Raw genomic sequence first — 243,793 nt, 5'->3', positions numbered from 1 at the left:
AGAAGAAGACGACAAAAGAGGCAGTTCAAAATAGAACTCTAGTTGCAAATGGTTTCTCCAATAGGAGACCCACTCTTAAAGGGGGGAAAAAATCACACCCTTAACTTCTTACACTTAATTGTATTCAAGGCGAAATAGTAGGCATTTGAGAAAAAACATCAAGCAGAGAGCAGCAAGAGAAGGAAAGTAAAAAGTGGATATGTCCTGTCATTTGGACGGGTGGGCTGCTGGGGGTTTGCACGGGTTCGGGCGATTCTCTAGCTAGGATTCTGGCCACTTCGGCAAACCCCCAAATGCCACTCCTGGCTGGCCACGCCCACCCTGCCCCTACCAGGAGTCTCCACGCGGCCCATTCATCATGCCAGATTAAGTGCAGGGCCCGCGTGGAGGCTTGAGGAGGGGGAAAAATGGGCCTACTGTAGGTTCTGGAAGTCTACCGAGCCTACTGAAGGTTTCCGGCCTCCTGAGGGCCTCCAGAGCCCGGGAGAAGCAGTTTTCGCCCTCCCAGAGGCTTCAGGAAAGCCTCCAAAGCCTGGGGAGGGTAAAAAAGCCCTTCCACCCGCCGTGATGGAGGAGGCTGGTTAGGCCACACCTACTACGGCCACGCCTACTATGGACCTGCCCACCCAGCAACAGGGCAGTGAACCTGTTGCTGCAATTTTTGAAGCCCACCACTGCATTTGGAGATAACATTTCATGAATCACCCAAGCAGAAAAAAAAGAAAGAGAGAATACAATCTTATTTTTGTTAATATTTTAATGTTACATTTGCAGCATAAATAAAAAGGCACATTATATGTTTGGTAAGAACAGTGGCTGAAAGAACAAGTTACTAAGTGGCAGGGTTCCGTGTATTTATTCATTTTTTTAAGTTTTAAAAATAGAAGAATACAAAGATGAAACGCCACAAAACTCACCCAGGCCCTGTGGTAGCCAACACAGGACCATGGGAACCACGGGACAGGTAAAATGCTTGCTTGTGAGGACCTGCTCACAGGAGCACTTCGGTGAATTATTCGTTGGCATGCCAGTCAAGAGGATACATCACTCCACATTTCACAACACCCCCTCAAGCCTATTCATTCTTTCAGGCAAAAGAAGGGCTGGAACCTCAGATCTACCTACGTTTCAGGAAGTGACACATCAACAAGGCCACTGCAGAAGGAACGGCAGCCATGGAGGAGAAAAGAGCCGATATATACCTATATAGTTCTATATTATATATTTATAGATATGCATTTCATTTTATGAGATACTAAACCCTCTTTTGTGGTTAAGCATTCCGGGATCTCTCTCCCCCACCCTCAATTTATTGATCGTAAAAAAAAAAAGCTCTCCATATACTATTTCTACATTTGAAAAGATAGCAAAAACAAGGCAGGCAGCTATTACGGAAAGAAGGAAGGCATCCAAAGGGATCCTGCAGAACAGCCATTTTGCTACAAGAAGGGAAGACTATGGATATGTAGGCAGGTGGGATCCATGGGAGAGAAACCCAGAGGTTGTGGAGATGTGAGAGGAAGCACCCTGGGCATATCAAGGGTGATTAATCAGACATGACACACACATCACTTTGGATGATTTGACAATTTGAAACCAAACGGTAGACTTCTGGGGTGTTCACATTCACAAAAGCAAAGTCTATTATACAGGAAGAGAGCTTTCTTGGATAAATATACCCTTTTTTCTCTCAATAGCATGAGGAAAGGTTAGGGACCTGGGACAACTGGTTTATGGCCAAGCTGCAAGTAAACACAACTGCTCCACTCCTGTCTCCAAAAGATGAAAAGTTACAACTGAATGCATTTGTGATCAGGGTTTTGCTTTAAGGCAGGCTTACAAATGGGTAGGAGAATCATTAAATATATTTATTATTGTTGATACAACTGACAATTCAGCTGCCGGGATTTAAACCACTGAATACAGAGTTTAGCACAGGAGAAAAGAAGGAAAATATCTGTTACTGATTCAGATACTACTGCCCCGTAACTGTTACTCCCGCTCCTGTATATATATCTCTTGCTAGGATGTCGCTATTCTTTGCAAAATTGTAATGATGCAGTCCTCTTCAACCAGACTGAAGGAAAGCTGCAGTAGAAGTACTTTCGTCAAAGAATTTGAGCTCAGTCACATCACTCAACATACAGATTCAGAGAGAAATGCTTCAAGTATTGGAAAGTATCCTGAGCCCATCTATTGCACTGCATTAGCCCCCAAAATGTGCTTACTTGTTGAAAATAGGCCTTCTCTTTCAAATGATTCTCCACATCCTCCAATACTGAGCATAGGATTCATACCTTTCCTACAGCTTCGATGCTGGCTCCTTAAAGGGCTTTAGTGCTTGCGTGCTAATTCTCCTACATAAATGCAAATGGGGAAAAAACACCTTTAAAAACAACTTTGGGGGGGAATCGTTATAAAATAAAAATAATTAGCATGGGGTACCTGGATTTCTCCGCTTGGTTTCCCTAGTCTCAGTACTGTAGAGAACCTGGGATTTTAGTCATATTTCTGCCATAATATTATTTACTTGTTATATCTCATCTTTCTACTCGAGCAAGTTAAGAAGCAATTTCAGTGGGATATCTCCAGCGGATGTAAACACAGAGACAATTTCTAATGGACAGGCTGTTCCTCAGTCAAATCCTAAACTGCATTAAAGATCAATAGCAATACCTTAAAATGTGCGCTCTAAGCCCCATTGACAAACCAGTGCAAATCTTTTAGTGTAGGATCACGCAATCCCACTAACATGTGCTCCTTGACTTAGTTACTACCCACAAATCCAGTGACAGTTGAAGATTAAGGATTAGTCCCAAACTGCAGACTTCTTTCAGAAGGTATGTAATCTTACTCAAAACAGACTGAGTTTTAATTCCAAAGTTCCCTTTGTTACTGATTTAACAGCATCTGTCTACTGTCTGAATAGAATTTCAGCTAGCTGTAATTTCCCTCATCCAATTAATCCCTAATTTAACTTGCCTTCAAGGGTACTAGTTTCTTTTTGAAGGTGGAGAGTTAGGAACAAATGAATCACACAACACTTCTACTCTAAATCATTGGATGACTTCCCCCACCCCAAGCAATTTTAGATAAACACTGAAGAGCATAGGGGACAAAACAGAACTCTATGGGACACCATATAGGCCAGTGTTGGCGAAACGTTTCAGCACCGGGTGCCAAAATGGGAGCACATGCACATGCGGGGGGAGGGGAGAAACCGGAAGAGCATCTCCCCTGCATACGCACCAGCCACCTGATCTTCTGATTTCTGGAGTGCATGTGTGCACAAAGACCAGAGGACCGGCACGCATGTGTGTGCCGGAACCCGGGAGCTCAGCTTCCTGGGCCATGTCTTCCAGTTTCTGGCGCTCCCATGTGTGCGAAGACCAGCTGGCCGGCCTACATGTGCGTGCCAGAATCCGGAAGAGCAATGGGCAATGGCTGGCATGCCCTGAGAGATGGCTCTGTGTGCCACTTCCGGCATGCGTGCCATGGGTTCGCCATCACGGATATAGGCTAATGGCCATAAGATAAGCTAGTTGTTTTCAGCACCACCTTCTGTAAGTTGCCCAACAGGAAAGACTGAATCCCCTGGGAAACAACTACATCAACTAGTTTAGAAGCAATCATGGCAGATGATCCCAAAAGGCACCATAAGATCCAGACAAATTAGCTGAGACATACGGCCCCTATTATCTAATTCCTTCTAATCTTCCAAAGCAGACGCTGTAGCCTATCTTGCCCAAAAGCTGAAGCCAGACTGAAATGGTTCTAGAAAAGGAAACCGTTCTGAGAGTAGCCTTTCTGTACCATTTATCATTTTCACTCTAAGAACTGAAGAATATAGTTCAACGCATCTATTGGGGGCTTCCATTATAATGACTGTGTGGCCATAGGATTCCTCTCCCGTTTTTATAGCTTTCTGTCAATAAGTGTTTTTAAACTGGCAATAAATAAAGAAACCAAGCAACCAATTACTTAATGGCAGACTAACTTCAAATAGAACTTAGGGTGAAAACCTCTCTTCTTATCCAATACTGGAATTCTTTATTATTATGACTATTATTATATAGAAGATAAAAAGTGTTCTGTGACATGCAACGTCTTGGCTAAGCATCAATCAGCTCACAGGCCTATTAAGGAGCTTCTGTCTGGAGGGCCAGTAAAAAACCTGAATGCTTCTTCTTTTTGTTGTTGTTGTTGCTAAACCTGGTTCATATGCTGCTGGGAAGAAGTCAGTGTGTGCAATACGTTGTGGAAAGGACGGAGGTCTAGGACAATCGATCACAGACACATGACCATGCCCACTTCACTACGGTTCCCTGACCCAGCTTACCTACTGTGGGTGTTCGTCCCTGGCTGTCCCTCCATGGATACTTAAGTGCGACCCACCCACCCAGGGAACCCACTTCGGGCGATTGTCCAAAGCTGGCCCTCTCCTGGTCCTGGAGAGAAGCGCTAGAGCTAAAATGAGTAACAGAACCAAACTCTGGAGGACCTTCGTCAAGAACCACCACACACACAGAGAGAAAGAAGTGGACATTCTCACTTTGTGCTGCCTTCCAAGGCCAAAGCTCCTCAATGAATTCTGTTTTTCACAATTCCATGGCTGAGCTCATCATCCATTTAAGCCATAGATTGAAAAAAAAATACATATTCCATCTTTATAATTCAAGGTGGAGAACATACATAATACTTCTTTTTTCCCACAAAAATCCCATGTGAGGTGATTTGGGCTACGAGAGAATGACTGACCCAAAGTCGCCCAGCTGGCTTTCACGCCTTAATGGGGCTAGAAGTCCCAGACTCTTAGTTTCTAGCCTGATGCCTTAACCACTAGACCAAAGGTAATTTATTCTGTTTGGTGCATCAGTACTGAGTGAACACTGTCACTGTAGTTCATAAATTAGTACATTGTGGTTTGTTCATGAAACTATGGCTTAAACAGATGCATGAATTCAACCAATGACTTGTTTAAAATATGAAAAATGCAGTCTTGGAAGATAGGAAATTTTCTTCCTCTTTAGAATATGACATGAACGTCATCTAGTGAGAAAAGAATAGCATTCAAAGTCACAAAGAAATAATCCTCTTAAGTGTACACACACACACACACACACATACACCATATAGTGCTGAAAAGAAAATGATTTTGTAAAGAGATTACAGGTGCCAATCAATCAGCTGGATATGCCAATTAAGCAGGACTTGGAAGGGCTTTGCCCTGTCCAGAGACCTTGGTTATAATGGCAATCCATTACCGGCTAGAGCAACTTTTAAGATATGTGGACTTCAACTCCCAGCATGCACCTGTCTTAAAGTTGCCGAGGTTGCGAGACATTGCCCTAGAGGAAAGAGATTTTGGCAGAGAGCTGATGGGTGGAGGTGTGGAAAAGCAGAAAGCAGGACAGAAAGAATGATTGTTCAACAGGGCCAGAATTCCCCATAGAAAATATGTTCAGTAAGCTTGTAAAAACTGCCTTTGAGTGAGGAAACATACCCTTCACTAAAGTAGGATGACACAATAATGGAAGATATCTTCCATTCCTCTTATCTTCCATTCTTTTAAAGAATGGAAGATAAGAGTACATCAGAAGCAGGTGACCATCCCTACCTAGCAATTTGGAACAGTGTCATAAATGGTTGAGAATCCAATAAGCAAGCTGACCAGGGTAGGCAAAACAAAACAAAAAACACAAGGGGAATCACATGCACACTTACACAAGTATGTGTTTGCGGCTGTTGGTAATTTAAAAAAAAATGCATTTAACACATAATTATCCTAACAAAAAAGTACCGGAAAGCATTAACTGTCAACACTTTATACGGTGAGTAACTCCTATCCTTGCTTTCTATTCAAAAATTCCTTGACGTGCCAGTACTAGAGGCATACTGGAGACAGATCACTTGGGGCAAAATAATTTTCCACTGTGAGTTCCAGAATCTCTCTTCTTTTTTATATGCAACTACTGTAATCTCCCTTTCTGTTGGCGTGGATAAGCGAATGTATTACAACTTCCCCATAAGTTACAAACAAGCAACGGTTATACTCAATAGTAGGCTGCTTGGTGGAACACAAAAGGATTACTGTATATGTCCATAGGTGTTCTATGATAGCAGAGGTGGTTTTGTGTGCAACCTAGATCCCACACTTGCACAGATGAAGCTTCTCTCACTCGCCCGCCGCTTGCGTAGCCCGGTTCCTAATAGGCCACAGACTGGTACCAGTCCGTGGCCCGGGGCTTGGGGGACTCCTGTTCTATGGGAAGACAGACGCTGAGAATCAGGAGAATACGACATGGGGCAGTTTTTCCAGAAGTAGGGAGAGCATAATGAAGTCTGCAATAACGGAAAGTCTACTTTTGGCTCCTATACAACCCCTATACTTATAAGGAAAGTATGGCCGCCATAATGTTCTTTGCACCAAATCCTTATGGATTTTGAGTTGCTAGTGGAAGCACCACTGTCTAGGACTAGGTCTTATGTGCTGAAATGCACACTGTTACACCGAAACAGACATAAAGCCTGGCTCAGATAAATATGAACCATAAATGTAACTTTTTTGCTTAGCATAATATGTGAAAGAGTCCCCTACTATGGTATGAGTAAAACATAGTTTCTCATAGAGATGGGCTATCTCTACCAATAGAACTAGAATGGGTTGGGATATTGTGTTTTCACAAGGAGCTGTGATACACTGCAATATTTCTCTAAGCAGCAACTAGCGCTATCATATTTCTATTAGAGACATTTACCAGAATAAGTTCTTTTGTTTTTTTTAAACTATTATTACTGTAACATTCAAAAGGAAAAAACAAAAAAGGGTAAGATAAATATTTGAGCCTAATCCAATAAAAGTGTGTTTCCGTATTCTGTTCTACAAAACCTCAACATCTCTTTAGAGTGATAAACAAAACTGTTCAGAGGTAAAGGCCAAATACACAAGAATGAATCCAACAATTACCGGTATGAACTACTGTAGTTCTATGAAATCAGAAGAACATATGAAAAATCACTTCTACTTTGCCACAAGTAGAGAAATGAAAGATTTTGAAAGCTGTCTGAAATTTGCTGGAGATGGGGGCAGAGTATTTAAAAGAAATCTACTCATGATTTGATAGATCCTTGATAGGAGTCTTTCCAGCCCAGGCGCTGTCATTTGTGAAAACTGCTATATAAGGAAGCGTATAGAGCCAACTTCCTCATGAAGCTTATTTAAATGCTGATGTTTAATTACCAAGAGACAGATTCACATGTACTGGGAATGTACTACTTATGGAAGATTATGGTACTTCTCCTTATCATAGAAGAAGTTTTCTGCACCTAAAACAGTAGTACTGCAGTAGCACAGACAGCACTAAACTCTATCTATCTATCTATCTATCTATCTATCTATCTATCTATCTATCTATCTATCTATCTATCTATCTATCTATCTATCTATCATCTAGTTTTGCACATTGCTTTTTTTGCTACAAGGCACAGAATTTTGTTAAAGGGTTCAGTAATAGACAAGTAGCCACTGGTCAATTGGCAGGTTGGAAGGGTACACACATAAATATGGGTGTGAGACCAGAATGCATTTACTTACTCATTGCTTTAGAACTGTGATGGCAAACCTATGGCAAGTGTGCCACAGGTGGTACACAGAGCCCTCTCTGCTGCACATGCCTGGGAGCAGGGCGCATGTGGGGGACATGTATGTGCATGAGCAAGAGGGCGGCGCATGCGCGGGGACCACTCGTATTGGATTTTGGGGCCTCGTGCAGGGCCCCAACCACCTGTTTTTGCTTCCAGGTTGGTGCAGGCGGCTTTCCAGTCCCAAAACGAGGCACAGGGGCGCCATGCGAGCCCCCAAAATGCAATGTGAGTGTGCACTGCATTATGGGCGCAGAGCCGCGGGTGTGCTGTCGTGCATGCTTTCAGCACGCGACGACAAAAAGGTTAGCCATCACTGCTCTATAATATGTAGATCAGCCTTAGCATACCGTGTACAACTAAAATGGTATAGTCTTCTCCAAGCTAAAAGAGTAACTTGACAGGATCATCCCTTATCCTGCCCTCAATCTCAAAAATTATTTGTTTACTTGAAGGGAATTATTTTTAGACAACTTATATCTTGGCCATCCTCTAAAATTGACTATAGAGATCCTTGCCACAAACCCAATTGTTGATGTTATGAATTGTAATATGTTTGTCAGAGCTAACCAGTGTGTCAGCTACGTTTAGCGGAGGGGTGATCACAGTCTAACCAATTCTTCACATAATTCTGTGGCCTTACAAGAGCCACCTTTTACCTGTGGTTCCATGCTGCAGAGGTTACCTACACAGCCCGAATTTTGCAGCTCTGGAACTCTTCTAACTAGGCAGGTACTGAATAGCAGGAACTAAAGCAACCTGCAAAATGTTGCTTCATTTATTAATGATTGCTAGGAGCACAGAATCGTACTAAGGGCACCATTAAAATCCAGATACATAGAAAAGGGAACAGCAAAGCAGAGCTTAATTTTAAAATGCTATATAAGAGAAATTATTTCCTTCAAATACACTTAAAAAAAATAATGGTAAGATTATTTCAATTCTGGCTCCATTTCTACTAGGCCGGGCATTATTTGGGTTGAGGATACAGCAGAGTCCAATAGACAGGGTGGATGTAGTTTCTAATTTTTAACCCTCCCCTCAAATATTTCTCCATCTCTAACAGCACGATACTTTAATCTATTTCTTTATTTATTAGATTTATTTGCCACCCATCTCGTCACACAAGAGACTCTGGGTGGCTGATCGGCTTCATCTAACAGAATAGTGGAATTTATCCAAAGTTGCAGCAGGAGCTCCCAGGGGTACATAGCAATGTCCCCTTGGCCGATATTATGTGTACTTTTGTTTGCTACATTCCCTTCTTATCCCAAAGTCCTGGAGCACTGAGGCAGGGCACTCCTAGAGCCAGGCTGCTGTCATGCTCCTTCAGGGTAGGCCTGAAAGAGGGTGCCAAACTTGATTGTGTCACGTGATGCATCAGGACATATCACAACGTTTTTTGCCTTTGCGGAGCCGGGGTGGCCGTGGCCTGTGCGAGAATGTCTCCCATAGAAAGCAGCTTTGTGCATTCTATCAGACTCAACAAATCAGGTCCTTTCCACAAGCCCTCTTACCTGTTCCTGGAGTGTTACTATCACTTGTCCTGACAGTCTCAGAGCCTGAGCACAACTCTCACATTGACTGAAGATTCAACATATGTCTACTCTGAAACAGAATTAAGTGAACCAGGCTGAGTGAAACAGTCAATGAATAGCAGCACAGACTATGAACTCATGCAGAGGGGAGGCCACTCCAACTCTATCCAGCCCTTCCAGAGAGCTGCCAGGTTGAGGCAGAATGCTCTACACCCCTGCCTAAAAGTAACTGAAGCAGCCTCCTGTCCAATTAGGAGAGAGATTATAGTGTATTAGAGATGTTCATATAGAAAGTTCCAGGCTCAATTTCCAATCGCCCTAAAACAAGGTTCCCATCTAAGAGAAAGATCTGGAGTTTTTATCTTATGGCCCCAAATAAAGAAAGGCCTTCTTTAAGTTAGATATTTGGAGATTGTTCTTAAGCCACAGCTGCTCTACCCAGTTTGCTCAGAATTATGAGGGTTTACTGAATCACGCTCTGTGTGACAACTATACAACTCTTGGAGGAAGGACAATGCTAGGCCATACCTATCCTATGGTATCATTTTGAACTATGGTAGGAAATCCACCCAAAATTTAACCTCTGTTTGGCAAGTCTCTGCCAACTCATTTGCAAATCTTGATACATTCATACTTCCTTTCCAGGTTATTTAACCACGCCAATGCTAGTTCAAGAAGATGGTGTTGAATTAGGTTGGCCAATGGGGCAACTGAGAGCTTCATTTGTTCTTTCTCACAACAAAACACTAGTTGTCAATGAGAATCTAGGCACCAGTTCAGACAGCAAACTCAATGCTATTGTGAGCCCTTATTTTTCAATGGAAAAATAGGCGAAACCAAAACTCTACAGTCCTTTCTCTGGACCCTGCATTGCATTCATTCAACAGCAAGAAGAATTCTGAAGTGTTCTTTTTTTAAATGAGAGAATGCAGCAGTTATGTTTTGAAAGGTACAAAACAGTAATATAAATTAAAAAAAGAAAAAAGAAAACTAAAATACCTTATCATTTGTCCCACTTGCCAGCAAGCTCATTTCTTTTCCCATTAACACGAGAAGATCCTGACTACACCTGCTGTGCACTGTTATTGGAGCTGTCACTAAGGAAACAGATACCCTGTTGGGACAAGTTATATTTCAAAGCCCTTGCCAACTTGCATTTTTAGCATATCAAGGGAGCAAGGACAAGAGGGGGGGGGGAGAGAGGAGGGGAGGAAGACAAGTGACAGGATGTCTGAAATGCTTGCTAAAAGGAAGTCTGCAGACATTCAAAACACATATTGCTTCTTTTAAACAAAGGAGAAAGGAAAAGGAACCCAGGAGAAATTAAAATTAAATATCGCGTCACAAAAGAACACAGAACAAGAAGCCACAGCTTCATATTCAGGCAAGGAAACAGTTGGAGAGCAAGCGGCATTAAGATCCTGAGAAGCTGGGTTGATCGTGACAATAGCAACACCAATAACCGACAACCTGCATTAGGTTTAGCATGTCACGTATACATTTACACATATGTACATCGACATGTGCACTTGTGTGTATGTGTGTGTTATATGTGTGCTTTCTAGTGGGTGGAAACTGAGGAATAATAAAAATCTTTGTATAGACTGGCAGCACGGAGTTATACAGCCCCTTAGAGGACAATGCTTTATATAAAAAAAAAAGCATAATTAGGAAGACAAAATAGTGGAAGAGTTGGCAAGTTGCAAGCTCATGATAGCTACACGCTAAGTATCGCTCTGCACCTTTCCCTCTCGTTGTGATTCAAGCTAAAAATTGGCCAACTAGCAAGAGGTCGAGGTCAGCCCAAGATACACAGGCACACACTTTGACAAGAAGCAGAAGAAAAAGGGAGAGATTACTTCCAATTCTTCTTTTTTTGTTGTTCTCAATCTACCCTATGATAGCAACGTGCAAGAACCTCGGAATTTATTTTGGAAGAGACAAATGGAAAATAGCAGTAGGCGACATTATCTGAAGGAGAAATAGGATGGAAAACCTTTGACAAAAAAAAAAAAAAAAAAGAGGTAAGAGGGGAAGCAATTTGGAATGTATGCCCCCATCCTCTTGTCTTTGAAACAGTCCATGATTTAAGGTCACAATCTTGAAAAACTCAAAGGGTTAAACATCTCAGCTTAGCTTCTGAAATGAACATGGCTTATAAGAGTATTGAATCTTTAGCATTTGCAAACAAAAGATACTTTTTCCTGTTTCCTTGCCATTGAACTTAACTCTTACATTCTCCCCAAACAACTTTGTTTAGCTACCTCCTGTAGCTTAGCAGGGTCACTTTGAACCTGCTACTGTAATGCTTATGAACGATTCTGCAACTACTCAAGATTCCAAAGGTATAAATCAGTATTTCTCAACCTTGGCAACTTTAAAGATGTCTGGACTTCAACTCCCAGAATTCCCCGGTCAGCCTAGAAGCCCATACATTTTAAAGTAGCCAAGATTGAGAAACACTGGTATAAATCATTCAATTTTTTTTTCTTTCTAGACACAGTAAGAGATGCCCTTGTGAATGTTCTTCCTTCTCGTTATTGAAATACGCCTTAGCTCTTCCCACCTGGTAACTTAAAAACCAAAGAATTCCCATTGTGTTTTGATGGCTTCTTCTTGAACTACAAAAAAGTCTGTATCAGATAACAACATGACCCAAAAGGTATCCCTGATAATATGCATAGTACAAATTATGTGATCTACAATGCATACAGCAGGCCTACCATTTTCTCTCCCAGAACAGCAAAAACACCCATCAGTTGCAGCAGCTAAGAATGAAGGTTTCTTACTCTCTTCACGAAACAATTTGAACAGTTCAAACCAACCAAATTATTGGAGCTTACCACCTTCAGAGCCGCGAGCTGGAATCCTGTGTGAAAGTGTAGAATGGAAGGTCAGGTACCATGTGGATGGATATGCTACAAAAACGGTCAGGATGCTAAAGTTTTCCACAAAAATGGCCAGCACCAGCAAAACATCACAGCACCTCCCAAGAACTGCTTTCTCTTGCTACAGTAGCCAAGACAAGGAAGCACCACGAGTAACCAAACTACGGGAGGCTTAGTGTTAGCGCAATGAATACCTGAACTTTAACCATTTAAGATCACACTGTATAAGGCTATCCAAACGGTTGACTCTAGATAGGATGAGAAATGGTCTCTAAAGTGTGGCAAAATGACTTATTCCAAAGCCACCCTTTGGAAAAGATGATAGATGTTGGAGTCCAGGACCTATGTGAGATATACTTTGTTAGAAGCTCCATAGCTGCCCTTCACTCATTTTTAAGAAATCAAAAGAATAAAATAAATGAACAAAACAAAAACTGTATCCACCCCATTTTGAACAAGGGGCTTAGTTATGATCAGTCTCTCTGGCTGCAGTTCATTTGTTAGTTCTATGCCATGCAACTGGCGACATCATCTGCCGGCAGACTGGGACTGCGGCGCCATAATGACATGTGATTGCATGGGCACGTTCAGTTCTGTCCTTTGGTTGGCCATCTGAGTGAGGACTGAAGTGGCAACGGCTTCAGCTGCAGAGCGGATGTTCAGCCCATTGGGAGATGCAGTCACCGAACTGTGCTGGATGACAGGAGCTGGAGAACCGGTGGGCTCAGAACTCTCTTTGGGGCTTTCTGATTTTTCAAGACAAGGGAGGGAAAAAGAGTATTAGTGATTGCGCTTGGCTTTACAGACTTCTATAGAACATGCTTCAGCAATTATACTGCCAGTTCTCACCAGTTACATTTTCTCAAATGAGTTGCTCTTTTTGGCCACAATATTCTCTGTACAAAAATTCAGCTTTAATACAGACTTAACAAGCATGAAAATATAACTCATTCTGATGCTAATCAAAAGTATCTGTATAATCTTGTGTTGGATACACGGAACACATTATCAAATAATTTTCATTTTACACAGCATATTATGTGAATCCAGCCACTGTGTTTGGTAAACCATAGTTTATTGTTGTGTGGAGTCAGCCGATTAGGGTTTCTTCAATTTTAAAAAAAATCAGCCACATATCTCAATAATAAAACTGAATGTGCATAACTGAGAAGAATTTGATTGGCATTATTTTAGCTGTCAATTGCATTTCTTTCCCTACAGCTAAGGCTTATAATGTGAACTTCCAGAATTGAAGGGGAAAAAGGAAAAAATGTTTTAAAGCACTGGGAAAAAAAATCAGCCTTTGGGGGGGAAAATAGGTTTTGTCCTATAGCTGCAAATGTGTAGAATCTTTTCTACCCTGGATGTTCTTGAGATAATATGGACTAAACCATCCATCATCCAAAGGAAGAACTGGCCATAATAACTGAGAATTCTATTCCCAGCAGTTTTGGAATAGCTTAAGTCAGAGTTGGTGTCCTTGTAATATTCACCACTCTTCAATTATAGAATACTTTTTAAAATCTTGACTGATTCCAAAATGCTACTTCATAAAATGCTGAAATCCTAAAATCTGTATTTGATCTCGATAAACGAAAATATTTGTAACTCAGGGTTGAAAATGGGGTCCTTCTCTGAGCTTGGTTGTTTTTTTGCAGACATTTTATTACCCAAACTCGGGTGACATCATCATCAGTGCTACAAGAAAGCAAGAAAATTCAAAGAGCACCAAGGACCCCTTCATTTGACCCCATTTGCCCTGCCTGATTCTGCTTACCAAGATAACCTTGTGTTTTCTTCTGTAATGCAGTGACAGGGCAATCCTTGTGAGCCAACAATAGTTGTTTGAGTTGCGCAACTTCATTCCTTAATAATGTAACTTCGTTCTACGAGAAAGGAAACATTTAATCTCATTGAATTGGTTCAACATCCGATCTTGAATCTTGTTAAGTGTTCATTTGAAACAGTGAGAGAACAATCAGAGATACAGCATAAATATGAAGGAATTTACATACGATGGGTTTCAGCCAGCACCTTTTTACTCATTACGTAGCTTAGGGAATGCTTCATTCGTCATGCCTCCTTTTTTTAGCATTAAAACTGCTATGATCCTATGGCTCAATCCTATGCTTAAATTGTGTCTTTTGCTATTGGGATATCTTTGAAAAAGCAAATTTGGAAACCTGATAGTGAACAAAAGAGATTCTAATCTAAAAAACCTTGAAATAAAACAGGTTTTAATTCTGAAAATCTTGCGAGATAAGTCAGGCTAAACGTAACGCACATGCGCACTTGTACACAAACACACACACACACTCAGGCAGTAGTTTCAAATCTTTTCCACCAATGAAATATAAAGCGGAAGCAACCAGGGCTGCTGCAAAGTACCATATTTTTCGGAGTATAAGATGCACCGGAGTATCAGACGTACCCAGGTTTTGAAGGGGCAATTTTTTTAAAAAAGTAGGTAGGTAGATAGAGAGATAGAGAGAGAGAGAGAAAGAGAGAGAAATACAATAGGTAGGTAGGTAGATAAAGGGATAGAGAGAGAGAGAGAAATATATATATAGAGAAAAATACAATAGGTAGGTAGGTAGGGAGAGAGTGTAGATAGGTAGAGGGATAGAGAGAGAGAAATAGAGAAAGAGAAATACAGTAGATAGGTAGGGGAAGAGAGAGAGTAGGTAGTTAGGTAGATAGATAGTAGAGAGATAGAAAGAAAAATAGAGAGATAGAGAAATACAGTAGATATGTGGGGGGAGAGAGAGAAATACAGTAGGTAGGTAGGGAGACAGAGTGTGTGTACATGGGTAGGTAGGTAGAGGGATAGAGAGAGAGAAATAGCAAGAGATAGAAATACAGTAGATAGGTAGGGAGAGAGAGAAAGAGAGAGAAGGTAGGTTGGTAGGTAGAGGGATAGAGAGAGAAAAATAGAAATACAGTAGATAGGTAGGGGGGGAGAGAGAGAGAGTAGGTAGGTAGGTATATAGGTAGATAGAGTGGGGGGGGGGGGAGAGAGAGAAATACAGTAGATAGGTAGGGAGGGAGAGTGAGTAGGTAGGTAGGTAGATGTTTCCAGGCGTATTTATCCATGTGCTGGAGAAGGAAATCGCTGACAACCTGCAGCACCTAAGACTTTGTTTCTGCTGGCACAGCACTTGATCATTGTAATTCTCATCAACCACACTAACTAAACAGCTTTCCGAAAGTGGGGGGGGAAAAGTTTTTGCACTCTGCAAACCTGCCCAAAACGGCCCGTTTTTCACTCATTTCTGCCCTCCCCAGCCCCAGGAGCTCTCAAAAAGCCTCCATAAGGGTATGCACGGCCATTTTGGTGAAGTGGGCGTGGCTTCAGGAGGCAAAAAATGCTGTATTCGGTGTATAAGACACACCCAAATTTTCAGCCTCTTTTTAGGGGGAAAAGGTGCGTCTTATACTCCGAAAAATACGGTACCTTGGAATGGTTTTACAAAAAATGGTGCTGAAAAATCACAAAGGCAAAACAAGTGCATCTTCCACATTTACCTTTACCTTTATTAGCACACTAGCTTCATGGAGTGCTGGAGTTATTTTTGGTTTCTAGCAGACAGAGAGGCTGCTTATAAAGAATGCAGGTAATAATACTGGTGTTAAAGCAGCTTATATTTGTAACTATGTCATGGTAGGCTTGCTTAGCTGCATTCCTTGTGTAAGTCTCTCAAAAAAGGTGGGAGCACCATGTCGAGGGCACATATGGAAATAACTCAAGTGTATTGACATTCTTATTATTACCACTGAAAGGGAGATTACACTGAACTTCAGTTCCTCCCCACAAAGACAGAACTACCGCTGCTGGCTGAGGTCCAAGAACCAGAAGGCTCAATCCTTTTTCCTGAAAGGCAGGAAATTTCTAATAAGCTTCAGGATAGGTTAAGCAACATGGTAGTAAAAAGGAAGCCCGAAAATTCATAGCAGCGCAAATAGCTTGGCTCACAATCCAGCACCAGCAATATATCACATCAGGCCAAGGTTCCACAGCAGACAGGAGAAGAAGCTAAGCTTCCAATGTTAAAGAGACAGATGGAAAGCATGAAAAGGTTCCCTTTATGCTTCTAGACCACACAGAAGTTAAAATGTCTTTCTTAGTCATAGGAATAACAGAAAGTTTGACATATCAGGATATTTTGAAACGATAACAATATATTAATAATAATTTATTAAATGTATAGGTCAGGGGTCAGCAACCCGCAGCTTTGGAGCCACGTGCGGTTCTTTCATCCCTCTGCTGCGGTTCTCTGTCACCGATTGATAAAAGGAAAAATGACGCCACACTAGGAGGAGACTCTATGTTAGGGGAACCAGACTTCCGGTCGGCTCCAGAATTGAACGGGGGGCTTCCGATTAGCACCTTTGCGGCTCTTTGAGTGTTTAAGGTTGCCGGCCCATGGTATAGGTCAGTGGTGGGCAACCTTTTTTTTCAACTGAGCCAAATCTTGCCAAAACCACGATTGAAATTTATTTTGAGAGCCACATTTTTAAAACCGAAAATACATAGGATGGTACACTGTTTTTAGTTTCAATAAACTCTGGCATTTGAAGCACGCAAGTCTTAAAGCTGTCAAGTTACAAGATCCTTGCATCCCTAACCCTTTAGGAAAAAAACCCCAAGGGGTCTTCAAACCTAACAGCTTTAAGACTTGTGGACTTCAACTCCCAGAATTCCTCCTCCAGTCATGTTGGCTCAGGAACTCTGGCATTGAAGCATGCAAGTCTTAAAGCTGTCAAGTTGCAAGACCCTTGCACCCCTAACCCTTTAGAAAAAAAAACCCAGGGTCTTCAAACCTGACAGCTTGAAGACTTGTGGACTTCAACTCCCAGAATTCTGAGAATTGAAGTCCACCAAGGGCATCAATCATATTAGCCCAGGGATCTGCAAAATTGGCTCTTAAGACTGGTGGACTTCAACTCCCAGAATTCTGAGAGTTGAAGTCCACCAAGGGCATCAATCATATTAGCCCAGGCAGGGATCTGCAAAATTGGCTCTTAAGACTGGTGGACTTCAACTCCCAGAATTCTGAGAATTGAAGTCCACCAGTCTTAAAACAGCCAACTTTGCAGACCTCTGTGTTAGCCCAAAGCCTGGCGCTGGGCGGGCCTTGCTCCCCCATTGGTGGAGCCCCAAGAAGCGAGGAGGGAGAAAAAGAGACGGAGGCCAAGGAGCTTCTCCCCCTCCCCCGCAAAAATCTTATCAGGGAGCCGGCGGGCAGTAGCAAATTAGCTGATCACGCGGCGTGATCGGCTAATTTGCTACTGCCCGCCCGGCTCCCCGGTTAGATTTTTGCTGGGAGGAGGCGGGGGGGAAGCTCCTTAGCCTCCGTTTCTTTTTCTGCCTCCTCGCTTCTCGTCCCCGTCTGACTTCAGGATCCTCCCTAATCATTGTGGGTCGAAAAGAAAAAAGGGAAAGGGGCGCTTGTTTTGAAGTGCCCGAGAGGAGGGAGGGGAGCGGGCGCCCGGCACACAGAAGAGCCATATTAAAGTGTGTAAAGAGCCACGGCTTGCCGACCACTGGTATAGGTGATGGGAACAAAGAAAAAGAAGAAGAGGACTATCAATTATCGTTGTCCAAGAGTGAGTAAACAGATCTGCCGCAGTAAGATTGGAATTGAGTTGTAAGATTTCCTGAAAAGGTCCACACTGACAAGGAACAAGAAATAAAAATGATTGAGGCCCTAATGTCTGTTCCACAAAATGCCCATTCCCACAAGGAGCTATAATTTAACTAAAGGAACTATAATCTGAGAAAGTGCATGTTAGTAGAATGCATTCTTTCACAGAGACCTCAAATCTCTCCCGCCCGGCAATTAAAGCTCCTCCAGATGGTAGAAAGCCAAGGCATGCCAGGATCTTCCAAGTTAAGTAATGAAGGTCTCAGAGTATAAAAATCACCTCCACACTACATTCGGATCCCATAATTTCAGATTATATTGGTTAGGAACAAATTTATGAACAATAGATCTCACTTAAGTATCCTGGAGGAGGATGGTCTTGAAAATAAAGCAAGGATAGATACAATATTAGGGGTACATTTATCATGCTGTAGGCATGTTGGCAAGCTTGCTTACACTTAGATGGATATTCTGTGAGGTGAGCTCTTCTGCTTTCTTTTCCAAGGACGACACCCAGAGCTTGCGTTTCTGGCGGCAGCGGGAGGCAGCAGCGCGGTTCCGCTCCAGAAAACGCTGCCTACGTTCGTCTGGATCTTCGTCTGCCGTGCGTCTCCGTCGGCCACCTGTACTTGGTGTGGGTTGAGCTGGGGAAACCTGAGGACAAAGGACAGACAGATGGGCAGGCTATTCACACAGAAGATGGGGCAGGTTGTTCAAAAAAAAAAGAGGAGGAACCTGTGGCTTTCCGGTGTTATTAAACTACACCTCCCTGCATCTCTGGTCACTACTCATGCCCGCTAAAACTGCGGGAAGCTGCAGTTCAGCCATTATTTGAAGAGGCCCACCTTGTATTAAGAACTCAGCAGTCATACATACTTATATGGGCCAAAGGACTCATCCAAGCAATTTTGGGACTATTAGTACTGCCCTAATGCTCTCAAATGCTACTTTACTGTTTAATGTTTGCCTTTTTATTCTTGATTGCTTTTATTATATTTTGCGTGATATTTTTCCGTAAACAGTTCTGATATTGTCTCTGAGAATAAAAAATAACACTTTTAATGAACAAACAATAAGTAACACTTTCCTCTGATTTGTCTGGTTCCCAATAAGTCTCTTTGTAAAATAGATGTGCAAGACGCATGGATGCCTATTGCTGTGCATTTATCTGCAAGCAAGTTGGGATATTTGGTCATAATTTGATTTTGCACCCTTTTATCAATTTATTTTTTTTAAAAAAAACCCTCCTCTTTTCCCTTGTGTCTGTTGAAGCATCTATATTATTTTTTGCAATGAGATGCTTGTGGGGTAAGCAGGCAACACTGTAATAGTCCCTGAAATCCTTTTTAGTTTTAAGTAGCCAAATGGAAATAACTGCCAAAAGCAAAAACAAATTTGCAGGTTCCCACCTTAGCTCAGCCTCCCCAAATGGGCTCTATAATTAGACAGACAGTTTCCACTTCCCTATACTCGCTGTCAGTCAGGCAACATATGGACAGTAAACTTCTGGAAGCTCTAACTGACAGAGCAGGTGGTAATTGTGATGGAAGGCTGGCATTTGGTAAGCTGGCAGGATCAAATGGGGTCCATTTAAACTCAAGTAATTAAGACAGGAAGAGAGACAGAGGGAGAGAAGATTTGTAAACACTGCTTCTCTGTTTCTGTCTCTGTCCCCATTGCTGTTGTATCTCAGTGATAAACATCTGGTAGCAATGCTGACAGAAGCAACGGAGGCTCACCCTCGTCTACCCACCTGCTCAGGGAATTAGAAACTGAGTGCCTTAAACCTGGCACATCCTGCAACTAGAAAGCTGTAATTTGGCAACAAGGAAAAGCAACATACTGAATTTTCAAGCTTATTTTCATTTGCAAAATTTGAAGTTTGTTCTACAGTAGTTTTTCAGAAACTGCAAAAAGGAGAGTTGGTTCTCTAAGGAAATGGGGAAAGACTATAGAAAGATGCACAGGAAGAGAGAAATCCAAAACAAAATATCATTTATTTCCAGATAACTAAAAGACTGCCAGAAGCTGATGATGGTTTTCCTTCCCTTCTCCAGAAATGATTATATTATTGTATAAGAGAGTTCATTAGCCCCTGATATACACCCATCACATAATTATCAGATCATTCTTGTTTTTATAATGGTTCAAAATCTTAAATTCATATTTGTTCTTAAAAATATGAATAAATACCATAGCAAATGATGCCATGCCACCCATCATGCTCTCTCTAATAGCATAGTTAGCTCAAGCCCCTACTTAGAAGTTCCCCATTCCCCTTTTCTTCACAAGGACCAGCGCAATTTTCTTTCATGTAAAATTCTGGCTCCAAATAGTAGCTGTTGGGTTTTAATCAAATATCACATGGTCTAGCAAGCGCCCTTACAAATTTCCACGGCAGCTTTCCTAAATTTGGGCTCTTTCCTTTGACTGATGAGCCTGCCAGCTGAGGAAGGACGAGATGTATTGTAGTCTCACATCTGTTTCCTGAATCCTTACTTAATCCAATTTGGCACTTAACCAACCTGTGGCTGGGCTGGAGAAGGTGCATCAGGGTGCTGGATAAGTATCTGACCCTGTTCAGGATGGGAAGTCACCATTGTGCTCGCTGATCCCACCATCATGTTGCTGCCGTTCAGTGAGGAAGTAATTCCTTGCGTCAGGCTGGCTTTTAGCCTCTGCATGGGATGGAGACAAAACAAACACTAGGAGAAGCCCGACTTTCTCCTTGTTGAGATGGCACAGTGGTTGAAACGCAGTATTGCAAGCTAACTCTGCTCACTGCCAGGAATTCATTCCTGACCGACTCAAGGTTGACTCAGCCTTCCATCCTTCCGAGGTCGGTAAATTGAAGACCCAGATTTGTTGGGGGCAATGTGCTGACTCTGTAAACCACTTAGAGAGGGCTGAAAAAAACACTATGAAATGGTATATTAAGTCTAAGTGATATTGCTATTGTTGATCTTTTAAACACATATTTGGAGGTTGCTAAAAAGAGGCAGTCTCTTGAAGACAAGGGGCAGTAAACCTGACATGCTGTTAACTAGAGGTTCACATTTATGTTCCTAGAATAAAAAAAAACCCCTGGATTAATGGATGTAAAAACATCACATGTGACTGGAAATTCTTTTTGCTAAGGAAATCTGAAAAATCTCATTTTTTTTGGAGGAGAAGCTCTCATTAATATGGAATGTTTAAACAAGAATTCTTCCTTTCCCATACAATTAAGAAATAAGTCACCATAAAATATTCAGACAGCTGGAATTTTTCTAATAAAACATTTGTTTTTTTATTACATTTCGCTTCATTTTCCTTCCAAGGAATGCGTATGTTAGTCTCAAAATAATTTGGTCAAATGGAAGATGGTTAAAAGAGAGAGATTATAAAACTACCAAGAGGATATGCCTGTAACATAGAATAAAATATTCTGCTGGTGTAAAGGATGTCTAGCCTGAAGAAGTAGAGGAACTGTTTTTCTTACATTTGTGTGATATTTGCTCAGATGTAAGTTAATATCTATTCTTAATATGCTGTATTTGGACATGTCTACACTTTTGTGGCTATACTCTTTGTAACCCCAGGCCAGAATTCAAAGAACTCTGTATCAGTTTTATATGCTAAAAAGGATTTTACAGTGGTTTTGGCTGAATACCCCCTCTTCTACTGCCATGTATCAGCCTCCAAGGATGGGAATTTGGGGGGTTTGCAATTCCAGCATGTCTGGAAAGCTCCAGGTTGGGGAAGGCTGCCATACACCAAGTTGCTTTTGAACCCAAGAGAGAATTTCAAAAGCAATTTTATTGTATTTGGCATGGGAATATAACTCAAGAGAAAACAACAACAACACCGTGAGCTTTAGTAGTTTTGGATCTAGGAGTACTTCAAGTCTGTAAATTGTGCAATGGTGATGGCAAAGGGGACTAAGCCTGACTTCTGAAAAACGATACAACAACCTAAAACATTTTCACAAGATGAAGTTTCTTTAAAGTGGTGTTTTCTCAATCTTGGACTCTTTTTAAAAGTTGTGTGGACTTCAACTCTCAGAATAATATCCCAGCCAGCCATGCTTTTCAAGACTAGAATGATAGAAAAAAATGTTTTTGAAATCTGCAATGCATCTTGGTGCGTACATCTCTCTCATTTGATTCTTTAAAAGCAGCCATCTTGTGAACAACAAAATAGAATCAGGAACTCACCATTTTAGCTTCCGAGTGTCCTGGAAGGCCTGATGGTGAAATTGAGCCACTGCTGATAACCGGGGGACCAGGAATACCAGGAATGTTTGGCACCATAGGCATCGGCCTTGCCAGCTATATATTGTAGGAGGAGAAAGAAGAAGCACCTCAGGTTTTCTTTTTTTTTACTTAGAAAACACCGAAAAAGGGGGAAAAAATGCCTCACAAAAATCTCACAAAGGAAACCCACAAATTTTCACTTTCTCTGAACCATTCCATTTGGCTACAACAGGCAAACCCTCTCTTTTTTTAATGATTGTCCCAAATATCCTTATTTGATTTTAGGCACCGTGTTTCCCCGAAAAGAAGATAGGGTCTTATTTTCTTTTGACCCCTGAAATAAGTGCTTGGCCTTATTTTCGGTGAGGTCTTATTATTTTTGAGGTGCAGGAGGTGGAGAGCGTGGTTACCTCATGGCTGCTGCTGCATTGCAATATTTTCAGGGAGGGCTTATTTTTTTGGGAAGGGCTTATTTTTAGCACATGCGCTCAAAAGCCAAATTGGGCTTATTATCCGGGGAGGTCTTATTTTCAGGGAAACAGGGTATCCGTGTGCACCTCTCTACAGTCGCCTAAAAACGGCAGCATAACGCTAGCTCTCAAACAATTCGTATCTTGAAATTGGGGATTGCTGGCAATCTGCCGATCATAAGGAAGATTCTGGCTCCAGATAACTAGGCCCACAGAATTGTTTTAGAACAAAGGCATTTGGAGATCAATCAGGCTAAAATGATTAAACCGTTAGTCTTGAATTAGAGGGGATGGAACACATCACTGAACAATATTCAAGGCTATTGTCATCTTTCAGATAACATATTTTTATCATATTTTGTGGCAGGGACAAAAATAAGTCAGAAACAAAGTGCAGATGCCTGACATTTTTAGAGCAGACTCAGAATTACATTTTTATCATAAGGAGGAAAACTTCTGACCGATTTGTTATCCTCTGTAAGGTTCTTTGCCATTTCCACTCTCATTTTATGTTATTGTTCACTTTCAGAGCAATTGGAGAGGGAAGATGCTGGGTAAACTAAATAGAAGTCATAGAGTATTATTGATACATCCTGGAGAAAAGGTAGTCATTTGCAAACCTCCCCACTAGGTACACAGAGAGATGTCTTCTGCTGTCCTCACAAATTAGCCTTTCCAATTTATTGGAATCAACCTATTTCCAGTGTGGCAGAAACTTTCAAAATACTTAAGAGTCAGTGAAAATTTACCACACAAAGAAGCAGACCCTTGATTTGCATGCAACATCAGAAATAATACAAGATGCACCAGAAGGTACTCATGTTTGTCAAATCCATATGCAGAAATAAAAGCTAAATAACAATTTCATGCCCCGAAGAGGCCAGGGAGGGAGTTTTTCCTGGCTTGGAAAAGCCGACATGTTCTCTGTAAGCTTGAATGGTTTCAAGCACAAAGCTAGCTAATCAGAAAGCCTGCCATTCCCAGCCCCAGAACCAACAGGGCCAGCCATCTGTTCATACAAGGATTCAGCCTGAGCCTTCCTGACCAATGACTTGGTTGGCAGGCACAGCTACCCTCATAGGCAGAGGCTCTCACCAACCCCTATGTCCTCTACTCCAGCATAGGCTTATCTCATGCAGAGAAGTAGAGGGAGATGTCAATTTTTGCAAATTAAAGTGCCCCATATGCTCTGCAAAGGGAAAAAACTGTCCCTTCCTTTATCAAAATCAGCCATGCTGGAAGCTTTCATTACCGATATGACAGAAGGCATCTGAACGGGTGGGCCAGGAAGGACCGGCATAGTCTGGCCATTCACAAGGTGCATGACAAGTGGTACAGAACTGGTAGGAGACCTGGAAAAGATTTCAAGCAAAAAGAAAATGAATGAAACAAACTTCCATCCATTTGGCAGGGAAGTGAACTCTCTCTCCAGCAAATCCTGGCTGCGCGTGATTCTCTTTGATTCGTGGAATCCATCCCGTCTCCAAATTCCCCATGGTGCTCTAACCAATGGACAGCAAACTATTTTCTTAATCTAACCTTTTAACTGCTAACTAAATTGACAGAGTAAACATGGATCGCAAAGCCACAGTTGGTTCTAAACTAACACAGTACTTCTCATTCAGCAACCTGGCCACTAAGCGAAGTGGTTGCTAAGCGAAACTTCATGATTTTATGATCTTACTTCCATTTTCTTTTCCTTTACAGACCTGTAAAGGTTGTAAATATGAGGATCAGTTGCCAAGTTACTTTTTCATCCCCATCGTGAATGTGAGTGGTTGCTAAATGTGGCAGTTGCTAAGCAAGGACTACCTGTAACTAAAGCCAGCTTCTTCTCCCAATCCAGCTCAAAATCTACCTGGAATGGCAGTAATAATAAACAATGTAACTATGATGGAACCATATCCCAAAGCAGTGATGGTTAACCTTTTTGTCCTCGTGTGCCAAAATCGCACGTGTGCATGCCCACACCCATGATGCAATGTGCCCAGCCCCCCCGTGCATGCATGCATGATGCCCCCCCGATGCTTCCCACGCCCGTGCATGTGCCCCCTGTGCCCTGTTTTGGGCCTAGCAGGAGTCTCTAAAGCCTCCTGGGATCAAAAATGGGGCTGGGGGGGGAATGCGTCACTCCCCCCCACCGCCATGCATGTGACCACACTGCGCATGCGCAGCAGAGACCCGAAAATGTGCTTACCAGAGGGAGGTGCATGCACATGCGTGGTGGAGCTAAGCTGGGCGACGGCTCGCGTGCCCACAGAAAGGGCTTCACCTGCCACCTGTGGCATGCATTCCATAGTTTCACCATCACGGTCCCAAGGCATGTTTCCTTCTCTTGTGGCTATTTTTGGGCAATTATATATTCCACTGCCATACAGATTTGATACCAGAACACTTCAGGAGAAAATTCTACCTGACAAAATGCTCAATTCTAGGACTGAATTTAGGGTGCATTCTCTTCCCTCAAAGTTCCTATTTACCCGAGCTGTCTGTTGGAAGGTGGAGCCTGGGTGATGACCGAGGTTGGAGAAGGAAGAGTTGGATGTAGGGGGTCATATCCCAAGTGCAGTGGCAGAGATCCAGGACGTACAATAGTTGGTGTAGGCGTAGAAATGATAATAGGTTTTGAAGCGCTCTCCTAAGAGAAATGCAGACAATCAGTGCCAGATTCCCACCACCACCATCCTTGTGTAATGCTATTAATTTTTGCTTTATTAACTTATTGATTACCTAATTACATTATATATCATATTACTGAGTATTATTGATGGAAAAGTGGAATGAAAAAAAATACAAATAAGCACCCCTCTTTCCTAAGGCAGACCAAATAACACCATGCTAATTCCAAATATCTGATAGGGCCTATAAATATTGCCTAAATGTAGTTTCAAAAATCCCAATTTTATCAAAAGGCAAAAGGTCCAAATCTTCTCAAGCCAGGAATCTACAGCACTGTTTCATTGTGATCAGGATAATTATTACAAGGATTGCTTGATTTAAAAAATGAGTCGAACAGATTTATTTATTTATAGCATTTAGTAGTTCTGCACCAAAAAATAGTGTGGGATTTAATATCATGTTAACCCTATCAGGTACCTCACAAAATAGTGCAATAGTATGGAAAACATGGATGAATGTGAACTGCAGGCATATTAGTAGATGATAATAGGCAATTGGAACTCCGAAGGAAATATGAGAGCTATTTGGAATTCAAAAAGATGTTCATTAAAATTCAAATCCAATCCCAGTGCTTTTCTCTAGTAGCAACAACTTCAAGAGCACGTTCCCATAAATTTCATTTCTATTCTTCTGAGCTCTTTTCCTGCTTTATGATTTGGTTCAGGTCCATCGCTAGGAACGTGGAGTTGCCAGCAGACATGAAGCCAAGAAAGGACTGCATAGAGAAAGAGACTGGGGTGGTGATAATTTAAATTATTTCAGCATTTTTCATGCATCAGTCCCTGGCATGGAACTGCCAGTTCTTACACCCGGCATGTACAAAGAATCAAAAAATGGGCAACAAGTCCAGCAGTCAACCCGTATTTGTAGGATTCAACTGACTAATACTTCTCTTGCCGCTATGATACTATTATCAGAAATAATTAGAGAGCTAATTTTGCTTTTGTTTTTATACAGAGGGCATATTTTTCAGAATGAACAAAAGCCATTAAAAGCGGATTAAAATAATGCAGGTAGTCCTCAACTTATAGCAGTTCATTTAGTGACCGTTTGAAGTTACAACGGCACTGAAAAAAGTGACTTATGACCATATTTCACACTTATGACTGTCGCAGCATCCCCATGGTCATGTGATATACATTTGGATCCTTGACAACTGGTTCTTATTTATGACGGTTGCGGTGTCCCGGGATCATGTGATTTCCCCTTTTGTGACCTTCTGGCAAGCAAAACTCAATGGGAAAGCCAGATTCACTTAACAACAGTTGTATTAATGTAACAACTCCGGCGATTCACTTAACAAATGCAGCAAGAAAAATCATGAAATGGGGCAAAACTCACTTTCTTGAAGTCTCACTTAGAAACATAAATTTTGGGCTCAGCTGTGGTCATAACTCGAGGATTACCTTTCCGAAAGCTCACCTTCTCCTTAGGCTGTGGTGACTGTGGACTCCCTACTGGGCTGTCTGGAGGAGAAGAATCCACTTCGACAGGCTCTTCCTCTTTGATTTTGACATCCGGGGTAGAGGGAAGAGACATATCTAGAGGACCAGAACACTGTGGAAACACAAAATACATGTTTTAGCACAGGGTGCCCAAAGCTACTGTGATGTGTTTGCAGATTTCTGCATGCGCACCATCCACAAATATAGTTAGAAAAGCTTAAAACACGGCTACCCATGCTCGTGGCACTTTTTATAGCAATAAAGAATTGCTATGGAATGGACTTTAAGTGGGGTCCCTGGGCTGAAAAGTGCAGTGCAGATTATGCAAGCAGCAGTTTGTCTCCAAGGACACCTGCTACTCTTCTTTGCATGAACGTCAGGTTAGATGTCTGCCTTAAATTGCTAAAACCTTATTAAACCAAGAAGGCAGCATTTTGGAGATCGTGTACATGACACTCTACAGGCAACCCCTTTTTTCTTGTAAAACTTTTGCGAATATAAAAATAAAAGCTGGAGGGCCTGCAGGCCACAAAAACCCGCCCTCCACTCATTCACAGAAGTGCTGGAATCCGCAATATAAGTCACTTTTGAATTACTGCTTGATTTATCAAAAGCCAACGAGAGAGCCATGTAAGTTATTACAAACCTATGACCAGGCCATTGTAATAAAACCCAACCATATGCCTGAGCCTGGCAGCTTGCCACCACACCTATTTTCATTTCAACAGCTCAGCATGGCCTTTTCCAATTTTTGTGAACAACAGCTTGCTATGCTCGTAGATCTCCAGGTCGTAGTATAGCAGGAAGGAATGGCACCGTGCACAGCAAAGCAGAAAGAGAAGTAGCACATTAGGTAGTCTTGTAGCAATCAAAAGCAGCCTAATGCCTCCTCAAGGCCTTTGATGGAGTTTGCCAAGGTGATAAAAGAAGGTATAATGAGCTGCTGGGAGGGGGAAAAGGCCAGTCGGCACAAAGAAGCTACTTTTCAATGTATTCAAGGCAGAAAATCGCTTTTAGTGGCTACCAAAGAAAACCAACAGGGGCAACCAGGGTAACAATTAATTAGACCATCTTTCTTTCCTTCTTTGTTTAGCAATCTGCTACTTGCCACCTCTTTTGTCTTATGCTGGCTACTTCTTGTGCATAATCTTCAGTTAAATGTTTCTTTAGAACCCTCTTCTATGCTGTAATACACACTGTCAGGCATAAGAAACCAGGAAACCAAGGTTGTTCAAATCAGTAGAAGTTTATTCCATGCCATCTCTAGACAAGAATCTGAACTACTAACGGTCAAAGCAAATTGGCAGGAGATAAGAGTCAACAGAATTCAAGGAGGGCTGGATTTAGATCTCTTGTGGGTGTGATGGGACTCCAGACTGATGACATGCTTTACCTCTCCTTCTGGCTCAGCCTGGTCATCGCCTACACAAATTGTCATATTGCATGCTGAATGTCAGTCTTTGACATCTCCTGGTTGTTACTCCTTTAGCTTTTCATTTGTTTAACACAGGCCCAGTATTTTCCAGTTCAATCTTCTCTAACCAGGTACCCTATAGAGCAGAGGTCACTAACCCCCGGTCTGTAGACCAGCACTAATCCGTGGCATGCCAGCAACTAGGCTGCACAAACAAACGAAGCCTCACCCGTGGGATGCAAATCCATGCCCCCTCCAGTCTGTGAAAAAACCTTTCTCCATGGAACCGGTCCCTGGTGCCCAAAAGGTTGGGGGGTCATTGTTCTAGAAGTATTGGGGCTCTAAATAATTCCGGCTAGTAATTCTGGGAGATACATTCCTAATATAACAAGAGGGCGTCATCTTAGAGAAAAATTACAAGTTTAAGCGTTTTCCCACTAGTGAAGGGGAGCTTTTCCCTAAGGCTGCTAGATAATGCCTTTTAACTTTCTGAAAAATTGATTGATTCCAAGCATTCAGATTTTGATGGTTTGCATGCAAAACACATGTTCTACCACTGAACTTTCCCATTTGCTTCACTAATCCTGTAACTGAAAAATTTCTGTAGAAATCAAAGAAAGTGGCCATCACTGTGGATGATGACACCCAAGCGGGTGTCCAAAGTACTGAAACTCAAAGTCAGTTATTGACATTAATTACCTTAAGAACCAGGCTAATACATACGTAAGTAATTACAAGCTTCTTAATTTCTAGTCACTCCTGAGAAACCAGGAATGTTATATTTTAAAAGTAGAGTATGAATCCAATCTCATATGAGGGTTAGCAATAGGAGGGTCACATTTAACCCTCTTGAAGGATGATGCCCCAGTTCTGCTCATCTACTAAATTAATGAGGCAATTTGAAACTAAAGTTAAAAGAACTGGAGCGTCTCCAATTTTTTTTTAAGCTGTTAAATTGCTCACTTTAAAGAAGTGGAGCTTCCAAAGCATCCAGAATTCCCAGTCAGCATTTTTAGGCTGAGGATATGCAAAAAAAATTAATTAGGGAATCATTCAGAAGTCGAATCATTGCTGAAAACATCCACCAGGAAGCATCAATTTTTCTGTGAGAAGCAGCAGGTGTCAGAGAAACAGCTGAACTGGCTACTATCTTTCAGAAGAAACTACTGTATTTTTCGGAGTATAAGAAGGACCTTTTTCCCAAAAAAAAAAAAAGGGTGAAAATCCAGGTGCATCTTATACACTGAAAAGAACATTTTTGGCCTCCCGAAACCCCGCCCCCTTTGCAAAAATGGACATGCAGAGAGTTTGGGAGGCTTGCAAAGAGCTTCCGAGAGCTGGGGAGGCCAAAAAAGAGCAGAAATGGGGCATTTTTGCTCCTCCCAGCGCCCAGGAGCACTCTATAAGCCTCCTAAAGCTCTGCATGCCCCCCCTTTTTTTTCCAAAAAATGAGGCCTGCAGAGTGAAAAACTTTTTTAAAAAATTTACCTCTTCAAAATCATGGTGCACCTTATACTCCAGTGCGTCTTATAGTCTGAAAAATATGGTACTTTATTGGGTTTCTATAAGAAAAAAATGGAGGTGCCATCCACCCTTTTCACCTGGCATAAAGTCTAAAAACAAGGACTGGGCTTGCAGCAGGGTTTTAAAAAGAGGTCTCAGCACTGAGGAGTGAATGAATATGGAGCTTCTCCATATGACTCGTCTTGACCCAGGAGATGAGTCACCCATCCGTCTGGAAATACCCCAATCTTTTTCAACTATACAGATCATCAACATCTCTTAGCTGGAGCTACCTAGAAGAAGAAGCTACACCCTCCCCTCCCCTATCAATTTACATACATCCACAAAGTAAAACTACCACCAGCAACTGAACTCGATTTAGCCAAGCGTTTAAAGTATCCCGTGAATGAGGCGGGCAAAATCCGCCAAGTTTTCTAAATAGGAAACCAGCTGGAATTAACAATCCAGGCAAGCTCTATTCTTGGAGGAGTAATTCCTTCAGCCTGCCTGAAACCAGCCAGGTTTGGAACTGCTTCAGGCTCTTGCAGAAGGTTGGAAATATTAAGGCTGAGTCATACATTTAACTAGGAGGAAGTGGAGACAAACTTCACCAAATTAAGAGTCGCAGTGGTAGCTATTTTAAAAAGTCCAGCAAAAAAAGTCCATGGGTGGTCTAAACGCATTAAGTGTTTGGTGATAAAATAAAACTTCAAATTAAAAGCTAAAATTAAGATGCCAGGCTGCCACACAATTTTTAAAAGACAAGGAACTCAGACAGACGTAAAGGAATGGCTCAGTGGGAACAGCAAGGCAGCAATTTAGCAGGCAAGATAAGGATTTCATTAAGAGACCTGTGGCTGTTTATTTATATTAAAAAGCATAATACGAGACATAAAGAGATCAAGGGTTGCTTAGTGTCTTGTTCTGGCTTGGCCTAATCCTATTTTAAATTCTTATTTAATAAATAATTCAATTTGAATGTTCCCTGTTTTAAGGTTTATTAGAGAAAGAGGGAGGGAAAATGAAAACTCACGCAAGCAAGCATTAGGAGGATACCTCTCCCAAGAGCAGAATAAGATACAGATGATTTAATAAGAAAAATATGAAAAATAAAATATAGATATATGTGTTCCAGCCAAGCATCTCCTTCCAATGCTTTGAGAAAAACTCTCATTTTAAAATATGAATTCATGAAATAGGGCGTTGGTACTTACCTGATATGCCTTTTCTCATAGTGGGGGAGGACTATCCAGGATGGGTTAACTTTGTCCTCGATGATTGGAACGAGTCTGATAAGGTCTTTAGACCATGCCCTAGTCACCAGGTAATAATTGAAACCAACCTATGCTCAAACCTATGCCTGGTGAGATGCTTCCCCTTCTCTGTGTACTGCCTGTAGTACCCTACGTCCGAAAGCTGCCTCCGCCGAAACGAAGGAGTCTAATTTGTAGTTCCTCACGAATGGTGAGGAGAAGACCATGTGGTTGCCTTACAGATCTCGGTCAATGAGGCCTGTTAGGCCCAGGCTGCTGAAGTGGCCACGCTCCGCGTGGAATGTGCCATAATGGCCCCCAGAATTTGTAATCCTTGTGCCTGGTACGCGGTTGCAATTACAGGTCCGCAACCACCTGCCTATCGTGGTAGAGGTTACCTTGTTTCCCAGGGACCCCGGCTGGAAGGAAACGAATAAGTCCTCTGACTTTCTGGTTGGCAGGGTTCGTTTGAGGTAGATCCTCAGTGCCCTCCTCATCTCCAAGGTGTGCCACTTTCTCTCCAAGGGATGAGAGGGGTCCAGACAGAAATTGGGCAATATTAACTCTTGCGATCGGTGGAAACATGAGCACACCTTGGGTATGAAGGAGGGGTCCAGTCGTAGGACTACTCTGTCCTGGTGGAATATACACAAATCTTCCCTGGCAGACAGAGCCTGGAGTTCAAATATCAGCCTAGCGGAGTAAGGCCACCTTGTGCGTCAAGAATTTGAGTGAGATCATTGTAGTGGCTCAAAGGGAGGCCCCATCAGAGCGTCCAGCACCCTGTGTAAGTCCCAGGAAGGGTACCTGTGTACCGTGGGCGGCCTAAGATTGGAGGCCTCTTTGAGAAACCGCTTGACCATGGGGTGCTGAGTTAGTGTCTGAGACCTACCGCACAGGAGTGCCGAGGAGATGGCAGAGACCTGCCTCCTAACAGTGTTCGGAGACAACTCTCTGTCCAGGCCTGCCTGGAGGAAGTCCAGTACCTGTGACACCAAGGCTTGGACTGGGTCATAGCTCCTGGTGGCGCACCATGTGCAAAAGGCGCGCCACGTGGCATTGTAGATACGCTCCGTGGAAGGCCTGCGGGCTGCCTGGATCGTCTGTATGACCCTGGCGGAGAAATTGTCTCCCCTCAGGATGCTCTGCTCAAGCGCCAGGCGGTTAGCTGCAGCCACTGAGGATCTGGGTGTTCCAGAGACCCCTGCCTTAGGGAGATCCTCTCTTGTGGAATCCTCCAGTGCCTGTCCACTGAGAGAGACCTGAGGTCGGCAAACCAAGGCCATCGGAGCCAATACGGGGCAATCAGGACCACCTCCGCCCCCTCCCGCAAGATCTTCTGAATTACCCTGGGGATCAGTGGCAATGGTGGAAAGGCATACAGGAGTCCCCGACGCCATGGACATTGGAGGGCATCCATCCTCTCCGTCCCAGAGCTGGGTACCTGGAGTAAAACCTTGGGAGATGAGAATTTAGGGGGGTGGCAAATAGGTCAACCTCTGGGCAGCCGAAGTGTTCCGCCACTGCTTCAAAGATTGCTGGTTGCAGCTTCCACTCTGAATTGTCCACCTCAGTCCGGCTGAGCCAGTTGGCCCTGACGTTGTCCACCCCTGCTATATGCTCTGCGGTTATAGTGATCAGGTGTCTTTTGGCCCAAAGCCCCAGTCTCTTGGCCTCCAGCATGAGGGACTTTGACCTGGTCCCCTCTGTCTGTTTATGTGCACCTTGGTAGTTATATTATCTGTGAGTATTAGGATGTGACACCCCTTGACAGAGCTGCAAAATTGTCTGAGGGCTAGGCAGACCGGCCTGAGTTCCAACCAGTTTATGTTGTGAGCCAATTCTGCTCGGCTCCATTGTCCCTGCGCCATCTGGGACCCCCATCCAAATACACTGGCATCAGTAGTGACCGTCATCCGGTCTGATGTTCTGAAGACTTCCCCTTTTGTTAACGCTGGGGATGTCCACCATATCAGGGAGCAGGATACGTCAGCTGGAAGGAAGACCTTGGTCAGGGAGCAGCTCATGCGCCTTCGCTGGAATGGCAAAAGGAACCATTGGAGGTCTCTGGTGTGAAGGCGTGCCCAAGGGACAATGCCGATGGCTGACACCATTGTGCCTAGCAACCTGGACAACGTAGCTAGAGACACCCTCTGCTCCCTGTATACCTGGGAAGCCAGCTCCTTGAGATTGTGTTGCCTATCGGCTGACAGGGACACCATACCTGACACTGTGTCTATCAGGGCCCCTAAATGAATCAGCCTAGTGGAGGAGTGCAGATGGTTTTTGGCCAGATTGACCGAGAACCTGTGCTCTCTTAGGGCTGACATGGTGATGTCTAAATCACGTAGGGCACCTTCAAAGGATGATGATTGTAAGAGCAGGTCATCTAGATAACATTGGATACGAATAGACTGTAACCTTAGATATGCCGCCAATGCTGCCAGTACCTTCGTGAAAACTCGTGGGGCAGAAGACAGCCCGAATGGTAAGGCCCGATATTGGAAGTGGTGCCCTAGGTAGCAGAACCTGAGATATTGACGGTGATCTGGGGTTATGGGTATATGGAGGCAGGCCTCCGTGAGGTCTATGGAACTGAGGAAATCCCCATCTAATCCCTTCCAGAATAGAGTGCAGCGAGTGCATTTTGAACCTTCGCTAACGAATGAACCGGTTTAGCCTCTTCAGGTCCAGAATTGCTCTCCAGCTTCCCGAGGCCTTGGGGATCACGAACAGAATGGAATAATAACCCTGACCCTGTTGGTCTAGAGGCACCGGCTGGATAGCCCTGATGTCCAATAGGTGTTGAATGGCTTCCTGCACCAGTTGCCTCCAGATCGGGTTATTTGAAGTAACCCGAAAGAAGAAGAAACTCGGGGGGCTGGAGAGGAACTCGAGAGACCAGAACGAATGGTGGACTGGACCCACGAATTGGAGGTAGACAGGTCCCAGCGGTCGGCGAAATATGCCAAGTGCCCCCCAATGGGAGGAGAGCTGGGCCTAGGGTTAGTTATTGCGGAAGGAGCACCCGCTGCTGCCCCCCCTTGAAAGGGCCGCTTCTGCTGCCTGCCTCTCTGCTGCCTCTCTGGGGGGTATCTCTGCCTGGGGGGATAGCCTCCCTGGTACTGGCGAAACCCTGAATACTCAAAATCCGACCCCCTGAACGAGTCCTGACCCCGGAATGAAGACCCATAGTTCTGACCATGGACGGTGGTTCATCTGGGGTAGGGAGTCGCTCTGAAGCCGTTCCTTCTCTACACGGTGGGAAGCACCTTCCACTTGTCCTTGTTCTCTATCAGGAAGGGATCCAGAGCCGCGCCAAAGAACCCCTCTCATGAAGGGTGCTGATGCCAGGCACCACTTGTGACATACGTCTGCCTGCCACTGCCGAAGCCAAAGCAACCTGCGGGATGCTACAGAGGAGGCGATCGCCCTGGATGCAAATCTGGCTGATGCTAGGGTGGCGTCCGAAGAGAATTGGATGGCTGCCACCAGTTTGTTGATGTCTTGGTGAGCCCTGATGTCCACTATCGCGATCTGCTCCTGGAGATCCTGTAGCCACAGTAGTGAAGACTGATTGAAGAAGGAGGTGGTGGTGGCTTCCTTTACTGCCCAGGCCGCAGCCTGGTGGCTCCTCTGCAACGTGAGGTCTGCCTTCTTGTCCTCCGGTTTCAGAGCGTCCTCTGGTTCTCTGGGCAAGTTTGTGGGCGTATGCAGCGCTGTGACCGGTGCGTTGATTGTGGGCTGCGACAGCACCTGAGCCATGTCCTTGTCCAAGTTAAAAAAGGCTTTGTCTGTGGAGGTTGGCATCGGCCCGAGGTGGGAGATTCCCATTGTCTTCTTATCAGGTCAAGGAAGGACTTGGGTGTGGGCACCGTGTTGGCCTCCACGGTCTGCTCCTCGAATATGGTCTCAGCCGAGAAGCCTTGAGGTTGCGCTGGCGGTTCTAAAGGTCTGTTGCCAAGCTTAGCCGCCGTCTTTGCCTTGAATAGCAAGGACTTGTATAGGGAGGGCTGGAACAGTCCGGAGCAGGAGGGCTTCGAGGGAAGCAGGCCCTCGTCCTCGGAAAGTCTATCCTCTCTGAGCTTCCCTTCCTCGGATTCCACAACACTGTCTTCCTGGAAGGACAATGGGGAGTCAGTGGGGTCTGCCCCCTGGGCCTCCAGCCCCTCAGGAACCATGGGTAAGGGGGCCATGTGAGACTGCATCTGGGGCTGTTGGAAAGCGGCGGCCATGCACTCCTGAAACGCCCTCATCATCATATCTTGGAAATTAGGTACCCCTGGGATGGGTGTTCCAGCTCCCGTACCCGCAGGTGTTGGAGGGAGAGATTGTGGTGGAGGGCCCGTGGTGCATGGAGGGGATTGCCAACCTTGCGGAGTGCCCCAGATCCCCGAGGTGTCGAAGGGAATCCTCACTTGAAGGGAGGAGGAATGCCCCAGTAGCCTCTCATCCGATCCCAGCCCCCGTGGGGCCTTTCTGCTTTGGCCTTGTGGCATATTCGCTGTAGCGCTTTATGCCTCTGCTTCTCATATTTGGAGTCTGGTTTAGTAAGTTTGGGACCAGCACTCGGCTCCTTAGGTGCCTTGGGGACAAGGTGCCTGGTCTTCCTTTTTGCCTTGCCACCCCCTCCCTTAGCAGTACCTTCACTAGCTGGAGCTTGTGAGAGCTCCTCCGCTCCTCCGGTGGGGCTGGCTGTAGGCGCGAGGACCTGGCTCTTGCCAGTGTCCTGTGTTCATGGCGGCCGCCATTTTGGATCACATGTTCAAAATGGCTGTTTGTGCCAAAATTCAAAGTTCCATTCCTCTGGCGTGCTTGAACAGTGGCTTGTGCCCTCGGGCTGCCGCGCGCCTTTTCTGCAGGTGGAGACATCTCTCTTTCTCCCCCCTGCCCTTGGCAAATTCCTCCTGGGTCCACTCATATTTGGCCAATAAAGAATTCTGTTCTGTTCTGCTCTATCCTATTCTAAATACCTTTCATTCAACTTTAAATGGTTGCTGAATGGTCAGTAAGCAACGACTACCATACATTTTTAATAATGCTAATTATACATATTACTGTTAGCCAAAATAATTGATCAAGTTCTCCCCTCAGAGAAAGGGAGAGATTGAAAATTCTGACTTCATGGGAAACATGACAGGATTGTGCTTCCCAGAGATCCATGTCTGAGTTTCTGGTATTTTGGAAAGGTTTTGAATAAGTAAGGGAACACCAATGCCATTCTATTAAGTCTTTCTTGGATTATTTATTTAATTTATTTCTTGATTTGTCAAATGTATATAGTTGCCCATCTCACAAATGTGACTGGGTGTTGTACACCAAAAGCAAAACAATAAAAATATATTTTAAAATAACCCTAAGAATAAGGAACACAATAGTAACATGGGAGACTGTTTAGAAACCCAGACAAAAACAGAGACATCTTGCAAGCTCCTGATCCTAAGGGATCCCCAGGCCTGTAGGAAAAAGACACATATTGAGATATCTCTGGAAGGTCAATAGGGTTGGGGCTATTCTCACTGCAGGAGAGATGGTGTTCCAAAGGACTGCTACTATGTCAGAAAAGGCTCCTCTCCTGGTCCTGTCAGATGGAACTTCTTAGCAGACGTGCCCTTCCTGCCTGACCTGATGGGGTTGGTAGATGTGACTGGGAAGAAGTGGTCCCTCAAGTATCTGGTAGGGCTTTAAAGCAGGGGTTCCCAACCCCCGGATTGTGGCCCATCACTAGGCCGTGACCTATTCACAACTGGGCCACATGAGCGATGGGCAAGCGTGCAGCCCAACCTGCACAAGCAATGGAGGAAGGTGCATGTGCACACATGCGTGCAGCTCAAATTTTGCAAGTTGAGTTGTGCGCGTGTGCACGCTGGCCAGCCACTTGCATGGCCCAGTTTCCCTTTCCCCACCGCCAGGTTGCCAAGCTGCAAAGGTTGGGGACCGCTGCTTTAAAGGACAAAACCAGCGCCTTGCACTGAACCTGGAAGCAAGCTGGCAATGTAGCTCATGGAGCAGAGGTGCAATGCGTTTCGCTCTAGGGATGCCCATAGCTACCTACCTGATAGACCAAGGGTCCCCAACTCCCAAGCCACGGTCCAGGACTGGGTTGTGGCCTGTCCGGAACTGGGTCATGGAAATGGCAGGCAAGTGCGCGTGAAGCTCCACTTGTGCGCCCACTTGTGTGGAATGATCATCCCTTCTCCTCCCCCACCCGTTTGTCCACAAAGCCGGAAAGGTTGGGCACCATGTCATAGACAAATATGTAGCTTTGGATCGTTTTCCTCAATAAATAAAGAAACAAGTATAATGCTTTCAACTTATTTGTTTAATTGCCCCCCCCCCTCCATGTGTGGAAAACAGATGTCCTAAGTCATATTTATGCAGAAATATTAAAAAAATTAAAATAATTCACATACTTTTAAGCACTACTTTACATGCATGACACAGGCCGCCGACTTTGCCTTGTTGGTTGCCCTCTCCATGGTTAAGTGTGGCTCCTTGCCTAACAAAACCTAAATCCTCCCTGAGCTGGCCATATTTCTTGATACAGATGAGGACCCTCATGTTGCTCGACACTTTAGTAAGAACAAAGAACTTTGCCTCTTGCCTTTTTCTCATCGTCTTCTGAGGCTTTCTTGAATTCATGTTCAAATGAGCTCGCCAACTCGTTGAAGAGACCCACTTCCTCACAATTCTTCAGAAAACGCGTTGGTGTTGGAGTTTGATCTGTTTGGCAAAGGAGAGAAAAAGGCAGTAAGAAATATGTGATTGAAGTCCATGATTCACCCCACAGAATGTGCAGCCAGGATATTAATTTATAGCTCAGTTTTGTAACAATGCAGTTATCATGCTAGAAAGTTTGCATTCCATTATTAAGGGTGTGTGCGTGTGTGTTCATCCTCCTCCTGTCCAGAGCATATTGGGCAGGAAATGTTTCAGTCATGTATTAATATAAAACGTAATTCTATGTATTTTACAATGGTATGTGATATTGAATCTGTAACAGAGCTAGGAAAACATATGTATAAACGAATTGCAGTTTTGGAGGACTGTAATGCAGTAGGAAGTAGGAAGGGCTGGTCAAGACCTGAATGAATGAGGGCATTTAAAAAGATAAGAGCAGGATAGCTTAGAAATAGCAAGTGCGGATTGGCTATATCGTAATAGGAAGGGGAGATCTTACAGTAGGAGCATATGAAAGGCCAAGACATTGTACTGCTCTAAATGGTGCTGGGATGTGAAGTTCTGCTTTAGAAGATCTCAGGAAGATGCCTAAGTGTGCATGTATAGATCCTTCTAAAAATATCAAGAAGAATGAGGAAAGAATAAGGAATCTCTATCTTATCCAAACAGTGAGACATGAAAAGAACATCCCATCTTCAATTCCTTTTTATAATAAGGAAAAGAGGGAGGGAGGGAGGTAGAGCGAGGGAGGTGGAGGGAGGGGAGGGATGGGGAGAGAGAGGGAGGGAGGGAGGGAATGAGAATCTCTATCTCTGTGGGGAACTTCTGCTCTTATCCCTCTCAGAACCTCCTTCTCGACTTGCTCTTCCTTTCCAGGTGTTATATCAATGGCCTAAAAAGAAGAGAGCCAGTTCTCTTTCCCAATTTACAAAAAACTTCCCTTCTTGGTTGTGTCCGGCTACATTTTTGCCAGATGCAGAAAAGCCACTGAAGGAGCAACATTTCAAAAAAGCATACTGGTTTAACACAAACATCACCTTTCTCATTTCTGCTTCTGCATGCCTGTTTTAGCTTGCAGGGTTTACATTTACAGTGGTACCTTGATACTCGACTGCTTCAGAACTAGTCAAATTTGGTACTTGACACATTTTGATGCAAAAATGTTTTCCAGTACTCAGTGCTTGTTTAGTACTCTATGCACGGCATTAGGAAGAGCAAGCCCAGGATCTCAGGAGAAGCTTTTATTTGTACTTTATGTTATTTGGTGGTGGAGGCAGAAACTTGATTTGCTGTCATTGCTAGGGGGAGGCATGCATGAACTGATGTCTGCAAAGGCGAAACAGGAGCTTTGAGTGATTCATCTACTTAATCAAAAGCTGCAATAAGAGAATAGAATTCTTTATTGGCCAAGTGTGATTGGGCACACAAGGAATTTGTCTTCCGTGCATAAGCTCTCAGTGTACATAAAAATACACTCATCAAGAATCATAGGATACAACACTTAGTGATAGTCATAGGATACTAAATAAGCAATCAAAATAATACTAAGAAATTAAATAAAACAATATAAATCATAAAGAAACAACCAACAAGGTTATAGTCATAAGTAGAAGGAGATAGGTAATAGGAAGGATGAGAAGAAGAATAGTAATACAGTCTTAGTAAATAGTTTGACAGTGGGGTGGGAATTAGTTGTTTAGCAGAGTGATGGCATGTGGAGAAAAAAATTGTCCTTGTGTCTAGTTGTTCTGGTCTGCAATGCTTTATAACGTCGTTTTGAGGGTAGAAGTTGAAACAATTTATGTCCAGGATGTGAGGGGTCTGTAGGTATTTTCACAGCCCTCTTTTTGACTCCTGCAGTATATAGGTCCTCAATGGAAGACAGGTTGGTAGCAATTGTTTTTTCTGCAGTTCTATAGGAATCAATGACAGGCAATTCTGTGAAACAGTCACTGTGTGTATCACAACACACAACCTGGTAGATATCAGTGTTAAAGAACTATATGTATGTATACTGGTATGCTGGTGACGTCTCGTCTGGACTACTGCAATGCTCTCTACATGGGGCTCCCCTTGAGATGCACCCGGAGACTACAGCTGGTTCAGAATGCGGCCGCGCGGGCTATCATTGGGAGTACTAGGTACTCCCACATAACACCTCTCCTGCGCGAGCTGCACTGGCTGCCTGTGGTTTTTCGGGTGCGTTTCAAGGTGCTTATTACCATCTTCAAAGCGCTCCATGGCACAGGACCTAGTTACCTGCGGGATCGCATCCTACCGCATACATCCCTGCGACCAATTCGCTCTCACAGGGAGGGACTCCTCCGGGTGCCGTCCACCAAGCAATGCCAACGGGCGGCGCCTAGGAGTAGAGCCTTCTCTGTGATGGGCCCAACCCTCTGGAATGACCTCCCCCCCGATATTAGAACTACTACTGACTTCCGCTCCTTCCGACAAAAACTTAAGACTCACCTGTTCCAATTAGCCGGCCTGGCCCATCTATAGTTCCATTTTACCTCCTGGCGGATATTTTATCTGGGATAGTTTTTAAGGGTTAATGTATTTTAAATTTTTAAAATTTTAATCTAACTTAAACTAATTTGTACAGTGAACTATTGTTACCTCCTCTAGCCCTATATTTATTCTATATTTATACTATGTATATTTATTGTTTTATTGTTTTAATATGACGGTACACCGCCCCGAGTCTCTTCTGAGAGAGGGGCGGTCTAGAAATTGAATAAAGTTAAGTTAAAGTATGTATACATTTTTTGTAATTGACCTATTAGGTATTTAGTGGGTGCAAGCGCTAAAGGCACTCTCTTCTGTCCAACCCCAATGTTCTTATCCTCTTCTACAGTATGTGCTCTATTTGCCCAGCAATCCCTTCATACGTCAGGAAAAAAATAAGCCCTCAAAGCATGCTTTCTATTACTGTTATAATTTACTAAAAAATTGATGGTTAGCAATCCCCACAAAACCAACTTACAACCATTCATTTAATGACCATTTGAAGTTATGAAGGCACTGAAAAAAATGACTTACAACAGGTCCTTGCATTCATGACGACAGCAATGTCCCCTAGGTCATATGATCAAAAAATTTGGCCCCTGGCAATTGGCATGTATTCACAACATTTGCAGCATCCTGGGATCATGTGATTGCTATTTGCAATCTTCCTAGGAAGCTTCCGACAAGCAAAGTTCATGGGGGAAGCTGGATTTGCTTAACGGCTGTGGCAAAAAGGCCATAAAATTGGGCACGACTCTCTTAATGACTGCATTGTTAGGGGGAAAAAGTCCCAATAATAGTTATAAGTTGAGGACTACCTGTAGTTCTTCTTACATAATGCTTCAAAATGATTATAGCAAAACAAAATTTTAAAAAAGGACCAGGGAGATTATGGCAAAATAAATAAATAAATCCTCCATTTCAGGTCTTATAGTACGTGTTTCCTCGAAAATAAGACCGGGTCTTATATTAATTTTTGCTCCAAAAGACGCACCAGGGTTTATTTTCTGTCTGGGTCTTATTTTCGGTGAAATACGGTGCTAAATGCATCTGACTGGCTGACGATCTTAACTGGGACTTATTTGGGGGGCGGGGCGGGATAGGGCTTATATTATGAGCATCCTGAAAAACCATGCTACGGCTTATTTTCTATCTGGGTCTTATTTTCGGGGAAACAGGGTACCTGTCAGAGGAAACAATATTGGCTTATTAGTGTCGACTTACTACAAGTATAGTTAGAATGGCTTTCAATATTTTTATTTTAAGCAAGAATAAAAGCACTTTTCCCTGTCAAAGCCGCAGTAGCAGAAGAAACTGCAGTTGTCCCTTTTCTAAGGGATGCAGATGAAGGAACCAAAATATGCAAGGACAGCCTGCCTAAAGGAAATAACTGCTTAACTAACACTGTTTTTCTCTATCTAGCACTCTTCAGGTATGTTGAGACTGCAACTCCCTATGTTCTCAGTCAACATGGGAGAAAGAGATGTCTTGGAAGGATTTTTCTTCTCCATTTGAGACTTTATAACCAAGACAATTTCTTGTAAGATCTGTAGCCTGTCAGTCTCATTTTTAAAAGATCTCAATACAATTGATAGACAAGAAGAAGAATGCTCTGTAGTCTTCTCTATGCTACATGCCCTGCTGCCAGGAATATTTTCCTCAAACCTGTGCATATTAGGAGAGATTAGTCTGGGCTTGGCAAATGCCTTCCCAGCAAAGTGCTAGGTGAGGTTTTCAAATGTATTAAGTGATCACCTAACACTTAAGAAAACTGACGCCTGGGAGTAAAAAAGGAAAGTGGGCTGTCAACTATGGTTTGTCACCCTGAAATTACACAGAACGTGTTAAAGAACTGACCGTAAATCTTTCACCTTTAAGATACAACATCTGACACTTCTGTAATACATAAAAAGGCAGAGATCTATTTAGTAGCCTTCCTTCCTTCCTTCCTTCCTTCCTTCCTTCCTTCCTTACCTTGATTAACTGAAGTCTGCAAAACAGGTGGAACAAATAATACCTAGAGCAGGCATGTCCAAAGTGCGGCCCGGGGGCCAAATGTGGCCCTTTTTCAAATTTCAAGTGGCCCGCAGCCTCTTCTCCCCACTGGAGTTATTTGTTTAGTCTTTCATAAAATACCGTATTTTTCAAAGTATAAAATTGCATCTTTTTCCCCTCAAAAAAGAGGCTAAAAATCTGGATGCATCTTATACACTGAATACAGCATTTTTTGCCTCCCAAAACTTTGCCCCCTTCACCAAAATGGCTGTGCAGAGCCTTTAGGAGGTTTTCAGAGTGCTCCTGGGGGCTGTGGAGGGCATAAATGAGCAAAAAACGGGCCATTTTTTGCTCAACTTTGCCCCCCCCCCCAACAGCCCCCAGGAGCACTCTAGAAGCCTCTTAAAGGCTATTCATGCCCTTTTAAAAAAAGGTCCATTTTCGTGGGAGAGTGCAAAAACTTTTTTTTAATTTGCCTCTTCAAAATCTTGGTGCGTCTTATACTTCGAAAAATATGGTAGTTAATTCGCATTTAATGTTAAGGGTTCAAAGAATGTCAGGCTGAATGATCGGCCCCACACATTTTCACCTCACCAAATCTGGCCCTCCTCGCAAAAAAGTTTGGACACCCCTGACCTAGAGCATCCAGCTCCTATGATCAATCTTACAATGGGCTGTATAAACCATTTCCCTTTAAATTGATCTGGAACATGACGCATACCTGCTATGATGACGGAATCTGTTCTGGAAGGACCGAATTTCAATGTCATCTCATGCTTGAGTTTATGAACAGCCAGGTGATCTTCATTGGTAAATCTCTGGAATGAGACAAGTACATGCATTTTTATTCTAGAATTTTACATTCTGCAGCAGGATTAGGGTTGAGAAAGAAAAGCCCTAAAACAGAGGCTATAATAAAATAGCTAAAGTGTGTGCTAAACAAAACAGAGCATGACAGATTGTGAGAGAAGTGCTGTGCAAACACAATCTCTCTAAATTGAAAGGGGGGGGGAGGAGAACCATAACATGCAGCGCTCTCAGCTAACAGAAGGAAATGGATTTAATAATCAAATTTTTTAAAAAAGGGGCGGGGGGAGGCGACAGTGTGTAGTTACTGAAACTCAACTAGGAAATGTGTATTGCTTTCTCTGCAGTACTCTGCAAAATGTGTCAATTTTGTTATTGACTAATGGAGAGCGAAATTATTTACTACTGGCAATGGAGGTGGTGGGAAGGATCAGATAATGGTTTGAGTTGTGCCAAACAGAGCTGGCATCTACAAGGTGATTTGATCCCGCCGTTTATGAAACACGACAGAACTAAGCTGGCCCAAGATCTTTATTCTAATGGATGCAAACACAGAGAAATGCAACAACTCAATCATTGCTCCCAGTGAATAATGGCCTGCATATCTTTTGTGCCAGAATATGCTATGTTGCACCTGCAGCGTGATTACAAGAAGGAATTAAGCATAGCTGGTCTCGGGGACCTTGGTAGCAAACATGGACACCCTCCCCTACCGAGGCCTCAAGGCTACAAGGATGTATCATATAGTCTCAGTAGGGCTTCTAAGCAATTTAAAAATGTTGATTAATCCTCTGCATTTTAGCTAGCCATTGAAATTCTGTAAAAACAGTTCTTTCTGCAGAACTGAAGAAAGGAAACAAACAACAGCTATCTTTGTTAGAGAAAGATACCGTATATTGTATTCCACTTCCTACTACAGTAAATGCACAAAACCCAGCAGTTTTCTTGTTTCAAAAGAAAAAGAAATGTTTTGCTATTTTCACTTAGTTGATAAAACTTAAAATGCCATCCTCACCACAGCAAAACAGAGTAGTTGTTCCAAAACTATCAAGTGCCAGGACAAATCAGTACTGTACAGGTAGTCCTTGACGTACGACCACAATTGAACCCAAAATTTCTGTCCTGAGTGAGACATTTGTTAAGTGATTTTTGGCCCATTTTATGAACTTCCTTGCCTCAGTTGTAAAGTGACTCATTGCAACCATTAAGTTAGTAACACGGTTGTTAAGTGAATCTGGCTTCCCCATTGACTTTGCTTGTCAGAAGGTCACAAAAGGTGACCACGTAACCCAGGGACATTGCAACTGTTATAAGTATGAACCAATTGCCAAGCATCTGAATTTTGATCATATGATCATGGGGATACTGCAAAGGTTGTAACTGTGGAAAACGGTCATAAGCCACTACTCAGAACAAACTAGTGACCCCACACCGAACTGAAACTATATTCCAATGTCCCATTTATTATATGTTCTTTCTGTTCTAGATTCTGAAAAGGGGGGGGGGGGAAATGCTTCTGAGTTAAGTGAGTAACGGCAACCATGTCTCTCTCTTTTTTGGACAATGCTCTAGAAGCAGTTCGCTGCTGCTGCTGTTTTCTGGAATGCTTTAAAAAAAAAAATTCTAGTCCAGCCATAGATATGCTCAAAGCAAAGTAAAAGGGTATTAGCTATGTGAGTATTAAAAGCAGTTTAATACCCTTGTGAGCTAAAAATCAGGAGTCATCCTTTCCTCCAGATCCTGCTCTAGGTCAGGGGTGCCAAATGGCGGCCCATGGGCCGGATGCGTCATGTGTAGGCCACGCCCACCTCAGCACCCTGAATGGGGAAAACGTTGTGAAACGTCACGTGAGGGCAATGTGACACCGTGGCTTTGACACTCGTGCTCTAGGTGGCTACCACTACCTGAGAAGCCATACTCATTTACTTCAAGAATGAAGCAGATTATAGGTAGTCCTCAATGTATGACCATTCATTCAATGATTATTCAAAGTTATAATGACTGATCCCTGTAGTTATGGCCATTGCAATACTCTCACAGTCACATGATCAAAATTCAACTGCAGAGGGTGCTTGAATTGTCCCCCCCCACACACACACTTGTCTCCCCCTCATCTCTGCCCTTTTGGATCCCTTGTATTCTCTCACATGCCCCTACAGTCTCCCTCCTGCTACTGGCCTGGGATCCAGGTGTTCTGTGGCGATGCAGTCCTGGGATGTTAAGGATGAACGCAGCAGAGTAGCAAAGTGACATCTGAGGAAGGGAGCCTGACAGGCCTGGCCAGGGAGGGGGCAGCGAGATGGTGAGGCAAAGTACTGTCGGTATAAGGCAATAGCAGTAGACTTATATACCGCTCCATTTGCAGTCCTCTCTAAGCGGTTTACAGAGTCAGTAAAATAATCCAAGAATCTGAATCATTTTACTGATCTCTTGAAGGATGGAAGGCTTAGTCAACCAGTCAGGATTGAACCGTTGGCAGTCGGCAGATTTAGCCTGCAATACTGCATTCTAACCACTGTGCTACCACGGCTCCCTGAGTAAAGTTGGAGGCTGTGTGGGAGGCAATGTTTGGGGTGGCAGGAGACTGGAGGAAGTGAAGAGACATTGGCTTCCCAGAGTTGCTTAGGATGGAAGCTCTCCTGGAAAATCAGCCTGTCTTTCAATTCACTCTGCTGTATATTTATTTTGTGATTTGAACCTCATTTATTCTTAGACAAACCACATCAATGGACTTCCTTCATATTAGTCACTGACATTTGCACAATATTCAGTCCACATTTGTCACCCATTCATTTTGATCCTATCTTTTCCTGTTTACTCATGCAAACTTAATTCAATCATTTCCACCTCTATTCAATTTCCCTTTATGTTTGCCCTCACATATCCAGTTTTCACTTCCATGTAGCAAATTGGGCAGAAACATACTTCTACACTCATTTTTGCTTCTTTTGGCAAATATTTGTTTCAAACTAAGTACTATTCAATACTCTTTTACTAATATTTGCATAATGTTTTTTATCAAACTACCCCTCTTCAGTAAAATTTCTATTGACTTTGTACATTTATTGTACATTGCTACAGCTGTTCATTTTATTATTCATTGCCCAATCCAAAGTTATTCTGGTACCCAAGTAATGTTTGCAGCAGAAACAAACTATTTATTATTCTTTGTTTAGAAACAAGAATAGCTTCCTGACCAAGAGGAATAACAATAAGTCATTATGATGCCTTGAATTGAGTTTAAAAACATAAAATGGTATCTCCACACACACACACCCCATTCAGTACTTTACAACTGAATGGGCATTTAAGAGTTTTCATCACAACTTAGCCATCAAACCATTGAATTGTATCACTGCTCTAAACAGAGTTAGAGGAACATCCAGCAGAAAAATGTATGGCTTCATACTATGTAATTACCAACATGAATATTTTGCTAACTGGAGTAAAATATGCAGTATGATTGCTGCATTATTTATTGCACAGTTGAATTCATATGGTTGGTGAAGTTCTTCTATTAATACTGGGAATTTGCCTTGGGAGCTGACCCTGGTCCTACCTTGCATTAGCTACCTGACTACCTGGGAAAGAGATATCTGTTCTTATATTCATGCCTCACATCCTTATATCAGCACTGCAAAAAGAAAACACACACCTTTGTTCTACAATGCTTTGATGGGGTTTTTAGTAGCTTTACAAACAGATTCAGCTGCTTTCTAATTAATGCCAAAACCTGGAGGCAAAATGGAACATTTCAGCTCTAAATCATTTTGTCTGCATACAGAAGGCAAAGTGATGGAACATAAAATGAAAAGGATAGGAACTGGAAATACAGAATCAGTATTTTTAATCTCTCTCAAATTTGCCACTTCCAAACTTTGGACAGGCTTTGTCAGGCATGGACTGAGGGAATAATATCTCTGCCAAATTTTGTAATAATATTAGAAAACTGCAATGGCTAGCATTTCACTTCTATGCAACATAAAAAGCACAGTTTGCATTGGGTTTGATAACCCTAAACATGTGCTCTCCATTTCTATTCACATATAAAATACTCGGTTTGAGGAAACCATAGGACATCAAAGCTATTTCACTTCTCAAGCCTCTCTTATAAAGTTATAGGGATTCCTTCAATATGTGTAGATGTGAATTGGTTCCAAGTGACAGAATATATTCAAAGCCACTAATTACTATTATACATTCAATACAAATATACTCCAAAAGAGAAAGTCTGAAATACAGATAAGTATCTTTTGGTAGAATAAAGCTTCTGCATGTGGAAAGCAGTACTTCTCAGACTAATCTTTGTTAACATTACTCTCCTTTCTCCGAGAATGGTGCTTTCTTTTCAAACTACTAGCATTAGCTGCATATAAAGTGGCATCTCCATCTATGCCACAGAAAAAGAAGGCAGAATTGGCCCTACTGTATTGTCAATATCGGTTCAGGCGGAGACAATTGCTTTGTTTATGGTTGCATAGTAAACTTATGGTTTCTGACCTGCAAAGTCTTATGAGATATTTGGGTCAATTAAATAGTATGTGGTTTCCCTGTTTATGTGCTATGGGAAGTCTATGACTGCAAACATCAAATACATAAGAGAGACCATAAATGTTCTCAAGCCAGGAAAGCTGAATGTCACGTATATAGTTACAGTAATAGATTCCCTCTATGAACTAAATTTGTGAATCAATATTCAGTCAAGTTATTTTATTACATTTTCTTTAATAACATTTTTATCTCTTTTTCTTATCACCTACCCCACAAATTTGATCAATTTCAATGCTCTCAATTTACTGTCTGTATTCCTTCAGCCATTATCAATTCATGATACCTACAATAATGTAAATTCTTTTCTGGACCAGAAGATAATATCAATGTAGAGCTATGCTATGCGGTCCTATAATTCAGAACATTCCATTTCCTCAATGCTTCCAGAAAATGGGGTGAAACATTTGGCAAGGAAATACACAAATTTTCTTTCTTTCTTTCTTCTCTCTCTCCCTCTCTCTCTTTCTCTCTCCCTTCCTTCCCTTTTTTATTATTTCTTGCAGTTTCCCTGACAAAAATTCAGAAATGGCTAGTCCTTGCCTCTTTCCTAGGGCCGAGAGAGACAGAGACTGGCCCAAGGTCACCCAACTGGCTTTGTGACCAAGGCAAGAGTAGAACTTATAGCCTCTATAGTTTCTATCCCGATGCCTTAACCATTATACCAACAAGTCCTTAGAGGACAAATAATAAATGTAGCTCCTAGACACAAACAGATCAGTCATTAGTTCAAGCAAAGACCGAACAGGAGGTCTATTTCAGTTTTCTCAGAGGAAAGCAAATCTATTATTTCTTGCTCCTGCATAAATGACAATGTAAGTAAGAATTAGGATTGGATATATTTGCCTGCATTAAATTCCAACCAGAAAGCAACTCTCATAGTAACGTTCATAATGTTGTCAGAGATAATTCCAGTGATAATTATGACATTTCTCAGAGCTGTTAACCTGTATTCAGGTGTACTCTTTTCATTTCCCCCACATAACAATCAAAATAGTAATCTAAAACTATAGAATTTACTACAATATAGTGTTAGTTTAGGTATGCAAGGCCCTTTGAGAAAATAAAAATGGTTAATATATATATATATATATATATATATATATATATATATATATATATATATATATATATATATATATATATATATATATATATATATATATATATATATATATATATATATATATATATATATATATATATATATATATATATATATATATATATATATATATATATATATATATATATATATATATATATATATATATATATATATATATATATATATATATATATATATATATATATATGAAAGGATTCAGCCACTGTTTCCATACTGGTGATGATTATTGCCTGCTTTTAACACGAGGGAGCTAATTTGAGCTTTTATTGTGATTGATTTTCATTGATGGTGATATTTATTTAGTCCTTTTATGCAGGATCTGGGCTTTATTGTTAATTGTTTTGTATATATCGCTCTACGTTTTGCTTCATACTTGATCTTGTATGTTCAAATAATCTGCCAGATGATAACCGTGCAGACATAATGGTGTTTTACTTAGAAAGAACTGTAATAATGAATTGAGGGGGGGGGGGGAATCCAACACATACCAATTGTACCCCAAATTCATGTAAGTCAGACGTAACTTATTTTTGTTTGTTTGTGCCTTTTAGTCATTTTTGACTCAGCTGCCTGGACTAGTCTTTGCAGTTTTCTACACCAGTGTTTTTGGAAATGACTTCTTCCTAGGGCTGAGAGAGTGACTGGCCCAAAGTCACCCAATCCCCTTGTGCCTAAGGCAGGACTAGAAATCATAGTCTCTCCGTTTCTAGTCACCAACCTGGCTCTATTAGACAAAGACGGTACTATCTGAGCTACAGGAATACATCATGAGGTTATTCAGTAGAAGCTGAATACATGTTTATCACCTACTGACAGCTTTACATCACTCTCGCCATCAATTAGATATTTATATTGCATTTCCTCCTGAATATTATTACAAGCCAAACTAACATTAGCAGTGAGCCTGAGGAAATTTAGGCTGTTATTCTGAAGTCCCAAGAATGTTTCTTCGCCGTTTTTGCATTTTGCTTACAGAAAATTTATGTGTAAAGATGGAACTTCTCTCTAGAAGTCTTTGCGCATAAAGAAACATCAAGACAGCCTAACTTCTAAGCATTACATATAAATGGAAACTTGGGAGACTCATACTTCTCTTGGCATATTTCTCTAAGAAACAGTTGCAGAAGCCTTCCTTTTGACATTATTATCTAGGTAATAACATCGTACCCAATCTGTGGGTCTTAAGGGGCAGATGAAACAGTGAATTAAGAGTTTTCCTTTTGTTGATGTGCTGCCACATACCAGCATAAAGATGAGTTACACATGTTCAATGTCTCAACTCCTATTTCAGAACCCCCTCTCTCTTCAAAAGGCAGGCCATGCTGATTGCAAAAAATCAAAGCTGTTCTGCTTACCTAAAAAGACAGAAACAAGCAGCTGGGTTTTCAGGAGAAGAAAGTTCTTTATTAAATGTGCAAAAGTCCAAGAAATATGAAGATGCAGTATGTAACCCAGACGAGCATCCTTGTCAGAGGAAATGATTCATGTTGACTAACAGCCTGAATAAGCCTACTGCATCTAGCACTTCTGGGCTCACAAGCATCCTATACTCACTAACAAACAGTCATTCTTTCATCTTATTAACCAACAAACTTCATCCCTGCTTAAAGGATGAGAAACTGAGGTATTACGAACAGCAGGTTCCTTCTTTAACATTGCACCAATACATCTATTACCTCTCCTACACCTTTAAATTCAAAATTACATTTTGACCTCCTGCCACTCTTACTTGATCAAAATATTAAAGTAAGAATTTAGTGAGTACTGTAAAGTATGTTCAGTGTGTATCTGACACATGGAGGCAATTACTATAAATATGATTTATTCATTCACCTAGTCTACTTACTATAAATATGAAACATGATGGATTTGTTTGCATAAACATGGAACAATGGTAAAAATGACAGTCTAGGTTTGAAATGAAATAATGATTTGTAATATTTGAAACAAGAAGTCATTCACGATTCACAGGTGAAACAATCATAAACAACTCTGTGATGTAATGCAAAACCAAATATTTATCTTCGACTCTTTAATAAATGTTATTTACTGAGGCACTAATCGTACTGAATAATATATATTATTTTCACTATTTTCACTGAGATTGAAAAAAAGATACTGATGGATCTGTAGTAAAGGTATCATTTTGTATATCATTTATTACACTTTGCTTGCCAATTTTTTCCTCTTAGAAGTCTTTCCCAGTTGCTTAAATCTTAGATAGATCAGAATAGCATTCTGTAATTCAAAATTACTGTTTGCATTTGTTTCAAATTTTATTCTCATCCAATTCTTTAGTGTTACAACTGTATTATATCTTAACTGGAAAGACTTGTATTAATGTATTCTTCTCCCATCCAAAGCCCTTCGGATGCATTGGATCAATTTTGTCATTCCAAATCATGCAAATTATGAAATGTGAAGTCTAGTATATTTAGAGAGCATCAAATTTGGTGGGAGAAATTGCACTAAAGAATGTTGGCATCTTACTTCAGACTAAGTAGTAATCTTTCCATGCATGATCCTGAAATTTAAGGACACAAATTGTTTGAATGGCCATTTACTGGCCACTTCCAAATAGGTTTATTTGGAAACTTATGTGGCTGTTTATCTTATACCAAATAATTCTAGCTGGCTGACAATAATATTAAACAGACAATATACTCACAATATAAATGAAATTGCACAACACATCTAAAAATAGTGTTAAATATTTTATTTCAAGGTTTTAGTATTAATAAAGAACATAGCTTTCCCTCTATTTCAGATATTTAGGCATATACAATACAATACAATACAATACAATAGTAGAGTTGGAAGGGACCTTGGAGGTCTTCTAGTCCAACCCCCTGCCTAGGCAGGAAACCCTATACCGTTCCAGACAAATGGCTATCCGACATCTTCTTAAAGACTTCCAGTGTTGGGGCATTCACAACTTCTGGAGGCAAGCTGTTCCACTGATTAATTGTTCTAACTGTCAGGAAGTTTCTCCTCAGTTCTAAGTTGCTTCTCTCCTTGATTAGTTTCCACCCATTGCTTCATCCACCCATATAATTAAACACTAACTATATACACAAAGGAGATACCAGAAGAAGGGATCCCCAAACTGCTGAGGAATAAAAATCTGTAGAGGTTTCCAACTAATAATACAATAAGACTGAATATGCTTACAAGCTATAGTCACTTGATAAAACTTCAAAATCTGAAGGTGAAAGAAAATTATTATGGCTACAATCTTGAATAGCAGCATTCTATATTATAATGTTTTGTTGCAGATATTTCTTATATGAGATCATAGGAACTAAATGTTGCTGTTTGCCATGATTTATTAATAACTGTCAAGCCTTCAGATAAAATTTTCAGCCCACAAGCAAAATCTTACCCAGTTATATTAATAACACTAAGATCTCTCATATGATTTTTGCAGTTGGTTGATATATTGGTTTGGTTATTATATTTTACCAATTATTTATTTAATTAGACTGGGACTAGTAAAGTCTTTCAGCAATTTTTTGAAATTCATTTGTGTTGGTACATTTTCCAAAAACAGAACTTTTTTTTTGAAAGATACCAGTTTTTAACATTAAATATATCCATATTGGACGGTATTATTCAAATAACCTTTATATCTCTTGATATCTCACTTGTAAGGGATCCATAATTATTCAAGTACAACTTAGTACAGTAAGATCTTGGACCAGATTATGACTTATTAATATGGCCTATAAAAATAATATAGCTAATTATTTAGCTATCTTCCTGTTGGTCTTTCATTGAAAAACCTTCTCAATTTTATTTCAATTCCTTTGTTTACAGACCAAAACCAATCATAAAAACATGTCAAATTAAGTTACAAGAGGACTATAACATCAGCATCAAGAAAGCACCAAAAGGCAGTAATAGCAAATGACAGAAATTTTGCAATCCCCCATCAATAGCTATGGCTTATAGAAGGCCACAAATCCCTTCGTATTCAACTACATAGAATAGTTTCAATAACTGATTTACATATATGTTTATTCATTAGTGGACATATATTTAGTCCAATGGTGGGTTGCCAATATTTTTACTACCGGTTCGGACACGCTCCTGCACACGTGCGATGCTTTTGCGCATGTGCAGAAGCATCCGGAAAGGTTGGTGGAGCCTCCCACCGGCGTTACTACTGGTTCGCCTGATCCGGGCCAAACCGGCAGCCACCACCTCTGATTTAGTCCATATAGGTTAAATACTTGTTGATGGAAGTATCATGACACTGGCATATACAATGGTACTTAAAAGCTAGTGAACCCTTTGGAATGTTCAATATTCCCACATAAATGCGACCTAAAATATGACCTGTTCTCCACACAAGCCGTAAAACTAGATAAAGAGAAACCAATTAAACAAATGAGTCAAAAACATTATACCTGTTCATTTATTCATTGAGGAAAATAATCTAAAGCTTTGCAAAAAAAAAAAACAACCACAAATAAAATGGTAGCAGGGACAACTGTTAAATTTTGCTATGTAAAAACAACTATGTTATAACTAATTATATAATTCATAGGTTCTTCACTTGGTGGCAGCACCTAGCTGAACCTGGCAGATTTTGAAAAAACTTAGCAGAATCAGACCCAGTTTGTATTAAGGATAGGAGACTACTAGGAAATTCCAAGGTTGTAAGCTACAATGGGAAGCTGGAAAAAAACACCCTGAAATAAGGCAACCAAAAAATGTTTCTGTATTGTTACCAAATGAACAACATGGATATGGCTGTCTAGTGACCAAGAGCCAAGCTTCATTAAGGTTACCATTATCATTTACATTGCTGTTACTTATACATAGTTTTAATATTTTCTGATTAAACTGTTAAAAAAGGAAGGCAATATAACATGATTCTATTAAAATCCCTTTCATATCAACAACCATCCAATTATCCACCAAGTGTTTAAAATAACAAGAGAAAAATTAGATTCAAAATCTGATCATGCAGTTTCCTGATTCATTTTGCCAAATTTTATATCCAAGATTTTGTAATCTGGATTCCATATGCAATGAATTCTGCTAGTGTCACTTGAGATGTCTAATTTTTCTCAACCACGGTGGCATTATCTTCTCTCTACTCTATTTATCTCATGAACAGGGTAAATATTCTATTTATCTCATGAATGGGCCCAATATTCATCACTTGTTTCTGAATACAAACTCACACGCACACCTCTGCATTGAGGACTTGACAGGGAATTATAGATTGGTGGACCTAATGTATTAATTCCTCTCTACGAATCGAGGTAGTCAACAATTTATGACTATAATTGAGCGTGGCAATTATGGTCATAAGTTGTGGCAGTTCTAAAGTGGGTCATCATATAAACAACCTGATTTTATCACCTTTTTTGTGACGGCCATTAAGCAAAGGCAGGAGTCATAAAGCAAACCCATTGGGCTGGAAGTAATTGTTGGTTTCTGGAAAAAATGTAAACTGTAGTGAAGTGAAATGGGAACTGGCTTGTAAGTAGCATTGGGGGGCACTTTAAATGGTCACTAAGTGACTGCTCATAAGTTGAGGACTACCTGTATTAAGCACTTGAGGAAATTCAAGATTTTTGACATTGCTTTCCTCTAGTTATTCGGGAAATCTGAGAACCAAAAGGGGATGCCTTTCTTAAGCATTCTGGTTTCCCAAAAGCGTCTCAGATTTTTAAAGGTTTTTGCTGCTTGTAAAGCCTTTTAATATTCTTTCACCTCTTCTAAAACTTTATTACTTGGATTATTTTTATTATTCAATTCTAATTCTCTGGTCCTTTGAATTAACCCCACCTTGCTTTTGTTTTTCAGTTTATTGATGCAGGAAGAGAACTTTATATAAAATTTATTTGTATCCCAAACTGTAAATAAGGATATATGAGCAGCATTAATATGGAAGTAACCTGTTAAAATAGCATTTATTACACTAATATAATTCTTATTTTAATAAAACTTTTTATTCTTCTAACATTAAGAGCACTAATATAATTCTTATTTTAATAAAAAAAAATTATTCTTCTAACATTAAGAACAAAATAAATTACAGCCATCAAACTGCCATTGAGAAGTGCTATAATTCCTATCACATAATTTTTTTTCTTGATAGCTTAGAAATGATAGTAAACTTTCTTTAAAATAGAATATAAGCTCATGAAATTACACACACACAAACACAAAAACACACTTTTTAGGAGCTTCCTACCCAGATATACTTACTTAAAACATCTGTGACATTTCCTTGTCTGGAGATAAAAAGTAAACTTAAAACAAACAAACAAATAAACAACCCCCAATCACTTGTTTTTCTCTGCAGAGAATTTAAGAGACTAGAGGTGACCAAATAACTGACTATTTACAGAATGAAATTCTACATCGCATATCAAATTGTAACTTCCATATTATGGCAGCCATATGCAGATAACTCTAATTTTTCCCTGTTCAGATTTTCTAACTTTTCTCATGTTGATACAGCAGTTTGTTTCTATAAACAAGTGTTTCTTATATCTCATGCTTGGACTATCTATAATAGGATTAGCCACTTTGGCTTTTGTTGACTTCTTTTTTCCTTGCCTAGATTTCCAATCAATAGTTCTCAATGGTTCTTGCTTTCATATTATATGAACTGGAACTACTAATAAAAAGCTAAAGTTAAATATATTGGACATTAAGATTGTGAAGAGTTAAGATTGTAGTTCATCTAATATTCAGTATCTCTTTATCCTCTGGTCTATGGTATTGTTAATGATCTTCTACAGTGTTGCTGCTGATTAGTGTATCAATGCTTGATTTATGATTTGCAAGACAAATACTAAAGAACAGGAACTCAAAGGGAGACACCAGGGTGGCAACAATTGTCCCAGAACTTACTCACAGCACAAGGTTGCTTTTGTTGGGAAAGTTTTATAGCACTACAACCTCTCTTTCCCCTTCTACCCAGAGTTGCTTAATAAAATTATGTTGTAATATTATATACAATGATTAATAAATGAATATTAAATATCAAAGTTGAAAAATTATGTCATAAATTGACAGGTGATCCGAGTGGTTATCTGTATACTGGGTGCCATATCAAAAAGTCCCCAGCAGCACTGATAAATCTGCACATTGCAGTCAATTACAAGATACCACATTGCTTGGATTCACAATATATTATGCCTATCCATTATGGCATTTAGGTTCTTGGGAAGAACTTGTTGTGTATGAAGATGAATACCAGCTGAACAACTGCTAGCTGTGATTTTACATTGTTGTGTATATAATAATAATTTAATTCTGAATCTAGTCTGAACATCTGGGTTACTGTGCAATGAACTATAATAATATAAAGTATTTGCAATATGTTCTTATTTCTCAATAATATTAAACCAAAGCTTTTCTTGGTTAGCCAAAAGACTTATTGGCTGGATGCATACATACATACATTAAAATTTAATTTAATTTATAATAAATGTATTATTTAATTTTGACTTAATGCAATCTATGAATGCACAGGGAGGTTTGATCCCCAATTAAAGTCTGTAGGAATGCAGCCTTAATAATCAACAGGATATCTTATTTTTTTAACAATATTTATAGGCTGCTCTAATCCATATAATCTCTGAATGGCATACAATGGTTCAATATATAATGCATTTTTTAAAATGTTATAAAATGGTATTAATGGTAAACTAATTATTATGATCACTAAAATGAAGCAACAAAAGTTCACTAAAAACTGTCCTACTTTAACCCACTTCCATAGGCAAGGTGTTCCATAAAAATGGAAATTATCAAGGAGAAGGGCTGTTGCCTGATTCATGCCTTATGAATTTTCCAAAGGGGAATCCTGAATAGTAGTCCTGTGAGGTAGTCCAAACAAGAAGCACTCCTAAATAAACTAATTCTTCTTTACTTTAACAGAATCTTGCAACTCTGAAAGTACATCTCACCCCCGTCCTCTTATAACTCAACAAACTAGGGAGGGTCCCTTCTGACATGTTTGCCACACCCAAAGTCTTTTTGTGGGCTAAGATACCTCTTATCTGACCATTCCCCTGGCTGCAGTTCTTCTTTGTCTCCCATTGCCAATTATTATTACATCTCCCTAGATATCCTAACCACATGGGCAGTTTTAATTTTGGCAAAGCATTTCTTGATATAAACAGGTAATCCTCATTTAACAATGCTAAATGGGAAGCTCTGTGGTTAAATGACCCTGTGATTAGTTGAAAAGCCATGGGACTGCTTAGCAATGGCAGTTCCAGCAGTCATGACTGCCATTGTTAAGCAAAGACTGCCTGGGTTGTTAAGAGAAGAGCTCACAGGATTGCAACTGACTCATTGAGTTGCCCCCATTGACTTTGCTTGTCAGAAGATGGCAGGGAAGGTTGCAAATACCCAATGCATAACTATGTGAGGTTGCAATGTTGTAGTTATGAGCTGGATGCTGAATGCCTGGATTATAACCCCATGACCATTGGGATGCTGCACCAGCCGTAAATATGAGGACTGGTCATATGTGGACACGTTCTGCTCTGTCATAAGTTCAAACAGTCATTGAGTAAGTGATCATTGAACAAGGACCACTTGTAAATCTAGTGTTGCATTAATATGGGCTTTAAATACAACCACCAGCACTTTGAATTGGGCCTGGAAACTATTCTGAAGTTATTCCATTGACTTCAGGATCACTCTGAATGGATGGGGCAACCCTTTCAGCCATCTTGTTTCTGCCCAACAAACCATTTTCAGCTTCTGGGTCATCTTCAAAGGTTGCCTCATTTAGGAAAGATGGACACTACAGAATAATAAATATCCTTATAATCAAACAGAAGTGAATCAAAGCATTAAGAGGTAGATAACATTCAATATGGGGTAAAATTAATCTATTATGTGCTAAAAAGATAATTAGCAGGATTGCTAGGAAAAATCTACTGCCCAGTATAATAAAGGATAGAAAACAGTTAGATTTAACACAGAAACTAAGTAATACAAGCTCTCTTCTCCTCCTACATTTTATTGAGCACATTGAAAGTGATGGATTCTTCAATTTTCATTGTAGAGCAACAGCATTTTATTCCTAATTCAGAATAATTCAGAGTGGCTTCCCAAATTTATATAGGAATATGTTGGGAGTCTGATCTCTCGTTAAATTTTAGAATAATGATTTCTTATATCTCACCATTAATGCCTAAACACACAGGGCGCAAAGGACAATTTTATACTTCCCGGTACAACATATAATGTTGCCAAGTTCTACACAACAGCACTTAAAATCCACCAGAAGATGATCTGTGTCATCAACTAATTTTAATGAGCACCTAGTTCATCATCCTAGAGTGCTCCTTATTGTGATCATTTAGTTGACATGCTCTCCTATACCCATCCACTGCTCCTTCCCTTCCTTTTAGATTCCTTTTAGATTTTATTAGGTTTTGGTTTTTAAGCTTTTTATATAACGGTATAATGTTTTATTTTGAGTTATGTTTTATGCTTTTTCATTCTTTATAATACCATACAGTGGTGGGTTCCTGCTGGTGGAGGAGTTCCCAGCCGAGCTGGTGGAGCGCAGGCAGGCGTCGTTGCTTCGCCAGGGCCGGGCAAAACTGTACTTCCGGTTTCAGCGCCGGAAGGGAGCGCGAGGCCAGGTGGAGCGCTGAAAGGGAGCGCGCAAGCCAGGTGGAGCGCTGAAAGGGAGCGCGCAAGCCAGGTGGAGCGCTGAAAGGGAGCGCGCGAGCCAGGTGGAGCGCTGAAAGGGAGCGCGCGCGATCCGGTGCGATCCGGGAGGAACCCACCACTGATACCATACCTTCCTTATGTTGTTCTCTGATTGTAATAAAGATTTATTTTGATTTTCACTACTATGTAAGCAAGCCCCAGGATAGAAGTTTTAACTTCAGTGATTTTAACACCTCAAGTTTTTCTTGAGCTTGAAAAATGACAGAATAGGATCAAGAAAGATGTTTATGTTGCATAATTGTTGATAAAGCAGTATCTAAACAGTAATTACCCAGCCAATTTTGGTATATAGAAGTACATCCAAAATGTATTTTAAAGTAGCCACTGAAGCTGCCGTGAATCTACTTTATAAAGCAATTTGATTAACATTTAAGACATAACTTGCACGGCAAATTTCCACTTCTGACAAACCACAGTAACTACAACCAAGCTTTAGCCAACTGCAGTAAATTTATCCAACCCTGTCCATTTTAGAAATGAAAACATTTGATGCTGGCTTCATTATAAAGTCAAAAAGGGTTAAGCAAATGATTTAAATTAATTCCCAGTTCTTCTCTAAAATCTTTATTTTTATAGTACTCATGATTCACAAAGAGGGAGAAGGGGAAAAAGATTTCTACTGAAAGAAAATTAAGTCTGGTAAGTCCATTAGCAAACCCCTAGTGAACCTATGTGAATCACATACTTAATGAGTTGATAGAATCCTCACCAGAAAGTCATCTCCCCATGTTCACTATTTCCAAATTCCCAGATGGAACTTTGAGACTGTTACTTCTCTAATTTGTAGTGTTAATAGCTTTTGAAAATAGTCCTGAGCAGTAGCCAAAGCTTTTAAGCGTTTTACTTTCCAGCTGCAGCCTCTTTATAAAAAAACCTAAATGGTCCGGAGACAATATGAACAATTGTGTACATATTTTTCTGAATACAGCTAGGCCAATAAATCTCATTCTAAACTTGTACAGAGTTCTTTCTCTTCTGTACTTCTCTATATCCAATATTCTCAATTTCTTTTCTTAAACTAAAACATAGCAGCTCATTTGGCAAAGAAGTCAGCACTAAAATTATATTAAAAGTATACAGAACATCAAGCAATTAAACTCTTTTATAATGAGATAAAATGGTTTATGATAAAAACAATCCCTTGTTGTAAAATAACACAACTAGATTTCTCTAGGTGTTCAGTTGTCATGTTTGAAGTTTACAGATCTAATATACTGAAGTGCTGAATTAAGAATGTGGAAAATGCTCCATAACTAAGAGACAACTTCCGTATTTCAAACATTCATCAAGGATGTAATAGCCAACTGGTACAGTTTCCTAGCAATTCCTAGGATACCAGAAGAATAAAACAGGCAATGATCCAAAGGAGTTTCAAAAAAATTAGTGACCCTCTTGGTAAAACTATCCAGCTATAAACAAGTTTAATTGTTACCACAAAATGATTTGAACAGGGTTTCCCACTGCGGCCAGCCTATATGCATCATTTGAGGAATACAGAAGCATGGAGACTTATTTGTATGTTCATGTAATAACTTAAATTATGCTACTTTTAGACAAGTAATCCCACCACAGATGTTTGAAATCCTGTAGCTTCACTGGTATCACAACACGGAAAATGGTCTTTGTGATCCAACTGCATATACTAAGTATAAATTGATAATATTCAGGCCATTTGTGGAATTTCCTTGAATTGTTTTAATCTCTTGTCCAATCCCTGATAAACTCAGCAAATGTTCCACCTTTCAAGGGAGAATATTACTTCTTCAGGTAAAAATACTGGCATGCAGATAAGGCATCTCTGCTTTAATAAAATGCATTCAATTCACCTTTTCTTGATAAGGTTGGCATTTAAGCGTTTGATTAATGAATTATCAAAACTTTAAAAGCAATGGCTTTCAGAGGTTTTTTTCCTTCAAGAAAATCTTCCATGTGTTGAAAGAGAACTTACGTGTGTTTTTTGCACATTCTCTACCTTTATCCCCCTGTCCATTCACACACAAGGAACTACCATATTTTTAAGAATATAAGATGCACCGGAGTATAAGTTGCACCAAGATTTTGAAGAGGTAAATTAAAAAGAAAGTTTTTCCACTCTGCAGGCCTCCCAACCCTGTTGCAAAAAAAACAGGGCGTGCAGAGGCTTTGGGAGGCTTGTACAGTGCTTTGGGGGGCTGGGGAACAAGCAAAAAAACGGCCCGTTTTTCGCAAAAACGTGCCCATTTTTTTGCAAAAAAAACCAGGGCATGCATAGGCTTTGGGAAGCTAGTAGAGTGTTCCTGGGGGCTGGGGTGGGGGGGAACGTGCAAAAAATGGCCTGTTTTTGCCCTTCCCAGCCCCCAGGAGTACTTTGTAGGCCTCCCAAGCCCTCTGTGCATCCATTTTTGCGAAAAACAGGATGCACGGGGGTGGTATTCAGTGTATAAGACGCACCCAGATTTTCACCCTCTTTTTTTGGGGGGGGGGAAGGTGTGTCTTATACTCTGAAAAATACGGTAAATACAAAACAAATCATTACTGATAGTCAAGCTCACAAGTTCATCACTGATTACTGTAGTTGTTTAATTACATGCTGCATCTACATGGAATACAGGTCTGGTCTTTATATAGCCTCACTGTTCCTAAAATTTGCTGGTGTGGTACAATGCAAGAAGTAATTGCTAGCCCTGGGTAAACTGTCTTCCTGCCCTTCTGGGAACCACAGACGTCTCTAAAATAATTAGGAACTCCATATCATAATGATTTCTGCTTGCTTCAATAGCCTCTAAGGATGTGTCCCAATTTGGCAACCTTAAGACCTATGGACTTCAGCTGGAGAATTCTGGGTGTTGAAGTTCAGAAATCATAAAAGTTACCAAGGTTGGACGACACCACTCTATACACTATATAACTTTTTGTTTATCTATTCTTTATTGCAATCAATGACCCACATAAAGTAATCACAGGACATAAAAAACAAAAGTAATAAGGTAAACAATAAAGGAACAAACACAAAGCAGAAAATCCCAGGTTCGTGTGAATTCTTGAACAACATAAAAACATATTATTCTTTGGGGAAAGAAAAATTCTTAAAACAAGAGGTAAAATAGGCTCAGTCATGATGAACTGAGACATCTTTCTCTCTACTTGTACCTAAATGGTGGATTTTCTAGAGGTAAATTTTCCCCCTTATCTTCTTCCCTTCTGATAACCAGTTAAGATACTTTGATTCCAGCAACTTTTGATTTCTGGGCTGAGGTGCTATTGTGCTGACTCCTTGTTTTTAAATTGTTTTTATTTGCTAAATTTGTCAGTTTTACTGCTATTATTTTGTAATGTTTTGTTGTTCTGCAATTTATTTTCCAATTTTAAAGTGCCCTGAGCCACCTGAGCACTGTGCTTATGGTATAAAGGCAGAATATATCTTAACCAGACAGACAGCTGAAGGGGATGACAAATTTAAAGTCTGTTGTATGGTAACTATACAAAGTATATATTACAATGCCCAAATTATGAGGGGCTACTTTACTTTCAGAAATGCCTTTTAATATGTTCCTAACAAAGCCAGAAAAATCAAAACTTCTGGAATTACAGTCACTTTTAAAAGCACCAACTATTATCTCTGATTGAGAAAGTGTGCATGCCTGTTTAGTATCGTATAAGATGCTGCCCTGGAAACCAGAAGACAGTGAGTCTTCTTAGCCATGAAAGCCATCTGGGATATTTTGGACCAGTCACTCTTTCTCAGGCCAACCTACCTCACAGGGATGTTGCTGTGGGAAAAATAGGAGGTAGGATTATATTCACCACCTTGAGACAGATAGATAGACAGACAGATAAAAAGATATGATAAAAATATAATGATAATAATATTGGTGATTATGATGATGCTCTCCAAGCTTGACTTTTGAGTTTTGGCTATTTTATTGCTCTACAGCAGTGGGTCTCAACCTTCCTAATGCCGCGACCCTTTAATACGGACCCTTTTCGTATTTTTTTTAAAATATGTGTTTTCCGATGGTCTTAGGTGACCCCTGTGAAAGGGTCGTTTGACCCTCAAAGGGATCCCGACCCACAGGTTGAGAACCACTGCTCTACAGGGAAACATCTTCCCTGAAGGAGTTTTGAAGAAACAAAGTTCATTGATAAGCAGGGTTTGTTTCTCTGTTGCTTGCTTTGAAAGTGGATGAACAGGATGGATCACTGGGGAAGAGTTTCCCAGTTTCTAGGCTGATGTCTTAACCAATACCACAAACTGGATCTTGTTGCATTGTAGTAGATTTTGATTATTAGATAATAATTAGATAATATGGAGATGGTTATAGTTCATCTAGCTGTTGGCTGATTGTTGTGTGAAGGTGGATAATTTCCTGTGTGCTAAACTCATGTCTTAATGTTGGGTTTGGGGAAATATATTTTGATAAGATTCATAGTCTACAATCAAAGTGCATAATTTTTTTACTCTGGCTTTTCTACCAGGGCTTGTTTTCATTATTTCTCAATTGAGGTTATGACTGAGGAGGAGGGCGATTAGCAGGCTCTCATATCTTCTTGAGAGCCAGATTGGTTTATTGCTTAAGGCACCAGGCTAGAAACTGTGAGACTGTGATTTCTACTCCTGCCTTAGAGATAAAACATAGGCCAGTCAATCTCCCTCAGACCTAAGAAGGAAGCAAGGGCAAAGTTTTTCTACAAAAAACTTGCCTTGTCAGAGGCTAGTCCAGACAGTTGTTAGATCACACACATCTTCTGACAGTTAGCTGGTGTTCATAAATATGTTCTGCTGAAAATTCTTGAACTTACTATTTTATTTGTATTGGGGTTTGGAGTATTTTGCAGGGATTGATTTGTGCACCACAATTGTGCCAAATAGCTAGAATAAGTAAATTCTGCAAGGTCTTTGATCTAAATGAGGGCTATCTGTTTCATGGATTGAAATGTTTGCTGTTGATTTTAGTGATATATACTTTTTGATGAATGTGTGTGGGTATCCATTGTGTTAAAATATATCATGTGGGTAGATTATTTCTCCTTTTTAAAATTTCAGCGTGTTCCCAGAGTGTTATGGCTCATCTGAATAGGGTCTTTATTTTTTGTTTTCTGTGTTGTTATTGTTCTGTGGTTTGCTTGCCACTGGATTTGTGTTTGCACTATGTTGATGTTTCTTCTAATGAGGAAAATATCTAGCAATGGTAGCCTGCTTTTTTTTTCTTTTGTAAATATGATTCCATCTAATATATAATCCATTAAGTTGTATTTTTAAGTATTCTTTTTAAATATGAAACGGATATCATATTTGTGCTTGTCTATTCTGAGGTATTTTATTATTTTTAAAGCAGTTTAATCAGAGCTGATGAAGTATTCACAGCCATTTACCAAAATGGGCATTCAGGACAGGATGTCAGGTTCATTTATTTTTTGGCTGTCTATAGAACTGTGAGTTGCACTGTTTTTCACCATGCTCTTGTTTTGTGATTTATCCATTTTGGCTAGTATGCTAAAGATTTTCTTAATTTGGTTGCCTAGTTTTTATACAGGATTGTTTAATTGGGTGGTAATTTTCAGAGCGTTTGATAGTCCTGCAGATTTTTTGCTTATAATACATACCCTCTAATAAAAATGTGTTTAACAAGATTTGATTAGTGGATAATTTATAGCTTAATTTTGCTGTGCCTTCTGAATTCTCTATCCTGCATCATTTTTACAACATAAACGTAATATCTGAATGGTAATTTTTTTAAAACATTTTTTTTAACCAGTCCATGAAAATGTTGCTTTTTCTGACTGTTATCATTTTAAAAACAGAGCTGGTAGCTTAAAAAACACAGGATTTGTTTTGCTAGCATGTATCATTAAGATTGTTACAGGCAAACAAGATGCCATATTTCCCAAGAGTGTCACCTTCACGCAGTCCTCAGGGACTCCTTTTCAGAACAGCAAGTTCCTTGCAATCCCACTTGCCCGTTCATTTTCATGCACTTACCAGACTCCCAATATTTTGTTTACTGTTAGAATGTACAAAGTGGAACCTGTAACAATCTGAAACCTCATGTGTTATTGTTAAGTCCTTGAGGCTACGACGCCATTGACTATCATTGCCGACTCCTGATTGGTTAAGACACGAGCAGCCAGCTGGCGGGAGAATGCAGCCATTCTATTGGTTCAGCCTCTGACAGCTCTGGTATAAAAAGGGCTGTCAGCTGTCAAATGCTGCTGTTTGCAGGTTCGAGGTTTGCCTTACATTTTGTCTTGTTAAACCGTTAATAAAGGTTGTGTTAGCTTCAACCTGCCTTGCCTCAGTTCCTGCCTGCCTCGTTCTCCCTACAGAACAGTTATATTACAGAGGAAGAAACAGAACAGGGTATTTGTGTGCACATGCTTTGCAATTATTACGCAGGCTTTCCTCTTTGCTGTTTTCTACGGTCTTGTCTATAAGCTGCTCTTTTTGCATCCTAAAGTTCCAATTGGATTGGCAGACATACCTTGTTGATTCACAGAGAGGGAAGGAAAACTTGAATTTAGAACCTTTCTGTGTGGGCATTTGTCAGATCTTAATCATAAGGTCTCTCTGCCTATTTTTTTTTCCTCCTCGAAGGGAGCTTTACATCTCCACTTGCTGAACTAAATTTGAGGGGAGAATTTGACTTTCCTTTTCTGTTACCACCAAATGCCTCCATATCCTTAATAGACACTTGAGAATGTGATTATCTGTACACCTTTTGGCAGTTCAATAACACAGATATGCCCTCACTTGTACAGCCACAAGCACCTAGGAAAAAAAAAATCAGTTCTTCAGCCGAGTTAGTCACCTGGGACTTTGGGACACGTCTAAACTGTGAACTTTGCTTGAGGCTACTGTTTTTCTGCTCAACTTTGTTGTTGTTTTTATCTTTAGTTGACAACTTGATAAACCCCACGAGTCAGAGTTACAGGCAATTTGCCTACTTTTATGGATTATTGTAGGAGAGCCAGTTTGGACTAGTGGGTAAGGCGTCAGGTTAGAAAACAGGAGGCTGAGTTAAGTCCCATGAAAAGCCAGCTGTGTGACTTTGGGCCAGTCTCTCTCTCTCTTTCTCTCTTTCAGCCCAGCCTACCTCACAGGATTGTTGTGGGGAAAATAGGAGGAGAAAGGGGTGTTCGATATGTTTGCTACTTTGAATTATTTGTAAACATAATAAATACGGGAAGCAAATAAATATTATCCAGCTGGTTTAATAATCGAGCTAGTTCTTGAGAAATCTTGTTACACGCAGGAATTATACTATTTTTTAAAGCCTGACTTAAGTTAGTGATAACAGGAAGGCATTCTGCACTCAAAAATGTAATAGCTTCACAACGATTTTTTGAGCACGGTTGAATGAGAAAAATCTGAATTAGCACTCGTTTGCCGAAAGAGTGTGGCTGCACTGCTTTCAAATGTTTGATTAGCTAATGGAAAGTGTTCTGATAATCATATAGCTTTACAAGTTTTCTTAGAACAGGGATTTACGGACTCAGAGCCAATGATAAAGGATAATGATCCAACCACTGATCCAGCTATTCTAGTACTATTGATACTGACTGACAATAGCTCCCCAGGTTTTCAAGCAGGGCTTATTTTGACTTGAAATATGGAAGGTTATACCTGGAACTTCTTCAAATCTATCCATGACCAATAGCCTGTCACTTACTGAATCTCATCTAACTCACTGTTATCCCTATACTGCCATTTCTTCCTCTTTCTTCAAAAGCAGCCTGGCCATATGCACTCTGAACTGGAACAGCCCTCAAACAATTTTGCTGTAAGTTCCGGTGTGCGGCCCTCGCGGGCTCCGTTTTCGCTGGCAGAGGCACTGCAGGCCGGTTCTTTGCTGTTTCCAGGGCAGCCCCGTGGGCCAGATCTAAGCACCCCGTGGGCTGGAATTGATCCCCAGGCCTTGAGTTTGACACCCCTGTCTTAAATAATTCAAGAATTTTCATAGAATAATAATCTGCTGTGTCCACCAAGTGTCAAGAGAAAGAGCCACTGAAAGCCTAAGTATTACTAGGTCATTTATTTGTGAGTCAGATGGAAGCCAATGCCTTAAAATGCAGTTTTAAAGCTACCATATGTCTCCATTCTTAAAGAGCTTAATTCAAAACCAATTAAGCAAAATTTGGAATGTTAAACTGAAAAACATTAAAAGCTCCAAAGTCCAAAGTTTCAAATCTAGTAGAGATAGTTCAAGGCACTATTTACCTTAGGCTTAAACGCAGTAGCATACGTTAGTTCATTCCAATATAGGCAGATGGCAGATCGAAATGAAATTACAATTCACAATCGGATAATTAACTCATTTTCTTTCCTCAATGAGCAATATACTACAGGCTAGAAGCAACATGTATCATTCATAAATAAAACAAAGGAAGCCGGTCAGGAGGAAAACACACATACAGTCCTCTCTAGAAACTGCCTTGTAATATTGACTTCTGGCAGAATAAAAAGTTGTCATAGAATAGTGGCCTAACAACACCCCGGCATGATAACGGGTGTTTCTCATAACAAACATCCCCCAAGAAAGATGTTTAATAACATAATGCATTATCAATTCATAATGTAAACATAGAAGTAATGTAGTAAACTAGGAATATTTCTTATTACAAAAATACATGAAAAAATAAGTTAACTAGGTACACTTTTTTATTTTATACATTTTCTGAAGATTTCAGGAGAAATATGATCGGAATCATATATGGGTAAGGAGTAGAATAGCAATAAGATGAAACAAAATCACAGGTTGGTGGGCGTGATGAACTAAGAACAAGGTATTCTCCTGACTCGTTTTGATATGATAATGACTTAATTGTGAGATCATTAAAAACACTTGGCAAAAACAAACGAGAAATCTAATATTTTGATCTATTCAAGTCTTTGGCTGAAGAGAACTCTTCCTGCAGTCTGACCAACTGCCACCCGAAGCTTGAAATGTGTGATGGGAGTCTCCCTCATAACTCATTTGCTTGGGGGAAAAAAATCTCTTATTCAAAATATTGTATCCCAACTAAAGCAAATCTACTTATCAAACTATTTTTAAAGTCTTCTCCCAAGGTTATTTTAGAAATGAAGGTGAAAGGTAAGAAGAGATATAGCTTGGTATGATAAACTTAACATTTAAAAATAATTACGTTAGGAATGCTATACTGTATTACGAATCTGGAATAAATATACAAACCCAGGCTTTGTTGGCTTCAGCTCAAGAAGTATTTTATAGAAAAGAACAATAGGCCAAGACAAATGCTTAACAAGTAAAGACTTGCTAGTAAAGGAAAATGCGGAGCTTAAGATGAAATTGAGAAAACAATTGACCGCAGAGGGATCTGGTTTTCAACGATTCTCATATGCACAATTAAGATTTAATACAGATTTTAAAAAGTACCCAGAATAAGGTGTGATAAAAACAGAATTTGAAAATGAATTAGATACAAATGATGAATATGTGATTGCAAAAATGTATAAGCCTTTGTTGACATTTGAAATGGAGGAACAGCAAGCTAAATAATGTATGGTAAAATGGGCCAAGAACTTTGATTATATCAAATGAATCAATTGGAGACAATGTGTTTAAAGTGTTAAAAATTCACACTGCCTTACAATTTAAAAGAAAACTTTAAAAAAATGTACCATTGGTACATGAAACCAGACAAATTGTTGTATAAAGATACTTTTAAACATTGTTGGAAATGTGAAAAACTTGAATGCACATTTTATCATACGTGATGGACTTGTGAAAAAGTGAAAAGATATTGCATACAAATACATGGTGATGCAGAGTTTTTTTAAAAAAAAATTAACATTCAGATGAAATTGGAACTTTTGTAATTAAGGTTTATGGACATCCAAGTAAAAATGCTATGGAGAATTGGTTTTATATGGCCAAAGATGGAAGACTACAGAAACACTAACAATGGAAGACTAGAGTTTGGGAAATCTTTACAAAGTGTTCAAAATGGATAAAAAATGAACTGCTAATTTTTGAGATTTATTGATTAAAAAGATTTGTTTGTGGAAAGAATGGAACTATAATGTGGAATATGGGAGGATGGAGATTGTTATGTTTATAACTGGAACAAGACAACTCATCATGGCCAACTGCGGAAACTTGTCCCTTGACAAACTTGGCCATGGAGAGTTATCCTAGACCAGGGGCGTCAGGCCTGCAGCGTCATGTTGTAGTCACATGACATATGACAACTTTTTCCCCATTCGTTGAACCGGGATGGCCGTGGCCAGCACATGACGCATCCGGTCCATGACACCCCTGTTCTAAACCCATTTATAACTGCTGCATAGACGTACCTAAGACACTTCTTTAGATATCTTTTTCTTGTTATTTTGTTTACTTCATTTCTTCTCTTACCCTTTTATAATATTAATTTTTTTCTATTTTTCTTCTATATTTCTGTAGTTTTAAAAATCTTTCTAGAATTATTTTAATAATGAATTGTTCAAAAAAGATGCATAGTTGAATTAATCTACATCTAAACATTTAACAATAATCTGTATTTATCTATTCTTTTTTCCCACACCAAATTTTAAAATGATTTATGTGTCTAAATGTGCTCACAAAGGACCAACCCTAATCAGCACAAATATTTTAAAAGTATAACCCTGACAGTCTGAACAGAAGCGAATGTGGTTCTTTTTGCTGAAGAACGAAACCAAAAAAATAAAGCAGCAGGGGCATGCTCTTAAATGGGAAAGAAATGTTTAAACAGCTATTTTCAAATAACTACAGAAAACAAAAGGCACATAAAATCTCAATCTGCATTGACCTACCTAGCAAATTCCCCTCTCATCCTTGTAAAAATAAAGACCCTCACTGAACTTTTCACTTATGAGATTTTTGATGTGGTATGCATGGCCAAAAATATCTTGGGAGGCCCTTCCATGTTGTTACATGCTTTACAGCAGTTGGCTGCGTTTCAGAGGTCCTGCACAGATGCAGTTGGTGAAAGGTTTTTGAATACTTTCAGACAAGAAGCAGGAATGCAAATGTGTATTTATATAAAATTTCTGGTCATGCTCTATTGCTGCTATGTATAACAACAAAACTCTGCCTTGTGTGAAAAGCCAGATTCACCTATTCATTATGCAGGAAGAGTCATACCATAGCATTTTTTTCCTCAAGCCTCAATACATTTGTTCTGAAAAAACCTCTATGAATTCACAAAAAATGTCTGATTAAGCACTTTCTAATCTGATCACAGCAATGTCTAAGCATTGCTGTAATCCTGTTATGTATCCACCAAGTCTGATACATAGCATAAGAGCCAAGAATCGTAAGATTCTGAAATTATTTTAAAACAGCTACATTCCCAATTATGGCACCTTAACGAAGAGACCTTACCATTTGATTACAGGACTCCCAGGAATCGTAGCATAAACTCAGCAAGACAGGTAACAATTAATTTAACCTTCTTTGCTGTTGGTCAGTGAGATATTTTTGCCCCCGATAATACATTATGTTCCACTGATTAGCTCCAGAATGATGTTATTTCACACTCCATTTTGTAGGTGTAAGGATCCAGTTGGTATACCTACCCAATGGCCATGTATTCCCCCCCCCACACACACACACACTTTTCACATCATAAAGATAAGGACTACCAGAGGCTTTAATATTTGCCAGGGAGGGGATGGGAGGATAAGTTAAGTGGAGTTGGATTTCTACTTCCAAAGAGAACTATACTCCAGGGTTGGGAAAGTCACTGTATTCTATGACTTCTGAAATGCCAGGGATAGCAGGACTGCATATTTAGCCTGACAAACCAGGCTGGTAACATTCTAAGAAACTGACTCGAGAAGCCTCAGAAGTGCTTGAGAGGGAGAAAAGAAGGGCAGGAAATCAGAAAAGGCACCCTAATTTCTGGAGAAACAAAACTATGACAAATGCTAACTTGAACTTAGAATTGGATTTGTAAACTTGGATTTCTTGGCCATGTGGCGTTTAATGTATGCAGATGATTATTTTATGGAGATGCAATACTTGTTTTTCCTTCTGCTCAATCATGTCTGATTCTTGGAGACTGCTTGGACAAGTCCCTGTGGTTTTCTTGGCAAGTTTTCTTCAGAAGTGTTTTGCCATTGCCTCCTTCCTAGGGCTGGGAGAAAATGACTAGAGCCTAAGGTCACCCAGCTGGAGCTAGAATTCCTAGTCTCCCAGTTTCTAGCTCAATGCCTTTTACCACGATATCAAACTGATACACTGATATTGTACAAAATCTACCAAAACTAGTACACCAATACAGATGGCTATTTTATTACAGGTGCAACATACTTTTTTCAAAATTAGCTGAATTAAAAAAAGGTCACTACTGAGCCACTATGCTTGTTGCAACAAGCACTATTCAGAGTTTTATAAGCTTCTTATATAATTGTACATTCTTTCATTGGCTGAAGTTCAGTACTTGCCGTTTCTAATTTGCAAAATGATAGCATACAAAATCTTCATGAAGTCTCCAAGGGTCTGAAGGTGAGGCACAACAGGCACCTCTACAACTCAAACTCTTCCACACAAGGACATAACGAAGCTGCTCTAATTTACTGCAATCAGATTGTCACAGCTACGTAAACATGAAGCTAAAACTGGGAATAGTTTAAAATGGGAATTCACAAAGACAGGAATGGTACGATCGCAGCTATCCTCAGTAAACAGCACACATTTGCCAATGCTGGGGGGTGGGGGGAGTAATGAGATCACCTCCCATGCCGATATTCTCTGCACCAATAACCTGGATAGCAATCTACTGCTGGGTAAGAATTCTGACCCATATCTCTATAGCAAATTGCTTCAACTCAGTACTATAACATTTCTATGGGATTTAGGGTTAGGACATTCTGAAACCCTGAATTTGTTCCTATTCACTCATTCTCATAAAAGACTTGCTTATACTATATGTTTAGGTCATTTTCTTGCTGCTGCTACATGACACTTGTATTTCAGCTCTTGCTTTCTTCAATGATAGCAACTCATCCAGGACCTGAAACAGCAAAATATTCCCAAACCATGACACTATCAGCTCAAGCTTGACAATCAGCATGAGGTTCTTATGGTGGGATATGGTTTGCATTAGAAACAACACTCGTGTTCCACTTTTGACCTATTTGTCTATAGAACTTTCCTCCAGAATTCTAATGGATCAACAGGATGCTTTCTGTTGAATCTAGGATGAGTATCAATGCTGTTCTTAGCAAGCCAAAGGTTTTCCTTACAACTTTCTTATCCCATTCTTTTCTGATAATGGAGTCACAAATATTCTTTCCACTCAAGGCAAGAGAGACCAGATCCCTGGATTTTTTCCCAGGATTATAATTTCCTAAACTATTTGATGCTGCATTATTGGGGGGGGGGGGGGGGGAATTTTGATAGTATAGTCACTCTTGGCAATATTCTCTACCTGCAGCTATATAAAACACTGAATATGGTTCCAATTTAGGAGAGAGCTTGTGCATGCTAAATTACTGGGGAATGTTACAACTTTCAACCTTCTGCCTCCTTTATGTGTTCGAATACAATTCCTGTACACCTCAGCCAGTATAGCCACTAAGACAAGTATAATTAGGGGAATTAAAGCACACCTGAAAGTTATGAGATTGGGAAGGATAATTCCATCGTATGTAGGAAACTGCTCAGCCATCTTTCCTCTGATACCACATTTATGTAGTTAATTAGAGAATTTGTCTTTCAGACATTGCCAGGTTAATCATTGGAAAATGCCTACTGTGATTCCCAGGGAAGCTACTATATGTTAAAAGCAGAAAAACTGAAGATAATAGGAATTTTCTCAGCGTCAGTTTTTATCTATTGCTTTGTATCAGCTAGAACACTGCAATTTAGCCATAATAGGTTGTTTGAACTATTCCAATAATTGTTTATTTATGTTATCACAATACAAATGTTGGCCAAATAGAAAATGGAAATATTGATAACATTATTCTGTAAGTGTTGCACAATAGAAAGGCAATTTGTTTCCATACTATGTCATTTCTTTGGTGTCTACTTTGATGGCAACTGGGATGCCAATTCCCTTTGCAGTTGGTGGCATCTCTTCACTATTTTACTTAGAACATTATGGAAAGAGTTAAAAATAACAGTGGTCGAGGATTACTGAGTTATTCCTGTGGATTTTATAGCATTAATTTACTACATTTCACATTAAAGCACTGGACTAATTATTCATAATGGTGTGTGAAAAATGCTAAAATAAAAATGTGTTGCTCCTAAGGTCCACATTGCAGGCAGATGTTAAAGATGATTGAGAAGTACTGCTTTCTATTACACCAAATCAGTTTCCATATCAAATCTCTATTACAATCACATTTTTATATTTGATTATCCATATCCAGTCTGCTTAATTTAAATTATCCACTGAAACTGGGGATGGAGTAAAGTGATAAGCTTCATTATTTGATTAACGTACAGCTGGTATTCACTTGCCCGAGGAAGGACACAAAGCTGTGCCCTTTCTACTGGATAATTGCCCATGGATATAAACACATTTGACTGAGGGCTTTTAGTAGCTTCCATTTTGAGTAATACATTCAGAATTGGGAGACTAAAGATCTTGAATTAGGATTCCCTGTCATCAATTAATCATTCAATAGATCAGTATAACTTTCTCTCCTCTTCTTGTTTTCTGAACCCTCCTGAGCTTCCTTTGAGACCAACTAGTAGCAGGTATCTGAAAGGAAGGAGGAAAGGTCAACTGCTTGCCCTTGACCAGCTGTAATGCCCTGATTTCCTTTAAAGGCTATTCACCTCATCAACCCATCTGGATGGGAGTTAAAAGACTTAACCCCCATGGTAGACAATGACCTATCGTGATGGAAGGGTTTCTCACTGACAGCCTATATGGTCACATTTCCTCAGATTATAGATTAAAGGCTTTGGGGTCACTACCCCCCCCCCCCAAAAAAAACCCAACATGATTTCATAAGGATTTTAGAAGAGGAAGGGAACTGTATAATATAATTTACATTTGACAGACAAATGCATGGGCTCATAGGCCATAGCATGTTGGACTCAACTATTTCTAACGCTCTGCAATGAATCCTTATTATGAGAATGACTTAGCTTTCAGATTCCTGGAAGGGTGGCTATTAAATAATATTTAAACCTTTAATTATATTTTAGAGTAGAGAACACATTATTGTGCTTTTGTAGTTAAAGGTCTGTCAACATTTCCATTTTAAACACTAATTTTTAAGGGGTTTATAATTTGGTTATAAAAATCCATTCTAGGGTAGAACCTGGCACACAGAAGCTCAGCCCAGGAGGTTTTTCTTTATTATCCAATTTGGTTTAAACTAGTTTAGCCATTTTTAAATTATAGGCATGTTAAAAAATAAATGGTAGCTGGCTTCAGATGACTTTTCAAATTATTATTTTAAAATTAGCATATATTCCCACTTACAATAGAATTGCTTTTGAGTTAAATTTAAAGGGGAAAATGTTTAATAGAGTCATAGTCCACTTTCTATGGTTAAAAAAAACATTTGAAAGCAGATTAGATTTTAAGAATTATTACATGTGAACATCAATTTCTAAAACCACAAATAATTAAAACAACAAAAATACTGTATGGCAAATAAAGTAGCAGCAGCTAAAAGCTTAATATATTGTGCTTGTGACTAATTAAATAACCTGATTAATGTAAAATTCTTTCGAAGATCACTAAGAAATGTGAGGAGAGTTTTCCAAATCACTGAAGAGGCCCTGTACCTCACAGCTTTAAATGCAGGATCAACTGCTGATTATCTATCCCACATCACGGCGGCGTCATGAGACATATTGTGACATTTTCCCCCCTTCGCTAAGCTGGGTGTGGCCAGTGCATGACACAACCAGGCCATGGGCTGCAAGTTTGACAGCCTCGACTTTCTTTGTTTTTTTCTTGAAGACATTTTGCTTCCAAATTCTGAAAAGTTTCTTGGACGAGCTTCTGTTCTAAAGAAGCTTCTTGGATGAGAATTGAAATGTCTTCAAGGAAAAACAAAGGAAGTCCAGTTGCCTCTTGAAAAAGCACCTTTGGGACAACCATTACCTGGATGACTGAGAATCTCCATGGACACACTGATCAATTTACTGATTTTTAAGGATTGGTCATAAAAGGAAGTCTTATAATAAATCCAGCCTCATATCACTTAATATCCCAACAACGAGCAAAGCCTGACTGGTAAAAACAAGGCAAGGTCAAATCTGATTAGGAATAGAATAGGAAACCACCAAGGAACCACAGAGTTGTAGACTAGAATGATGATAAAACATTCCAGAGTAACATAATGGCAAATCACTTCTATCTTCTTCTTCTTTTACTACTTTGAGCATTGAGGGAGATACAAAGTTTGAATTCTTGCATTTCTGGCGGCCTGAACCATTGTTATTTGCTGCTGCTGTAGTGTGCCTTTGATGTCTCTCCATCTTCTTCTGGGTCAGCCTCGTGTTCTTTGGCCTTCCCCTCTTTTTATACATTCTCTCCTTATTCTACATCACCTCTGCACTGTTAAAAAAAAACCCAGCATAAATGTGACCATGTAGACATCAGGAAGATGCTACCCATTAGATGTTACTGAATGTTATCTCTTATTATTGATTTTGTTGTTGAGTGCTGCTGGGAAATGTTATTTAACACTAGCAAAGCTACATAGTATGCATCCACGATTTAGGGTTCAATTTGTAAGAGCTAGGCTTCTGCAGTTTCTAAGGTGCAGGTGTTGCTTTCACAGTAGCGGGCTGAAATAGATTTAAATGGTTTACTTTCTTTGTGCATCAGAACTGTATAAATTGTGGTATGAAAACCTAGTGAACAAAGAAATAAATAGTGCAAACAACTGATATATTCGGCTTTGTCAACCCACAAAAGTGATTAGTTACAAAAATAAATAATTTAAAAATTCCACATGAATCTCCCTATATGAACTACTGGATACAAGCATTTCTGAATCCAAATTAACATTTGTTTCAATTAAAACATATGGATCTTTTAAATCACCTGAACATATTTATTTCAGGCATGCAGGTATATACTATACAAGCTTAGCCTCTACTGACAAGGAAGGATGCTGAGATATATAGATACTGAAGGTGTTATTTATACATCAGATCTATATCTAACTACTGACTGATCTAATCAACACCAATATTTGCTGATTTACATACTTTAGCAAAATAGAATTTTAACAAAATTGTAGCGATTACTGTATCATCTAACGTAATAAAAACCACCGAAGCCAGCAGATACAAGTACTTAATCCTTGAGATTAAAAAAAAAAGATCTATGCTAGTGTTTAGATAAATAACAAAGGAGAAATGAAATCAGCTTTAATAGCTGGGAAATTCCTCAAAGAGGTGCTACTCCTCTCCTAATAATCAACCCACTTAATTTTAGAGAGGACATCAGAGATGTTATATCACCATACATAGCAAAACCCAACACAAAAAACAAGCACCTGAGCAGTTAAAACCCACATTGAGGTAAGTACACAAATTAGGATCTTAGTGTTTTCTTAAGTGGTTTGTTTAACAAACTACTGTGTTGTTCAACATTTTTGGAATTACTTGCCAAGACTGTACTCCTGTCTACAAAAACCGAACAACTGGAGACAACGTTGAACAATAATAAGGCTGGCCCTTCAGGGGTTGACATCTCAGCAATATCAATGAAGGCAAAAGTGAAAAATGGACTTCATAAAAAGGGAGGCATAAAAGGATTGGCATTTTCTTTAAACATGAATTAAAGGCACCTACTGGGAAAGAACTTGCATCTCCCTAAAGCCCTGTCTATCTTTCCCAAGAGAATCTGCCTCAAGTGTAAGGAACACACAGCTGGCACTGGGGATTCTTTCTCTCAAATACATTCCATGCATTTGTTATACCATACACTTGCTTTTTAGCTTTTTTCTTCTTCTGAGCAAAGCATTTTAAAATACAAAGAAGCACACTTTCTTCGAGAGTTATTTAATCATTTTTGCATTATTTATTCACTTGCGGCTGATATTGACAGGATGGAAGCATTCACTGGATATATGTTTTTCAGAAAACAATCTGAAAGCAAGTTGTTTGTGTGTCACAATCAACCTTCCAGGGCCACCAACATATCAAAGCTCTTACAGGAAGGGGAAAAAATCAAATTTCTGTGTTTGAATGCAGCAATATGCAAAATAAGGCCTTCCCTGCAACCTTTTGATTTGCTAGTATGAAGTCAAAGGCAACAAGAACAGCTTGTGACTTAAAAGGTTGGGGGGGGGGGGGGAAACACCTCCCAAGGCCATTCTTTTTTTTAATAAAAGTGCTTGTTGACCAAAGTAATCTATACAGGTTTGCATTATAGCAGCTATAAAATGCCCCTTAGTGTCATGCCATGTTCAGCCAATCACAGAAGCCATTTGCTGGATCGTATATTACCAAAGAATAGAGATTTAAGGGATAATGGTTATAGTGGCAGAGCATACAAAGCAATAAACAACTTTCCAAGTTGGTTAAATGCCAAGTGGAGCTGAGGCTTCAGTGCCATAAACATTATTCCTATTATATGACAAGATAAGAGGATATAATAAAGCCCAAAGAGGGGGCGGGGGAGATATATTTTGTAGTCCGGTTCAGGTTCTGAACTTTTGATTTCTTGGTTGTTCTACAGATGACACACTTAAGACCAGTGGCTTAAGGGGGAATAAATTGTCCAAGGGATAGGTTTAAAAAGCAGACAATTGTTTGAGGAAATGGTGGACATAAAAGTAGTCATGCGATCAGCATCTAAGTGATGATTTGTGGTAAGTGTTAAAAAGAGAAATATTCCAAGTCTCTGTATAATGTCGCTGCCTTGCAACTGGTATTATGGTACCACTTCTTAAAAAGTATCTCTACTTAGTAGCTGTGCAGGGTAAAGCAGACAAATTACAGCCTTTTACTTCAAGTAATGTACAATGCTATCTACAACAGTGGCCCCAGACCTTTGGGGTACCAATGACCGGTTCAGTGGAGATAGTTTTTTCTACGGGCCAGAGGGGGCTTGCTTTCGGGTGCTGCCTGTATCCTGCGGATGGCGCTTTGTTTGTTTGCACGGACCAGTTTCTGGCATGCCGCAACCTGGTGCCAGTCTGTGAACCGGGGGTTGGGGACCCCTGATCTACAATGTTGTATGCTTGGATTTTAATAAAGTGGGTAAAAAAAGAGAAAAGGAATGCATAATATTAACTGTTGAATTTGAGGCAGCAAAGTAAGGACCAAGTTGCATCCTTTAACTAAGATTTTTTAGCACAGAAAGACAGGCTGGCTTCTGTTTTAATCATACTCAGAATCACCTGCCAAGTCTGATGCAGAATTCTAAAGTTCTGCCTGCGTTGCTTCCATTCAAAGGAAATGATCACCATACAAATAGGGGTTGAGTTTCTCCAGTTTGGATTTGCACTGTTGCCATAGATTCCCTCCAATGTGAGCAGATACGACAACCATAATACCATTTGCAAAGGTTCCCAAGCATCCTAGAAATTGTGCATTCAATGATGGTTGTTTAAAGCAGTGAACTCGTCACTGATGCTTCTTGAACAAATATCTGAATTAAATTTCTTTAGCCATATCTTTGCCACGGTAGGCCATATCCTACCTCTACTAATAGCTTGTTGTGGGTCTGAGATAGGTCACAGAACCAAGTATTCCTAGTCTAATGAGAATGTTGCATCAGTTTATGTTTTGGTCAATGTCTTTCTGTTTTAAGGACATTACTAAAGTTAATAACTCACATTCAGTTCTACAGAAAGTGTGTTTTATTATGTAGAGTATTTGAAACAGTTTTAGGAAATTAGGTTGAATAATCACATAAGAGGTCCGGCATGTTTGCCAAGTTGACTACTTGTATCCATTTAACGCTTGACGCTTTCAGTCAAAAGACAGGACTGTCTTTTATAGGATTTTTCTTCTTAGTAGAAATTGTATGATGCTGTACCTGCTGCTATAATAGATGACTTTTGTTGTCTAAGCACATGCAAATTACAATCAGTTTAACAAGCTACAGAAATGGTGAACAATAAATACCATTATTTTTTTATGGTTAGAATATTCAGGTCAAAAACAAAACTTACCCACTGAACTGAATTGCTGTGTTAAATTCAATATATAAAAGTAATTTGTACAAAGAAAACTGTTAGGTAGTCCTCAACTTACAATCACAGTTGGGACCAGAATTTCCATGACCAAGCAAGGCCATTATTAAGAGATTGTACCTGATTTTATGACTTTTTTTTGCTATGGTTGCTAAGTAAATCACTGCAGTTGTAAAGTGAATCATGAGGTTATTAAGTGAATCTGGCTTTCCCACTGACTTTGCTTGTTGGAAGCTGGCTAGAAAGGTTGCAAGTGGCAACCATATGACCCCCCAAAGACATTGCAACATTGTAAATTCAAGGTGGTTGCCAAGCACCTGGATTTTGATCGTGTGACTGTGGGCATACTGTGATGTTTGTAAGTGTGAAGGCCAGTTATAAGTCAAGGCCTACTTGTATTGATATCACTTGTTTCTTGCAATAACCAAGCAAATAATTTTATTTATTTATATCCCACCTTTATTATTTTCATAGACAACTCAAAGTGATATTCCTTCCTCCTCCTATTTTACCCATAACAACAACCCTGTAAGGTGTTGGGCCGAGGGAGAGAATGATTGATCCCAAATCATCCAGCTGGCTTTAATGCCTAAGGTGGGACTAGAACTCATCTCTTGGTTTCTAGTTTAGTGCCCTAACCAGTTAGGACACTAAGCTAGAAACCAAGAGATTGAGTTCTAGTCCCACTTTAGGCATTGGTTCTCTCGTTAATTTATCCTGGTTTGTCAATAAGCAGTTGAGAGGCTCTGTAGAATTTACACATTATAAGGACTAGGGTAGAATGGATAAGCAATTTTCCTGAAACAAAAATCCCTTCCTGATCATCTGTATTTCATAATGCTATCCTGGAAGTTAAAATTACAGTGGCAACAGCTTTAAATCAAACTATAAGGAAAAAAATTCCCCAGCTGTCAGTTTACAATACTGCAACTTCTAAAGGTACTTTATGGAGTCACCTTCTTTAGAAATCTTGATGGTACAGCTGGTATATCAATCTGAGTAACTAAAACAGAGAGAGTACTATTTCAGGCAGGAACTTCTGGATTCATTCCAACACAATTCTACTGTCTTTAATGTGAAAATTTTAGATCCTGACAAATCTGAGAGAGAAAATAGGCTTCGCTTCAATAAATATTTTTTCCACATTCAAGACAATTTTTAAAAAAAGCTATTTTATATTAGTATGGTTACTAGCATGTTCTACTTGTTCACAAGAATTAAAGCGTCTAAAGCTACTCAACTACAAAGTTCACTGGCCAATCACATTCTAAATCGTCTCCACCAGCTTGTTATAAGATGTACTAAAATAATATAAACTGGACTCTCTAGGTTTGAATCCTGCCCCCTTAATGTATAAAAGCAAATATGCCTCAGCAGGTATAATTTACCCCTATTAGAATTCAAATGGTGAGGAGAGAGCTGACGTCACGACGTGCGATCTTGGTGTTCTGAGATCGCAGTCGAATTTCTGCCGCTGGACGGTCCAGAGACGATGATTGAGAAGGGCACCTCTGCTGATCTCAGGGACAAAGTCCCTGAAAGATCCAGGAAATAGCCTTTTTTTTCCGGCAACAGAAACGCAGCTAATGAAGCTGCTGAAATTGGGACAGCTCTGTAACGGGAAGAAAGCAGAAAGAGAAAGTGTGTCGAATTGGTGAGGAAATTTTATTATTAGAAGAGACTACCCAAGAAAAAAATGTAAGTTACGTTAAGATTGAAGACAAAAGACTGTAGGTGGTGAAATTGATCTGCATTGAACTTAGTGTGTTATGCAGTTTCTAATTTTTTATTTTTGTCACGGATGGAATTTTTGCAGGAGCTCCCTATTTTTTAAACTGAATGGATTAATTCTTTCTTCTTCTTTTTTCATTTTTGCTTATACCTATGGATTAAAATTCTCCTTTTTTATAATGCTTGATTTGATTGATTGGATTGTATTTGATCTCCATTTAAGGGGTTTTTCTTCTTCTTAAGATTGGAATATAAAGAAGAAAATAAGAAGGATTATAAAGAGGGTTGTAACAACAGGAGGAAAAGCAGTTACACTGCCACTTAGAGGATGGAGGTTGGATACATTGTTTTTTCTTCTTTCTCTTTGATCACTTGAGATTCAAGTTTCTTTCAGATTGTTTACTGACAGTGATAGTAGGAAGAGCACAAGTTGTTTATACAGGTGCCTTTTGGAAGTTCTATCACTAGCTATTGGAGGGAAGACAACATTTTGACTTGAAAGATAATAAGTGAACCTATTTGAAGTTTATTAAAATAGCCTTGAACCCTATAGTGGCAGTGTCTGCAAAATTGAAAGAATGGCTGAGCAGGAAAAAGAAACTGTAACATTGCAAATGATTATGTTTGAAATTCAAAATCTATTAGTTGTGACAGAGAGAATTGAAAAGAGATTGGAGAATATGGAATACAAAACAGAAAAATCTGATGGAGAAACTGAGGATGTTTACCAAATGAAGAAAGTCAAGGACAGAGTTCAAAAGATGGAAGAAAAAAATGAGCAAAGAGATAAGAAAACTGTGGATACTGACAGCAAAGTGAGCGTGGTTGGTAATGGCAAGAGCAGAATATGGAAAGGGGAGATGGATGGATTGGAACTCTACCCCAGACTTTAAAGCACAGAAGAAAAGAGGGAAAAATTGATGGAAATAAGGAGAGAAATCTTGATAGAAGCACTAGCGATAACCAAAGATAGGCTGATGGAAAGAGCAGATGTTGGGTTTCAAGCTTTTGTGAGATACGAAAGGAACAGCATGTTGCCAAGGGAGGTTTATACAAGATTTATTAAGAACGCAACTAGAACTTTAATGTTACAAATGGCAAGAGATAAAAGACTGTACTATTGCTGGAGGGATACAGGTTGATGCAATGAAAATGTATAATAAAAATTAAGCTAAATTTAGTTTACTAGTAGTATGTATAAAATGAAGTGACAATAGCTATAGTTAAATAATGATTAATAATGATAACAATACATATAGATATATTAGTTTGATAATATAAATTTTATATAAACAACACATGGAGATTATGAGAGGAGGTTAAAAAGCTTTATCTAGAATATGTTATAAAGATGTATTGTGATTGGATGATTTTAGGATGATTTAATAGAATGTTATCATATAATCTTATTCTAGATTTTGAATATTATATATAAAAGGATGTAAAAACAATTATAGTCAAATGAAGGACGATATATAATAATTGTGATATACATGAATATAGGTGAATTTAAAATATGTGATTTGATATGAAAAGCAGGTGGTGATTATGGAAGAGATGCATGGAAATACTGTAACCAACTGATACACTTTCTACAATTTGTAATGGAAGACGTGTTTTTTATTTTTATGTTTGTTTGTCCTTGTTCAAAAACAAATAAAAATTGTTTTTAAAAAAAGAGTTCAAATGGTAATGGTATATCCAAATGGCAGAATATGTACACAATTTCTACTGAAACTACTTCACAGATGGAATTATATCCAACTTATCCAAGGGTACAAAGACTTTATACTCTAGCTTTCTCCAACCCGGCACCCTCTAGGTTATTCACTTTAATTTCCAGAATTCCCTAGATAACAAGGAAGATAGTTCTGGGAAATTAAAGTATACCAAGATATATACTAAGAAGTATCAATCAAGACTGGGGAACATTACTTGAATAAACAATTCTAGTGGATTGACATCTAGTGATTTAGTACTAATGAAGTTCACATTGGGCACTTCATCTGCTATATGTGCATTTGTCTCCCTGACTTTGCTCCCAAACAGTCACCTCCATATTGAATTACAGGTACCCTGTTTCCCCGAAAATTAGACCCAACTGGAAAATAAGCCCTAGCATGATTTTTCAGGATGCTCATAACATAAGCATTACCCCCAAAATAAGCCCGTTAGAATTGTCAGGCAGATTTGGGTGGAGAAATGGATGGATGCATTTAGTATTGTATTTCCCTCAAAATAATACCAAACCAGAAAACAAGGCCTAATGCTTCTTTTGGAGCAAAAATTAATATAAGACCGGGTCTTATTTTCGGGGAAACATGGTAGGCCTTGATTTACGATTGTTCATTCAGCGACTGTCTGAAATTATGATGGTGCTGAGCGATGAGAGTTGGGATCCAGGCCTCAGGTTATAGCTGTTACAGCGCCCCTGTGGTCATGTGATCAAAATTTAGGCACTTTAGGACAAGATGCCTGCCCCTATAAACACAGACGCACTGCAACTCCCCCACCCATCTCAGCTATCCATCCGCCCACCATTGTATACAAAATCGACATGGCCTTGGAAGACTTGCTCAGCTCCCTGGCTACTTCTCCCCATCCCCCCACACCTGGGAGAGTTGGGCCTTCTTCCTGCCCCACCATACCCAGTAGGCCTGGGCTCTCCTTTCCTTCGCTCTTTGCTGAAACTGCTGAAAAACCTTTCTAGCCTTTAGAATAACTATCTTTGCTAGCTCCTAGGCTGTAAAATAACATTTTTAGCCTTCATGCCTGGGGCTTCCACAGAACTAGAGAGTTGTCTAGATGGCTCCGTTGTCGAGGTGGTGATTTTTTATTATTCACTTATGATTGTATTTTGAGGTTTTAGGATATTTATTACTATGGCTTTCATATTTCTATTTGTGTTTTTATATTTTTGGTTTTATCTATTGTGTGCTGCCCAGAACCACCTTTGGTGAGATGGGCAGCTATATAAATATGTACATGACAGCCTTTTCTAACACAATCTTTTAACTTGGTGAAAATATTTCAGAATGATTTTCCATACAGCCTTGTATTACCAAGTGGAAAAGAGTAGGATATGAATAACGATTGAGGAGATACAACGGTTTTTTAAAAAGATAATATCTCCCTAGATTGACAGTTGGCCTTACCTGAACTGTAATTTTAAGAGGTGTTTGCAGGATGGTCCAGAGATGGTATAATCATGTCCAATTGACCTCGAGACTGGATTGAAGCTGAAGCCACGCCTCTGAGCTCCTCCTTTCAGACTCCAGTTTCAATGCAATGTGCGCTCCCGAGATCCTGAAAACAAGTCACAAAGGAGACACCTCCACCCACCAGACTGTCTACCTAACCAGAGCGGGAACTGGACCATCCTGTAAACAACTCTTAAAAATAACAGTTCAGGTAAGACCAACTGTCATTTTCCAGAGTGAGTTTGCAGGATGTTCCAGAGATGGGATATACCCAAGTTACTCTCCCATAGGGTGGGCAGTTACCAACCAGACAGAACCTGCTGCAAGACCCGGCAACCAAATGCCACATCCGCAGACGCAAAGGCACCCAACCTGTAGTGCCGGATGAATGGTGATGGGGAGGCCCACATCGCTGCCCTGCAGATATCTTCTATCGGCGCCTAAGTGGCCCAGGCTGCAGACCTAGCTGTGCTCCTCGTAGAGTGTGCCGTGATACTGATCGGCATTGGTAGCTTCTGCGCCTCATAGGCGAGAGCGAGAGCCAACTGAATGCAACGGCTAATGGTGGAAGGAGAAGCCCTTTCCCCTAAGGATGAAGGTTGGAACGATACAAACAGAGCCTCAGACCTCCGGAATTCAGCTGTCCTTCTCAGGTAAATACGCAATGCCCGTTTCACATCTAAGCGGTTCCACCGATGCTCCTGCTCCCTGGCCGGGGCAGGGCAGAAATCCGGTGAAACTAAGATGACCTCTGCTTGCTCTTTGACTACCTTCTGGATGAACCCGAGAACGAGAGGAAAGGGAGGAAAAGCGTACAGCAGCCCAACTGGCTACCTCGTGCATAGGGCGTCGACCCCTTCTGTTCTCCGATCTGGGAACCGAGAGAACTGTGGAACCTGTGCATTGGGCGGAGTGGCGAACAGGTCCACCACTGGTCTTCCGAACCTCTGACAGACTTTCCGAAACAGCTCCACTCCCTGGAAAGCCTCCCTCTCCGTTGTCTACCGTCTCCCAACTCAGCCAGTCCGCTTGGTGGTTGTCGACGCCAGTGATGTGCTCCGCTCAGATGGAAGTGCCATGGAGCACGTGCCCTCTTGTCGATTTATGTGTGCCTTTGCTGCCACGTTGTCGGTTAAGATTAGGACATGGTGACCTTTGACCGTGGTCTAGAACCATCGTAGGGCGAGATGGATCGCCTGGAGCTCTAGCCAATTTATGTTGTGCCGAAGGTCACTCCATGACCATTGGCCCTGTGCTAGGTGGAAATCCAGGCTCGCCCCCCAGCCAAACAGACTGGCGTCTGTTGTCAGGATGAGGCACTCCTGCTCCCTGAATTCGCAACCTTTGAGCAAGGCTGGAGAAATCCATGATTTGAGGGACAACAGTACCTGTGGCGTAGCTGGCATCTTGAGCGTCAAGTTGCTGGAATCAAACTTCTGGTAAAGGAGCAGCCTCCATTGAAGTGTCCTTGCATGTAGCCGCGCCCATGGTACCACCTCGATACAAGAGATGAACTTCCCCAGCAAGCTGGAGAGGGAGGCTATGGGAAGACAACGATCCCTCTGAATCTGCTTAACTAACTTCAACAAACTGGATCTGCGATCCGGGGAAAGAAAAACTCTACCCAAACGGGAATCTATAACTGTTCCTAGATGAAGAATCTTAGTGGCTGGGATAAGGGTACTCTTTTCGAAGTTAACGAGAGAACGGCAAACGTCCTCCGGTGGGATACGTGCCTGGATCTGCTCCATCCAAAGGATAGCCGTGCGGCTGAAAAATGATGCAGAGGCTGCCGCCTTTATGGCCCAAGTTGCTTACTGGAAAGTCCTCCTAAGGGTCATCTCCGCCTTCCTACCATTGGCCTTCAGGTTTTCTGCCACATCCTTAGGCACCAGCGAGGTGGGAGAAGCCAAGGCCACCACAGATGGATCCACGGTGGGCATCTGAAATGCTTGGGAAAAATCTGGTTCGATATTATAAAACCTTCTATCATTACTGCCAGGATTTGGGAAGGCCCCAAGATTATCCCATTGCTTCTTTACCACCTCCAAGAATAAATGGGGAGCAGGAATCTCCTCCTTAGCAGTTTTAGGTTCAGAAAAAAACAGGCCTTGAGGTGTCTTCGCTGGATCCCCTTCCTTGCCGCCTCACCTCCCCCCAGCTCTGCAGTAGCATGCGCCTTGCGCAGAAGAGATTGAAATAAATTTGAAAGAAACAAGCCCGTAAAGGCGGGGTGGGGTGTGTGAAAGGAACCGGAACCTCCTTATCGTCAGAAAGATCTGAATCTCTCTGAACCTTATCTCCCACAACCAACCCCTGACTGGCTAGGGAAGGTGACACAGGGTGGCTGATCGGCTGGGCTGGGGCCTGTGCCAAAGATGAAGTAGCCCTAGGAACCGGTGGCCCGCCTTGGGATGGTGGGTGTGGGACCTGCCGCTGCAGGCCTGCAGCAACACCAGAGGCGATCACCCTTTCAATAAGATTCTGAAGACCAACAGGTAGATCATCTACATCCAAGGAATCCCAGTCAGGTCCACCTGAAGCCTGACCCAGAATGGACTAAGGAACCAAGCTAAGCGTGGTCGAAGCCCTCTCCCCCAACTGGGCCTCTTGCAAATTCGAATCAGCCTGGAAATTTTCCTGGTTCTCCATGGAGAGAGGAGGCAAAGGGAAAGCCTCCCCAAAACACTCCCTCAATGAGTCTGGGGATCCAGGAGGGGAATCTCCCCTCGAAGGTTCCCCCTAGGGTGATCTGGACCTAGATGGGGAAGAGTTGAGCTTGTCCTTCAGGGCTTGCAATCTCTCGGCCCTGGAGAAGGTCAGCCCCGCACCTCCATCACAGCAAACCGGAAAGGTCTTCACTCCCTCTTGAAGCACACCCTGATGCGAAGATGCCGAGATTGGCGCGCTTTGGGGCTGCTGCGACGTCCAGGGAGGCTAAACAAGTCACGTGCCACTCCCAGCCACTTCTGCGGCTCCACGGGGTGCTGAGAAGCTTTGAGCTCTTCTCCGCTCTTTCCTTGGCTCCTCGCGGCTACAACAAACATCTAGGAGCGATGGGGGCTGTCGGGCTGGAAACACAAGACCCATTAGCCCCCAAAGGCTGCTGCACCAGCAAAGAAGGGCTCCACATGGCTGCCTGCTTAAAAAAAATGGTTGCCGGAACGCCAATCAAGCCTCCGGAGCCTCAGAGCCCTGCACCCAACCCCCAGGCAGCTAGAAAAGCCACCGCCAGGGACTTACACGAAGGTGGATGAAGGGCCTCAGAATCGGGGAAACAGGGATGAGCGAGGAGGGTCCAGAAATGGAAACAATAATCAGGAGTCCAAAAATTGTAGTCTTGTCTCAGGCTGGATTGGATTAAAACTGGAGTCTGAAAGGAGGAGCTCAGAGGCGTGGCTTCAGCTTCAATCCAGTCTCGAGGCCAATTCGACGTGATTATGCCATCTCTGGACCATCCTGCAAACTCACTCTGGAAAATTTTCTAATTCACAATGTGGTTAGCAAACTGGTATCACTGCACTCCTAGTTATCAGTGGTTGTTTTGCTGAGCCTGCATTCTGATTTTGGCAGGAATGTATGTGTGTATGTGTGCGGGGAGGAAAAACCTTAGACTGTAAAAGAAACATTTTCTCAATTTTTTCTTTGCTTGTAATTGTCCAGTTGTCTGAATATGCAGTTGTTGACCTGTAATTTCCTTCTCCCTGAAAGAACGTTACTCCATAGAAATCAGTTTTGTAACTTTTTTCGTATTTTAATAGAAGAAACTCCATAAATGTAACTCGAGAGTGCCTACTGATTGAGCCATGGAAAGCCTCGAATCTCCAAACTCTCTTTTAAGAGAAATGTTCTTGTTGAGCAATTACTTGGAAACCAGGTGGAAGAAGGAATCTAGAGAGGAATGGAAAGAAGTGTCACCTGTCCTCTTAGAAAAGAAAATAGATTAATGACATTCAGTGGATTTTTTTTTTTAAAGAAGCATATGCAGCCTATTCAGCTGTGTCACACCAAGCTTACTGCTGGGAAGTGATCGTGTACAGAATCCAAAAATAACAGTCATCGAAGACCTAGCAACGAAAAAACATGTTTATAGGTCCATTAAAAGTCCAATAGCTTGAATTACAGAATAGAATGGAAAGCAGTTTCACCTAATTCAATTTCAGTCTATCACCTCTCTAACTGAAATAGCACTTTTCAAAACACAATATAATGGAAGGAATTGGGAATGCCATTGATATATACAAATACTCTTGTGTAACATTCCAGAGGCACTGAGATACCAAATGACTTATTTTAACACCAGCTTTCAAGACTGAAGAGCAAAAACTCGCCAGCCTTCTTTTCAGTTTCCATTTCAATGTTATTTTACTTGCTGTTACCTTTCGTATGTATTATGCCTGGTTTGTATATAATGCTATACACTAAGATACCAGAGGTAAAATAGAACATGTATTTATCTGCTGGATTAAAAAAAAACATTCATTTGATGAATTTCAATTTTAGACTTTTGTTTATTGTATGAACCCTTTAATGTTCTACCGGTAAATCATGATATGCTTATCTGTAAAAACAAACAAACGTATTATTGTTTAAAACAGTGATCAGGCTAGATCCCGAATCTAAATTGTAAATTACTAAATATTAAAACAATTTTACATTTTTCTTAAACACCATATACAGTATTTTTCGGAGTGTAAGACTCACCTTTTTTCCTCAAAAAAGAGGCTGAAAATCTGGGTGCATCTTATACACTGAATACAGCATTTTTTTGCCTCCCAAAGCCCCGCCCCCTTCACCAAAATGGCTGTGCAGAACCTGTAGAAGGCTTTCAGGGAGCTCCTGGGGGCTGAGGAGGGCAGAAAGGGGCAAAAAGCAGGCTGTTCTTTGACCCCCCAACCCTCAGCAGCACTCTATAAGCCTCTATAAGGCTATGCATGCAATTTTTTAAACAACAAACGGGCGCGTTTTTGTGAAAAAAGGGATGTTTTTTGCTCATTTTTGGGTCCCCACCCCACCCAGGAGCACTCTGCTAGCCTCCCTCAAGGCTATTCATGCCTTTTGTTTGAAAAATATATGCGCACATTTTTGCGAAAAACGGACCGTTTTTGGATGTTTGCAGTGCAAAAACTCCCCCCCCCCCCGGAAAGCTCTTTAACTAATTGATGAGAATTACATTGATCAAGTGCTGTGCCAGCAGAAACAAAGTCTTAAGGTGCTGCAGATTGTCAGCAATTTCCTTCTCCAGCACATGGATAAATACACCTGGAAACATCTACTTACCTACCTACTCTCTCTTCCTACCTACCTATTGTATTTCTCTCTCTCTATCCCTCTACCTACCTACCTACTCTCTCTCCCTGCCTATCTATTGTATTTCTCTCTCTCTCTCTCTCTCTCTAAATACCTCTACCTAACTACCTACCTACACACTCTCCCTCCGTCCTGTATTTCTCTCTCTCCCTACCTATCTACTGCATTTCTCTCTATCCCTCCCTCTCCCTACCTACCTACACTCACTCTCTCCCTACCTACCTACTGTATTTCTCTCTCCCTCTCCCTCTATCTACTTACCTACCTACCCTCTCTCTCTCCCTACCTTATCTACCGTATTTCACTCTCTCTCTCTATTTTTTCCCCTCTACCTACCTACCACCTACCTACCTACCTACCTACCTACCGTCTCTCTCTCCCTCCCTCCCTACTGTATTTCTCTCTTTCTTTATCTCCCTCTCTATCCCTCTATCTACCTACCTATTTTTTTTTAAAAAAAATTGCCTCTTCAAACCCTTGGTGAGTCTTATACTCTGGTGCGTCTTATACTCCGAAAAATACGGTACATCATAAAAACCAAAATGTTATTTAACAAAAAAATGCCATACTCAGAAGCATTAATCAAGAACTATCCACACAGAACCCTCCTCAATAGCCAACTAAGTTTAAAAGGTATGAAAAATATTTAAAGTAAAATTCAATTTAAAAAACAGTAGATTTTGGGACTCGTAGCAAGGTTATGCCAACCAAGGTCTCAGGCTCTCCTTTTCCCTTCCAAAGCTACATATAGAAAAGGAGTGAAAGGGAAGAAGGGAGAAAAAAAAGGTTCTAAAAATTAATGCTACAAACCAATGGGCTGCCTATCACGATAATTCTATGGTTGCTGGGCAACCATACACAATATTTACTATTAGATAAAATTGAATTGTGATCGAAATCAAAAGACAACTAGGATACTAAAACCTGATTGAAAGGTTTCACTTTAAAAAAGAGACAGTGTCTGCTTAACTGTATGTTAAGATTGTACACAAATTAACAGTTAATTTTCAAGTGATCCATGCCTGAACTGAAAATGCAGGTTTTATATGCTTTGATTTGTATGCTGGTGAAACACAGTTCTGAGGCGAAGTGAAGAAAGACACATTGAGATTCTTCATGTGATATCTTATGGATCTTGGACTCTAACCCAAGTTTCCAATACACTTCAATTTATTTATGTATTCGTTTGTTTGTTTATATCCCGCTTTTATTATTTTTACAAATAACCCAAAGTGGCAAACATATATATTCAAACACACCTTCTTTCTCCCATTTCCCCCACAACAACAACCCTCTGAGGTGAGTTGGACTGAGAGAGAGAGAGACTGGCCCAAGATCACCCCGCCGGCTTTTATGGCAATTTTCAGAGATTTCTACTTGTTTTTTGAGTCATGATTTGTTTCAAATGAAGGCTTATCATTATATTTCTCCCTGGCCTATTTCCGGTTTTTGTGCTCAACCTGTTTCTTGTGATAACTACGAAAGTGAACAAGAAATCGACTGAAAAAGCCGTGTTTACATTGCTCATCTGCAAAACTCAGTTTTGTTCAATAAATATAAATAAAATCAATCTCAGCTTAGCATTATGAACAAATACAGCCAGACAGAACTATGTACATTTTTGTTCCCGAACTGCAAAAATAAAACAAAACAAAATTATAGCATCAAGATAACAGCGTAAAGCAGAATCAGTTCCCCTCCTTGCACGACCATATTTTTTAAAAGAGCACATTGATGAATCAAATGAAATTATTTCCAGCTTTAAATCATTACTACATTTCTGGGCCCTCACCCCACCATACTTTTGAAAAATAATAAATCAATTTCCAAATAAAGAAAATAAAAAGGATAAATTGCTTCAGAATGGCTTTCCTTCTGCTTTTCTTTCAGAAATAATACAGGAAAAATCAAGGGATCTTCTGTACAGATAAGAGTTTGTCATTGGACTGTTGTTCTGAAATACTGTATTTTTCGGAGTATAAGATGCACCAGAGTATAAGACACACCAAAGTTTTGAAGAGAGAGAAATAGAGAGAATTGAGAGAGAAATACAGTAGGTAGGAGAGAGAGAGAGAGAGAGAGAGAGAGAGAGAGAGAGAGAGAGAGAGAGAGAGAGTGAGTAGGTAGGTAGAGGGATAGAGAGAGAAAGAGAGAGAAAGAAATACAGTAGAAGGGTAGGAAGAGAGAGAGAGTAGGTAGGTAGGTAGATGTTTCTAGGTGTATTTATCCATGTGCTGGAGAAGGAAATCGCTGACAATCTGCAGCACCTAAGACTTTGTTTCTGCTGGCACAGCACTTGATCAATGTAATTCTCATCAATCAGTTAAAGAGCTTTCCAAAAAAAGGGGGGGGGATTTTGCACTCTGCAAATCTCCCAAAAACGGCCCGTTTTTTTAAAAAGGCATGAATAGCCTTGGGGGGGGGGGGACTTGCAGAGTGCTCCTGGGGGGAGGGGCAAAAACGTTTTGACATTTTTTGTCAAAAGAATTGCATGCATAGCCTTCTGGAGGCTTATAGAGTGCTGCTGGGGGCTGGGTGGGCAAAAAACCACCTGTTTTTTGCTCATTTCTGCCCTCCCCAGCCCCCAGGAGCTCTCTGAAAGCCTCCATGAGGGTATGCACGGCCATTTTGGTGAAGGGGCAGGGCTTTGGGAGGCAAAAAATGCTGTATTTGATGTGTAAGACGCACCCAGATTTTCAGCCTCTTTTTTGAGGAAAAAAGGTGCATCTTATACTCCGAAAAATATGGTACTTCCATTATATTTGCAAATCATATTTCAAAGGGAAAAACGCATCTGCAAGTACTAAGGGACACGTGGTAGTCATATGTTAGTGGTCATTATCTTCCTGTCATTTCAATAATTTTATGTCCTTGACATGCACAGACTTATACAAACTTATAGCTATTCATCTCCAATACATGATAAATCCATGATATATAAAAGGATACATTGGAAATACATCTGCTAGATACAGCAGCCTAATTATTTGTTAGCAGGTTCTTACAGGAGAGCATCATGACTCTAAGTATCAAGGCAAACATAACATATTATTGATGCATATATATATTTAAAGAAGGGAAAAGACACACGGGCCCTTTAGATTAATTCAAAAGCTATCTCTAACAGCTCAGTTCAGACATATGATAAGAGATACTACCGCTTTCCCTGAAGTCTGCTGCCTGGGAGGGAGGGAGAAAGTGTCTAAAAGAAATATACCACTTGCTTCAATATTGCTTAAATTCAATTTCCACAATTTCAATTACCCCTGAGGAAATTCACCCCTTAATAAATTAAAAAGATTGCCCATCTCTTCCTTAAAGACTTCTTATTAACATTATTATGGAATTAGCATCTCTAGGGACCTATATCCACACAAGTTTATGTCACACTAGGTTTATTATCCTTTGGGGTGGTGGAAGAGTCTTGACTATAATAACCGCAATGTAGACTCATTGTATGGTCCTATGGAGGCCTTTAAAAAGGATCTGGGCAAGTATCTATTTGGTTTGCCATAACTATGAATTAATGTATAAAGTAAGGGATTAGATTAAGTCTCTTCCAACATTGTGGATAATTTCATACAATGTGTTGCTAAAAAAAATAGTATGCCTTCAGCATTTTACATGAGCTAGGTTTACTAGTACATGGAATATCTTAGCATGGATTTTTAATGCTATTTTTTTTATTTCTAGTGATCAACACTGAGTACTGGTTACTTCCATAACTGAGTCAGGAAAGAAAAACAACCACCATACAACCATCTAAGAATAATTCATATTTAAAAGTAAGTCATTTAGCAACAGTTATCAACATCTATCCCATTTTCTTTATTTTGTTCCTAAAGTCCCTGTTCCCTGGCCAATCTTCCTCTTCAGTCTTTCATTTAACATTATAAGTCATAACATACATATAAACTAAGTGCTAAAAAGGAAAAAATATTAAAACAGGCGCGTGAAGTGAAATGAAACAAAGTTCAGATAGCTAATTAAAATTATTCAGTTCAAATATCAACATCTGCTGCCGATTATACAGGATGGTGCAGAAAGGCTGAAAATGATAACTAACTAATCCAGCAATGATCAAATATAGTTAATTCCACTTACAAAATAACCAATCTATGAAAATGCTGAAGTGTGCTGCTCTAATACCTTCTTTATCACCAGCACAAACAAATGGATCCTAATAAAAGATTCACCAGACAATTTTAAGAAAGAAATTGTTTCAAATTTAGATAAAACAGGCCATCTAATCTCTTTAATTTGGTGGCAATTGTTTTGATCCTCTACAGAGGTCTTTACCTTGCTTTGACCCCCTATATGGAAAGTATCTCTTTGCATTCCACAAGGAACCTCAGAGACTTATAAGTATAGCATAACATCAGCTGTTCCACCAGGCAAGCAATCCAGATTGATTGATGCTAATTCAGGAGTAAGTTTCACTGATTTCAATGGATATGTGCAGATAACAGAATTGCTTTGTCGTTTAACTTTTACAAGTGTACATAATAATAACTGAATTATGCATCTCATTACAAAACCTGATACACTCACGTACTTAACCCTTTTCAGGTTAAGCATTAATTAAGCACTTCAGCTAAACACGCACAGAGACAATTCCTTTGGACTCCCTTGACTTATGTCTGCCTGTTTAATGACAGTTCAAAGTTACGACTTTGGAAAAAATCATGTATGACCAGTACTTGCATGAGTCATTGCACCATCCCCGTGGTCACATGATCACAATTTGGCGCTTGGCAAATGGCATCTATGACAGGCTGCAGCATCAGCAGCATCAGGTGGTAATAATTTGCAACTTCTGCAGAGTTCTAGCAAAAAACAGCCACACGGGAAGATGGATTCACTTAAGGACCATGGCGATTTGCGTAACAACCGCCATAAAAATTGGTGTGAAATCAGGTCTGACTTGACTTATGACCAGAACGATTTATGATGGAAATTCCAGTCCGAATTCTATTCATAAATTTTATTTTCTATATACAGGTAGTCCTTGACTTACAACCTCAATGGAGCCCAACATTTCGGTAGCTAAGTGAAACATTTGTTAAGTGAATTTTGTCCCATTTTACGACCTTTCTGGCCACAGTTGTTAAATGAATCACAACAGTTGTTAAGTTAGTACTGTGGTGGTTAAGTGAATCTGAATTCCCCTTTGACTTTGCTTGTCAGAAGGTTGCAAAAGGTGATCACATGACCCCAGGACACTGCAGCCATCATAAATACATGCCAGTTGACAAGCATCTGAATTTCGATCACAGGACCATGGGGATGCTGCAATGGTTGTAAGTGTGAAAACTGGTCAGAAGTCACTTTTTTTCAGTTGCCAACCAGTGTAATTTTGAACGGTCACTAAATGAACTGTTATAAGTCAAGGTCTACCTGTACATATTGCAGTGTGAATGTCAGTGTACTACTTGTCCATCTGAAGCCATTTAATGGCAAAGATTATTTCCATGGCTAGTACAGACCTTCACTCATACACCCAGAATGTAAACAAGGCTTATTTATTTGTGCCTCCATTTGAAAATAAATGTGTTCATCCAGGAGCAAATGTCAACTTATTTTCTTAAACTATTAAAATACTGTTTTTAAAAGTAAATAGGCTAATATTTAAAGGATGATGCCAAAGTGTATCTTTGTACAAATTATATGCCTAGGTGCTCTTAATTTTTTATTCTGTTTTTATCCTTGTGTTTTTAAAAAATATATTATGTTGTTATAAAAGGAAATTTTAGTAAGTGTTGCTATAGAACAATATGCATTTAAAAAAAAATAGGTTTAAAGACATTCTAATGTTTCCCTGAGAAATAAATGCATGTTTCGGGGAGGGGGGGGGACCAAGAAATGTTATTAAACCATACTATGCTATCAGATTATATTATCTAGATATCAGGTATAAAGTTTCCTCCCTCTATATTTTGTGATTACTTCTGGATATGGCATACATGAAGAGAGAAAATACCAACAAAACGCCAGGCATACCAGGCAAATTTCAGGGCTTTTACACTTGCTCATAACTTGGATTTACACACTGCAAATCTTCCGATCTGATTACCTCCAGTGATCACATAAGACATTGGATTTAAACTCTGCCTCGGTGATAAAACAGCCACTTTGATTCATAATGATATACTAACAGCAAAGTATACTGTAAACTTACCTGTCCACAGCCGGGGGCACTGCACACAAACGGCCTGTCGTCTCCCATATTTTTCCACAGTCGAGCTGCAAAGGGAGGGGAGGGGGTGATGGAGGAAGAAGAAAAAGAAATAATTAAGTTAGCTAAAGATGAAATTTGAGTCGAAATGCGATTGTGTAGCAGCACTTTTTAGGAGTATCAATATCAATGATATGCTTGAACAGACCACATGGCGCAAGGTAGTGGGGATGAAGAAAGACAATGAGATTTCTGGGGAGAATAGACAGATATTGAGCAGCAAGGTCTGCCTGTCAGTCTGCCTGCCTCCCAGTTTGGGCCAGAAGTACATCTAGCAAAATGTGCAACAAGTGGTGGGATTTAAGCCACACACACACACTGCACTAATGCAACTGTTATTTAGAATCACTGAATCATAGAGTTGGACTTGTATTGGGGAGCCAAGGAGGTCCCTGATTCCAATCCCCTGCTCAGTATTGCATAGGAATTCTAATTAAAGCATTCCAGACAGATGACTTCCCAGTTTCCTGAGTTCATCCAGTCAAAGGCCGCCTAGCATCTCTCTGAGAAATTGTCCTTCCGTTCCAGTGTTTTTACCGTTGGGAAGTTTTTTCTTCACATTTTAGCTATCACCAATAGTGAAGTAGCAGAAAAGATCAGATCCTTGAAAAACATCTGGACCACAGATACTATGTAACGCCTGACATTTCAAGTAATCTACACATTCCCTCCCGCTTCCAGAGTGGGAACATGTTGTTTAGGAATCACAAAAAGATTCAGTATTTCAAGAAATAGACATATTGTAAAACTTAGCAAAATCTCAGTTCTGCTTTATACTACTCTCAGGTTGTTTTTGCAGGCCTTAAATCTTCATTTCTGGCCACAGAATGAAGATAGCTGGATTACGAAATACCATGCGTTATTTATTATCGTTCTGAAGGTAGTCAGTTTTGGTGTTTTGTGACCACCACAACACAGATAAGCAAACATATTTATAAAGTGATTGTACAATGTACAACAATCTATCTCCAAGATATGGAGAGATAAATTCAATTATTCTCAATGTGGAACCAATATTTTTAATATGAGAGAACTACAAATCTGTAATTATTCACAGGATTGTAGGAATGAAGCCCCATTTTCTCAAGGCAATAATCTAGCTCCCTGATAGTAAAATTGCAAGAGTGATGACGAAAATGATCTGTCATTTGACACTGTAAAAGAATATGAAATATCAGTCCTGTTACACAACAGGTGAAACTATTCTTATTAACAAAAAGTGCAAACAAAAGAAGCCTCCGCTATGCAAATTTTAGAAATGATCACTTCTCCGTCCCTACCAGCTTTTTAATAGTGAAACTTAAACAATTACAGTATAATAAAATTGCTATTATTTCTTCATAGAAATGACTATTGCATACAGTTCTTGACTTACAACCGGTTTGAAGAGATCGTTTGAAGTTACAATGGCACTGAAAAAAGTGACTTGCAACCAGTCCTTGCACTTAGGGGAATCATAGCATTCCCACGGCCACATGATCAAAATTCTGGTGCTTGACAATCGGCATGTACAGTATATCACAGAAGTTGAGTACACCAGAGGTGGTATTCAGCAGGTTCTGACCAGTTCTGGAGAACCGGTAGAGGAAATTTTGAGTAGTTCGGAGAACCGGTAAATACCACCTCTGACCGGCCCCGCCCCCAACTATTCTCTGCCTCCCGAGTCCCAGCTGATCTGGAGGAAATGGGGATTTTGCAGTAAACTTCCCCTGCCATGCCTACAAAGCCACACCCACAAAGTCATGCCACACCCACAGAACTGGTAGTAAAAAACAATTGAATCCCACCACTGGAGAATACCCTCCTCACATTTTGAAAATATTTAAATATCTATTTTCATGTGACAACCATGAAGAAATGACACTTGGCCACAATGTCAAGTAGTGCATATATAGCTTGTATAACAGGGTAAATGTGCTGCCCTCAAATAACGCAACACACAGCCATTAACGTCTAAACTGTTGGCAACAAAAGTTGTTGCATTTACGATTGTTGCAACATCCCGAGGTTGTGTGATCACTATCTGTGACCTTCCCAGCCAGCTTCCAACAAACAAAATCAATGGATTAACTTAATGATTGCATGATTCATTTAGCAACTACCATGATTTGCTTTACAGGCATAGCAAAAAAAAATTATAAAATTGGGCACAACTCACTTGCCTAGTAATAGAAGTTCTGGTCCCAATTGTGGTTTTAAATCGAGGACTACCTGTAGTTAACAGAGAGTCGGTTTGGTGTAGATACCAAGCTAGAAATTAGGAGAACCTGAGTTCTAATCCTACTTTAAGTGCAAAGCCAGCTGGGAAGTCACTTTCTCTCAGCTCTAGGAAGGAGGCAGTGGCACACCACTGAAACCACTTCTGAAAACCCCTTAACATAATTGGATTTGCTTAACAACTGCAGTTACAATGATTCATTTAACAACTCATTAATGTAACATTTAACAACTGTGGTAAAAAAAAAGTTGTAAAATAACAACCACCTTGCTTAACAACAAAGATTCTCATCCTAACTGTGGTCATAAATTGAAGACTATCTATACCAGGGGTGTCCAAACTTGGGAACTTTAAGACTTGTGGACTTCAATTCCCAGAATTCCCCAGCCAGCTGGCTGGGGAATTCTGGGAGTTGAAGTCCACAAGTTGACCGTTGGCTTACCTGAATGGTCTTTCTCTAGGCGCTGCGGGAGTGTCCAAGCACGGGTTAACTTCAGCTTGCTGCCCAAGAACTGAGTTCAAATTCTTGTAGCTCCGCCTCTTGCTCCCCTCAGAGGCTCAGTTTTAAAAACGAAGGAGTGGTCCAAAGGAACTGCCAATGCAATAGTCCAAGTCCAATGGAGAAATCATACCCCGCGGCCCCTAATAGGGTGGGGTTGGACACTCCCGCAGCGCCTAGAGAAAGACCATTCAGGTAAGCCAACGGTCATTCTCCTAGGCGCTGCTTGGAGTGTCCAAGCACGGGACATGCCAAAGCTATGATCCCCCAGGGAGGGAAGAAGTGTTCACGGGCGCGGGGCTAGTGACAACCCTCTGTAGAACTCTCCTCCCAAAGGCTGCCTCAGCCGAGGCAAAGATGTCCAGTCTATAATGCTTGACAAAAGGCGACGGGCCCGACCACGTAGCAGCCCGGCAGATGTCCTCAATGGATGCTTGGGTGGCCCATGCAGCCGAGGTGGCAGCACTTCTTGTCGAGTGGGCAGGAGGTGCCGGCCTGCCCTGATGCTCGTAGGCCAGCTGGATACACGCCCTTATCCAGCGCCCTACGGTGGCGGAGGTCACCTTCTTGCCCATGGTGGCAGGTTGAAAGGACACAAAGAGGGCCTCCGACTTGCGGAAAGGAGCTGTCTTCTTCATGTAGATCCGCAGGGCGCGGCGCACGTCCAGCTTATGCCACTCACGTTCCCTGGAGTGTTTGGGATGCGGACAAAAGTCAGGGAGGATCACCTCCTGCGAGCGGTGGAAAACGCTGTTGACTTTAGGCACGAACGCCGGGTCCAGTCGTAAAATCACTCTGTCGGAGTGGATGACGCAAAGGTCCTCTCTGACTGACAAGGCTGCCAGTTCAGAGATCCGTCGCGCTGAAGTGATGGCAATGAGGAAAGTCGTCTTGAGGGTCAGGTGGCGTAGTCCCACTGTCCAAAGGGGTTCAAATGGTGGCCCGGACAGAGAACGCAGCACCACGGACAAGTCCCAGGTTGGATACCTGTGGATGGTAGGAGGAGACAGATTGGTGGCTCCTTTAAGGAAGTTACGCACCTGTGGGTGTTTGCTGAGAGACAGGTGCGACCCTGTAGACAGGATGGAGGCCAACGCGGCAGTCTGGCGTTTGAGAGTATTGGGTGCCAGACCCCTGTCAAGACTGTCCTGCAAGAAGTCCAGGACCTGGGGGACAGTGGCAGATGTGGCAAGGACCTGGTGCCGAAGGCACCAGTGAGAGAAGGCCGACCAGGTGGCTTCATAAATTCTGACTGTTGAGGGACGTCTGGATGCCTGGATGGTGCGGATCACCTTTTCCGAATATGCGCTGAGCCTCAGGATGTCCCCTTCAAGTGCCACACGGCAAGTTTCAGCCACTGGGGTTCTGGGTGTTGGATGGCCCCTTGGCTGAGGGATATGCGGTCCTGAGGGATGCGCCAGGGGCGAGATACTGAGAGACTGATCAGGTCGGCAAACCAGGATCTCCTCGGCCAGTGAGGAGCTACCAGCAGTACTTCCGCTCCCTCTGCCAGAATCTTCCCGATGACCTGTGGGATTAGCGGCAGAGGCGGGAAGGCGTACAGCAGGCCTGGGGGCCAGCGAGAGCGAAGAGCGTCCGTGCCCTCCGCCCCGGGACATTGGAACCTCGTGAAGTACCTGGGAAGCTGGGCGTTGGCCGGAGACGCGAAGAGGTCGATGACTGGAAGGCCGAATCGCAGAGACAGCTGACGGAACAGTTCTGAGTGAAGGCGCCACTCTGTGTTCTGGATGGTGGATCTGCTGAGCCAGTCTGCAGTCGCGTTGTCCTCCCCCGAGATGTGGTCCGCACGCAGGGACCTGAGGTGTCGTTCCGCCCACCGACCCAGTGACTCCGCCTCCGTCATCAGAGCAAGGGATCTCGTGCCGCCCTGATGATTGATGTACGCTTTCGTGGCGATGTTGTCGGTCAGGACCAGCACATCTTTGTCCCTGACCAGCCGGAGGAAATGCCGCAGGGCCAGTCTGGCAGCCCGGAGCTCCAGCCAGTTTATACTGTGGGCGAGCTCCGCTGGCGACCATCTGCCCTGGATCACCTGGTTCTGAAGGTGCGCCCCCCACCCGAAGAGGCTGGCATCCGTCGTGATGACCAGGCGTTCCGGTTCCTTGAAGTAGGAACCCTTCAGGATAGCGTCCGACTGCCACCACCGGAGGGAGCGAATTACCTTGGGAGGCAGACGTACCACCCTCTTGGAGTTGCTGGCCATGCGTCTCTGGAGCGGCAGCAGGAACCACTGGAGGTCCCTCGTGTGGAGGCGTGCCCACGGGACCACCGAGATGCAGGACACCAGTTTTCCTAGTAGTTGGGAGAGGGAAACAATCGTTGCTGACCTGGTGGAACGGATCTTCCGCACGAGGGATCTGATGCTGTCCACCCTCTCTTGCGTGAGGAAGACCTTGCAGGACTCCGAGTCGATGATCGTGCCGAGATGCTGGATCCTGTGGGTCGGGTTGAGATGGCTCTTGGCCAGGTTGACCGAGAAGCCGTGCTGTTGTAAGACTTGAATGGTGGTGTTGAGGTCCTGCTGGGCCTGCTCCCTGGACGACGAGTGGATAAGGATGTCGTCCAGGTAACACTCCAGCCTCACTGGAATTGAGCGCAGGTGAGCTGCGATGGCGGCCAGCAGCTTGGTGAAGGTGTGCGGGGCCGACGAGAGTCCGAAGGGAAGGGCTCTGTACTGGAAATGCTGGTTTGCAAACTGGAACCTCAGGAACCTGCGATGCGCCGGATGAATTGGTACGTGCAGGTACGCCTCCTTCAGGTCTATTGAAGTCAAGAGGTCTCTCTGTCTGATGCAACCCAGGATGGTCTGTAGGGACTGCATCTTGAAGAGTTTGTACTCTAGATGCTTGTTGAGTCGCTTGAGGTCCAGTATTGCCCGCACCCCTCCCGATGGCTTGGGGACTAGGAACAGGATGGAATAGAAGCCTGTGCCTTCCTGACCCTCGGGCACCCTTTCTATGGCTGCTATCTCTAATAGGTGATCTATCTCAGCCCTCATGAGTTGGAGCTTGTGAGGTGACCTGGGAGTGGGGCAACGAACCAGGGATCTCGGAGGGGGTGAAAGGAAGTCCAGGGTCAGGCCATGACGGACCGTGTTGATGATCCAGGCGTCCGTCGTGGTCTCCTCCCACTGGGCGGCCTAGAGTTGGAGACGGCCGCCTATGGGAGGATCCCTGTGACGGTCACTTGGATTTCCGGAAGGGACAGTTGGAGTACCCTCCTCGGAAAGGTTTACGGTAGCCCTGTTGCCTATTTCTATCCCTGTAGGAGGATCTGTCCTGGGGACGTTCCTGTGACTGGGAAAAGGGACGGCCGGGACCACCTGAGGATGTGGAAGGCTCAGAACCCCGAAAGGAACCTCTACGAAAGGGCTGGCCCTTACGTTCTGGTTTCTTGGTCATGGCCGGGAGTACCTTACGTTTATCCTTGGATTCAATTAGGTAGGAATCCAAGGCCTCCCCAAATAATTTCCCACCCTTAAAGGGAGCGGAAGCCAGCTTCCACTTTGCCTTGATGTCTGCCTGCCAGTGGCGGAGCCACAGCAGGCGGCGTGAGGTCACATTGGCGGCTAGTGCCCTGGAGGAAAACTTGGTGGCACTAAGCGAGGCATCCGCAGAATATTCAATGGCCGCTATGATCTTATTCACGTTCTGTCTCATTTTAGTGTCCCCAACCGGTAGGCCAGACACCAGTTTGCGGAGCCAAAATAGAGCTGCCCTTCCGAAATAGGACGAGGCCGAAGATGCTCTCATGGCCCAAGCAGTGGCCATATGAGTCTTGTGGGAAGACGATTCAGCTCTTTTCTCCTCTGCCTTGAGGCCCTCCAGTAGGTCAGCTGGAAGGGCCGAACTAGAGGTAAGGGACACAATAGGGTCATCAACCTGGGGCAGCTTTAGGAGCTCCTCCAGAGGTCCCTCCATGGTATATAACTTCTTGTCATTCCCACTGGGGTTTGCCAAGGAACCAGGCTGGGCCCATTGGTGTTGAATAATATCAAGGAACAGCTGAGGAGCTGGAACCAGGTCTAGGGGAGGAGAAACCTCGTTAAACAACCCTGCCCCTGGGTCCTGGGGACCGATGGTCTCCATGGAGGCCTGATCAGAGGCAGGTTTGGGCGTAGGGGCTGGAAGGCCCATTTGGGGGCCTGCAGCCCGGGCCTTGATCAGGATAGCCCAAAACATGGAAGGGTTGAAGAGACCCAGAGAGGGGGGTGGTTCTGGTGCGGGATTTTCGTCCTCAGAGAGGTCTGGAGCATCACGCTCCACCTCCTCTGAATCAGAAACCTCACTGATGCCCGAGGGGGCAGGGGAGGCCTCCCTAGCTGGAGGCCCCTGTGCCCTAGCCGGTTTTTCCTTACTGGGATTAGCAGAGGCAAAGGGGAACTTAGAGGCCAACTGCATCATCCCATCAGTAATACCCTGAGAAATGGCCTCTGCCACCACATCCTGCATGCTTTTGGGCAAAGGAGATTCGTGGGCCTGAGGAGTATCTGGCCCAGTCACTGAGTAGATAAAGGAACCCTCCTCTACCAGGGAATCTGCCTCATCAAGGGAATCTGCTGCCAGGGAATGGCCTGGGGAACCCATTGAGGCCCTGGAAGGATTGGGGGAAAAATCAAATTCCTCCCTTTCCCCTGGAAGGGAGGGAGACACCCCTTGCTGGGAGGAGGTTGGAGCAGGAGTCCCTTCCTCCCCAGGTGGAGGAGCTGAGGGAAGGGCCTGCTGGGCAGACTGGGGCTTCTGGAATTGCTTTTCAAGGGCCTTTTGCCTCCTTGCAGCTAACCTCTCCTCAGCCTTAGAAGGCTGCTTGGCTTTAGGAGCCTTCCCCTTAGCTGGGCATCCCACCCCTTCACCTTTAGCAGCAGGGTTGGTCCTGCTGCGTTTAGCGGCTGGTGGGCCAGCCTGCTGATCCACTTGCTTCTCCATAGCGTTGGGGATTCTTCCCGATGGCTGAGTGGAAGGAGAATCTGAGGCTTGCATCGCTGGGAACCTCGTAGCTGTTGGCAAGTGGTGGCTGGAAACGGCTCCGGCTGAGAAAAGGCTGGAAGCCAGCAGATCCGCGCTGAAGAAAAGCAAGGGTGAATGGTCTGGGATGACCAAAAGAACCCCTGCGGCCGCTTTGTAGGTCTGGGGGGAAGGGAGCCAGTCAGGAGACCCTGCGCTAGTCCTCTTCAATTGCTACTGCGGCGATCTGCAGAGAGCGCAGGCTACGCGATGAGGCTAAAAAACCTGGGAAAAAAAGCGCGCCAAAATTTTGAAAAATGGCGGCCGTTCGCGTCTTCGCGCCTGGAGCGGCACCGGGGGAAAAGGCTACAGCCTAACGCTGTGCGCTGGGGTCCTAGACTCCTACCTGATCCCCAGCTGTTCGTCGGCAGCCGCCAAACGAACCCCCCCACGGTGCGGTCGCTCTCGTCGCTGCGAGAAGCGAGTCGCGCTCCAGGCAGCCTGGCTCGCGCGTGAAATTCAAACCTTACAAGTCGAAAACTACAGAAAAAAACAAACTTCTATCTAGGAGCTAACTAAACTGGGAATTTTAATTAAATGGAGCAAACTACACTAACTAGAGGGTCCAGCCTGCTGCTCAAGGACTGGATCTCCCCAAATTGCGTCCTGTAGGGCGACTGAGTTTTTTAAAACTGAGCCTCTGAGGGGAGCAAGAGGCGGAGCTACAAGAATTTGAACTCAGTCCTTGGGCAGCAAGCTGAAGTTAACCCGTGCTTGGACACTCCAAGCAGCGCCTAGGAGAACTTAAAGTTCCCAAGTTTGGACACCCCTGATCTATACTGTAATGGTTTATGAAGTTTCCATATATTTTCCTAAATTAAGGGGTTAGTTTGTTAGAAACGGTGGATTGCTGAATCTGAATCCTGTAAATACTGTTTCTAAACCTCTTCCCATGTTGCACAGGCTAGTATCTTCAAGATCTGAGAAAAAGAAATCATGGGTAGTGTGATACTGTAATGATATTATTTTTTAAGCAATCTGTGATATTCAATACACATTGCAAAGTAGGATTCATGGCAGATTTGAGATTTTTTTTTTTTTAATATTGCTCAGGCTACTGAAGAAGATGAGAAATGGATCACAAAGCATAACTGAAATTTTTACCACTGGAAAATAATCTGGAATTTTTCCTTACATATTTTAATACGTGTGCTATACTTATAACTTTAAAATGTCTTCTTGTGAATTTTGAAAAACTATATTTCACTACTATTTTATATTATTTTAATACACTTTGATTATATGCCATTAAGACAATGCTGATCTTTAGTAACCACATACACAGCTCTTTTCCAGGAAGATTTAATATAGTTACTGGTCATTTATTATAGATTTACTCTTTTGGCTTTACATGCATTGCATTTTTAATTCTGTCTGATTTCTGCTGACTTACTGGAATGGACCAATAATTTACAGCCTCAAAGAGTAATCTATTCTGACTGAAATTTTCCAAACCTCTAACAGACAAAAAACACACATTTTGTTATTTAGCGTAATAATTAATTTCATACATAAAAATTGAAATCCGCTATTTATTCCCTAGTATATTGGGAAAATAGTTTCAACTACTAGTCCTTTTCATCATGGAACTCAAATATACACTATATTGTCAAAAGTATTCGCTCACAACTGCTTCTGATTATGTGGATGGGTGAGCGAATACATTTGGGCAATATCGTGTATATTCTTTAGACTGAATGGAACTCCAACAGATTTGCACCAAGAAGTCCCAAAATATGAAATAACATCTTCAAAAACAGCTTTCCATTGTGAGTTCTGACTATTTCTCCCAAATTTTCTAACACATTGGCTATCACACTGAAAAGGCTAGAAAGATATATATCCGTGATGGTGAACTTATGGCACATGTGCCATATTTGCTGGCATGGCAGCCCTTAGCTCTGGCACACATGCTGGGCAGCTGATTTTCAGCATGCCTGAGGTCCGGGGGAGGCCGTTTTTGTCCTCCCCGGGATTCAGGAAAGCCCGCGGAGCCTAGAGAGGGGGAAAAACAGGCTCCAGAGGCTTTCTTAAAGCCTGGGGAGGGCAAAAATCCCCCCCCCCGTGTGTGGGTCGGACGTGCATGCACGGTAGGGGGGGGTCGCTCGTGCATGCGCAGTGGGGGAGTCACTCGCGCATGCGCAGGGAGGTGAGCACACGTGCATGATAGCGTGCATGCATACAGTTTTGGCACACCTATAGAAAAAGCTTAGCCATCACTGATATATATGATAGTTGTAGTGTCTAATTTTTTTTCAGTCAAGTGTTTTGCTTAATCCAGGATTTCAAGTAAGGACAATATTTATTGGGATGTTCAGCCTATCCAATTTCTTGCTTTCTCAAATGTTCAGCTAGTTGCATGCATACATTAGTGAAAACAAAAAGCTATATTATTACTATTATTTTAAATTGTTCAGCACTGCAACTTTCAACATAAAGCAGGAATTAATTAAAGGTTTTGTGATATAAGGCCATGCTAATGTTGTTATTAAAATAAACAGCTAAAAATTAAAACTGAAGAATTTGCACAAAAAACCCCCTCTTAAAAAAACTGTGCATACTTGGTTTCACTTGGTTCTTGAAGTCTTAAGGACTCTTCACGATATCCAGATCAAGCATATGCCCAATTTAGAGGGACAAATCAGGGGGACTTATGACCACAAAGTGAGCCCGAAATTTATGTTGCTAAGTGAAACCTTTGTCACGTGAGTTTGCCCGATTTTGTGACTTTTCTTGTCACTGTTAAGTGATACATTGCAGTTGTTAAGTTAGTAACATGTTTAAGTGAATCTGTCTTCCCCATTGACTTTGCTTGTCAGTTCACAAAAGGTGATCATGTGACCCCAGGACAAATATGAGTCAGTTGCCAAGCATCTGAATTTGAGCACGTGCCCAGGGGATGCTGCAACAGTCGTAAGGGTGAAAAATGGTAGTAAGTTACTTTTTTCCATGCCATTGTAACTTTAAATGGTCACTAAATGAACTGTTATAAATTGAGGACTACCCGTACTTCTGTATCAGGATTTGTATAATAAGAATAGCCTCCAGATAGTATTCTTACAATATTACCTTTCAAATTGCAACCTTCGAAATAGTAAGCTGCATAGTAGGAAGGATACCATCCAGATGCATGAGCACAAAGTGCACAGAATATCAGAATTGGACTATTTTCTCAGCCTGCTATTTCAAAAGTCTCTTGAACTCCCCTCCCCCCCAGCTTTAACTGCCCTCCTAATATGCCAATAGGATTTCTGAGAAATTCTGCAAAGATTTCCACTTTACAAAAAGCTCCATTTCCTTGAGCTTTTTGTAAAGTGCAGCAAAGGTTCGGTTTGTGTATGTTTGTGCTGTAAGGTATCTGCAAAGGGCAGCAGCTGGTGCCATGCTTTAAATATAGCTCCTAAACTCACACTCCCCACAGTTACCATACAGCACAACAGTCAGACCTAAAGCAAAATATATTCCCTTCTGATGGAAAAGTCACACCTGGGCTGCATGGTGCAAGATACCATACACACACACACACACACACACACACACACACACACACACATATAATCACCTTACATTGTGATTTTATATATAGCCCTGGTTCGATTCCCAGTAAGGGTATGGCTAGCTGATGAGAGCTAAATAGCTTGAAATAGATCTATACTAGTCTCCCTTTATTTATTTATCAGCACAAATACAACATACACACACACACACACACACACACATATATATATATATATATATGATCTTATATATATATATAACACCTTACGTTGTGATTTTAAGTGCTTTTTATGTTAGACTTTCTTCAAAAAGACCCAAAGCACAGGGCCTTGTTATCTGCGGGATCGTGTCCTGCCCCATACATCCCTGCGACCCATTCGCTCACACAGAGAGGGACTCCTCCGGGTGCCGTCCTCCAGAGAGTGTCAGAGGGCGGTGCCCAGGAGTAGGGCCTTCTCTGTGGTGGGCCCTACCCTTTGGAATGACCTCCCCCCAGACATTAGGACAACAACCGATATCCGCTCCTTCCGTATAAAACTGAAGACCTACCTGTTTCGGCTAGCCGGCCTGGCATAACTCTACAGCTTCTCCACCCCTTGGTCATTTTTTAACTGTTAATTTTAGTTTTAAAATTTTTAATGTTATTGGGGTTTTAATTTTTTCCTAAGCACTGTAATTTATTTATTTATTTTTACCTCCTCTATATGATACTGTTTTGATTGTTGCTTTTGTACGTCGCCCTGAGTCCCTGTGGGGAGAGGGGGCGACTAACAAGTTCAAATAAATAAATAAAATAATAAATAATAATAAATTGCAAATATAGCCCATACTTCCCAATCATTTTTTTTTCTGAGAGATCAATCCCATGGAGGAGACGACTCTGACAACTAGCCACTAACCCAGTTTGTTACCCATTGAAGCTAAAAGGGAAGTAACATTCAAATCTGGATTTTCCTAACCAGAGTCCAGCACTGTATTACTATAGCACACTGTTGTGAATATTAGGAGAAGTCTACCTCACCAGTTTCACAAACAGGAAACTGTACATTATTTCATCATGTGGGAGTATTATATCGCTATTCTGAGGAAGTACAAATGTAAAACTAAGCAGAAAAGAGTAAAACACTGCTAGCTTATTCAGAGGAGGTAAGACGTATGTTAAGGTAACTCCTTGGAATATTTACAAAGATCACAAATTGCACTTTGACATTAACATACTAGAATATATATTTGATTCAGGAAACTACATTTAACTATTAAATGTTTTTTAAAAGCCGCAAAATAATCGTGAAGCTCAATAAAAACTGAAGGCAAAAATAAGATGAATTTTGGAATAGTAGTGTATCTACTATATATTCAGTAATTGCATTTTATTTTTCATCCGATGGATTTTAGAATCTCCTTCCCTTCTACATTCCTTCTGCTCTCACACATTTTTATGATAACAGCAATACCATTTGTACAATGCAGGTATTGTGCTGCACTGCCCTTTCCTTTTATATGCTGCAATTTTAGTTGGGTTTTCTTATAACTGTTTGTGAGTCTCCTTTCAAGTGCATAAGCTTCTACTCAGGGAGTCAAAACCTCTAATGTTAGCATGATTCTTTAAAGCAAGGGCCAAGAAAATCAAATTCCTTTTACTTCTTTATACAAACAACAGTGGGCTTCTACAGTGAAGCTAAAGTGAAAAGACTTGTACCACATCCACCAATAGCATCGGTCTTTTGCACCAACATTGTATTTAAATATGAAGCAGGGGATCTAACATATTTGGAGCCCACCAGCTGAGAGTAGTTTGAATGGCTCCATAGTTTAAGGTTTGTTTTAAAGACAAGATACAAAACCATCCTTTTTTTTTTTTTTTTTTTGCTCATGCTGTAATTTTCAGCTCCAAAGTGAAGCAAAGAACAGTGTATTGAACGTACTGTGGTGTTTTTCAACAGTAGAGTAGGGTGGTAGACTACAGCCTTGCTGTAGAGGCAAATCTACAAGATCCTGAACATATTTCAGGTGGAAAACATAATTCCATGTTACCCCTTTTAGGCAGTTCACACAAGAAGCACAACTATGAATACCAATTCTATCTTTATTGTAAAGTTATATTAACAAAATCTTGCAGGACTGAATTTATTTCTCCTCTTCTTTCTTTTTGCTCTGGAAAACTAGGGAGTTTCACCATCTTGAAACATTTCTCAGGTGTCTTGCCTCTCCTTTTGAAGAATGAGATTATTATTAATAGTATATATTAAATTTATTTGCTGCTTATCTTGCCACAAGGCGACTCTGGGAGGCTTACAAAGTTAAGATAATGAATACAAATATATATAGCAATAAAATCGCTAAGTTATGCTAAAAAGATGGCGAGGGAGGGAACAAGGTGTGTAGTGGGTGAGATAACTTTTGCATGACAATTGTCCACTTTGTGGCTCTTCCTCTTGTCTCTCAAGGTCATTTTCACATACCATTATACTCCACTCTTTCAGTTTCAGAATGGAAAGCCACAAAGAAAGCACAAAAACAGTGTGCTTAAGAAAGGTATGAGTATGGAAATATATGGAATTACAAATACTTGGCTGTACTGTAGGAGAAAAATGACTTTCCTAGCAATTTTCCTTCAGCATGATGAGGATACTTTACAGCAGGATATACTACAGTTGTTTCTGGGGATGGGAGAGTCTCTAGTCCTGTGATGGCAAACCTATGGCACGTGTGCCACAGGTGGCCTGCAGAGCTTTCTCTGAGGGAATGCAAACCGTTGTCCCAGCTCAGTTCCACTGCACATGTATGTGCACCTCCCAGCTGATTTTTGGGTCTCTGCCACGCATGCATGGAGGGAGGCAGGGGGTCGCGCGTGTGCGCAGAGGGAGCGCAAGGGGCAGTTCCCCTCCGTGGCCCATTTTTGCTCCCAGGAGGCTGCAGGAAGGCCTACTAGGCCCAAAACAGGGCACAGGGGGGTTGCACAGGGACCGCCCGGTGGGGCACATGTATGCACAGAGTCTCGAGCCGCACGGGGGTGTGTGTCATGTGCACATTGCATTATGAGCGTGCACACGTGCTTTCGGCACTCGACAACAAAAAGGTTAGCCATCGCTGCTCTAGTCCTTGTAAGAAATATTTTCGGTAGCACATTCTCTAAGGAGGGCATGGAATTGAAGTGCTTTTATAAAGGAGGAAGAGAAGTTCACATGGTAACCTTACAGATATCTTCCAAGGAGGCTTCATTTATTTATTTTGTTGCCTGCAACAAATAAATTACTCTTGGTGAATTACAAAATCATCCAATCTTCTAAAGCATCAATGGTATAATATAGACGAGATGGGCGGCACACAAATCTAACGAATAAATAAATACATAAAATAGGAATAAAGTTATATAGAAAATAAATGGTAGAATAATCAAAAAAAATGAAACCCCCAAATAAGTAGATGATTCAAACACTCTTATAAATGCTTCTATCCTGAATAGTTTATAAATTGTTAATAAAGTGGGAGTTGATGAATTGGGGAGGGAATGACAAGAGTGAAGCTGCTTCTATGAACCACCATTCCCTCTACTGTGTGAAAATGATGAAGTGGAAAGTTTGGCACTGAATGGATCAAGTAAAAGTTCTCTAGGGACATCTGTGTTGGACCGGCTGCTTGGAGAAAATGATCCTTGAAATACCTTGCAGCCAAGCCATGTAGGATGTTAAAAGTCCAAACCAGCACTTTGAAATGCATTTGGAAGCCAGAAAGTATCCAACACAAGACTTGAACCCAAGTATAATGTCTTTACACTGGGCTAGCACATTCTGGTCTAGTTGAAGCTTCCAGGTGGTTTACAAAGGCAGTCCTATGTAGACCACATTGCATTGATCTCAAGCAAGTGGTGATGAGAGCATCAATCTTCACTGTTGTGAAGTCCTAACATTTGCAATAAGGCTACAACTAGTACACTACTGTAGTTAAAGCTGAGAAAAGGCCTCTGGGCTATGGCTTCCATCTATCCATCTAGAAGCAGCTTTATGAAATCAAGACTACTCCGCACTGTGATCCTGTTTCTTCAAACCTCCCAGCCACAAGACAATGGATCAAGATGCTGAGAGCATGCCTCATGTGGTATGGGACAACAATGTACAGCTCAGTATCATTAACATATTGGATCCTAAACAAACGGATGACCTCCTGCAGCTTCATGTAGTTATTAAAAACCTGGGGAGAGAGAACTAATTTCTGCAACGTTCTGCAGAGAACCTGCCTTAATTCTCTCCTGTCCGCTGACTAGAACTCTCTAGGAACACAACAGAATTTTAAAACAGTTCTCTGCATGTAGTCCAGAAGGATACCGTGATGGATAATACCAAAAGCTGCTGAGACGCCCAAAAGTACAAGAAGGGAAATCAAGGTCATCTATAGGAACAACCAATCATGTCTTAGCCCCATGCCCAGCCTTGAATCCTGCTTGAAAAGAGTCAAAGCAGTCTGATTTCTTTAGGGTGCTCCATAGCCGAATATTGATCGTAGTCTCCATAGCCTTTCTTTGGAAGAGCAGTTTAAAGCCTGGGCAATACTTATCAAATATAGACAGATCCAAAGGAGAGCCTCTGAAAGAGAGGGTGCATCACAGCCTCTTTTAAGACTACTAGTATCAGTCTCCTGCAATCAGGCACTAATTCAAGAACACAAGTGACCAGAGACAACCCCAAAGAAGACCCTATTTACTTCATCTTGTTAAAGTTCACAGGCCAGAAGCAGTCCTAGATCACGTGGTCAGACGCTCCCTAGTTATCACAATGGACACATTTTTGTAAATCTGAGCACTTACAAGCAAATTGTTGTTCCAAATGTTCCTAGTGGCTAGGTGGGAGATCTACTACTTCATCTTTTTTTGGCATACTGTACCCTTATCTCTGTCATCTTTCTAGGAAGTTAGCAACTGATACCATGTCAGCAGTCAAGAGGTGACTTATTCAAGCATTTGAATGCGGGCGTGGATTAGGGCTTAACCTATTAGCTGAAAGTTCCATAACAGATAACAAGAGACAGTGGTTGGTCTTAGTAGTGAGGCCCATCTTAGAAATCTTTCTTTTTTTCTTCTTTAGAAATATTCTAATGATAAGGTTGAAGAAGGGGATGATAGAGGACTGTCTTTGGAGGATAGTAAGTTGTAGCTCCTTGTGAAAGCTCATTCCAAAGGGAACAGGACTGGGAAGGAGGCTGATTTTTGTGAGGTTCCCTCCTTTTTGTTACGGTATTTACAAAAACTCCATCATGTACATGTGAGTGGTATAAGCTGTTCAGATGTTAAGATACCCTGTATGGTTTTGATACAGTATTAAAGGCTAATAAGGTGGCCACACCCAATCTCCAGGTGAGTGGGGAAAACTAACTGTAATCTAAATGATATTATTCATTTATTTATTCAACTTCTACATCCACCCATCTCAAGCAAGTGTGTCTGGGCAGCAAAAAATCATAAACCTTTAAAAACAATTACAATACAATACCCTTGCAATTTGATTTAGTTGGGAAATCTCAAAATAGGGATTCCTGATCTCTCTCTCTCCCCCCTCCCTCCGCCATGGGAGGTGGGTGAATACTGGTGTGGGTCTGTTCTGGAGGGTCTCTGGCACATTCAGACTTAGGACTTCCCTATGAACTTCTGGGGAGTAGAAGACCACGCCAGACTACAGTGAGGAGAAAAAAATGCATTAAACTAATCCTTAAACTTGAAAGATTTAAGTTTCAAATTCCAGTAAACCAAATGTTTGGCGACTATGTCAGGTTTTAAATTTTAAAAACTGGGATGAAAAAAAAATATTCCTGAGCTGGAATGGGCCCCCGGGCTAATTATGTGTCCTAGAGAACATCATGCTCATAAGCAATTTGTTTACATATTCAGGAGATGATGCAGAGGCTGAAGCAAAGAAAAACACATACCTTTCATAAGGCTTTCATTAGGCTCTTTTCCTTTTCTCTCTGATGAAGTAATTTTGGAAATTATAGCTGAAATAATTGACTCAGGTTTTTTCCTTAATTGATTGCATTCTAAAGATGGATTACACATACAAAAATCAGTGACACTACCCAAACATAAGAAAGAGCTCACTTCTGCATGTCTTCTGAGGGAGAAGATAAAAACAACATAAAAATTTTTGATAGCAAAATTGATTAGTGAGCACTGGCAGAATTATTTCCAAAACTAGACCACCAGGTCATAGGAAAGATGGATAAGAATACATTCTGAGATTTGAAAAATGCATAAAAAGGAAACTACAGCAGCATCCCCACCCCACAGGACTCAAATAAAAACCAAACACCTTTAAAGGCTCAACACATTTTAATCTATATTTGTCATCCATTTGAGAAGAAACATGATCCCCTGCCTATTTATATTGAGAATTGTCCTTGCTTGTTTTCACAACTGTGTGTGCACATGTCTGTCATCGATTGGTTGACAAAGATCACATTTCATCCATTAAAAATTCAGGCAAAAGGATGTTTCCCACAAACATTTTATGTATTGATTGTGGATGTTTGTTAATTCACAGTATTTATATACCGTGTGTGTGTGTGTGTGTGTGTGTGTGTGTGTGTGTGTGTGTACATGTGTGTGTATGTATGTACTGTTTCCCTGAAAGTAAGACAGGGTCTTATTTTCTTTTTACCCACTAAATATGGCTTGGGCTTTATTATCAGGGGAGGGTTTATTGTTTTGGGGTTGCCGGATGGCTTCTCTCTTGCGAGCGAGCTCCCAAAGAGCCGGGCACAGCCTCAGGGGCGAATGGCTGTGTTGAGCTGTTGCAGCAGCACAACACAACAGCCATGAGGTGACCACGCTCATGAGCAGCTGCCCGGCAAACCCCCTTTCCAGCTGGGCACAGCGCTATTCACTGACCTAGGGGTATCGCCAAGCCGCGTGAGCGCCTGTTCGATGCTGCCTGGCTCTCACGTCTTGGTGCCTTCGAAATGCCAGTGAATGGTGCTCTGCACGGCTGGAGAAGGAGGTTGCGCGAACAGCTGTTCCACTCCCACTCGCACGCCTCCCAGCCTCACAATGCCCTGGCCCAGCTCTTCCCACAGAGCCAGAGCACCGCCACTGCTGCTGCCACCATCCCAGCATGGCTGCTGTGCCCGGCTCTTTGGGAGCCCGCTCACAAGAGAGCAGCTTCTTCAGCTGGGCACAGCACTGCTCACCAACCTAGCAGTATCCCGAAAGCGCCAAGCAATGACCTTTGCCTCCCCCCCAGTTCCCGCGGATTGGCACCTTCGGGATACCGCTAGATTGAACGGCGCTCTGCCTGGACGAAGGTGGGGGGTTGTCCAGGGCGCTTATTTGCAGGGGAGGGCTTATATTTTTGCCCACCAGAAAAATGTGGCATGGCCTTATTATCAGGACATGTCGTGTTTTCAGGGAAGCACGATATGTATTTGTATGTATGTATGTATAATATAAAATAAAATACTGTAATTTGCCTCTATTTTACATTCAAGAACTCATCCACCTTAACTAGGGCACTATCAATATTGGAGAGAGATAGTTTGACAGATGAGCAAAACCAATGAGAAGACAAATCCGAGAAACTGACACTTCAACCATTTGTACTGATTTGTCTTTTAAGCTTGCCACCATTTTAGGAAGACAAACTCCAAGAAATTTCAGCACGCTGCACTTCAAAAATACTTTCAGAAAGAAACCAAATGTAAGGTTTAAGTCTGTTTTTCAACCCAATGTTGCGTCTTACAATACGGGAAATGATTTTTTTAAAAAAAATCCAATAAAAACAAATGTGAAAATAAGGCCAATTTTGAGGTGTAAAGAACAAAATGAACTTCAACTGCTGCCTCAATATGGGCCCAGACATGACCCGCAGATCCCTCATGAAGCCAATCTTTTGAAGAATAGCTTCAATATGATGGTAGGAAAGAGCAACTGGTGTGCAGAACAGAATATCCCACTCACTGTGAGACATCAAGATGCACTCCAAATGGTTGCCAGTTGTCAGGAATCCCATTTAAAACTTCAAGCTCATATATTTCCATCCATTAGATCCCGTGTTTCTTAATATAGATTTTAATAACAGTTAAAGAGAAAATGTTATAAGTGCCTCTTTCAAGTATCTTCCCCTGCGCAGGAGACTGCTAACTACTTTGTATACCTGAAATAAACGAAGATCTGCATCTGAAAAGCAGTTTCGTTTCTCATGCTTAGTAACAAAAATCACTCTTGACTAGCACCTGTATAGTTAGCTTTCCCGGTGTTTAAACTGGGAGGCACCTTGTGTTAACAACGGTTTTTAGAAGTTGCTCTTTGCCACTATGGACGCTTGCTAGAAGTGCAATCCATGTCCCATAGTTTCCTGTAATTTCTGACATAATAAATGTAACTAGCTTACCAGAATTGATATATAATGAAGTATTTTTCTGCCTGTTCTTGATGAGGAAGAGGATTTACAGTAGTCCGAAGCATTCCCACAAGCAATCTTTCTCTCTAGTGTTCTCATGTTTTTAGCCCACCCAATAAAATGCAACACTAAGTCAACTTTAATATACCTTAAGAGATTTTTTTTGTTTTCTGAGAATCATGTTCCATGTAAAGGCATATTTTATAATTCCTTCATTATTTTAGGTCTATTGGTTGATGTCAACCATCACAGATATTCTCGAAGGATAAATGTGTGTATATGACAAAAATGAACAAGCATGTATATTTCAACCAGTCCAAAAAAGGGTAAGGAAAAACAAATACGTTAACTGAATCAGTTAACTTATTAAAACTAGTCTGTAAATGTGTCCTATTTAAAATTTTTGTTTCTTCTTCCATTTCTTTTTCCTTTCATATTGTGCTTTTATGGCGTAAGCCTGAAGACAAGGATTTTCTTACCTCTGTTCTTTGTAAGGCATGCTGGGAGTTTGGGAGGCTAAAACTCTAGCATAAGCAAACTACAGAGCCATGATACAAATAGTAAGTCACCTCAATATATGAGTTGCAAATTTTACCCAAACTCTAAGGCACAACACACTGGTTACCTAAAAAGTACACAAAGTAAAATACCAAGATGACCACTCAATTTACTAAAATTAAGTTGTATGTCAATGGGCACTTTCTTACTATGTCACATGCTAAGGGATATGCTTCTGTAAGAAAAAAAAAATCTAAGTCAACATCCTGAAAACCGTACAGTTCCCAACAAGCCCAATAAAGCAGTGGTTGCAATAAGTCACTAAAAAGAACCCTTAGTTCTTTGCTTCCAGGAACATTGTATGTAGACACAACTCATCTTGCCGAAGCAGCAAAATCTCCTTAGCCAAAAAAGTGAAAGGAAGGAAATCTGTGCTTTGAAACTGTTCCAAAAGCACATCACCCTTGACTATGTTTCAGAGGAAACACATTGCTCCCATGCTCACTGAACTTTCTGAGGCAAGCTGGATAATGTATTGACCCAAAATAACTAAACTGAAAGGAATCAAGTGTGAATCCTCATGCTTTCCATTACTAGGCAAGGCAATTGTTAAATTAGTTGTGCCTGGTTTTATGACTTTTTTTTTTGCCACAGCCATTAAGCGAATCATGGCAGTTGCTAAATGAATCATGCAGTCATTAAGGTAATTCAGCTTTCCCTTTGACTTTGGTTGTTGGGTGCCGGCTGGGAAAGTCACAAATGGTGATCACATAATCCTAGGATGCTGCAACTCTTATAAATACAAGGCAGTTGTCAAACACCAGAATTTTAATCACATGGCCGTAGGAATGCTACGAGAGTTGTAAGTGTGAGGACTGAGAGCTGTGAGAATTGTAAGTGTGAGGTCACTTTTTTCAGTGCTATTATAATTTCAAACAGTAGAGTCCAGGACTACCTGTACTAATGCCAACATGCAAAAAACAAAATGGAAAATACATAGCAGATAGCGCACAGAAAAAAACATGAGCAGCTTCACCAAAGAATACCAGAGTTGGAAGAGACCTTGGAGGCCTTCTAGTCCAACCTCCTACTCAAGCAGGAGACCCTATACCAGTGATGGCGAACCTTTTTTGGCTCGCATGCCACAAGTGGGGGGAGCACAGGGGGGTTGAGTGCGGGCGTGCCGCACCCATAATGCAACACGCGACCCACCCGTGTGCATGCACGCACAACGCGTGACCCCCCCTCATTTTTACATGCTTTTTTCGCATGTAAAAGGTGAACTCAGCTGGCCAGTGCGCGCATGCGCGCTGGCCAGCTGACAGGGCAGCGCCTCGCGTGCCCTGACAAATGGCTCCGCGTGCCACTTGTGGCATGCGTGCCATAGGTTCGCCATCACTGCCCTATACCATTCAAGAAAAAATACTTTCCAATCTCTTCTTAAAAACTTCCATTGTTGGAGCACCCAAAACTTCTGGAGTCGAACTGTTCCGTTGATCAATTGTTCTCACCAACAGGAAATTTCTCCTTAGTTATAGGTGGGCTCTCTCCTTGATAAGCTTCCATCTGTTACTTGTTTTCATAGGTTTTGGAGGATAGGTTGACCACACCTCTCTATGACAAACCCTCAAATATTGGAAGACTGCTATCATCTCCTCTAGTCCTTCTGCTTGTTAGACTAGATGTTCCCAGTTGCCCCAACAGTTCATCATATAGTTTAATCTCCTTTAGGCTTTTATCTCTTTCCTATAACTTCCCAAGAGTTATTCAAGGAATTTCCAGAAGAATAAATTTGGAAAAAAGAGGAAACGGATGAGAGATTCCTATTAATAAATTGTTCTAAGGTTGAGCAGAATTTGAATTTGAGATCAAAAACATTATCATTTGTAAAATATCTTGCAAACTTTCCAAAAATATTGTTTTATCGCCATAAGGATTCCTTCTTATTTTTTAGCAGATCAGCAGACTGTTAGCACAGATGTGCCAATTTAAACTGTAAAATTCCCCAGCAGAATAATGTAACAAGAAAGTATCTATTTCTTTAAAAACCTGCATCTCAGGTTATCAGGGTCACTTTATACCTGTAATGGCAAACATATGGCATGTGTGCCACAGGTGGCATGTGGAGCCATATTTTAGGGCACGCGAGGTGTTGCCCTGTCAGCTCCAGTGCTCATACACTGAACCACCTGAAGGCTCCGGAGGGCGAAAAATGGCCCTATGGACAAACCGGAAGTTATCTTAGGGCTGTTTTTCGCTCTCCAGAGGTTTCAGGGAAGCTCCTGAAGCCTCCGGAGGGCCTCCAGGGCGGGGGGCAGGGGAGGCTGTTTTCACCCTCCCCAGGCTCCTAGAAAGCCTCTGGAGCATGGGGAGGGCGAACAAAGTGAGCCAAAAGCAGGGGGAGTAGCACGTGCACGCACACTGGGGTTGCACACATAGCATTATGGGTGTGGCCATGCCCACGCATGACCTCCCTGAGCTCCCCGCGCTTTTGTCACACGATCCAAAAAAGGTTAGCCATCACTGTTTAATACAACGCAGTAACATTTCCTAGAAATATTTAAATATTCTTCATTAAAATGCAGTGCAGCTAAAAAAGCATGTTGGTATGGGAAGGATTACAGTAAAGAGTAAGAAAATAATTATAAAGGTTTAAAAGCAAAGAATGTTTTTGTAAAAATTTTTTACATAAACTTCATATATTTAGATATTTGTATGCACGTTGCCAAATATACTTTTTGCAATCTATTTTCTCCAATACATTTCTTCTTATTCCTCCCTCAAACCCTGTTGTGTTGTCTCATTGTGGCAGGGGTGCTCCAATGATAGGAAAGATGGAAAGAAAGAGAAGAGGGGCACCAGCAGCAACTTGAAATGGACTCAGTTATAGTGGCGATGGACCATCATGGAGAAAATCTTTCTATGTGATAACTAGCAGCTGAAAGTGATTGATGGCTTGATGGATAATCCATCCATCGATTATTTCCGTAAATGAATTTCACTAATAATTATGTCACTGACAATGCTTTCATAAATATTCTTTTTATCAAGGCACTTGCAACACATTAGCCCATTTCCAGGTTGGGCAGAATATGTATTTATTTTGGTGTAAAAGTATTAATAAAAATGTAACTTCTCAATGACTGTATCAACATTCAATATGCATATATATGTAAATACACACACACATTTGTATTCCGCATTTTTTACAGACAACTCAAGATGGCAAACACATCCAACATACTTTAATATTTCTATGCACAGCAACAACCATGTGAGGTGAGTTGGTCTGAGAGAGAGAGAGATTCCTGTGCTCCTGTATATGAATGTTTATGTAAAAATAAAAATTTGGTCTCATTGAAGCAGCAAGGAAGAAAATCTGATGTTTGTTTGGTTTCTATTGCCACCCATCTAAACTAAGGACTATGGGTGGGATATATCATAAAAAGGGTTAAAAACAATTAAAACAACACAAGCTAACTCAAATCAAATTACACTGGATTCCCAAAGTTGCTAGACTATTATATTACATATTAGCATGATAATATGTATATTGCTATTATATATTGTATAAGTGCTACACTATTATATAGTGATCTGTTCTGCACAAAAACCTAAATCATAAACCATGGTTTACAAATAACAATGGCTGTTTATCAACCCAAAATCATATAATTCTTATTATGGTTTATTATGTAAAGCCAATTTGAATATCATCCCAAATCATGGCTTGCACTAATAAAACCAAACAAACCATTACTAAAAATGAGAGTAAGATTTTTCTATTGGTGAAAAGACATGTTCTTCCAATGACAATTTAATGGTGAAGCCCACAGTAGGAAGAAATCATATGGAACCCCTTAAACATAATTACATTCTGTTAATTAAAAGATTAAAAACAAATTTCAGAATACCAAAGAATGACAATATTGTAAATAATCTTTCTTCTACCTTTTTTTAGCCAGTATGCTTCTCACCAAAGAACTTCTGCTTTGCAACAAAATAGAATGTTCCAAGTGGGGAAAAAACCTGGAATGTTTCCAGCATATATTCTGTCATAAGGTGCAACAGACTGTTTAATAATGAAGATTTTAGCTGCTGTGTCCTGTTTTAATTATTTTATTGCCGCAATAGAATAGTTCTGTTTCAACGAACTGAATTTCTGGATGATTGGAGAAAATTCTACTACAAAAGATATGTAAATACAACTTTGTTTATACTTTAACTGTTCAATGTTACCACAAAGTAATATAAAATTCTTAGGGAGAACCAAAATGAACTACTTTGCCTTTACTATAACTACATGTTGGAATCTGGGGCATTGTATTGGTCTAGTGCAATGATGGCGAACCTTTTTGTAAACATGTGGCAAACTTGTGCACGCGTGCATATCATCGCGCACACCACACTCACAATGCAATGGGCCCTGCTCCCCTGTGCATGCGCACAGGTCCCCGTACATGGGTGCATGTCCCCTGTGCATGCACACATGACCCCCCCGATGTGGGAGGGGGAATTTTCACCCTCCCCAGGCTCCAGAGGCTTTCCTCAAGCCTCCGGGAGGGCAAAAACCGCCTCCCTCAGACTCCGGAGACCCTCTGGAGGTTGGAAACACACTCCATTTTTGGCACCGGGAGGTTTCTGGGAGGGCCTCCGGAGCCTGAGGGAATTCGTTTTTGCTCTCCCAGAGCCTTGAGGAAAGCCTCTGGAGCCTGGGGAGGCGAAAAACGGGACTTCTGGAAGTTCAGAAATGGGTGTGTTTCCTACTTCCGAAGGTCCTCAGGAGGCCGTTTTCACCCTCCCCAGGTTCAGGAGGCTTTCCTGAAGCCTGGGGGGGGGGGGACGCCAAAAATCAGCAGGTCAGTGTGTGCATGCGCTTTGGAGCTGACGGCTCACTTGTTGGCAGATATAGCTCCGCATGCCACCATAGGTTTGCCATTACAGGTCTAGTGCCTGATTGCATCTGGAACACATTAGTAAGCCAAACTTCTAAAATATGCTTCATTAAAATGTTAGGCATACTATTCTTTATCTTAGGCTACTTCAGGTTACCAAGGCATAACAAATGCTATCAAGAGATGCTCCCAATCTAAGTTACACCTTGAAAAATAAAATTACCAGTTGTTGAAATTAGTGTCAGGTAAAATCTTTCAAAATTTCAGTGTTCTGATGTATAAGATTTCAGCAACTGCACAAACATTTCAAAGAGCTCATGGAAGATTGCCAACATTGTGTAACATTTCTACAGGTTTGATAGAGAATGGTACCTACCATATAAGATTAGTAAACAATCAAACTAAAAAAATCTGACTTGAGTTTGAAAGATTTCCACTTGCAGATTTTGAGTCTGCTGTCTAAAAGGATTGCAAATGACCATTGGCTTACCTGAAGGGTCCTTTTCTGTGCACTGCAGGAGAGTCCAAGCAATGGGTTAAATTAGTATGGTTGGCTTAGGACTGAGGAATCTTTTTCCTTGTCCACGCCTCCTGGTGCTGCTCAACCACAGATTTTTGACGAGGTCTGGGACCAGTAAAGGCTGGAAGTATGATGATGCGGTAGAAGGAAATCGAAGTTGACATGATGGCATCAAATCCTTTTACCCGAAGAACCAGGGTGGGTTGGACTCTCCTGCAGTGCACAGAAAAGGACCTTTCAGGTAAGCCAATGGTCATTTTTTTGTGCACTGCTTGGAGAGTCCAAGCAATAGAACATACCCAAGGTTACATGTCGCTAGGGCGGGAAGAAGTTCAATCCTGGGATTCAATCGTGGAAACAACCCCTTGGAGAACCTGCCTGCCAAACGATGCCTCAGCAGAGGCAAACATGTCCAGTCTATAGTTTCTGACAAAGGGCGATGGAGATGACCACATAGTCGCTCTGCAAATGTCGTCTATGGTAGCCTGGGTAGCCCAGGCCGTGGTGGTAGCAGCGCTCCTAGTCGAATGAGTGGTGATGCGTCGAGGTACTGCTCTGGACTGGTGTTCATAGGCTGCTGCAATGCACGCTCTTAACCACCTGCCTATAGTGGAAGAAGAGACCTTCTTGCCCATGGACCCCGGCTGGAACGACACAAAGAGAGCCTCTGATCTGTGGAATTCTGCTGTTCGTTTGATGTATGTCCGCAGGGCCCGTCTAATGTCCAGAGTGTGCCAGACCCGTTCCCTCGGGTGTCTGCGGCACGGACAAAAGTCAGGTAACATGACCTCCTGTGCCCTATGGAACCAGGTGTTAATTTTTGGGATGAAGGCAGGGTCCAGGCACAGCACAACCCTGTACGGGTGGATGATACAGAGGTCCCCCGGACCGATAATGCCGCCAGTTCTAATATGCGCTGTGCAGATGTTATTGCAACAAGAAACACTGTCTTAAGAGTTAGTTGTTGAAGTGAAGTTGTGCGAAGAGGCTCGAAGGGAGCTGATGTCAGAGCCTGTAGTACTATTGATAACTGCCAGGTGGGGTATCGATGGACCACCGGCGGACGCAAGTTGGAGGTGTCCTTGAGAAAGCACCAAATCTTCAGTACCTTGCTGAGAGGTTGGGCTGAAACCCCAGAACAAATGGTGGACAAGGCGTCCACCTGGAATCGGAAAGTGTTAGGAGTGAGTCCCTTGTCGAGGCCCCCCTGTAGAAAGTCCAGAACACGGGGCACAAGTGCTGTGACCAGATCGATTAGGAGATTATCACACCATTTCGCGAAGGTGGCTCAAATAGTGTCATAAATTCTTGTTGTTGACGGTCGTCTGGATGCCTGGATGGTACGTATCACTTCTTCTGACAGGTCGTCCCTTCTCAGGAGGTCCCCCTCAAGTGCTTGACACCCAATTGGAGCCACTGGGGGTCCGGATGGACAATGGCCCCCTGGCTGAAGGAGATCTGGCCCTAAGGTATTCTCCACAGGTTGGCCACGGATAGGCTGACTAGATCGGTGTACCAGGACCTCCGAGGCCAGTGAGGAGCGACCAATAGAACCTCCGCTCTCTCCGATTTTGCGGATGACTTGAGGCAGAAGCGGGAGTGGTGGAAAGGCATATAACAGTTCCTGAGGCCACCTGCAGCGGAGGGCATCTGTCCCCTCTGCCCCCTGTGATGGGAAGCGGGAGAAGAACTGTTGAAGCTGCGTGTTCTCGCCGGTGGAAAACAGGTTGACTGTGGGGGTGCCGAATCTGCTGGACAACTGGCGGAATGGGACTGGACTCAATCGCCACTCTGCATTGTCTATGGTGGTCTTGCTCAACCAGTCCGCCTGGATGTTGTCCACCCCCGATATGTGGTCAGAGCGGATGGATTCGATGTGATGCTCCGCCCACCTGCCAAGAGCCTCTGCCTCCCCATGAGCTTCTTGGATCGTGTGCCACCCTGGTGATTTATGTGTGCTTTGGTGTCCATTGTCCATCATCAGGAGCACGTGTTGGTGTAGAATATCCTTTTGAAAGTGACGCAGGGCGAGCCTCGCAGCCTGCAGCTCCAGGAAGTTGATGTTGCAAGCCGCTTCGGCTGGAGACCACTTGCCTTGAGTCACGCAATGTCCCATGTGAGCGCCCCATCCGGCCCAGCTGGCATCCGTCATGATGACCACTCTTGTCAGCTCTTTGAAAATATGTCCTTTTGTAGGGCTGTTGATTGCCACCACTTGAGGGATCTCTTCACGGCTGGAGGAAGACGGACCTTCATGGTAGAATTGCTTCTGTTGGCTCTCTGATGGGGCAGGAGGAGCCACTGCAACTCCCGGGAATGGAGCCGTGCCCATGAAACAACAGAGATGCACGAAATCATCTTCCCGAGCAGTTGCGAGAGGAGTAGCACAGGAGACTGCCTCAACCACTGAACCTTGCGTGCTAGGGAGACTAAACTATCTATCCTGTCCTGGGAAAGGGACGCCCTGCAGCTGGAGGTATCTATCATCGTCCCCAGGTGGAGAATCTTGGTAGTCGGGGTGAGATGGCTCTTTTCCAGGTTCAATGAGAACCCATGGTTCCAGAGGGATCTCGTGGTAACCTGGAGGTCTTACAGGGCCTGCTTCCTGGACGACAACTGGATGAGGATGTTGTCCAGGTAACACTGCAGCCTGACGGGCCTGCGTCTGAGGGAGGCTGCGACTACTGACAGAATTTTTGTGAAGATCTTGGGTGCCGACAACAGGCCGAATGGCAGGGCCCTATATTGATAGTGTCGGCCAGTGTAAAAGAACCGCAGGAAACTTTGGTGTTGGGGCCGAATTGGGATGTGCAAATACGCCTCCTTTAAGTTGATGGACATTAGGAGGTCCCCTTGGCGAATCCCTGCGAGGATGTTTTGCAGGGATTGCATCTTGAACCTCCTGTAAGCGATGTGATGGTTGAGGTTCTTGAGGTCCAAGACTGCCCTCCACCCACCCACCCCGAGCTCTTGGAGACCAGGAAGAGGGTGGAGTAAAATCCCCTCCTTTCCTGGTCCGATGGAACCTGCTCTATGGCATTGATCTCCAGGAGGTGATTTATCACGTGGGTCATGAGCTCCCTCTTGAGGAAACAAGAGGGGGTGGGGCATTTTATGAAGTTTCTTGGAGGGCGTGAGAGGAACTCCAGTGAGAGCCCCTCCCTGACGGTCTGAAGGACCCATGCATCCTCTGTGGTTAACTCCTATTGGTGGACAAGCAACGGGAGTTGTCCCCCTACGGGAGGTGACCCTTGGTGGTCACTTGGATTTCCGGAAGGGCCTGTTGGAGGCACCACCACGACCAGGTCTGTGGTAGGAGAATTTCTGCCTACCCCTGTCCCGAAAGGACTGCCTGTCCTGGGTCCTATCTGTGGAGGTCTGATTGAAGGATCTATTACTGGAGGATGGTTGTGGGGAGGAGTCATTGGCATGAAAGGACTGCCTCTTATAGTAGGGAATGGACTTTCACTCCTGCTTTTTGGTCAGCGTAGGGAGGACCTTACATTTGTCTTTCGATTCGATCAGGAAGGGATCTAAAACCTCCCCGAGCAACTTTGATCCCTTGAAGGGAGCAGAAGCAAGCTTCCATTTGTTTTTCAGATCGGCCTGCCAGTGGTGAAGCCACAGGAGACGCATGGATGTAACATTAGAGGCTAGGGCCCTAGAGGTGAATTTGGCCGCATTGAGTGAGGCATCAGCTGCATACTGAGAAGCTGCAATGATTTTGGAGACATCCTGGCGGAGACGCGTGTCTCCCGCCGGAAGCTTGGCCTGGAGCTCCCTAAGCCAGATGATGGAAGCCCGATTAAAGAACAAGGCAGAGGACAACGCCTTAATGGCCCAGGCAGCTATCTGATGGGTCTTGTGGCAGGCCTTTTCTGCCCTCTTGTCCTCCGCTTTAAGGCCTTCCATGGCCTTGGCCTTATGTAGAATGGATTTAAACAATGAGAGCTTGAAGAGACCAGAAAAGGCAGGAGCATCTGGAGGGAGGTATTCGTCATCTGACAGCTCTTGCTCCTCCTAATCCGGGTCCTCCAAGGCAGAGACTTCGCTAACAACAGAGGATGTTACTGAAGGCTGACACACTCAACGAGAGGCGCCAAGCAGTTCCTTTCTGGGGGCGGTGGGAGTAGGCTGAAGAGAGGCCTGGTCTCTCTTTTGCAGCCCCTCTGCTATGCCCTTGGAGATGGCACGGGCGACAACAGCCTGCATATGAGGAGAGAGTTCTGGCTCCTGATCCCCCCGATATCACCCCGGGAACAGCTGAGGGGTAAGGCTCAGGCTCCCCATGGAGTGGAGCTATGTCTCCCTGGACAGGTTCAGAAACAAAGGAGGGGGCAGGAGAATCAGGATCCGCCCTGGAAACATTAGGAGAAAGGTCCTGGGATTCAACCTCTTCATCAATGATCCCCTAGGCTCCCTTGGGGGGGAAGGTGGTAAAAGAGGCTCAATCTGTGCTGGGGCTGGAGGGTTTGAGCGCTGGGCCTGGCGTTGGGCCTTCTCAAACTGCTTTTCAAGGGCCTGCTCCCTACGTTCCGCATCCCTATCCACTGCTGTTGAGGCCTGATAGGAGGGCTACTCCAGTGATGGCGAACCTTTTTTGGCTCACGTGCCACAAGTGGGGGGAGTGCAGGGGGGTCGAGTGCGGGCGTGCCGCACCCATAATGCAACGCGCGACCCCCCCATTGCGCATGCGCACAAAATGTGTGACCCCCCCCATTTTTACATGTTTTTTTGCCCTCCTCATGCTCCAGGGGTTTATAGGAGCCTGGGGAGGGCGAAAAGAGCCTCCCCCGACCCCCTGGAGGTCGTCCGGAGGCTTCAGGGACTGTCCAGAGGCTTCCCTGATGCCTTCGGAGTGCTTAAAACCACCCTCCAAGCAAACCGGAAGTGACTTCCGGGTTGCTCAGAGGGTCGTTTTAAGCACTCCGAAGGCATCAGGGAAGCCTCGGACGGTCCCTGAAGCCTTCGGAACGCTTAAAACGACCCTCCGAGCAACCCGGAAGTCACTTCTGGTTTGCTCGGAGGGTGGTTTTAAGTGTTCCGAAGGCTTCAGGGACGGTCCCTGAAGCCTCCGGGGGAGGTGGGGGAGGCTCTTTTCGCCCTCCCCAGGCTCCTATAAAGCCTCTGGAGCCTGGGGAAGGCGAAAAATAGCTTTTAAAAAGGTGAACTCAGCTGGCCAGCGCGCGCATGCGCTCTGGCCAGCTGACAGGGCAGCGCCTCGCGTGCCGTGACAAATGGCTCCGCGTGCCACAGGTTCGCCATCACGGGGCTACTCTGTCCTGCCATCCTGCCCTGTCTAGCTCTTTTGCCCTTCCCAGTGGTCTTAGGCTGATTAGGGTCATGGGAAGGACCCGGTCTACCGTGGCAGGCTGAGGATGGTCCAGGTTGCTGCACTGCTGAATCAGAGGTGTCCGCCATCTTTCTGAGCGTCTGATGCCTTGGCAGGACAATCGAGCGGGACTGGAAACAGGCAGGGATCGAGCAATGCACTTTGAGGCAAAGGAAGTTGAGGGCCAATTGAGGTGGCAAATATAATTAAAGAACCACGAACCTGTAAGATTGCACAGTTTGCAGATCACGAAGAGGAGGGCAAAAATTAATCAACCTCCTCTGTGCCAGGGTATGACATCGGGAGCGCCAAAATCCCCAGCTCCACCAGGTGACAAGCGACAGAGAAAAAAGAAAAAAAGAAAAGTGGGGAGTGGTACTGACCCAACCGGAGCCCCTGACTGGACCAGCTGACCACTGGGCGGCAATCTGCGTGGAGACAAGCAAGCGACGAAGGCCAGATAAAAAGGGCATGCAAAAAAACAGCCCAGAAAATGGCCGCCGCTTCATGGGAGTAAAGAAAGGAGAGAAAATGGCGCCCACGATGAAAAGGGGTGACCAGAGACTCTCCACGGCTCATCAGCAAACCAGACAAAGATAAAAAACCGTATAAGAAACAGCCAATGGCTCTCAGCAGCCATCGAGAGCGATGCTGCAGCATTTGGGGCTTGAAAAACACCCACATGGCTCCGCTGCCATCCGCGAACGGGGTGACAGACAGAGCACCCCCCACGCCTGCTCCTACCTCAGTTAGAAGGCTGAAAACCAAATAGGAAGAGAGGAAATGCAGGGAAATGGAAGAAAACAAAATAGAACAAAAAAGAAGAACACTGAATAAAAATCCAAGGGAAAAAAAAACAAAAATATAGAAGGAAGAGTCCGAGCAAATGGAAAAATTAGAAGCTGGAGCTCAACAAAACTAGTCCAAATGGGCCAGACTGAGGAAAAAATTCTGGGGTTGGGCAGCACCAGGAGGAGCAGCCAAGGAAAAAGATTCCTCAGTCCTAGGGCAACAAAACTAATTTAACCCATTGCTTGGACTCTCCAAGCAGTGCACAGAAAAATACCATCATTCCAATCTCCTCCTATAGGTGTTCTGCAGGAAGTGTTTGCAGCTCATCTTATAATACTAAGACAATATTGTGTATGAACACAGCACTTTCTTTGCTAGCTTCCTTTTGTCATCATGGACCATGTAATGAACACTGAATATGACTCTCATTCTTTGCAATATCTGTTACAGCTACAATCCAATTCACTTATTGCAGTGCGGGTTACAAGCGGTACGCCCTGGTACAGGCGTACCGGTGCCCACCAGGAGCACCGGATACCATTCCGGTACATGCTCTGGAGGGCCCACCTGCTCTCTCCTGTATTTGAGCTCTTTAGCTGTTCCGCTCATGGAGCATATGGTGCCTGTGCGATGCTCTGCCGAGCAGCTGGAGTGTTGCAAAGGCATCACAGGAGATAAGGACGCATGCGCATGCTGCACATTTGTGTGCATATGCTGCGCGCGTTCATGTGGTGGACGCCGGGACCCACTACACCGTACCAGTTGCAACGGGATCCGGAACCCACCACTGACTTATTGGTGTGCATTAAATTTAATTCTGCTAAGTACTATTTTCATAAATGTATCAAAAGCAGAGTTATATTTTCTACACTACAATCTTGATTTCAAATTGTTAACCCAAAGTGGAAAAGATTCTTAAATTTCAATGCACCTTCATACAATACTCCTACGAAGTGGTGATTTGTAGATTTGCTGATTAAAAGAGTTGAATATGGGAAGAAGTGTATTATGATATAACTTTAAAGGAGGAGGGCAGATAAATATAAACTGCAGTAAAGATAAGAAGTTGCTTTTTTATATAGCTTTTTTTACTTTTTCATGTTTCCTTTTTGTCTTTTCCTAATCTTACTTTATATTATTTCATGTTTATCTTTTGTTTCTGTGAAAATCTTTAATAAAAATCATATAACAAGAATTGATAAGAACTAAAACATGTATTAAAACTATTCTTTGTGACCACTTTCTAATTGTTGCTTTATTTCTTCTCAAAATCCCAGATATTCAATGACGCCTAGAAACTTATCCAATAGGATAAATAAAATGAAATTAGAAATTCATAAAATTCCGACAAGAAACCTATTACCCCATTGAGGTCTTGATCATGATCTCAAGATTTAAATCTTTCCTACTCTTTCCTACCAAGATATTGAAGAAATACCCTGTTTCCCCGAAAATAAGACCTCCCTGGATAATAAGCCCAACCAGACTTTTGAGCACATGCACTAAAATAAGCCCTCCACTGAAAATAAGCCCTCCCCAAAAATATTGCAACACAGCAGCAGCCATGAGGTGACCACACTCACCACCTCCTGCACCTCAAAAATAATAAGACCTCTCCAAAATTAAGGCCAAACGCTTATTTCGGGGATCAAATAAATAAATAAAATAAGACCCTGTCCTATTTTCAGGGAAACACTGTAATAAGAGAAATATCAATCAAGTCCCAAGGAAAAATTATATGGCATTTTACTGGAAGACATAAAGGCCTTAATTAAGGAGGCACTGTTGATCAATAGTTTCCGTATACAGGAGGTAAAAAGACAACTTGCTCTAAGAAGGATTAAAAGCAGCAGTGCGTAATGTCACAGAACACTTGAATTCATATTTGTCATTAAAAAGGACCTGCAGTCGTAAATCATGCCTGTTTTCAGTTCTGAGTGGTTTGTCAACTAGAGCACTATGGCTAGCCCTTAATTTACAACAGTTCATTTAGTGACAGTTCGAAGTTACAGCAGCACTGAAAGAAGTGACGTGATCATTTTTCACACTTATGGTCACACGATCAAAATTTGGATGCTTGGCAACTGACTCACATTTATGACAGTTGCAACGTCCCAGGGTTATGTGATCACCTTATGCAATCTTCTGACAAAGTCAATGGAGAAACCAGATGCATTTGACAACTGTGTTATTACTTTAACAGCTGCAGTGATTCACTTAACAAATATGGCAAGAAAAGTCGTAAAAATGGGTAAAATTCACAAAACATATTTCTCACTTAGCAACATACATTTTGGGCTCAATTGTTGAGGACTACCTGTAGATGAAGATAACCTGACCTCACTGATCCATAGTTTGTTTGAGTTGTCACACTGATTTCTATATGCTCTGGAAGATAGTTTGAGGTCACTACCTTGTTACAGAGTGCTAATATTTATTTAGCTTTGTGCTCAGTAAACAAACTTTGCTAAGGCTTGTACAAATCATCTGAGAGGCAAAATGGCCCACTGGATCTGTTCCTCATGTTCCAACCATTCAAAGTGCCAGAATGGCTGTTACGAAATCCTTTGAAGGTCCTCCGGGCATGCTTGTATAAAGGTTTGCCACCAATCCTGGCAGAAGTACACTCTGGGCATTCACACTCATCCCAAAGACTGCAGGAAAGCTTCAAAAGAGCCACTTTGATTCTTTAAAAAGTTGGATTCTTTGCAGTTTTCAGGAACAGATCAAAAGAGGAGCATGACTGACTTGCAGAGGCCTATAATGCAGCACAATTTTATATTTTCTGCCTTATTTTTGTTTTATTATTCAGCAACTCTGCATAGACAGCAATATGTAAATCCAGTAAAAAGAATGCCCTTTTTGCTCAAAGTGAATGCATAAATATTCTCATCTAAATTCCACAGGCTGCACTGCACTGCAAGAGTACAACATAATAGCTAGAGATGATGGGTCTTGTGGTCTACCATGTTCGATTGAAGCTAAGTTTAAAAAGTTAGCTCAGAATATGCCCACAGTTTTCTAAATGGCCTATGAATAGAGACTGTATTCAATATGTTTTCCCCAGGGAGCCCTTGAGATTTCAGGAAATGTTGGCTTCCTGGGATTTAGCAAAACTGCAGCATTTGCTATTTTCAGACTGTCCCCCAATTTCCTTACAGTTTAAATAAATGTTTCCTCACAATTGTTTGTGTCTAAAAAGGCATTTTGAAAAACAAGGTTAGAGTACTGCAATCAAGTAAGATTTACTGATAGATTGCTGTAACTAAATCTCCACTTGTTCCCCAAACACTGCACTTTGAGGTAGGCTTTATTATAGTGGTATAAGCCCATTAAAATATAAAAGCAAGAATCTGATGCTGTCAGAAAACAAGTTTACCCTTTTTTATATACAGGCTAATAAGAAGCGGAGGGGGAAGGAATTTACTATAGTCTTTTAATATCTTTGCTATAAACAACATTCTAGCTGATTATGCTAATCTTCTGAGCTATTTAGTCAGTAGAGTATTCCAATACTTATTTTAAATATTTATGTATGTGTTTTCCACTTCACAGTTAACCTCAAAAAGAGTTGCCAATTGGCAGGAGGAAAAAGAGAGAAAGCACCCAAAACAAAAGAAAACAAATAAGTGGACTATTTCAAGCACCAAGAGAATATAATTTATTCTAAAGTCACAAAGTGTTTTATGTTTAATTCCTTTGGGGATGCTCTTATTACATAGAAAATAGCTTATTGTTGAACTTAATCCAAAGTATCTCAAACTTTTAAAGTCCCTACTTATCTTCTTGGACTTTACTTCTATGATGTACACAAATCCTCTCACAATGCCATGCAGCCTACAGCTGCATCAAAAACATGCCTCAAGCAAAGTGATACTGAACATTATATACATGTTCATCCTTTCCTTATTCCCAGTAAAATCTGAGGAGAGTGGAAACATGCAAATCGGCTCCTTCACCTTCAGCTAGTCATTGCTTGCAGCATTTTTGACAGTGCTACTCTTTTAGATTACAGGATTCAAGAGGATTCCCTAGCCACAGTTCACTGAGAAATATTTCTTAGCCAATTTTACTGCCCAACTCAAACATAATAGTACAGGTAGTCCTTGTCTTATAAGCACAATTAAGCCCAACATGTCTGTTGTTAAGTGAGACAGTTGTTAAGTGAGTTTTGCCCCATTTTCTTGCCACAGTTGTTAAATGAATCACTGCAGGCATTTAGCTAGTAACTTGGTTGTTAAGTGAATTGGGCTTCCCCATTGACTTTTCTTGTTAGAAGGTCACAAAAAGTGATTTCATGACCCCGGGACACTCCAATCATCTGAATTTTGATCAGATGATTATGGGAATGCCGCAACAGTTGTAAGTGTGAAAAACAGTCATAAGTCTCTTTTTTCAGTGCCATTGTCACGTTGAACAGGTATTAAAGGAACTCTTACAAGTTGAGGACTATCTGAAAATATCCTTTTTTACTCTCTTTTTAAAAAGGCATTTGAAAATCCCAGTATATGACATTGGCACTCACATGTTTTCCAAAAACATAAATAGATCCTGATTACTTATTACTTCTTGTAATACAGATAATTCTTAATTTGTGATTGTTCAAAGCTCTGATAGATCTCCCTGGGGATGGGGGAACTTAAACCTGGATTCAAAGGTCCAACACACACATACACACCCATGTGATCCTGTAAAGTGCACTTTGCGCACTCAGCAACCAGCTCGCATATACCTGTATATGGCTATATGCAACATCCCAGCCATGTGACTGCATTTTACAAAAGCAGCACCATTGGTTTGCTTAACAACCGCAGCATAAAATCAATTTCGTTGTATTTAAGTACAATGACAATAAAGATTATACTTACTTACTTATATTCGTTTAATGACCACAGCAAAAAAGATCTATAACAATGATGGTGAACCTTTTTTGGCTCATGTGCCATAAGTGGGGGGAGTGCAGTGTGCAGGCGTGCTGCACCCATAATGCAATGTGCGACCCCCCAGTGCGCATGCGCGCACTACAGGCGCGACCCCCCCATTTTTCTATGCTTTTTTTGCCCTCCCCAGGCTCCAGAGGCTTTATAGGAGCATGGGGAGGGTGAAAACAGCCTCTCCCGCCTCCCCGGAAGCCCTCTGGAGGCTTCAAGGACCTTCAGGACGCTTCCCTGAAGCCTCCGAAGCAGTCAAAATGACCCTCCGAGCAAACCGGAGTTTGCTCGGAGGGTCGTTTTAAGTGCTCCGAAGACTTCAGGGACCTTCAAGAGGCTTCCCTGAAGCCTCCAGAGCGCTCAAAATGACCCTCCGAGCAAACCGGAAGTCACTTCCGGTTTGCTCAGAGGGCCGTTTTAAGCGCTCCGAAGGCTTCAGGGACTGTTAAGAGGCTTCCCTGAAGCCTTCGGAGCGCTCCAAACGACCCTCCGAGCAAACCGGTTGTCCGTTCCCGAACTTCTGGTTTCCGCGTAGTGCCGTTTTTTTGCGCTCCGGAGGCTTCAGGGAAGCTCATGAAGCCTCCGGAGGGCCTCTGGGGGGGTGGGGTGGGGGGCTCTTTTCGCCCTCCCCAGGCTCCTATAAAGCCTCTGGAGCCTGGGGAGGGTGAAAAATGGCTTTAAAAAAGGGTGAACTCAGCTGACAAATGGCTCCCCGTGCCACCTGTGGCATGTGTGCCATAGGTTCGTCATCACTGATCTATAAAATCAGGTTGGTCATGTGACTGACCCACTTTACAGCTGTCAGAAGTTATGATCATAATGGGCAGGGTCCATTACAACTGTAACTCAGGGACTACCTGAAGATTCTTATTACTTATTGTGAACCATCACAAATATACCAATTCAATAAGCAAACCTAATATTTTGTTTTAATTTATGTATGAAATTATTTCAACTAATTTAACAAAAAAGTGTCAGAAATAAATGCAATAGTTTATCTTAGCTAAAGCATATTATCTCAACCTTAAGTTATTAGAATTTTGATGCAATTTCCAATTCTTTAAGTCATGAGGATAATGGGGTAGAAAGGCAGAAGAAAAAAAAAAACTTGTCTACATACAGTATTTGATTGCTTAAAGCTTTACCAGCATCTAGCATATACTGAACCCTGAAGCTTTTAAATTAATCAAATTGGAAGGCTAAACTTCAAATCTAGCTCAAACTGTACTTTACAGACACAGTTCATGAATAAATTGAGTAATCTGGGCTTTCAAATGGGAATCTAGCGCTTTTATTTAAATCACTATTATAAGCCAAAATAATTGTAAATACATGGAGGAAACATATCATTGTCCCCTGTTAAGGCTTAATAAATTATAAATAAGCCCCATTAGCATGTCTTTCTTAGAACAGGTTTCATATGTCTAGTTAAATCAGTTATTGGTTAATACCACACCATCTCTCCATACCTACTGAAAAGGACCAAAATCATACCTATAGATTCAGTACTTCAGGAGAAGAATTTCTGCCCAAAGAGGAAACTTCTATAATTGTTATTTTGATTACTATTTTAACATTGAAACACTTGTCATTTTGATTTATAATTTTATTTACTTTTGGATTTTTCTTTTCAAAAGTGTACAGGGAAGAAATTCTACCAACATATAAATAGGGGGAACAACATTCGTATTATTGAAACAGAAGCACTACTGAAAGTTAGATGGTTGTACAAAAACTCATCTTGGTTACTGGCTCAACAGTGAAAGCCTGAGTTATGAGGTCCCATAATGCATGATAACTACATGAAAGATTTAGGCATCAGCCTGAGATTTACAACATAGAAAAAAATAAAGCTCCTGCATTCCCAAACCTATTCATAACTACTACTATGACCAGGACCACAAATTAACTCATAGTGCAATCCTAGATTTCCTGATGAATCTATACTATCTATAAAGGATTTGGCAATAGTGTAAATCTGTTAATCCCCACACTATAACAACTGAACATGCTTGCAAACTCTTAAATTATATCTATAGTAAACTATCAGCATAGTGCAATTACACTGTTTGTTGTAGAATAATAAAACAAAATGTAGTTATGATCTCAGCAATTATACGACCAATATACTTGGAATAAGTAACAGCATTCCTCTCTCACTATTTTGGATGCTGTGTTCAAGGGTCCAAGAATTCAATACCTTATAAAATGATGAGAAAGTTTTCCTTTACCTGGTCATCTAGCAATTACTCACTCAATAAAAACATATTTCCACAGAAGCATAATATGCTTAAGGCAGCTGACATGCAAATATGAGTGGGAACTTAATGTACTGTAGAGACAGAGCCTGCTGAATAAGGAAGGAGTCACACAGATTTATTTTCATGTATACAAAATTAATATGGATATACGAAATCAGTTCTGTGTAACAGATTTCATATTACAAACATATGGAAAAGGTTACTTCATATCAAACTTACCTGTTCATGCATAGATATATGCATGATAGTTTTTTGTCATGATGCAGAGAGGCCTTCTTCTGAAATCTTGTTTAATTTACCAGTCCAGCCTATAAGGGGGCTGAGACCAAAACTGGTTACTTGCTTGAGTACATAGATAGGGTATTATTGGAACTGGGGATTTTCGCAGCTCATGTACCTGACCTTTATTCTAAACCAACTCTAGCCAAATATAGTTATTAAGCTCCAAAACGCTGCTAGTTCACTCATCTACTTTCAATCAGAAAAAAAATAAATATTGCTACTCCATTACCAGGTTACTTTTCCTTCACAGCCAGTATGGAAGGTAAGAATCCCCTTCCTTTTCTGCTAGTACAATAGCTAAGTTGGCCGGCAAAGAAAGGACAAAGGTCTCAGTTCCTCTTTAATAGCCTGCTCACTTGTCTGGAGGAAGTTCTATGTGTGCTTTCCTGCAAACAATTCCTAATTCCCATTGGCAGCCAGGCAGTTAAATATACGGTAATTCCACATGACAAGCCCAGACTTTGTGGCATTCAAACAAAAGTATGGTTTAAAAAAAAAGACTATTGTTGACATCACTTACAATAGTTAAAGGCAAGTAGGCTGGTAGAAAAGTCTTGCCTGTTAAGTGAACCAATGTATTTGGGTAATAACTATATATGTATTGAAAATAAATCTTGTATCATAATGGAAGCCTACAATATTTTATTCCTACCTGATAAATATATTTTTCTACTTACTAGGCTACGAATAACTATGCGGATTATAAGTAGCCAATGATACTTATCTTCTTTTATTCATCCAGGTGAGCATTACATAACTTGGTGTAGGAGCATTGCATAATATAACAAATATCTGATAGGTGGAACAAATATTGATATCAAGATACAGTTACCAACAATTTAAATTCTACAGTTTCTGATTCTCCCCCCCCCCCCCAGTTGATGTAAGACAGTTTTTCCTACCTTAACACTTTCTGCATAAGAGAGCCAGTAAGGTCTAGTGGTTAAGGCACCAGGATAGAAACAGGGAGACTGTGAGGCTAAGTCCCATCTTAGCCATGAAAGCCAACTGTGAGCCACTCTCTCTCTCTCTCTCTCAGTCCAACTCACCTCACAGGGTTGTTGTTGTGGGGAAAGGAGGAGGAGGAAGGTATGTTGGATATGTTCATCGCCTTGAGTTAATTGTAATAAAGGCAGGATATACATAAATTTAAAAAATGTTTTATTAAAAAAATTGTCAGCAAATACATCTATCAGGAGTTTGGAAACTGGAAAACTAGCTGCTAAGAAGGTACTTAGGTTAGGGAAGATAATGATAGGTCACACTAAAAAATAACTTTAAAGGTGTGGAAGAAGGCATTACTTCCATAATGCAAGAAAGCAACATGGATAAGTCCATATATTTGCCAGAAGTTGAGTTTACTATAGTAAATCTTTAATTTACTGATCTTCATTTTAGCAGACTAATGGAATAAAACAGGTTGATCATTTTGTTGTATTAAGGGTTCAGAACCGTGCGAAATACAAAACTTTACAAAAATACACTTCCAAGTCCTCACACACAACCAACACATCTACAATGCTTGATTCACAAATAAAGTGTACTTAAGATGAAGTTCTTAGCAAAAGAAGTGGCTAAGTACAGAGGAAACATCTTGTACAAAATCATCTTTTTTTTCTTCCACAATTTTCATTAATTTGAGTAATTTCACTTTGATTTAGCAAGATTCAATGCTGCAATGTGAGAAAACTCTGACATGACATCAACATACTAAATCAACATATGCTAATATCAGGACCAACTGTTAAGGAAAAGTTAATACTTAAGATCTATAGCCAACAGGGCATCACAGATGTCAGGGTTCCAAGTAATAACCCCAAAGCAATCAAAACTCTGAGGCCTAGAGTTTCCTCAAAGCAAAAGTTTATTTGGGATATCATATTGGCACAGCTGGTGAAAACCCGACTCTGCAAGACCCGGGTTTCCCCATCCAAATCAAACCCCAAAGTTCTTGCCCTCCAGGTCACACGGTCCATCACACGGTCCAATCAGGTAGTAGTCCCAACTCTGGCTGGCTTTGGTCCACGCCCTTCCAACACCTGGTAGAGCGTCCTTGGCTCCCATGAGAAAGAATGTTATTTTGGCTACCCACCCCCCAGCTATCTCTATCTCCAACCCCTCCCAAATGTTCACACAGCTCCCCTGCCCCGCATCGCTGTTACAGCCCTGAAGATGCTCCTAAATGGTTTCAGGGCTGACAACAGAATTCTTAGCTTTTAGTCCTCTATAGTCAAGGACACGGCCTTGCATCTGGATAGAATTTAGTATCTGATCTCCCTTTCCAATTCTAGAATTGAGAAATCTCAATATCTAAAAATTCTGCAAGGAGTAAGATATCATGAAAGAGGAATTAATCATACTAATCCTTCCTGCTGTTTTTTTGCCTCTTCATTCTCCTGCCATAGTGTCCCTTTCTCCCATAGTTCGCAAATATAAGATAAGCGTAATAATATTCTGACAAAGCCCATCTCTGTTATTTGAAGCAAAGTATTTATTTTCATTACAAGGACATAACAATTGATCAAGCATCTGATGAAACACTCTACTATACAAATTAAGATTTCTGTGCCACTACAGCAATAGCACTTAGACTTATATACCGCTTCACAGTGCTTTATAGCCCTCTCTAAGCGGTTTACAGTCAGCATATTGCCCCCAACAATCTGAGTCCTCATTTTACCCACCTTGGAAGGATGGAAGGCTGAGTAAAATTGATTACAAATTGCTTCATGTAACTTCAGTCAGCAAAGGAACTTGTCATGATTTTAATATAAATATTACACTTCTCAATTTTGACCATTTTTATTCTTTATTAACTATTTGATTTCCCATGTGGAGGTTCAGTTTAACATAATTACAAACATACGAAGTTACAAGACAAAAAGTAATGGTAATTCAATGGCTGTAAGTCAGTATATAAATCCATAATTTTTCAAACATTGCATTACTGAAAGTTGACCATGCAGCTATAGGGAAACCACTATTCTTCATTTTCCTAATAGCTATTCACACTAGATTAGAAAATCTTCCTACAGTGCTGTTGTCTCTACGATTCTGTGTGAAGCATCTGGAGCTCTTAAAATAAGTCACACAAATATCATGTATTATTCTAAACAAAACAAGCTGCAATTACTGTCACTTGAAATGAAAGCACTTTCAACAAGATAGTGGGGCAATGTGCATATTTTGGATTTTTTTTTTACAAAATATCTTTGGTATCATTGTGGATACTGTGAAGTGTTGCTAAATCAGTTATGCATATAAAAATGTATTTTAAAAGATTGTACAGGTAGGCCTTGACTTACAACCATTCATTTAGCTACTGTTCATAGTTACAACAGCCCTGAAAAAAGTGATTTGCATTTACGACCCCAACATCATCTCCATGGTTATGGGATCAAAATTCAAGTGCTTGACAACTGGCATTTATTTACAAAGTTTGCACTGTCCCAGGCTCATATAATCATGATTTGCAGCCTTCCCAGCTGGCTTCTGACACGCAAAATCAACAGTGGAAGTCAAATTCACCAAACCTCCTCATTATTCATGTAACAACTGAAGTGATTTGCTTAACAACCATAACAAAAATGTTATGAAATCTGGCATAACTCACTTAACAACCACCTTGCTTAACAATGGAAATTCTGGTCCCATTTGTGATCATAAGTCAAGGACTATCTGTATAGTATTTTTTAGCTAAAGCCACTGTCCCACTTAGCGTCACTGTCCAACTTAGATTCCAACCAATCAAGTGACGTTAATGTTTTAGGACAATGTTGATAATGTGAAATAAAGCATGCTATGCTATGAAAAGTTTTTGACACAGTCATTCAGGAAGAATTATCTACTTCCAACATTCCTTAAAAGAAAATAATGTCTGCACTCAACTCCAAGATGGAATTAATGTTCCCAAATGGACACTATCTTTTCCATGATTATTCTAGATGGTGTCACTGGACTGCTGCCAAAGGCCACAGAACTTTGTGATCCCAATGATGTCACTCTCAGTTAACTAGCTGACACTGCAAAACAGCAACCATCAATACTCTGTGCTGTCACAACCACGTGTATCCATTCCACTAGACTGCCTTACCGACACATATCATGACACAAGCATCACTTCCTCCTCCCCACTCAAAGTTGGCAGGTGAGTGTTATTTTTAAAAAGTAGTGATCACCACTTTCTTGCTAGCCCTACCCCTTTCTATAAGAAAAAATAAGGAGTAGCAGTTCAAAACCACCTGTCATGGTGGATGGAGTTACTCAGCTACTGTACAATCCAAAGAGAAGATTTTAGCTTACAGCAGTTTTCCACAACAACAACAATTCTTAACTGCCAATTCAGGTGAGCAAACATTTGCTATCTCCTAATCATTTATCCTATATTCTTAAACAGTTGAAGAGCATCACTCTGCTAGTTATACAGAATGTGAGGCCTTTCTCTTACGGGGAAATCTCATTTGATGGGGCTGAAGAAGGGTTATTGATGCAGATGGTTATTAGGAGGCGAACTAGTACCACCAGAGCAGCACCACTTTTAGGGTGGGGGGCATCTCCTACAGCAGTATAAGCAATACTGCTCCCTTTCAGCCTGTTGAAAACAGGCAAAACAGCAGTCCTTCCAGGAGAAGTCACCTCTGTACACTTTTCCCATTCCTAACCCATTTTGTATGGCATTATGGATACCCCATTCCCTCTCAAAAGGGTTGGACATTCAAATGGAAAGTGATATTTCGTGGACAATCAGGTAAATAATCACAGCCAAGGAGCAGCAATCAATATTCACTTATTGATTCCCTCTGGGCAGTCCGGCAACTTCTCCATCAACTACACTGCCCAGAAAAGCATACAGAAGTTGGGAGAGACTTGCTACCCCTATTTCTACTTCATAGGTGTGTCCAAAGGAACTTGCAGCTGCAGTTTTCTGCATAATCTTCTTGGACATCAAATATGGAAGTTTTTCCAGACTGATCTAGGAGGGTTTCCAACACTTATTCACTGACTCTGCAGCATCTTTTAAGTCTTGAACAAGTAGTCACCCTTTTTGTTGTTTTAGTATACTGTACAACAATCTCCCAATATGTTTGGAGAGGGAGAGAGGAGGGGAGGAGCGTTTCTCTATTGGGGTGTATATCTTCCATTAAGTCTTTGCAAGAGCTGTAATCGTCTCTGATCAGTAACGCCAGCCAGCTCTCCTTCAGGATGATGCTGTTTCTGCCTCTCATAAATCTGAGCCCTTGGACTATCCGTCCTTTTCATTCTCAGCCATTTCACCCACATGTATGCATGTGTATGTATATATGTATATGTGTGTGCGTGTGTGTGTGTGTGTGATGTTGTTATATATGTGTGTGTGTATATATATATATATATATATACACACGCGCGCGCGCACACGCACACACATGTACAAACACCCTATCCATACACGTGTCCGAGAAGCACACCCGTGGGCCACCCACCCAGGCTGCTCCCAACTCTTCCCTTCTCGCGCGCCCATCATCCCTCCCAACTCCTGGGCGCGAGCGCGCCCCTCCTCCTGGCCACCGCCCGGGCCCCTTCTCAGAGCTTCCTCACAGTCCCCGAAGTCCCTCCCACATCAGGGAAGGGGGCGGGCTCCGGCTGCAGCTTCACGCTCTGATTAGACGAGTCGCCCACCACTCCTCCCGAGCGCTGCGCTAATTGACGCAGCAGAGCTGCCAATCACCGCCAGGCGGAACCCCATCTCGCAAGTCTTGGAGGAGTTAGGTTTTTTTCTTGAGGGGAGGAGGAGGAGGTTAGAGAACGGGGAGAAGCTGAGAAGCAACGGAAGACACTCACCTCGGGAGGGGAGAAAGGAGGGAAAGTGACCGAGCTCCCTCTCCCCTTTTAAGTCCCCGTGGCTCTCCGCCTCGCGCCGACACTAACGGGACTCTTCCCCACTCTCCAGCGACAGCCCCCAAGTCTCGCTGTGGTGGATTGCGGCGCCCCCACTCCCCGCCGCTTGCTGAGCACCCGAGAGCCTCGCGAGATTTGATGAGGAGGCGGGGTCACCGGATCGCAAAACCAATGAAGGAGTGGGTGGGTGGGATTAGGAAAAACAGAAGGTGGTGCTGAGGGAGCGGGGGGGGGGGGTAGCGGCGGCTGAGGGGGAGCAAGTTGCTGGTCTTGGGTGCTGCTGCTTCGCGCTGCTCGACTCCCGGGGTGGGGAAGGAGAGCGCGCGGGCTCATGTGCGCGCGAGGCACACCAGTAGAATTCGAGCTGCCGGCCCTCGAAACGAAGTTATTCCTGCAATTCCTTCTCCAATCTGGCGCCCTCCAGGTGCTGGCTGGGAAAGTTGCCTCGTATGGCCACTGACCACCCAGAACATGGTCAGTGTTTGGTCCATTTAAAGCCTTGGACCATTCTTCTGTGTGTTCCGTCTTTTTCATTCTCATCCATTTTACCCACATGTATGTGTGTGTATATATACGTGTATGTGTGCATATGTGATATATACACACAAACACACACACACACACACACACAGCGAAAAGATGGCGAGTGGGACCTCGCCAAAACAATCTCAATCTTACACGTGAAAAGACCCAAATATAACAAGACCAGATTTTGACGGGTGTAGGTATGCTGGTCTTGTTATATTCGGGTCTTTTCCCGTGTAAGATTGAGATTGACACCAGCATCTATCTATCATCTATCTATCTATCTATCTATCTATCTATCTATCTATCTATCTATCTATCTATCTATCTATCTATCTATCTATCTATCATCTATCTATCTATCTATCTATCTATCTATCTATTATCATCTATTATCTATCTATCATCTCTCTCTCTCTCTCTCTCTCTCTCTCCACCCCAACTAGGAGGTGGTGCTCATCAAAGCATGGTCATGTGGCCGGCATGACTAAATACTGAAGGCGCACAGAATGCTGTTACCTTCCCACTAAATGTAGGTTTTTTCTATTTGCTTTTATATGCTTTCAAACTGCTAGGTTGGCATAAGCTGGGACAAGTAACGGGAGCTCATTCCATTATGCAGCATTAGGGATTCGAATCACTGAACTGCCAACCTCTCTGATTGACAAGCTCAGCATCTTAGACACTGAACCACCGCGTCCCTGCCTATATATATTATGTGTGTGTGTGTGTACTGTACGCGCGCACACACACACACACATATACACAGACAAAAAGAAGATACAGAAGAATGGTCGAAGGCCATAAGCGTGGACCAAACACTGACCATGTTCCCAATGCATTTAATCAATCTCCTGTAGCCTTATTTCCAGGTAAGTGGTTACTGTCTATCATTTGCAGAGTTACAGCTGCAGGATTGGAAGAATTGCCATAATTAAGATATAATCAAGAGTCCTTTGCTCTTGACTATGGTGTATTTAATGTTTTTATTTGTTAACACCCCAGATTCTTATATCTGATCAAACATGGCTAATCTGGAAAAGGCCAAATAGAGTTAGAATTAATACTTTGAATGAGAGGCCATAAAGAGAAGGAGCTCGCAGAAGAAAGCAGTAATCCATTTATGTAATGTCGCCAAGAAAACTTCATGGACATGAACCAGAGGTAGAGCTTGAGGGAAGGAAGTTTTTATCTTTACCTTTTATTTATGAAAATGCTTCATGATTCTGCTGCTTTAACTTGGATTAACGGACCAAAATTTTGCTGATAAAAGCATGTTAATTTACAACTATCAAGATGAGACAGGTTCTTTAAACAATCCAATTATCAGAGACTGCAGAATTATATCCCTCAGATATTAATTATAGAATAACAGTTGGAAGGGACTTTGGAGGTCTTCTAGTCCAACTCCCTGCTCTATACCATTTCAGACAAATGGTTATCCAACATCTTAAAAACTTCCAGTATTGGAGCACCCACAACTTCTGGAGGCAAGTTGTTCCACTGATTAATTGTTCTAACTGTCAGGAAATTTCTCCTTAGTTCTAGGTTGCTTCTCTCCTTGATTAGTTTCCATCCATTATGATCAACTGTAAATCGGCTACTATGAATTCAAACGGTAACACCTGGTCAGGCATAGGTTACCAAACTGAATTAGAGTGCTTTTGGTCATCACATTAAACCCTATAGTTATTTAATTTTGTTAAGTGTTTTGTGTGATGTGATATTTGCAAATTATGAACTATGGCTTGATATGTGAACCCAGTTATGGCTTTAATAAACTAAAGTTAAGTAAACAATGAATTAAACAGTATCTGAATCTAAACCTCATCTAAAAAGATTGAGGAATTGGATTCAGATGTCTACCCAGCTGATAGACCCTAGGACAGGGGTGTTAAACTCGATTTCATTGAGGGATGTATAAAGTTTTGTTTGACCTCCGCAGGCCAGGGTAGGTGTGGCCAACTTGATGTCACTCATGTTGGGGGCATCTGTGGCAGCCTGAGTGCTCTGCCAGTGAAAATGGGCTCCTGAGCTTCGTTTTTGGCTGTGATGGCCTCCTGCAACCCTCCGCCAGTGAAAACGGGGCACAGGAGGGCTGCACACAGCCCTCCCGAGCCCCGTTTTCACTGGCCGAGACACTGCAGGCCAGTCCTTTGCTGTTTCCAGGGTGGCCCCGCAGACCAGATCTAAGCACCTCATGGGTTGGATCTGGGCTGGGGGTCTTGAGTTTGACACCCCTCCCTTAGGACAATTACTGGCTGAGTTTATGCTGATCAAGCCTATATTGACCAATTCCAACCTTTGAACTTAAGTTTGTGGTTCAACGTGTTATGAAAACCTGAATGCTTAGACTGAATTAAGCATGGCTAAATTTATTCAATCCCAGCTTTTCTCTTTCAGCTTATTTTACTTTATAGGTTATTATAAGAATAAAACAAGGAAGAATCATTGCACTGCTTTGACCTTACTGGAGAAAGAGCCAACATAAATGCAAGTAATAAATCCACTAAAAAAACTTCTCTTCTTGAGATTGGCTGCCTTTGTGCACTTTTTTCCATGCTAACTCCAGTCAAGTGATGATTTTTTTTTTTGCATTAAAATGATTGATGTGGTATATAGTGGCTTGCTTCTTCATTCTTGTGCAGTCTTTTAAATCCTCTGGTTTAACGAATAAAGTCATATTGAAGTATAAGTGGAATATATTATACTTAATCAGCTGCTTGGATTAACTCAACGTATATTTGTATGCCTATCTGTAATTTATTGCAAATTTCAAAAGATTCATTATTGCAAGGTGGAGGAAAGATAACAATCAATCAAAAATTGGGTTTTTACCATAGTGCAGCCTTCCCTAATAATAATAATAATAATAATAATATATTTATTTCTTAGCCGCACCCTCTCCCGAAGGACTCGGGGCGGCGTACAACAAAACATTCGAAATAAATATGCAATAAATATGCAAACAAAACAAACATATAACAAGATACACTAAAACATACATACATATAACCTAACCTAAGCTCTGTATGTTAAGACATCTGTAGGAATATATCTGAGAAAATTGTTCTACTATATACTCATTCTGGTGTCTGAAAGTTTTGTATGCTTCCATTTCCCAAACCTTCCTGTTTTTTATAACCTTCAATTAGCAAAGAATGTGTACAAAATCTGGGGCCCATTATTCCTATGAAACTGAAATTTCAAGGATCTTCGCACCAATTGCATTTGTAAAGTTGTGGCTGCTGCAACATGGTTAACCATGGTCCTGTGATCCTGATTTCCAGTGCACCCTGTCAGCTTCCCACAAGAAAAGTCAAAGGGAAAGCCAGCAGAAACTCAGAGGTCATTCCTGCTCCCACTGCTTTTTTGCCTGTCCATAGTCATTCTGTTTCTGTTTGGGTAAGGAAATATCTCTGTAAAGGTGACCCAATGAAGTAGATCATTATCAATATTTACCTTATGTCAAATGTTTTGTTTATTTAATGCTGTTTTCACTTTAACATACAAGTTATGTAAATCTGGTACAAAATGTCTGGGTTGACACAACGTTGTAGTTAGTTTGAGCTACAAACCAACCACAATTTAGTTTAAACCCAGGATATTGCATGAGTATACCAACTTTGGTTGGATTTACTCCCTGGGAATTACTTTTTAGGATTTCCACCTTAGACTGATCAAAACTAAGTGCACACATTGTGCCAAAGTATAATTTGCTTAACCATTGTTTGTTGAATAAAACATAGTTAGATGGGTTCATGCCACACACAAATTGATCAAACTGCTCTGTAACCTAATCGGATGTACAGTATAAATACAGCATTCACACATGGATAAAACAACCTGAAACCAGAGTTGGAAGCAACCATTTAAACCATTAAGGTCAACACTGAACGACTCCTACATAAAGTTTCTCAACACCATCAGTTCATAAGTTATTTATCAAGCGTGAAAATAAGAGGTGCCCAGACGTATGTTTACTTGCTGTAGATCACATCTTTTAATGTATACAGCCAGCATCCCTGCAGTGACAGTAAACAAATTCATAATGTAATTCCATTTGAAACAAATGCAGTGGAGTCTTGCCTGTCTTCAACTTTGTTACCTCTTTCGTCTTTTAATATTATTGCACAGGAGAGCAACCTGTGATCTCTGAAGCACTCTTCGGATAACCCCAAAATCAGCAGGCTGATTTCCCATAAAAATGAGCAGGGAAGCCTTTAAAAGGCAAACATAAAACCTAACATAATCTTAACACTAAAGTTTTGTTCGCTTAAAGTGCTGTGAAAAATCAAGGCAAGAAATAAACCTACATTGGGTTGGTTGCATGCTATCTTCTATTAAACATATGAGGTAAAGATGTCTGCTTCATCTCTTATGATTAATAGAAACTGCCTAAGGATCTCGCTCAGTGGTGGGTTGCTCTTACTGTCGCTACCGGTACACTGATCACGCGCTCTGTTCATGCACATGCCTGACTTGCGTGTGTGCAATCCACTGTCCCTGCAACAACCAGCTGCTTGTCGGGGCTTGTGCAGGCACCGCAAACTGTGCGTACTTTGCCGTTTGCCATAAAAACAGCTAAAGCGGGCGAGGGTGGGCCAGACAAGCCACCATACCAGTATGCTCTCAGCTGCTCCGGGCTACTACTGGTGCAGCCGTACTGGGCCGTACCCACAGCAACCCACCTCTGATCTCTCTGATAGTCAAGTCTGCAGTAAAGACAGAGATGCCTCAGCACCTCCCATCTTGTGAGAATCCTAATGCCTGTTGACTCCATCAAACAATTATTCTATCAGTGAAGGAAGAGAACACTAACCCAGCCCATGGAAGCAGAGCAATCCTCTGAAAACTCAAAACCACATTGGTTCTCTCTGGGGATAATCTTGGCTTTCAAAGGATTATTCTACTCATATCCAACATTGGTAGACTTTGGCATATTATTAAACACATCACATGTTCCTCCAACTTATCATTTGGGACTATAGACCTACCTTGCAGCCAGAAAGGCAGACCACTTCTGCCGCAACATAGGTATATATTGCCTGATTTAAAACCAACAAAGTCAAAGCTGTTCTTGAGTGTTTCAGTGCCATTGAGGGGGTGGGGGGATATACCAGGAGAGAGTGAATCTAGCATTATTTTTTAAAAGGGCATAATTACATTGTTAATACCATGCCAGTGAAATGCCAAAACTGACAAAAAATTAAGCAAGAGATGCCATGATAAGTGAACAACTTAGCATTTGCTGCCATTGTTATTACTTAAATGTAGAAGCCATGCAGATGTTTAAGTTGTATCTTGTTTCTGCAGGCTGCTAAATATCTCTGGGCCTAGACAACTCAAGAGGAGCCAGCTGACAAAGCATATGGCCTAGGAAATATCCCAGGCATTCCTACTGAAATAAGTATGTCCCCTTTGAAATGTGAGGAATAGATGCTGTCTGTGTGCACAAAAAATATACTGTTTTAACAAAAGGGTCAGGGGGCAACTGGAGAGGATGAAAACAGCCTTCCTTTCTTTCCCCAACAAACAATCTTGAGATCTCGAGACTACAGTTCCCAGAATTCCTGTGCTGGTTAGGAATTCCTATGCCTGTGAAGGGATGGGGAAATTTGAATTGGCTGGTGTGAGGGGATAAAATGTTGCTTATATTAGGTATGGGGGAATATGTGGTCATCCAGATGTTGAACTATTGATTATAATACCATATTTTTCAGAGTATAAGATGCTCTGGAGTATAAGACACACATTAGTTTTTGGGGAGGAAAACAAGAAAAAAAATCTGCTTCTGCCTACCAGCATCCATCTGGCTAGCGTCCTTGCAGCAAACAGCCTGATCAGCTTCAGCACATTATCACAGCCTGATTCAGCACCAGCAGCAGATTGGTGGATGGATCGGCCTCCCAGAATACCGCCAATCAGCTGTTCCAAGCTGCAGGGATTCCCACAGCCCATCGCCGCCTTGATGCATCGCGTTTTCGGCCTCCACACGCTCCATTTTAGACCTGTTTAGACCTGTTCTAGGCTGCAGGGATCACCACCTTCGCATGTCGCATTTTCAGCCTCTGCGCATTGTGTTTTTGGTCTCCGCACACCCTTTTTTGGCTTCTCTGCATAAAAAATGAGACACCCAGAAGCCATGTGCCAAGGCGGCGATGTGCTGTGGCAATCCCCGCAGCCTGGAATGGGTTTAAAATGAAGTGTGTCGAGGCTGAAAATGCGACATGTGGAGGCCAAAAATGGCCGGCGGGTGTCGGCCGGCAGGTCTTCGGCAACATTCGGTGTATAAGACGCACCACAATTTTCAACCACTTCTTGGGGGGGGGAGAGGGGGAGTGTATCTTATACTCCAAAACTATGGTACTCATCACTTCAAGAGAGAGATGAGCATTCTTCCACCAAGGGCAAAAAGAAAAGAGGAAAACAAGCAAAAACTATTTTTAATTCTACTGTCTCCGTATTTTGGAAATACTCTTATCCCACAGCACACGTTTTGAAATTGTTCTTTGGTATAGGATCCCAAGTGTACACACTCAATCCAGCCGTCAGCCTAGCCTGAGAGCATGGGGTGAGATAAGGCCGCCAGACTTTTTTTTCCAGGTCCTGCTCCTAAATAAACCCTTCTCAAAATTACAAGGTTGATTAAACATCCCCAACACAAATGAGAGGTATGGCAAGGATTTTTTTTTTACAGCATCCGTTAAGCTGCATCTACCTTGATGGTATATACTTTACCACCAAAGCAATTAACAATCCTTGAAATGGCTTTCTACCTAAGAGTCTTTAGTATAACTCCTATAGGGGGTTTGTACTGCAGCACAAAGCATAAATGTTTGATTACATGGTAGGCTTAAACGTGGAGTTTACTTGAAGGATTTACTTTTTTCCCTTTTGCTAGCTGCAGAAACCCCAGCATGGATGCATGCCCACATTCTTTTCACTGTCTGGAGTTTGAGAGCACACCAACTCCAAGTTTTTGCCAAGTAAGACGGGAATCATTCTTTCTTCCTGCTAAATGGATGAATGAATGACAAGCTCATATCCAGGAGTTAGTGGCACACATTTTTCCCCTCAACATTGTTAAGTATAGGTTGTCCTCAACTGACGACCACAATTGAGCCCAAAATTTCTATTGCTAAGTGAAACATTTGTTAACTGTGTCTGTCCCATTTTACAACCTTTCTGTCTGGGAATAAGAAGTTGAGCAGTTCCATTATTACTAGCATTTTTGGAATATCTCTGGTCCTAGGTTAAGTTGTCCATTAAGTATTCTACTTTATCTCCTACATAGACTAAGGACACCTCTCAGACATGATGTTTCTTCAGTTCAGATACTTGTTAGCGTTCCCTTCATTGTTTAACTATTACTGTTCACTCACCCCACCCACCCTCCCATGGCCAGGTTGGCATCAGCAGCAAGTTTCCAAAACACAGCCATAACTGTAATATGCAGCTCAGTCAGTTCCTTAGCAACCCCAGTCTAGATTGCCAGGACCAGCTGTGGGTTGACAACAAGCAGCAGCAACCCTAGTCAATATAGTCAGGCTCCCAAGAACTCCCAAAATAGTTGCGAGCCATTTGTTCACCCTGCGCAATCATAGGCAAAGCATTTTAGTCAAGAGAAATGGATAGGGCATGTGGGGCTGTCCTCCCGAAAAAACGTATTGAGGAAGCCGATGAAAGACCACCATCCTCTTTTTTTCTTTCTTTCATTTTTGTTTCCTTTGAAAGCATTTTAGCCTTTTTTAGATCAATCCTTCCTTTTTAAAAAAAAGAAAAACCCTGGTAATTGATCATATGCCTCTTCATTTTTAAGGATAGAATTCTAAACTACGAAATTACATTTGAACAAGATTCATTTCTTCTTATATGCTGTAACATGAACGTGGCAAGGGAGAGGAGATCCCATGGCAGAGAAATAATAAAGCTGAAAGCTCTTCCTAATTCTAGGACAGAGAAAAACAAGGAAGAAGCAGATGAAGAGTTCAATGCTGCAGCCAAAAGGATTGCAGTTCTGGATTTTCCACATGGCCCAGGGGATAGCTTTCTATGAGCAGCAAGGCAGATCTGTTCCATTTCATGCCCCTATGATACTGTCTTGGGAGCACTTCTTTTTTTACTGTGTATTTAACTTTAAAAGAGTTAATTACCAAATGATGGATTGAAAAAGACATGTGATTTCTTTTCCTCTCCCAAATTTGATTTTTTTAAATCCTCCCCTACTTTCTCTTAATAGCTAACAGACCTGTCTCTAAATGGAACCTTCACAACCCAGACTTTTAAAAAACAAATACAAGCATTACAACAATGGGCCATAAGCATCATAACTTTCTTCTAAGATCCTTGAAGCATCAAAGCATCTTTTACTTCAGTAAGCTCTATTACAATGACAAAAAGCTACACTGCAGACTTCTGGAATCATCATAAATATTATTAATACAGTGGACGGTGGTAGACGTACCCCACCCCACCATCTTCCTCACTTTTGTGAAAGTTCCTCAACATCTGGTTATTCCATGGGAGCCACAGACTTGTTTAGGTGGCTTCATTGTTGTGGTTGGATGTACTTGCTCTCTCTGGGCTGGGGTTTTGTATATTTTAGTGTTAATTATCTCTATTTTTTATTTTTTTAATGCCTATTTTTAAATAGATATTGTGTTTTTATCAATTATTGTATGTCTTTTTGTGAGACGGATGGCTAGTAAATTTGATTAAATAAATAAGCCAAAACGCAAATAAGGTCAGAACACTGCACTGTGCTTTCCAATATACCCAGAAGACCTATAACAGTAGTAGATAATTTGATGTTTTCCAGATATGTTGGAATTCAACTTTTATTAATCCTATTCAGCACACCCTATAGGTAGGAGATTGTTGGAGTAATCTAAAACATCTGGACACTAAAGGAGCTGAGAATACTTTTTTCCACATAAAGAGTATTAACCTGAAACCCAGAGGTTTAGAAACAGAACAAATACAGTTGTAGATTTAATTAGATGATAACCACTGTAAAATGTATTCCTTCTAGTGATCAGGATGCAAAAATGTCTCCTTGCCTACAACTGGACCCAAGACAAAGGGTGGAATTCACAACTGACTTATCCCTAGTTTCCATATCCATGATTTATGAAAGGAGCTCCATCTCTTACATAACACTAAGAAATTGTACAGATGTGAGAAAACAGCTCTAAATGGAAATGTTTTAAGATTGAAATAGCTGCTCAGACCCTTTGGAAGATAAAGTGGGAATAATTATTTCAAGCTTGAGATAGGATACTTCAAAAAAGTTTCCAAACCCTAATTAAAAATGAAATCATATAGTTCAGCATGACTGTGAATTCGGTCTACGTATAAAATCCATTAAAAGTCCATGAGGAGAAGTTGGAAATATCCTATGGTACCTGAGAGGCTGGCATTACACCTGTGTTCTATTGGTAGGCTTCCTTCTCCAAAGGCATATGGTTAGCTCTTGAAGGAAAGAGGATGCTAAATTGGATCAGCCTGGGTCTAATTAAACAGGGTTCTTCCAAGCAGCAACTTCATGTTTACTAAATATCACACCCACCCACCCACACCCATCTGCACTAGCTCTTAAAGGAAAAGAAACTTCAAAGGCTGCTGGTTCTTGGCCATGTTTTAATTTACTGGAACCAAGAAAACCAAATTCTACAAGTTTGTCAAACATAGGAAGATCTATTCAGATGCTTACACCCCCCAACAAATAAACAAACACTGATTGCCTAAACTTGGGAGGCACCATCCTTGAGCTGCAGTTAGTGCTTCTCCAAAATTAGCCACTGATGATGGTGCAGTGATGTTTCTAATGGGTGTTCAGACTTTTTAATATTTGCTTTTTGCTTTTTAACTTTTCTTACGCCTAAAATAGGCGGAACAAACATGTAAAATGCTTATTTCGCTTTTTAAAACAACAAAGATAGTGGGGAGTCTCATTGTTATTTGCTGGCTGTTAATACATTCTAGCAGCAAGAGGAGGCTCAGGAACTGTATCTTGTATAAAAGCTATACATCCTGCTCCAAGCTAAAGTCATGCCGGCAGAAGCACGAATAAGTATTGCTACAATCCTATGACACTAAGGACAAGCTTCATTAAATTGATTAAGATTTCATTAAAAAGTAACGACATCCAGCTACTGATTAGGTATTTCACACTTATTGCAAATGACTGAACTGAAAACAAACTTACAGCCATTACTGGATTTTCAATGATCTATTGGAGGCAGTGAACACATCCTATTATGAATGGCTGACATCATCAGATGGAATTCATGTGTCCCACTGGTCAACCCCCCCCCCCCACTAACTCCATGGAGAAAATATTTGGAACCAGGTGTCTATTAGAAAACCAAATGTGCACCCTAAAAAAAAGCAGGAAATGTATACCAATCTGTATTTATTCACTTGCCCCCAGTGAACAGGGAGGATTTGGTTAACAGGTGAGCTTCCCTTCTCTCCCACAAAACACTCAGCTCAGCGTACACATTAGACTAAACACAGGGGGGAGAAAGGAAGAGTATGTAGTAGTGCATGTTGGTTTTTTTTCACATGGCAAAGAGAATGAGGAATGCTACCATCAAGCAGAAGAGCCCCATGGCTTCGGAGAGCGCAAAACCCAGGATGGCATAGGAGAAGAGCTGCTGCTTCAGGGAGGGATTTCTGTGAAGGAATTAGAGAGAGAGATATGCCGATCAGAAAACAGAGAAGAATAGACTTCCAGCACCTCTCAAGGAAAAGTTTGATGTTACATCGTTCCTGGCCATGCCACACGTATTAGGAGAAGCAAAAAGAAAAAACCCAAACCCTAGCTACGTTTAGCCAGTTTTGCAATTAAATCTGCAAAATTTATTAGACTATAAAGATTTTACTAGGGTTTGTTCTGCACGAGGTCTTTTTAGCACTGCTTTTCTGCAGTCAATTGCAAGTAGAATTAAAACTAAGGCTCCGAGAGACATTTAACATGCTACTATACTGTATATCAATAAGTAGTGGCCAAGAGCTTTCAGGGTTTATTTCCAAGTTTATTATTTTCTACAAAATGTCCCCGCAATGTTAATTAGAAGCTTCCCTTTGCGCTTTTGTCCATCTCTGTTTTTATTCTGCATAGCTATGGCATCACTGATAAAGAGCCTTTTTCCTCAGTGGGGCGAACAACAAGAGGAAACTAATGCTTCATTTTAAAAATGAATGGCACCGTTATTCCCAAGGGAGGTTATTTCTTAAAAGATGGGATAATAACATTACTACACATATATCCTTGGTGAGAAGAACTGCATAATTAAGGACAACCATCAGTAATGCCACGGCTATATTGAATTAAAGCAATGAGGCAGAACCTGGCAGCAAAAAACATCCAATTACAGGTGGTCCTTAACTTACAACCACAATTGGGATCAGACTTTCCATTGCTAATCAAGTTGTTTGTTAAGTGAGCCATGCCCTATTTTACCGCCTCTTTTTGCCACAATTTTAAATTTTGGGGTTTTAAATTGGTTTTAGAATTGTTTTTAATTATTTAATTAGTTTGGGTTGTATATACAGACGGTATGTTTGCGTTGTTTTGTCTGGTGCTTTGTTATGTTTTGTCGTTTTATACACGAACGGTCTGTACACCGCCCCGAGTCCCTACGGGGAGAGGGGGCGGTCTATAAATTTAATAAAACCTAAACCAAACCTAAACCTAATTGTTAAATGAATCACCCTCATCTTTAAGTGACTCACGTGGTCATTAAACAAATACAGTTTCCCCCATTGACTTTGCTTTTTTTGAAGCTGACGGGGAAGGTCACAAATGGCAATCACATGACTCTGGGACCCTGCAATCATCATAAATACATGCCTATTGCCAACTGCTTAAATTTTGATCATGTGACCATGGGGCTGTTGCAATGGTCGAAAGTCACTTTTTTCAGTGCTGTAACCTATGTGTGTATATACGGGTATATGCATAATGGCTATCTTGAGAGATGAATGCAACGAAATTTAATTTTAATGTATGCTGATTAGTGTATACTTAAAGTCTGATTAGTGTATATTTAAAGTGGCAATAGTTTTATTCTATTCTTATTCTATTCTATCCAGCGGTGGGATTCACTTACCTTCCCTATCGGCTCGCAAATGTGAGCGCGTGCGCGCTTGCTTTGCTCACACGTGCTGCATCTGTGCATGCGCACCGCTTTTTGTGTATGCGCAGTGCTCTCACATTACGTCGGGGTGGGTGGGCAGAGCCTCCCGCAGCCACCGCTACCAGTTTGCCCGAACTGAAGAGAACCAGCTGAATACCACCTTTGATTCTATCCTATTCTAATTGTATTCCTATCCGATCCTTATTCCACTCCTATTCCTATTCCTATTCCATTCCATTCCATCCTATTAATTCTATTCCTATCCTATCCTAATTCCATTCCTATTCCATTCTTCTTTGAACAGTCGCAAAACGAATGTTAAATCAAGGGCACTAAAAGACAGGAAAATCCCATAATTCCTTACCACTGCATAATGACACTACAAACGAGGACATAAGTTAAACTCCCCCATACCTGGCATAGCCAATGATGAGACTGCCGAACACTGTTCCAATGCCAGCACCAGAGCCAGCTACACCCACAGTTGCAGCACCAGCACCAATGAACTTGGCGGCAGTATCAATGTCCCTGGACACTGCGCTTGTTTGGAACTGCCGATGCAGCAGTGGCAAGACTTCATGCTGAGCACCCGAAAGGCAGCAGGACTAGGAGCAAATAAGAAACAGGGGGTGGGTGGGGTGTAGAAGGCAAAGGTCTGAAACAGGAGGTGACCAAAGGTAACTTTGTAGTAATCAGCATGGCCCACAGCCATTCACCAATCTTGGCTGTTGATGTTTGTTATCATTTCAGTCAAATTATACTGTATTTCCAAATATAGCAGAGTTAAAAACCAATTCATAGCTTGGCTTGACAGTGGCTGCAAATCTTGGCAGCGGGCAATTACTGCGATTTGGGCCATTATAATTACAAAGCGGGATGTGGTGGCTCAGTGGCTAAGACGTTGAGGTTGTCAATCAGAAAGGTTGGCGGTTTGAATCCCTAGCGCCACGTAACGGAGTGAGCTCCTGTTACCTGTTCCAGCTTCTGCCAATTTAGCAGTTCGAAAGCATGTAAAAAATGCAAGTAGAAAAATAGGAACCACCTTTGATGGGAAGGTAACAGCATTGTGTGTGCCTTCGGTGTTTAGTCATGATGGCCACATGACCACGGAGACATCTTTGGACAGCGCTGGCTCTTTGGCTTTGAAACGGAGATGAGCACCGCCCCCTAGACTTGGAAATGACTAGCACATATGTGTGAGGGGAACCTTTACCTTTTAATTACAAAGAAAAGGTAGGCAATCTGTTTCATCTGCTCCAGGCAACAGGGTGCTGCTGTTCTTACCATACAAGCCTTATGGAGAGTATCAGATTGTCTAAACCTGTCATAGAGAATCATAGGACAAGATCCAGATTCAAATGTCTCTGTGACTATGTAGTACACTGCATTTAACTGCTGGTCCCCATCTAGGAACCAAACCAGAATTTACAAGATTAAAGCAATACATGAATGAGGAACTGATGGAAATCATTTCTTGAAGCTTATTAACAGTTCCAAAGTTTGAAGTAAATGAATTGGTCTTAGCTTCTCCCAGCAATGAGGAGGAATTAGCTGGAAGAATTCCAAATAAGCTCCAAAAGTAGAAGATTCAAACCTTAGCAAATTCAATAATCATCTGCAGACCTAATTAATATTACATAGAGATGGTCTTGTAGCATCCCGAGGCCCTCTAGTGACATGTCGCTGGTTTTTTTTTACAAGATATATATTTGGAAATGAATACTGTTTTATTGCTGCTGCTTGTACAATCTTTAAAAAAAAATCTAGCAGAGCCAATTCAATGGAAGAGGAGGAGGAAGAATCCTACCTCAAGAAACTCCAGACATGAACGAATAGAGGAAAATTTATATCTGTTGCATCAATAAAACCTAAAGCAATCAGTCCAGGGAGTGGGCAGAGGCTCAGGGCAATCAAACTTTGAAGTACCAATCAGGAGCAGCAAAATTCCCCTCAGGAAAGCTATATAAAAAGAGGACAAAGGAATGCCATTTTTCCTTTTATCACAGAAGGAGGGAGGGTCTTTTCCCAGGCTTGCTTCAACCCTGTTAAGAAAACCCTCCAACCTGGAGAATGACTAGAGAAATCAGAATAAAATAGCCATAGCAAATGGTAAGACGGACACACATGAATGTGTGTGTTTTGTTTTGTGTTTGAATTATTTCAAGGATCAATCTGAGCTATGTTTTTGTATCCTGGGCCCAATTTTGTTCTAGGGATGCGTGTTTCTGCCTGTAAGAAAAACCCACGAGTTAAAGCCTGCAGGCTTCTCTTTTTCTCCCATTGTCTTTCAGCCACATTTATTCCCATACCTTAATCTGTATTATAAAATCCTTATTAAGCTCTTCTAGAATCATTATTCCCGCTTTGACACAGAATGCTCCAATATAGCTATTCGTTGATACTAAGGATGTGCAATGCTGAATGTTCTCGGGGCAGAATGTTCTGGAGAATTCCGGAATATTCTCATTGATCCAATCTGACTATTCTAAGGGATGATCTGAAAACTTTGTTGATTGGAACTGCATTGGTCTGCTTGAATTGCACAATTGCTTTCGCACATCCCTGGTTAAAGCTATAGCAAGTTTTTGCCTGCTGAAACTTGGTAGGACAAAGAAGCAAAATGCTGAGGAGATTCAAAATCTATCTCTCTTGGATATCCCGACTTACCTTATCCGTCCTGATCTGAGGTCTGTTCAGCACAGAAGCAGAGAGAGGTCTGCATAAAACTGTAGAACTGTTCCTCACCTGAAGAAAGAAAGAAAGAAAGAAAGAAAGGAAGGAAGGAAGGAAGGAAGGAAGGAAGGAAGGAAGGAAGGAAGAAAGAAAGAAAGAAAGAAAGAAAGAAAGAAAGAAAGAAAGAAAGAAAGAAAGAAAGAAAGAAAGACATTACAGAAAAGAAATAAAACTTCCACTGGTAAAACAAGCTTCCTCGCCAAGCACATTCTAATTTTAAAGGCAAAATCCTAATGGTTAAAAGGAACAACTGTGGGGTCAAACATGGTGATTTAATATTTAGTTTACTTTATTGTCATTGCACATTGCACAACGAAATTAAATATTTAATATGTGGTGTAAATCAACAGTTACAATTTTGATTTGTAAATCATAGTTTATGGCTGTGTATTATATGCATGGAGGGACGTGGTGGCTCAGTGGCTAACATGCTGAGCTTTTCGATCAGAAGGTCAGCAGTTCGGCGGTTCAAATCCCTAGCCCCGTGTAACCGAAGAGCTCCCATTACTTGCCCAGCTTCTGCCAAGCTAGCAGTTCAAAAACATGTAAAAACGCAAGTAGAAAAAATAGGAACCATCTTTGGTGGGAAGGTAACAGTGTTCCGTGTGCCTTCGGCATTTAGTCATGCTGGCACATGACCATGGAGATGTCGTCAGACAGCCCTGGCTCTTCGGCTTTGAAACGGAGATGAGCACTGCCCCCTAGAATCAGGAACGACTAGCACATATGTGCGAGGGGAACCTTTACCTTTACCTTATTATATGCACTTCAAAACATTTAGACTTGTGCAAACTACAATCAAAACAAAAAAGCTTAAATATAAGTAATACAATACCTGCAACTTGCAGGAACTCATGCAAATAAAATGAGCTAGTTTGTTTTTTTAGTTTGCTCAATGTATTTTGTCAGTTGTAAACAATGGTAAAATGTCGTGCTGGACCCCTCTGGGCTTTGGAATTTTACTGTTATTCTCAGCAGCAAGTACTAAGGAAAAATTAAATGTAAATGTAATGTAAATTAAATTCCTGATTTTCATAGATCGTTATCTGAAGAACCAGCAGTAATTAGAATCTGCAAATTAGGCATAATTGTTATCCCACTTGAGCCATTAATGGAAAAGAAAACAAAGCACTGGGTAGTTCCACTTAGAAAGAACAAACCCCTCCTCACTGTCAATTGATGTTGAACTTTCTCAATGTTATCTTAATTTAATTTAACCTAGGAGAAGGCACTCCGAATTAGAAATGGCATATATTGGGAGCAGTGGTGGGTTGCCAATTTTGTTACTACTGGTTCGGGGGGCAGCAACCCATCTCTGATTGGAAGCATCCTTCAATAAAAATTATTATTAATCAAAAAGCAATAGAGAGTAATTTAACATATCGTATTTTGCAGAGTATAAGATGCACTCCCCCCCAAGTGGATGGGAATGTCTATGCATCTTATACACCAAATGTTGCCAAAGCTCCTCCCCCCCTGCCCCCCCAATCGGTCATTTTTGGCCTCCGTGCATCGTGTTTTTGGCCTCCACACGCTCCATTTTAGACTCATTCCAGGCTGCGGGGATCGCCACAGCACATCGCCGTTGATCGCCGCCTCCAAGTGTTGCATTTTCAGCTGGTTCCAGGTGGCGGGGCGAAAACACAATGCGCGGAGGCAAAAAATGAGATGTACAGAGGCGGCGATGGGCTGTGGTGATCCCTGCAGCCTGGAACAGCGGATTGGCAGTATTCCGGGAGGCCGATCCAACCACCAATCAGCTTCTCATGCTGAATCAGGCTATGATAACATGCTGAAGCTGACCAGGCTGTTTGCTGCAAGGGTGCTAGCCCCATGAATACCGATAGATGCTGGTAGGCAGAGGCAGGTTTTTTGTTTCTTGTTTTCCTCCCCCAAAACTAATGTGCGTCTTATACTCTGGAGCATTTTATACTCCGAAAAATACAGTAAATAAGATTCTCAAGCTGAATTCTTCATTTAGACATAGACTACCATCCTAAACTGAACAGGTTGAGCTGCTCCATCTTTTGAACTATGCCTGTTCAAACTGCAGTGGACAGTGTTCTTCTCTTACCTACCTATTACTGCAGTAATCCATCAACTCAATGTACAACATACAGCACAATCTTGGGAGGCTAGATGGTGTTGTTTCTCTGTGTCATATAATATATGTGGGTATATGCTTAATTTTGCAGTTATTTATTCTGTCATAGTTATGTAGTATATATTGGACGTGGTGATCCTTTGAGAGCTGTATGCAATGAAATTTCATTTGAATGTATGCCGATTAGTGTGCATTCAAAGTGACAATAAAGTTATTCTGTCTAAAACTGCAGGGCTGAATGAAGTCCTGTGCCCATACCTGGCCTATCATAAGTTGGGAACAGCCATCATAATTCCAACTTCAAAGGTAGAGCATATTTTCAGATAAAGTTATCAAACGATCAGACTAGGAGGAGGAAGATATTTATAAACTTCTAAAATTCAGAAAGATGGGGAGGTCTCTCTTTTAACTACCTGTAGTAGTTTACCTACAGGATTGGGAAAAGATAAACAGAACACAGTCCAGAGTAAGAAGATCCATCCTCCAAAGCAGGAATATCATCTGCTGCTCGCATCCATTTTGCCTACCCCCGATAAGAGATGCAACTTTCAGCAGAGAAAAAAATGGACCGCTCAATCAACTGTATTGTGTTCTTTGTAGTGATATAGGAAAGAATGTGACATGATCATAGCAATGAAAAGTCAAGGTGGAAATCTCAGATGGAAACCCAAAAGCATATAGCATACATGATATATACACCTATATAACTTTTTTATTTAACAAGTGCTGTTGTGTATTCAGATGTTGGCAGAAAATGTTAGACTTGTGGAAAAATAGTGAAAGAAGAATGGGTTTCTTGGACAAAAAGACAAGACCACTAAAATTTCATTGTATTTAAGTACAATAACAATAAAGATTATACTTATAAAATATGCCTTATCCCCTTGTCATAAACCACTTCTGCAGCCCACTCCAATTTATAGCTCTGCAGCAAGAGCTGTTAAGATACTTTTATCAGGAGGATAAGGAGTCAAAACTAAAAGAAATCTTCAGAGGGATATTCAGGACAAATTATATCCTATATGTCCTTGCTTGAATGCATAGTTGCAAGTTTTGTAGTTCATTGATTTTAACATACTTGTCAACATGGCCAATTGCTTTTAAAGCCTACACACTATTAAAAATACCCCAAAATTACATCTTAGTTTACTCACCAGGGTGGAGGCAGAAATCAACTTTGCACAAGTGTACATATTCAGAGTTGTGGGGAACAGCCACATTCAACAACTGGAAAACAAGGTGAATGCCAAGACATTAGGACAAAATATTCACGGCTTCTATTATCTTTCACAAGTAGGAACCTACGGGTAGTCCTCACTTAGCAAATACAACTGGGAGTAGCAACTCCATCGCTAAGTGTTGTTATTGCAAAGCAGAAAATCATGTCACTGTGATGGGCTTATGAACTCAATTTCCTTGCAGTCATTAAGCAAAACATCCTGTGACCACAATTTTATTTCCAACTTTTATTTCTAGGAAGACTACCAGATTCTATAACAGTTTAATTCCCTATGCCATCCGTCTGGTAAACTCGCAAGATTCATTTTTTTTTTGCCATTTGCATGTATACATCCGAACTAGACTGTGTTGTTTCTGTGTCATATATGTGGGTATATGCATAATTTTGTATTTATTTATTATTTTGTATATTGGAGGTGGTGACCCTTTGAGAGTTGTAAGCCATGAAATTTCATTTTAATGTATGCCGATTAGTTTGCATTCAAAGTGAAAATAAAGATTTCTATTCCATTCCATTCCATTCCCTTTGCTTGTCACAAGGGAGTTGCAAAGCACACAGATGGTGATAATGGGACTGTGGGATACTATGACGTAAAGCAATGGAATGATGATCACATGACCAGAGGATGCTACAATGGTAATAAATACAAGATTGGTTTCAAAACTGTTTCCAATATGATCATAACTTTGAACTGTTGATAAACAAAGCAGTTGATACACAAAGACTATCTGTACTATATTCGGAAGATCTATCAGGAATAATTTTTGCAGGACACCAATAATAAATGAAAAGATTATACAATGGAAGAAGATTAAAAAAAGCAATACACAATATGTTTTCTGCCAGATAAAAGGAACTGATTAGCACAATTTGAGCTTCCCAAATTTTAGATACTGGCTGGTCAAACATTCCAGTATATTTTTTCACCAGAAAGAGTTTATCTAAAGTTTCTTTTGGTATGTTCAGATTAGATTTTGAATTTTACAGTATACCAAATTCTCAAGGATTTGGGAGCATGAATTTCATGACACAGGACCAATGCAATTCCTTACAAATTCCTAAAATTATACTGTTAGAATACTTTGTTGCCTATTCTAGATATTAAACATTTGCCAATGTGAGGTGGACCTAAGGTCACCTCTAGAAGATATTCAGATGTAATGCTTTGAGACTGCAAGGTAGAGAGAGACTGTAAATGAAGGAACGATTTTTAAAATGTCAGCTAACTTTATAGTTAATAAAATCTGGCACTTGATTTACAACAGATCAGTATGACATTCTAAACCTTGATTGTTTAATAGTAGCAAGTATAAGATTTCCATCTCACCTTGCTTTTATGAAGCAAGCTTGGGAAAGTTGAATTTATGTATTTGTGGAAGGACTATATGTTTCATTCATTTGTCATACACTAAAAACATCCCTGGATCAGAATCAGATTCTAGTTGATTAGGGACCAGGTTTAATTTGAAAAGTGAAAAAGATCCTATAAGCCTGGAATGCACTATTCCATTTATGCCAAACACACGTCAGAAACTGGGTTCTGTGATTTAAACTGTAGATAGAACATACAGTCAAGTATGATATTTACATCACCAGAAGTGGCTTCTGCATTCAGATGTCTTATAACACATAAGACTGAATTATGTGTTGTCCCTAGATTGCTCCAAGCAAGAGCCCGGAACAACTACTACAAGGAAAATATTTCACAGATGCACATTTGGCATTCATGATGTACCTGTGAGAATTATTCAGGGCATGGTGATCTCAAATCAATATAGTTTATATGGGCTATATGAAATAAGTGCTTCCCTTCCCCCCCCTAAAATATTTCTTTTTATGCATAGCTTTTTTATAAGCTGCCCAACAAGCTTGCTATTATATACAGCAGTTGACCAGAACTAAAAATTAGCTGTGAACTGTGTTTCAAATTATTCTCAAGGTAGCAGCCGTGAGATTCAGAGAAGAAAAAGGATGCACTCTATAAAGCACTCAAACTGCATGGCAGCAACTGGACTACAGATCCAGAATCCTCTGCCACATCTATGGGATATAAAATGTCGAGGAAGAACTGTCAACCAGCCTTGATCTGCTCCTGTTGTAACTAATAGCTTCAGCTGCAGAAATCAGGTAAAGCTTTTCATTATTTGGGGACGAACAACATAGAGGGATGAAAGAAATCAAGATTTATGCATTTTTATAAGAAAAGTAGCTTACACTATACTGTATCATCAGTCGCTTATTGGGATAGCGATAACTTCCATAATTGAGTAATTTTTTATTCACAGTTTACAATCAAATACTAGTTGCCCTCCTGTAGATAATCCTACTTTATAGCTGTCTTAGTGTGATTCAGAATAGAGTAACCATTTTGATCACATAAATAACCCCCAGTGATTCCTGCGGGGTTTATTATAAGGAATTGACAAAGAAAAATGCTTCATTACTTTCATTATGCACAGAACAAGCTGCTGTTAAAGGCAACAAAAAAGCTTAGCAGAAAAGGGGAAATGATATATAAAAAATAAAAATACTTGTCAAATGAAAAATTCGGGATTTCCCAACAGACTCTCATATGCACTAATTCAGAAAAACTGAAGAAGCTAATAGTTCTCCCATAATTTTTTAACCAAATTTCAATAAAATTCAAGGCCTATCCTATTGTGAATATTTCAATACAGTACTTACCAGTGGACTTAAAGGTGAGATACATTATCTTACTTGAAGAATCTTTCAGAAAATATTACTAATAGCACACAAAAAATCTTATTGTTGTCATGATTTTTTATAACCCCAATGGATCATTTTCAAATGCAAATTTGAAATTTCTTGATTTGTCTGCTAAAGCAAGAATTGAGCAAAAAATAAACTGAATCATCTAAAAGATCTCTGGGTGATGGTTGATACATTATTTTGTCAATAAATCTTTACCACCAGTAAATCTGGTAGACAGATTGTTTAATAGTAACAACAAAGATACTTCTACCTCTGTTAAATTATACTGCTGAAATGAGGAAACAGGATCAGATTTCTTTGCAAATAGGCTGTGATGTCTATGGAACTGAGGAAGCTTCTTCTTGAATGGGAAGTGAAATGTTTTGGAAGAAAAAACCAAGAAAGTCTAATTGCCTTTTGGAAAAGCACCTTTTGAGACAAACAGGCTATAAATCCTAATCAGTTGTGGTGGTGTAAGTGGTTCGGATACAGCAGGTTCTTATTCATCTTAAATCTCAGTTTATGGGGAAACTTTGTGTTAGCCACTCTGTTTCAGCCCCACCTATCTCACTAGGTTTCTGTTGTGGGGGAAATGGCAGGAGAGAGTACTAAGTGTCTTGTCTTGACCTCCTAAATGGAAAGTGGGATATATCTATATCTAATCTATATCAATATCAATATAGTCCTGGGCTTTGAATCTGGTAACTCAATGCATCCTTTTTATTCTATTTCAGCAACTTTCCTGCCAATTGCCAGAAAAAAGTAAATCTTTTCAACTTGAACTTAACTAAACTCCTATGCTAGAGAGGTGGAAAAAGGAGAAAAGCAGATATTAAAGAAGTAATAGAGGCTGTGGAGTAAATTAAAAGGTTATCGGTGAACACCCAGCGAAGAGATTACAAGAGAGACTTTGTGCTGAACACCAAACCTCACTCTGACTGCTTTTAAAAGTCACAAGGTTAACTTACATGCCTCCTCTTTCAATACAGGCAGTCTTCGACTTACAACAGTTCGTTTAGTGACCGTTCAAAATGACAGTGGTACTGAAAAAGTGACAGTATGATTTTTCACATTTACAACCATTGCAGCATTCCCAGCCATGTGATCAAAACTCAAACGCTTGGCAACTGACTCATATTTATGACGGTTGCAGTGTCCCGGGGTCATGTGATCCCCTTTTGTGACCTTCTGACAAGCCACACCAATGGGGAAGTCAGATTCACTGAATCACCGTGTTACCAACTTAACCATCTGCAGTGATTTATTTAACAACCATGGCAAGGTTGTAAAATGGGGCAAAACTCACTTAACGAATGTTTCACTTAGAGACAGAAATGTTGGGCTCAATTATGGTGATAAATCACAGGGCTACCTGCACCTTCTTCTCCCCTACCTCAGAACTTGGGCAGGGGCCAAAACTTTCTGCCTTTATTTGAAGGATCCTTGGTGCTCTCTGAGCTTGTTTGCTTGCAGACGTTTCACCAAACTAGGTAACATCATCAGTGCTATGGTAGCAAGGAGTGCTGTTTGCTGTCAATTTATATTCTGGTAGCAAACAGCACTCTTGATTATCACTGATGATGTTACCTAATTAGGGTAATGAAATGTCTGCAAGGAAACAAGCAATCAAGGACCCCTCATGGCAACCCTGAGCTGCAAACATTCCCCTTTATTGGTGCCTTTATTTATAGTGAGGCATTCTCCTTGGGAAACAACAAAAGAAGGGTTTGTCTATGGAAATTCTCAGTCATCCAAGTCATGGTTGTCCCAAAGGTGCTTCCCCCCCACCCCCGCCTTCAAAAGGCAACTGGACTTTCTGATTTTTCTTCAAAGACATTTTGCTTCTCATCTAAGAAACTTCTCCAGAGCTGAAGAAGCTTCTCGGATGAGAAGCAAAACGTCTTCAAAAGAAAAAAAACAAGAAAGTCCAGTTGCCTCTTAAAGAAGAAAAAAGCACCTTTGGGACCAAAGGGACAGTTTTCTTTTTAAAATTGTGTGCAATAAAAGGTGTGTGTGTGTGTGGGGGGGTGTTGTTGTTGAGAAACCCTGGCAAAACAACCTTGAGGGGGCTTGGCTAGCCTCCTGAAGGACGATCACCCTGGGGCTGCCCTGTCATGCGCATCGGCTTTGCGAGGTATCCCCTGCGAAGGGCGCTCGCGCCGGGCCGACACCGCCAACCTCCCATGAGGGAAAGCAAAGGCTTCAATTGCTGATTCTATTGGGAGGGGGGAGGGCGGAAGATAAGGAATATTCTGAAGCCGCAAAGCCCCGCCCACACGCCAGTCAAGATCATTCTCAAGGGTGGCTCCGCCCACCGCAAGCTCCGCCCCCTTGTCCCGCCGAGACGGTGCACGTCCCGCTTGACCCCACCGTGCACCCCTTCAAGACCGAAGAGGAGCGGAGTGCAAAAGAAGCGAAGCAAAAAAAAAAAAAAACGCCGGCCGGGGTATAGCAGGCGGAGGAGGGGAGGTGGACGGGGGGGACAGAGAGAGGATTTCCCATACACCCACAAAGACCAGGGCTCCGCGACCCTACCTGCTGCTCAGGAGGAGAGAGCGAGAAGGACCGCTTTCCGCGCATGCGCTAGCGGAAGAACGACTCTAGGGCCTTAATGCCGCCCGGAAACGGTTTCTGCGGGAAAAGAGCTAAGAAGGCTGGAGCGCCCATCACTCCAAGGGGGGGGGGGGATGCAAGTGGGGAAATGGCCTTGAGTATGTGACAGCGCCATCTTCCGGTTTGGGTGATTGCACGGAAGGTTACTGTTCTAGTCGACCGGAAGCGTTGGGTACACTTTTCGCGGCTCGCCTCTTACCGGAAAAATGTGACAGTTCGCTTTTCAAATCGTTCTGGAGCATCGCGTCCCAAAGGTGGCAGCATTGGAAGATATTTGCATGGCCGTTGCTATGGAGAAGGACCGCTTGTGGCGGTTTTCTCTTAATTTCAGCAGGTGTCGCTCTCGGGCGAGCCAGCAACTATTAAAAGTTGTTTTGCTTATGAATACATTCGTGAAGGTTATTCGCCAAGCTGACTGACGGATAGAAGCAACAGCGGGATACCTTAAAGTTAGGTTTCTTGTGTGGAGCTACCTATCATAGCTGCAAAACTCTAGATTACCATTAGATGGGTGACAAGAGAAGCGATCAGGTCTAATTGCTGCCACCTAGTGTCCATCTGGAGTGTTGCAGCTCTATCGAAGCTCTGGCCTCAACCCTGTTTCATGCACCAAAGAATAGAATAGAATAGAATAGAAAATTCTAATTCTTTATTGGCCAAGTGTGATTGGACACATAAGGAATTTGTCTTTGGTGCATATGCACAGTGTACATAAAAAATGATATGTTCGTCAAGAATCATAAGGTATAACACTTAATGATAGTCATAGGGTACAAATAAGCAAATCATACTAGGAAACAAGCAATATAAATCATAAGTATACAAGCAACAAAGTTACAGTCATACAGTCATAAGTGGAAGGAGATGGATGATAGGCACGATGAGAAGTTTAATAGTAATGCAGACTTAATAAATAGTTTGACAGTGTTGAGGGAATTATTTGCTTAGCAGAGGATAAACAAATAATATTGTTAATATTGTTGTTCAGGATAAACAAATCTTGTGTCTAGTTGTTCTGGTGTGCAGTGCTCTATAGCGTCATTTTGCAGGTAGGAGTTGAAACAATTTATGTCTAGGATATGAGGGGTATGTAAATATTTTCACAGTCCTCTTTTTGACTCGTGCAGTATACAGGTCCTGTATACTGCACAAAGGGTTGTGATGCTAGTTTGCCTTCTCATGATGCACCCTGGATAGCACAGTGTGAACCAAATGACTAGCAACATCTGCAGCCAGACTACATTGGAGAATTGGCAGTTAACGACAGTTGGCAGTCAGACATCTTTGTAGAACTCCTGGCTCTCTAAATACATGACAACGGGAAACAAAATGGGCCTTCTAAAACCCCAAGGGTGAAAGAGCACTCAACTACCATCAAGAAAGTACGCTCAGCCTTTCGACGGTCGCCTCCATCACATTCTGAATCTACCCATCCTGGACGTTAACATCTGAACCACTATAAGTCCATGTATTTGCCATACGCTAACTAAAATTAAAATGAACCAAAGCAGGTTAATTTTATATCTTCTGTGTGTGTGTGCATATGTGTGTGCTATTCTTTTTTTGCCAGCCATTTCTACTAATTAAAAATCCTTGTAAGATTCAGTACATTTGAGTCGCCTAACGTTATCTAGGGACTTTCTTCACAGAAGGAATACTGAATTTGGATCTACCAGGTTGAATGGAAGAGGGATTGTTGTGAGCTGCCCAGAATAATTGAGAGTTTTATGAAGACAGGGATGTACAATGCCATCCTTTACTCGCACTCAGCCCATTAAGAAAAGCAAGCCTTGCCTGTCATTTTCTGCCATACATTAAAAGTGGTGTTTATGCAAATAAAAAGGGCGGGGAGTCTGAATCACCTCCTGTGTCTCATTTCATTGTAGCAAACACTGACCTTCCTATTGGCCATGGTTTGCTATGGCAGGAATGTCACTGATCCTTGCCCTCTACAGCCATTTGATCCTGGGCTTCTGGAGGTGTGAAATCCTGGAGAATAAAATTCCTTCCTTCCTTCCTTCCTTCCTTCCTTCCTTCCTTCCTTCCTTCCTTCCTTCCTTCCTTCCTTCCTTCCTTCCTTTCTCCCTCCCTCCCTCCCTCCCTCCCTTCCATATAAAGGATGTCAACCAGGGTGGGCCGCTATGGGTTCGCCAGGTTCAGGAGAACCCATAGCTAAGGTTACGTAGCTAACGGCAGGGGGATATGCCTTCTAGGTAACATAGTAAGCACATTCTACATAGACCATCAGGCCCTCTCTAGGGCAAATGAGGAGGAAGGAGTTGAAGTCCAGAAAAGGAATTTTAATCTAGGTTAATTTTCAGCTGGGTTATGCATGAGAGTCAACCAGCTTATGGCTGAAGTAGGAAAAGTCAAACATCCATAAGTTGAGCCATTTTTGCCAGGCCTGTCTGTTCTGGGGCCTCTGAGTTGAGGTAATTGCTCGTAGAAGTCTAGCTCAGCAGCATGGGTCAGGCTGGGTGGATATTAGAGGAGCTATGCTCGTAACCCTTCAGGAGGTTACCAGGTCGGAGAAAAATTTCTTGTTTAAAAGGTTCCCCAAATTGGGGACTTTATTTGTTCCCTGGCTTATGCATGGATCTTTCCCTACACCAATTCCCAGTTCTGTGGAGGGGACCCTGACATTATTATAATGTTAGTTTAGGAAGGATGCTGTAAATCAAGACACTGTTTTAATGTCTTGAAGGAGAAAGGCAGGGCAAACACACCCATCAATGCATTAAAAACCCTACCAGCCTGTGTAGCAATTTGGTGGCCCCAAGGTGAAGGATGCATCCATTGCACTAGGCCTCTAAGGCCTAGTATTATATCTTATAGCACTTTTAAAAATTCAAAAGAGCCACAGAAGTTGTAGGGATGATCCAGTGATACCACTGGAAGGAACAGGGCTGGTGTTCATGGCCCTTTGATATTTGATTAGGGTTTAAGTGTAACATAAATAACGCTTAGACTTATATACCGCTTCACAGTGCTTTTCAGCCCTCTCTAAGCAGTTTACAGAGTAGGCATATAGCCCCCAACAATCTGGGTCCTCATTTTACCCACCTTAGAAGGATGGAAGGCTGAGTCAACCTTGAGCCTGGTGGGATTTGAACGGACAAATTGCAGGCAGTCAGCAGTCAGCAGAAGTAGCCTGCAGAACTGCACTCTAACCACTGCGCCACCATGGCTGCAGCAAACTAAAGCTTCATATTTTAATTTGTTGGTGTTGCTTATTTCAGTGATTTGAAATCTGCAGTTGGAAAAGTCTTCCACCTGTCCATTGTCCAAAACCTTGAGGACATTCCTGCACATAGTAAGTTTATTATACTTGCCATTGGATCCCATACACACAGCGTTAAATGAAATATTTCAAAGAGCTGTATGGAAGCCGATTATCCAGTGGAACCGAGAAGCTGTGTTTCCATTTAAAACTTAACTTGCTTATTCAGCTATGAGATGAGTTCCTTTAAAGTACGTAGGAAGTAATAGCTGTCCAGATTTGCAACATAACACTTGCAAGCTATTCAAGGAATGAGATGGGGTGGGGTGGGGGGGGGGAGAGAAATGGCTTCATTAAGATATGGCTAATAATGACAATCATAGTAGTAATAACGGCAACATCAATGCTGCAAGCGTTGGTCTTTTACTAGGAAGTCCCATGAGACATATATATGCATAAGACCGCACTGGGTGATTTTGTCCCTATTAAATCACATAACATGTACAGTCTCCATTGCACTCGCCTCTGCCATATCCTAAAGATGGTATGAGAAAACCCACCATTTTACAGACAAGAAAACTGAGGCAGATTCCTAGTGACTCTGGGGCGTGAGGCAGAATTTGAACTCAGGAGCCAAAACTTACTATAGAGTAGCCCATGTCAAAGTAAACAGTAACATTTCTCTTGAGCTCATTCCCATTGTTAGAATCCACACAGATACTTCTGAAGAAACCCCCAGCTTACATACAAGCAATAAATTCTCCCTAAATACATGCATGCACACACTGGCACAGAAAAGCAGAATTAACACACTTTGTTCTGCTCCCCAAAGGCACCCAGACGGATTTGTAATACACATTCATTCATTCTCTGAGCACACCACCTTCCATTAATTTTTCACCTCCTCCTCCCTTTTTTCCTTGCAATGCCCTGGCCATCTTTCTCACCGGGGAGAAGGCCAAGAGCTAGGCATCATATCAAGTTGTCTTTGCTTAACCCAAGGTTTCGGTGGTTGTAATTTACACACCTCCTCTTTGGGCCAAGAAAAGCTGTTAACTCTTCTTTATTGCTGAGGGGGAAAACCCAAGATGCAGCTTTAAAGTATTTCATCCCTCACAGGGTCAAGTTTCCTGGGATAATTGGTTTGCGATCACATGAAATGTATGGGTATGTAGCAGGAATGTGCGGTCAGGGGAGGCAGGGGAGGCAGAGCCTCACCGCTCTCATCATGAAAAAAAAGGGAAAAGGCGCTGAGGAGCCTCGGGGAGTGGGACTGCGCGAGCCGCGGTCCCCTTCATGTTGACTCAGGAAGGCGGGGAATGGGACCACGTGTGCAGGACAGAGGGAGGTGCAGGAGGCTCCTCTAGCCTCAGCCTCCCTCCTGCACACGTGGTCCCATTCCCCGCCTTCTGTCGGGTTCTGACACCGGAGCTCATGGTTCCCGGGCGAATGCGCATGCGCGAGTGGCTCCCTTCCTCGCACTGAGCAACGGCAGGTTTACGGGAAGTTGCTCGCGAAAGCAGAAAGTGCGATGGACTTTTCCGACCGTCGGCTACTGCTTCCCTGCCAGCTCGCTCGCGAAAGGACCCTGGAAACCGAGTCGTGACCGGCGCCTTGTTAAGAATTCCCTGCCTTCCTGATGACGTCACCAGCCTCACCAGCCATAAACCTCACCGCACGTCACTGGTATGTAGGATGGGAGCAGCTATTGCAGTTTTGTGGCAGTGTCCTAGTGGTTGCAGGGCTGAGACCTAAAATATCAAAAGTCATAACAAGACAAGGCTTATTCTTCATCAGTATCACCCAGACTTTCTAACTAACATGTCTCCTTCTGTTTAGGACGGGGTCACACCTTCCACTGGGTTGCTTAACTATCCTTTAATTAAAATAATAATAATAAAGCTGGGTTCATAAACCTGCCAAAATGGAAACCTTCACTTAGAAAACATGATAGCTAGCTTTGCACCACAGATTATTGGTGCAAGTCCCTGTCCCCAGCACATCAATAAAAATTCTGGTACAAATTCAGCCCCTCTTTGGTCAGATTACATGTCCATGTACCCCAGGGGTGGGTTCCTGCCAGTTTTAATCTCTTCTATAGAAGAGGTTCCACAAATCTACAGTGCCATTTAGAACCGGTTCCAGCTCCCTCCCCCCGCCCGTCCGCACATCATCAAGATGAAGAGAGAGAGAGGAGGAATTCTGGGAGTTGAAGTCCACATGTCTTAAAGCTGTCAAGTTTGAACACCCCTGAGGTTTTTTTCCTAAAGGGTTAGGGGTGCAAGGGTCTTGTAACTTGACAGCTTTAAGACTTGCATGCTTCAAATGCCAGTGTTTCTAAGCCAACATTTTGGTTGCTAAGGAAGAGCATTGTTAAGTGAGTTTCATCACATTTTACAAGTTGGCCATGCCCACCCAGTCACATGACTGGCAAGCCACTCCCACCCAGTCACATGGCTGACAAGCCACTCCCACCCAGTCACATGGCTGACAAGCCACTCCCACAAAGCAGGCCACACCTACAGAAGAGGAAACCCACCACTGATGTACTCAAATATTGTAATCTTAAAAGTCACGAAGAGGAAAGTGGTTAAACTGAAGAGCACAGAAGAGGAAATCTTTTGTAATTGATGAAAGGAAGAAATGAAAATGGGATAGAGGTCTGACAACATAGATAAGAAGAAAAAGATGCCTTTGAATTGAACTATTTTGCTGGGAACTTCACAGAAGTATCCATTTAGGGAAGAGCACAGATATGGTTTCCAACTGCCTTTTTCCAGATGCTTTTTTGCCTTCCTAGCCTAGCACCGATCCCTGGAATTCCTTGGTGGTCATCTACCCAAGTACCATGTAAAGTGAACTGAGGTGGGGGCTCTAAGATTATAAAACCAGAGGGAAGGCAATTAACAGCCATAATAGGAGTTTAAAAGGAACAGAGATAATGGATACAGCATAATCTGATGGAATTGCAGCTACTTAAGCATCTAGGCAGCATTATGGGACTTACACCAATGACATCAGAATTGAGGAAAATTATTGAAGCATTGGAAGCTCTGTGTGTGTGTGTGTGTGTGTGCGCGCGCGCGCTTTTCTTCAAAGACATTCTCATTCATTCTATGTTAGTATACTGTCTGAAATTGTTGTAAAGTAAGTGGAAATGTTACTAAGATAAGAGAGAGGACTGTATCTTTTAACAATGATATTGCTAGCTGGCAGACGAAATAAGATTGCTAAGAGGAAGGGTACAATCAATTAAGAGCTTAAAGGCAATGATGCAGAGCAGTGTAAGCGGCTTGTCAACTGTAACACTCTCAGCTGCTTCTTAAAGCCACTTTAGACATTCCAGGCTGGACTTGCAATGGATTCACAACAGAGCTGGAATGATGCTTAGTCCTAATTGTGGCCACTTCAACGGCCAATAGACCCCAAAATTATCTGCTTTTTCATTTCCTCCTCACTAGTCCTCATTTTGCCTTTGCTTTTCCGGATGTTTCCATTCCTTCTTCCCACATTGTCGCAAATGACACTAATGCAGCCCCCCCCCCCCCCCCCCAAGTCTCGCTGTGGCTTTATGGTACCATCTTTGCTCAAAGCAGTAGGGAGCAGTTGCTCTTTCATTCCCAATCCCCTGCTGGCCTATGGGAAGAGAAGGAACTGATAGGCCAGCTTTGTAAAAACAAAGAATGAAGTTCCTATGTTGCAAAGTAAAGTAAAGTAGTAGTAGTAGTAGTAGTAGTAGTAGTAGTAGTAGTAGTAATAATAATAATAATAATAATAATAATAATAATAATAATAATAATAATAATAATGGGAAGGGGAGCTTTTCATTTGTGAGGAGGGGGGTAGGAAAGCAAGAGGAGCATGCTTCACCTAGCCTGGGCAGAAACAGGGAAATGAAAGGGGCCTGAATCAGCTTCTGGGACAGGCTCTTGATATAACAGCCATTGTTGGATCAACTGCAAAATTATTATTATTTTTAATGACAGTGGCCCACCAGTGGGGAACATAGCCATATGACAGATCCAAAACTGCTAGTAGATTGGTTCACAAAGGAGCCAGTCAGCGATTAGCCAATCAACACTGAGAAGGAGGGGCTAGCCAATCAGCCAATGGCAGCCAGTTAGAACTACTTCTGCTGCTGAAATGGAACGATGCACCTTTGTCGTGAAGGGCTTAAGGCAGCTGAGATGAAAAGGCAGCCTTTTTGAATCAGACCTGGAGAATATGGACCTTGGGGGCATTTGCCAGAGGACATTGCCACCCATTCTTGGGCTCAGGACTTGGTGAATGACCTATGCTGGTGAGCAGCCAAGGAAAACAGAAAGAGTGGATTTCTGCTTTAAGAACTGAGCCTCAAAGGAAGAACCAAGATAGGAAATTTTAAAGAGAGGGAATCCTTTGTAGAATAAAGTAATAACATGTAAGCTAGAAATGACGACGAACGAAATAAACTTCTTGCTTGTATTCCCCGAATTCTCAAAGGCAGAATCATGATCACCTTGTGATAATTCAGAAAAGACAATTACAAGAAGCAAAAAAAAAAAAAAAAAGTTTTTTTTACTACCACTGCCCAAAACAGTATAGTATACAGTGTAGTAGTGTTCTTACTGGTGGGCAGATTGCCTACAGATAGATAAAAGAAAAAAGAAAAGAAAAATGTTCCTAAGGGGGTAGGGAGCTGAAAAACCATGAAGACCCCATTCCTGTTGATGGATAACTCTCATATCTACATCCTGAAGCCCTGTGCAGAATGAGGCAAGCAAATTGTTTACCCACAACTTCGCAGAGGTACATTTTTTAAAAAAATGCTTTGCAGTATTTCAGATATGGCCCAGCTAAACCAGAAACAAATCAGCTCATCTGCCAATTGGGGGCAACTTCATGGAATCAATCGCAGGAGTGGTGCTGAAATGGCAAAAACACTGGAAGCAGAAATACCCTAATTTCAAATTTGTTGGAAGAGAAGTGTAAGCAACTGCATCAAGATCTAAGGAAAAGCTAAGGAGAATAAAAGCAGGAAAGCTTTCATTTACTGTGTCGGTCAGTAAAAAATAGGTTCTTACCAGTGGTGGGTTCTGGATCCCGGTGCAACTGGTACGGTGCATGCATACTTACCGCCGTTCCCGAACTTCTGGTTTCCCCATAGGGCTGGTTTTTTGTGCTCCGGAGGCTTCAGGGAAGCTCCTGAAGCCTCCGGAGGGCCTCCAGGAGGTGGAGGGGTGCTCTTTTTGCCCTCTCCAGGCTCCTATAAAGCCTCTGGAGCCTGGGGAGGGCGAAAAATGGCTTTTAAAAATGCTGAACTGGCCAGCTAACAGGGCGATGCCTCGTGTGCCCTGACAAACGGCTCCGCGTGCCACAGGTTCTCCATCCCGGCCCTATACTGTTCCTGTGCATTTCGTTTTTCTTGCCTAAATGTAGAACCTTACTCTTTTCACCATTGAATTTCATTTTGTTAGATAGTGCCCAGGAAGTCTTGCCTCAGTTGTAAAGTGAATCACGGCAGCTGATATGTTAGTAACCCGGTTGTTAAGTGGATTTGGCTCCCCATTGACTTTGCTTCTCAGAAAGTCATAGCAGGTGACCTTGGGACACAGCAGTGGTCATAGCTATGGAGGATCTGAATTTTGATACATGATCATGAGGATGCTGCAGAGATTGCAACTGTGAAAAACGGTCATAAGTCACTTTTTTCAGTGCCGTCGTAGCTTTGAACAGTCGCTAAATGAACTGTGGTAAGTCAAGGATTGCCTGTAATTTAATGTACTGTTGCTTTTTTATTAACAGTTATGATGAAACATTAATTGCATACAAAAACTGCTGCTGTGTTGCTCATTCCAGCCCTAGTTATTGAAGCAACTTTAATTTGATTATATGAGAAGGCCTCAATTAGCCTTCTGAGTGCATTTGATGGGAAGATAGTGATGATGCCCATACAGTGTGCTTCCATGGAGGCTCAGCCCTCGAGGTATGCATTGTTTCATTAGGAATGCAACCACAGTGACAGATTCTGTCTTTTTAACTACAGTGATGTCATCTCATCTCATTTTATCTGATTTGAAGTCAGCTGCAGAAAACTCACTGTAGATCCCATTGCCTGCTATTAGCTTTGCAAACAGAATGACTGGGGGGGGGGATCAATAAACTGACATTTGGCTCAGTTGTTGATCAGGGTTATTCCTTGTCTTTCAGGTAAGCAATTTGATTTGATTTAGTTTTTAAATGCCTCTCTACTTAACTCCATGTGTTTACTGCAGTCTTAGACAAAAACTGCACTAGAGATTGTACAGAATATTGTTGGAGCCAGCTCAGGTGCCAGACAATCAACACTGTACCAGGAGTGCTCAAAAGGATGGGGTTAGCATAGAAAGATCCCCCGGAGAACACTCCTGCCCTGTACCCAGCCAATTTCTGCTTAAAACGTATGAAGTTGGATTATTTCCACGCATCTCACACAACTGGGTTCTGGACAGAAGAAAAATGAATGTTGGCACTGAATGTCATGAAAGGTTTTTCAAAACAGTCCCAGAACTATAAATGGTTCACAGCCTGTTTCCACTGTGGAAAGTTATCACCCAGCCCTCTCCCAGAAAAATGAAATATAACATTGAAGCATGTGATCACCTTTTCTGTTCAGGACTCAGGCCATGTGGTCCTGTCCACCATTAAACCATCTTTCCAAGCAGCCTCCATGTCTCCAGTGTCTTTTTCCCCACTTGGAGCCGAACCCAGAAGGACATTTCTTTCAATACCACCACATATTCCCATTGTTTCTATTTATTTTTCAATCAAATTTATATGGCTGTCCATCTCACAGAAAATGACTCTGGGTGGCATACAACAATGCAATAAAACAGTAGAAATATAAAATAGTCATTATCTAAAACTGCTATATAATAATTATTAAAACCTTTGAAAACTATGAAAGCAAAAATAAAACAAAGAAACAAATGGGTGAAGGAATATTGACAGTACGAGAGCCATGCCACTAGTTCATCCATCTCCTGGGGTCCCCAGACTTGCTGGCTTACCCAGATCTTGAGTGACCTTTGAAAGGTCAGGTGTGTACAGTGAAATCTGGTAGTAGTTTTGAAGGTTGGAAGACAATGTTGATGGGTATAAAGTGTGCTGCCCCAGCAGTATATAGCTAGCTTAAATATTAAGAGCTGTCTCCTTTAAGAAGCTACCTCCTGGGAAATGTAGACAGAGACTGCCTTATGGGAAATGTAGTTCCATGGCATGTGATCATATCTATGTTTCTGATTAGCCACTGGGGCATTCTGCCAGAACAAAGCTGGTCATTTTAAATGTGAACCAGAGAAGCAACACGTGTGCCTCCTCTCAACATGGAAGCCAAATTATCGTCTTTTTACACCACGTGATGGGACAGATTATGGAAAGTCAGAAGTATCTTAACACTGAACTGTAAATTTTGCTATTAAGAATGCATGATAATAAACTTGATCTGAATTAGATTCCTAAGTGTGGAATTAACTGCATGCCCCGAGCAAGCCTAGAGCACTCGAGGCATAACACAAAGGAAGGACCAAAATGGTTTATCAAACCAAGTAAAGCAAATCATCATCTGCCATTACAACACCCCAGACTTTAAAACTGTTGATAAGATAGTCAAAAAAATTCTAGGTGGTGAACATTGCAATACCTGGAGATAGCAGGATAAAAAAGAAAAAAAAAACCAGGAGAAAATCACAAAACACTAAGACCTGCAAACGGAAGTAAGATGATTGTGGCAAAAGAAAGTAAAAATACTAAGCACCTTGGATGTACTGTATTTTTCGGAATATAAGTCACACCAGAGTATAAGATGCACCAAGATTGTGAAGAGGCATTTTTTTTAAAAAGTAGGTAGGTAGAAAGAGGGAGAGAGATGGAGAGAGAGAGAAGTACAGTAGGTAGGTAGGGAGAGGGAGAGAGTAGGTAGGTAGGTAGGTAGGTAGGTAGGTAGGTAGGTAGGTAGATAGACGGATAGAGAGAGAGAAATACAGTAGGTAGGTAGGTAAGGAGAGAGAGGGTAGGTAGATAGATAGAGGGAGAGAGAGAGAGAAATATAGTAGGTAGGTAGGGAGAGAGAGTAGGTAGGTAGAGGGATAGAGAGAGAGATAAATACAATAGGTAGGTAGGGAGTAGGTAGGTAGGTTGAGGGATAGAGAGAAAGAGAGAGAAATACAGTAGGTAGGAGAGAGAGAGTAGGTAGGTAGATAGAGGGATATAGAGAGAGAAATATAGTAGGTAGGTAGGGAGAGAGAGAGTAGGTAGGTAGGTAGAGGGAGAGAGAGAGAGAGAGAGAGAGAGAAATACAGTTGTGAAGGAGGGGGAGTTCCCCCCCTAAAATTAATGAGGTGTGAATCGTCGGCTTTCCAAGCAGCATATTTCCAGATAAGCAGAAAATAAAACCCGAGAACATATTCTAATAAACAACTTTAATATAAAATAAAATAATAATACAAATCTTACTATCTAAATCTTACATTTTGGCAAGAGCTATGTTGCCCACCTCCTTTGGCAGGTGAACGGAAGATCAGAAAGAAAGTAAAAGAATGTGTGACGTATTATGAGACATGCGCATTAATCATTGTCAGATAAGAAACAATTCTACTGTATAACTCAGAATATAAGCACAAGTTGACAAACAAATTAACGCAGTGACACCCCTTCTTTTGTCACTTGGGCTGATATTATCAAATCATCAAATAAGGCACATCTTCTTTCGCAGATACTCGTGTTGAGCTGCTGGAAGTGGTTTGTTGAGCATGTCAGCAATTTGATCATGTGTAGATACATATTGCAATTTAACAAAACCTTGCTTAACTAATTGCTTTGTGTTTTGATAACGAATGTCAATGTGTCTGGACCTAGAATCTGTAAAATGTGACTCAGAAATATAAACCACCGATTCATTATCTTCCATCACGGTGATTGGTCGAATCAGACGTGTCCAGATATCTGTGATCAAAGCATCAAACCATGTTAGAGAATTACATGCATCTGAAACACAAGCATATTCAGCTTCAGTAGATGAACACAAAACAAAACTCTGTTTTCTCACTTGCCAGTAAACAGGACATCCATTCAGGAACATCATATAACCTGAAGTACTTTTGCGTGATTTCTTATCACTTGCCCAATCAGAATCTGCATAACAACATAATGCATTATCAATATGTGTTGGTTCTAGCAATAACTTCATGTGTTTAGTGTGTTTCAGGTATTTCAATAACTTCTTAACACATGTCCAATGAAATTGTGTTGCCTTACCTACATGTCGTGATAAGAGATTAACACTAAGTGCAATGTCGGGTCTGGTCCAACTATTAATGTACAACAGTGACCCAATGACTGAACGATAAAGTGTTTGATCTTCAAATTCAGGACTTGGTTCATGTGTTAAGTTGTGAAAATCTGTTTGCATGGGTGTCTTTGTTGTGTTAGCATCTTTCATGTTGCAATGATGCAGAATGTGGTCAATTTTCTCCTCTTGTGAAAGAATAAACCCCTTCTGTATTCTTTCAATCTGAACACCTAAATAAGTGCTAATGTGACCTAAATATTTCAATGTGAAGTATCTCTGCAAACCTTTAGCAAAAATCTCACTCATTTTCTTATTTGGACCAATATAAACAATATCATCAACATAAACAATAATTATCTCATATGCATTGTTAGATCTTTTTGTGAACACGCATTCATCAGTTTCGGACTTATTAAAGCCCATTGAATTTAGTTTGTCAGTAAGACATAAGTACCACATTAGACCTAACTGTTTTAGACCATAAAGACTTGTTCAGGAACCAGGTATCCCCTTCTTGCTGTCGGAATCCTGGAGGTCCTCTCACGTAGATCTCTTCATCTAGGTCAGCATGTAGATAAGCTGTATCCACATCAAACTGGAAAACTTCTAAACCAAGAATAGTTGCAGTGGTTAAAGCAATTTTACACTCTCAGTTCTGACTGTTGGTGAGTAAGTGTTTGTGTAGTCCTCAGGATAACATTGAGCGAAACCCTGAGCTACAAGTCTGGCTTTGTACAATGACTCACCATTTGGTTTCTTCTTGATTCTGTAGACCCATTGAGTGCCAATGACTTTTTTGCTTGCTGGAGGTTTTGCAGGTGTAAACTGTCTAATGTTCAGCCTGTTTTCCTGGGAATTAGATTTATGTTGAAGCTCATTCCTGAGAATTTTTCCGAAGCTTATCTGGTTTACAATTCCAATTACTCATATTTTAATTTAGACCATTCCTTGTTTTGGTTTTCTTTTTTTTTCTTGTCTATCAGCTACCAAAAGTTTATATTAAACAGTACCAGCTCATATATCAAACCCTCCCTGCTACAGGTGGCTGACCATGAAATAGAGGAAAGAGATAATGCTGTATCTTGAGTTAGCCTGTATCAGGAGATGAGAAAGCATCCATTTAAGCTTCAAGGAGAGAAGGAAGAGGAAAACTCAGGGACCTGCTGTACAAATTGAAGACCCTTAGCAAGCTACAGTATACTATGTACAAGAATAAGGTAAAGGTTCCCCTCACACATATGTGCTAATCGTTCCTGACTCTAGGGGGTGGTGTTCATCTCCGTTTCAAAGCCAAAGAGCCAGCACTGTCCAAAGACGTCTCTGTGGTCATGTGGCCAACATGACTAAACACCAAAGGCGCATGGAACGCCTGGTGCGCCAATTGCGCCCCCTATTGGATCGGGACGCCCTACGCACAGTCACTCATGCGCTGGTGATGTCTCGCCTGGACTACTGCAATGCTCTCTACATGGGGCTCCCCTTGAGATGCCCCCGAAGACTACAGCTAGTTCAGAATGCGGCCGCGTGGGCCATCATGGGAGGAACAAGATACTCCCATATAACACCACTCCTGCGCGAGCTGCACTGGCTACCTGTGGTTTTTCGGGTGCGTTTCAAGGTGTTGGTTACTATCTTTAAAGCGCTCCATGGCATGGGACCTAGTTACCTGCGGGATCGCATCTCACCTCACACATCTCTACAACCTATCCGCTCTCACAGGGAGGGACTCCTCCAGGTGCCATCCGCCAAGCAGTGCCAACAGGTGGCGCCTAGGAGTAGAGCCTTCTCTGTGATGGGCCCAACCCTCTGGAATGACCTCCCCCCCCAATATTAGAACTATTAACGACCTCCGCTCCTTCCGACAGAAGCTTAAGACCCACCTGTTCCAATTAGCTGGTTTAGCCGATTTATAGTTGGAGGAGGAGCTTCCGGTGATGGCGGTCGCCTCCTGAGCTCCGGAGAACGCCGCGGAGCTCCCCCGATGGATTAGGGCTGCTACCGGGCCTCATGCCATCGGAGGCCCGAGGGTTTGATAGCCTGCCCACCCTAGCTTGTTTTGAGCCCATTTTGGGCTGCCAGGGTGGTCGGAGGAGTCCGGAGTCTGGCGGAGAGCGCGGAGAGCGCTGAAATAGATATAGAAGGAAAGCTGTTTGGAGCGAGGAGAAGGCGGGGCTGCAATGGTGGCTACAGCGCTAACAGCAACACGGAGCGGAACGCAGCAAGTGCAAGGTGAAAGATACTGGCATGAACAGCGCTGGGGAGAATAACAACAAAATAACAACAAAATAACAACAACCAAAAAAAGGACAGATGGGTGTGAGGTTTGAGGCGCAAGAGACTTGCAAGAGATTTGCATTACTGCTGGCAACTAACCTAAGACCGGGGGGGGGGGGGAGAATAAGGAGAACAAGATATGGCTAGGAGTTGGTGAGTTAGCCGGGAGAGACCAATTAGTGGTGGCTATGGCGGCCGGTGAGGGAAAGGAAGGTCGCCATTGCCTGGACTTCTGCTGTTTTTTCTATCATACCCTGGCTGCTCCCAACGCCCCTATGCCCCCCCCCCCCAGGCCCTGTCAACGCCAGCAGGGGACACCAAACTCTAACTGTAAGTCTCTAGGAAGGAACCACCCTGAACCAGCGCGAATAACCTCCCACTTTTGGGTCACCCTGCCATGGAACATTGAACATCTTGAACAATCTCTTACCTTGTGGTCACCTTCGTCGTTTTATCATTCCCACCCCCTTCTTCTCTATCTAAATATTTTAACATCTCCTTCCTCCCTCTAAGACCCCGACTCATTAGCCATCAACTTTTATGAACTTTTATCAACTTTCTATCAACCTTTATTAACACCCTGATTCCATTGGACTTTTAACGAACTATTTATTCGAGGCTGGACCTGCTCCGCCTGCGGGAGGCCCCTCTCTCGCAGGTATGGCCCTTGGCTCTCTCAAGGGCCTGCCTTGATGACGGGTTTGTGAACCCCGAGAGGTGGAAGAAACGGAGGCTGAGGGGCTTTTTATTCAGAAGTTTTTTATTGTTATTAAGGGGTTCCAGGGAGGGGGGGTGTGATAACCAGACCGGGAGAGGCGCCAGTGCCAGTGCCAGATGGACAGGTGAGTCCGGGAAGGAAGTGAGTGGAGCGGGGGGGGGGAGAGGGAACAAGTGATTCCAATAGAGGGTTGTTCGATTACAACGGTCGCGGGGAGGGGGGGATGCGAGGACAAGAGAAGATCACAAGGTCGGTTGGGAGACCGTGGTTGTTGGCTATGCCCGGTCGTTTGCACCAACCCCCGCAACCTAGGTGGCCAGGAACTACAGAGCCCGGGCCTACGGCTGATGCTTTGCAATGCAAGGTCCGTAACCAACAAGGCCCTCCTCATTAATGAGTTGATCTCTGAGGGGGAGCTAGACCTTGCAGGGATAACGGAAACCTGGTTGGGCCACGAGGGTGGTTTACCCCTCGTGGAAATGTGCCCACCAGGTTTCCGTGCATTCCATCAGCCTCGGGCCCTGGGTAAGGGTGGTGGGGTGGCGGTAGTTATACGGGAAGGTCTAGAGCCGAGGGAGTTCACTGTTCCTCAGATATCCGGGTGTGAGTCCCTTGGTGTGAAATGGGGCCCACGGAGGCAGTTGGGTTTGCTGATTGTATACTTGGCTCCTCGCTATACATCAGCAGCCCTGCCCGAGCTCCTCGAGCTGATCTCGGAGACGGCGGTTGAGATCCCCAGGCTTATGGTCATGGGGGATTTCAACCTGCCGTCGACGGGAGCAGCGTCTGAGGTAGCTCGGGAGTTCATGGCTTCCATGACAGCCATGGGCCTGACCCAGTTAATTCAGGGCCCCACACACGAAGGAGGCCACACATTGGACCTTGTCTTTGTATCTGAGCAGTGGACGAGTGATCTGGGTAGAGGGGATTTTACTGTTACACCCCTGTCATGGTCAGATCACTCATGTCTCCGGCTTGACTTCCCTGGCGCTACCCCCCACCGCGAGGAGGCGGGACCAGACGGTCCACGCTGGTACCGCCCCAAGCGCCTGATGGAGCCGGATAGGTTCCAGACGGAGCTTGGGCCATTACCTGTAGCCCTGACCCGCGCTCGGTCGGAGGACCTAGCGGCCGCCTGGAATAGGGCGGCAGCTGGGGCCTTGGACCCGGTTGCGCCTTTGCGACCTCTCCTGCGGCAGCGACCCACCCGGGCTCCTTGGTATACCGAGGAGCTGAGGGTGATGAAGCGCCACAGGAGACGTCTAGAGAGCAGGTGGAGGTCCTCACGCTCCGAATCTGATCGAACACAGGTAAGATCCTACTTGCGGACCTACCTGGTGGCATTAAGGGCGGCCAAACGTAGATATTGCGCCACCCTTATTGCGTCTGCGGATAACCGCCCTGCCGCCCTGTTTAGGGTGACCCGCTCCCTCTTGTCACAGAGGACGCAGGGGGCACCCTTACAGGGCAGAGCAGAGGAATTTGGGGAATATCTGCAGGACAAAGTCGCTCAGATCCGCAGCGGATGGGCCCCACTCAGTGGACCAGATGAGCCGCCAACAGCGAGTCTTGTGAGACCATCCTGGGAGGAGTTTGATTCTGTTGCCCCCGAGGATTTAGATAGGTTGCGTGGACGGCTGCGACCCACCACATGTTTAATGGACCCGTGTCCCTCCTGGTTGGTACTGGCATCTTGGGAGGTGACACGAGGCTGGCTTCTGGGCCTGGTGAATGCCTCATTGGGTGAGGGATCCTTACCAACCGCCTTGAAAGAGGCGGTGGTGAGGCCCTTACTTAAGAGGCCCTCATACGACCCAATGGAGCTAGCTAACTATCGTCCAGTCTCCAACCTTCCGTTTCTAGCGAAGGTTGTTGAGAATGTGGTGGCCCAGCAATTTCCACGACACCTTGACGAATCCGAGTATCTAGACTCACGCCAGTCCGGCTTCCGACCTGGGCACAGCACAGAGACAGCCTTGGTCGCGTTGGTTGATGATCTCTGGAGGGCCAGAGATAGAGGTTGTTCCTCTATCCTGGTCCTATTAGACCTCTCGGCGGCTTTTGATACCATCGACCATGGTATCCTATTGCGCCGGTTGGAGGGGATGGGAGTCGGAGGTACCGTTTTGCGGTGGTTCGGCTCCTACCTCTCCGACCGGAGGCAATGTGTGTTGACAGGGGGACAGAGGTCGACCCCGAGGCCACTCACTTGTGGGGTGCCACAGGGGTCGGTCCTCTCGCCTCTCCTGTTCAACACATATGTGAAGCCGCTGGGTGAGATCATCCGTGGTTTTGGGGTTGAGTATCACCTCTACGCTGATGATACTCAGCTGTATATTTCAACTCCAAACCACCCCAACGAGGCTGTCGAAGTGATGTCCCGGTGTTTGGAGGCCGTCGGGGTCTGGATGGGGGACAACAGACTTAAACTCAACCCCTCCAAGACTGAGTGGCTGTGGCTACCGGCACCTCGGTTCAGCCAGCTGATTCCATCGCTGGCCATAGGGGGCGAGCAATTGCCCCCTGTGGAACGGGCGCGCAATTTGGGCGTCCTCCTTGATGCCCGGCTGTCAATGGATGACCATGTGGCGGCCGTGGCAAGGGGGGCGTTCCACCAGGTTCGCCTGGTGCGCCAATTGCGCCCCCTACTGGACCGGGATGCCCTACGCACGGTCACTCATGCGCTGGTGACGTCCCGCCTGGATTACTGCAACGCTCTCTACATGGGGCTGCCCTTGGGACGCGCCCGGAGACTGCAGTTAGTTCAGAATGCAGCCGCGCGGGCTGTGATGGGGAGTACGAGGTACTCCCACGTAACACCTCTCCTGCGCGAGCTGCATTGGCTACCTGTGGTTTTCCGGGTGCGTTTCAAGGTGCTGATTACCATCTTTAAAGCGCTCCATGGCACGGGACCTAGTTACTTGCGGGATCGCATCCTCCCACATACATCCCTGCGGCCAATACGCTCACACAGGGAGGGACTTCTCCTGGTGCCATCCACTGGACAATGCCGGCGGGCGACACCGAGGAGTAGGGCCTTCTCTGTGATGGGCCCAACCCTCTGGAATGACCTCCCCCCCGACATTAGAACCACTTCTGACCTCCGCTCCTTCCGGCAAAAACTGAAGACTCACCTGTTCCGATTAGCAGGCCTGGCATAATTCAACTGTCCCTCCTGGCAAACGTACTATATCTGGTTATTTTAGGGGTTTTTTAATTTACTGTATTTGTTTTTAGGGGTTTGAATTTATTTTATATCTGCTTTGTACAGTTCTTTTAACGGCATTTTAACCTCCTCCATGTCAACTGTCAACTGTACATATTTAATTTTATTGTATCTTGTTATATTTTGTATGAACTGTACACCGCCCCGAGTCCCTTTCGGGAGAGGGGGCGGTCTAGAAGCATTAAATTAAATTAAAATTAAATTAAATTATAGCTCCATCTTTCACCTCCTGGCAAACATCTTATCGTGGAATTTTTAAGGGAATTTTAATCTTATTTGTATTTTAATTAAATATGGTACAGTATATTTTCTACCTCCTCCGTCTATGTCTAAGTTTATGTATATGTATTCTATTTTGATATGTATATGGTTTTTAATAATGACTGTACACCGCCCCGAGTCCTGTTTAGGAAAGGGCGCGGTTTATAAATAAAAGTTTGATTGATTGATTGATTGATTGTTACCTTCCCACAAAAGGTGGTCCCTATTTTTTTCTACTTGCATTTTTATGTGCTTTTGAATTGCTAGGTTGGCAGAGGCTGGGACAAGTAATGGGAGCTCACTTCGTTATGCGGCGCTAGGGATTCGAACCGCCAAACTGCCGACTTTTCTGATCGACAAGCTCAGCGTCTTAGCCACTGAGCCACCACGTCCCCATACAAGAATAAAGAAACCATTTTAAAAATAACAGTACAGAGAAAATATCCATTTATTATAATGGTCTTCCATAATAGTACTACACCCACTACTTAGCCTGCTTTGTCTTGCTGCCTGAAGCATCTCAAGATATAGACCACAATTTTGAAGGAAGGAAGGAAGGAAGGAAGGAAGGAAGGAAGGAAGGAAGGAAGGAAGGAAGAAAGAAAGAAAGAAAGAAAGAAAGAAAGAAAGAAAGAAAGAAAGAAAACCACCAGTAAAGAATGGGAGAGCATTTTTCACCCTCCTAAAAACATGGATTTCATCACTTGGGCCTGACACAAATACTGTGCTAAGAATAATTTTTAATCATCAGGAAAGTCTCAGTGTCTATCTAGAAGCAAAATCATGGGTCTTTTCCATACCATTTAAATTAAATCGCCATATTTCTTGAGTGTGTAAGAGAATGGAGATATGTATAACTATGCCCTTAAAGGCAGAAATGCCCTGCTGCTAGCAATATCTGTGCATGATTTTAAAAAAATATATTATAAGTGCCATCAGTGGACCAGGGGAGACGTCGGAGGCAAATCTTGAGGCACCACGCTGGGAGGAGTTTGACTCTGTTGCCCCTGAGGATTTGGACAGGTTACGTGGGCGACTGCGAGCCACTACATGTTTATTGGACCCGTGTCCCTCCTGGCTTGTACTGGCATCCTGGGAGGTTACACGAGACTGGCTCCTGGGTCTTGTGAACGCTTCATTGGAGGAGGGGTCCTTACCGGCCGCCTTGAAAGAGGCAATGGTGAGGCCCGTACTCAAGAAGCCTTCCCTGGACCCGGCGGAGCTAGCTAATTATCGTCCCGTCTCCAACCTTCCCTTTTTAGTGAAGGTTGTAGAGAGTGTGGTGGCACAACAGTTCCCACGTCACCTGGAGGAAACCGACTATCTAGACCCGCGCCAGTCCGGCTTCCGGCCCGGTCACAGCACGGAGACGGTCTTGGTCGCGTTGGTGGATGATCTCTGGAGGGCCAGAGATAGGGGCTGTTCCTCTATCCTGGTCCTATTAGACCTATCAGCGGCCTTCGATACCATCGACCATGGTATCCTATTGCGCCGGCTGGAGGGGGTGGGAGTAGGGGGCACCGTTTTGCGGTGGTTCTGCTCCTACCTTTCCGACTGGACGCAATGTGTGTTGGCAGGGGAGCAGAGGTCGACCCTGAGGCCGCTCACTTGTGGGGTGCCGCAGGGGTCGGTCCTCTCGCCCCTCCTGTTCAACACATACGTGAAGCCGCTGGGTGAGATCATCCGTGGTTTTGGGGTTGGATACCATCTGTACGCTGATGACACACAGCTGTACATCTCCACCCCAAACCACCCCAACGAGGCCGTCGAAATGATGTCCCGGTACTTGGAAGCCGTTCGGGTCTGGATGGGGGACAACAGACTCAGACTCAACCCTTCCAAGACGGAGTGGCTGTGGCTACCGGCGCCCCGGTTCAACCAGTGGATTCCATCGCTGGCCATAGGGGGCGAGCAACTGCCCCCCGTGGAGCGGGCGCGCAATCTGGGCGTCCTCCTAGATGCCCCGCTGTCGATGGATGACCATGTGGCAGCCGTGGCGAGGGGGGCGTTCCACCAGGTTCGCCTGGTGCGCCAATTGCGCCCCCTATTGGACCAGGACGCCTTACGCACAGTCACTCATGCGCTGGTGACGTCTCGCCTGGACTACTGCAATGCTCTCTACATGGGGCTCCCCTTGAGATGCACCCGAAGACTACAGCTAGTTCAGAATGCGGCCGCGCGGGCTATCATGGGGAGGACCAGATACTCCCATATAACACCACTCCTGCGCGAGCTGCACTGGCTGCCTGTGGTTTTTCGGGTGCGTTTCAAGGTGTTGGTTACCATCTTCAAAGCGCTTCATGGCACGGGACCTAGTTATCTGCGGGATCGCATCTCACCTCATACATCCTTGCGACCAATCCGCTCCCACAGGGAGGGACTCCTCCGGGTGCCGTCCACCAAGCAGTGTCAACGGGCGGCGCCCAGGAGTAGAGCCTTCTCTGTGATGGGCCCAACCCTCTGGAATGACCTCCCCCCCGATATCAGAACTACTACCGACCTCCGCTCCTTCCGACAGAAACTTAAGACCCACCTGTTCCAATTAGCTGGCTTAGCTGATTTATAGTCCCACTTTCAACCTCCTGGCAAACATCTTATTTTGGGGTAGTTTTAAAGGGTATTTTTAATTTTTTATTCGAATCTTAATCTATTATTGTACAGTGCATATCCTACCTCTTCCATCTATTTATCTATGTATATCTATATTTTTGTATTCACATTGTTTTTAATATGACTGTACACCGCCCTGAGTCCTGTTTAGGAAAGGGTGCGGTCTATAAATTAAAGTATTATTATTATTATTATTTCCAAAAGTAGCTTTTGAAGAGTAGCTATGTGTTGTTTGTTCCTTCCGTTCAATATCTTTCTCTCCCTCTAGCCATCCTCCAGTCTCAAACTGCTCACTCCAAGAAGCTTCATCATGAAGTGATTGGACAGCATAATGTCTCTTCTTAGATTATTACGAAACTGCAGCTTCGGAAAGGAAAAGCTGAAGCAGAGCTATGTTCACGAAAAAGGGAAGGAGGGAAGGAGAGAGGCAAGCGCTCAGCTGCACAGAAATACACTCAGTGACCCATCTCCCCTAGTTGGCAGGAGAAGGGTATCTGATGGTTATGAGATGTTTAGCTCCTGAGGCCTGCTGTCCTTCAGTTATGAGACTCAGTAAAAATCCAATTGAATTAGCCTGCAGATACACAGCATTCTTTTTCGGACAACTCCATCCTGACTGATAAAAGCGTTGAGTTTACTGATAAAAGTTAGGAGCCTTGCTCAGATTTAGGTTTTGATTATTACACCCCTGACGTTGGGAAAGGTTTCCCCCTCCCTTTGCCTTTATTTATTTAATAAAACAGAACAAAGGGGGAAAACATCAAAAGAAAAGGAAAAACAAAAACAGTAACAATTGTATATATGCATTTATATGTGTGTATGACATTTCTTCGCAACAGTTTTAATAAAGAATGTTCATAGATAATGTACACTTTTAAGCAACTCGTGTGTAAGCCATGTGTAACATGAGGTCTTCAATCCACTGAATAATTGGGACTATACATTTATCTTTCCAATGTTGAATTAGGTCTCTTAACTGTAGGGATGGAGGAAAGGTTACGTAAAGACATGCGCAGCAAACTGCCATGATCTCAGTAGCTGTTTACCTCAGATGCCTACGAGCTCACCAGGGGTGGGTTCCTGCCAGTTCTAATCTCTTCTATAGAAGAGGTTCCACAAATCTACAGTGCCGTTTAGAACCGGTTCCAGCTCCCTCCCCCCATCCATCCGCACATCATCAAGATGAAGAGCGAGAGGAGGAATTCTGGGAGTTGAAGTCCACAAGTCTTAAAGCTGTCAAGTTTGAACAGCCCTGGGTTTTTTTTCTAAAGGGTTAGGGGTGCAAGAGTCTTGTAACTTGACAGCTTTAAGATTTGCACACTTCAATGCCAGAGTTCCTGAGCCAACATGACTGAAGGAGGAATTCTGGGAGTTGAAGTCCACAAGTCTTAAAGCTGTCAAGTTTGAACACCCCTTGGGGGGGATTTCTAAAGGGTTAGGGTGCGAGGGTCTTGTAACTTGACAGGTTTAAGACTTGCGTGCTTCAAATGCCAGAGTTTCTGAGCCAACATTTTGGTTGCTAAGCAAGAGTGTTGTTAAGTGAGTTTCACCACATTTTACAAATTGGCCATGCCCACGCAATCACATGACTGGCAAGCCACTCCCATCCAGTCACATGGCCGGCAAGCCACTCCCACAAAGCAGGCCACACCTACAGAAGAGGTTCTAAAAAAATTTGAAACCCACCACTGGAGCTCACCTAATTAGTAGCACCAGGCAGTACTGGGAATCATCTAGATATGTGAGACTCTACCCTGGCTGGGATATTATTAAAAGATTGACAAGGCGAATATGCCAATTACAATGCTGTTGCTATATGCTCTTTGCTTTGCTTGTAAAAACTGTATAAAAGAATAAACTCTGCAAAAGGCAGATGGGACATTTGGATGAACCCTGCTCTGGCTGGTCTCTGAACCCATCACTTAACAATAAGAATGGCATGAAGAATCCATTTTTGTTGTCCAACTATCAATTTTCATGTAAAAGGTATGTAATTCAGCAGCATATAGACATCTTAAAATATTAAACTTTGTTTCAAGGGCAACATCTTAATATATATAATATCTTTCTGCCATACTATCTTGGAATAGGTTTAATAATTGTCGTGTTTTTTTCTCAGCTGAAACCAATATGAAAAACCAAAGTCTAGGCCCGTGATGGCAAACTTATGGCAGGTGTGCCACAGGTGGCACGCAGAGTCCTCTCTGCAGGCACGGGAGCCTTTGCCCCAGCTTAGCTGCACTGCGCATGTGCGTGTGCCTTCCGCCGGCCAGCTGGTATTTGGATCTCTCCTGCACATGTGTGGGGGGCGTGGCACATGTAGGAGATGGGAATGCCGGAGGGATGCGTGGGGTGGTCACGTGCATGTACGTTTTCGGCACACACTAACGAAAATGTTAGCCATCACTTGCCAGGCAATATCTCCTTTCCCATTTTCCGAAATATAAACCAATTATTTGATAATCTGCAACTTCTTAATCTGATCATCAAAGTTACCTATTTATGTAAAATCGCTTCCAGGTTTTGTTTCTTAATCCCAGGGGCTCTAGAATTATTCTTAGCATTATTTTTAAATAAAGCAATTCTTGGCTATGGAATGGAGTGGGAGATAGAGGATAGACAGAGAGTGTGTAGGCAGAAGAAACTTTTTGACAAGATTAAAAAGGCCAGAAAATACTCAGTGTACCATCTGTCTCACAGGAAATAAAGAGCAAAGACAAATTCTTCTCTTTTTTTAATTTTAAAAACACTTTACCATTTTAACATTTAACGGAAAAATCACACCACCAAGTTACATCACTGTCTCTACAGGATGAGGGTGGCTAGAGAAAAGAATGTGACATTTTCTGGAATGGGAGAGACAGACAAAGTTTATCGTATTTTTTGGACTATAAGACACACTGGAGTATAAGACGCATCATGATTTTGAAGAGATAAATTAAAAAAAAATGTTTTTGTACTTTGCAGGCTTCCCAAACCCTCTGCACGCCTCGTTTTTTGCAACAACAAGCAAAAAGGGCACACAGAGCTTTGGGAGACTTGTAGATTGCTCCTGGGGGCTGGGGGGGGGGAACAAACAAAAAGAGCACTTTGCAAGCCTCCCAAATCCCCTGCATGTCCATTTTTGCAAAGGGGGCAGGGTTTCGGTAGGCCAAAAATTCAGTGTATAAGACTCACCCAGATTTTCACCCTCTTTTTGGGTGGGGGGAAAGGTGCGTCTTATGCTCTGAAAAATAAGGTAAGTCTAGTACAGTAAAAATTAAACGATGAGGTTGGTGCATTGCTTCTTCATCTCATGCAAAGACCATGGCATTATTACCACAATATACTTAACTAAGTGAACAAGTTTGATAATAAGGCATGTTGTAATATTAATTCTAAAAAGTAGCAACATTTAACCTACGTGGAATGAGCAGAATTGTATCTGAGTAGTATCTGGATGGGAAACCACTGGGAAATCCCAAGGTGTAAAATGGAGGAGGGTGGTAAATAAAGGCAACAGCATCCCTATTCTGTATAGTGGCCAAGAAAACTATATCAGCACAGCCAGTAAGTAATCAGAAATAGGGCACAACTTGAAGGAGACTTTACCAATCCCGTTAATATATTTTGCAGTAATTTTATTAGTATGCAACATACACAGGCAATTTTTTTTCCTCATAAGAGCGCTTTATAGCATTTTCATAAAATTATAAAATGCCCCCCCCAATGGGTTACAATGGTTAAAATAAAACCATCAACAATTCAAGCTGCTACTTACAAGAAATAGTTTTTTTTTTAAGTAGGTAGACATCCAATAAATACAAAAATGTCACTGTATAATAAAGCAGCAGGAGATAACATAAAAACAGCGGCATCAAATTGAAAAGGCTGGCGTAATAAAACCCGCCTTGTGCTCTTCCCAAACGGGATCTGTAGCGCAGATCTGATCAGCTCCCCCCCCCCAAGCAGAATATTCTGTGAAATAAATGCCACTGAGAATTTAAAAACTTCAAGGTTAAGCATTTCTATATGTCCATCCCCATTTTCTTTCTCCTTCCCACAACCCCACCAAATGCAGAGCAAAAAAAAAATTTGTGCTTAGGTACCTTCCACTGAACCTACTAGCATGTGCCAAATATATCGACAAATATAATACCGTGGTAGGTAATAATTTGCTATCCTTTCGTGATCCACTTCTCGCCACTTAGTGGTAGGATTGGCTCTAATTTTGCTTCTGCCATAACTCCATAACTGCATAGCGATCGATATTTCTTGGTCCCTACATAATGCAGCAAGATTAATGTGGTTTATTGGGGACTTAGCATGATAGGTGTAGCTGCTCTTTAGGGCTTAGCATGGGGAGAATCTGACCATTGCTGCTTGTTCAATACATTGTGGTTAAAAATCCTGATTTAGGGCTGGATTTGTGCCCAGCCGTTAAGAAATGGATTTGGAGAGCGGAAGCACAAAAGTCTAGTGTGAGGAGCCACAAGGGAAGTCAATGGTGAACTTAAGTACTAATGTTGCACGTAAGGACTGAAAAACATCCGTCCCGTCTTTTTTCCAGCTGTTCTGCCAGAAGCACAGCTGTCAGTCCTAGATCTGAGGAGAAGGCACAGCCAGGAAGGGGCCGCCTCTCAGTGGCCCAGTACGCTTTCGGTTGCTTCCCAGCCAGCTTTAGCCATTGCCTCTCCTGGGTGCGTATGTCTGCATGCCAGAGTTGCAGCTATAAATTCAGCAGAGTGCCTAATCACTGCCATAAATCACCCTCTGAAATAGCCATTAAGAGGGTCGGAGTTCAGGTTGGCATGGTAACAGCCGACTGGTGGTGACTCAAATGGTGCAGAAGGGAGGGGTGGACAGAGGCAGAGCAGGGACTGGAGAGGGCAGGAAGCAAAGGACCAGGGCAGGCAGGTGTAAAGGGATCTATATCAGTGTTTCTCAACCTTGGCGACTTTAAGTCCTGTGGACTTCAACTCCCAGAATTCCCCAGCCAGCTAGCTGGAGGATTCTGGGAGTTGAAGTCCACAGGACTTAAAGTCGCCAAGGTTGAGAAACACTGATCTATGTGTTCTCCAGGCGACCCACTCCTAGTCTGGCAGCATCCTGGAACTACAGATCTGAACTTCAGGATCTCAGGGAGCCTACCTACCATTTTGAAGGAAGCAAACAGCTCTTTGATTGTACAGATAGTCCTCGACTTACAACATTTATTTAGTGACCGTTCAATGTTACAATGGCACTGAAAAAAGCAACTTATGTCCATTTTTCACACTAACAACCGTTGCGGTATCCCCATGGTCAAATGATCAAAATTCAGATGCTTTACAATTGGTTCATATTTACGATAGTTGCAATGTCCCAGGGTTATGTGATCCCCTTTTACGACCTTCTGACAAGCAATGGGGAAGCCAGATTCACTGAACGACAGTAGTTACTGGCTTAATAACTGCAATGATTCACTTAACAACGGTGGCAAGGGAAGGCATAAAAAGGGGCAACACTCACTTAACAAATGTGTCAGGGCAGCCTCCATCAGTAACCAAGAAAGAAACCACTCAACTCCATATTTGAGAATTAAGAGTACATTTACTGGTTATGAGTAGACAGCAGCTATGCAAAGCAAGATCTGAGGCAAAAGCATGCATAATCATAGATATCAATATGTGACCCAACTCACTCCCTCTAGTAACCCCATCCCCCAGTCCAATCCGCACACCCCACAGGTGTCATGTGGGCTGCAGCTTCAAAACCCATCATCAGGTTGGTATGCCAGACAGTTGGCCTTGGCGGCAATTCCACTATCTGCAGCATGCTCAGTAGATGGTGAGAAAACCACTCCCTTCTTCATTCACTCCTGTGCTTAAGCTTCCCCTCCCAAATACCATGTTATCTCCCCCCCCTCCCCGTTTCATTGGCAGCCGAAAGCATGCAGCAAAGCAGAGGCTGACATCTGGCTGTCCGTCAGGAAAGGACATCACCCCTGGAAAAAAAACATAGAGAAAAAACAGGAACAAGACAGGTTAGACACATATATGGCAACATGAGTCAGGGTTTATCGGGATAGGAAGAGTAGAATTTCCGCAAAAGTCTAGGAGCTCTAACATGGGACTTATCAACCCATTCAGCTTGGGATGGGGGAAAATGTTTCCAGGAGACCAGATATTGAACCTGATTCCTACATCTCCTGGAGTCCAAAATCTCTTTGATTTCAAAATGCTGCTGTTCTTCAATGAGAAGAGGGGCAGGAGGCGGCGGTACGGGTGCCCGAACAAAGGAGGTGTGCACTGGTTTCAAAAGGTTAACATGAAACATGGGGGAAATACGGTTGAGATACTTTGGCAATTCCAACTGTACAGAAACAGGATTAATGATCTTCACAATAGGAAATGGACCAACATACTTAGGTCCTAATTTCTTTGACTTTTGGGTAGTTTGGAGAAATTTGGTAGACAGAAAACTTGATCCCCAATCTTGTACTCCCTTTCTTTCACCCTCTTTTTGTCAGCTTGTCTCTTGTGTGCTCGATGAGCGGCTTCCAACGTCTTTCGGGGTATGGGCCAAACCTTTTGGAGCTGGTCACTCCACTCGGAGAGGGACAAGACTTGTGGTTTTTCACGGGGCAATTCTGGGATTGGCACAAAGTCTTGCCCAAAGACAAGTCTAGAAGGGGTGAAACCGGTGCTGCTGTGCACAGAGTTGTTGTACACTATTTCAGCATGTGGTAACAGTTCAGTCCAATTATCCTGCTGATAATTGATAAAACACCGGAGGTACTGCTCCAAAACAGAGTTAGTCCTTTCACAAGCTCCATCAGTCTGAGGATGGTGGGCGGAGCTTAACCCCTGGGCGGAGCCAATCAACTTCAAAAACTCCTTCCAGAAGAGGGAGGTGAACTGTACCCCTCTATCTGATATTATGCGTTCTGGCACCCCATGCAAATGGTATGTATGTGTAATAAACAATTTAGCTAAAGACTTAGCTGAAGGGATCTTGGAACAAGGAACAAAATAATCCCTGACCTCCAGTCCTTCTGAAGCGCCCTAAAAAGTTGGCTTTTCCAGCAAGTCGGCCTGGCCTGTTAATTTTAACTCATTTTTAAATGTATTGTCTTATAAATTCGGGTGGTTTTTTTTGGGGGGGGGATACGTATTTAATTTCTTTTTAACTTTTGGGATGTGTGTTTTTTAATGTTGTACGCCGCCCTGAGTCCTTTGGGAGAAGGGCGGCATATAAATCCAATAAAAAACAAGCAAACAAACAAACTGAACCTGTTTAGAGAACAAGTCCGTGACCACAAAGACCATGGTATTTCCTTGACTCTCCGGTAATTCGACAATGAAATCCATTGATATTTCCTTCCACGGGGATTCAGGATGGGCTACATCTTGAAGCAGGCCTTGGGGCTTTCCTGGTGGCCGCTTAGCAGCAGCACATACAGGGCAACTAGCCACATATGATTCAATGTCTTTTTTCAAAGACGGCCACCAAAATTGTCTTTTGATGAGATGCAGAGTTTTCACAAACCCAAAATGCCCTGCCATGCGGGAATCATGAGCTCATTGTAGCACCAAAGACTTCATGCTTGCTGGAACATACAATTTAGTGCCTATCCAAGCTAGTCCATCTTTCATGGTGCATTCATTTGAATGTTCCTTAAACCAGTAGTTGGACTCAAGGCTTTCCTCGAGTTTGCAGATGAGGTCTGTTGTGACCTCCAAATTAGAGTTGCTTTGGCTTCTGGTAACCATTGGGGCAGCAAGACTTTTCGCTGGGATGACTGGAAGTACCATGCTTAGCTTGGAACTGTTGTATCGTGGGAGTCTGGATAATGCATCCGCCATAAAGTTCTTCCCTCCAGGGATGTACTTTAGGGTAAAATTGAATCGGTTGAAATGTTGCGCCCAACGCATTTGTTTAGGAGATAGCTTTTGAGGGGTCTTTAACGCTTCCAAATTTTTGTGATCAGTCCACACCTTAAAAGAGTGTTTAGCTCCCTCAAGGAAATGTTGCCAGGTCACCAAAGCCCACCTGACTGCAAAAGCTTCTTTTTCCCATATAGCCCATCGCCTCTCCGTCTCTGTCAGTTTTCGAGAGGTGTAAGCGCAAGGCTGCAGGTGCCCGTCAGTGTTTGTTTGAAGTAACACTGCTCCCACCACTACATCACTAGCGTCAGCCTGAACGATAAATGGTGCATCCATGTCCGGCTGTTTCAAAACGGGTTCAGCTGCAAAGAGTCGCTTTAGTTTTTCGAATGCAGCCTGACATTCCATAGTCCATGTCAATGGCTTCCCCGGTTTGGGTTTGGCCCCTCCTTTTGACTTTAGGAGATTCGTAATGGGTAGCACAATGCTGTCGAAGGATGGAATAAACTGACGATAAAAATTTGCAAATCCCAAGAAACTCTGCAATTGTTTGCAGGTGCGGGGTGTGTGTGTGCCCATTCGGTAACAGCTTGGACTTTAGCTGGGTCCATCTCGATGCCATTGTGGGAGATGCGATAACTAAGGTAGACAATTTTTTCCTGATGAAATTCACATTTAGACAATTTGGCATAAAGCTCCGCTGTGCAGAGCTTTTTGAGAACTGAACACACCAATGTCACGTGTTCCTCACATGTTTCAGTGTAAATAAGGATGTAATCAAGATAGACTATCACTCCTTTGTATAGGTGGTCATGCAAAATTTCATTTATTAGTTGCATGAAAACCGCTGGTGCCCCCTGTAGGCCAAAAGGGAGTTCTCGGAATTGAAAACAACCAAGTGAGCAGTTGAAAACAGTTTTCCATTCATCTCCCTTTTTAATCCTGACTCTGTAATAAGCCTCCCTTAAGTCCAATTTTGTGAAAATCACCCCCCTCTTGGGATGGCTCTGGTGGCCACTGCTACTGGGGTTGGGGCTCGTTCATCCTGATCATCACCACCATCCGCGCCCCCTGTCTCTCTCGGGCAGAACAGACCCTCTGCAGTTCTCTCCCCTGTTTCTGGGAGAAGATCTTCTCTTTCAGGACCACTCTCACGTAAACATCGCCTCTCCCAAGCCTCTTCGAAGAGTTTCATGGCCTGAGACATCATAAGGTTCTCCTCCTCGACCTCCTGCCATGCAGCGGCTGGATGCCTCTGTCTCCTTGTGGTGACCCCAAATGGAGTTTCCTCGGAATCATACTTCTGTCCCACTCCCAAGTCCATCTGGGGTGAATGGATTGTTCTTCCAAGTGTAATCCAGCCATTCACTCTGTTTCCAGAGGGCATGGTGCACTCCCTTTGGAAGGTGTTAACTCTGGGTTGAATGCGAACCTGAGATCTTGCTTAATGTCAGGGCAGCCTCCATCAGTAACCAAGAAAGAAACCACTCAACTCCATATTTCAGAATTAAGAGTACATTTACTGGTTATGAGTAGATAGCAGCTAAGCAAAGCAAGATCTGAGGCAAAAGCGCGCATAATCATAGATATCAATATGTGACCCAACTCCCTCCCCCTAGTAACCCCATCCCCCAGTCCAATCCGCACACCCCACAGGTGTCATGTGGGCTGCAGCTTCAAAACCCATCATCAGGTATGCCAGATGGTTGGCCTTGGCGGCAATTCCACTATCTGCAGCATGTGCAGTAGATGGTGAGAAAACCACTCCCTTCTTCATTCACTCCTGTGCTTAAGCTTCCCCTCCCAAATACCATGTTATCTCCCCCCTCCCCATTTCAATGGCAGCTGAAAGCAAGCAGCAAAGCAGAGTGTCAGGCCTGTAGTTATGTTCTTTTTAGGATCTTTGGCCTGCCACACTTTCTTATACTTTTCTATGCTGTTCATTAGTGTAGTAGTTGGGAGGGGGGAATAGAAAGGAGTAGGATTATGGAATGTATGTTGACATTCTTTTATAGAAGCCAAGGTCATCTTTTGTCTCCGCACCTTGACACCTGACCGGAAGCAGAGGGGTGGAGATGCCAGCGTGGAAGATGATGATTGGAACATGTGATGGATTATGGGGTGTGGGGATAAGTTCATGAACTTTCAACTGGGTGGAATTCCAAGAAAAAAATCAGTGTTGGAATTTTCCATAGACGTGCTAACTTGCCTGTACGAATAAATTGGACCTTTAAGGATGTTTTTGCCTTGGACAATGAATTAATTCTGCATGGTATTTAGAATGCTAACACAGAGGCTGACAAAATGTCTCATTTAGCCACAGAAATCTTGGGTTCAGTTGTGATCGTGAGTCGAGGACTACCTGTGGTCTGGAAGCCCGGGTGTCAAGGGAAAAGCCATTTCCACTGAGATAGCTGTTGACACTTGCCAAATAATATCTTAGAATAGGAACTGAATCAAAGGAAGTTCCCTGCAAGTTCCCCCGGCCCAGGGGTGGGATTCAGCAGGTTTGGACCTGTTTGGGTGAATCAGATGCTAATTTTACATCTGGTTTGCTGAACCGGTAGTTACAAGGAGTGGCTGGCCCCACCCACACCTCCCCTTCCAGGAATCTCCATGCGGCCCATTTTGGATGCCAGGTAAGTGCAGGGGCCGCGTGGAGACTCTGGGAGGGCGAAAAATGGGCCTCCCGGAAATTCCAGAAATCTAGAAAAGGGCCCATTTCTGGCCTCCGGAGGACCTTTCATTACTGATTGAAGGAACCACTTCCTAATAAGTTTGTTCAGTAAACAGAACTTAAATTACAGGGCTGTAGAAGAAAGCAGAGATGAGCTTGGAGATGTATAGAAATCAGTAGCAAAATATGAGCTCAGTCCCAGAAACAAGACCATATCAGAAAGAATATTGCCCTGCTTGACTCTTTTGATAAAAGAGGGATGGAAGAGGAATGTCTATCAGGCTTTCATGGTTATAGCCTAAATCAGTTTGTTAGATATTAGTTCTAACTACAGTGGTTTCCACCAAGGTCCTCCATTCCTGCGGGAACAGAGGTTTAATCCTATTGGTCGAAGGGTCTGACAGCTCCCTATAAAAGGGCTGCTGTCAGACTCAACCTTCGCTGGATTGTTCTCACTTGCATTGAATAAAGAGCTGTTGTTACCGTTAAGCCTGTGTGTGCCTATCCATTACCCAATCTAACACAGTGTTTATCAATCTTGGAAGCTTGAAGATGAGTAGACTTCAACTCCCAGAACTCCCCAGCCAGCGGAGTTGAAGTCCACTCATCTTCAAGCTCCCAACCTTGACAAACAAATGGCTTAAATCAATAAAGTCGGGTGCTAGTATTTCCTGTGGTATCTGTTTCCAGGGCCGATATGGATTCAAAGCCTGCGAGACCACCTACTGCCACCAGTAGCCTCCCACCGTCCAGTACGATCCCACAGAGTTGGCCTCCTCAGAGTGCCATCGGCCAAGCAGTGTTGGCTGGTGACCCCCAGGGGGAGAGCCTTCTCTGCGGGAGCTCCTTCCCTCTGGAATGAGCTGCCCCCGGAGCTCCGCATAATCCCTGACCTCTGGTCCTTCCGACGCGCCCTAAAAAGTTGGCTTTTCCAGCAAGCCAGCCTGGCCTGTTAATATTAATGTTAATTTTAATTTATTTTAAATGTACTGTTTCTTTTTTTTAAAAAAAATCGGTTTGGTCTTTTTGGAATTGGGTTTAATCTTTTTTTAACTTTTGTGATGTGTGTTTTTAATGTTGTACGCCGCCCTGAGTCCTTTGGAGAAGGGCGGCATATAAATCCAAATAAACCTAAACCTAAACCTAGTTCTGCCAGATGTACTGAAGATAGAAATTCCCTATCGGCATACAAAGAAAACAGGACATAATTCTGAGCCTCAGGGAATTCAGTTTGTATAACAAGTGGGGGAAACAGGGACTCGGACTAGAGGAGAACAACCCACTGATCAGCAGGGGCTCAACTAGTTTCCTCTGCAAATCTGAAGCCACATCTGGTCGGTCCATCATCTCATTCTCCTCTTTTTTTAAAAAATTTCACCCCCTCATACAAACTGGGGTAAACGAATAAATGCGTGTTTTGATTTGTATCGGTGCTTCGCTGAATGTCTCCTGCATGTTTCGTACTGGGATAACTGACTTGCAAAGGGTTGCCATCTCTGAACAACCAAACCAAGCATCTCTTTCTTTCTGACTGACAGATAAAATGCCTTCTCCTATAGTTCAATCGCAGCGGGCTACAGGGCTGTTTTCTGCCTTTGGAGACCCAGGGATTGCTTTTATGGTTTGGAACAGAGCTCGTCTCAAAACTGTAACTGAATCAGAAGAGGGCAGGGGGCCTGGCTAGGTTGCAGATGTGCAACACAGGCCCAGTAGAGAATGCCATCACATTTCACCTCCCATGGAGCAGTCACCAATTAGAGACATCAGCTTCGGTAGCTCCAGGGCAGAGGGATGGCAGAGTAGCTGTCATGTACTAACTGGGATACCAGAAAACAGGAGTAACAACAGACACCCTCATCACTGCTTTATTCCAGCAGGACAAGTAGTCCTTGACTTATGACCACAATCGAGACCCCAAATTTCTGTTGCTAACCAAGGCAGTTGTTAAGTGAGCTTGGTCCGTGTTACCACCCTTCTTGTCACACTTATTAAGTGAATCCCTTCGGTTGTTAGTAGCATGGTTGTTAAGTAGATCTTTGCCTGTCAGAAGGTCGCAAAAGACGATCACATGATCCCAAGACACTGCAACTGTTATAAATATGAACCATTTGCCAAGCGTCTGAATTTTGATCACATGACCGTGGGGATGCTGCAGTGGTCATAAGTGTAAAAAAATAAAACCAGTCATAAATCACTTTTTTCAGTGATTTTTCAGTACCGTTGTACTTTGAATGGTCACTAAACAAATTGTTGTAAATTGAGGACTACCTGTACTGTGGCAAAGCCTACGGAGGTGAAGCTATATTTTACTTCTTTACCTTTCCTCTGATCAACAGACTCTGTTCTTAAAATGACTTATGTTCACTTTGGGAAAAATCAAGTAAGATATATATAAGAGCAATTTAAGAACAAAATTCCAAGTATGATTATCAAGATCATCTTTGGATGTAAAAGATTGCAGTTTTACTCCTAATATCTCCACAAAGTACATAATGCTGGGCATTATCAACAGTGTGATGTGTGGAATAGGACTGATGTAGCCAGTGCATCAGCCAAACTGGACAAATAGTAGCTAAGGAACCAGATCTGAAATCAAGAGAATGTGAGTTCTAATCCCACTTTAGGTGTGAAAGCCCATTAGGTGATTTTGGCCAGTCACTCTTTCTCAGCCCAACTCAACTCACAGGGCTGTTGTTATGGGGAAAATAGGAGGAAGGAATATTAGGTATTTTTATTTATAAAAATGAAAAAAATTAAAAGCCCCCCTTTGCTACTAAATATGCAAGATAAATCCAGAAGCTAAGAATCAAATTTTCCATCCAAATCACATTTTTCTTATTCTGGCTGTTGATTGTCAAAGTCTTTGTTGCAGGAAAGCTCAATTTAATCGTGGACATTTAGGTTACTCAACTGAATGAAAGCCAGATTATATTGGACTGGCTCCATCCTAGATTATGCAGCTTCTCCTCACACCCTTCATGTTAAATGGGAGCATTTCAATCTGGGAAGTCTAGACATATAATTGTGGCTGATGTGATGGGGTTGATGCTTGAGATAAAGGAGGACAGTCTGACTTTGTTTAAACATTCAATATCTCTTTCAGATGAATATCACATACAGGGAGCCTGGAGTATCCACTGTACTTCAAGGTATTGTTTAATAAACAGACTCTCCCAAGTCAAATTATTCAGAAAGTTGAATAATGCTTGCACAAAACTTTTGAATTCTCTTTCAGCCCTCGCTAAATATGATGCCCATATATCTGTTCCAGGGGTGGGCTTCAAACATTTCAGCAACGGGTTCTCTGCCTGGGTGCTGGGTGGGCGTGGCCATGGTGGGCGTAGCAAGGTCGGCCTCCTGCACCTTGGTAGGGGGACTGTTTTACCTTCCCCAGGCTCCGAAGGCTTTCCTCAAGTCTCTGGGAGGGCGAAAACTGCTTTCCCCAGGCTCCGGAGACCCCCCAGAGGCTGGAAATGGGCTTGTTTCCAGCTTTCCAAAAGTTCCGGGAGACCCGGTTTTTCCCCCCTCCCCGAGCCTCTGCGCAGGCCCTGCACTTACCTCGCATCCAAAACAGGCCGTGTGGAGATTCCTGGGAGGGGCAGCGCCAGCCAGGGGTGGGATTTGGAGGTTCTCTGAACCGGCTATAACGTTAGCTACAGGTTCTCCCAAACCCGGGCCCACTCCTGATCTGTTCCAACTTAGCTACTAGGCTTCAGTTGTAAGTGAATTACGTATTTAAAATAATCGATTGCCATTTCATTCCGATTCTTCCGTTTTTAAAATTTCCACAAAATACTGACTACCTTCATGAAATATGAGAAGCGTTTGCAAAAAATCCTGCCGGGGAGAATAGCTTCAGTAGTCAAGATAAATAGTTTGGTGAGAGAGAAGTTAAGCACCAAGTCCAAAGTTCCGTCCCCTACCCCCCCCCCCAGCTTTTCTCTGGGTGACAAAATTTTACGACATGCGATTGCACAGCCTGGCCTGTTCCTGTAGGCGGATTTTCACAACACAGTAGGCTGAAATGAGATTGACTAGCTGGTGACCCTGAATCATGGTTGAGCATTTCAACCAGCCTGTTTCTGAACTTTTAAATAATTCCTTGTTCCATACAACTTTATGTGGGATAATACTGACATCTCAGCTGTGCGTGAGGAAAGTCAACTGCTAAGGTTATTTTCCTACTGTTCAATTCTTGCCTCATCCTCCATCTACCCAGCCTTATCCACATTAAGGAAAGCGATTAGAGACTATTCTCCCTTTAAAAAAAAAATAATTTAAATATCCCCGCCACTCTCCTTTGAAGGATCAGCTATAGCCTTACTATTATCATTTTTCTAAAGGTGAGACATTGTTTGCTGAAATTGTTTGTTAAAATCTCTCTTCTTTGACGTAGTTTTTGTTAGATTCGGGCAACGAGAGAACAGACGGAGGACACGTAGTGACTTATCAGCTCTTTATTAGTAGTAGTAGTGATCCAGCTTGCTCTGTGGCCGGAGGGTTCCCCTTTTATAGGGATCGGGTACGCCTCTCGACCAATCAGAACGATACCTGTTTCCCGCTGTAGCGGCGGACCAGAGAGGAGACCTGCTGCGATATATGCTAATATCTAATACCCCTCCCCTCTTAGATGGAGCATTCCGGTTAGTTACATAGTCCTTTAGATAAGTAGGTGTTTGCCTTACACGGGTGGAACGCCGCAGTTCGGGCTGATTTGAAGTGGTTGCAGGATCGGTTGCAGGATCGGTTGCCTTTTCTGCTTCGTTGTCGGGGGTCTGCAGGCTTTCGTTGCTTTGGCGTTGTTCGGTTTCTCCTTCGACCTCTTGTTCTATCCTGGGCTCGTAGGCATCGTGGTTCTCTGTGTTGGGGCTCTCGAGTGGCTGACTTTGTGCTGGCAGATAGTCCCCATCGTCAGCCCGCAGGTCTGAGTGTGCCAGGCGACCTCGTAGTTGATCGATGTGCCTTTTCCAATTTCGTCCGTCTTCAAGCTCTAGCAGATATGATCGTGGACCCGTGATGCCAATAACCCTTGCCGGCATCCACAATGTTCCCCCTGCATAGTTGTGGGCGTATACTGAATCCCCTATGCTAAAATTCCGAATTTTGCTTGTAGAGTCTGGGGGCGATGTGGCAGAGTAATTAGGGTGAAGACGGTCCAGGTGAGACCATAGACGGCGGCCCATGAGTAGTTCAGCGGGGCTCCTACCCGTCGTTGCACTGGGGGTAATATGTTGAATTAAGAGGTAATGGTCAATGCGTGTTTGCCAATCACCTGGACCCATCCTAGCGAGGGCCTCTTTTGCGGATCGCACCATTCTCTCCGCCTGTCCGTTTGATGCCGGATGGAATGGCGCGACAAGGGCATGCCGAATTCCCTGACCTGCTAAGTACGTTTCAAATTGCATGGCCGTGAACTGGGGCCCATTATCGGAGACCAGGAGGTCGGGCAGCCCATGAGTGGCGAAAAGTCGCCGTAGAACCTTAATGACTGCCTCTGCCGTGGTTGAAGTCATTAGGACTACTTCTAGCCATTTGGAGTATGCATCCACAACTATAAGGAAGGTCTGACCTTGGACTGGCCCTGCGAAATCGATGTGTATTCGCGACCAGGGTGCTTTAGGCTTCTCCCATTCAGTGGCGGGCGCTTCCGGGGGTGCTGGTCTCGATTCTTGGCATGGATCACAAGTGGCTACCCATTCCTCTATTTCTTTGTCCATGTTGGGCCACCAAACATAACTTCTCGCTAATGCCTTCATTCTAACGATCCCCGGATGCCCCACATGTAATGCCTCTAATACATTTCTACGTAACGCATAAGGAATAACAACTCGATCCCCCCACAATAAACAACCTTGCAACACTGAAAGCTCATCACGTTTCCCCCAAAATAGTTTGAATTCCGGGCCCACGTTACCTTTCGGCCACCCCCTCCAAACCCAGGTTTGAATTTGCTTTATTATAGTGTCCCTAGCAGAGAATCTGGCAACGTCGCAGGAAGAAACCGGTCCTGAGTCCAAACAGTCAATCAACAATACCGGTACCTCGGGAGTGGGGTCTGGCAAGAGATCTGGAAGTGGGCAACGGCTGAGTGCGTCTGCATGTCCTAGAGTGGAGCCCGGTCGATGAATTAACTTGTAAGAGTACGCGGCCAGGAAAACAGTCCACCTGGTCATGCGTGGAGAAAGGGAGACTGGTGTGGGGCGGTTTCCCGCCAAAAGTCCCAACAGCGGTTTATGATCTGTAATCAGTTCAAAATCGCGGCCGTAGAGGTATTCGTGGAAGCGTTTTACTCCAGCGACAGCAGCTAACGCTTCCCTGTCCATCTGGCTGTAATTCCTCTCGGCCGAAGAAAGAGTCCTGGAGTAAAAGGCGATGGGTGCTTCGTTCCCGTTTGGCATCCTGTGGCTGAGGACTGCGCCGACGCCGAATGGGGATGCGTCGCAGGTCAATACCAGTGGTAGCGTCTGGCTGTATTGCACTAGCAGCGAGTCGGTGGTGAGCAGGCGCTTTACTGTGGCAAAAGCTGCTGCTTCGGATCGTCCCCATCTCCATGTTGCGTTCCTTTGGAGTAGTCGATGAAGCGGTTCAGCAACGGTCGCCTTCTGTCTCAGAAAAACGCTGTAGAAGTTAAATAGTCCGAGGAAGGCCTGCAACTCGGTCTGATTTCGTGGTGTGGGGGCATCCTGGATCGCCTTAATTTTCTTTGAAATGGGGTGTATTCCCTGATCATCGATTCTATATCCCAGGAATTCTACACTAGGCACGTTAATTTGGCATTTCTCCTTTTTGAGGCGGAGACCCTTTTCTCTGATTCTGGCCAAAACAGTCCTGACTCTTTTTAATAGCTGCTCCTCGTTTGCAGCGGATACCAAGATGTCGTCGAAATAGGGGACGACTCCCAGTATCCCTTGCAAAAGCCGTTCCATGACGCTCTGGAACAGACCTGGAGCAATACTCACACCGAATTGTAGCCGATTGCATTTGAAAGCTCCTCTGTGCGTCACTATAGTTTGGGCCTCCGCTGTGGCACTGTCCACGGGCAACTGCTGGTAAGCTTGTGCCATGTCTAACTTAGCAAATATTTTTCCTGGCCCCAACGAGTGCAATAAGTGTTGTACTACGGGCACAGGATATGCGCTTTGTTGTAGCGCGACATTAATTGTGCATTTATAGTCCGCGCAGATGCGGACTGACCCGTCTGGTTTGACTGGGGTCACAATGGGAGTTTCCCAGCGCGCGTGATCCACCGGTTCAAGGATCCCTTGCTCTACTAACTTATCTATCTCCTTATCTATTTTTGGGTGGAGTGCAAAGGGCACTCATCTCGGTTTAAGTCGGATTGGCGCCACTTTGGGGTCTAAATTGAATGAAATTGGTTTACCCACATACTTACCAAGACCGGGGCTGAACACATCCTCGAACTCCTTAAAAATCTGTTCAGCGCTGCTGTTCTCCACGGCGTTGATTACGGTGACTTCTAATCCCAAAGCTTCAAACCAATCAAGTCCTAGAAGGTTCTGTAGCGGTGCGCTGGCGATGGTCACGGGCAGCTGGGCTCTGATGTCCTTGAAACGAATCTGGAACGTGCCTTGGCCCACGATGGGGACTCGGTTCCCCTGGTAGTCTCGTAGCAGGATGTCTGGTGCGCGTAGTTGGCTCTTTTTGAGGCTAGGGATAGCCTTTTTCATGGAAGCCCATGAAATGATTGTCAGGGACGATCCTGTGTCAACTTCTAGCTCGCAAGGAGAGCCCTCCAAGAGGACTGTGACTTTCAGCTTTTTAGGTCGCTTGGTGCGGACCTGACTTATTGTGGTGAGATAGGTTCGCAATTCCTCTCTCTGGGTCAACTCTATCTCAGCATCGGTATCCTGAAAATACTCTCGTTGAGCGTCTTGGTAGAACGCTCTCTCAGCTCTTTGTGTATAATCTCTCTGGGGTAACGCCCTTTCAGCTCTTTGGGAATTGTCTCTCTGAGTAAACACTTGTGGATTTCTCTCTGGGCGCCCTTTTTGATTTCGCCAAGCCCCTGGGTTGGGCTTCTGTTGGCGGTACATTTGAGGCTGCCGTGAGGAGGCAGGGACTTCGCTCTGGCACACTCGTGCGATGTGCCCAAGTTTGTTGCAGTGTGAACAATCAACGTTCCTGAACCGACAGGTAGACCGGGGGTGATTCCCTCCGCAGCTTGCGCAGGGCGGCAAACGGAGTCCGGGTCTCCCCCCAGGCCTCATGTGACTGCTTCGCATCAGGTGACTGTCCTCGAACTCAGGATCCTCGTAGTCGGGATATGTGTCCTCGTAGTGGACTCTGGTGTGTCTGGGTGCTGGCTGGCTCACATTGAATCCGCGTTCTATGGTTTCCGACGATCTTTCCGCTGACTCTGATGCTCTTGCTTCGTTTAGTGCTATTTGTAGGGTTAAATTTGGGTTTGCCAACAACCTTTTTTGTAGCGAGATGTCCCTTAACCCACAAACAAATCTTGCCAGGATGTGCTCGTCCAGATCCCTGAACTCGCAGTGAGTTGCTGCGTTTCGTAAGGCTGCAACATATTGGTTGATTGATTCTCCCACCTTCTGGTTCCGCATGTTGAATTCCTGGCGGCAAACGTGGCGGGAAGGTTTTGGCGCGTAATGAGTCTGTAGAGTCTGTTGCAACGCCATCCATGATACCGCTTGTATCGGAGTAGGCGCGGTGAGGTCTCTGGCCGTGTTGAAAACTTCTCGCCCACAGTAGCCGAGGAAAATGTTTTTCTTTCGGGCATCTGTTATTCCCGTGTATTCGTTCGCTTCGAGAAAACACTCGAAGCGAATCATGAAAGCCTCCCATTCGTCGTTCGTTGGGTCGAATGGAGCGGGTGGAGTGTGCATCGCCATCTTCTCTCCGTTTGAATTTGCCGCGCTGCGGTGTCCTGAGATGGCTGCCGGAATTTCTGCCGAATTCCTGGGCTGGATCGAATCCGGGGATTCTGTAGTAGCTCTCTGCGTCCTGTCTGCCTCTCGATCCCACCTTCGTCGCCAATGTTAGATTCAGGCAACGAGAGAACAGACGGAGGACACGTAGTGACTTATCAGCTCTTTATTAGTAGTAGTAGTGATCCAGCTTGCTCTGTGGCCGGAGGGTTCCCCTTTTATAGGGATCGGGTACGCCTCTCGACCAATCAGAACGATACCTGTTTCCTGCTGTAGCGGCGGACCAGAGAGGAGACCTACTGTGATATATGCTAATATCTAACAGTTTTTATCTGGAATCTTATTTAAGAACCTCTAAATAAATGTCCATTTCCAAGAAATTTATTTAAAAACTGATAAACTATTTCAAGACTTTATTAGCATCATAGACCGCATAGGTAAATTGGCGAACTTGTTTCTGATTCTGGGCCTTTCAATTGTTGGAAGAAATGTCCATCTTGGTTCAGTTCCAAGTTGGGAAGAAAGACACTGGAAACATGGAGACTGCTTGGAAAGACAGTTTAATGGTGGAGAGGACCACATGGGTTTTTTGGTCCTTGGCAAAGAAAAAGCACATGGGTGGGCCCCGCCTTGGGGCTTCCTGTTCCTGTGTAAGAAATGTATTCTGGTTGGTTGTCAGACTCCCAGGGGACCATGCAGGGGTAACTTTGTAGTCTTCTTGAGTCCCAAGCTTGGTTGAATCTTGTTGGGTGATGTAATCTTCCCAGGTGCCATGTGGTGAGTTCTGTTGCTAGATGGGTAGAGGGCTAATCCTACCTTTGTTGGATCTTGGGTGAGAGCACTTGCTTATAGATAGACCTAGCTATCTCTTTATCTCTTAAGTGCTGACATCTGGTGTGGGCTATTGAGGAGGGTGGGGAGTATTAAGACTAGTGAGTCTGCTTCCTGCCTAAAAACATGTCTCTCCATTTATCATCCAGAGAAATAAAGTATTCTGCCTTTTTAATATTTCCTAGAATATTTCATTATTCTAGGAGGGGTGTGTGTGCTAACTTCCTATACTTTTAAACCTGCTCTTAAAGGAAGTTTCTTTTCCTATTCTTCAATGGCAAAAACAAGGGGATATTAGGGCATCAGGTATGCTTTGAAAGGTAAATAGAGGGAAGTTCTTTAGTGCCCTAGGAGGCAACTGCGTTGTTAATGTCTATGGAAATTCTCAGTTATCCAGGTCATAGTTGTCCCAAAGGTGCTTTTTCAAGAAGCAACTGGATTTTTTCTTTTTTCTTTGGAGATGTTTTGCTTCTCATCCAAGAAGCTTCGTCAGCTTCAGAGAGCTGAAGAAGCTTCTTGGATGAGAAGGGAAATGTCTTCAAAGAAAAACCAGGAAGTTCAGTTGCCTCTTGAAAAAACAGCTTTGGAACATAAGATAGTTCATACAGGTAGTCCTCCACTTATGATCGCAATTGTTGCTATGGGGGACATTTTGTTGGGTGAGTTTTGGCCCATTTTACAACCTTTCTTGCCACAGTTGTTAAGTGAATCACTGCAGTTGTGAACTTAGTAACACATTTGTGAGGTAAATCTGGCTTCCCCCTGACTCTGCTTTTCAGAAGGTCACAAAAGGAGATCACCTGACCCTGGGACATGGCAACCGGCATAAATACGAAGCTGTTGCCAAGCGGCTGAATTTTGATAATGTGACCATGGGGATGCTGCAATGGTCATAAGTGTGAAAAATGGTCATAAATCACTTTTTTCAGTGCTATGTTATTGTTGCTATTCCAACGGTCACTAAAAGAAGTGCTGTATGTCAAGGACTAACTGTACTTTATTTATTGCTCACCACTGAATTGGTGGGAAGAATCCTAAGCATGGAACTGTAAGGGCAGAAGGGCCCCTGTGGCCGCCTGCTGCCCCCCCTTCAGCTCCAGCCCCCCTCCCCCCTTTGCCATTCCCAACTATCTGTCTCTGATAATCTCTTGATGTCCTTTCAAAACCAATTACTAGATTAATTGACTCAGGAAAAGATGCGGTTGAGGGCTGGAGCTGCCCAGATTTATTTTCTAATAGGCCGCAGCGGACATGGCTGGTGTCGAGGGAGATTTACTGTCTCCCTAATTCAGCGACAGTTCAAATCTGTGATTAATAAGGTTTTTCCACCAAGCTCATAATTTACTCTCTCTCTCTCTCTCTCTGTGTTTCTCTCTCTCTCTTTTTAATCAGTGGAAACAGCAACTGGCTCCTCATCATCCTCAATTACAAAAATATTAAAGCCAGCATGTGTGGCTGAGTGGTTGCTGCCCAGCTGTGGAATGTTTCTTTAAATCATTGCCAAGTTAACATAACAATAAGTTACATTTGCATTTGAAAGGAAGCAGCTGAATGTTGTCTGGGGATTGTTAGGCATCAGGGTTCTGATTTAACGTGTTCCCAGGGCTGCCTCTAGGGGCAGTAGACTGCAAGAGATTGGCTCTGTGTGTGTGTGTCTCTCTCTCTCTTTTCTTTCTTTCTTTCTTTCTTTCTTTCTTTCTTTCTTTCTTTCTTTCTTTCTTTCCTTCCTTCCTTCCTCTCTCTCTCTCTTTTTCTTTCTTTCTCTTTCTCTTTCTTTTCTTTTCTCCCTCCCTCTTTCTTTTCTTTCCTCCCTCTTTCTTTTTCTTTCTTTCTTTCTTTCTTTCTTTCTTTCTTTCTCTTTGTCCTTCTCTTTCTTTCTTTTCCTTCCTTCCTTCCTTCCTTCCTTCCTTCCTTCCTTCCTTCCTTCCTTCCTCCCTCCCTCTTTCTTTCTTTCTTTCTTTCCTTCCTTCCTCTTTCTTTCCTTCCTTCCTTTCTTTCTCTTCTCTGTACTTGGTAAATTCCCTGGCAGTTTCAGATCCTAGGGAATGGGGGAGTGGACCTAGGTGTATGTGGGGGGATGGGGTATTCACGCCTCTTGACTCCTGGCAACTGCCTGGAAAAATCCCTGCACTTTTCTTGGCAACACTTCACAACTGGTTTGCCATTGCTTCCTTCCTAGGACTGAGAGAGAGTGACTGGCTCAAGGTCATCCGGCTGGCTTTCTTGCTTAAGGCTGGATGAGAACTCCCTGTCTCCCAGTCTCTCAGTTTCTAGCCTGGTGCCTTAACTACTACATCAAACTGGGAATGCTGCCCTTTATCTAAAACATAGTGGGCTCTTCAAATATTGTTACTGTTGTAATAAATGTATAACAATTTGCCTTAGTGTGTTTTCCATCATCCCTTTTTGTCGACTGGGATTGTTGAATGCAATCATCAGGAGGTCATAAATCAAGGACAACCTGTACATTAAACTCCAATACTAGAATTGAGGACAGGAATTGTAATCCAGTATGTGAGGAAAATGCTCAGCCGGAGAGTCTGATATCAAGTAACCAACAGGCTGTCCTCAGCTTACAAGCATTCATTTAGCAACTGTTCAAAGTTACAACAGCGTGGAAAAAAAAGTGACTTATGGCCAGTCCCTGCACTTACGACGGTCGCAGCATCCCCACAGTCATGTGATCGAAATTAGAAGAGTTGCAGTGTCCTGGGGTCACGCAACTTTCCCAGCCGGCTTCAAAGTCAACAGGGAAGCTGATTTTGTTTCACAATGGCATAATTCATTTAATAAGTGCAGTAATTCATTTAACAACCTTGCCCCCCCCCGCCCCCAAAAAAGGCTGTAAAACCTCGGGCGCCACTCACTTAACCGCCTTGCTTAGCACCGGAAATTCTGGTCCCAGTTGTGACCGTAAATCAAGGCTCACCTGTAGTTATTAGTCTGTCATTCAAACCTGGCTCTATAACTCCTCCCTCCTTGTTTTGGGGCTTGGAGAGAAGGGAGGAAAGGGAGTAATTAGAATTGGAGTCAAGCACAAGCTGGACCACCCCTTAGGAAAACAAAGCACAAACACGCTGGGCTGCCGAGATGCCGGAGTGGAGCAGCTCTGCATGGGTCATGTCATCACTTCCCCATCCAGCCTTTCTTCCAAGAGCAGAGCTGGCATTTATTGGCCAATTAAAAAAAAATCCACTGGAAGCTGGCCAAATTCCACTCACGCGGAACTAGCTTTGGAAGGATGGCTGGGAGCCAAACTCTGCATCGCCAACATCCTTCTGGTAGCGGGATAGCAGCCTTCTCCCACTAGGCCGCTTTAGGAGCCTCCTCCCACTAGGCCGCTTTAGGACACGAGGTTTTCATTTGGAACTGCACTCAGTGCTTGCTGGGCAGAGCCCACAAATCTTTTCAAAGGATTCCCCCTTCCCTACTGCTCTCCATCCATCCTTGAAGCAGCAGAAAGCTACATGAAACCGGCATGGCATTTGCTACCCCAATGCCCATCTGTCTTGTCCCAGTTGTTTGTGTTTCAAGCCACAGCGGTCGGTCACCAGGTTTTTCTCTGAGGACATTGAGGGAGAAAAGTTAACAAACCCCACACACTTATTTTACTGCTCTTGGGTGACGTTGAAAAGAAGCAGGCAACAGAGTGTGTAGCAGAGGTGGGTTCCTACCGGTTCAGACCAGTTTGGCTGAACTGGTAGTGGTTTGGCAGGCCTGCCATGCCCCCGAACTGGTTCTCCTACAGGGCTGCCATCTTGATTTTTGATTCTGCGCATGCACAGACCAATTGTAATTGCACAAATGAAATTTTTTTCTTTTTCAAACGTTTTGCACATACACAGATCTATTTTTGTGCAAATGTGCACATGAGCGAACCGGCAGTAATGCCGGGAGCAACCCACCCCTGGTGTGCAGGTAGTTCAGTCCTCGACTTACGACCACCACAGTAGAGCCCAAGGTTTCTGTTGCTAAGTGAGATGCTGGTTATGTGAATGTTGCCCCATTTAGCGATCTACCTTGCCACAGTTGTCAAGTGAATCATTGCCATTGTTAAGTTAGCAACACGGTTGTGAAGTGAATCTAGCTTCCCCCCCATTGACTTTGCTCGTCAGAAGGTCGCAAAAGGGGATCACAGGACCCCGGTACCCTGCAACCGTCATAAATGTGAGTCAATTGTCAAGCTTCTGAATTTTGATCATGTGACCATAGGGCTGCTGCAACAGTCGTACGTGTGAAAGCTGTCACTTTTTCCAGTGCTGTTGTAAGTTGGAACAGTCACTAAACCAGGGGTGTCCAAACTTGGGAACTTTAAAACTTGTGGACTTCAACTCCCAGAATTCCCCAGCCAACCATGCTGGCTGGGGAATTCTGGGAGTTGAAATCCACAAGTCTTAAATTTCTCAAGTTTGGACACCCCTGCACTAAACCAACAGTTGAGGACTACCAGTATTAACTGTGGCCCAGCTACAGACTTTCATCTTTTTCTTTTGCTAGTTGCAGTTAATTTTTTTTTTATGATGCTGACGTTTAATAAATACCAAGCTATTGTTTTGCTAATAATTTTGAATGGGGTATATATATGCTTGTTCCGATCTGGATACAGGGATAAACTGGGAATGGGGTATGTGCAAAAACAAATTAGCCACAGTGATTCTCCATACTACACAACACCACCTTCTCTGAATTAATCCAGATGTGACATCATTTTGTGCCAAATATCTTGAATTTAAAACTTGGTTTTGCTCTTCACCAGATTTGAAACAGGCTGAACAGAGACAATACACAGGGACTATGAACCTTTATTTAACCAATTAAATGATGTCAATTAAAAGGAAAATAATTATTAACTACTCAAAGAAGGTAGACAACTGTCCAAAATGCTATGCTTTTTCCAGAGGCAAGGAATCATTGTCACCTATCCTAGCTGTTTTTATGACACCAGCTGTGGGGGTTAAGCATGCTCTTTTAGCTGAGTTTTTATTATATTATCATGTGAGTCAACATGGGTACTTAACTATTATTCAGGCTTAGTCAGAAAGAGAGGAAATGGAATAAGGGTACATAGAAGAAAAACTCTTATACATTCTGAACTCATAGTCCGAAGAAGCTTGTTTTGGAAAAGTGCCAATAATTGGATAATGAAGCGAAGATGTCCTTCAGGACCTCTCAGGAGAAAAGCAGGAAGATTTGGATCCTTTTAAGAACAAGTTTTCCCAGGGGGCCTGGAGCAAGATTATGGATTAGAGTGGCAAACTTAAAAATGAAAAGTGATTTTTTCTTAATTAAAATGGATATACAGGCAGAGAGAAATAGGTAAGACTGTCATAGTTTCATGATGAGTTTGGATCAAAAAGGAAGGAATAGAAAGCCCCCTACCTAAAGAAGATATTTGCTTTCCATGAAACAGGAAACAAAGTAGGCAATAATCCTAGCATGTTTAGCAGTTTACAATTAACAAGCATATTGATTCTCGATCCAACATTTGAATATATAAGAAACCAGACCATTAGAACAACCAGTCAACAAGAGAACCAATCAGCTGCTCAGAATTTAAATATAGCTCCAAATGAAGAACCAATAGCACAACCAACACTGGCACACAAGACATTCATAAACTAAGGAGAACAGGACAAGGAAATTCTGCTGATGGCGTTACCTAGTGTGGTAATGAAACGTTCAAAAACGAAACTGAACCAAGCTTGGAGAGCAAACAGCTGCCAAAATAATCCTAGCTATTGGCGACAATATATTTTGAACTCATGTCCAGAGGTCTGCAACTGGTTTCAGATTTTAACTGTAGTGACAGCTTTTATAATCTGGGCCAATTGACTGTCCAAATTCCTATGATTAGTTCTGGTAATAATAGTAACAACCGCCGCTGCTAACATGAATCTTGCTGCTTTTATGTACAAGTCAGATTCAAAAGACCTTTCCTCCCAAATAAGTTTTCCACTCCAACTGATTGATTAAAACTAGGAATAAATGGGCTGTGTCAAGCCAATTTGGCAATTTAAGGGTTTGTTTTGTTTTCCTTTTAAAGTTTCAATGATCCCTCATTGATTGAATTTTAATAGATGGTGGTCTATGTATCGTGTTGGCCTGTGAAAACACAGCTTGCAGAGATTGTAGCTTGTGCATGTGCTGCTGTATTTCTACAAGTTTTTTAGGGTGACTTTTTAAAGGATAGATTGTTTCACTACCCACTTGACAGGTTTCCCACAGTTTTAAAGTTGTAGAAAGCACTTTACCATTATCAGTAATTTGCAAAGTGCTTGTTGATAATTGCCGACGTAGCAGGAGATAGCATGAGAAGCTTTACCAGGCATCAGGGATTATGACTTGCAATGCTTCATCCAGTGTCTCTTACCCAGAGGATGTGATTAAAAAAATATTGAAATCTCCCCAGCATGTAAAAAACAGTCATTTTGGCTTAATGTTACGATGTTGGATTAGCATTGAGCAGACCTGCCTTCTAGACACCTTGAGCCACAGAAGTTGACTTCAGCCCTCATACTCTCTCAGCCCAATCTGTTTCACAGATTGTTCTACGAAAAAACTGGGATAAAGAGAAACATGTGTGACACATGGAATTCCTGCATGACAGATAATTTTATCTATCTATCTATCTATCTATCTATCTATCTATCTATCTATCTATCTATCTATCTATCTATCTATCATCTATCTATCTACCTACCTACCTACCTACCTACCTACCTACCTACCTACCTACCTACCTATGCTAGATAAATAAACAACTCTGCTAAACAACTAATCCTTACAACACTGTCAAATTATCTACTAAGACTGTATTACTATTATTCTTCTCTTCCTTCCTAGTACCTATCTCTTTCCACTCTTTCCACTATAACTATGTTGCTTGTCGTTACAATTTATATTGTTTTATTTGTTTTCTGGTATAATTTGATTGCTTATTAGTAACCTATGACTATGACTATCACTAGGTGTTGTATCTTATGATTCTTGATGAATGTATTCTATTTTAATTTCAAGCTTTTCAAGCTTTTATACCGCCCCCTCTCCCAAAAGGGGGATTGTATATCCAATCACATATAAAGAATTCTATATTGCCTGCCTGCCTGCCTGCCTGCCTGCCTGCCTGCCTGCCTGCCTGCCTGCCTGCCTGCCTGCCTACCTACCTACCTACCTACCTACCTACCTACCTACCTATCATCTATCTATCTATCTATCTATCTATCTATCTATCTATCTATCTATCTATCATCTATCTATCTATCTATCTATCTATCTATCTATCTATCTATCTATCTATCTATCTATCTATACCTACCTACCTACCTACCTACCTACCTACCTACCTACCTATTTTTAAACCACCCATCTCCCCCAACAATTACTTTTATTCTTCTCATATTTTATTTAGAAGTCAAATGAGAGTGTAGTTGTTAAAGCTTCGAGCTAGAAACCAGGAGACTGTGAGTTCTAGTTCCACTTTAAACCAGGCTCCCTCAGTCCTAAGAAGCAGGCAATGCAAACCAATTCCAAAATCCTTGCCGAGGGAACTGCGGGGACTCATCTAGGCAACCTCCAGGAGTCAACACTGACTCGACACACAAGCACACACAAATTTTTTTTTAAAGTAAAAAATTAAATGCAGAAGAAAGTCCTAGAAAACTAACAAACTGAAGTACAAAGTTTGGAGATGGTAGATGGTTGGATGTGAGAAAAAGAGAACTAGAGGAATATGGAGACCATGATCCTTTTATACCACCACACAAAACCTGGAGGAAGAAAGGCATAGCTGAAAAACATGGTCCCAGTGTTGATTCTGTTTTATATTCCCAGGTATTAAGATAAATAAAATGAGGAAGGCTAAAATGTTAGGCAAGCTGGAGAGGTCAAACATCCATCTTGCTGTTCGTATGGGATGCTGGGATGTTGCATACAGGTTGATGTTCCTTTAATATACATTGCAAATCCAAATGAAATACCCAGTTTAGAAAATTGTTAGTGTATACGGTAGGGCTTGTGGTACTTTAGAAGTGATCCAGGGGTTCTTGGAAGCTGGTACAAGTTCAGCAGTTATCTCCTATTCATTATAGTAATTTAACATATATGAGCCTAAAGAGAATGATGCTTTAAAGGGTCCGTTCAATAATGCCTCTTAAATGACAGCATCTTTCTTCCCCCCCCCCCCCCCCCGGCTTATGCAGAAGCCTGGAGGAGTTAAGTTTCTTTAGTGAAGAACAGAGAGGTGTACTGCTTGTACGAAGTCCAAAGCACTTCTTTTGAATTGTGCACACAGGCCTAGTAAATGTTTATTGTTCTGCCTATGTGGAAAGAAACAACTAAAGTCTACCTTATGATTATTGAATTGGACTACCGACTTGTGTGAGCATTGATTTAGTGACTGTAGAATAGTTTATGGCCTTTAAACCTTCAATCGGCTCAAATGATCCATGGGGAGGATTTCCATCTCAGGACCTGAAAAAAAGCACAGTGAAGTCAGTCCACTTTGGACTTCAGAGGGATTGGGAGTAAGTGGGAGTCTAAATTGACAGCAAACGTAACACCCATCTAGGCAGAAGAGTTGTAAATGGTTTGAAAGCACAATTTTTAAAAAATTAACTATGGCTGAGTCTGGTAATGAACTACCAGTCTATGTGAGATTTCTTGGGGAACTAGCAAAGAATAAAGGATCTGAAGTAAAATAAAGACATTCCAGGCAATGTGTGGGAAAAAAAGAAGGTATTATATACAGAATATGCAGGGGTGGAATTCAGTTGGTTTGGACTGGTTTGCACGAGCCAGTAGTTCCAGTGAGCATATGGCCCTGCTCACCCACCCCTGTGCTTTCCTGGTCTATATTTCCCTGGTTTTTTTAGCTCAGCTGATTCACGCGGCACAACGGATTGCCACGCATCAACTGTTTTACTCACAGGTGCTGACAAAGCAGGTAAGTTTTGAAGCTTAAAAAGGTTGTTTTTTGAATGCTGCACATGTCTGCAAAGCGCACATTCACTGAACCGGTTTTTAAACTGGTTGCATCCCACTACTGAAAATATACAATGAACCTAAAAATCATTTATTGGGTCAGGAATATTGTTTAACTGAGAGAAGTGAACCATACAAGTCTCTAGATGTTTTTAGACTGCATGTTCCATAATATTCTCTAGTTAAAATATTGGTGCAACTGTTTCTATTCTTTTTTTTTACAAAAATATATGGGTGCTTTCTAAAAATGTAACTTAAAACAATGCACAAAAGCCTACGATACACATTTTACAAAATGGAAAATATGCTTTACAATAACAAAATAGCAGTAAAAGCAACAATAAAAAAGTTAAAAATTGTGCCATGATTAGTAGCGCTGAAAAGATAAAAATAATGCCAGATATAAGCTGTTTTGGAAAAGGATTCCAAAGCTTTGATTCTACTATAATTGTGTGGCAATCTCTATTCAATTAGGACTATAGTTGGTACACCAACCTGAGCTTATAAAAATGTGTTTTGCATCACAGAGGCTACTTGTGCTTCTAATGTCCAAGATGAATCCAGAAGGATCTCCAAATTACAAATTTGATTCTTAAAATATATGTCAATCCCATCCAGATAGGTTGAACTTGGATTGAGAAACCATCCACCAGCAACACCTCTGTCCCACGTGGACAGAATTTCAATTTGTAGGTCTTTATCAAATCCATGCCATTGCCAAGCATTGATTTAGCAATTCCACCATCTTTGTGGGAAAAATAAAAATATTGCTGGATATCAGTATATTAATGACATCTTCAAATGTGCAAATGAATTTGCTCAGTGGTTTCATATTAAATGCTAAGCTCAATGGTGGTTAACATGGAACGTCATGGAATTCCACAGTGGAAAAACGGTGAGATCAAGCAGAAATTGTCTAAAACCACATCTTAGCATAAGCAAATCCACATTGCGTCAGACCTGGAAGCCATCTTTTACATTTGGGTCTTCAGGCCTGCCACATGTTCTACTGTGGGAAAAAGGAAGAGGGATTATATGGAGTATGGGTGATATATAGTCATAATAACATTCCTTTCTCAGAGTCAAGGCCACTTTGTCCCTGTAGCTGCGATGTGGAGACTGGGAGGCATCTCCAGTTTTGGACGGTTCCTGATTGGGCCATGTGATGGACATGTGGGTGCTGGGCAGGGACTTGAACTTTCACTTGGGTGGGGAAAACCTGGAAACTTTCAGATTCGGGTTTCCCCAGATGTGCCAATATGACATCTCTAATAAAATGGAACTTTGAGGAACTTCAAGCCTCGGAGTCTTCTTTCGTTGGGGGTGTTACTTGGAAACCTGACACATTGTCTCTTCTACCTTCTCAGTAAAGACTATCGATCAAAGTGCCCAAGACTGTTTTTGTAGCATAATTGAGCCTAAAACCCAATTGAAATAGATCTAGAAAATCAGTTTCATCTAAAATATTGTGATTAGCCATCCCTGACATTTTTCCCATTCTGGCTAGAAATAGCTAGGACTAGAGTTTCTCATGGCTATATCTTGATGATAGGATGTAGTTATTCTACAGAGGTACAAAGTAATTATTACTGCTTTTTATAAAGTAATCATGTCCAACATTTTCAGACCCGTGATCTGCCTTTAACCTGAATTGTACTCCATTTTTTCCACTTTTGTATCCTATTTAGCATGAGATTTGCTAACCTGCATCAGAGCAAGCTTTCCTTTATTTTTCTCGCTGACACAGAAAATCTATTGGGTAGCCCTTAAATGTCGAGGTTGAATCTCTCCCTGGGTGTTTGGTCGAGGGCAGCAATAGTTCACAACGTTCAAAGAAAAGACAGGCTGATGGGGGGGGGGGACTAATAGATTAGAAATGGAAGCAGAATATGGAGCCTCCATGTTGAACTAATAAGTCACTAATCTTTTCTCAACCTGGTGTCTTCTGAATGAGTTAGGACCCATCCCAGAAGGTTATTCTGACTGGAAGGCATCAGTCTGGGTAAGACTGTGACAGTGCCATTCTGTTCAACTCCTAAAAAGGCTGCTGTTTCCTATAGCAACCAAGGCCAAGAATGGAAACTTCTCCAGCCTCAAAGCGGGGATTTTTTGCACCACATCCTAACAACATCCTTCTAGCCATACATCCCCATTATCAGAGCCCCTCTCCCCCCCCCCAATTTCTTCTCCAGACTTGCCTGTGAAAACTATCCAGACTTAAAGCCAATCAATTTCCAACGAGTAGCAGAGTTTGACGGGAAATTCATTCCAACTGGGGGCTTTGATTTATCTTTCAAATATACGGACAAGCGTGCGCATGATGGAGCCCATTAAAATGTTGGAAGATTGTTTTTATGATTGAAGTCTGTATTACACTTGCCATAAAGAAAGGCAGCGCAGAGTCATTAGCATTTCCATGATGTTATATTTCTGCCTGTCATGGGCCAATAATTCATCTTTACGGCTTGTCCCACCGCTAGCTCTTTGATACAATGAGTATAGAGTTAAGCAAAACTACAACAGGGAAGGAGAATCCGGGGAGCTGCCTGCCCTTCACGCCGCTATCGCCTCCTCTCCTAGAAATATTTTTTAGAGCGCTGAAAGAGCACATATGCAGAAAGTCATCCTTCCCCGTCACTAGTCTTCATCGCTCTCTCTTTCTCTCTCCTGCCCTCACCCCACCCCACTTCTGCTGCTCACTGATCCAGTTAAATGAAACTTATCTTGCCATTTTGACCCTTTTTTACTCCTGCCTCCTTCCTCCTCCTCCTCCCAGGCTCCTTGGGTTGTTATCATCAAACCAAAGAGAAGGGTTTTTTAAAAAAAAAAATATTATTATTAAAGCAATGACCTTGTCTTCCCTTCCATATTCAGCATGTTTTTTTTTTTTTAAGGAGCCAAGGGGAAAGAGGAAGAAAGAGCATTACGACTGGTCAATTAGACTACAATATGTGACATTCTGGGGACATTTTTCTTTGGTGGAAGTGAAGATGCTTGAATTTGAACTCCCATCGTCAGCCTCGGATGGTGTGGTTCTTACAACCCTGATTACTGGGCTGGCTGGAAATGACGAAAGGGGTCATCTGAAGTTTAAAACAACAGCCTTGTTATTGATTAATTGTCTGGATGGTTATTTGGGGTTCTTTTTTATTGCATGCTTATATCTCTGAATAAGTTGCTTTAGAATTGATAAACACCAGGCTGCAAGAATTTGTGTGAATGGTTTTTATCAGAAAGGGCCGATCAGTGATTAAATTAAGCAGCCTATCAATAGATGGCACTTTGTCAAGGAATGCCTTTATAAATAAAGTGAAATAATAATACAGATACATATAAATAAATTCCGGAATTAGATTTCCATACCAATGATTTCTTGAGTATACTGACATTTTTTGGAGCTTTTTCTCTGAAGTCAACCCTGTCCACCAGCACACAAACATCTCCTCCAGAATGGCATTGGGGAAGATCATAAAACGATGTGTTTTATGTGGATGTTAATGTGAATGTATTCAATATGAAATTGGGTAGAATTGCATAGAACCAGATTGCTTGCATGCAAATGCAATGATACGTAGGTAGTAAATACATCTTAATAATGAATATAAAGATGAAATTCTTCTCTAACGCCATAGTAAGTTTCAGAGAATGATGAACAGCCAGTTATCATAAAACCCCCACAAAGAATCTTCCAGACAGTTGTGTCTGCAGGAAGCAGGTCAAAAAAGTCAAGATGGTGGCTCCAACCATGCCAATTAAACCCTGCCTTTCCAGACTTGTGAAACTCATTTCCATCACGTAGCAGCAAATGGCATGCATGAATGTGAATAGAAACTATTATTCCAAAATTTCTAACATTTGTTATTAGCCTTTGGAAATGTACCCATAAATACTAACATTCAACAAGTTTCTAACATTATCCATTGGAGTGAATGTCCAAATGTTGACATTCAGACATAAAGCTGACAAGTCTAAATAAAGGTCATAAGGCTTTATCTCCCATAGATTAGCGATAATAAAAATCAAAAGTAGATACTTGCCATGTCATATATGGACTGGTACCGTGTCTTAAAAATGTCTGTCTCAGTTGCTGGAATAATAATTCAACATTCATTGTATTGATTTTTAGGTTATTCTCATCTGAAAGTGACTTGCACAATGTTTGCCATATGTCAACTGATCAGAGGATACTTCTCTGTCCGTTCCCAATTTTATCCTCCCTTATGTGAAGACTTACCTCTCTGGAGAAGGCTTTAAAATTGGTAAAGATAGAAAGAAAAAGTGGAAGAGGATGACTAGCATCTCATTACAGGGATGATGGGTGCACTTTTGGAAGACTTGAAGGACCACGTTGGGAGAGATCATCCTGGAGAAAATCTATCTATGTAGACACTAATTTAATTAGTGGCTTAATGGCACATAATCACACTCAGTCTCATATTAACTACCCTAGTTGGCATATTATCTTGAACTTTCCTCTTCTCCCCTTTCCTCTTTATTTTCTAGTCTTTGATTACATCTATATTATTTTCAAAACCCCTAATTAAAAATATTTTATTCTATTCATCCATTTCCACTCTTCCCCTTACCTACTCACTTTGCCTGCAACATTATACATATTTACTTCTGTACGTATACTGTATCTCTAAACATGCATATTTTGGACCAGTATTTCTTATTTTGTACATGATGGGTGTGCCTGATACACTATATGATTTAACAATGGTTTAAATGTGTTGTGCAAACATAAAGGTGCCATCAGCAGTGGATCATGAGAGGGCAATATTTGTCCAAAATATTACTGGAATATTGAGCTAAAATTATTGCATTCTCCCTTGGTTAGCTGTGTTATGCAATCACCAAAACAGTGTTTATAAGCCATTCTGTAAAAGTTATATGCCTCTCTGTTGCCTTTCTGTTGCTATCTTGTCTTTTCTCCTCTAAAAGATTGTTATAAGGTGTAGATTTATCTTTTTGAAAAAAAAATTCTATTCATTTAAGTATTAATAATCCATTACTCTATTAAGCATTATGTAAAATGGAGCTGTGATATTATGTTTTGACAACAAAATAAATACTGCATAGTACAAATGTTTCCAGAGGGATAACCACGTTAAGTCTTTTGCTATAATATCAAATAGCAACATGGCATTAAAAACACTAGCAAATTTATTTTCATATAAGCTTTGGGGATTACAGTCAACTTCATCCGATACATAAAGCATTATCCTGAAGTAAAAGAACATTTCTGCTTGAGGGACAAGGATGATAAAGATCAATGCAAGCTACAGACCGTAGTAACTACTTATTAACAATGGCCATTCACAAAACAATGAGAACAAAGTGCATTTTTACATTGGTGAGCTGTTGAGTATATATTAAATAAAGTGAGCTAAACTCTCATTTAACATGTCCCTTTAACTTTTTTGGCAATCATAAAAAAATGATTGCTTCTGCCACCTTTTGGAATTTTTTTTTTCAATTTCTCAGTCTAGTCTTCAATTATGGAACTGTATTTCCTTGTCATTTTCTATCTATGTATTACCTAAGTCTGACCCTGCTTAACTTTAAGCCAAGATTAATTAGGTACTGCCTCCTATATACTGGTACATCAGAGGTGGTATTCAGCAGGTTCAGACCAGTTTTGAAGAACCAGTAGTGGAAATTTTGAGTAGTTCGGAGAACCGGTAAATACCACCTCTGACTGACCGCCCCCATCTAGTCTCTGCCTCCTCAGTCCCAGCTGATTAGGAGCAAATGGGGATTTTTCAGTGACCTTCTCCTGGAGTGGGGTGGGAATGGAGATTTTACAGTATCCTTCCCCTTCCCTTCACACTAAGCTACACCACACCCACCAAGTCACACCCACAGAACCAGTAGTAAAAAATTTTGAATTCCACCACTGCAGTACATCTTTTGGCATGGTTTAAACCTCTGGAAAAAGAGTTTACTTCTTGATGAATTATTGTAACTCCTATTTTGCAATGAACCTGGCTGTCACAGTCCCTTTTTAAGGACCAGATGAGACCATAATTGATACACAACTCATTTTAGATTTACGGTGTGGATGCACGCACAGCATGGTGTGGTGACTTTTTAAAGAACGTTGCCTGTCAAATTTAAAAGCGGGGAAATCTCACAGAAACCAAATAACAATTACATCTTATTCAGACTCAAAAAATAAAATAGAGGGCCTGCAACAAATAATTAGCAGCCTTGAGTGCAAGAGGGCACCTCACTTTCTTCCATTTTTCATGTGGAAGCAAACAGAGTTTGCGTCTTATTTTGACGAAATAGCGGGGTGATGCGATGGCTCAGTGGTGAAGACAGTGAGTTGTCATCTGGAAAGCCGACAGCCCAGTTTCAAGACACAAGTGCCACACGACAGGGTGACCTCCCATCTCCTGCCAATCTAGCAGTTCAAAAGCATGTCACATGCAAGTAGATTAATAGGTACCCCTTCAACGGGAAAGGTTCTGTATTTTCATGCTGGTCACATGATGATGGAAGCGTCTCTCAGAAAACGCAGGCTCCTTCAACTGAGAATTAGAGATGAGCACCAGCTCCTTGAGTGGGTCATGACTGGACAGGAGAAACCTTTAAAGGAAATAGCATTTTGCATAGAATCTTAGTTGAAAGCCATAAAGGCAACCAAGTTCAACCCCCTGTTCCCTATAGAAATCCAGTTTAAAACATCCAGAGTGGTGACTTTTCACCACTCTGGATAAAAACTTACCCATCGAACCAGCTTTGACAATTGCCATTGTTCCAGTTGCATTTTTGATGTCTTCATAGTAATCACAGCTGAAACTTTGAGGATACCACTTCCTAGTGGTTGTTCTTTTACCACAAGGGTAAAAGAAGAAAAGTCCATTGTGCCAAGTGGAAACAGTAGCCAGGAGAAGCTAACTTACCTCTCTCCCCTGCCCCATTTTTGGCCTTTGCTCATTCACCCCAAGTGAGTGAGCAAAAGGGGAGTAAAATGGAAATCAAAATGGCATCTGCAAAGACGACCTCTTTTTCTGGAGCTACTCTAGGATTTTGCCTGTTTGGACAGCTGGACAAGCGTGTTACTCTCCTTTGACTCACTTATCCCCATTTAGATAACATGGTTGACTGTTGAATGATGGAGTTTAGTCCCCAGAGAAGAGGAGAAAAAGAGAGTAAGAGACCACGAACAGAAGCAGTTGTCCTCCCTGGGTCTCTCCACTGAGATCTCCTTCTTCCTTGCAGGCTGCCCAACCCTGCAGTAGATTGGCTGGAGAGTCCAGGAGAGAATAAATAAACAATGACTCTCAACAGTCCTGAGAGTCATGAAAGTTCCTGCTGCTGTCCACATCTGTTCTCTTAAGTTATAGCCTTTCTTTAACTTACGGCAGGGCTGACCCCATTAAAATTAATTCCAAATGAACTTACTGTTAACTAGATTTATGGGGTGATGTTGTCTGCATTTTTCCCTCAGTTTCTTTGTGCAACATGCTTGACTTAACGTTTCCCCTTTCCTGGCCAAAAGGTCCACCACCATCTGCCGGCAGCACACAAGAGGGGATGTCGTCTGATCAGTCCTCCCAACTGCCACAAGATGCTGAGATTTGCTACCTCCTGCCTTTGATGTCTGTGGTTCCAAGTAAATGAAACTATAAAGCTGGGATGAAGTGATTGGGGAAGGTGCCCTGCAAATGAATTGGAGGAGAGGGATACCTGTCCTGCCCTTCGCCATCCCACTGTATTGCTTCAGGGAATGAGTGAAAATCAAAATAAGCAAAACAGGAGTAGAATGCCTAACACAGGCCCAATTTTTGTGTGGATGTTATTTTGACTGACAGAGGAAGAAACAACTTAGTCTTTGGCCAGTGACAATGGGATTAATTGGTCAGCAGGGAATCAATTTAGCTCCAAACAAACCTGGGCCTCCCTGGGCTTAAATTACCAGGTCAATTAGTGAGATTGTAGCCTTTTCAGGACAGACTCATCTCCTTTCCCACGCCTGAACGAAACCTGTGTGTGAGTCTGCATGAGCTAGTTACAGAAGTGTGCTCTACGTGGGCCACTTGTGCCCTCTATGTATGCACAGGCATGTATGGCTCTGCTCTCCATCACTCTCTCTTTGCCTTGTTGAGCCTTAAAGCTGCCAGGGCCATGTGGACGTGCTGTGCAATCTGAGTGGTCTCAGCCCAGGGGGCTCCTGCGTCGCCAGAATGCTAAGCAGCCTTTGAAAGACAGGACTGACTTCAGCGTCTGAGGCCGGCTGCTTTTCGTGCTCAGCCACTCAAGCGCTCCAGGAGCCTTGTGGGTTTTTTTTAGTGGGTAGCTCCCGAAGGGTCTTTTTCTGAATAGGCTCTGTCTCCGTGTTGTCTCCTTTTTTTAAATAAATGCAGAGCTGCTATCTCCTACCTACTCTATCTTTCAGAGTATAAGATACACCTTTTTCCCTCAAAAAAGAGGCTGAAAATCTGGGTGCGTCTTATACACTGAATACAGCATTTTTTTGCCTCCTGAAACCCCGCCCCCGTCACCAAAATGGCCATGCATTGTCTTTAGAAGGCTTCCAGAGTGCTCCTGGGGGCTGGGGAGGGCAGAAATGATGGGAAAATGGGCCGTTTCTTTGCTCAATTTTGCTCCCCTAGCCCCCAGGAGCACTCTATAAGCATCCATAAGGCTATGCATGCCCCTTTTTTTTGACAAAAAGGGGCCAGTTTTTACTAACAGGAACACTCCATCTAAGAAGGGAGGGGTGTTAGATATTAACATATATCGCAGCAAGTCTCCACTCAGGTCCGCCGTTAGGGCGGGAACCAGGTATCATTCTGATTGGTCGAGAGGCGTACCCGATCCCTATAAAAGGGGAACCCTCAGACCACAGAGCAAGCTGGATCACTACTACTATAAATAAAGAGCTGTTAAGTCACTTCTTGTCCGGAGTCTGTTCTCTCGTTGCCCGAATCTAACACTGGCGACGAAGGTGGGATTGAGAGACAGATAGGACGAAGACGCTACCTCCAGAATCCAAGGATTCGATCCAGCCTAGGAATTCGGCGGGAATTCCGGCAGCCATCTCAGCGCGGCAAATTCAAACGGAGACAAGATGGCGATGCACACTCCTCCAGCTCCGTTCGACCCAACAAACGACCACTGGGAGTCCTACATGATCAGGTTCGAGTGTTTTCTCGAAGCAAACGAATACGCGGGAGTGCCTGACTCTCGTAAGAAGAACATATTCCTGAGCTACTGTGGGAAAGAAGTCTTCGAGACGGCCAGAGATCTCTCCGAACCAACGCCTATACAAGCAGTAACATGGACGGCGCTGCAACAAACGCTGCAAACACATTACGCGCCAAAACCTTCCCGCCACGTTTGCCGCCAAGGATTCAACACGAGGAACCAGAAGGCGGGGGAATCTATCAACCAGTACGTTGCAGCTCTACGGAAGGCAGCCACGCATTGTGGATTCAGGGATCTGGACGAGCAAATCCTGGGCCGCCTCATATGCGGGTTAAGAGACATTTCCCTTCAGAAACGGTTGTTGGCAAAGTCCAATCTAAGCTTACAGATTGCACTCGACGAGGCGAGAGCGGCCGAATCAGCGGACAGATCATCCGAGACCATACAACGTGGATACAGCGCGGCCCAGACCGGATCCAGACACGCCAGAGTTCACTATGAGGACACCGACCCAGAAGTCGAGGATCCCGAGTTCGAGGACAGTCACCGTATGCGGAGCAGTCACATGAGACTGGGGGGTAAACCCGAAGTCCGTTTGCCACCCTGTGCAAGCTGCGGAGGGAACCACCCCCGGTCTACTTGTCGGTTCAGAAACGTTGTTTGTTCGCACTGCGACAAACTTGGGCACATCGCAAGAGTGTGCCGGAGCGAAGTCCCTGCCTCACAACGGCAGCCTCCCATGTACCGCCAACAGAAGCCCAACCCAGGGGCTTGGCGAAAGCAAAAAGGGCGCCCAGAGAGAACCCCAAGAGAGTTTACCCAGAGAGAGTATTCACAAAAAGCTGAAGGGGGATATTCCCAGAGAGATTACACACAAAGAGCTGAGCGAGCGTATTACCAAAACGCTGAGCGAGAGTATTCCCAGGATACTGATGCTGAGATAGAGTTGACCCAGAGAGAGCAACTGCGAACCTATCTCACCACGATAGGTCAGGTCCGCACCAAGCGACCTAAAAAGCTGAAAGTCACAGTCCTCCTGGAGGACTCCCCTTGCGAGCTGGAAGTTGACACAGGATCGTCCCTAACGATCATTTCATGGTCCGCCATGAAAAAGGCTATCCCTAGCCTCAAAAAGAGCCAACTGCGCACACCAGACATCCTGCTACGAGACTACCAGGGGAACAGGGTCCCCATCGTGGGACAAGGCACGTTCCGGATCCAGTTTAAGGACATCGTAGCCCAGCTGCCTGTAACTGTCGCCAGCGCGCCATTACAGAACCTTCTAGGGTTGGATTGGTTTGAAGCCCTGGGGTTGGAAGTCACCGGAATCAACGCTGTGGAGAACAACAGCGCTGATCAGATATTTAAGGAGTTCGAGGATGTGTTCAGCCCCGGTCTTGGTAAGTATGTGGGTAAACCTATTTCATTCAATCTAGACCCAAATGTGGCGCCAATCCGACTTAAACCAAGAAGAGTGCCCTTTGCGCTCCGCCCCAAAATAGACAAAGAAATCGACAAACTAGTAGAGCAAGGGATCCTTGAACCGGTGGATCACGCACGTTGGGAAACACCCATCGTGACCCCAGTTAAACCAGACGGGTCAGTCCGCATCTGCGCGGACTATAAATGCACAATTAATATCCAACACTTATTGCGCTCGTTGGGGCCAGGAAAGATATTTGCAAAATTAGACATGGCACAAGCGTATCAGCAGCTGCCTGTGGATAGCGCCACGGCGGAGGCCCAAACTATAGCGACGCACAGAGGCGCATTCAAATGTAACCGGTTACAATTCAGTGTGAGTATTGCCCCTGGTCTGTTCCAGAGCGTCATGGAACGGTTATTGCAAGGGATACCAGGAGTCGTCCCATATTTTGACGACGTTTTGGTGTCCGCTGCAAACGAGGAGCAACTATTAAAGAGAGTCAGAACTGTTTTGGCCAGAATCAGAGAAAAGGGTCTCCGCCTCAAAAAAGAGAAATGCCAAATTAACGTGCCTAGCGTAGAATTCCTGGGATATAGAATCGATGGTCTGGGCATACACCCTACATCGAAGAAAATTAAGGCGATCCAGGACGCCCCCACACCACGAAATCAGACCGAGTTGCAGGCCTTCCTCAGACTACTTAACTTCTACAGCGTTTTTCTGAGACAGAAAGCGACCGTCGCTGAACCGCTACATCGACTCCTCGCCAAGAACGCAACATGGAGATGGGGACGTTCCGAAGCAGCCGCTTTTGCCGCAGTCAAGCGCCTGCTCACCACCAACTCACTACTAGTGCAATACAGCCAGACGCTACCACTGGTATTGACCTGCGATGCATCACCATTCGGCGTCGGCGCAGTTCTCAGCCACCGCATGCCAAACGGGAACAAAGCACCCATCGCATTCTATTCAAGGACTCTTTCATCAGCCGAGAGGAACTACAGCCAGATGGACAGAGAAGCGTTAACCGCTGTAGCTGGAGTCAAACGTTTTCACGAATACCTCTACGGCCGCGATTTCGAACTCATCACAGACCATAAACCGCTGTTGGGACTTTTGGCGGGAAACCGCCCCACACCAGTTTCACTTTCTCCACGCATGACCAGGTGGACTGTTTTCCTGGCAGCGTATTCCTACAAACTAATACATCGACCGGGCTCCACTCTAGGGCATGCAGACGCACTCAGCCGTTGCCCACTTCCAGAACTTTTGCCAGACCCCACTCCCGAGGTACCGGTTTTATTAATTGACTGTTTGGACTCAGGACCTGTTTCTTCATGCGATGTTGCCAGATTCTCTTCTAGGGACAATGTAATAAAACAAGTTCAAACTTGGGTTTGGAGGGGGTGGCCCAAGGGAAACGTGGGGCCGGAATTTAAGCTGTTTTGGGCGAAACGTGATGAGCTATCAGTGTTACAGGGTTGTTTGTTGTGGGGGGATCGAGTTGTTATTCCATATGCTTTGAGAAGAAATGTTTTAGAAGCGTTACATGTTGGGCATCCGGGAATTGTTAGAATGAAGGCGTTAGCAAGGAGTTACGTTTGGTGGCCAAACATGGACAAAGAGATAGAGGAATGGGTGGCCACTTGTAATCCGTGCCAAGAGTCTAGACCAGCACCCCCTGAAGCAACCGCCACAGAATGGGAGAAGCCGAAAGCACCCTGGTCGCGAATACACATTGATTTCGCAGGGCCAGTCCAGGGGCAAACGTTTCTTATAGTTGTGGATGCATACTCCAAATGGCTAGAAGTAGTCCTAATGACTTCAATCACGGCAGAGGCAGTCATTAAGGTGCTACGGTGACTTTTCACCACTCATGGCCTGCCCGACCTCCTGGTTTCCGATAACAGGCCTCAATTCACAGCCATGCAATTTGAAACATATTTAGCAAGTCAGGGAATTCGGCATGCCCTCGTCGCGCCATTCCATCCGGCATCGAACGGACAGGCGGAGAGAATGGTGCGATCTGCAAAAGAGGCCCTCGCTAGGATGGGTCCAGGTGATTGGCAAACACGCATTGATCATTACCTCTTAATTCAGCACATTACCCCCAGCGCAACGACGGGTAGGAGCCCCGCTGAATTGCTCATGGGCCGCCGTCTACGGTCTCACCTGGACCGTCTTCACCCAAATTACTCTGCCACAGCGCCCCCAGACTCTACAAGCAGAATTCGGAGTTTTAGCATAGGAGATTCGGTATACGCCCACAACTATGCAGGGGGAACATTGTGGATGCCGGCAACGGTAATTGGTATCACGGGTCCACGATCATATTTGATGGAGCTAGAAGATGGAAGGAACTGGAAAAGGCACATCGATCAACTCCGGGGTCGCCTTGCACACTCAGAACTACGATCCGGAAACGAGGACTATGTGCCAGCGCAAAGTCAGCAACCCGAGAGCCCAAACACAGAAGAGCACAACACCTTGGAACCCAGGGTAGAACCAGCGGTCGATAGCGAATCGGAACAGCTCCCCAACAAGGAAAGCCTCCAGACCCCCAACTGCGAAATAGGGAGAGCAGAACAAGCCGATCCCGAGACCACTCCAGTTCAACCCGAACTACGACGATCCACCCGTGTAAGACAAAAACCAACATATTTAAAAGACTTTGTTACTAACAGGAACACTCCATCTAAGAAGGGAGGGGTGTTAGATATTAACATATATCGCAGCAAGTCTCCACTCAGGTCCGCCGTTAGGGCGGGAACCAGGTATCATTCTGATTGGTCGAGAGGCGTACCCGATCCCTATAAAAGGGGAACCCTCAGACCACAGAGCAAGCTGGATCACTACTACTATAAATAAAGAGCTGTTAAGTCACTTCTTGTCCGGAGTCTGTTCTCTCGTTGCCCGAATCTAACAGTGTCACTGGGGAGAAAAGGGGAAAGAAGATGGAATGGCAGCAACTGGAGCGGGGAGGTGGGAGAGCAGTCGGCTTGAAGGGTTTTTATTATTCCTCCCAGTTTAATGTGAAGTGCTTAAACTTGCAGGTTGGTGTGCTCGTATTGCCCAAAAATTCCATACGGGGTTAGATCAACTAGTTGCCACTGTGGGGGGAAGACAAGGATCAGCAAGAAGGTACAGAGTTACTGATGCTTAGCTGGACCGCTAGCAGGGAAAGGGAGGTGAGTGCAGATGAAAGAAATGAAGAACAGATGTTGAGCACAGGTGGGAGAAAGAAGGATGCTTGAGTATGGATTTCTTTAGAAAATTGCAGCCTCTGGCTTTTTCATCACCCAAACGTTGTGTTGAAGGGCTTCTTCCCTCCTATGACCTGCACTCCTAGTGCAGATGGGAGATGTGGTGGATGCATTCCCATCACACACCGTAACTGTGCATTAGCCAACCACGTTTTAATCAAAGCCATAGTTGTGAGAGTGGTTTACGATTACAGGTTGCACTAACATTCAGTTATTCATGGTTGTGTTGTTTTGGAGCCTGCTGCCATTCAGAAACTTTTTCATTTGAGCTATTGCTTTATTGTATTGTAACCGTGTATGTATCATAGGTTTTTATGGTTTTAGAATTAGTCCATAGTAAACTGCCTTGGGAAAACCTTTGCTTTGAAGGGGAGCGAGCACTTTAAAAAAAATCAAATTAATCAATGAACCATTTCTCACGGTGGAAGTGGAGAGAAAATGATTATGTCAACCTGTTCTAATCCGGGGTCTCCCAGTAGATGTATTAGAACTAAAAGGACCAGAATCTTATATGAGTTTCAGACCCAATACAGCTGGAGAATGACCCACTGGGGAAGGTCTTCACTTGGGTAAGAGACTCTCAAATGCTGTTCCTCTCCTGACCGTTCTCCATTGCATGGGTTCCTCCTTCAGCGAAACACCTTTGCTCCTTTGTGACATTTTCACAACTTCCCATCCTAACCTCTTATACCTGTCTAGTGCAGGAAATCTAGAATCAAGATGGTTCAAATGAATACAGGTTTATTGTATGCTAAAGCGCTCTACAAGAATCTGAACTACCAACGATCAAAGCAAATTGGTGGTAGATAAGAATAAATGGAATTCAAGTTAGGCTGGACTTAAATCTTTTGTGATCACAAAGGGACTCGAGATTAATGACACACTTGACCCCTCCTTCTGGCTCAGCCTGGTCATCTCCTACAATAATGCAGTATATTGAAGGCAACTGATGATCGGACAATCCTTTACTTGTAGTACTTCAGATTATAAACATATAACATTCAACACTGAGCAAATTAGATAGACATAAAATAGATCCTGAAAATACAGCACATGCAAAAAGTATGTAAAATAAGTAGGATTAAAACTAAATGACATTTACCCAGTATCGGGCAACATCGACAGCATTTTCTCTTGCCAGCACGAGGTCTTCCTCTATACCTGTTGAAGGACATCATATGCATTGCAGCATTCATAAGATGAATAGTTCTTCTCCAAGGTCACACACCAGTGACGTGCGGTGAGGTTTAAGGCTGGTGACGTCATCAGCGTGAGCCGCGGTCCCCTTCATGTTGACTCAGGAAGGAGGGGAATGGGACCACATCAGCCTCCCTCCTGTGCACGTCCCATTCCCCGCCTCCTGAGTCAACATGAAGGGGACCACGGAGCGCGCTCCGCGGGACTGCGGCTCACGCTCCGCGATCCCCTTCATGTTGACTTAGGAAGGCGGGGAATGGGACGTGCGCAGGAGGGAGGCTGAGGCTAGAGGAGCCTCCTGCACACGTGGTCCCATTCCCCTCCTTCCTGACTCCTGAGTCAACATGAAGGGGACCATGGAGTGCTCCCATTCCCGACCACGTGTGCAGAAGGCTCCTCAGCGCCTTTTCCCTTTTCCCTTTTTTTTTTAATTTTCATGATGACAGCGGTGAGGCTCTGCCTCCCCTGCCTCCCCTGACCGCACGTCTCTGTCACACACAATATTTTCTACTGGGAAGTCCCACAATTTTTAAATTGTCCTTTGATCTTCCTACTCCGGTATGCACTCCATTTAGCGATTTCCATATAGGCCAAGGTTGTAGAACCCAGAAGCACCCTTCGGTCAGAGATCTGACAATGAAAAGGTTTAGAGTTGTCAAATGTGTGATAACTGAAACCACCCTAATTCTGCTTCCCTTCCAGGTGGAGAACTGATATTCTGTTTGACAGGTGTAGCCATTACTCAATATCACGCCACTTGTTAATTTGCTGCCAGGGGTGGGATTTGGGGGTTCTCCGAACTGTACAGAATCTTAGCTAGAGGTTTCCCCAAACCCCTGTGAACCCAAAACAACCCCTGTTTGTAGCTCAGGGTTGAAATGAAGGGTCCTTGATGTTCTCAGAGCTTAGTTGTTTTCTGGCAGACGTTTCATTACCCAAACTAGGTAACATAGGTAACAACTAGGGAGCATGATAATGATGTTACCGGGTAATGAAATGCCTGCAGGAAAACAGCCAAGCTCAGAGAGCACCTAGGACCCTATTCGTCAGGTTCCTGTTCTTCCAGTTGTTTCTGCTGACATCTGGTAGAAAAGGTTCTCCTCACATTCAGGGAATGTCATATTTAGGGGGCTCAGTGGTGGACCTTTTCAATTGCTACTCCCCTCCTTTAGAACAACACTGTTCTGAGATCTCTATGGCTCCAAACTCATTGGGCTTTAGAAAAGCAATTAAAACCTAGCTTTTCCAGCAGGCCTAGGGGATTGATTTGTTATGAAGTGTTCCTTTTGGAATAGGGTGTTATGTTTGAATTGAGCTTGTTTATTGTCCCTGGCATAGAACTGTGAGTTATTTGTTACTTGTTTCATTTTTATGTACATTTTTAAACCTTATTTTTATGGAATAGGGAAATGAGTTGCTCAGTCAGTTATAACTGGAGTGGTATACAAGTCCAGTAAATGAACCAATAAAATAGATGTAACCTTACCACATAACCTGGCCTTTCCTCCACGCGAGCTGTTTGTAGAGAAAGATCACTTTCAACCTCTATAGGGGGGAATGAATTAATTTAGGAGAGGACATTAAAAAGCACCTGTTGGAATCGTGGAAGATATAATTGAGTGTTTTCCAGGTATTTCTTTCAGTGTTCCTTTTGCATGAGGAAGATCTGGCCTAGATTCAGGGTAGATATTTATCTGGCCTTCTGAAACAAGCTGTCATGATAGTGGGGAGGAAGAGTTGTGGCTCCAAAGCAGGGGTGGGTTCCTGCCAGTTCTAACCTCTTCTATAGAAGAGGATCCACAAATCTACCGTGACGTTTAGAACCGGTTCCAGCTCCTTCCCCCCGCCCGTCCGCACCACGCTTGCCCCGCCCATCGCTCACTGATTGGCTGGCTCACCAATTGCCCCACCCACCTCTAAGAGTCCTATCTAAACCTTAAAGTCTTAAAGCTGTCAAGTTTGAACAACCCTGGAGGGTTTTTTCCCTAAAGGGTTAGGGGTGCAAGGGTCTTGTAACTTGACAGCTTTAAGACTTGCGTGCTTCAAATGCCAGAGTTTCTGAGCCAACATTTTGGTTGCTAAGCAAGAGCGTTAAGTGAGTTTCACCACATTTTACAAGTTGGCCACGCCCACCCAGTCACACGACCACCAAGCTACTCCCATTCGGTCACATGGCCGTCAAGCCACTCCCACAAAGCAGGCCACACCCACAGAAGAGGTTCTAAAAAAAATTGAAACTCACCACTGCTCCAAAGGCTTCCATGCCCAGGTAACTCTGGTTTGTTTGTGGTTAAGATTAGAAGGTAAATGAAAAAAGTGACATGATTGGTTTTCACACTTATGACTATTGCAGCATCCCCATGGTTATGTGATCAGAATTCAGGCACTTGGAACTGGCATGTATTCATGACAGTTGCACGGTCCTGAAGTCATGTGATCCCCATTGTAATCTTCCCAGGAAGCTTTCAGCAAGCAAAGTCAATTTGCTTTGGGATTGCATGAGTCACATAACAACTGTAGTGATTCACTTAAGAACTGTGGGAAAAGGTGGCAAAATGGACCAAAACTCACTTAACAACTGTCTTGCTTAGCAACAGTCTCAGAGCGTTTGCAGCATGACTACTATTAGGAGACAACCCAGGAGCAAAACACAGCACACAGAGACTTAGACATTTATAAACAGTGGTTTATATACAGCATATACAGAAATACACGTGACAGCAAATACCTGACAAGTAATCAATCTTCTGAACTCTACAAGGAGAACTTAACAATGGAAACCGGACACAAGGAGAGAGAAATTCGCCCTCTCCTGGATGCCTTATATAAACACCTCCTAAAGTGGTGAAGACATTTGTGGACCCCTTCATAGTCTTCAACTGGCTATACCAATGCTGATTCATCTTCATTGCATCAGCTTTATATTTCATCAGCTTTACAGTTGTACCAGCTTTACAGCTGGTCAGCTCTTAAATCTCAATACCTCAACAAAGAGAAATTTGGAACTCAGTTGCACGTTGGGAACTATTACTATAAAAATCATTTTGTTAGAATTTTGTCCTGGACATGTTGAAAAAAAAAGGGTATATGTTCTGAAACCAATAAGGATACAGCCAAATCAACTTTTAAAGTCAGCCGTTCATGTCAAACTAAGAAGGTGAAATTGTATTTAGGGCTTCTGAGACGATAATCTCCAGTTGATTTGGGAAAGAATGGAGGTAAGATAGGAAATGGATCAACTTAAGGTTTCAGTCTCATTTACTTTGGGATGTAATGGCACAAGTGAATTTTGGTGGCCCGATGTGGGTCTCGCACAAACTCTTTGAGTGTTACTACGGGTGAGGGAGTCTAGGAAAGTAGATACAGGTAAAACTTTAAATAGGTACACTCAATCCTTATTATCCACAGGGGTTATGTTCTTGAAAAAACCCATGGAAACGGAAACTGTGGTTATTGAAGAAAGACATCGAGACTTGTTACTGCAATCGACACCATAATGTAGCTTGGTGTAGCTGTAGCTCATGTCAATGCTGCATGGAAAGGCTCTCAAACCTTTTTTCTCTATTGCCCGTGGCTGCATATAGCTGTGTTGAGGCCTCCTTGATGAAAAACGGGTTACACTTTTATGGAAGGCTATAAGTGAATCCACGGAGGCAGAATGCGAAAATAACAAGGATTGAGTGTAGGTCAGAGGGAAAATCAAAATTTCCTTGAAAACTCATCCCTTTCCTTGATCTGTTGATTTCCACATTCCCTCATGCTATCCAGTCTCAAAACGATTCCTCTAATTTTATTGAACAAAAATGAAATTCAGTAAGGGATTGAGAGTTGCAGAGAAGATACTGGAGGAGAGGAAGCACAGATAAGATGCTCATATGGGTAGGACAGGGGTGTCAAACTCGATTTCATTGAGGGCTGCATGAAAGTTGTGTTTGACCTCAGGGGCCGTGTGTGTGTGGCCAGCTCAATGTCACTCATTGAGGCTCTGCTTTTGGCCATGATGGCCTCCTGCAGCCTTCTGCCATAGAAAATGGAGCCTGGGGAGGCCTCCGTTTTTGCTAACAGAGAGCTGCAGAACAGCAGAGAGCTGCAGAGCCTGGGAGTGCTGTGGGCCAGTCCTTTGCTGTTTCCAGGGAGGCCCTGTGGGCAAGATCTAAGCACCCCACGGGCTGGATCCGGCCTGCGGGCCTTGAGTTTGACACCCCTGTTGTAGTAGTTCTAAAAAAATCCTGGATGAACAGCCACTTCAGTGCATTCACTCACATCTCTTTAGAAATAAGCTCCAATAACTTGGAGCTTATCAACTTAACGGAGCTTATTTCTGAGGAAACAACCAACCAACCAACCAACCAACCAAAAGGAAGCAAACAAACCAAACCTCAATGGTTCAAGCTTAGAAAAGAGAAGGAAGCCCACCGACTCACCTCATGGTCAGGCCAGGAAATTTTTCATACCAGATCCAGCTTTCTATATGGGTAGCAAAGTTCGGGGCTTGGAGAAAGGCATCTGTTTCCCCTCCTCCTCACATTGAAAAAGAATAAACCTCAAAGCTGAAATTCTGAAAATTCCCCAGCATAAATTCTCCATGTAGACACATTGTGGAGACAGGAGCCCCATTTCAGATTCTGGACGAGGCCAGGCCGTATTTCTTCATTTATTTGAAATATTTATTAGGCTGCTTCTTAGGAAAATATTCCCAAGGTGCCTTCCAATATATACATTCACAATATAAAATCAATTAAATTTAAAACCGCAAAACACCATAAACACATAATGAATGCATCAATAAGAATTACAAGTAGGTCTGCCTGTTCCTGCCTCTTTGTTTTCACAATCAGCACATGAAAAACAAACTAAGAAAAAGTCACACACACACCCCCAAACCTCTGAATGAGTGTCTTCCAGTCTCATTTCATAGGACGTTGATATTGCAAAGCTAAAGATATTGAGGATAAGAGATTTTGGCCTCCCACTCTGTTGGCAATTGATGCTGAAGTCAAAGAGAACAAAAATCACTGCAGAAAAGGATGGCTTTAGTAGGGTGCAAATATTTCTGGAAGAAGTTCCTCCAGTTTAAAGTTGCCCTAGGAGCCAAATCCCCCATGTGAATGGAATGGATAGAAACTAATCAAGGAGAGAAGCAACCTGGAACTAAAAATACATTTCCTGAATGTGAGAACAACCAGGGGGATGACTTGCTGGATCGTATCCTGCCCCATACATCCCTTCGGCCGATTCGCTCACACAGAGAGGGACTCCTCCGGGTGCCGTCCACTAGGCTGTGCCAGCGGGCGACGCCTAGGGGAAGGGCCTTCTCTGTGATGGGCCCGACCCTCTGGAATGACCTTCCCCCTGACATTAGAACAACCACGGACCTCCGCTCCTTCCGTCAGAAACTTAAAACCCACCTGTTCCAGCTAGCCGGCCTGGCCTAATTCCAGCTTTCCCACCTCAGTTTTATTTTTAAATTTTTATGATTGGTTTTATGGTCTAAGTTTTTAATTTTTATAAATTCGTACAGGGGCTATTTAATCTAATTTTAGCTATGTATACTATTGTTTGTATGGTTTTTTAAATTTATACCTGTACACCGCCCCGAGTCCCTTCGGGGAGAGGGGGCGGTCTAGAAATCTAATAAATTAAATTAAATTAATTTGCAAATGGTGATCACATTATCCTGGGACAGTGCAACCATCATAAATATGTGCCAGTTGCCAAGCGCCCTAATTTTAATCATGTGACCATGGGGATGCTGCAACAGTTGCGTGAGAATCAGTCATAACTCATTTTTTACAGTGTCACAATTGTAACTTTGAACGGTCTCTAAATGAATGGTGGTGGACTACCTGTACTGCAGTGGTGGGTTTCAAAAATTTTTAGAACCTCTTCTGTAGGTGTGGCCTGCTTTGTGGGAGTGGCTTGCTGGCCATGTGACCAGATGGGAGTGACTTGTCGGCCATGTGACCAGGTGGGAGTGGCTTGGCAGTCATGTGACTGGGTGGGCGTGGCCAATTTGTAAAATGTGGTGAAACTCACTTAACAACGCTCTTGCTTAGCAACCAAAATGTTGGCTCAGAAACTCTGGCATTTGAAGCATGCAAGTCTTAAAGCTGTCAAGTTACAAGACCCTTGCACCCCTAACCCTTTAGGAAAAAAACCCTGGGGGTATTCAAACTTGACAGCTTTAAGACTTGTGGACTTCAACTCCCAGAATTCCTCCTGTCACACTTCATCTTGATGATGGGCAGATGGGTGGGGGGAGCAAGCTGGAACTGGTTCTAAACGGCCCTGTAGATTTGTGGAACCTCTTTTATAGAAAAGATTAGAACTGGCAGGAACCCACTCCTGCTGTACTGATATAAATTCATCTCCATATTTGAAAGATCTTTTTTTTTGGTAAAATTGAAATGTAGTAACGCTACTGAAATATAAGCACATGCCAGCACATCGGATTTCTACATAGTACTTACTGTACACAAACTACTTTCTTGTACATGCTGAAATAGTATATGACAGTGATGGCAAACCTTTTCGGCACCAAGTGCCCAAACTGGAACGCACATGTCACAGCCCTGCTGGCTGGCGCACATTTGTGTGCCGGACAGCTGGTCTTGTGCATGCCGGAGCACCAGAAACCCGAAGACTGGTGCGCGCATGTGCACTGACCAGCTGGTCTTTGGGTTTCCAGCATGCACAAAGACCAGCTGGCCGGTACACATGCACCCGCCGGAAACCAGAAGAGCAGCTGGCGACAGAGCACGTACCCATAGAGAGGGCTCTGTGAGCCACATCTAGCTCACCTGCCATAGGTTCATCATCATGGGTATATGATAATATATCTTATGGTAGTAACATAGGATACACTAATTCAGTGGTTCTCAACCTTCCCAATGCCGCGACCCTTTAATACAGTTCCTCATGTTGTGGTGACCCCCCAACCATAAAATTGATGTTTCGGTTTCTAAGACCATCGAAAATATGTGTTTTCCGATGGTCTTAGGCGACCCCTGTGAAAGGGTCGTACGACCCCCAAAGGGGTCCCGACCCACAGGTTGAGAACCACTGGACTAATTCTTAAAAATAACATCTTAAAGAAGATTTTTCAGTGAAGAGAATAACATGTCCTTAACCATTATATATCTCTTGGTTTGCCTACAAACTCCGTGTGTCAGGGAGAAAGAAAGAGAGAGAGAAGAGAGGAAGGAGGAAGGTTATTTAAGTTTTTTAAAAAAAGGCTGCCTCTTTTGTTCAATCTTCTTGTCTTGTCTCTCTCCTTCTCACACCTCCCCCTGACCTGGATTTACCAGGCTGCACAGCAGAAGCTGCATAGAAGGTCTTCTGGTTCTTTTACAACCTCGATCATAAAAAAAGGCCATCAACTCAAACTAAGTAAATATACATATACTGTACATATGCATAAAAAGCGTGGATAGGAATTATGCAGCTGCCAAGGGTTTATGCTTTGAAGGGAGTGATCTTCTCTGGATAGGTAATTGGTTGGAGCTGAAGTAATGGTGGAGAATTCATCTCCATAAACTTTTCCTGGCTAATTTATCAGGGGAGGCTATGTGGGACTATTTCTTGAATTACAGTTCACCCGCTTTGTCAGCTGCTCAAGTCCAAGGACTGGAAAATATCAGAAAGGTAGCAATCGGGCAGCTGGGAGACAGGGACAGTATCAGTCTAATATAATCTTCTCGTGTCCCTCAGCAATATAAGCCAGATATAGTCAAAATCTCAGCCTTCCCATAATGCAACGCATGGAAACTCCCACTGTCGTCCTATACTGCATCCAGAGTGATATGTTGGTGGGTGGGCGGGCAGGCATCTGTAGCCAAAGTGACTCTCTCCAGCCCCTTTTCAAATACTCTGCAGGTAATTTATATTTTCTATCCATTCATCTTTGAATTGTCCCCCTGACAGTAAAGTACTACGAACCTGCTGGTTTTGACTTCCCTCTGATCCCCCCCGCCTCTCCAGCTGGTCTTAAAAGGAAGCTAATTCAATTTGTATGGGATGTGTCTTTAAATTAAGCTTTGACCTTGTTTGGAGGTAGGTCCTAGAAGCCTTCAAATGGACATCTCTCGTGGGTGTAAATTCCAAACTCTTTCTCCCATTGAGCTTGATTGCATGTTTCCCCTGTAAGCCCTGGTGGTACATTCCACAGATCAGAAGAAGACCTCACATCACAATGACCTCCCAGCTGAAGGCAAGAAGGATTTGGTTGCCTGGATTTTTAGGCACAGCTGGCAAAGGTGTGAAGGGGTGTAAGCAGAGGTGGTATTCAGCCGGTTCTGTCTGGTTCAGGAGAACCGGTAGCGGCAGCTGTGGGAGGCTTCGCCCACCCGTCCCGACATAATGCGCAAGTACTGTGCATGTGCAAAAGGAGGTGCACATGCACAGACGTGGTGCACACCCACATTAGTGAACTGGTAGGGAAGGTAAGTAAATCCCACCACTGGGTGTAAGGCTGTTTCCTGTTTTGTTTTGATCTGGAAAGCAAGTATGAGAACATGAAGGGGGGGGCTTCCTCTCCCCAGTACATGCATACCTCATGAAACACCTGCAGACAAACCTAATAGAAAGAATGTAGAAAAATGGCTTGACACATATTTATAGCCTGGTCTGGAGGGTGTTTACTCAGAAGTCTGTCTGGGCTGCATTCTGTAAGCCTTCCCGTGAAATGAACCTGGAAATGCATGTACATTTTCAGGCACTTTAGTGATCATTTGGGAATATCCTCTGGTTTCAATTAATATGCATTGCCATCATTCACCTTTCCTTGCTTTAAATGTCACTGTGGCCCCGTCTGCTTGTGCAGAAAAGACTCCTTCCCTTTGCCTGCCTCTCTGTGCTCTTCAGAGACAGTCAGAAAATGATAGAGTAGTGGTAGATTGACAATCTGAAAATACCCTTCCTATGAACTACACAAAAGCGGTATTGACATCCCCCCCCCTCCTTTCACAGCTCCCTTCTAGTTTCAGCAAACCTATTCTTCAGTTTTGATGAAGCTGAAATAATTTCATCCACACTGTCTTAAAAGTATTCCCATGTACATCAGGAGTGATGAACCTACATGTGTTTACACCAGTGGTGGGATTCAGCTAGTTCGCACCTATTCGGGAGAACGGATTGTTAACTTTCTAAGCAGTTCAGAGAACCGGTTGTTGGAAGAAATTTCCCTTTGTTTTTTCCCTCTTCACAGGGCTAATCCTGTAAGGAAGGCAGGAAGGAAACATTCTGGTGTTGTTTCTAGCCTAATCTTTATTGCCCTGATTACAGAAACTGCCTCTCCGGTTAACCCTTATTACATTGTAACAGCTAAGGAGAAGCGCCTATTGATGTGAGTGATGTTGAGTTGGCCACACCCACGCGGTCACATGACCACTGAGCCCTGCCTATCCAGCTGGTCATTAGGGCAGAGAAACGGTTGTTAAATTATTTGAATCCCACCACTGTTTTGCACCCATGAAGAAAAAAAGCAGAAACAATAGGCATGCTGATGAAAAAAGATAAGGTCCCCCCGCCTTCCTAAATTATATCAATTTCTCCCTCATAGCCCAAGCTGGGGGTCAGAGAATGCAAGGCTGATTTGTTGGGACAACAGTTTACATGGTGGATAGCAGCAGATTAGAAAACATGTGATGACTAAAGAAGGGGGTTAGAATGGTAGAAAGGATAACTGGTTTTAAGTGGTGATTTTTTTTTCCCCTGCAGAAAAAGCCAGGCAGATGCTTACGAGTTTTTACTCAGCATTGCCATCTGTATCACAAGTGGAATCTCTTTTGACTCATCTTGAAAATCCATTCCCATAAAACTCTGTGTCTGGGTTTATGTTACATCCCTACCTGTAGCCAAGCCGGCGCTCTGCCTCTGTTTGTTTCATTAACTCCCTGCGTTAAGCGTCGTCTTTATCCTGGTGGTTTATGGCTTTTTTATGGTGCTTTACAAGATGTTATATTGAAACTGCCCTCAATGTTTTTGCTGAAACATGTGACCCTGCGTGTGAATATTGATATATGAGGATTCATGGAAGGGTGCAATAATTGTGGGGCTTTTGTTTGTGCAGGAAGGTGTAACAAGGGCCTGTTGAGGAAGGCTTCCCAAAAGGCAGGCAAGGAGAAGCGGGAGGAGAATGAGAGGACACATATCTCTTGTGGGGCTTCAGTTGTGGGTCCCTGATGGAGGAATAAAGGATTCCTGGGATCTTCTTGAGGAATTTTTGCTGCCTATAGACTGACAGGATGCTAAAGGTAAAGGTTTCCCCTGTCCAGTTGTGTCTGATTCTAGAGGGCGGTGCTCATCTCTGTTTCATATCCAAGGGAGCCAGTATTGTCTGAAGACACTTCCATGGTCATGTGGCCAGCAGGACTATATGCCGAAGCACACAGAACGCTATTACCTTCCCACCAAAGTGGTACCTATTTATCTACTTGCATTTGCATGCTTTCGAATTGCTAGGTGGGCAGGAGCTGAGGCAAAGAATGGGAGTTCACCCTATCTGCTGCGCTCAAACCTGGGCTATCAGCTTTTCAGCTGACAAGCTCAGTGCCTGTAAGCACTGATCCATCATGCCTAGTGGTGGGATTCAATATTTTTACTACTGGTTCTGTGAGCGCGGCTTGGTGGATGTGGCATGGCTTGGTGGGCATGGCATGGGAAGGATACTGTAAAATCTCCATTCCCTTTTCACTCCAGGGGAAGGTTACTGCAAAATCCGTATTTCCTCCGCATTAGCTGGGACTTGGGAGGCAGATACAAGATGGGGGTGGGGCCAGTCAGAGGTGGTATTTACTGGTTCTCCGAACTACTCAAAATTTCCACTACCCTTTCTCTAGAACTGGTCAGAACCTGCTAAATACCACCTCTGATCACAACCCTGTCAGGATGCGACAAGTACCAACATAGCGGGTTAAAAGAAATAATACACAGTGTAAGAGCTGTTCCAAGAAAATAGACGGTTAATTTTGTGCTGACATCTAAGAGCAGAAAGTTGATTTTCTAAGTTTCTGGAGAGAAGTTGTGGCAAACAAAGGGCTACTGTTGTTTCAGTGCAGGCTGCTTTTTATCTAGTCCAATATTGTCTATTCTAATTCAAAAATCTCAGGCTGAGGGGGAGCCTTCCTCATTCCTTGCTCCCTTTTCCTTTTAAATGACAATGTTTGGGACTGGCTGTGGGAATTTCTGCATACAAAAGGTAGGCTGATGTGAAATAAACATATAACATTCAGCTTTTAAATATGGTTCAGAATGGTGATATGGGAAATAAAACCATGCCTTATGGCCTTCAGGTTATCCTTTTCCTATTAATCTTTTTTTTTTAATGTCAGTTATAGACCCCAGTTTTCCTATTTGTGCATTTTGCTTAGAGTCACATCTTATGCATTCTATAGCTTTAAAGATGTGTAGTAATTATTCTTATACAAGCATCTTTAATCGCCAGCTATCCTGCATCATAGATTCTGCAATCTTGAGGCAACATAAAATTGGAATTCTTGTTCAAGAGACTGTGAAAATGTAGAAAATCTTGTAGCCTAGAACTAATTTCTTAGATCAGTGAAATACAACTCCTAGGACTACAGGAAGACTAAATTCTCTCTAACCAAACTATTCAGGGGCAGACTTGCTCTGACATGCTATTTCTTTTTCCTTTCTTGTTTTATCTGGACTTCAGAGCTTCTTTTTTTTAAAAAGAATTTTATTGGTTTTTAAACATTTATGAGAAAAGGTAAAGGGGTACATAGAAAATTTTGGCAGCTCCCACGCTAGTGGTAGAAATCCCTCCAAATCTCACAATTTTTACAATATTAAAAACAACGTATAAAAGATAAGCAAAAAACAGAATCTTATTCTACATTGTATCAACCGTGTGTTCAATCATTTTTCCTTTGTCACTTTCTAGTATATCAACAATTACAAATATTTCAAATACTTTTATTTTGTGAACTGAGCCTTTTCGATATTGCTCCTTCCTCCCTGTCCCCAGGTGGAGACATAGTCCCCCCCCCCTCCTTCATATCTTGTACCTTGCTACCCTTTTCACTACTTTCCCTGTGTTCGTCTTCTAGGAGAGAGAAGTGTTTTTTAATGAAGGCTTCAGCCACCTGCACTGTATTAATTCTAATTCTATTTCCCTCCCAAAAGATCAACATTCCCTCTGGCAATAACCATCTAAACCATAACTCCTTTATTGTATAATTTCTTTGATAAGGAGGAATGACTTCAGAGCTTCTAATACACAGAAAATTTTCCCCATTGGGAAATGAAAGATCTCTACAACATCATGAAAAAATGATATCCACACAAATAAATTCTGTAGAACTTAGAATACCAGGCATGTTAGGATCCCTGACTTGGACCCCTCTTCTTTCTGAGTGTCCCAATTGATTGCCTTCAAAAGGTTTTGAGAAAGCATTTCTTTCAATTAGGAGTTCTTCAGACGTTTTTCACTTGCGGGTGTCCTCTAGAGCTGGATTACAACTTTCCTCATACTTAATAATTATGACTGGATCACTGGATGGGTGTGATCGGAGATTATTACCCAAATCGTCTGAATTGCACCACTTTCTCTGAGCAATCCTTTCCCAACATACCTTTTTATCCCTGCTTTTTATGGATGATGCTTAAGAGCAGGAGACCATAAAATTCCTCCATTGATCACATGAAGAACATAAGGTAGGTCACTGAATCCTGATATCCCCAGCTCGGCAATCTCCAGTTGTGTTGTATGACAATTCCCATCATCAAGAATGAAGGCAAATATACGTAATCAAATAATCCAATCTGGGTCGGTCACCAGGACCAGAGATTTAGTTTTCCAAGCTTTCAGACTCATCCTGGAGTCCATCCTCAGGGAATTTCTCTCTCACCAGAATGTGTGGATGTGACTCTCTCCCAGACCCAGATTGGATCATGTAATTCCCATCCTCTCTAATCCAGTGAGAATTATGGTACCAGTAGTTATTCAATGCATCTGGAAGGCATCAAATTGGAGAAGATTTCCTTATTGATAGACCCCAGTTGTTGGAAGAAAAGTCTCCAACTCTATCTCCTTGAGTACACGTTTCCCACAGGGTTGTGTCTTGAGTCCGCTACTGTCCACCTTGACGACCCATGACTGCTGTGTAAATCTGCTACGAATCATATTGTGAAGTATGCGGATGACACGGCAGTGGGAGATCTTATCTGGGATGATAATGAAGATGCTTATAGGGAAGAGATGAAGGCCTGCAAACCAGCACCTGCGTTTCCTGCCTTGGATGAGGAAATCACATCTTTCTCCTTCTATCCTGTCCACTTTTTACAGAGGCACGATTGAGAGCGTTTTAACAAACTGCATCACTGTTTGGTTTGGTGGCTGCAGTGCCTCAGAGAGAAAGTCCATTCAGAGAGTGGTAAGAACAGCTGAGAAGATTATAGGATGCTTTGTTCCCTATGCCATCCGTCTGGTAGACTCGCAAGATTTGTTTCTCTCGCCATGTACATGTATACATCTGAACTAGACTGTTTGTTTCTCTGTGTCATATAATATATGTGGATATATGCATAATTTTTATTTATTTATTTATTTAATCATGTTTATATAGTGTATATTGGAGGTGGAAACCCTCTGAGAGCTGTATGCAACAAAATTTCATTTTAATGTATGCCGACTAGTGTACATTCCAAATGACAATAAAGCTATCTAAGTCTAAGGCTGCAGTGAGAGAGTGGGAAGAGCTCGTGGAAAAGGGAAATGAATAATCAATGTAGGAGTGGAAGATGCAACAGAATGAAGCAAGGCAAAGCTCCTATATGTGTAATGTAAACCTTTTGTTGCCGATGCACACAGTGCACTTAACAGAGTAATGAAAGAATATGAATATGACTTGCTGAAGCAACTTTCACTTTAGCTATAGAATGAGGAGAAACATTGGACTGACATTAGAACGAAAGGGTAATCTAAATATTTTATAGAAGAAGTGGGGTCTGAAAATAAAGATGCAAGGCTGGCTGTGATAGTTGGGTAAACATGGCAGAAATAAACAAAAATGACACTTCCCAGGAATGCTGGAACACGCGAATAAAGAGTGGTTTGAAAAAGCTACAAAGTGTTTTTGCCCCACAACTGTGTAAATGAAAACCAGCCCTTC

At 42.5% G+C, this 243,793-nt stretch overlaps 2 protein-coding genes and 1 long non-coding RNA gene across 3 annotated transcripts; 1 reads left to right on the top strand and 2 right to left on the bottom strand.

The window, feature by feature from the left end:
- Nucleotides 1-739: 739 nt before the first annotated feature.
- Nucleotides 740-139,801, bottom strand: LOC309382708 (cyclic AMP-dependent transcription factor ATF-7). The gene is made up of 12 exons (XM_081934461.1): nucleotides 139,631-139,801; nucleotides 94,620-94,684; nucleotides 42,620-42,716; nucleotides 37,316-37,434; nucleotides 26,519-26,653; nucleotides 24,898-25,055; nucleotides 23,670-23,769; nucleotides 21,909-22,022; nucleotides 20,238-20,390; nucleotides 18,169-18,366; nucleotides 13,845-13,953; nucleotides 740-12,813 (listed from the first exon to the last, which is right to left on the bottom strand). Exons 2-12 carry the CDS (start codon nucleotides 94,665-94,667, stop codon nucleotides 12,596-12,598), a joined length of 1,449 nt encoding a protein of 482 aa, XP_081790587.1. The 5' UTR covers nucleotides 94,668-94,684; nucleotides 139,631-139,801; the 3' UTR covers nucleotides 740-12,595.
- A 207-nt stretch (nucleotides 139,802-140,008) lies between these two features.
- Nucleotides 140,009-149,933, top strand: LOC309383081. The gene is made up of 2 exons (XR_014173751.1): nucleotides 140,009-140,161; nucleotides 142,616-149,933. It is a non-coding gene; the product is annotated as an uncharacterized lncRNA (long non-coding RNA).
- Nucleotides 149,934-150,612: 679 nt separating this feature from the next.
- Nucleotides 150,613-163,760, bottom strand: ATP5MC2 (ATP synthase membrane subunit c locus 2). Its single transcript, XM_081935240.1, has 5 exons — nucleotides 163,683-163,760; nucleotides 158,350-158,422; nucleotides 155,026-155,103; nucleotides 152,773-152,963; nucleotides 150,613-150,892 (listed from the first exon to the last, which is right to left on the bottom strand). Exons 2-5 carry the CDS (start codon nucleotides 158,413-158,415, stop codon nucleotides 150,778-150,780), a joined length of 450 nt encoding a protein of 149 aa, XP_081791366.1. The 5' UTR covers nucleotides 158,416-158,422; nucleotides 163,683-163,760; the 3' UTR covers nucleotides 150,613-150,777.
- Between the last annotated feature and the right edge of the window lie 80,033 nt (nucleotides 163,761-243,793).

The sequence above is a fragment of the Natrix helvetica genome (genome assembly GCF_964273705.1).
Source record: "Natrix helvetica genome assembly, chromosome: 1".
NCBI lineage: Eukaryota > Metazoa > Chordata > Lepidosauria > Squamata > Natricidae > Natrix > Natrix helvetica.
This window is presented reverse-complemented; position numbering and strand designations above follow the sequence as displayed.

What these genes read in the sequence shown, in the direction of transcription:
- LOC309382708 (XM_081934461.1), bottom strand. Translation starts at nt 94,667, where the DNA reads ATGGGAGACGACAGGCCGTTTGTGTGCAGTGCCCCCGGCTGTGGACAG. An exon ending in GACACTCGGAAGCTAAAATG is followed by an intron (nt 20,391 to 21,908) that starts GTGAGTTCCTGA and finishes CATCCCATGCAG; the next exon opens with AGGCTAAAAGCCAGCCTGAC. An exon ending in GAAAACACAAGGTTATCTTG is followed by an intron (nt 12,814 to 13,844) that starts GTAAGCAGAATC and finishes TTGAAAAATCAG; the next exon opens with AAAGCCCCAAAGAGAGTTCT.
- ATP5MC2 (XM_081935240.1), bottom strand. Translation starts at nt 158,415, where the DNA reads ATGTGGCTGTTCCCCACAACTCTGAATATGTACACTTGTGCAAAGTTG. An exon ending in TGATTTCTGCCTCCACCCTG is followed by an intron (nt 155,104 to 158,349) that starts GTGAGTAAACTA and finishes TTCTTTCTTCAG; the next exon opens with GTGAGGAACAGTTCTACAGT. An exon ending in CTCATCATTGGCTATGCCAG is followed by an intron (nt 150,893 to 152,772) that starts GTATGGGGGAGT and finishes ATTCCTTCACAG; the next exon opens with AAATCCCTCCCTGAAGCAGC.